The sequence below is a fragment of the Corvus moneduloides genome, chromosome W (genome assembly GCF_009650955.1).
Source record: "Corvus moneduloides isolate bCorMon1 chromosome W, bCorMon1.pri, whole genome shotgun sequence".
Taxonomy (NCBI): domain Eukaryota; kingdom Metazoa; phylum Chordata; class Aves; order Passeriformes; family Corvidae; genus Corvus; species Corvus moneduloides.
This window is the reverse complement of record NC_045510.1, coordinates 20,093,761-20,382,118: the sequence shown is the minus strand read 5'-3', so window position 1 is coordinate 20,382,118 and position 288,358 is coordinate 20,093,761. Positions and strand designations below refer to the sequence as shown.

The window sequence follows — 288,358 nt, the reverse complement described above, 5'->3', positions numbered from 1 at the left end:
GGGCCCACCTCTGGGGCCTTGGTGGAAAAATCTCCCGGTGTGTTCTGATGTTGAAACAGTCCAGAAGAGAAGGGAAAAACTGAAGTCCCAGGAAAACAAAGTTCAACTCTCCATCTCCCTCTGGAGAAAAGGAGCCGAAAGCCGGCTGAAAAGCAAGAAGGGCGCTTCCTCTGCTCTTGCTGCTGCAGAAGCAGAATGCAGAGGAGTGCGTACCTGTGTCCTTGAACAACTGTTTTGAAAAGTTTGCTCGGCTTTTTCTCTCTCCCCCCTTTCAGGCGCAGTTTAAAGGCACAGAAAGGCACAAAGTTAATTTCTGGGCATAGAGCAGCAATAGGGGATACACATCATAAATTACCCCAAGACAGTTCTGCAAAACAGAATGGCTCTCGATTTTCTGCTAGCCTCACAAGGGGGCCTGTATAGTGTTATTAACACTAGTCGTTCTTCTTATATAGATCAGAGTAGAAGAAGTAATAAAGATTTATCTGAAATTTGGCAACAAACTCAAATTTTACATCAGGTAACTCTCAAAGATGACTCATTGGACTTTGAAAATATATCTTCCATACACTTACTTCATGGTTACCAAACTGGATTTGGATAAAACAACTGTTCATACTAGTGATATTTGAAGTCAGTGTCTGCATAATAGCTTGCTGTATGATTCAATGCTGGCATTTCTGGTCATCTTTATGGTCTAACATTAAATGTAAGTGGTAGAGACTAGACAAGATGGAATTTTTGCCAAGTCTGTAAAGGGAGGAAATGATGCCTAAAGATTTTTAGCTTTTTCATATATTTGTAGCTTTGCAGATTTTTAATATATAGCTGTATAGTTTCTAGCACCTTCTTGCCCTTTTTCACACTTATGAACAGTAGCTATGTCACATTTTTGAAATTCTGGTTAGTCTTATGTCTTAGGTTACAATGTAAGATGTAACCAAAAGTATGTATTCTATCACCATCTGTTAAAACCAGGTGGGGCTGATGCCTTAAGTTTTAACTTTCATATTTTTCAAATCCTGTACTGCCTAGTGTGTAACTGAAGTTTCTTGTAGCCTGTTAACTTCTGCTCTCTCATGCTAGGTAGATATAACAAAGTCTCTCCAGGCCTGCTCTCCAAGGACACCCAGACCATCCTAGGCCCAAAAAGTATAAACCAAAAGCCTCTAAAGGAGGGGGAGCAAGCTTGGGGAAATTACATCATTAACTGTTGTTATGACCCAGCCCACTGCTGGGCTGGGGCAGCGAGATGCCAATCAACCCCGGGCCCTCCCATGGATCGAATTGCCCCGGGACACAGACTCGGAGGATGGGTCGATGGGCAGCTCAGAAGCTTAAGCCGCACCCCCCCTGGGCTGTGCCCGGGTCCAAACAGCCTTCCCCTGTTCGGGGAAATTCTCTCTTACTCGGTTGTTCACTGGTTCTTTGTTATAACTCCCGCCTCTCGGTTTCCCCCATTGGTTCTTGTTGAATTGTATCCTCCCCCTGGCTTGTAACTCATTGGTTGTTTTCCCCTTTTCCCGTGGTTTTCAAACCCCCTGTAAAACTGAGGGAAAAGCCTCCGGGCGCGATTAAGATCATTGCCATGTTCTGGTTGTTAAACTTCTGACAATAAACTTGTTGGAAGCCAGACCAGAACCACCTCTCTCTTCCTTTATCTCCGAACTAATGTGAGCCTAAATCATTGGCTCCTGCCGTGTCTTCTCTGCAAAGAAGCCAGTGAGCGTGCCCAGCCAGTGCCTATCCTGATGCCGAGGTTGCTTCTGCAATGCACAGAAGTAACGCAGCTGGACTCTCTGATCGAGGGCACGCCAGAGCTAGTGCAGCAAGCACAGAACGGCGTTAATTAACTGAAGCTTTAATTGGAGAATTAACTCTGATATGCAAATGAACCAAACCTATAAAAGTATGAAGAACTCATGACCTGTTGTTCATATTGGGGTCCATTTTGAGAATAGCCTCTGGCTCCCCAGGGGGTACCTTTGAAGGCCTTTCAAATAAATGCCTACCTTTATTCCCTTACTCCTGCCTAGGCATCAGGGCAGTGTTCTTTATCTCTTCCATGACACATCCCTGATAACTCCCTCCAGGGGAGTATCTTCTGTTAATGTCCCATCAAGTCTCACTGCATGACTCATAAAATTACATCATCCCATTGTGTGATGCTCTGCCCAGAGGGAGGAACCAAGCATTCCTACCTGGATATAATCTGAGGTTTGGAACACCACAGCCAGCACTTACTGGGTTCCTAGAGGACAAGAGCTACATAACCACCACTGGACCTTCAGAGGAAGACCAGACCCTTCTACAGGATCACCACTTCAAGAGAACCACATCTATCACTTCAACAGGACTGCAGCCATCATTTAATTGGACTGCTACCACCACCCTGACCAACAGGGTGTCAGGTTGTATCCTGACTCTGTCAGTGTTTCTGTACTATGGCATTTATTTTAATTTTCCTATTAAATTGTAGTTCTGACTTGGAATCTCTCACTGGTTTGCTTTCAAACTAGTACACCTAGGATGAAGGCCAAAGGCATGGGCTAAATTAATTCAACTTTTTTTTTTGTGGACATTTCATGAATATTAGACAGAGGTTTTCCATAGATAAGGAGAATGATGTCTATATGTATATCTATCAAAAGAGATAAGGAGGGAAGGTAATGGGATAGTGGGAAGTGTGAAACTTGGCATGAAATAAATGGTATGGAATAAAGGGTGGGCATTGTCCTGGTTTCAGCTAGGGTGATGCCTTGATGTGGCTACCTGAAAACAGTGGCTAGGCAAGATTAAGAGAATAAAAGCAGGTATTTATTGAGGGCTTTCAATAGGAACACCTTGGGAGTCAAAAAGCCTCCGAGGGGCTACATCCAAGATGGACGCTGGGTCACGGGTTTTTCACACTTTTATAAGTTTGGTCCATTTGCATATCAGGGTTAATTCTCCAATTACAATTTCAGGTAATGATGTAATTACCCCAAGTTTGCTTCCCCCGTTCAGAGGCTTTACATGTCTACATGTAAAAAGTTTACATGTTTCGGGACCTGGGACAACAAGGTGTCCTTGAGTCCAGGCCCAGAGGGTTTGTTATGTCTAACTAGAATGTGAGAACAGTAGCTAACAGGTTATGGAGTTTTAGAGTTACAAACTAAAACAGTACAGGATCTGAAAAATATAAAAGCTAAATCCTAAGGCATCAAGGGTAGAGTTAATTTCTTCTCAGTAGCTGTTACAGTGATGGTTTTTTGATTCATTATCAGAATAATGTTGATAACACACTGATGTTTTGGTGGCTGCTAAGTGGTGTTTATCTTAAGTCAAGGATTTTTTTCGTCTTATGATCTGCCTGTGAGGAGGTGCACAAAAGGAACTGGGAAGGAGCATAGCTGGGACAGGTGACTGGAACTGGCCAAAGGGATATTCCACACCATAGAACATCATGCCCAGTTGTCTTGGAGTGATTTATGATAATAGTCTATTCCATGATCCTCTGTTTTATGCCCCAAAATGGTTGCTATATCTTTAAGGACTGGGACTGGGTGGGTGCAGGGCCGGGGAGGGGGGAGCTTTGGGCTTTTTGGCCAGCATTTTCGAAGCTTCGCTGCCCAGGCGTTCCATGTCACTGTGCAGTTTGGTTTTGCTTGACTAGCTTGGTTTTGTTGGCCCAGGCAAAAAAGCTTTTCCCTCCCCTGGCTTGGAGAAGCTGCAGCAGCGATCTTTCAGCTGCCTCAAGGTGAACAGCTGCTAGTCTGAGCCCAGAGAAGCAGGTCTGGTGGGAGAGGGGTTGCCTGGTTCCAGCCCCAAACCTCAGGAAGCCAAGCTGGGGAGAGAAAGCACACCAAGAGGCTCCAGCCCAGCTGCTTCATCTGCCGTGGAGAGGAGGTTGATTTCACCATACGGAGTGGCACCGGGACTAGGTCCCCCTGTGAGGTTGTAAAAGAAGCCCCTTTTCAATCTCTTCCGCTGGCACGCCCACCATTACCCACATGAAGAGGCATCTGAGCTTGCACCACAGGGCCCCCTGCAGCAGCGGGGGACTCATAGCACCTGCCCTGCCTGGCCAGGAGCCAACAGCACCCCTGCCGGCTGTGGTCATAACTACACCAAAGGGGAAGGTGCTCAACAGCTGAGAGAAGGCTCTTACTGGGTTTCTGTTTTTGTTTGTTGTTGCTGCCATTGTTGTTGTTTGTTTGCCTTGTTATCCATATACATACTAGCAAAGAACTGTTATTCCTTTTCCCATAGCTTTGCCTGAAAGCCCCTTAATTTCAAAGTTATAATAATCCAGAGTGAAGGGGGTCATATTTCTTTTTCCATTCCAAGGGAGGTTCCCGCCTTCCTTGACAGACACCTGTCTTTCAAACCAAGACAAAGAAGCATAACATGGAAAAATTACAGAATGATTTGTGACAAGGTAGAAGTCAGAGAAAATACAATTTTAAAATATTGCTCTTAAAATATAACCAGATGTGTGTTCCAAACCTGAAGTTTCCTCAGCTAATACTATTCAACACGCTTTTTTTCCCCCCCCAAGAAATCATAGGAAAAGACATGGGACAGTCCTTTCCAACCCACTACATCTGTTCATAAATTGTGAAGTGATATGTTCAACTGCCTCATTTTTTTTCCTTTCTGCAAATATTTTTCCACCCATAAATATCAGCAAGGATACATATCTCAGAATGAGTTCTGAAGACAGAAGTATTCATGGTTTCGTTCCCTAAACTGTGAAAATATTAGGCAAATAAAAGGACACTGCTACCTCACAGCCGGGGCAGACTGCTGACCTCCACTTTCCACTCTGCTCGTAACATGCCTCTGGGCTGAGCCTGTGAAGCAAAAAACAAGAGGATGGTCCAGAGCCACCCCAACAGCAGGGAAGGAATGAGCTCAGCCACACAACATGGTTACTTCGCACACTGCACCCAACCTGCAATCGCCCCCACCCACAGGGCAAAGACCTCAAAGACCTCTTCACCCTGGTGCCCCAGGGAGCAGCGCAGGTGCCTGCCAGCCCCACACAGACAGCAGACCTGATACCTCTGACAGTCCTACGCCCCCTCATGTCTCACCCGGAAGGCAGCAGCATCTCCTACCCCTTCCTGTGGCCTCTGTGGCCACCATTTCTGTTATTTATCAAACATATATCATTTATACATGTTTCTTTTCAGGGTTAAGTAAAGATGCCCCATCCACCTGAGTCAAGACCAGTGAATTTTGTCTTAATTGGTAGTTTTGATGATGCTCCATGATCACGAGCCCATTGGTGTCCCTACATATTACTGGCCCCTAACAGAGAACTGTGTTGTGGTGACCATAGCGTTCATAGCGACATCGCTTAATGATCCACAGTCGGTTTTTATTTCATAGTTTAAAAGACCCATACAGTTAAGATGTTGCAATAGTTCGTGACTTGCTAGAAAATATATGTACAATATCAACAGAGGTAAAAAGTGCCCTATTTGATAAGGTGCAAGCAGTCTTTTCCAGCTGGGAACTGGAGAGACTGAGACCAATTAATAACTCGTAATTGCCCCAAAACCACTTCCCACATGCACCCAGGGGGAAACCCATGAATGTAATATTTGTGGCATTTGTCAATTCTTGTACTTGATCACAAAAGTGTTAGCACTTCTTTACTATTTTTGCTGCCACATCTTCAAAAAATGTTGATTTACTTTCATATCTCGCATCATATAGATGGTTTTCAAGGCAGATGTCTGCCATTCCAATACTGGTTCCTCTCCACCGATTCTCCTTGTTGTTACTGTGCAGAAAATCACGCCATGAAAAGCTAGTGTTCATAAAGGAGACAAAGGAGTCCTGCAACTCTACTCGAATAAAGGGAGAGAGTCCACTGGGGCACAAGCCCGCGGGGTTTTCTCTCTCGAGGTTTTGGAGGACACAGCTTCCTTTTATGCTAAACTCCTGGCCACATGTTGCCCTCTTCCTTTCCCCATTGGCTGAGGTACTAGGAAGGTACAGCCTTCCCGAACTGCGTACCACATATTCCCCCTTGAAGCTGTCATTTTACCCCAAAGTTTAGAAGTTCAGGCTTGTGCAGACCCACATCTGTTTCAGGAGTCAAGCTGTCTGGGCTCTGTAACAAACCTGCTGCTTGAAGTTAGTAGAGACATTAAGACCCATTTCAAAGACATTAACACCCATATCCTCACCCATCAAATTGTTTATAAAGACATTAGCACACTTTCTCCCTATCATAACTGCTTTTGGGTCCTAAAGTAATGAAACTTTGTCACCACCTGCTGTTATCCATAGTTTTTCAAATTCTCTGTACATTTCTTCTTCCTTCATAATTACTCTTATTGTTTCATCTGAAGACTGTGTGATCCTGTAGAGTCTTCAGGCTTGTATACTGAGAATTAGTCCCGACAGTCTGGTAATACCTAGGCCACCATCTCGTGCTGGAATAAAGGATGGCATCACTTGAAGGTAAATGCAACCAGTCCTTGATGGCAGATCTAATTGCCAAATAAAAAGACTCAAGGTCCATGGCTTTCACATCAGCCTGGTCTGCCAAATAGATCAATTGTGAGGAGAGATAACATAGAATTGAGTTGCGGGCTGTGGGACATGCTTGCAGAAGCACATGGCAGCACAAAGGAGCACATAGCGGCACAGAGAAGCTTGTGCCCACCGGACCCTGGGGGGAGGAGGTGTCACACGGCAGACCCCTATGGAGAGGAGCCCGCCAGGAGCTGACGGATGGGTGAACAGCAAGTGATCATCCCATAGAAGGAAGTGTGTTGCTGATGTGGCAACACGGGATAGGTCACGTAGTGAGCATTGCCATATAAGGAAATACTGTGCCTTGGAAAAGTGTATAAAACCAGCTCATTCCTTTGAATAAACAATTCAGATTCCCTGCCGGTCTGGGTTCGTGCCTCAATCACCGATAAATGGTGTCCCGTGTGAGTAGCTTATTATATGCCTATCTGCGCATCTGTCGAGCCCCGTGGGACTTGAAGGGCTGCTGAAAGAAGCAGGAAAGCTGGCCAGCATTCAATCCCTGCAAGTTGAAGGTGAGCCATGGCGAACGATGGGGGATGGTGTATCCCACGAACAGTATGTCACAGAGACGTTGGAACGGATTTTAAAGAAACATGGCAGGAAAGTTGAGTCTACAGATTTGAACAGAGTCTTGTTCTGGGCAAAAGACTGTGACTCAACTTTAAATAGTACCAATATTTTTGATCCTCGGACATGGGACGCTTTAAGGGACGCATTGTGGGACCGAGTCACATGCGGCGATGCAGCGCTGACAAAGCTTTTGTGTCCGTGGAGGACAGCGTGCAAGGCGCTCACAGCGCATGTGGCACCCAGAGACCGGACAAAGAAAGACGCTTGTGCCACCGTGGCAGTGGTGCCCAGCCCTTCTGCACCGCCAGCGAACTGTAAGTCTGTCAGGGCTGTGAGAGAAGAACCAGAAGATGGCCCCTCGTCCCCCAACCTGTTTGACCCTGGAGGGGAACCGGACGGTATCGTAGAAGAGCTCGCTCCCCCCCGTGCCACGCAGCATCAGCTGGAACCGTGTCGCGGTGAGTGGCTGGAGGCGGGGGGGCCCTTCCTGGTAGCATGTTCCCTCTCCATTTGCCCTCTGTGAGAGTCTAGTGGCGGGGAGGGGAGTGTGCGGGGCCACGGGGGCGCGACACTTAGCAGCGCAGGCGACCACGTGGCACCACTGAGCACACACCGGCGAGCACATGGCAGAGTTGAGAAGCGGCAGTGAACACCGCACCGGCGACACAGCGGATCGGGCAGGGCGAGCACAGCTTTCTGCATGTGGGACATGAGATGAGCCGGCGGGACCCACGCGGCTGCCACACCCGTGCCGCTACAGTCAGGCTCCCATCTCCTGCGGACTCTCAGGAGCTGATACTGTGCTGGAGAAAAGACCTGAAGAGACAGGTGGCCCCTTCCTCGGGGGTGGGGAGGCTGCAGCATTTGCACCGGCTTGTGCGGGAGTGGCTGCGGGCCAGGCATGCCGTTCTTGCAGCTGGTCCATAGAACCCTCCTGTTTTCGTTATTCAAAATGTTGGCAAAATGCTAGACCCTATCTCAAAAATTATTTTTTTACCACACCATCTTGTGACACCCCGCATTGTTCTAATTGTTTTTTGTTAGAGATGCTCCTGTAACGCTGCGTTTGGTGCTCGAGGCACCAACTGTGGCGTGCCCCAGGTCAGAGGAAGTCCAGCTGCGCTACTTCTGCGGGTCGCTGAAACGACTTCAGCATCAGAAATCGAGCTGCTTGCTGGGCTAGCTAGCGGGCTTCTCGGCAGAGGGAACAAGGCAGGAGCCGATGATGTCGGCTCATGTTAGCTCAGAGACTAAGGAAGAGAGAGGCTGTTCAGGTTTGGCTTCTAAAAGGTTTATTGTTAGAAGTTTCGCAACCCGAAGAGCTCGGAAGGCTGGAATCCGATGTGATGGGAATGATGGGATTGTGATGGGATGGAATGGCTCCTCGGAGCCTTGTCCTCAGTTTTATAGGGAATTTGAAAACCCCAGTGAAAGGGGAAAACAACCAATGAGTTACAAGCCAGCGGGAGGATACAATGTAACAAGAGCCACTGGGGTAAGCCGAGAGGCGGGGGTTATAACAAAGAACCAATGAACAACCAAGTAACCAAGAATTTTCCTGAACCGGGGGAGACGGCTTGTACCCGGGCACCGCCCAGGGGGTGCGGCTTAGGCTTCTGAGCTGCCCCTCGACCCGCCCTCTGAGTCTGCCTCTTTGGGAAACTCAATCCAGGGGAGGGGCTGGGATTGACTGGCGTTACGCAGCCCCAGCCCCACAGGGGGCTGGGTCACACCAACATCTCCCCCTTCTTTATTACTTTGAAATGAGGGGAAAGGCTTAAGGGATTTCAAAACCAACCACTTAAAAATGGGGAGGGCTAATAAAATTAATGACTCCATAAAGAAACCCCATACAATGTCCTTGATAATGGAAGGAATCCGGCTGCTGGAGCTCCCGGTGCAGAGGAGGAACTGCAGCAGTAGGTGGGACAGCAGCAGGTAGGATGTCACCAAGCTGTCAAGGGAGGTAACTTTAGGGACAGTGTAACACAAATAAAATTAATACAAATACAATCAACTTAAATAAGAATGGCTCCCTTGGACTCCCCCTCTTTCAAAACAAAACTGAGGGGTCATTTTGGGAAGGGAGACATATTTTAAGGAGACTGAGAGGTGGAGGGTTTGTTTTTCAGGCCTGGAGGAGGAGTCTTTTTTCCAGGTGGCTTGGTTTTTCTTCTTTTCCAGGCTGTGGCAGCTTCTTTCCTTTGCCTGGCATCCGCAGGTGGTCTCAAAAAGGGTTTGATCCACTTCCCAGGGATCCATCTTGGACCCTCTGGGGTGGAAACACAGCCATAGCCCCCACCCTGGGTAACTAGGGGGTACGGGCCACGTATTTGTAAAGTATCAGGGTCATTTATTAGGACCTCAGGTCTCTCAGTCAGTTTATGTTTGGCAGAGTATGTGAAGTGTCTCATTATGGGAGGATCAGGTTCCTCATAGGAACAGTTTAAAAAGTTCAAAGTGAACAACGCTTTGGACAGTCTTATGATGGGGGCAGCGATCTCATTGCCGCCTTTTTGTTGTTCTAACAGTCTTTTTAGTGTTTGATGCTTTCTTTCTTCGATGGCTTGGCCTGTGGGTGAGTGAGGGATGCCAGTGATGTGATCCACACCCCACTCAGTCATGAATCTGTTTAACTCTGAAGAGGTGTATGCTGGGCCATTGTCAGTTTTCTTTGGTGTCCCCAACACAGCGAAGGCCTGTACTAGGTGGTTGATGACATCTTTGGCCCTCTCCCCACAGTAGGCTGAGGCAAAGGTTGCACCAGAAAAGGTATCCACAGAAACATGAATATATTTCTGGCGGCCAAATTGGGGGAAGTGGGTGACATCTTGTTGGGGTTTTAGTTTAGTCCTAGTTTTTCTTCCTGTTAAAGGAATTTTTTCCCATATGCATGTTGCTAGGGGACAAATGGCTGTACGTAAAGAAGACAAAAGAGCTACCCACTGGGGGTGGGGTGGGCCTGGCTACTCCTTTGTTTCACCTGGGTGTGGGGTCAGTTCGCTCTCGGTGTTCTCGGAGAGAGAAGCTGCTGGTTCTTTTTTTTTTGGGGAGAGAAGCTGCTGGTTCTTTTCGGCCGTTTTTCTTTCTGCAGAGAAAGATCCCAGGAACTCCGGCCCACCTTCCCTGCCCCGCTGGAGGCCGGGCTGTGGCCGCCCTGCCCCACTGCTGATTCAAGCCTTCGCTGCATTGTAGCTGTGCTCACCCTGCCTGCCTAGACCTCCGGGGGGTTCCCCGCTTGGATATATCGCGTCTGCCACCCGGGACTTGTGCTCATCCCTGCTGCTCCAGCCTGCTGCTCCAGCTTGCCGTTCCAGCCTGCTGTTCCCGAAGGTCCAGCCGGACACCCGGGCCAGCTGTCCAGGGGTTTGTGAAGATTCTTTGTTCCATCCCTCCCGGGATCCCAGGGCACCAGCACCGCGTGCTCCCCGAGCTCGCTCCGGAGCGCCCCCTGCAGCCGCGGGGAAACCATCGCACCTGCCCTGCTCACCGGGAGCCGCCAGCGCCCCTGCTGGCTGCGAGCAGAACTGCACCCGAGGGGAGGAAAAGGGCCCAACAGCCGAGAAGGGTGGGACTGGGTTTGTGATTGTTTGCTGTTACTGCCACAGTTATTGTTGTTTGTTTGACTGGTTATATATATAATAGTAAAGAACTGTTATTTCTACTTCCCACATCTTTGCCTAAAAGCCCTTGATTTCAAAATTATAATAACTCGGAGGGAAAGGGGTTACATCTGCCAGTCCAAGGGAGGCTTCTGCCTTCCTTAGCAGACACCTGTCTTTCAAACTGAGACACATCTGTTTGCCATACCTCACAACTGCCTAGGCCTCGGGGGTTAATCCCTTGACCTAATGATGGAAGCTGATGTTTCTGGCAGTTGGGGCATGTCGCCACAATGGCTTTCGCCTGATCTCTAGTGAGGTGGAACATTCGAATGAGAGCTGGAGCATTCTGATGGAACATTGCATGTCTCAGCTGGGCTTGCTGGAATCTGTTAGGCAGATTCGCTAACTCGATGGGCATCGCTAGGGCATCTGCTCTCCTGTTCCCTTCTGTATTAAATCCTGGCAGGTCAGTGTGTGATCTCACATGCATGACATAGAATGGGTGCTTTTGGTGGGAGATCAGTTGAATTAATTTTGAAAGCAAGTTAAGAATTTTTGGGTTTGCAACCTCCTGTAGTAAGGCGCTCTTTGCCCTGGAAACTACACCTGCTACATAGGCAAAATCAGTTATCAAATTAAATGGTTCACTGAACTGCTCAAATGCCCTGACCACAGCTGCAAGTTCTGCCACTTGTGGGGATCCTTCAACTACCTGCACATCAGATTCCCACTTCTGAGTGCGAGAATCCTTCCAAGTGATGACAGATTTGCGAGAATAACCGGAGGCATCTGAAAAGATTGTCAAGGCATTTAATGGTTTTCTGCTTTGAATTTGTTTTGGAATCAGTTTGAAGACTGAAATAAACAGTTTGTGTTGTGGGTGGTGTATAGAAATTTGGCCTGTGTAGCTGTCTAGGGCGTATTGGAGGTGCTCATTGTTTTGAAGGAGGTTATCAAGTGAATCGGTTGCCAATGGTAGGTAGATGCATGTAAAGTCACACCCTGCAAGGGTGGGGAGGCGGGATCTAGCTTTCATCACCAGCTGAGCCATGAGCTCCTGTGGCATTGTGATACTTTTGGACGGCTGGTGCGAGAGGAAAACCCACTCGATGATTAACAGGGGATCACTCTGCACCTCGTCCCACTGAAATATCAGCCTGTGAAGGTATGGCATTTCCCCTAATACAATAAATTGAAAAGACAGACCTGGGGCGCAGCGGTGTGCCTGCCGGGACGACAGCGCTTCCTGTACCTTACAGATGGACTGTCTCGCCTCCTCTGTTAGATGTCTAGGTGATGTGAGGTCATCTTTCCCTCGCAGGAGGTTGAACGGAGGAGCGAGATCTTCTGTCGTCAGCCCTAGGAGCGGCCTCACCCAATTTATGGACCCGCAGAGCTGATGGAGTTCCTGCAAGGTCTTAGGGTTATCATTAATTTTGACTTGTTGGGGAACCACAGTCTGGTCATGGATTTTTAGTCCAAGGTATTTAAATGGAGAGGTTTTCTGGACCTTTTCAGCCTGGATCTCAAATCCATTTGCCTCCAAGGACTCGATTACCTTCCCCAATGTCCAGTCTAAATAGGATTGGTTAGGAGCACACACTAAAACATCGTCCATATAGTGGAGCACCACAGTCTTTGCTGCTAACTTTCTGATGGGGGACAGAATGCGAGCTACATACCACTGGCAGATGGTGGATGAGTTTTTCATGCCTTGCGGCAGAACTCGCCACTGGTAGCGCTGCATGGGAGCCTTTCGGTTGACGGAAGGTACCGAGAAGGCAAACCGAGGTGCATCATCTGGGTGTATTGGGATCTGGAAGAAGCAGTTCTTAATATCAATGACTGCTAACTTCCATTGCCTAGGGACCATGGAGGGGGAAGGCATTGTGGGCTGCAGGGGTCCCATGTCCTCAATGACTGCATTTATTTTCCGTAAATCCTGTAGGAGGTGCCACTGGTCTTTCCCCTGCTTTTTGATTAGAAATACTGGGGAATTCCAAGGACTATTACATGGTTCGATATTTCCTTTTTTCAATTGCTCCTCCATGAGTGCGGCGAGCACCTTTAATTGATCATTTTTCAAAGGCCACTGATCAATCCAGATGTGCTCGTCAGAGATCCAATTTAATTTCTGGAAGGGGCGCTCCACAGTGGCCTTTACTAAAAATTTTGGGGTTGAGATGGAATTTCGACTCGAGCCCCCCACTGGGACATGAGATCCCTGCCCCACAATGTAAATCCAGAGTCAATTACAAAAGGACAGACTGATGCTCTCTGTCCCTCTGGACCCTCAATTTGGACAACTTCCTTGCTTCTCTGGGCAGATATAGATCCCCCCACACCCATCACGATACCTTCTGCCAGCTGCAGCTCCCAGCGCGACGGACATTTGTGGGAAGAAATGACTGTCACGTCTGCTCCCGTGTCCATCATTCCTGCCAGGCTGATGTCTGAGCCTTGGCAAGAAAGTTTGCAATTAAGCATGGGTTTGTCGTTCCCAACTACCTCAGCCCAGAAGATAGAGGGGTTGTAGTCCTGTGGCGGACTACTGGGCATGAGAATAGCTTGGGCCACAACCTGGTTAGCAGCAAGAAAAAAGGGAGGGTTAACACACTGGATGTTGACAGTAAAGAACCCTTGTGGGCCCACTTGAACAATTTCTGGTGTAACACAAATGTCAGCTGGTGAATGTACAACATCTTTTAACACAGTCTCTCAGATTCTCGCAACTCACAACGATTCTCTGGGGTGTCACTGAGTCCATTTGAGTTGCAAAGGTTGTGGTGACCATTTTCCTGGTGGCAATTTCTTGATTTGTTCCCCCGCGTGGCCCTGCCACTCCACGCGGTCTGGTCAGTTTTTTGGGTGCATCCCATTGGCGGCAGGCGATGACATTTGCCCTGGGGAGACAGCTCGGGAACCTTGATTAATTGGAGCTAAAGCTCTGCAGTTTCGGGCCAAGTGTCCTGGTTTGCCACACCTGTGGCAGACCCAATTAGCATTTCTTTTGTCCTGAGATGCTATTGCATCTGCAGTGGCTGCCGTTACTATTAAGTTTTCCCCTGTTTTTAAATTTGGCTGGTTAATTGGCACCAATGTTGTGCAAGCACGAATCATTTGACTTAAGGTTGGTGGAGGTTCGAATGGAAGACCCAAAATCACTCTTTTACAAGCATCATTGGCATTAGCTTTTGCAATTTGCGTTATAATATGCTCTCTTGTTTTCGGATCTTCCACTTGTCTTTCCACTACGAGCCTCAGTTTATCCACAAAATCAATAAATGGCTCATTTTGCAGTTGCCGAATCTCAGTATAATTCAATTGAGGTGCTAATTTAGGAGGCATCATTAAGAACGCTTGCTGAGCTGCTTGCTTTACAGCATTCAGGACCGGCTCTGGTGTATTTTGAGCCTGGTTCTGGGGCTTGGACAACAACCCCTCACCGGTAAGGTGATCTATAGAAACCCCGGCGTTGCTTCCTGCAGTAAAATCGGGAGGACCTCTCCCAGTTCTTTTCTCCAACCTTCTTCCCACATTTGAAACTTGGATGGAGAAAGCAAGCAGGAGAAAATGCTTTTGAGGTCATGTGGCACAAGAACTGTACTGGTGAGAGTTAAGAAGGTTCTTAAAATACTGACTCTCCCTCCCAAATTCTTTCTGGGCTTTGCAAAGCTCTTTGAGCCCTGCAGAATCAATGGGTTTCCATGTGGGATTATTGCCAGTTCGATCATATGTTACAGAAGCAGCAAAGGTATAGGAAGGGGCTGAGGGGACTCCCGGACCCGATTTCAAGATGGCGTCGCTTCCGGTTTCTACCCCGTGGGAACCGGAAAGGGGGGGGGCATGGGAACCAGGAAGTCCTCCACAGGGGGCGGGGTTGGAGGACCAGGAGGCGTGGTCACAGGATGGGCAGGGATTCCCGACGCAGGGGGCGGTGCCTGACGTGTGGGAGGAACCCGATGACGTCACGTCTGGGGGCGGGGATAGGGAAGGGGATGGGGGTAGGAGGGTGAAAGGGATTGTGGGAAGAAGGGGGGGTGAACTGTGCCATGTGGTTGGCGCCATTGTTCAGACATGTGGAGTGGGGGGGCAATGGCAAACAGCATTTAGAACAGTTTTCTGGGCTTACAACTGGGGAAGAGGGCAAGGGATACAGGGTTTGGGAAGAGGTCGAGGCAGCTTGGCCAGGGCTAACTCGACAGGGTGGCTGAAAAGACCGAGAGGGGTCAGAGAGAAGGCAGCAACACTGTGCCTCTGGGCATATCACCCCATTTGGTTTTTCCAACGAAAGGGAAGTGGGATGAGGAGCAGGAGGGGAGGAAGGAGGGATATGGGAAGAACTGCAAGGGGATTTGTGCTTTTCTTTTACTTTCTGATCCATTTTATGCAAGTCTCTGAAGTAAAGAAATTCAGCCAAATTAAATTTAATAAAGAAATAGATTTTATTCCGCGGCCAAAAGATCGGTCACACAGAAAGCCACGATCAGAAAAAGGTCAGCACCGAGCCCAAGATCGGTGCTGGCTGAACACAGATCTGACCTCTATCGCATCAGACCTCCCAAGTTCACGAATATTGCTTCGGCTGGTTCCTTCTTATACAGTTCTTGGGCAGAGTCCGAATTAATTCTATTCTTCTCGCAATTTAGCACATTCATGATGTTTTCTTGTCCTGAAGTTGGACTGCACAAAGCCTCTCCTGGGTCTGATGAATTGTCCATCTTGGATGATGAATGGTCCATCTCTGGTTCCTGGAACAGTTATTCTTAGTTCCGGGAATGTCCAATTCCTTATCGGCTGAGGTGTAGATATCAGAAGATAGCGATCAAGTCATCATACTGTTAATGTCCTGGTGATAAGATCCAATCCCACCTGGGGTGGAATCCTCACCTATTGATTACATCTGTGCTGAAAGAACTTCCTTTTCAACTGCTCTGGTGTTGTAAAATTTTCCTCTCAGCCAGGCTGGTGGGGGGGTTTGAAACTCTGGCTCTGTATAGTTTCATTATAGTTCATTTTTATACATAACAGCACGAATTACAGACTTCATTTATAACATCTCTAAGGACTAGAACGAGGGGAAAAAATTTTTCTCCAGAGGAGTCTCCCTTTCGCTTTAAATCAGCAATCTTATCCCCCACAGCCTGCCAGAAGGCAGGAGATTTTAAATTTGTGGGACGTACTTGAGGAAGGTAAAAGAAAACCCAGCGAAAAAACTGTTTTAACAGATCCTTTGAAAATCTAAAACCACTAACTTGAAGGGATTTCGCAACTTGGAGAAAAACCTCTCTTTGGGGCTGAGAGAGTTTTGATCCCATCTCTCTCTCAGCACTTCTTCCACCCGCCACCCGCAAAACGAAAAAAGAAGCAATGTATAAGGGACCGGGGATACTCACACAAGTTTCAGAAATCAGCACAAATTCGTCCGGTCACAAAGTAAAAGGCACAGGTGGGGTTCTCCGAGGCACGGCTGCTCTCCAAGGTCAGTTCAGTGCAGAATCAGTGGGAGTTAGCAGCCTTCTCTCAGGGCACTGCTCCTAAAACAGAGCAGACTGCTCCAAGAGGCATCAGCAGTCCAAAGTTGCTTCTTCTGACTGTCCACCGACAGCCACGACGTCGTAGGGATCCACTCGCGTGAGCCCCATGCTTGGTGCACCAACCTAACACAGCGTTTGGTGCTCGAGGCACCAAATCTGGTGTGCCCCAGGTCAGAGAGAGTCCAGCTGCCCTACTTCTGCGGGTTGCTGAAACGACTTCAGCATCAGAAATCGAGCTGCTGGCTGAGCTGGCTAGCTGGCTTCTCGGCAGAGGGAACACGGCAGGAGCCGATGATGTCGGCTCATGTTAGCTCAGAGACTAAGGAAGAGAGAGGCTGTTCAGGTTTGGCTTCTAAAAGGTTTATTGTTAGAAGTTTCGCAACCCGAACGAGCTCAGAAGGCTGGAATCCGATGTGATGGGAATGATGGGATTGTGATGGGATGGGATGGCTCCTCGGAGCCTTGTCCTCAGTTTTATAGGGAATTTGAAAACCCCGGTGAAAGGGGAAAACAACCAATGAGTTACAAGCCAGGGGGAGGATACAATGTAACAAGAGCCACTGGGGTAAGCCGAGAGGCGGGGGTTATAACAAAGAACCAATGAACAACCGAGTAACCAAGAATTTTCCTGAACCGGGGGAGACGGCTTGTACCCGGGCACCGCCCAGGGGGTGCGGCTTAGGCTTCTGAGCCGCCCCTTGACCCGCCCTCTGAGTCTGCCTCTTTGGGAAACTCAATCCAGGGGAGGGGCTGGGATTGATTGGCATTACGCAGCCCCAGCCCCGCAGGTGGCTGGGTCACACCAACACTCCTGTAATAATTCTAATTTGTAAGCTATCTTTTCAAGCAGAAATTTACTGATATGTGTTTTCGAAGTACTCTTTTCCTACTTGAAAAAACTGAAAGAACAGCTCCCACATTGCTGCTTCCCTGATGTGAAAAAGGTTACCACTGGAATGAAAGACCGTAACCCTCTCATCCTGCAGCAACTTCTGACTCGGGGCTTGTTACCTTTTGAAACCACTTAGAGAGTTAATGTTATTATAATTGTAATCTTCCAAGCCCTGGATTTATATACATTTTGTGAAATGGTACATTATTTAAGCAATTGAAGATAACTACCTTGCTTATTTTTACTCAGTGCGCACTTGTTGTTCTATTAGATGTACTGTTTTACCGTTCATAGTAAGAAAACTGCATGTTACATTACACATTTTCCTGAATTTAGTAAGTTGAAAGATGTTTGTGTTACATATTGTTAGAACAGAAAAGGGGGGTGCAGGGATGGGGTGTGTCCCCTGTGAAAGACTGCAAAGAGGTTTATATGTTCTTAATTTTTCAATCGCATTCAGAATGATCACAGGTTCACTTAAAAAAAGCTGAGGTACTTATTAAGAATCTTGAAAGTAGAAAATGGGAAAGTCTCTTTCCGTTGATAACCTGGGGGCAAGGATATGCTTTTGTTTCCACAGATTCCAGTCCAAGATGGATACCTGCAAGAGTGGTCCAACCAGCCTTGAATACTCCAGCTTCATAATCAGCTTGTGGAGAAGATAAAGTCTTCTGAAGTCATGTTCCTAACTGATATTAATAAAGTTTTTCAGCAATTCTATAAGTATTTTAGGGAAACCCTCTCAGTCAAGGCTTGAGGCTCTGGCCAAGCCCTAGCCCTGGCTGACTGGAGATTATACCGTCAGACCCAGGTGTTTCTGCCCTAAAAGTGTAATCAAGTCACTTTGACTTGTTGATTTGATCTTATAAAAGCTGGATCCTCTTTCGAGGTAAACTTAGAAGTCTTGCCCGAGAAAGACTCTCTAAGTCCTCACTGTGAAATAGGACCTCCCAGCAATTACAGGCTCTAGGGTGATGGTAAAAGTTTTAGACAACTTTATGTTGTTTCTCAAAGTTCAATCTGTTTAATCACTGTCTTCATACATAAGACTAGTTATTGGGTGTTTTCATCTATCCCCCTGTTCATAAGAAAGATACTGCTTTTGTGAAGAACAGAGCTTATTTGGTTTGGGCAGTGAGCCAAACGTTCTAATGTTAGAGGGGTTTTGTTTCATAATTCATGTTTGTATAAGACAAAAAAGGGGGAATTGTAAGGAGAGATAGAATTGAGTTGCGGGCTGTGGGACATGCTCGCAGAAGCACATGGCAGCACAAAGGAGCACATGGCGGCACAGAGAGGTTTGTCTCCACCGGACCCTGAGGGGAGGAGGTGTCTCCCCTATGGAGAGGAGCCTGCCAGGAGCTGACAGACGGGTGAACAACGAGTGATCATCCCATAGAAGGAAGTGTGTTGCTGATGTGGCAACACGGGATAGGTCACGTAGTGAGAATTGCCATATAAGGAAATACTGTGCCTTGGAAAAGTGTATAAAATCAGCTCATTCCTTTGAATAAACAATTCAGATTCCCTGCCGGTCTGGGTTCGTGCCTCAATCACCAACGTCAATCTGGGGATAGTAAATCCTTTCAAGATGTCTACCTTCTGAAATGGTTTTAAAAGAGCCTTTTCAGTCTGATATAGCCAATCTTCCAATTTTCCCAGTATGTCTGGGTTTGATATTCCTACCCATGGATCAGTGCAAAATCCCAGGTATTTCTCAGTTAGCACGATCAGTCATATTGAGGGGTGTGCCGTTAATTGTCCCTGGTGGACAGTCATTGATGGTATATGAGTCCCTGACAGGCTTGATATAGAAGTCATAGCACTTCTCCCCTTGCATCCTGAGGCCTGTAAGATCACAAAAAGCATTTAAGATTTCAATATTTGTCTTCATTCTCTCCCATGATCCACTTAAAAAAACAAGGTCATCTGCAACAGTCATAGATGTTAAATTTTTCTCACAAGTGAGAGACTGAAAATAGTTCATGCCTCAAACACTGATATAAAGTTTTGCTCATTATAAAGAAGCTACAACCAAAGAAGCTTCCCTGAAGAGTGGGACTTTGAACTGAAAGTCAAACTGTTGATTAGATAAAGGGAAACACATTGTTTAATCATGTCAGGCTGAGGGAAAGGTATGCATCCACAAAAGGCCAAAGCCACCAGCTGGGCTGAGTTTGGGGTGGGGGGAGAGCACAGCTCACAGAAACCAGGTTTACACAGACTTCCCCCAGCCGAGAGGGGAGGAGGAGGTTTTGGGTGCATGGTGCAACCTCTGATGAGAGGCAATAAACATCCATCCTCCGATTACACAAACTGGCCCAGCTATGGAACCCCCAACCCCACAGGCCACATCCATGGGGCATTCATGTGAAAGGCTTTGCCCCACAGGACTGCACGTGATGCAACAGACCCAGAGTCTGCTGTAAGAGACTGCCCCCCCCCCCCCCAGGGGGACATTCCCGGACATGGCTACCTAGCCTGAGCATATATACCCATGGGACTCTATGTTTCTGGAGGGACCTTCACCACCAAGAAGACCAGCTGCACAGGATCAACAGAACATCTTGGGGTCCACAGAGTGGTGATATTTTCCTTATTCTGTCCCTGTCACTCTTTCTGTCCCCCCCCACCTATTTTCTATTTCTTTCTTTCTCTCTCTCTCATATTTACCATCAAATAAAACCCTTACTATTGTCACTGGCATATGGTCTCGTTTGCACCTTAATTCGGGCAAAGGAATTTCTAAGAACCTTAAAACTAGATCATAACATTTATTGGCATAGTTGGCAAGCATACTATCCTCTGATTCCAAGTGCCTTTTGACAATAGTATGGTCTCAGCTACTCCTAGGGATTCCGACGCAGCCCTCTCTGAGGGGGTTGTGGAGGCTGAGGTTTCTTCTGTGGGGACCCGGACTCTTGGGAATTTTGATGCACTTTTCTCTGAGGAAACTGTGGAGGTGATAGTAAACTGATTCAGGTGTTTTTAGTTTCCTTTTGTGTATTTGGAGGAGCGATCCCCCAGGCACCCGGTGCCAAATAAAGCAAATACCCACTTCTTAGACTCTGTCTCTGAAGTGTCTCTTGGTCCGGTTCAGGGCGATTCAACTGGCACCCTGAGATGAGACCCTAACTCTGCCCCGTATTAAAATGCCCTAGGGTATATTACCATGTCCCGCAGCCGTAGGGAGGAGGAGAGAAGATCCAGCAGGCAGGAATTTTGCAGCAAGATTGATTTAATTATTTTACAAAATCTTTTATAGACTTTTTTATTCATAGTCTAATTGGAGAAGGATCAGCCACCCCTTGGGGGTGATTGACCAAAATCCTAAAACATCCATTGTCAAAATATTTTTCTACTATACTATAAACAAGACTTTTCAAGGCTGCAGGTGTTTGGTTGTTTACATAACTCTGCTACCTCTTCTGTGAGAGAGAAAAGTCTCTCACAGAAAATAGCAAGAAAATCCTTGCTAGCAGCACTTTTGTATCCACAGCCCGGCTTCTGGATCCAGGGGTAAGCAGACCTCCCAGCCGCAGCCCTGAATTTTCAGGGGGAGCTCAGCTGTCCCCTGGCTCGCAGTGGGAGCAGACAAGGACCATCTGTACCGCTTTTTTTTTTTTTTTTGTTAAGTAGAAATTCCCATGGGTCCGGGTTTCAAGTCCTCGAGGGTGGGTTGAAAGTCCCAAGGAGACTGGGTCTCCCAAAATTAGTCCTGGGCAAAAGAAAAGGTACCTTTAAGTGGTTGGAGGCCCCAGGGGTTGGACCCCACAGTCGTGCCGTGTTGCTATTTTTTTTTTACTGTGCTATTAAAAAAAAAAAGGAAAGGGGGTTTTAGGCAGTAGCATTGCTTGGTGCCGAACTCAATTTTGTCCAAAAGGAAAATCACTAAAACAAAAGGAGCAAACTGATAAGGCAAACTACTCCAGGGTCAAAAGCAGAAGCCTACTAAAATCCTGAAAGAAAATAAAAAGCAACTCAAATTCCTGATTCACAGACTGCAACTTTTGCAAAACTTTTAAGAGCAGTCTCACTCCCTCCGCTGAAGAATCAGTTGGAGGAAACCCCACTGAAAACCTCTGGGAAACAACAAAAGTGGTGCAACAAGCACTTCATAGAATAAAAGCTAAAACTCCACCTGAATAAATTAATGCAATTAAACTCTTGTTTCACTCAGACATATTTGGCTGGGGACGTTTGTTTCTTTTCTCTTTTCTAGGAATGTCAAACATCCCTGCATAGAAGATAAGGGAAACAGTTTGAGAGCAGAGAAACTGCAAGCAGCAAAATCACACCTAAATGTGATAACCACTGCTTCACTGTCACTTTGTGTTAGCCCCAAGAAGTTTTACTTCTTTTTAAATAATCGGTCTAGTGGGCCAAATTTTCACTTTTCTTTTATAGGAATCTACCAACACATGAGATAGAGCTGTATGAAAACCAATGACATTTAAAGTGTCACCATAATTGCTTGCATTGTCAGTTAGTTAATTTTGTAATTTGTGTTTTCATTGCAAGTGAATTGGTGAGAGATCAAATAGAAGTTAAAGCATTCTACATATTCTTGAGTTTAATTTTTGTCTAACTTGTTTTGTCTTTCTACTGGAAAAATATTGTAGCTAAAGTCTAACGTATGTATAATTTGTCTCAACCAATATTATCCTGAGAGTTGGTATAAGACCTTATACATATTTGAAATCCTACAAATATGTACTAATCTTCCCAGTTCTGCCTCAGAAGGCTTCAAAATTATTATAATCTGGCTAAATTTTTTGGATTTTCTAATTGGTGAATTAAAGAATATTGACAAAACACAAGCAAATGCTACATAAGAAATGATTGAATCCCTCTTCCTAAACCAGGAGGAATACAGAAAAGCCTTCTACCAGCTCTCAAACTAATGTACTGTTGAATTTCATGCTATATGTCTTAAGAGAGTATGTTAACTTTGCCTCACTTCTCCTACCCAATAAAGTCCATAAGAAAAAGCTACCTAGGATAAGTTTGAAAGGAAATTAATTTCATTTGTAATCCCACCAACTAGAAAAGCCACACTTTCTGGTTTGTGTCAAGATTGAACGACAACAGTGCTATAATCTGTCTCCTGGGAAAAGGAGCATAGCCTTAATGTAAAGATATGTTTGCATGAAAACATTTTGCATGGAAATGTTTTATGTGTTAATTTTGTATCATAAAAACTAATCCTTTATAATGTATAGAATTATCCAGCGGAGTACCAATAAAATTCTTCTAACTATATGTGAGTGCAGCCAAGAAGAAAACACACATCCTCAACAAATACCTTCACATTTATTCCAGGATGCAAAGTTAATAAATTATACTACAAGAGCTGGGAATCCTCTTGAAATTCAGCTGATTGACACGTTAATACATGTACCTGTTGAGGATACCCCTCTATAGAATTTAAAAGTGAAAACCCGCTGTATAATTCTATAACTAATTTAAAAACATATTGAACCAACATCTAAGAGATACAATATTGTGATATCCCTCACACCCACTACGCATTAAAAAACACTGATTTCTGGGATTCACGGGGTGGGGGTACTGACTAATGAATTGATGATTACAATTGAATTTGCATTTTGATATTTCGAACACGGTGAATCAGGGGAAGAGGGGGAAGCAGAAGTTAAATGATCCGTGTAGCAGGTTCGGTTTGTAACCAGGCAGAAACACCAATTTAGTGTAGTGGTTTGGTCCAAAACACTCATTACTGTTTACCCTCTGTGAGATAAGAATTAGGAGAAACGCAAAGCAGGCACCAAACTTGAAAGAATATAAAGAAGTTTATTAACAGACCTAAAAGAAGAAAAAAAAAATCATACCACACCTTCAGAACACTTCTCCTCCCCCCCACCTTTCTCCATTCTCCCAGTGACAATGTAAAAAGACAACCCTTGAGATGTTCAGTCTGTTTATCACTTCCATAATAACCTCGTTCAGTCCATTTAGGAAGAGGAGTCTCTCTTGCCCATGCTATGAAAACATTATCACAACGAGACAGCCGCCCGGGTTGGTTCTCTGCTCGCATGCGAGTCCCTTCCCCCGACCTGCAGCTTTTCCCACAACTGCTTTCGAGGGTCCACTCTTGAAGTTTTTGGGGTACAATTTTAAGGTTGAGCCGTTCAGAAACAAAAGTTCTCTTCACCCATCTCTGGGAGCATTTCATCTCTAAGAACAGAGGCCCTTCTCCTTCCCTGGGAGCAAAGGGTCCTCCTCATCTTCATCTCTAGGACTATCTCTGGGAGCATCTCTAGGAACTGAGGTTTTCTCCTTTCCCATTTGGAGCAGAAGTCCTCATCGCTTCTATCTCTCCCTGTTCAAATTTCTCATTAAATTACAGCTGCGTCAGCATCTGCCTATCTCAGCACAGGTGCTTTTGCTCACAAGTTGAACGCTCCACCCCCCATATCTTCATGAAATTACAATGGGTACTCTGATATATCATAGCTTTACAACCGAATTTCAGCTTTAAGCATCTCCTCTTTCCCTTCCCTCAGGTTTTCAGCTCTTCATAGCACTAAAAGGGTTAATCTCACCCAGGCCTTGCAGCTGGAATGCCGCTTATTGCTGTTGGTCACATGATCTTTTGCCAGACAGCAGGGGAGCTTTAGCTGAATCTTGGCCGCACAGGAGAGGGGGAGCCGAGCCGCTCCGGTTGCCCACAGCAGGGCTGTGGGGGGGGTTCCGTGGGTGGAACAGGGCCCATCGGCTCCAAGATGGCTGTGGCCCGGCCCGGCCTGGCCCGAGCAGGGCATGGGCTGGGCCCGCTGGCCCCTGCACGGGGCCCTCAGCTACCTGTCCCAGCACTGGAAACAAGACAGAGCTCTGCCTGGGGTGTGTCTTTTCTTAAGTGTGGATCACAGAGGCGGTCACAACTTTAAGTGGCTTAAAGAATTGTCCATATTCAAACTGGCCAGCTGATAGGTTCTGTCAGGTCACAGAGGAAGCTGTAAGCACCCCTTTGCAAGAACATCACTTCTGGGATTATGCTTGTTAACCCATCACAATCTGCTAAGAAGTTGTTTGTTAAAAACAATGCATACAGCTTGCTCAACACTTATTGTGCCTACCAAAGCAGGATGAGAAGATAGAAGACTATTGATAAAGGGAAGGAATCTTGACCAAAGATCCTGTTTTCGAACCTAAAACTAACTTAAACCAGTCTTGAAGTTTGGACTTGGGCCAGGGACATAAAGAGCATGTGCAGGGAAGCAAAGTGAAAAGTTCAGAATGAGGAAGACTCTTTACTTCATCTCAAGTGACCCCTGCCCACGACCACCAAACAACACTGCGCAAGCGCAACGCGGATATAAATGACTTTTGGGCTCATTGTAATATGAGGCTAGGCGGGGCTAGGTAATGAATATGCATAGGTGTATTGGGAAATTTAATGAATATGGAGTTTGTAACCCGATATATACCAAGCTGAACGCAGCTGTCGGCACGCATGACTTTGGAGGAGCTATCCCCCGTGCGTCCCAGCGCTGGAATAAACATACCTACTTTACTACTTATTCCAGTAGTGGAGTCATTTCCGCGTATCAATCTGAGTGCTCATTCCTCAGATCAATATATTTCTTGATGTTATCGTACATGCTTGCAGTCAAGGCGATAATATGATGGTCCACACCCTTTCACCATGTCTGGGATGATACCAGAGAGCAACCAAAGATGGAATGGTTCCATTAACTGGAAATAGTGGGGATATATTTCAATAAGATCCCTCAAACTAAGATTTCTTTCACCGTGATCATGGCTTGGAATGCCAAGTTGTCCACTTGGCCAACTGATCAAAAAACACCAAGGCCCTTGAATGTTCCAGTGTGAAAAACGAGGTTCACTCTTTGTAAAATTTAAAAAAAGTTTAATAAAAGGGACAATTAGGAGACAATAGCAAAAAGGGTATTACAGCCGGGTGCTTTGGCAGAGATCCAAAGGCACACTTCTACATCCAAAAGATCGTCTTTAAAAGTACATCTCTTATTGCATATCCATCACAATCATGCATGATTCATAAATTTTTTTGACTTTCTGTGTATCATCCCATCAGCCTTATCTTCCTCCTTGGCTCCATTCCGTCTCTGCTCCCTCCATAAATTCTTCTCTCTGGTTTCTGGTTTTCTTCTTCTCTGATAAGATACTCCAGAAATGTGAAGACTTTCTCTGCCTATCTTTTCTAAATTGACTACATAACCAATAGACATCCTATATCATGTATGACATTACAGAACCTAGGTAAAGTTTTTCTAACATTAAGGAACATGCGAAAAGCCAACATCACAACATATTCATAACAATACCTCCCTTTTCCTTTTTTTACAGATCATTTGGCTTGAGCAGTATCCCATGTTTTCTAGCCTTTATTATTTGCTCATTTTTTTCACAAGTCAATCTTACTTCTTCAAAGGGATCTTTGATGTCATTTTGCTTCTTCAACACCATGATCTTTCGTGCTGTTCCAGATGTAGCCAATTTTGGTTCCACAGGCATTGGTACTATTTTCATGCCTTGGACCACAGAAGATATTAATCGAATGAAACAGGGGATCAGGCAAGGGAGAAATATCAAGCCTGTGGTGGCACATAAAAGGAAGAAGCCTAGCTTCTTCCACCATTCTATTCCCAATACATTATCCCACCAGCTAAGTTTTAGTGCGGATTCCCACTTTTGGACTGGTACATGGGCAATTTTTCTGATATTTTTGGCTATATCTAGGATGGCATCCCCATGGTCATCTATCTTCAAACAACAGTCTGATGTATTAAATTTTCCACAAACACCTCCTTCTTCAGCCAATAGATAGTCTAAAGCCAACCTATTCTGATACACCACAGCTCTTGTTTGGCTTTGTTGGCTAGCTAGTAATTCCAACGCCTGACCAGTTTGGTTCATTATTATTTCTACAACTGCTTGAAGTCTTACAATCCGATTCAACATGTAAATTGGGGTTCAATATCCCCAACTCCTAACTAGTGCCCAGGTGGCTGGCCCATACGTTTCAATTATGCGCTCAGCGGGCTATTCCTCATCTCCCCATTTTTGAGATCTTCCAATCAATTCTCTTTTATTTCTTTTTAGATCCTCATACACTGGTATTCCTAGTTCATCTCCATCAGGCTCTGGTAAAAGAAAGAATCTTGGGTGTATGATTCCCAGGGTACATCTCCCTTCCCACCGAGAGGGGAGCTTTGCATATGCCCTTTTTCTGCATATACAAAATAGGCCATCTGCTGCCCTCCAGTAATCAATTTTTTGTTGATTTATATTTTCCCAAAATTCTGAAATGTCTGGGATCCCAAAAATAAGGACTTTTGTTTATATCATTGCATTGAAAGAGTTTGACCTTATTATTGTACTTACAATTATTTTCCTTTGTTTTTTCCTGAGTCCAATACAGAGCTGGTTTCTCGGGGACCCACCATGTAAAAGTTCCATTACTGACTTTATATCTCTTACAGGGAGTATTTCCTACTTCGTTAAGGAAATTGTTCCCGGTATGCCAGAGACACTCCTCTCCTATCACTGTTGAACTCAGTACCCACCCTTCTGGGCTGTTTTCTCCCCTTATCCTTGTCCGATTCCACTTAAGGAGTTCTATTGGGCTTGAGCTACTGCCTTTCCATGGCCATTCCTCTGTCATCAGAGGCCCTCCACAGACCCAACACCTGGTTACATCAAGCTCTTTACCTATCCTTTCCCCTAATTCCACAAACAGGTTTTTTCCAAATTTTGAGATATCCTTTTCATTTTCTATTTGTTGTTTGAGTTTCACATACATGTCTTGAATTGGGGTTGATATAGAGTTAGATTGCTGTGCTAGCTTTGCCTTCTTGTTTACCAGTTGTTCTTTTACTAAGCCTGAGAGTTTACTCCCAACAATATATGTGAAACAAATCCATCTTTCCCCTTTTGGACATTTACTTCCCAACCTGCTACCACTTGTTCCTAAATTTTCTACAATCCAGTACTTTTTCCCATTTTGCATACAGTTTTCTATTTTGGATGGGTTGTAACAGTGACTGTTGACATGGGTATGCGCAATGAAAAAGGAACCTCGGTGTTTTTCCATATACAGCTTTTGGTAACACTCATGGCATGGCTATGTCGGTGTCCCCAGAGGAAAGAGACAAAAAAGGAGTGACAGATAAAGGAATAACAGAGGTCAGATATGGCTTATACCTCCACCTCCCATGCCTATGGGATTGCTACCCACAGCAGGGGTATGTGATCTTCTTGGTGGCAAGTACAGTGGTCAATTCGGTCTTGCCCTCTACTTCCTCGTCACTTCCTTTTCGCTAATTTCCAGGCAAATTGCTTTTGACACTTCTTAATTGTAGCTTCCCACCGTTCCTCAGGTATCTCCCATTCAACAGGCACTTGTAATTCCCATCCACAAAGCAAGGTTGCTATTTCAGCTGTTCTTTGCTCTACCTGGATGGAGAATAGTTTTGGCATTCGGCACTTCATGCAATGAGAGTGTAATTTTAGTGAACTACAATACCAATATTTTTTACAGTATGGACATTTACATTTAACCCAGCTAGCATGTCTAGTATTGGGATGAATCAGACAGGGTATATGGTATGGCACTGTTGGAAGTGGCAATTCCACCTCTTTTTTTTTAATAAGTCACAGGCTAAGGCCAGAATATGAGAACTCTCAGACTGAAATAGTCCTGATCCTCCTGTTTGGAGTGGAAGTATTCCTCCCCAAGGGGGGTATCGGAGGTGTCTCAGGACTTGTCCAGGCAACGCTTGAAACCACTGATATAAGCTTGGCCTTATTTCCCAGTCTGGTGTGTTTCTTGGTGTATCTCTTGGATCATTTGGGCCTTCCCCGTGCATTACCACCCAGTTCCTATTACTGCAGGCCTGGTTCCTACGGTATATCACCGTGTCCCGTAGCCATAGGGAGGAGGAGGAGAGAAGATCCAACAGGCAGGAATTGTGCAGCAAGATCGATTTATTTAATTATTTTACAAACCTTTTATAGACTTTTTTCTTCATAGTCTAATTGGACAAAGGACCAGCCACCCCTTGGGGGTGATTGGACAAAATCCTAAAACATCCATTATCAAAATATTTTTCTACTATACCATAAACAAGACTTTTCAAGGTTGCAGGTGGCTTGGTTGTTTACATTCCCTGCTACCTCTTCTGTGAGAGAGAAAAGTCTCTCACGGACTTAGAAAATAACAAAAAATCCTCACTAACAGCATTTTTGTACCTACAATTCCCCCTTTTTGTTTTATAAGATAACAACCCTACTATTAATCCTAAATAGAAATCTACATCAGTTATTAATTCTAAATATGTCCTTAAGGCCTTAACTATCTGACTCCATAACAAGAAATTTAAAGTTCAGTCTCTGCTTGTGGAAGGACCATCCCAGTCTCTGCTTGTAGAAGGACCATCCGCCTGATGGTTGACATCCTGGTCATCATCAGAAGAGTCATTAGGCTGATGATCTACATTCTGGTCGCCATTTGGATGGTTGGCGTTCTGGTCATCATTTGGAGGTTGCCTGTTCTGCCTCGGGTGCCGTAGGTCAGGGCGAACGCATTTTGAAGGTAGCCACCGTAGCCCAGTATCTGTGGAAACGCAAGCATACCCACGACCCCAAACGATAAGCTCATGAGGGCCTTCCCACTGGTTAGTGAGTAAATTCCGTACCCAGACTTTTGCCCGGGGCAGTTGTGTGTCACCTGCAGACTGCAATGAGAGAAAATGATTCAGAATAACAGGATTATTTGAATTTTGTGGTACTGTAAGGTGATTAATTGTATACAAAGCTTTTGCTAATCGGCTCTGTGGGGTTTCTCCATGCATTCCCCTTTTCTGTTTGTCCAAAACACGCTTCAAGGTACCATGAGCGCGTTCGACAATGGCTTGGCCAGTAGGAGAATGTGGGATACCAAAGGTATGGTCTACACCCCATAGGTGTAAGAACTGCCGCGTCTTCTCCGAGGCGTAGGCAGGACCATTATCGGTTTTCACAGAAGCTGGCACGCCCAGGACTGAGAAAGCCAATTTCCAATGGGCAATGACATCACGGCCCTTCTCTCCAGTGTGAGCAGTAGCCCACATAGCCAAGGAGAAAGTGTCAATAGACACGTGCACATATTTCAGCCGACCAAATTCTGGGATGTGAGTTACATCCGTTTGCCAAATCTGCAAGGCTTTTAGCCCTCTGGGGTTTACCCCCGCTGGCAAAGGCGCAGCGAGTCCGTGACAGTCAGCACAAGCACTGACAATGTCGCGCGCCTCGGTTGGCGTTAAATGGAACTGCTTCTGCAGGGTATGTGCACTTTGATGGAAGAAACCGTGCGATGCCTTAGCTTGTGCAATTTTGTCAGGCTGAGGCCCTACCCACGCAGGGTTGGCCAGCATGTCAGCCCTGGCATTGCCTTCTGTTAGAAACCCTGGTAAATTGGTGTAGCTTCGAATGTGCAGAATGTAATACGGATGCACTCGAGCTTGAATTGCAGACCACAAGGTTTGCAACAGCGAAAACAGAGCCGCATTGTTCACCTCCTTCAGAAGTGAACAATCTAAGCGTTGGGTGATATCTGCTACATAAGCAGAGTCAGTCACCAAATTCAAAGGTTCCTGTGAGAATCGCTGAAAAGCCATGGTAACAGCCCTTAATTCAACTAACTGAGCAGAGTCTGACTCGTGTTCCTTCAGCACCTGCCATTCCGATCCCTCCTTCCAGGTAACAATGGCTTTCCCAGTTTTCCCTGAACCATCCGTAAAGACGGTGGGTGTGGGAGTGTGTCTTGTTTGGTTCAGTCCGGGTCTCCCCTTTGGGTTTCGTGTTACTGTACCATCCCAGTTTATACCCTCCTGGTTTCGTGTTCATAACCCTGCTTTCTCTATTTGTCTCCTCCCAGACCCCTGCCAATCGTTCCAGCACCCCTCCCAAGCTTCTAGAAAGTTCTGGCAGGGGCGTCGAGTGATTGGTCTTGGGGGGAGGATCCCTCCCTTCCTTTCCCAAGATAGGTTACCTTGTGTGTCCCTCATCCCGCAGACCCGTCCTTCTCCTTCCCTGATTCGATGCCATTGTCATCCCTCCCCTGTCGCCACCCCCCCATAAAAGCCCTGGCAGGCGCGTTCAGGGTTGCTCATTGCTGGACACCCCCGCGGGGCGAGGTTCCCTGTTCGGAGACACAATAAACCTTCCGGATTTCATCCACAATTGAGCCTGCCTCCTTCTTCCACCACCTGCCTCTATTGCCACGGTCCTGTGGAAGGACCCACGAGCCAGACCTCTGGTCTCCCGGATTCCGGAGGCTGGCCCCCGCAGCCTCCTGCGTCCAGAGCTGACCGGGCAAAGTGGGAACTGCTCCAAAAAGGACGCAGAGGCAGGTGGGTCCTTGCACCGGCACTCGGCTATTTCTCGGCCACAAGGAAAGTACGGTCGATTTTGCCAACTGCAGTAATTTATGGCTGGGCAGATGGTAAGTGATCTGCCCTGAAAAATTTTGCAGCGCGCTTTGCAAAGGAGCACTATGGATGAGGCTCCACTCAAAGTATTCCTTTGAGATCGGAATGACAGTTACTGCAGGATCCGCAGCCATCAGTTGCAAACACCGTTGACGGCATTTGATTATCAGAGAAGCGACCAATTCAAACACTGTGGTCACCGTCCTTTTCGGCTGGTGAGGCAAAAAGACCCATTCTAGGATATGCAAAGGGTCAGGCCATTGTGCATTCCACTGGCCAATGATACTTGTAGGATGGAGGTCTGGAATAGTAATGAAAACAGTGATAGCAATGGAGGGATCCCCTTGATAAACCTGACGAGCAGAAACAGCCCGTTGGACCTCCTGCAGCGCTCGTCGCACTTCAGGAGTCAACTCCCGAGGTGAATTCAGATCAGGGTCCCCTTTTAATGTATTAAAAAGAGGGGAAAGCTGCTTTATAGTTAGACCTAAATAAGGTCGTAACCAATTGATGACACCCAACAGCTTCTGAGCATCATTCAAGGTTTTAATCGAATCCGGGAATTGCACCTCTTGGCGTTGGATAGTTTGGTCCAAAATTTTCACTCCTAAATATTTCCAAGGAGGATGCTGTTGAACTTTCTCCGGAGCTACCTCTAATCCATAGGCATGCAGAGCAGCGAGCAGCTGAGGCTGTATTCTCAGCAGCTCGTCCCGAGTGGATGCTGCCACCAGGATATCATCCATGTAGTGGTAGCAGCGTGCATCAGGAAACTGCTTGAGAACTCCGGCTAAAGCTTGGGCGACATACCACTGACAGATAATTGGGCTGTTCCTCATCCCTTGAGGGAGGACCTTCCATTGGTATCTCTTAGCAGGTTCAGCATTGTTAATGGCAGCCACAGTAAAGGCAAATTTTGGTTTGTCATCAGGATGCAAAGGAATTGTGAAAAAACAATCCTTTAAATCAATTATCAAGATGTCCCACCCCGTAGGAATCATGGTGGGAGAGGGCATGCCTGGCTGCAATGCCCCCATACCTTCCATTACTGCATTAACTTTCCGGAGGTCCTGCAATAATCTCCATTTCCCTGATTTCTCCTTAATATCGAAAACAGGAGTGTTCCAGGGGCTAGTAGAAGGTTCAAGGTGCCCCTGTTGCAACTGTTCCTGAACCTGCTGATGAAGGGCGTCTAACTTCTCTTTTGGTAGGGGCCACTGCGGCTCAAAGATTGGTGTGTTAGTCAGCCACCGCAAAGGCAGTGTAGGATGCTGTGCGCCCTTACACACAGTGACCCCTGCTAAAAATTCGTCCCAATCCGTACGCCCCAAGCTGCCAACACATCCCGTCCCCTAAGTTTAAGGGAAGTGGTAGCAACATAAGGCCTGATTGTAGCTGTGTGCCCCTCTGAGTCCTTCACCACCACAGGCCGTTCGCTTAAATAGCTCTGTGTGGTTCCTCCTAATCCTGCGATGGCCGATCCCACCGGGGCTAAAGGCCATGAGGGAGGCCACGCAGAGAAGGAGATGATAGTTACATCAGCACCTGTATCAATCAAACCTCGAAGCTGAGTCCGGGGTGGACGGGCGTTCGGCAGGATCAGGGTACATGTCATCTGTGGCCTTTGGTCAGAGATGTCTGCAGTCCAGAAGGCCTGCGGAAGTCCCGTAAATTCACTGCCGTTATCTTTGTGAGTTTGTTCTATCCTGGGGACACAAGACTTAAAAGGCACTAATTTAGCAAGGCAGGTCTTTTCAGGAATAGTTACAGGGGGTTTTTGAGTGGAGACCATAGCGCAAATCTGACCTTTAAAGTCAGCATCAATAACTCCTGAGTGCACTAAGATTCCTTGATGGGCAACGTCAGGTTTTCCCACCAGCATTGCACAGGATCCCTGGGCTAGGGGTCCATATGCATCCAAGGGAACCTTATAAATACCGCTAGAGTCTAAGACGACTGAGGCTGCGGTGTGGACGTCAAAACCGTCTGATCCCTGGGTGCTGTCTCCAGCGTGGCTGGGTAGGCCTGTGCCTGTACCTGTGCCACTCTCTGGGGGAGCGACTGCATCGGAGAGCAATTCCCCCTCCTTGCACCCTGGCGGAAGTTTCCCGACAAAGGCCGATCATCGGCATGAGTCAGGGATCTACAATAGTCCGAGCAATGCCCTGGCCTGCCACACCTCTTGCACTGGGGGATCGGTGTGTTCTCTTTTTGGCTCGGCTTAGGCCGCTTCCGTTTCTTCACCTGTTTTGGTTGCTTTGGTTCACGACCAGAAGATGCGTGAACAGGCTGCAGGAACGCAGCCAAAGCAGACCTTTTCTGGTTCCCAGATCCCACCTTAGCGCAGGCTTCGACCATGTCTGTTACCTCAGGATCCCCTAGTAAGGCACCTATGATTTTTCTGCACTCTTCATTTGCGTTATCTCTCACTAACTGCCTTAACAACAACTGTCTTAACCCATCATCCTCAACCTGCTTCTCAAGAGAAGCAGCGACTTTCTCTACAAAAGAGAGGAATGACTCTGATTTCCCTTGAACTATTTCAGTATATCGCTTTCTGGGTGCTGACAACTCTATGGTTTTCAACAGGGCAGCCATGCCGACCTGTTGAGCTTGCTGCAGGATGCTAGAGGGCAAGGTACCTTGTAGGCTGGGATCAGAGAAGGGACCAGTCCCCATCAAAGCATCCACTCCTGCTGTCTGTCTAGGATCAGCAGCAGGGAGCTGCAAATTTGCTAATGCAGTCTTCTTGGCCAGCTTTCTCCAGGTTTTCTCAAAAACTGTAAATTGTACAGGTTGAAATAGAATTTGACCTAAGTGTCTGATATCAAATGGAGAAAGCAAATCTGTATTTATCACCCTTATTATTTGCATAACCTCAGCAGAACCTAGCCCATAATGTGCCACCTTGGATTGGAGGTCCTGGGCAACTTTCCAAGCAATTACCTCATGCTTGTCGTGCTCCCCTGAATCTGGGAGAGCCTTATACACTGGGAAAGCTTGGATCTCCCCTTTTGGGGAACCACTACCATCCTGAACTTCTGGAACAGCCTGCGGATTAACAGCTTCCCGGTTACCCCCAGAATCCTCAGATCTATTTGGCATTCCAAGGGTTTCTAATAACCTCCAGTCACCCTCCTCCAATGCTCGCATCTTAATAGACTCTAGAAAGCGATTGTAATGAGTCGGACGCACTGTTACCATGCAGTCCTGAAAGGGCCAGGGGCGAGACCGTCCCCGCCTTTTCCTTCACCGCGCGGCTACAGCCGCCTGACGACCTGGGGCCAGAACCTCATCTGCCTCACTGCCTGACGAGGAACCATCAGGCAAAGGCAACTTTGGGGTGCTGGGAGTGAACAGAAATGGACAGGAAGGAGGGGCACTTTGGCTAAGTTCGCTAGAGCCAGAACAGACAGCACAGACTGCAGTTGGCTGCTCTGCAGTTTGGACAGCAGCCTCTTTACAGGATGCTGTCTCAGCCGGTCCTGATCGAGCCGGTACTGGAGCTGCAGCCATCTCCAGGGACCGCGCTTGTCTCTCGCACAGCAGCCGCATTCGTCGCGGTCGCCGCTTCCGCTGCCGTTTCACGCTCCCCGGGTGTGCTCGGCGCTGCTGTCTCTGGCCCGTTCTCTGTGGCCGTGCCCGGCGCCGCCGCCTCTGCCCGCCGCTCCGCAGCCGCCGCTTCCGGGTTTTCCCACAGCGGCGCTGCCTCCGGTTTCACCGCTGGCTGCCCCGTTTGGCTCGGAGCCGCGTCTCCCGTGGCTGGCGGGGGAGGCGCGGGCGGCACGGCCGGCGCTGCCGGTGCTGGTGGCGCGGCCGGCGCGGGCTCGGGCATCCACCGCTCTAACAGGCTGAGCAGGTCCTCCATCCTTCGGGATAAGTTCGATAACTCTGTCAGCAAAGGCAGATGCTGCATTAAAAGGTCCACGGCTCGGTTCTGCGACTGCGCAGAACAGTCCAGCGCCAAGGAGGGCAGCGGAGCACAGCCAGGCAGTCCCGGGGCAGGCACGCCCGGCACTATGCTGGCTAAGTTAGATCAAGGTGCATACGGAACCGAGCTAGGAGCCTCTCTGGGGGTCCATGTTGCTAAACCGCTGATTTGCGGCTCTGGATAAGCCGTGGCCACCATCCAGCCGAACGGCAAGGCAGGGTGTGCGCCCTCTCTCCGCCCTGACCCCCCTGCCTCTGGCGGCGAGGGGTTCCTGGGGGCTGCGGAGTCCTGCGATTGTGCAGGGTGAGCCGGCGCAGGCTCTGCCTGTGGAGCCGGGGGGGTTATTCCGAATCCACCATCATTTTCCCCGGAAGCCCAGTCAGCGGGGCCCCCCTCGGACATTCCTCCGTCACTCATCACCGAGATAGGTGATCCAGCCCTGCTGCCACAGTCAAGGGCTGTCGGCAGGATAAATAACGAACGCCAGGTTTTGTATAATTCTAATGCTGCCGGCTCCCCAGTCGGGAGCTCGTGTCGGACAGCACAGCCGAGTTCCTGCCATAAGGAAAAGTCCAGGGCAGTATCTCTGTCCATGGAAATCCCTTTTAAAGTAGCCCAGTCTAATAATTCCCAAACTGAGTTTTCAGGAATGGAGGTGTGCAATATGCTAAACACACCTTTCCAGACCAGTACGACAGCATCGTTCTGTGAGCCGCTGTTTGCCATTTCTCAGTCCTGTCAGACTTCCTGGTCCCAGGGGGGGAAGAGGAACAGCGTACCTCTAGAGAAATTCGGCTTGGCTCGCAGCGTGCAGGACACGTCAGAGAGTGCAGATCACGTCGGGCAGCACCAAATATTACAGCAGGCCTGGTTCCTAGGGTATATCACCATGTCCCGCAGCCATAGGGAGGAGGAGAAGAGAAGATCCAACAGGCAGGAATTATGCAGCAAGATTGATTTATTCAATTATTTTACAAACCTTTTATAGACTTTTTTCTTCATAGACTAATTGGACCAAGGACCAGCCACCCCTTGGGGGTGATTGGCCAAAATCCTAAAACATCCATTATCAAAATATTTTTCTACTATACCATAAACAAGACTTTCCAAGGTTGCAGATGGCTTGGTTGTTTACATTCCCTGCTACCTCTTCTGTGAGAGAGAAAAGTCTCTCACGGACTTAGAAAAATAACAAGAAGATCCTCACTAACAGCATTTTTGTACCTACAAGTTCCCTTTTAAGAGTTAACTTGGTATCACCAGACTTAGATGTTATTGTCCACTCCTTAGGTTCTTCCACGGGTCCTTTGATTCTGCTGGCGTGGATCCACCCTCGCTCCTTGGTCCGGATTGCTGCCTCAGTCATCAGTAGCACCTGAAAAGGACCTTCCCCTTGTGGAGTTCAGATTTCTTTGAAAGTTACTTTCTCTCTGTCTTGGTTTTGAAAGACAGGTGTCTGCTAAGGAAGGCAGAAGCCTCCCTTGGAATGGCAGATGTAACCCCTTTCCCTCCGAGTTATTATAATTTTGAAATCAAGGGCTTTTAGGCAAAGATGTGGGAAATAGGAATAACAGTTCTTTACTATTATATATATAACCAGTCAAACAAACAACAATAACTGTGGCAGTAACAGCAAACAATCACAAACTCACTCCCAGCCTTCTTGGCTGTCGGGCCCTTTTTCCCCCTTGGGTGCAGTTCTGCTTGCAGCTGGCAGGGGTGCTGGCGGCTCCTGGTGAGCAGGGCAGGTGCAACAGTTTCCCCGCGACTGCAGGGGGCGCTCCGGAGCGAGCTTTGGGAGCACGCAGCACTGGTGGTCTGGGGTCCCGGGGAAGGATGGAACAAAGGCTTCACAAACCCCTGGCTGGACCCTCGGGAACAGCAGGCTGGAATGGTGGGCTGTAGCGGCAGGGACGAGCACAAATCCCGGGTGGCAGACACGATATATCCAAGCAGGGAACCCCCCGGAGATCTGGGCAGGCAGGGCGAGCACGGCTACAATGCAGCGAAAGGCTCGAAGCAGTGGCAGGGCAGGGCGGCCATGGCCCGGCCTCCAGCGGGGCAGGGAAGGCGGCTTTGGGATCCCAGTGTTGTTTCCAGCAGAAAGAAAAAGCGGCCGAAAAAGAACCAGCAGCTCCTCTCTCTCCCAACTCTGAGAGCGAACTGACCCCACACCCAGGTGAAACAAAAGAGTAGCCAGGTCTTTTGTTTTCTCTTAAGCACCCAGCGATTTGTATCTTAGTAACAGAATGGGGGAAAATTCCTTTAACAGAAAAAAAACTAGACCTCTTAAAACCCAAACACTCTCGTAGTGGCTACCATAATTTTTTGCTTCTACGTTGGCTTTTTCTTCATCTCTCCGGACATAAACTTTTTGAGCCTCTTTTAATAAATCATTTAATGATCTTTTATGTCAGTCTTCCAATTTTTCAAATATCTTCCTAATATCTGGCCAAGCATGAGTGCCAAAATTGACTCTTAGTAGAGCCTGCCCAGCTACTGTCTCGGGATCTATCCCAGAAAATTGTTTCATATTTCTCCTAAGTCTCTCTCTAACCATTCAGTTGGAGACTTCCTTTCCCTGTTGCTCTTCAAAAGCCCTTTTTAAATTCTGCTCTCGAGGTGCTGCCTCTTTTATTACTTTGATTACTAAATTACAATAATCATTCATATTCCTTCGCCCAGCCTCTTCATTGTGATTCAAGGCAGGAGGTGTCAATGATATCTTCTGGTCTCCTGGTTGTCCCTGCTGGTTTTCTCTTTCTCAAAATCTCATACCTGTAACTCTAATAATTTCTTGTTCCTCTTGAGAAAATAATATTTTCATTATTGCTTGCATCTCTTCCCAAGTGAAAATGTTTGGACCTAAAAACTGATCTAATTGTTCAGCTGTAGAGGAATTCCTTGTGGAGTGGGGGCATAGGATACCCCAGGAGAGCTTGGGCATCCCAGGGCTGTTGCAGAAGTACCCCTGACAGGGCCTCAGGCTGAAGATTGGCTTGCAAGGCACCTGCTAGCCGGCAGCCTTGAACAGCCTTGGGAAAAGGTATACACACTGGTCAGCTCCCCCGCTGCTTAGAGGCTTTCTCATGGGAAAGGGGCGTGAACTTTGAAAAAGTATAACTTGGTGGAGGTAAACAATAAAAGGGGAGCACAATGCTCAAATCGTATCAGTGTTCGTATCGTGACTCTGGCTGGATTCCCCTGCACCTGGGACCCGCCCCCCCTGCTAAACGTGGCGCCTGAACGGCAGGGACCCGAGTGAGTTTTGCTACATGCAGGTTCGCTTAAATGCGGTAAGACTCCGAATTTCATCGTATCGGTGTAGCGGAGCCAGGGGAACCAGAGCGGGTGGCCCCAAAGCCGAGTAAAGCCGGGGGCCTGGTCTCAAAGCAGAATAGAAAGCCGGAGGATAAGCCCCAAAGCCGAGTAAAGCCGGGGGCTAAACCTCAAAGCCAAGTGGCCGGAGACCGTATTTTCGCGTGGCTAAGCGAGTACCTGCAGCAAAGAAGCTATGGATTATGAGGCAGGACCTCGACTCCTAGCTAGCATCCTCTCTAAGAGAGGTGAGATTGTGAAAGACCGAGATCTGAATGCCCTCATTACGTGGGCCTGGGAACATGGGTGTGTGAAATATACTTCGCTTTTGTTCTCAGTCGAAGCATGGGGGGAAGTTGGAAACGAATTGTGGCTGTCCACGATTGAGGGAGGAAAGGAAGCTAAAGAAGCTAAAACTCTCGGCTTAACCTGGAGGGCAGTAACTGGCACTCTTGCAGAGATGAAAGCAGAGAGGACATTGGCCGTGGCCACCATAGGGGCTTAAGAGAGTAGCAGCTCCGGGTGTGGTGGCTCCGGGAAGGGAACAGACGGGGGCCTTACGGAGCGGTGGCCAGAGACCAGGGCGGAGTCCAGGGTTGCACGGTTCTTCAGGCTGGCCGCAAAAAGACCGATTAAAGGCACAGCAGCACCTGTTCACTCACTGCGGGAGTTGCTGGACTCGGCAGGGAAGGACGTTATCCCTCCGACATCTGAGAGAGAAATGGCTGCGAACACGGAAGCAGAGCCTCCCGACTCAGGGGGCAGGGCACAGGTGGGCCAAGGAGAAACAGGCGGTCCTAGCTCCCGGCCGAAAGCGGCAGAGCGCAACCCCCCTCTGCCGGACAGCGGAGCAACATCCGGCAGCAAAGCAGCTTCTGCGGTTTCGTCGCCTGCAGAGCCAGAGCCAGCCAGGGCTGCCGGGGGTCAGCCCCAAGAGGGGGAGAAGCACCAAGAAATGATGCAAGAAGTAATCAAAAAGCTTGCTGACTTATCTACACCACAAGACACACTAGAGTCCAAAGCTTGTGATATTACACCATCAGCACCGTGGCGTCCCATGGCCCCACCGGTCAAGTTAGCACTCAAAGCTCCTACGTTCCCGTTGGGAGAATCAGGCACAGTGCCTACAGCCCCTCCCTTCCCACGAGGGGAGGTGCAGCCGTCGTTTCCATCAGCCCCGAGGGAGAGGACTGACCCGTTGCGAAGGAGCTGGAATGGAGTTATCCGTGATGCAATCATTGAGGGTGATTGGCAAGCAGTGAATGCCCTCGCTTGCCCTGTACAGATACAAGGGGACACTGCAAAGTGGGAACCCCATGATTGGAAGATCTTGCAGCAAGCAAAGCAAACGGTCACCACGCATGGCTTGAGGTCTGAAGCTACACGAAGCATTCTGCAGTTTATCTTTACAGCAGATGTCCTGTGTCCTAATGATTGCATCAGCATCGCACAGTTGTTGTTGACCCCTTCACAGTTCCTGCTCTGGGAGCGAACGTGGAAGTGGCTAGCACAAGAAGAAGCTAGCAAACATCAAAGTGACACACAAGACCCACTGTATGCACTCCAAGCTGACATGCTAACTGGGAGCGGGGCTTATGGGGCAACAGTAACACAGCTGACCATGCCCGTAGTCATTCATCAGTTGTCACAGACTCTTGCCCACAAAGCCTTGTTGTCAGTACCTGAAAAGAAGAAGTCTCCCCCGTATGCAGCAGTCTGACAGGGGCTGTCAGAGCCATATGGTCAGTTCATCGACCGTCTGTCAGCAGCCTTGAAGGACACAACTGAGCTCTCTGAAGAGCTCCAAGAGCAAATGTTCCGAACACTTGCCTTTGAAAATGCGAATAGGCAAACTAAGACAATTCTTGCCACGCTGCCCCAGGGAACAGGAGTAGACGAGATGCTCGTGCGTGCTACCCATGCAGAACAGTCATCTCGAACAGCTGCTTTTACTGCAACACTGCAGAATGTGCTGCAACAACAGGGACAAGTCATCGCTGCAGCACTGACCAGAGGGGTGCCCAGCAGGTGGTGCCGTGCTACGCATGCAGGACCCCGAAGCGAGAAAGCGCAGACAGCATCAGCTCCTGAGGAAAGTGACGCCACTACTACAACAGCTGGAACTCTGGGACCTCTGTCTGGAGAAGTCTTGGGAGAGGCTGCAGACGTGGCTGAGTGAGGGAGCTGAGGACTTGCCAGGTCCACCACTCTCCGTAGCAGGAGAAATAGCGAGACTCTGGGGTGAATGTGACAGCTGCCCTGGGTGGTTGCTAGTGACTTGTGGTGGGTGTCGGGGAACCCTCTCTGAAGGCAAAACTAAGGAGAGTTGCATAAATTTTTGGGTATAGCACCAGACACAGAGGTAGAGTGAGAAATTGTTTTTTGACTGTCTTGAGACAGGAGCATTAGCGGACATTTTCAATCAGCTGTCCGCCCATTTAGATTGAGTGAAGGCAGTCAATTTGGCTAGCATCTATGTTTTTACCTGGTGCTTCAGCAGCCAGGGCTCACGCAATTTTGCATAAACTTGCTTGCTGGGAGAGGGATGAGTTAAACATAACTTCTCAGATGCTTGATAAGTGCAGATGTTACTAGTGTTAGGCATGCAGTATTACAAAATAGGACAGCCATTGATTTTCTACTACTAGCTCATGGCCACGGCCGTGAAGAGTTCCAGGGTATGTGCTGTATGAATCTTTCTGACCACTCTGTCTCAATTCACAAGCACCTCTCTGCCCTCCAGAGGGGCCTACACAACCTTTGGGAGACAGACGACCCTATTGGAGATTGGCTTAAGGGTCTGGGTATCACCGGATGGCTGCGTACCTTGGTAGTAGAAGGCTGCCGATTGCTATTTGTAGTTATATTAGGCTTAATAATACTTGGGTGTATTTTTTCTTGCCTTAAAGCGGGGCTGCAAAAAATCATCGACCAGACCTGGGTTGCCCAAAAAGAAAACGGGGGATGTGTAGAGGAATTCCTTGTGGAGTGGGGGCATAGGATACCCCAGGAGAGCTTGGGCATGCCAGGGTTGTTGCAGAAGTACCCCTGACAGGGCCTCAGGCTGAAGATTGGCTTGCAAGGCACCTGCTAGCCGGCAGCCTTGAACAGCCTTGGGAAAAGGTATACACACTGGTCAGCTCCCCTGCTTCTTAGAGGCTTTCTCATGGGAAAGGGGCGTGAACTTTGAAAAAGTATAACTTGGTGGAGGTAAACAATAAAAGGGGAGCACGATGCTCAAATCGTATCGGTGTTCGTGTCGTGTCTCAGGCTGGCTCTCCTGCACCCGGGACCCCCCCCCCCCACTAAGTTCAGCTGTACCCATAGGATCGCTAATAGTCCTTTGATCTCCTGTAGAGGGATTCCTTATGGAACAGGGGCATATGATACCCCTGGAAAGATTGGACAACCCAGCACTGCTGAGGAAAAGCCCCTGAACAGGGCAGGCAGCCCTGAGAGTCCTTGGCAAGTTATGCACTGGTCGGCTCTCCCGCTGATTAGAGGCTGTCAAGAGGGACTGGGCGTGAATCTTTGCAAAAGTAGATATAAGTTGGAATAGTTGAACAATAAAGGGAGAACGATGCTTAATTGTATTGGTGTACGTGTCGTTTATCCGGCAAGCTCTCCGGACTCGGTCCCTAACAATCTCCTTTTTCAAATTTCTAACCTCTGAAGAAGTGAGGGGGACATTTACAAATCCTGTTCCCCCAGCTCCCATTGGAACTTCCCTTAAAGGGAACAAACGGACCTCCCCATCCCAGTTCTTGTGTCCTTTTTCTCTTATGATACTTCTTTCCTGTCTTGGGGGCGTGTCGGGAGAGGGCTGTTCTGTAACTGAGCTCCCCATACTTTGGTGTCTTGCTTCCTCTTTAAGAGGAACAGCAGAAGCGGTCGTTGCCAGGGGAATGGTGCAGGCGAAGGAGGAGGAGTAGGGGGTAGGAGTCCTCTCAGAAGCTGATTCCTCCAGGAGTGGGGGGGCATAGGCGGGGACTGCCACCGGAACCGCCAAGGGGACAAGTTCTTCCGGCGGATACCAGAGTTTAGCGTGGACTCTCTGCACATGGTCGACAGCAGCCGTGGCGACAGGACTCTGTGCTGCCAGTGGACCCAGCATGGCCCGCGGGGCCAAAGCCGGGTTCAATGGAGCAGTGACAGACAATGCAGCGGGGGCAGGGGCTGGTGGAACAGCCGCGGACATCGGAACCAGGGCCAGAGCCGGGACTGGGGCCACCACCAGGGCCAGGGCAGAAGCAGGGGCGGGGGGGGGGGCCCAAAAGCGGCGGGCTGGGCTGCCGCGGAACAGATACCCGGGCTAGGGATGGGCGGGACACTGAAAGCGGCGGGCTGGGCTGCCGCTGGACCCGCAGGGGCTGGAGGGGGAGGCGGGAATGCCGGGGCTACCGGTGGAGCCATGACAGGCAACGCAGTGGGGGCAGGGGCTGATGGAATGGCCATGGACATCGGAATCGGAGCCTGTGCCGGGACCAGGGCCAGAGCCGGGGTAGGGGCGGGGGGGACCCCAAAGGTGGTGGGCTGGGCTCCCACAGGACCCACAGGGGCTGAAGGGGGCAGCTGGAACACTGGGGCTACCGGTGGAGCCGCCGCCGCTGGGACAAGTGGTGGAGCCGTGGGTGGTGCCCGCCAGGACAGGCGGGACCTCGGGCCCCAGGACCGGCAGTGCAGCTGCCAGTGGCGCAACAGGAGCCTGGGCTTGGGGTGGGGCAAGTGGGAATGGAGGGGGCAATGCTTCCAGGGATTCCCAGCCCTTCTCTTTCTTGTTTTCCCTTTTCTCCTTTTCTTGGGTCTCTGACAACTTAAAAATTCTTATCCCCTTAGGCTCTATGTTTCCCACCCAGCATGAAGCATGCTTGCCTTCTTCTGTGTTAAAGGGTTCTTTTGAATTTAGAAATACTTGTAAAGCCTGACAGATCTAAACTTCAAAAGACCCATACCTGGGCCAGAAAACATGATCGGATCTTATTTCCTTCTCGGCCCCATCAAACATACAAAACTGTATCATTTTGTCTTTGCTCTTTCTTTTCTTGTACTTGGGTTAGTATTCCAGTTAGCTAACATAACTCCCAGAGGGCTTTCCTGGGGAATCTCGGCTCACATGCTTATATTCCTTTTTTTTTTAATTTCCTGAATCCTGCTTACTAGTTTTATGACCCATTTTCTCAGAATCTTATCTACCCTTCCCAGGCCTTTGTTTCCCACATTTAAAAAAAAAAAAAAAACCAACAAAACAATTTGGACCCCACCCCCTCTTTCCCCTTTTCCTCTCCTAGAATACCAAAGCTCCCCCCTCTTAATACAATATGCCTCCCTCCAGAAAATAAAGTTATATTTCAGGGTTTAACATTTCTATCACATACATTTTCATTCACTCGCACTCACTCAATTTTATTGTTCCAATTTCTCTTTCTCAAGCACTGTCAGCCACAACCACACAAGATTAAGGTACCTTTTAATTTCAAGTTGTTGGCCAATATTCACCCCTGGGCCCAATGTTCCAGGTTTCTTGGATTAATCCTCAACTTAGCAGAATTAAGCCAAAATTTCTTGGATCCAACCCTCAATTCGACAGTCTCAAAACCCATTTTTCTTGGAGTAATCCTCAATTTAGCAGAATTAAGCCCAGATTTCTTGGAATTTTTAATCCTCAATCCGGTAGTCTCAAAACCTAAATCTCTCGGATCTAATCCTCAACCTGGCAAATCTTTTGGGGCACTTTTACTTTTTGTCTTGTTTCCTCGTGGTTTGTACTAGGAAACTCTTGACTCCCCTCCTTCAAGGGATCCAATCCCTCCCCTGAAACCCAGTCCCAGTTAACCCGGGGGTTCTTTCACTCCTTTTATCTTTCTCTGCCTCTTTACTGACTGCTTCCCTCCTGGGAGAGCAGAAATGCAGCCTCAGAAGCTCCTCACTCGCTTCGCAGGTCTGGGGGTAACCAGCCCATGTCTCATACACACACTTTCATCCCCCGTATCCGCTTCCCCCCTCCAGGAAAAAGAGGAAAGAAAAAATACTCACCTTTCTCTGAGTCTTCATGCATAAGACTTTTACGTGCTTAACTACCGCGGTATCTTAGGGAGCTTTTTCTTTCCTTTCTTTTTGATTTATTGTCTCCTCTCTTGTCCTCTGGGTGTTTGACCTGCAAACCCCCAGACCCACGCCAGGAAACACAAAGCGAGGCCGTCAAAAGCGGGTGGGGGCACCCCCCACTCTGGGTTCCCTGGGAGATCTCAGAGGTGAGGCCTTTTCCCTGTACGGGCCACCAATTGTGAAAAATGAGGTTCACTCTTTGTAAAATTTAAAAAAAGTTTAATAGAAGGGACAATTAGGAGACAATAGCAAAAAGGGTATTACGGCCGGGTGCTTTGGCAGAGAGCCAAAGGCACACCTCTACATCCAAAAGATCATCTTTAAAAGTACATCTCTTATTGCATATTCATCACCATCATGCATGATTCATAAATTCTTTGGACTTTCTGTGTATCATCCCATCAGCCTTATCTTCCTCCTTGGCTTCATTCCGTCTCTGCTCCCTCCATAAATTCTTCTCTCTCTGGCTTCTGGTTTTTCTTCTCCTCTGATAAGATACTCCAGGAATGTGGAGACTTTCTCTGCCTATCTTTTCTAAATTGGCTACATAAACAATAGACATTCTAAATCATGTATTACATTACAGAACCTAGGTAAAGTTTTTCTAACATTAAGGAACATGCGAAAAGCCAACATCACAATACATTCATAACATCCAGGTAATTCTGAGAGGAAAGATGTGTGCTAATGTCTTTACAAACAATTTGATGAGTGTTAACATCTTTGAAATGGGTCTTAATGCCTCTACTGACTTTGAGCAGCAGGTTCGTTACTGGGCCCAGACAGCTTGGCTCCTGAAATAGACAAGGGTCTGCACAAGCCTGAACTTCTGAACTTTGGGGTAAAATTACAGGTTCGGGGGGTTATATGGTACGCAGTTCGGGAAGGCTGTACTTTCCTAGTACCTCAGCCAATGGGGAAAGGAAGAGGGCAACATGCGGCTGGGAGTTTAGGATAAAGGGAGGCTGTGCCCTCTGAAACCTCCAGAGAGAACACCTGCAGGGATGTGCCCTGGTGGACTGTCTCCCTTTATTCGAATAGAGTTGCAGGACTCCTTTGTCTCCATTTTGGACATAAACCTCTGGCGTTTGTGGATTTTCCTGACAATTCCTTTCTCAACTTGAACATCATGTGCACCTTGTCAAGTGGGATACTGAATCTCAGGGATTTCACATCATCCAGGATATTGTTGTGAAGCCATATGATAGGGAGGAAGCAACTATAACACTGGCTCACTGGGCAGAGGTCAACTCGATCACCATGAAGGCATTCCAGCAGGACCACAAGGAGGTGTGACCTCTGCAGCTCTGCCCAGCTAGTAACTATGGTCATGTCTTAAGAGTCATAGTTCCTCCAGCCAGTAAGGTTTCCCACACACCCCCCAAATCTTGATAGCTTGACATAGGGACGGCAATACTATTTCTTTCACTCTAGAAAGTGAGCAGGGCCAGAGAAACGCTTTACCTAAGTAAAGAAAGGGTCCTTCTCCCCCTCAAAAAAAAAAAAAAAAAAAAAGCAAGCAAACATCGCCCTAAACAGCACCACTGCCCTCATCCGGCGGCAGAGGAAACAGAGCTCCCCACCTGTCTTGGGGTGACTTTATGATGTGCATCCCCTATCGCTGCTCTATGCCCAGAAATTAACTTTGTGCCTTTCTGTGCCTTTAAACTGAGCCTGAGAGGGGGGAGAGGAAAAAACTAAGCAAACTTTTCAAAGCAGTTCTTCAAGGACACAGATACACATACTCCTCTGTGTCCTGCTGCAGCAAGAGCATAGGAAGCGCCCTTCTTGCTTTTCAGCCAGCTTTCGGCTCCTTTTCTCCGGAGGGAGACGGAGAGTTGAATTTTGTTTTCCTGTGTTATGAATGTATTGTGATGTTGGCTTTTCACGTTACATAATGTTAGAAAAACTTTACCTAGGTTCTGTAATGTAATACATGATTTAGAATGTCTAATTTTATGTAGCCAATTTAGAAAAGATAGGCAGAGAAAGTCTTCACATTCCTGGAGTATCTTATCAGAGAAGAAGAAAACCAGAAACCAGAGAGAAGAATTTATGGAGGGAGCAGAGACGGAATGGAGCCAAGGAGGAAGATAAGGCTGATGGGATGATACACAGAAAGTCCAAAGAATTTATGAATCATGCATGATTGTGATGAATATGCAATAAGAGATGTACTTTTAAAGATGATCTTTTGGATGTAGAGGTGTGCCTTTGGCTCTCTGCCAAAGCACCCGGCCGTAATACCCTTTTTGCTATTGTCTCCTAATTGTCCCTTTTATTAAACTTTTTTTAAATTTTACCAAGAGTGAACCTTGTTTTTCACACCTGGGACTTTGGTTTTTTTCCCTTCTCCTCTTCTGGACTGTTTCAACATCAGAACACACCAGGAGAATTTTCCACCAAGGCCCCAGAGGTGGGCCCACACCGACCCAGCTCCGAGGAGGAGGAGAGAGACCACACGTACAGAAGGACTCTGAAATTTTTCCAGGTTTCTCCCTACAGCAAGAGGTTTTATCATTTAGCATTATTATCCTTTTCCTGTGTGTTTGTTAAATAAATAGGTTTTTATCTCTTTCACTTTCCTCCGAGGAAAAGTTCTCTTTTTTCCCAAACCTGGTGGGGGAGGGATGATTGTAACCTGCCTTCTATCAGAGGATATTTTCCTCCAAATTTGTCCAAACCGGCACACCACCTCATCGAGTTACGAAGGTGAAACCTACCGCTAGCTCCACAGAAACGACGAACACCAAGGCGGCAGCCACCCGGCGACAGGAGAGAGCCACTGCAGCGGACTACGTCTCCAAGAGCCAATTGTAGCCAGCCTGACTGCTGAAAGAAAGAAGACTACAACTCCCAGAAGCCATCGCGCGGCCCGGCTAGAGGACCTGGGAAGGAAGGCGAGGGGCGGAGCTAATAAATAGTGGCACACAGCACTTGCCTTGCGTAAGATGGTGGTGGTGGCTACGCTCTAAGTGGATTGCGTGGCAGGCAGACGCGTACTTGTGTCTCCTCGCCGCCTCTGTGCTGTGGTTCTTGCCGCCAGCAGGGGCCGTGGAGCAATAGTGAGGAGGAAGCCCAGGCTTGCGTGCCTCGGCGCCGGCCGGTTGCTGGTGGTACTGCGGGTGCGGATTGGTGCTACTCAGGTAGAGCCCGCTGCTCCCGTCCCTTCAGCAGGAGGAGGCTAAGGCTGCTGTGGGCGGGGATCGCTCGGCTCTTCCCTGCTCGACTATGTCGGACAATCAGAGTTGGAATTCCTCTGGCTCCGAAGACGACCCCGAGACAGAGCTCGGGCTGCCTGTTGAGCTCTGTGGGGTACTCAGCAAGGTAAGCTGCCTTTCCTCCTCCCCGCAGCCTGTGCCTGACGGCCTCTCGCTTCCGTTTTCCGCGTCGCACTATAGTCCCTTTCCTGTAGCTGGCCCTAACCCTAATCCTGCAGCTGGCTGAGGGCTGTCAGTCCCGGCTGCCTGTTTCCTCCCCACCCCGCTGTTCCGAAGGATCAGGCTAAAGCTCCTGCCTTCCCCGGCGCTGGTGGAGGGGCCTGGTGGGGGCGTAGGAGGCGCCGTCATGGCCGAGGCAGCCACCACCTGATGGCGCGGAGCCTGCTAGGCAGCCGCTCTGGCGTCCGGCGCAAATCCCCTGCGCCCCCTCCCTCAACCGGAGGCACCACCACATCCCCGCTGGACCGGGGGGGGGGGGGGGGGAGGAGGAGGCTCACGTGCTTATACTCTCATCTGCTCAGTGCCTGCCCGTCCTTCCCCCACCCCTCGCAACCTTCGAGAGGCGGCGTGAGGAAGCAGTTTCTTGAGGAAGAGCCGCGGGTGCGGCTTCAGCCGCGGCTGGGGGAGGGGTTGGCGGCTGGTAGTCCCTGCCGCCCCCTGCCCCCGTATCGAACCCGCTGGCTGCCTGGCGTGAGCTTCCGGAAAGAGGCCCACGAGGGGGCAGCCAAGTGCGCGCGGGGAAGTGTCTCCCCCACTCCTTAGGCTCCTGGCCGAAGCTGACGTCGGGCCTGGGTGTGGTCTGGAGTCGCGACATCACACATCCCTGCCCGGGAGCTCCTAAAGGCAGGCGCAACTCGTGGTCACTTCCTAGAAGCAGGTCCCAGCACGAATGGCACAATCTTTGGTCCGACTATCAAAACAGGGCAATAAAATACCCCTGCAGCGAGAGATACAGGAGGTGGGGAGGAGTTGAAGAAAAATGACATTGAAGTTTATTTCCCCCCTTTAAAAATAAACATCACTTTTTGCTCTTATATCGCTGAAAGTTAAATGACTTGCAAATATGTGTTGGATGATACTGGGAAATTTAAGGAGTGTTTTAAAGCTGAATACTGAATCACTAAGTTTTGAAAGCAGAATTTTTTAAACAGAAAGTTTCAGAATAATGTTGAAATATCTTTAGAATTAAAGCACTATGTTTTGAATTTCTTTCCTATGCAATAAGGCCAGACAGAGACCTGTGTAGAAGGCACATATCATAGAGTACTGAAATTATAAGTAGACCCTGGATGCTGAGAACAGCTGTGATAGGGTTACTCTGTTTTTTGTGAGGGACTCTGTGAACTCCCTCAGTCTTGAAAATGTTTCTAAGCCTAGAGATGGGAGGAAGAGCTAGAAGAAAAGAAGGCCATTGGCTCTCATCTGTAAAATCTTATAATCTAATAAGTCCTAGTACTGTATTTTACTGGTGTAGTAGGTGAAGCCATGGCTTCTTCTGACATTCTGTAGCTTATGTACATGAAAACGTTTCTGGATGATTGTGCTGAGTGTAGCTGATGTTGCCTTTTCTGTGAGAACGTGGAATGGAATGTGAATAGCCAAGTATGGTGAAACCTGTTGCAGTGAATATACTTGAGGGACGTTTACCTTTTGCTAGTTGATGCCTCAGCAATACTTGAGACAAGCTAATTAAAATGAAATGGTAGCATACCAAACTTTCTACTAAAGAAATATTTACTTTTAATAACTTAATGTATATAATTACATTTTAAATCAATAAAAGTAGGCTGCAGTTCTATGTATGCACTACTGTTTTAGTTCTGCCCTTTAGTAAAGAGCAAAGCTTTGAAGGAAAAGGAATAATTTGGTAAGAGAATCTTATTAGAAGTTGTGAGACTGGAAGGATCGCTGGCTCTAAACATTTTGGGTGCGTGTGTGGGGAAAGGGGCAGGTCGAGCCTTGCCTTTGGTGAGGCAATGCACTGCCCCGTACACCCCCCCCCCCCCCCCCGGGCCTGGATTCCAGCCCTGCAGTGGCTGCCAATCACTGGCACACCGGAAGCAATGCCCCACACCCCACCCCTGGAGCCCTAGTCTAGCCCCAGAGGGCCAGATAACCCGGAAGGACCCAGGAAAGCTAAAGGGTATTTAACCCAGAACATGAGGCGAGCACGTCTTGACCCTACTTCCTCTTGGAATTTCTATCAGCTGAACACCGCTGGAACTAGGAGTGGTAGCTAGATTTGTTCTTTTCTATATCTTTTCTGTCTTCTAATTCCTTCTTCTTGGAGTTTTGAGTAACTTAAAATCAGATGGGTTTGGAGTTTGCTAAGTTGAATGGGCTAAGTTAATGTTTTGTGGAATGTTTTATGTCGAATGCTGCTCTAAACTTTTGCCGAAGTTCTCTAATTTTCTGAAGTTGCCAGTAAAGTTTTTCTTGTTGTTTTGACTCTTGATAATATCTTGTTGGTATTTCTCCCTTGCATCTAACTCAGAGTATATGAAAAACTGTAAGCCCTTTTAACAGTCTTGTTGAGAGATTTTTCTAGGGCCTTACAGAAGTGTATCCTACCGGTCTCTTTAAATGTTTCAGAACTCCAGTGTGTTGGGGTTTTTTTCCCCATTGTATTTCCTGCTTATAATTTTAAGGTGAATATAAAGAAGGAACTTCGATGTGGAAGTGTGTTTCCTGAAGCCTGGGAAATATCAGCCAAACTTTTTTATTGTTGTTTTTTTATTAGCTGATCTTTGATTTTTTTTTTTTTTTTTTTTACAGTGGACCAATTATATTCATGGGTGGCAGGATCGATGGGTAGTTCTGAAAAGAAACACACTCAGTTATTACAAGTCTGAAGATGAAACAGAGTATGGCTGCAGAGGCTCTATCTGTCTGAGCAAGGCTGTGATTACAGTAAGTGCTATTTCAGTATTGACATGTTTTTGGGTGTTACATATTTGTAGGCTAATGTCTGGTGAAGGTAAATATGGGTATGCCAAATAAATTGTAGGTTGTTTAATATTAAAGTTAGTTATATTAGTGCAACACTGTGGAGCCAGGGAAAGAAGTTACGAATAAGAAAACAAGCTGGTTTTATTTGAGATTGCAATGCACAGCTTTTCATATCTGTTATTTTGGAGGTTTCTGTGGGTAGGGATACAGTTTGCTTGTGGAGGAGGTGGAGTTTTCCCAAGGGTCAGCCTAAGACCCCAGACCAGCTTCAGAAAGGCAGCAGCATCCATCATAGTCTTTGCACTAGAAAGAGAGGGTAGTATTTCTTTGACTGTACTTTCTGAACATGTCTCTGTACAAAAATTGTAAAAGAAAATGTTGTATTATGTATTTCCTTCTCTAAAGCAGGGTCCTGTTTCTGCCTAATGTTAAAAGATCCAGTATTATGCTTATTTGCCTTAGAAGATGAAGAAGAAAAATATTTTTGTAGCTTTCAGAGTTATGAAATATATTAATTATGACTAATGCTTGCCAAAAAGCATGCTTTTCTGTGTTACTGTTAAATAGCCAGTTATTTGACTGGAGGGGGGGTGGGGGGAAAAGCTAGACCTGTGTAGCACATAACTTCCTAGAGCAGTAGTGTTAAATCTTAGTATTTATGTTCTTATTCCACCAAATGTTTTGCTTTCAAACTGAATTGAGGATGACAAATATTAAGTTTCCTTTACTAATATTCAGCTTAAAAATAGATTTTTTTTTTTAAACACAGTTGGATTTTGAAAAAAAGGACCCGATTGATTACATCAACTTTATGTATTTTGGGAAAAAGATTGTGAAAAAACCCCAGATTTTTACATTTGGATGTCTGATATGTATGGTAGTCATCTGAAAATTAAAATAGATAAGCTAATTTCTTTTAAAGCTCTTTTTAAAGCTGCTTAAACTTTTAAACTTGCTCAAGATTTAACTTTTTCAGGAGTTTATGGTGCACGGCAACAGCATCTAGAAGTGCTCATTTAAGTGTACTTCTAGTAGTCTGTAGAGGTACCAGTCTCTGCTCAGGACTTTGAAAAAGGTGTTTTATTCACTAGTAAGAGGCTTAACATGCCAACCAGGCAGAGACAGGAAGGTGGTGGCAAGGAGGTAGGCCAAGGGATGTTTGGAAATGTGCTGTAGAGTACATCTCAGCAGCTTGAATTCCAGTTCTGGTGGTGGAGAATATAGTGATGCTGATATTGTTTTGGGAATGTTTTGGTATATTGTGCTTTGGGAAGGGAAGTTGGTGAGCTCCTTGTCTTATGACTAGGAAGTGTGTAACACAAACTTCCTGCAGATAGCTTTTTTTCTTCTATCTGGCACTTGTTGCATCTGGTAACTTGGTGTTGAATTGTTGATTCACCCCCTTTCCCCCCAGTTCTGGAGCTTCTTGAGTACACTGAGAAAGAATAAAAAGTATTTCTCAAAATTATTCTGATATTTTAGTTGTTTCATTTTCATTCAGAATCATGCTTGGTGACTGGTATTTGATAGTTTAATTGCTTGTAGTTTGAAATAGCATATCTGAAACCTGATAAACTGCTGTTAATTATTTCTAGTTGCAGTTAGTGATTGCTATGTAAGTATTAGAGGTTCAGGAATGCTATTAGGTCATGTGTCTCTAGGATACAGAAATTTACTTTTTCAGAATGAATGCTTCTGGTTTGATAGTTTGGTAGCAAATTAAATATTTTTTTAAACCTGTTTTCAATAATAGAAAATGAATTATGATAATTGTTTATTCTTCCTGTGGTACATAGTTAATCTTTATTTTCATGTCCTTGTAATGTCTTAATATATTAATATAAGCTTAGTAACATGTATCTAAATGCATAGGAGAATACCAGTAGTTGATTAAATGTTGAGATGATAATGAAAAGCTATTTTTGTTATCAGCGGAACTTATTTGTTACTGTGTTTTGCGATTACTTTGGTAGAGAAGTTGGGTTTCTTACTGACTTAATGTTCAGTAGCACTGATCTGATGTAATTGGGATCCTCATCTTGAATATTTGACAGTCTTTCACTATACTGTAAGTATAGTTTTCCTTGATCTTGCTAATCCAGAGTCAGGCATAGTAACTACGTATCTCCTAACCTTCTGTATTGCAGGAAATTTTCCTTAAGTAGAAAGCAGGGTATGAGTGGTATGAAATTGTGTTGATGACTAATGTTTCCTTGTAGGAGAGGGAGGGGACTGGATTCTCATGAAGCCTTCTTTTAGGTGCTCAGATTAGGTATGACCATTTGTCTGATGGGGGATGTAATGATTTTCTGTGTGTAATTAATGCTACTAGTAGTATAGAATGTCCATGTTTCATTGACTTATAAGCATAAATTTGGAAAACTGCTCTCACTGTGTAGTCTTACTGTACTTTCAGCAATGAAGATAAGCCTAATGATAAATCATAAAATTAGGAGACGTGAATGCTGCATTTGGAAATCAACAGATTCCTGTGACAGTAGTCTTTAATTGAATGGAAAACATGGGGTCTGGTTGGACTATATTAACCACCGTAACTGAGAAGCTGATTTCTCTGGAATAGAGGACTAAAGGATTGTAATACCCCAGAACATTTAAATGTAAGGGGATAAACCGAGGTTCCTTTACTCTGGGTTAGTGCACAGAAGAAATACCGACCAGATATTCTCAAGAGGTCAAAATTACACAAAAGTTTACTGGTAAAATATAGAAAATCAAGGAACTTTGGCAAAGGATTTAATACAACATCCAATTCAACATAAAACACTTATCATAGTATTAACTTAGCCCATTTAATTTAGCAAGCTTTAAACTGTTTAATGTTACATTACCCAAAATGGTCCATGAAAAGAGAATTAGGAGAAGAAAGAGAGAAAGACAGAAAAGATATAGAAAAACACACATATAGCTACCAACTTCTGGGTTCCAGTGTGGATTCCAAGAGGAGGCAGGGTCAGACACATGGTCACTTCATGGTCAGCCTTTGAAACCCCAGGGCCTCCATGGACCCTCCTCTCAGGTGGGACTTCCAGTCACTCAGCCACTCAGGAGCTGGTTTAGGGCAGAGTGTAGCACTGCCCCTGGTGTACCCTGATTGACAGACACTGTGGGGCTGGGATGCTGGTTCTATGCCTGGGGAGTGGAGCATTTCACTGCCTTGCCTTGTCAGGTCTGGTCTGCTGGAATAAGTTTCCTCTATTGTCTGCAAACAATCATGCTCAGGCACACTGTCAAGTAATGTGGATGATAAAAACATCGCAGGGTTTATCACAGAAGTTGTCTTTAGAGTAACATCATCCTGTTCTAACAACACAGATTGGTATTTGAGCATCCTGCTAGGGGAGAGCCAGTGTCCCCCCTTTTGCTCCAGCACATTTATCACTGCATGGGGTACATACATGACAATGTGCTGCTCAACGGTGAATTTACAGGCCTCCTTTATCAGAAGGACTGTGGCTGCCACAGCTTTCAAGCATCCTGGCCAACCCTAGGCTACATTGTCTAGTTGTTTTGAGAAATAGGCCACAGCTCTTCGCTGGTCTCCAAGGTGCTGTGCCAGTACCCCCAGAGCAACATTCAGTCGCTCATGTGTAAAGAGTTCAAAAGGTTTAGTCAAGTCCGGCAGTCCCAGAGCTGGGGCTGACATCAAGGAATGTTTCAGCTGTTTAAATGCAGCCCTGGAATTCTCTGTCCACATGATTGTCCCTTTTTCAGCTGCTTTAAGGACCTCAAATAAAGGTCTTACCAATATACCATAGTTTGATATCCATAGGCGACACCAACCTACCATTCCCAGGAAGGCCTGCATCTCCCTTACAGTATGGGGCTCTGGAAGTCGACAGATGGCTTCCTTCTGCTCTCTGCTGAGTTGGTGATGTCCACGGAAAATTTCCAGGCCCGGGTATACTACTGTTTCCCTGGCAACCTGTGCCTTCTCTTTCGAGACCCGATACCCACTTTGGCCTAAAAAGTTCAACAGACTTACAGTGAGCTTCATGCAGTCGTCTCTCATCTTGGCTGCTATCAAGATGTCATCAACATACTGGAGAACCGCTCCTCCTGGTTCTTGTTTCCTCCAGTCCTCAAGCTCCTTTGCCAGCTGGTTTCCGAATATGGTCAGGCTGTTTTTGAATCCTTGTGGTAAAACTGTCCAGGTGAGCTGGGTCTTTCTCCCTGTTTCAGGATTCTCCCACTCAAAAGCAAAGAGTTCTTGGCTATTCTTATGCACAGGAATGCAGAAAAAGGCATCCATGAGATCTAAAACAGTGAACCACCCTAATTCATTTGTTAGTGTTGTCAAAAGTGTGTAAGGATTCGCTTCCACTGGGTATATGTCCTCTGTTATCTTGTTGATTTTCCTCAAATCCTGTACCAACCTGTAGCTTTTACCATCAGCTTTCTTTACTGGCAAGATTGGTGTGTTGTACCTGGATTCACATTCTACTAACAACCCAAATTTGAGAAACTTTTTGTCTCGGTTTTGAAAGACAGGTGTCTGCTAAGGAAGGCAGAGGCCCCCCTTGAAGTGGCAGATATAACCCCTTTTCCCTCCAAGTTATTATATTTTGAAATCAAGAGCCTTTAGGCGAAGATGTGGGAAATAGGAATAACAGTTCTTTACTATATATATATATGTATATAACCAGTCAAACAAAACAACAACAACTATGGCAGTAACAGCAATCACAAACCCAGTGCCAGCCTTCTCGGCTGTCAGGCTATTTCCCCTCGGGTGCAGTTCCGCTCGCAGCCGGCAGGGGCGCTGGCGGCTCCCGGTGAGCAGGGCAGGTGCGATGGTTCCCCCGCGGCTGCAGGGGGCGCTCCGGAGCGAGCTCGGGAAACCCGCGGCACTGGTGCCCCGGGATCCCGGGAAGGGATGGAACAAAGGCTTCACAAACCGCTGGGCAGTTGATCCCGGGCTCTCAGGAACAGCAGGCTGGAACGGCAGGGACAAACGCAAATCCCGGGTGGCAGACGAGATGTATCCAGATGGGAAAAACCCACGGAGGCCCAGGCAGGCAGGGCGAGCAGGGCTACAGCGTAGCGAAAGCTCGAAGCAGCAGCGGAGCAGGGCAGCCACAGCTCGGTCTCCAGCAGGGCAGGGAAAGCGGCTTTTGGGGTCCCGGCGTTGTTTCCAGCAGGAAGAAAGAACGGCCAAAAAGAAAGAAGCAGCAGCTCCTTTCTCTGCAGTTTCTCTCTCCGGACGCTCAGAGCGAACTGAACTCACACCCAGGTGTAGACAAAGGAGTAGCCAGGTCCGCCCCACTCCCCTTTTGTCTTTCTTAAGTACAGCTATTTGTCCCCTAGCAACATGCATATGGGAGAAAATTCCTTTAACAGAGAAAAAAACAGACTAAACTAAAACCCCAACACTTTTCAATCACAGGTACTAATCCCTTGCGAGCTTCTAATTTCAGAGGATATTGTCTTTGCCTTACTGGTGTAGCCCCTGCTTTGAGTGTGATACTCACAGGTTCAGCTTTTTTGGATCTCCCAGGAGAATCATTGGCCCACACTATTTGAATGACAGCCTCTTCAACTTCTTTGGGAATTTTTCCATGGCATTCCTGTACAAGTATAGCAGCTGCTTCGATAATTTTAGATTCTGGGCTTATAACTTTCACTCCCCCCTCCTTGGAAAACTTAATTTCTGCTTCCAATTTTTCCAATAAATCTCTGCCCAATAATGGCATTGGGGAATTTGGCATATACAGGAACTGGTGAGTGACCCAGTGTTTTCCCAATTTAAATGTTAAAGGTTGGAGAAAAGGCCTTGTTTCACTTACCCCTGTAGCTCCGATCACATCCACAGTGTCTTGACTCAGTTTACCTTTTAAAGTGTTTAACACAGAATATGTTGCCCCTGTATCAACCAGAAATTCAACATCATCGTTCCCCAACTTAGCTACAACCGAAGGCTCTGCTGGGGTAGTTACCTTCAGTCCCCGTCAGTCTGTATTTACAGTTAGTTCTGAAACTGGGGGCTTCTTTTCTGCTCGCGATGGATACTCATTTTTCCAGTGCCCCCACTTTTTGCAAATTGTGCATTGATCCTCAGCTAGGGGAAAAGGGGGACCCCTTTTTGATGTGTCAGATGACTTTCCCTTATCATACTTCTTCTTGAGGTGGGGTTTATTATGTTTATCTTTATCTGCTAAGTCTCTGTTCTGGTATACCTTCCAGGCCACATTCAATAATTTACTTATGTCCGCTGGCCCATCTATCTTTTGCAGCTTTTTCTTTATGTCATTAGCAGATTGACCTATAAACAGGCCAGGTGGATCTGCTGCTCAGGTGAGTCAGGGTCTAAGGTAGTGTATTTTTGTGCAGCCTCTTTAAGCCTATTTAGAAACTCTGTGGGGGTCTCATTTGGATTTTGTTTGATCTCATATAACCTAGCCCAATTCACTGCTTTAGGAACGGCACATTTTAACCCAACAACCCCCCATTTTTGGTATCGCTTCCGCTTTTCCATCTGTTCTGGGACATTGGGATCCCAGCCAGGGTTTGCTCGGGGATAGATATCATTAACTGACCCTTGGAGACTCCCAGTTGCAATTTGAGTTTCTATAGCAGATATAGCAGCTTTGTTAACCATTTCTCTCTCTGTTTTATCCAATAATTCATCTAGCATAACATTTAGATCACCCCAATCTGGGTTTTGGGATTTTATGGCCATTTCTACATGCATAGCTACTCTCTCCGGGTTGTCCCTGTACTTCCCAATTGAGTTTTTCCACTGCTGTAATTCTCCGAGGGAAAATGGTGTCGTTATATAAATCACTCCTTGATTTCCCACAGCCTGTCTCAGAGGTGCTTCTAATGCAAGTTCTTCCTTCCCCCTTTACCTGCTTTGGACCTTGTGTGTTTAGCGACAGGACTGACTGCTCTCATAGCTTCTCGTGCTATCCTGCCCCTTCTTCTACCACCCTCCCCGTGAGAACCATCTGTATCAGAATCATCCCATTCACTTTTGATTGAAATTGCTTTATTGGTTTTAAAGATTGTTCCAGCCGAATGTTGATCAGGGACTGTCTCGCTCTTTGGTGCAGTGGAGGGGTAGGGAGGCAGGGGCTGCAAGCAGCTTCTCCCATCCCTAGCTCTGAAAGAGGCGCCTGGGTCGGGGCCATCCTGTCTGCCCTCAGCTTTAACATTGGCCGCGCCGCAGGGTGGGGAGAGCGAGCGGCTCCTCCTGTCTCTGGCTTGGAAACTTGCGGTTCTCCGTACCGGGGAATGCCGCCGCAATTGCCCGTGTCCATCTCTGCCTTCACTTCTGTGTTCGGGGTACTCGGGGAAAGGTGGCCAGCCTGCCCCTTCCCCTCCCCCTTCCCCATCTCTGCCTCTGGGGCAGTCAGGGGCTGGTGGCATACCTGCATCTCTCCCACCTCTGTGCCTGCCCTCCGCCCCTGACGAGGCTTGGGGGGGGGGGGAGGCTCCGCACTGCTCCTCTGGCTTGGAGCTGGCTGCTTGCTCCCTCCCGTGCCCCCGCTCGGACAGCGGCAGAGACAGCGGAGGCGGTGGCGGCGGCGGAGCCACCCCTCCCCCCCCCCCCCACCTGTGCGGGCTGCCCCGCCGGCAGAGGCGGTAGTGGCGGTGGAGCCGCCGCTCCCTCACCCCCCGCCCCCACTCCCACCAGCTGCCCCATTCCTCTGACCCCCACCCCCACCTGTGCGGGCTGCCCCAGCGGTTGAATGGGGGGGGAGACCCTCCCCCATTGCACAAAGCTGGGGTTTCCATATCTAGATCTGTCATATCGATTTCTCTGTCCATATTAGTATGCGAGTCAGCTTGCTGCGGCTTTTTCTTTCCCTTTCTCTTCCTCAAAGTCACTTCCATATTACTTTTGTCTACTATATATGCTTCTTCCCTGTTCAGATACATAGTAAGAAGTTCTGCATATCTTAGTTCATCAAACCTACGTAATGATCTCAGTTCTACCATCAGGTCAGTAATGATGTTACTTTCCAAACTCCCATAGCGAGGCCAATTTCCTTGACTTAATTTTAAAGTTGGCCAAACCCATGTGTACAGTCCGATCAATTCTCCGGTGTCCAAAGTAGTTTTTCGCCCTGTCAGCCATTTCCAGTGTTTTATTATCAACTCTAATGGGCTGTTAGGAGGGATTTTTTCATTTTCATCTGAAAAAACACCACCCATGTTTGCTCACAGACAGAAAAACTCTGCCAGAGGGAAGTTTTTAACTCCGGAATTCAGCCTGCAATCCGACTTCCCAGGCAGTTTATCTAGCTTACTATACAAACACTTCAAAACAGCACTTTAAAATACTAAAAAGCAACTAGTTTTAGCAAACAGTAAATGCGTGTGCGCAAAAATCTGGTCTCAACAGGATTCGAACCCATAGCCTCCCGACATCCCAACCAACCAACCAACCAATCAACCTCTGAGCCACTCCTGCTGCTGCCTAGGGTGCAGCCTCTGGGCTCTTGTGGACTCCGTGGAGGGCGTCCCCTCCTTTCCACAGTTTGCAGGGGAAAGTTTTAAGCTTTCCCCTTTCGTGGGCTTCTCTGCCCCCAACCTTTTCAACCCCCTCGGAGATCTCCTTCCCTAGTGCCAGCACAATCTCGGTAATATCAATCCCCTTTTCACTCACCTCTTTCTGTGCTTCTGCCTTTCCGTGCTGGGTCCTAAAGTCCTGGTCACCGTCTTGGACTGTGGCTCCGGCCCCTCTGTAATTTGCCGGCAAAGAGAGGGGCAAAGCAAGATGTGTTCCAACCCAGGACTGCGAGTTTCAAGGTCTTTAGGGTCCCTTTGTGGTCGCCAGCAACTGATGCCTTTTCCTGGTCTTAAAATCAAGAGTCATACATGGTTAGAAGGGAAAAAGGGATTTTACCTTGGTATTTATTTCAAGGATCCTTAGGTGCACACGTCCAGGTCAAATGCAACAAAATGCACCCCACCCAAAAATGCCCACCCAAAAGATCTGGTATAACATTATAGGTTTTACTAATTAGCATATCTAGGAAAGATTCCCCGATGAGAGGCTCAAGTGAGCCCCCCTCCCCAAGGAACCTTCCCCTGGATGGTTCTATCTTGGTTTACAGAATGTGTTCTGGAGAGGACCTTGGGGTCTGGGGCACACTGATCCCTAGCTACGAAGCTTCTAAAATGTTTAGTCTCTTAGCTTGACAAACAAGTCCAACAATGTAGGCAAAAAGCACTAAGAATACAGAAGTTATAAAAAGGTATACAGGGGTATAAACGAAAAGGCAAAAAATCTTCATGGCATCAACCAAAGCAAGGCCTGACCTGCCCGTTCCATCACACACACACATACATTCCAAAATGTCTCAAGACATCAATATTTTCCAGTCTCTGACAAGGATGAATATTGTATGCTCACTGGATTACATTAAGTAATGAACTGTCAAGAAGTAGCCATGTGAATTAAGTTATGAATGAAGATAGTGAAAGTCAATATATTATGCTGTGTTGTGTTTTACACTATCTGGCTAAAAGCCTCGAAGGTGTTTAACCAGTTTATAACAGAGGGGAAGCTTGAACTCAAATTGAAAGTTCTGCTGTGGTCAAGGGATGAGAAGGAATTATGGGTATTATTAAAAAGTTGATATATGCACAGATTCAAGTTTTGTTGTATTAGTCTAGCTTGGACACACTAAATTACTGCTGCAGTTGGGTGAAAGGTTTTTTTAAAAAAGCTAAGCTGTAAATCCATGGCCTGGGCAGAAGTACCATAGCAATAAATTTGTAATAATTGCTAATTGCATGGGGACGTATTGTTTCCAATTGTCTGAGGTTGGAAAACTATGTTTTAGTATGAGACCACTTCATGAAATAATTTAATTTCTGTAACTTGATGAAGTACTTTCTCAGCCTTAATTGCCGCTAAAAAGATGACTTGAGTAAACAAATATATAGATTACAAGCCCTAACTAGATAGGGGTTTATTTAGGACACAAGGCAATTATACTTTTAGGCTTTAGTGTGAGCTTTAAGTAATTTAGTAGTTACATCCAGATTGGTGGAAAATCTTGGTTAAATGGGAGAGAAATCTGAATGGAGATGGTAGACAGTCCATCCAAATACATTATAGAGGCACATGTGGTCAGGAATGCTTATTCATATGTGAAAGGCCTGAGGTGATTGTATTCTGGAGAGGAAAATGCCAAAGAGCAATAGAAGAGTGAGGGAGAGAAAGAGTTGCTGCCTAGGGGATGAGATGGGGCTGCTGTTGGTGAGACAGGCAGAAATTGTTTGGAACATGGGATTCTCCTGGAGAATAATTTGTAGCATTCACATACTCTGTACAAATTTGTATATGAATATTACAGTCTGACCATCAATCCAGCCAGTGCTGGTTCAGATAACTCAGAGTGAAAATGTCAGAATGTTGTCCTGTATTTATCAAAATACTATATGAAGTACTAATATCCTTGGCAAGCAAAATGCAAATATTTTGCTGGGTGGAGAATTGGAAGATTTCTTAGTATGTATTGAAGAAATTAAGTCAGAAGTGGAAAAGTACACATTCAGATCAGCTTAAATGAGACTGTTAACCATTATGGACTTCTTTGTCATAATATGAACAGGATGTCAGGTGAAAAAATCAGTAATTTATGAAAGTATTAAATAAAAAAAAAATTTCATTATGTAATATTGCTAAAGTATTCAGCTTTAGTACTTGAATATAATCATATCATATAATCATAGAATATTCTGAGTTGGAAGGGACCCACAAGGATCATTGAGTCCAACTCCTGGCCCTGCACGGGACATCCCAAGAGTCACACCATGTGCCTGAGAGTGTTTTCCAAATGCTTCTTGAACTCTTTCAGGCTTGGTGCTGTGACCACTTGCCTGGGGAGCCTGTTCCAGCACCCAACCGCCCTTTGGGTGAAGAACCTTTTTCTAATATCCAACCTCAACCTCCCCTGACACAGCTTCACGCCATTCCCTCGGGTCCTGTTACTGGTCACCAGAGAGGAGATCCATGTCTGCCCCTCCTCCTCCCCTCGCAAGGAAGTTGTAGACTGTGATGAGGTCTCCCATCAGTCTCTTCCAGGCTGAACAGACCTAGTGACCTCAGCTCCTCCTTTAGACATGAACTTCAGTTGCTGCTTTTGCCATGTTCCTCCTGAATTCTAATCAATGTGGTTTCGATCTAATCTTCTAGCATACTTCAGCTACTTAGTCTGTTTGCAATGTCTTTCCACTCAGTTAAAGTCTACTATTCCCCAGTTAAGAGGACCAGTTAAATAGAACTTGCTACCCCATGTCTCCAGATGCTTAAGAACCCAGATTGCATTGTGACTAGAGTCTAATAAAGTCTTAAAAGTTTAAATTGCAGGAGAAAAGTTGTTTCACAATTAAATATGTATGCATATATAGACTGACATCAGGTCAATTTTAAACTTTGATGAAAGCTTTTAGGCTGACATTTGTTAGCAGTATACCTTGTGCTTATAATTAGCTCTTACATGTTATTAATTATCATTATACATTAGTTCTTACACACTAGCCATTATCATTACATATTCAAAGCAGTCAGTCTTTAACACTTTTATCCTAAATTAGCTGCAATATGCAGTACCATGGAGCAAATGCCATATAGCTAGCTTGATAATGTTCTTGATGGTCCTAGTTGCTGAGGTCAAGGAGACCTGATGGGAGGATGTGACATAAACAGGATGAGGACAGTAATGGTAGCACTGCATTTATAGAAATGCTTATACAGTTGTACTGTATCAAGTTGCTTATGTTTGGATTCAAAGCAAGCTAATCTTCGTCTGTTTAGTATGCTGCTGTGTACAACAAGCCTCTGTTCTAGCTGCAGCTCCCCTGCTTTCATAGAATGGGAACTTTCCATTCCCATTACTGTGAGTCTGAGTCCAGAGTGCTGTACTCTTTCTGACAGCTCAGCATAAAACTACAAAGCATGGCTTTGCTCCTATGGTAGAATATCCTGAGTGTTGCCTTGTGGTTTTCTTGTGAAATCCATATTGGATTGTTGGTGTATGTACAGCTTTTGGATCTTTCATGGCATACTGCAGTACACGGTATGAGATACAACAAAGACAACTAATTGATATACAAATAGTGATTTTGGGGGTGCAGCAGTCTATGGGACTCCTGTTCTTGTATTTGTCCTATTAAAACTAAAATAAGTGATACATGGAGCTTCTGCATTCTCTAAAGTTATCTTGCTTCCTGCCTGATTAATAATTCTAACTTCTTCCTGTATGTGATGGGATTCCTAATGAGTTTAACTGGCAATTTCACATCAATTCTTAGCTGATATTTCTCCAGGTGGTATAATTCTGATTTTTTTTTTCCCCTTCTATGGCTAATATATGCTGCTTGTAGATATTGCAAATATTTTGCTCCTAATGGATACCTGAGAAGCATCGCTTGCATTTTTCTGCAGGGGACTCAGTTCTCTGGTTTAATTCCCACCAAGGTGACAACATGCATGCTTCTATTTTCAGTATTTCATCTCATAAAATGGTTTAAGTAGGAAGGGACCTTAAAGATCATCAAGTTCCAACCCCCCTGCAAAGGGCAGGGACACCTTCCACTAGACCAGGTTGCTCAAGTCAGTCCTGGAGTTGTTAACTGATAGTTATCACTAAACAAAAGTTATGCCTTTAATAAAGCTTAGGGCTCTTCAGACTGTGTTCAAACAGGACAGGCCCATTGGTTATATCCTCATTTCTTGTAGTGTGTATTTAAATCTGGTAACAGCCCTTCACTAAGCCATGGAGCTTTTACATAGGGTATTAACAGTCAACGCTTAAAGCACTGCCTGTGTGCAAATGCTGTTTTATAACTACTTCAGTCCTGACCTCATTTCTTCTGATAACACAGTGCCATTCCATGTTATTGATTCAAGTTTAGCTGATATTTCAACTGCACATTTGTTATATTCTAGATTTTGCTATTGCAAGTCATTGATTTTTCAGTGGGCAGTTGGGAATAGTGTGCATCACAGGTGTGTTTGCCTATAAATCGATACAATGTGACTTGATACTATATAGGAATTCCACATTACTAACAGGAAAATAACTGGATAAAGTATTCATTAACAAATTGGGTATTGGTAAACTATAGGATAGTTGATTCCACACAAAAATTACTAAATTTTTCTTTTTTATATGATCACTCCTGCCTCTGAACATCTCTGCCATGTGTGCAGATTAACCAGGTTCATTCCTGAGAACTGTGGGTTTCAAGTTTAAAATGTGGTTTAACTGCAAAAGTAACATACAATATATGCATCTTCCAGATTTAAGGTGATATTCAGATGAAAGGGTTTCTTTGTAATGGATTAGACCAAGTTAAAGTTTGCCTAGTGTGCTAGCAAGCTAATATTAAGTTCTGCTTAGTGTGCTTCTGCTTTTATGGGTGCAGTGGGTCTCATTTCAATTAAGGTTTGAAAAGACAAGATAACAATTATTGTTTAAAAGAAAAAGCAGCGTTCCGTACATTTTGAAAGGCAAAGATCCTAACAAGATCTGAAGTTAAATATTTGGGTAGTAGCAAAGAATGTAAGCACACTTAACAGGCTTTTATATTTTTAAGTCTATTTTGTTGATAAGATTCTTCTGTACATGTAAATCTGCCATTATGAAAAAGTTTTTTTACATAGTAATGAAAAAATAATAGAATGATTAGATGTCCCATGTTTTGCCACTTAAAAGGATCATCATTGTTTTAGTAGATGTGTTGGTTTAGCACCGCCTGGTTTTAGGTAGCAGGGGGGCCACAGAGCTGGCTTCTGTGAGAAGCTGCTGGAAGCTTCCACCATGTCTGGCAGAGCCAATCCCTGATGGCTCTGAAGATGGACATGCTGCTGGCCAATGCTGGGCCAATTAGAGAGGTTGGTAATGCCTCTGTGATTACATATTTAAGAAGAAAATCAAAACGAAGTAGGCACAGTTTTTCTTCTAGTCAGAGAAGAGGAGGAGGTGAGAACATGTGAGGGAAAACAACATGGAGACACCAAGGTCAGTGAAGAAGGAGGGGGAGGAGGTGCTCCAGGCGTCGGAGCTGAGATTGCTCTGCAGGCCGTGGTGAAGACCATGGTGAAGCAACTGTCCCCCTGCAGCCCACGGGGATCCACGGGGGATGCAGAGATCCACCCGCAGCCCATGGGGGAGGTTCTCACGCGGGAGTGGGTGGATGCCTGGAGGAGGCTGTGATCTGGTGGAAGACCTGGTGGAGAGAGAGGGCCCTTGCTTCCAGGCTGGAGCAGCCTGTCCTTGGAGGACTGCACCCCGTGGAAAGAGAGAGCCACGGCGCAGCAGTTTTGGGAGGACTGCTGCTTATGGGATTGGAACCACACTGGAGAAGTTCATGGAGAACTGTCTCCCGTGGGCAGGACCCCACGGCCTCACAGGGGAAGACTCCTCTCCTGGAGCAGCAGAAGAGAGAATCTCGGTGATGAACTGACCACAAACCCCCATGCCCTTTCTCCCTGCGCTGTTGGTGGGAAGGAGGGAGGGGCTGGGGGAAGAAAAGGTGTTTTAAGGATTTATTTTACTTCTCATTATGCTCCTCTGATTCTGTTAGTAATAAATTCACTTTGTACCTCTAAGTTGAGCCTGTTTTGCCCTTGAAGTGTTTTTCTCCTGGTCCTTATCTCAACACATGAACCCTTCATTAACTTTTTCTTTCCCTCCTCTGCCCAGCTGTGGCAGGGGAGGGTAAGCGAGTGACTGTAGAGGGATTCCTTGTGGAACAGGGGCATATGATACTCCAGGACAGTCTGGGCACCCCAGGGTTGCTAGATAAGAACCCCTGAAGGGGCCTCAGGCTGCAGATAGGCCAGAAAGACACCTGGCAGCAGGCAGCCTTGAACAGCCTTGGGAAAAGTTATACACTGGTCGGCTCCCCTGCTGCTTAGAGGCTGTCCTGTGGGAATAGGGTGTGAATCTTTGTAAAGTAGATATAAGTGCGTGTAAGTAAACAATAAAGGAAGCACGATGCTCAAATCGTATCAGTGTTTGTATCGTGACTTCAGCTGGCTCCCCTGCGCTCGGACCCGTTCCCCCCCCCCCCCCCCCCCCCCGCTAAATCTGGCGCCTGGAGCAGGGACCCGAGTGATTTTTTTGCTTGAATGCGGTAAGACTCCGAATCATCGTATCGGTGGTGGAGCCTGGGGAGCCGGAGTGGGTGGTCTCAAAGCCGAGTGAAGCCAGAGACCATAGCTTGTGCGGCCGAGCGAGCACCCACAGGTGAGAAGCTATGGAGTATGAGGCTGGACCTCGCCTCCTAGCCAGTATCCTCTCTAAGAGAGGTGAGACTGTAAAGGATCGTGATCCTAATGCCCTCGTTACGTGGGCCTGGGAACATGGATTTTTGAAATACACTTCGCTTTTGTTTTCGACCGAAGCGTGGTGGGAAGTTGGGAACAAACTGTGGCTGTCTATGATTGAGGGTGGAAAAGAAGGGAAAGAAGCTAAAGCTCTCAGATTAACTTGGAGAGCAGTAACTGGCACTTTCACAGAGATGAAAGCAGAGAGGACAGTGGCCGCGGCGGCCATGGAGGCTTTAGGGGGTAGCAGCTCCAGGAAGGAAGGTGACGGGGGTCTTGCAGAGTGGCGGCCGGAGACCAGGGCGGAGTCCAGGGTTGCGCGATTCTTCGGGCTGACCGCAGGCAGACCGATTAAGGGAACAGCAGCACCCGTGCGTTCCCTGTGGGAGTTGCTGGACTCGGCGGGGAAGAAAGTTACCCCTCCGACGTCTGAGGGAGAAATGGCTGCAAAGTTGGAAGCGCAGGCTCCTGACCCGGAGGGGTGGGGCGCAGGCGAGCAGAGGAGAAATGAGCGGTCCTAGTGCCCGGCCGAAAGTGGCGGCACGCCACCCCCCTCTGCCGGACAGCGGATCATCGTCTGACGGCGAAGCAGCCTCTACGGCTTTGTCACCCGCAGAGACAGCGTCAGCCAGGGGTCAGCCCCAAGAGGAGGAGAAGCACTGAGAGATGATGCATGAAGTAATCAAGAAGCTTGCTGAATTGTCTACACGTCAGGACGCGCTGGAATCTAAGGCTTGCGAAACCACACCATCAGCACCGTGGCGTCCTGTGGCCCCACCGGTCAAGATAGCCACCAGAACTCCTACGTTCCCGTCGGGAGAACCGGGCACAGTGCCTACGGCCCCTCCCTTCCCGCGAGGGGAGGTGCAGCCATCACCTCCATCAGCCCTGACGGGGAGGACTGATCCATTGCGAAGGAGATGGAATGGAGTTATCCGTGATGCAATCATTAAAGGTGACTGGAATGCCATGGATGCCCTTGCCTGTTCTGTACAGATACAAGGGGACACTGCAAAGTGGGAACCCCATGATTGGAAGCTCTTGCAGCAAGCTAAGCAAACAGTCACCACGCATGGCTTGCGGTCCGAAGCTACATGGAACATTCTGCAGTTTATCTTTACAGCAGATGCCCTGTGTCCTAATGATTGCATCAGCATCGCACAGTTGTTGTTGACCCCTTCACAGTTCCTGCTCTGGGAGCGAACGTGGAAGCGGCTAGCACAAGAAGAAGCTAGCAAACATCAAAGTGACACACAAGACCCACTGTATGCACTCCAAGCTGACATGCTAACTGGGAGCGGGGCTTATGGGGCGACAGTAACACAGCTGACCATGCCCATAGTTATTCATCAGTTGTCACAGACTCTTGCCCACAAAGCCTTGTTGTCAGTACCTGAAAAGAAGAAGTCTCCCCCGTATGCAGCAGTCCGACAGGGGCTGTCAGAGCCATATGGTCAGTTCATCGACCGTCTGTCAGCAGCCTTGAAGGACACAACTGAGCTCTCTGAAGAGCTCCAAGAGCAAATGTTCCGGAGCCTTGCCTTTGAAAATGCTAATAGGCAAACTAAGACAATTCTTGCCACACTGCCCCAGGGAACAGGAGTAGACGAGATGCTCGTGCGTGCTACCCGTACGGAGCAGTCATCTCAAACAGCTGCCTTTACCGTAACGCTGCAGAATGTCCTGCAACAACAGGGACAAGTCATCGCTGCAGCACTGACCAGAGGGGTGCCCAGCAGGTGGTGCCGTGTTACGCATACAGGACCCCGAAGCGAGAAGGCACAGTCAGCATCGGCTCCTGAGGAAAGTGATGCCGCTATTACAACAGCTGGAACTCTGGGACCTCTGTCCCGAGAAGCCTTGGGAGAGGCTGCAGACGCGGCTGAGTGAAGGGGCTGAGAACTTGCCAGGTCCACCACTCTCCGTAGCAGGGGAAATAGCGAGACCCTGGGGCGAATCTAACAGCTGCCCTGGGTAGTTGCTAGTGACTTGTGGTGGGTGTTGGGGAGCCCTCTCTGAAGGCGGAATCAAGAAGGGGAGTTGCGTAAATTCTTGGGTATAGCACCAGACACAGAGATAGAGTGGGGAACTGTTTTGACTGTCTTGAGTTAAGGGCATTGGCAGACATCTTCGATCGGCTGTCCGCCCATTTAGATCGAGTGAAGGCAGTACGGAGTGTGGCAGTGTTAGGGTGAGGGAGTGGCACACAGGTTCGTGTCCCGTGGCAGCATGCAGTGGCCCCTGAGCGCTGGGAAGCAACAAAGCAGTGCTGGGTCTGCAAACATTGAGAGGTTTGCTTCACGTAAGCATCCTAACCGGGTCCCACGCAATGTCGACAGTAATTCAAAAGAGACAAAACATGTGGGTCACCCTAGCTGAATTAACGGGGCAAGACTCCATGTGTCTGAGCCTGGCCACGCCAGGGGACCCATTTCACACCTGTTTAATCGGGGTCCCATATTTTAACCCGCAAGACTTCCGAGGGATGCTAGAGAACAGCTCCCTGATAGGGAACGCCACAGGCAATGGCAATTGTTCAGGGCTGATCGGACTCAAGCCTGCGCAGCAGCGTGCCTGCTGGCAAGGTGCATTCTTGAAAAGCATCAATGTCACCATGGGAACACCAGAAGAGTTAGATCTACTGGGTTCCACAAACCAAACTGGGGATGGTTACATGACATTCGAGCCGCCCACTACCAGTCAATTAAATGTTAATAAGCGCCTTTGGGCCACTGTTGACCCTCTTGCAGTCTGGTTTCTGAGAAACTACGAGTCCAAAGCAATTTACCACCGAATCAACCTCATGGATCAAGCCCTGAAACGCCTCCCCAGTGGCACGTTTTTAATATGCGGGGACTGCGCATGGAATGGGATTCCTGCCATCCCACATGGGGGACCGTGCTACTTAGGGAAACTCACCCTGTTCCATCCAAGCCTGCATCAACTCTTAAATATCACCCACCGCACTAAAACCAGGGTGCGGCGTTCAATCCATGAGTTCAAATGTGAAAGGAATGAAGAGCCCGTCTTTTGGAGTCGTGGTATAATTTGGCTAGCATCTATGTTTTTACCTGGTGCTTCAGCAGCCAGGGCTCACGCAATTTTACATAAACTTGCTTGCTGGGCGAGGGATGAGCTAAACATAACTTCGCAGATGCTTGATGAGATAAGTGCAGATGTTACTAGTGTTAGGCATGCAGTATTACAAAATAGGACAGCCATTGATTTTCTACTACTAGCTCACGGCCACGGCTGTGAAGAGTTCCAGGGTATGTGCTGTATGAATCTTTCTGACCACTCTGTCTCAATTCACAAGCACCTCTCTGACCTCCAGAGGGGCCTGCACAACCTTTGGGAGACAGACGACCCTATTGGAGATTGGCTTAAGGGTCTGGGTATCACCGGATGGCTGCGTACCTTGGTAGTAGAAGGCTGCCGATTGCTATTTGTAGTTATATTAGGCTTAATAGTATTTGGGTGCATTTTTTCTTGCCTTAAAGCGGGGCTGCAAAAGATCATCGACCAGGCCTGGGTTGCCCAAAAAGAAAACAGGGGATATGTAGAGGGATTCCTTGTGGAACAGGGGCATATGATACTCCAGGACAGTCTGGGCAGTCTGGGCAACCCAGGGTTGCTGCAGAAGCACCCCTGAAGGGGCCTCAGGCTGCAGACAGGCTTGAAAGACACCTGGCAGCAGGCAGCCTTGAACAGCCTTGGGAAAAGTTATACACTGGTCAGCTCCCCCACTGCTTAGAGGCTGTCCCGTGGGAATAGGGTGTGAATCTTTGTAAAGTAGATGTAAGTTCGTGTAAGTAAACAATAAAGGAAGCACGATGCTCAAATCGTATCAGTGTTTGTACCGTGTCTCAGGCTGGCTCCCCTGCGCTCGGAACCCCCCCTCCCCTGTGAAAAGTGACTTTTGTGTGTGCCATGCATTGGGCCAGCTTCAAACCATGACATAGTGGTCTCCTTTACTTGTTTACAATGCTTTCTTATATTCTGTAAAAAATACAGCTAGCTGATGTAACTAAAAAGTGGATATTTTTTCCTTGCTTAAGAATAACAGCAAGGAAAGACAAGATATCTGTCTAATATTTCTACTAGGTTTTGTCTGGATTTTGGAATTCAAAAGGGGAAACCAGAGTTGTGAATTTTTTTCTACCCTATATTCCCCAGGTTTGTGGATCAACTTGGCTTTTGTTTCAGGAGATAAAAAAAAAAAAGCCTTGCAAATTAAGTGAGTTAGAAATTGCTACATCTCTTGGGTTTTTGGCATATTTTGAATAAAATGTATGGTAAACAATGAAATATGCTATCTCTAAGTTGTTATATCCTAGAAGTAAGATCTTGGAGTGTTAATGATATTAAAAAACCCCCCAAAAAAAACAGCCTTGCAAAATTTAAGCAATTACTTTATTTAGTAACTTAATTTTTTTGTTTAGAAGTTCAAGCATTAATTTGTAAAGAAAAAAAATATCTTTATGCACTTCTATAATTGTATTAGGTGTATGTGGCAAGGGTGGGGACTGCAGGCCAGCCTCTGTGAGGAGAGGCTAGGACTGCCGTGCATTGGACACAGAGTTCCAGATGGCTCTAGTGGACCCACTGCAGGGCACAGCTGAGCCCCTTAGCCACTGTGATGGTGCCTTGAGGTAAACAGTTAAGAAAGGGAAAAATCACTGTGCAACAGTGGGAGAGAGAGGAGTGAGTAAAAAAGTGTAAGAAACAGCCCTACGGTTAGAGCAGGAAGAGGTACTTCATGTGCTGAGCAAAGATCCGTGGCCCCTGGAGGAGACCACTGGGCAGCAGGTATTTTCCTGCAGCCTGTGGAAAGGACCATATCGGAGCAGATATCCACACTGTGGTCTGTAGAGGGCCACACACTGCAGCAGCTGGATATGCAGTGAAGGAGGCTGTGGTTTGTGGAGAGGCAATGCTGGAGCAGGTTTATTCTGAAAGACTGCAGCCATGGAGAGGAACCATGCTGGAACAGGGGAAAAAAGTGAGAAATGAGTAGCAGAGTTGAAGTTTTATGAACTGACTGTCCCATCCCTGGAAGCGTTCAAGGCCAGGTTGGATAGGGCTCTGAACAATTGTTATGATCCGGTTTAAACCCAGAAGAACAAAGAAAATTAAGTGTCTGTGTATAAATCAGAAAGAACTTTGAAGGTTCAAAATATACCCAAAAATGAGATTAAAATCAAACGAGGTTAGATGTTGGTGCCAAAAAATTGATATGTTTTATTTAATAGTAAAAGAGGCAAAGAGAAAGAGAAAAGAAAGAGAAAAATAGAAAAAGAAGTGTGTGGGGGGGGGGTGGGGGGACAGGGAAAGAGTGACAGGGGTTAGGTGGAAGCATATCACCCATCCGAGGGTTCCAACGATGTCTCGTAGCTCCCCTCCATCTGGTCTGCTGGTGGTGAGGGTCTCCTGTTGCCGTTGCCATGCCGAAGAGTATAGAATCCCATGGATTAATATACATTTTGGGCCAGGTGGGAACACCCAGGTGCCTCCCCTGCAGGGGGCCGGTTTGATACTGTCCCTTGCAAGACTCGGGGTCTTTTGCATCATCTCTGGTGCAGGGTCTGGGAACCCCTTTGGGGGGCCTTTGATGGGCCATGACACCCCCTCTGCTGTCCTTCACATGGATGCGGCTTTTCCCCTGGTGAACGGCCCCTCAGCTGGGCTCCTCTGTACAGTGGAGGATGGGCGGTCACTGTGCCTCTGACCAGAGGTTTTTCCAACACACACCCAAAGCCTCTCTCCACCCCACCCTTTGGTGGAGGGTCTGTTCGAGCCTGGGAGCTGATAGCCCTGGAGCTGTGGTCCTCATCTTGGAGGTGTTAAGCCTGTGCTTTGTGAATGTCCCCAGCCCTGAGTTGTTACTTTATCTTATCTTCATCAGCGAGCAGTGTAAGGCCTCAGGGCCCCATTCAGGGTGCGGTAGTCTTCTCTGCAGCTTTTGTAATACAGTTTTGCTATAATAGGCAAAAGTATTTTCATTAAAATGTTTAAGTCATAAACTATAATATTTTGGTCTCTGACAACAACCTGGTCTAGTGGGTAGCATCCCTGCCCATGGTAGGGGAGTTGGAACTAGATTATTGTGCCAGTTTGGTCAAATTTAGAAATATATCCTCTGAGAGAAGGCACAACCACCTTTCCCCCACCAGGTTCGGGAAAAATAAATTTTCCTCGAAGGAAAGTGAAAGAGAGAAAAACTATTTAAAAACCACACAGGAAAAGGATAATAATGCTAAATAATAAAACCCCTTGCCCTGCTGAGAGAAACCTGGGAAAATTTCAGAGTCCTTCCGTAGATCTCTCTCTCCCCCTCCTTGGAGCTGGGACAGGGTGGTGGGCCCACCGCCAGGGCCAAGGCCTCAGTGGAAATTCCTCCCGATGTATTCTGATGTTGAAACAGTCCAGCAGAGGGAAAAAAAAGAAAAAAACAAAGTCCCAGGAAAAACAAAAGTTCAACTCTCCGAAGAAAAAAGAGCTGAGGAAAAAAACTGCCGAAAGCTGGCTGGATAGAAAAGCAAGCCGGGTGCTTCCCTTCCCTCTTGCTCTGCTGCCACAGCTGAAAAAAAAGTCTCTATCTCTGTGTGACCTTGAACAAGCTGCAAACTGCTTTGAAAAAGTTTTGCTCAGTTTTTCCTTCCCCCTATCAGGCTGTTTAAAGGCATAGAAAGGTACAAAAATTAATTTCTGGGCATAGGGCAGTGATATGGGATACACATCATAAAGTCACCCCAAGACAATTATCTTTAAGGTCCCTTCCAACCCAAGCCTGCAACTCCTCCATCCCCTTCCACCTGGGTTTTTAGTTTGTTCATTGTTTCCCACATTCTAACTCTATTTTTAATTGGCAGTAAATTAAAAGAATATTCACCAACTTGAATCTGGTTTGCCCATGATGGCAATGGGTAAATGATCTCCCTGTCTTTTCTTGACCCACAGCTTTTCAACTTTTTCCGCCCCCCATACAGTTGAGGAGGGAGTGTGAGAGAGCAGCTGGTTGGGGGTCTGGCAGCCAGCTAGGGTACACCCACCATAATCTTGAGAGTCATCATAGATATAGCTTGTAATTAATGTAATTGTATGAAAGAATAAGAAGGGACAAGGATTGCTCTTAAGCAGAGGCAGGATTTTGCTGTATGTACTCCAACTTTGGGGAATGAAGAGATCTCTAAAGGAAGGGGGAGGGGGACAATATCAAGCTTGTCCCTGGCAAACTGTGGGGTAGCATGAAAAAGTGGGACAGGGTACTTGTGAGGGCCCTCTGGAGGTAACTGAGATGTACCAGCCACACTGGAGCACACCTGCAGTCTTACAGAAACAAACCAAGGACTCATGAGGTAATAGAAGCCAACAGGGAAACATTGGAGAAACACCATAGTAACAAAAGAATGCTTAAGAGGGAATACCTCGATCAAGCACAAGCAACCAAAACCACAACCACTAGACAGGATTATGGAGTATCCCTTTGCACCCCCACTGGGACATTGTCACTATTAAATACTTCTATTAAATTCCTTTACACCAATGCATGCAGTATGGGGAACAAACAGGAGGAACTAGAAATCTGCGTGTGCAGGGCTTTGATGTCAGTGTGATTACAGAGATGTGGTGGGATAGCTCGCATGACTGGAATGTTGTCATGAAGGGCTACACACTGTTTAGGAGAGACAGACCAGGAAGATGCAGTGGTGGAGTTGCCCTCTATGAGGCACTTGGAATGTATTGAGCTCTGTCTTGGTGAGGATGCTGAGCGACTCAAGAACTTATGGGTTAGGATAAAAGGGCTGACTAGTAAGGCTGACATTGTGGGTGTTTGCCACAGGCCACCTGATCAAAACAAGGAAGTGGATAAGGCCTTCTACAGGCAAGTAGAAGCAGTCTCAGTCACAGACCCTGGTTCTTGTGGGGAATTTAACTACCTGGACATCTGGAGAAGCTACATAGCAAAGCACAAAGAGTCCAGGAGGTTCCTGGAAAGCATTGATGATAACTCTTCATCACAGTTAGTGGAAGTTCCCACAAGGAATGGTGTGCTGCTCGACTTTATACTAACCAACAAGGAAGGCCTTGTTGATGTGAGCGTTGGGGGCAGCCTTGGCTGTAGGGACCATGAGATTGTAGAGTTCAGTATTGAATGAAGAGGTAGCAGGACAGTAAGGAAGATTGCAACCATGGACTTCAGGCGAGCTAACTTTAGCCTCCTTAAGGATCTTCTTAGAAGAATCCCATGGGAGCAGGCCCTGCAGGGAAGAGGGGTTCAAGAAAGTTTGTCCGTATTCAGGGCTCACTTTCTCCAGGCTCAAGAATGATGCATCCCAATGAGGAAGAAATTGGGCCAAGGGTGCAAGAAACGTCTGTGGATGAATAAAGGACTCCCGTCATTACTTAAGTACAAGCAAGAAATACACAGGAGATGGAATCAGGGTCAGGCTACTTGGAGTGAATGTAGAGAGGTGGCCAGAGTAAGTAGAAATGAGACTAGAAAGGCCAAGGCCCATCTAGAATTAAATCTGGCCAAGGATGTCAAGTATAACAAAAAAGGCTTTTTCAAATACATTAAAAAAAGGAAAACAAAGGATAATTTAGGTCCATTAGTAAACACATGATGCTTGCCGTTGTAGGCCTGGGGGAGTGTGATATAGTCAATCTGCCAGGCCTCCCCATATTTATATTTCAGCCATTGTCCTCCATACCAGAGAGGCTTTAATTGCTTGGCCTGCTTAATTGCAGCACGTTTCACATTCATGGATTGTAGAAGGTATCTTTCAGCTTTTTACCGGCTAGGCTAGTGGTTTAATGCCTTAGAAAGCCTCGAGCAACCTAGAGAGGCAGCACGGGCGATCTAGCCCTTTAGTAGCTCTAAAATCGGTACCTGTATCAGCTGCAAAGAAAATACCATCAGCAGAAGCAAAGAGGGAGAAATATAGCTCCCTGCTCCCTCAATTTCCCGCAGTTAGAAGCTTTCAAAAGAAACAGACAACAAGAGATGTTCACAGGAAGGTAGCAGAGCCAAGAGAGGGTGGGGCCTCCCTTGATCTTCTCTTTTATTCGGAGAAGGGGAAAGGGGAGGACTGGGGGCGGACCCGGGGTGACCGGCCAATCAGACACTGCTAAAGAGTTTGAGTTACATTTGGTTTTGCCCACGCTTAGAACAAAGGAGCTCAGAGCACATGGCAGAGACAAGTGTCTTGGGGAGGGGGAGGGGAAGCTCAGAACAGGCAGCAACAATTCCCTATATTTTTTTCTTTAAAGCTGGGTTGTAACTCTTAGTAACTTAAAAGTGCATAGAACAGTAACAAAACAACAGTGCAAAACATAATTGGAATCTATCGTCCCTACAACTCAACAGTACCTAGGATGCCTTTAAACTAGTTCCCCAGTCAAAACTCAGGGGTTTAGTCAGGACATCTATGGTATGGAGTATCAGGACGAAGATTTACAAAATACAGTGCAAAATGTGAGTGCAAAACAGTGCAACTTAAGGGATTAACATCAAAATCTGCAGTAGGGGGTTTACATGAAGGTGCAAAATCAGGATTCTTTTTACGGCGTCTCTTCCAGGAGGCAGTTTTAACCTCCTTAACTTTTGAGGAAATGACATAAGGTTTTACCCATTTCCCTGGGATCCACCTCAGTCCTTGAGGGGTAGATACACTGGCATACCCATGTCCCCAAGTTACAAGTTTGTATGGTCCTTGGATTTTTTGAGTCTCTGGGTCCCGGATCAGGACTTCTGGATTTTCCTTCAGTTTCTGTCTCCCGGTGTTCTGGAAATGATGATAGATGGGAGGGTTTGGATCCTCAAAGGTGCCATTCAGGAAGTTTATGGTAAACAGTGCTTTGCTGAGTCTGAGGACAGGTGAGTTGAGTTTGGTGGTCCCTGATTGTTGTAGCAGCATTCGCTTGAGGGTTTGATGGGCACGTTCAACAATGCCTTGTCCAGTTGGGGAGTGAGGAATACCTGTAACATGTCGAAATCCCCACTGCTGACGAAAGTTTTTAAACTCCTGAGAGGTGTAGGCAGGCCCATTATCAGTTTTTATCTCCTCAGGTATACCGAGCACAGCAAAAGCTTGGACAAGATGTTTTTCAACATCCTTAGCTTTCTCACCTGCATGTGCAGAGCCATACATAGCACCAGAGAAGGTATCAATAGAACCATGAACGTATTTTAATCTCCCAAATTCAGGGAAATGTGTGATGTCCATCTGCCACACTTCACCGCTATTAATGCCTCTGGGATTGACCCCCATGCCCAGTGATGGAAGCTGTAGCTTCTGGCAGTTGGGACATGTTGCCACTATTGCTTTTGCCTGCGTCCGGGACAGATGGAACATGCGGATAAGAGCAGGAATATTTTGATGGTACATGGCATGGCTCAATTTTGCTTGTTCAAAAACTTGGGGGAGCTTTGGTAAGTCGGCTGATAGAACTATGTCTGCTGGCATAGCCAGAGCATCAGCTCTATGATTACCTTCTGCAATAAATCCTGGCAGGTTTTTATGTGACCTCACATGCATGACAAAATAGGGATGCTCTCTGTGGGAAACCAGATAAATTAATTTTGAGAGCAAATCATAAATTTTTTTGTTTGAGATTTCTTTTAGGAGAGCATGCTCAGCTCTAACAGTTACTCCAGCTACATATGCTGAGTCTGTGACCAAATTAAAGGGTTCTTTGAACCTCTCAAATGCTCTAACGACAGCTGCTAGTTCAGCTAATTGTGGTGATCCCTGGATTACCTTGATGTCAGATTCCCACTTTTGCATCTTGGGATTTTTCCATGTGACCACGGACTTTTTACTTTTTCCTGAAGCATCGGTAAAAATGGTAATCGCATCCAGGGGTTTTCTACTTTGCATCTCTCGAGGGACAAAAGAGAATGCCAGATTAAACATGTTATGTTTTGGGTAATGATTTGAGATTTGGCCTGAGTAACTATCTAATGTAAATTGTAAATTTATATTATTTTGAAGTAGGTGATCTAATGTGTCTATTGTTACAGGTAAGTAGATGCATGCAAAGTCACATCCTGCCAGGGTGCGGAGCCTTGCTCTACCCTTCATGATAATTTTTGCCATTAGTTCTTGTGGCTGTGTGATGGTTTTAGGAGGTTGGAGTGGAAGGAATACCCATTCAATTATGATGAGGGGTTCCTTCTGCTCTTTGTCCCACTGAAATATGAGGCCGTGAAAGCGTGGTACCTCCCCTAGAATGACAAGCTTAAAGGGTAGGGAGGGCTGATACCTGTGTGCTTGTCTGGTGGAAATGAGCTCTTGTATCTTTTGGGAAGACTGCCTTGCCTCTTCTGTCAGGGATCTAGGGGATGCTGGACCGCCTTCCCCTTTTAACAGGCTTGCAATAGGAGCTACATCCTCTGTGGTGTGTCCTAACCAGGGTCTTAGATAGGTCAGTGTCCCACAGATCTGTTGCACTTCTTCTAATGTTTTTGGGTTATTATTAATGGTGACGGGTGTTGGGGTGATAGAAGTTTCTGTGATTTTGAGTCCGAGGTATTTCCAAGGGCTTGTTCTCTGCATTTTTTCTGGTTGCAATTCAAAGCCCTTGGCCTCTAGGGCCTCAATCACCATGTTAAGTGTCTGCTTGAGATACTGATTATTGGGAGCACATATCAGCACATCATCCATGTAATGTAGGATGATGGCTTTCTCTGCTTTGGCACGGATGGGAGATAGAATTTTAGCAATATACTCTTGGCAGAGAGTTGGGGAATTTTTCATAATTTGGGGAAGCACAAGCCAATGGTAACATTCCATGGGAGTTTCACGATTAATAGATGGTACAGAAAATGCAAATCGAGGGGCATCTGCAGGGTGGAGTGGAATATGAAAGAAGCAATCTTTTATATCAAGAACAGCTAAATGCCAATGTTGTGGGAGCATTGAAGGTGATGGCATACCTGGTTGAAGGGGTCCCATGTCTTGAGTAACCTTATTGATTTCTCTAAGATCTTGGAGTAGCCTATATTTGTTCTTTTCCAGTTTTTGTATTACAAACACGGGAGTATTCCAGGGGCTGTTAGTTGGTACGATATTCCCTTTAGCGAATTGTTCAGCTACTAATGTTTTGAGTGCCTCTAAGTTTTCTTCTTTTAGCGACCACTGGTTAACCCACACGGGTTCATCGGTTTTCCAAGTTAATTTATGTGGATGGCACTCTGCTTCAGTGGCCTGCAAGGGAAAATTTTGATGTCTAGGGGTGATATCGATTTTTGTTCCCCGCTGAGACATGGCATCCCTTCCTCACAGGGTGAATTTGGTGTCTAGGACATATGGACGAAGTGTCGCTATTTGTCCTTCAGGACCTTCAATTTGAATGGTGTTTTTGGATTGCTTCACAATTTGGGTACCTCCAATCCCTTGTATGATGCCCACACACCCAGGTGAAACAAAAAGAGCAGCCAGCTGTTTTGTTTTTCTTAAGCACCCATCCATTTGTTCCCCTAGCAACATGTATGAGGGAAAATTCCTTTAACAAAAAAAAAAAAACAAAACCAAAAAAACAAACCCAGGAGAGCTCCTAAAACCCCAACAATACTCTTAACCCCTTTTCTCCAAGAAAATTCAGAAGTTTTATCGTTGCTTCTCTGACTTCAGCTTCCCCAGATAATAAGAGGTCATCCACATACTGGATGATTTGTATTCCTGGTGGAGTAGGGAAAGTTTGTAATATTATTTCTAAAGCTTGTCCAAGTAGGTTTGGCGATTCTGTAAATCCCTGTGGTAATCTTGTCCATCTTAGTTGCTGCTTTCTCCCGGTATTTGGATCCTCCCATTCAAAGGTGAAAATATCTCAGCTTTCTTCAGCCAGTGGGCAGGTCCAGAAGGCATCTTTTAAATCCACTGCACTAAACCACTGATGCTGGGGTGGGACTTTACTTAGGAGAGTATAGGGATTGGGTACCATAGGATAATGAGCCCGAGTCCTCTTATTAACTTCCTGTAAGTCTTGCACTAATCTGTATGTCCCATCAGGCTTTTTTACTGGTAGAATAGGGGTGTTATGAGGAGACATACAAGGTTCTAATGTCCCATCCTTTATTAGTCCTTCTATTACTGGTTTCAAGCCTTCTCGTCCTTCTAAGGATATAGGGTACTGATGTACACGTATGGGACATTCTTCTTTCTCAGTTGTGACCCTTATGGGGTCAATATCCAGTCCTCCCCTATTCCCTTCCCCAGCCCAAACTTCCTTGTTAATTTTCTTTTCATCTTCTTGACCAAGTTTTAAAATTTTAGCTGTCATTTTCCCTTCTTCTGGTATAACTCCTATTCCCAACTCTGAGGGAGGTATCTTTTCAGCTTTTTACCAGCTAGCACTTGTAGTTCAATGCCTTAGCCTCGAGCAACCCAGAGAGGTAGCACAGGCAATCTAGCATTTTAGTAGCTCTAAAATCGGTAACTGTATCAGCTGCAAAGCAAATACCTCTAGCAGAAGCAAAGAGGGAGAAATATAGCTCTCTGCTCGCTCAATTTTCTGCAATTAGAAGCTTTCAAAAGAAACAGACAAGAGATGTTCGCAGAAAGGGTAGCAGAGCCAAAAGAGGGCGGGGCCTCCCTTGATCTTCTCTTTTATTCGGCGAAGGGGAAAGGGGAGGACTGGGGGTGGACCCGGGGTGACCGGCCAATCAGACACTGCTAAAGAGTTTGAGTTACATTTGGTTTTGCCCACACTTTGAACAAAGGAGCTCAGAGCACATGGCAGAGGCAAGCGTCTTTGGGAGGGGGAGGGGAAGCTCAGAACAGGCAGCAACAATGGATAACCTGTGTGATAGAGGGCTGGGCACTCACCAACTGTATGAACTTTACAAGGGGAAGTGCCAGATTGTGCACCTGGGATGGGGCAACCCTGCATGTATAGACTGGGGAACAAGACACTGGACAGCAGCCCCACAGAAAGAGATCTGGGGGTCCTGGTTGATGGCAAGTTGAATATGAATCAGCAGTGTTCCCTGGCAGCCAGGAGGGCCAACCATATCCTGAGGCATATCAGGCACAGCATTGCCAGCTGGTCAAAGGAGGTGATTGTCCCGCTCTACTCTGCACTGGTGTGGCCTCACCTTGAGTCCTGTGTGCAGTTTTTGGCACCACAATGTAAGAAAGATATAAAGCTATTAGAGAGCATCCAAAGGAGGGCTATGAAGGTGAAGGGCCTGGAGGAAAAGCCATATAAGGAGCGGCTGAGATCACTTGATTTCTTCAGCCTGGAGAAGGGGAGACTGAGGGGAGACCTCATTGCAGTCTACAACTTCCTTGTGAGGGGAGGAGGAGGGGCAGACACTGACCTCTTCACTCTGGTGACCAGTGACAGGACCTGAGGGAATTGCATGAAGCTATGTCAGGTGAGGTTAAGGTTGAATATTAGGCAAAGGCTCTTCACCGAGAGGGTGGTTGGGAACTGGAACAGGGTCCCCAGGGAAGTGGTCACAGTCCCAAGCCTGCCAGTGTTCAAGAAATGTTTGGACAACGCTGTCAGGCACATGGTGTGATGTCGGGGTCCCTTCCCCCCACCATGTAGCCCTGGGAGAGGGGCTCTGGGAGAGAGACGGGGTTTCCCTGGCCCCTGGTCAGCCTCGTTCCCCATTGGTTGTTTTGTGTTTCCCTGCGCGGGCAAGGACCCTCGGTCCCACGATTGTAAGAGTTCCTCAGCAGATCCTGGCCATGCGGCTGGAGAAATAAACATCTCCGAAACATCTATCAAGAATCGGTCCATATATATTTCTTTTCCACGGGACTCCTTGTTTGGTATGCGTGTTACAGTGTGATTCTTAGGGCTGTCCTGTGCAGGGCCAGGAGATGGACTTTGATTATCCTTGTGGGTCTCTTTCAACTCTGGATATTATATGATAGTGTCCATGGTTATGTCCATCCCTCAATCATGAGCCCATGTATATGTTGTAACTCTTCTTTGATGTCCTGAGGTGTCATGGGCCCACCAAGCTAGAAAAAAATTCGCCCTTGTGTCACCAATCCAAATCCACCTGAGCCACTCCAGTCTTAGCATCCTGATCCACCTGCTGGTTGTTGTGATGCCCTTCAGCGGCCTAACTCTTGGGTACATGACCATCTACGTGATGCACCTTCACAACCAGGTTCTTCACTCAGGCAGAAATATCTTGCTACATTGCAGCAGCCCAGATGGGTTTACCCCTATGCTGCCAGTTATTCTGCTTCCATTGCTGCAACCACCCCACAGGGCACTTGCCACCATCCATGAATCAGTATAAAGTATTGGCCATCTTTCTTGTTCAGTCATGTCTAAGGCCAACTGGATGTCTTTCATCCCTGCAAACTGACTCAATTCACCTTCTTCAGCAGTTTCTGTGACTTGTAGGGGACTCTATTCAGCTGCTTTGTATCTCCTATGCTTTCCCACAAGACTGCAGGATCCATCAGTAAACTAAGGCATATTGCTTCTCACTTTCTGGTAATTTATTATATAGTGGGGCCTCTTCAGCCTGTCACCTCCTCTGGTGACATTCCAAACTCTTTGCCTTCTGGCCAGTCCATGATCACTTCTAAGATTCCTAGACACCTGGGATTTCTTATTTGAGCCCATAGTGTGATCAGTGTGACCCATTTACTCCATGTAGCATCTGTTGCATGATGTGCAAAGGAAAACCCTCCCTTTGAACATTCAGCCCAACATGGGTAACCAGGGTGCCAGGAGGAGCTGTGCTTCAGTACCAATCCCTTCTGAAGTAGCTCAAACCCCTTTGTAAGCTGCCAGTATCTCTTTTTTCAGTTGGGGTGTAGCAGGCTTCAGATCCTCTGTATCCCCAACTCAAAAAACCTAGAGGTTGACCTCGAGTCTTCCCTGGTGCTTTCTGCCAGAGGCTCCAGGTAGGGCCATTTTCCTGGGTTGCATTGTAGAGTACTTTTACATCTTGCCCTGTTCAGACTGGCCCAAGAGCTACTGCATGAACTATCTCCTGTTTGATTTGTTCCAAGGTTTGTTGCTGCTCAGGGCCCCATTTGAAATCCTTCTTCTTCTGAGTCACTGGACAGAGAGGGCTGACAGACTAATTTGGAATGTGCATTCTCCAAAATCCTACAACACCTGAAAAAGCTCTTGTTTGTTTTTTGTTACGTGGTAGAGACATTGCTGTTATCTTGTTAATCACATCCATTGGGATCTGACGGATGTCCACCTTGTCATTTTGTTCCCTAAAACCTGGATGTCCTGTATAGGTCCCTTTATGTTGTTTTACGGCAAAACCCACTTTCAGAAGGATTTGGACTATTTTCTTCCCTTTCTCAGAAGCTCATTTTGCTGTGTTCCCCCATACAATGGTATCATCAATGTATTGCAGATATTCTTGAGCTCCACCCTGTTCCAGTGCAGTCCAGATCAGTCCATGGCAGATGGTAGGGCTCTGTTTCTACCCTTGGGGCAGTCAGTTCCAGGTTCTAAAGCCTTGCTTTTGCTCGAGTTTCTTAAAGGAGCTTAGGGGTTTTTTTATACCCTGAGGTAGGTGCATGGGAGAAATGCAACAACCTTCTCAGGAGGTTAAACAACAAAGTTTTACTGGCAAACTTTAGAAAATAAGGGTTCTTGGCAAATTTTAAAGCAACATTCAATCAAAATAAAGTATTTCACAAAGCATTGACTTGGCAAACTCTAATCCATCCAACTTTAAGTTACCCAGATTTTGAGAAGAGGAAATTAAGAGAAGAGAGATATTAATATTCACCGCTTGAATTCCAGCACAATCTCAGCTACTATAAAATCCAAAACAGTGGGCCATGACTGTGTGTCTTTGTGCAACTGCTTTTATCTGCTTTGGTCTCCTGCGGCCCTCCCCTCCACCTGGGGCTTCTGGTGTGCCAGTGGCTGATAGCCTCCAGGAGGGAGGGGGGTGGAACAGTGCACTGTCCCACTTTTCACAGAACTTGCCCTGCCCACACACATACACACACACATATTTCAGTTGTTTAGAGCCAGTAATCATTTTCTCCCGTCACTCACACAGGTGTATTGGACAGCCCTTCACATGAAAGCAAACTGTGGCCTGCACTCTGCATTAGCGTTAATAATATCAATTGTGGCACCACTTAGCTGCCTTTGACTCCAGTTCATATTGAAGTTTCAGCATGTCGGGTATGGCAGCACTTGGCAGCAGTGTGACTTCATTCAGGCCATGATAATATACTGTTAGTCTCCATTCTTTGTTTGACTTTCATGCTGTCCATATGGAGCTTTTAAAGTGTGAACAGGTCCTGCTGATCACTCCTTGGCTCTCCAGTTGACAAATCAACTTATGGATGGGAATCGGAGTTGTGGTTGGTGTGATATTGTTGCCGGTGCACTGTTGTGGTAGCAATCAATACCTGCTGTTCTTCGACCTTCAGAAACTCCACAGCTCCAGGGTCCTCTGAGAAACCAGGAAGGGTAGACATCTGCATAATTTCCTGTGTCTCCATGGCAGCTATACTGAAAGCCTACCGATACCCTTTTGAATCCTTGAAATATCCTCTCCTGAGATAGTTTATGCCAAGGATACATGGAGCCTCTGATGCAATCACAATGAGGTGCTTTAGCCACTCATTCCCACTCAGGCTGATTTCAGTCTGCAATACAGTCAGCTGTTGGGATCCCCCTGTCACTCCAGAAATACAAATGTATTCTGTCCCTCCAGAGCTTGAGGACATTAGGGTACACTGTGCACCAGTGTCTACTAAAGCCTTGTACTCCTGTGGGGCTGCTGTGCCAGGCCATTGAATTCACACAGTCCAGTAAACCTGGTTATCCCTCTCTTCCACCTGGCTGGAGGCAGGGCCCCTCTAAAACAGATCACAAGATTCCCTGCTTACTTGTAGAAATGGACTTCACCTTCTCTCCATGGAGTCAGTAGTATGATCAGACCTTCCATTGTGCTTGAAAAACTGTCTGCTGGAGACTGGAGCAGCAAATTTTTTGGCTGAACCCCCATTAGTGATTTTTTTTCCCTGCAATTCCTGCACATGTACCTCTAAGATCAAGGTAGGCTTTTCATCCCACTTTGTCATGTCCTTTCCGTGGTCCCTGTGGTGGGTTGACCTTGGCTGGATGCCAGGTACCCACTAAGCCATTCTATCACTCCCCAACTGGACAGGGGAGAGAAAAAAAGATGGAAAACAACTAGTAGGTTGAGATAAGGCAGTTTATTAAAGCAAGAGCGAAAGCTTGCGTGTGCATAAACAAAGAGAAAAAAAGTTTATTCTTTACTTTCCATCAGCAAGTGATGTTCAGCCACTTGCTGGGAAGCAGGGCTTCAGCACGTGTAGCAGTTGCTCTGGAAGGCAAACATTGTAAATGATGAATGCTCTCCATTCTTCCTCCTTCCCTTAGCTTTTATATCTGAGCTGACATCATATGGTATAGAATATCCCTTTCGTTAATTTGGGTCAGCTGGCCTCGTTGTGTCCCATCCCAGGATCTTGCCTGCTCCCAGCCCCCTGATGAGGGGGGAAACATTGAGAGTCAGTGCTGATGCTGTGCCAGTGCTGCTCAGCAGTAGCCAAAACACTGGTGTGTTATCAGCACCTTTCTGGCTACCAATGTGAAGCACAGCACTATGAAGGCTGCTATGGGGAAATGAACTTCATCTCAGCTAGACCAAATGCAATCCTCCAGGTAAAACCACAGGGTACTCCATGGTGTGTACCTTCTATATCCTCTCTCCTGAGCAAAAGGACACCTGCTGTCAACTGCTGAGATACAGGCCTGTACAGGTGGGGAGTAGGACATAGTTTCTCTGAATTGCTGGAACTCCTGGGACAGTTCCTTCACAGCAGAGACAAGGGAGAAAGAAATACTGTCTTCATATTCCTGGAGTTGAAAAACTGCTTCATCCATTGTTGGTGGCTCATCATCTTTCCAAATTAATGTTGCCAATGGGTTGATATGTGATGTTGGTGTGCTCTGTACAAATTTCTCCTACATGGGTCATAGACATAGGACTTCATCCGTCTGTGGATAATTTCCCATTCCTCAGGTCATAATAAATCATCTCTTGCACAGCCAACTCCCTCAGGTATTGGTTATCTTTCTCTATTGCAGTTCATTTGCCTGGGTGACGTGGAGTATCTTCCTTGTAGGGATACCTTTCCCTCACACTTGATACCAGTCACCTCCAGAGGCTAAGGACTTGTGTCTTTTTTCCCATTGTTTTGTCAATGACTGGTTCCTTAGCAAGTGATCCCAGCTGCCTGGCTTCCTTATCCTCCAATTCCAAACTGTTAGCCCAGCATTGGAGCAGTCAGATGGTAATATGCTCACCTGGATGATGGCTAAAATCTTTTTCTGTCTCCCACAGCTCACTTGAGGATAGGGATCAAGTGAGGGTTACCTCTTCTGTGTCTTCCTCCTGTTTTTGTGATGGCCTTGGTAATGGCATTGAAAATGGCCCTTGTGATGACCATGCTGCTTCACCCTCTTTGCCCTCGGCTCTCTTCACCCTCCTCTTCCTTCTTGATCTTCTTGTTCTACTTCACTAAAGCTCTTTTACCATGTGACTTTCACATGCATTTCTTCTGTTTCTGTGCAGGGACAACTGACACCAGCACGTGTTGGTTCTCTGGTTCAGTGGCAGTGTCTGTTGCCAGGGTTGGAGTAACTGCAGGGCCTGTGATGGGGGTTGGAGTACCTGCAGTGTCTGTCACAGTGGTTGGAGCAGCTGCAGGGAGTGTCATCTTATTGTCAGATCCAAAGACCTTCTTTTCCCCCTGAGAGCACTTAGCAGTGTTGAATGTGGCTCCGCGGGATAGGCCTGGGTCATGCCCCAGCACTGTGCAGTGATTTGTGTCTCTTTGGAATTGCCAGGGTAATGGTACACCTTTTCCAAATATTTTACTAATTTTTCTGGATTCTGCACTTGTTCAGGGGTGAGGTTCAAACACACTGGAGGTGCCTACTGCCCTAGGTACTTGCCCATATAATCCTACACACCCCACCACTCTGAGCTATCCAGCCTTGGGGCAGATCTCTGGGTGATGTTCTTAATTATTTTTTCTGACCCTAAACAAGACATGAACCATATTCAGCAACATGCTGGCTCCTAGCAAAAAGACCAGGTTGGTTTCAAGGGTATTCAAAGGATATTCAAAATCTTTAAAATTCTCAAATGCTACTGTAATTGGCCTGGAGAAGGAAGGAAAGAAGGAAGATGTAGGAAGGTATCTCCCCCATAGGTTGGCTCTCCAAGGAGAAAAGACCAAAGGTGTGATTATTAATTGTTCCCAGTAGATGTATCCCAAAGTCCAGAGGTGCCTGCAATACTGAATACATACACGAGGTTGGTGTCTTGACCAGCAACACTATCATATCAATACTACAAGTTACCCCACAATGATAGTCTTAGCCCAGGCACCGAGGACAATAAACATCACCACGGAGAACACATACTGCAAGTAATGTATTACCAGTATTATAGAACACCACTCTGAGAACAAGCATAACAACTGTGGGAGCAAATAAATCAGCATTGTAAGCAGTGACTATTAAGCCAATACAATGAATGCTTATGACAAGTTTGTTTGAACACACTCTGGTCAGATCTGTTGTTATCTCAACCCTTTGTGCCTCATGTTGGGCACCAAAAAGGATTGTTGTGATTTAGGCCCAGCTGGCAACCAAGCAATGTTGAGCTGCTTGCTCACTCCCCTCACCCTGGTGGAATGGGGAGGAGAATCAAAAGTAAAACTTGTAGGTTGAGATAAGAACAGTTTAATAATTGAAACAAACTAAAATATAAAAATAGCAATAACAGTAAATAAAAAAAGAGAGAAAACCCAAGAAAAAGAAGTGATGCTCAATATAGTTGCTCACCACCCACTGACTGATGCCAAACCAAACCCCATCCCCAAACTGTGATTGCCTCCTAGTCCCCCCTATTCCAGATAACTCCCCTGGTTTATATAGTGGGCATGATGTTCCATGGTGTGGAATATCCCTTTGGCCAGTTTGGGTCAGCTGTTCTGCCTATGGTCCCTCCCAGCTTTTTGTGCAGCTCCTCACTGGCAGAGCATGAGACATTGAAAAGTCCTTGACTTGGGTAAGCACTACTTAGCAACAACCAAAACATCAGTGTGTTATCAACACTATTCTCATACAGAATCCAAAACACAGCACTATACCAGCTACTGAGAAAAAAATTAATTTCAGCCCAGCTGAAACCCAGACAACATCACAAAACCCAAATAAAAACTGGTATGGATAAATAGTTTTGTACTGCTGAATTAGGTGAAGTACAGTGTTTGTTTCCACTTGGTTTGTATATGTCTTTACAGTGTATACTTCATAGCAGTATATGGTATTGTTTTGTTAATAACTGTGGACTTAGTATAGATAACATCTGTCATATTTATGCTAGTGATGTTCCTGCCTGAGAGAGAAATAAAAAATTGTGAATCTTGTTTTCTGTAGGCCTGTATTCTGTCTTGTGTCCTAGTGTCCTGTTCAATATTTCCTTAATACAAAAAAGAAAATCAAAATTTGAAAATAACTTCACTGTAGACAAGTTTTAGTTCTGCAATGGGCATAGCAGCACAAGCACACTTAATAGTTGCAATTTACAAACATGAGTCGATCTGCTGTGAACTGCCCTGACTTACCTCTGTAGAGAAAAAAAGAAATACCATTTAGAGTAGTGACAGAGAATGGTTTAGCAAGCAAAAGTTTCAAGTTCCCCCTCCCTCAGAATACTCTTGAAGGTTTTGAAGCATATAAAAACACTTAAACCTCCATATGTGATTTGCCTTAAGCACTTGAACAAGTATTTTTCAAGCAGATACCACTATGAAGCTTGTTTCATGAATACCTCAGGCTTGAGAGCTATATAGCAGGAAGGATGTTGTGTCAATGCAGTCAGCTATGACTCATGAGACCTGACCTGGCTATGGACTTCCTCAGTAACTGTAGCCAAGTAAATGTTTCTTTGTGTAAACTGTTTAGAATTTATGAACTAGTATTAGCTGGTTTTATACAGAAAAAATTGTGACACTTGAATACTTGCAATTGCCTTTATTTCAGCAGGTGTCTTGCAAGAAAGCTTTGGGAGGCATACAGAAATGATGTTTGGTGACCATAGAATCATTTAGGGTGGAAAAGATCATTGAGTACAACCATTAATCCAGCACTACCAAGTCCACCGTTGTCCTAGTTATGGCTAGGAAAGAGTTAATTTTCTCACAGTTGTCATGAGGGGGGTGGAGCCTGGAGCCATGAGTGTGTCTGGGTTGTTTATTCTATATCACATCATCGCTGGAGGTCGTGGCTTCAGGTGGAAGTGTAGCAATTGGGAAAAACACAGACCCTGTTCTAAGTCAACAGAATTGCTTTATTAAGCATACACGAGTATTTATAGGATTCTTGTTAATAAGACAATTATGGGGTGACATAACGTATTTAGGATACCAGCTGCGGTAGGTGACCACCTGAAAAGCGCGTCCCACCAGTTATGACTTGCATCTTGTTTTACTCTTTGCAAGATTCTGCTGATTTCTTGTGTGTCATGATGGATGGTGACTAAGGTCTTTTTTTTTTCCGTTTCTTCGGATTTCTCCTAAAATCTCAATTAGGTCCTGATGTTTCACTAATTGCTTTACTAATGTTAGGTCCATCCCAATAGGTGTGGGTAGCAATTTATGGTAAATGGTGTAGTTAGACCTTATCAATTGATGAGACGCAACCAGTGCTAAATACGAAAAGTCACACCCAACAATCTTGGTAAAATTACAAATACAAAAATTAGAGTGATTCCTGGCAGCTACATTTATATTACTGTCATCGATCATCATAAAAGTGCAGATAGTTCTTAAGCACACACAGCCTTGACCAATATATACAAGTACAGTTTTCGGTGTAGTGTCTGGGTGGATCTCGAAGTGACAAATGCCTTGTTCTGCATCAAGACATATGTCTTTAGCATCAAGTGTATTACTTTCACAGATAAATCCTTGTTGTTTCCGTGTGACGCAAGATTCTAAATTTACCGTTTGCCATTTTTCTCCTACCATCCGGGCCCATACTCTGTTCAGAGGGGTAAAAAACTGTTCCTTCATAGTTTAGTCCCAATGCGACAACAGGATGCATTACATAAACTGTGGCATTACGTATAGTCAGCACAAAGGCAGTGGCTGTATCAGTCATTGGGTCATAGGTGAAATTTACCAAGGTCCACCAGGATTGGAGCTTTCTTTCTAACTTAATAGCATTATTCCAGACAGCTCCTCGGATTTCAATAGGGAAAACATCTTCATTTCCTTCTCTTATAATTAAGGAAGCTGTGGACTGCATCCATAATTGGGCTTGTATGTAGCTAAGGGCTAATGAGACATTGTCCTGAGCTATGCCAAGTGTGTTTAATATCAGTTCGTGGTCCAGGTCACTGCTTGCCGTGGCAAATTTATTCATCAGTATCTCTGAATCAATTCCATTTATGACTCCCAGTCCTGTACCCAGCATGCCAGTCAGGTCTCTCTGCATTCTGTCTTTGAGGGGGATTTACTTCTGCAGCCAGGCTGTCCACCTTTCAAAGGATGTTTGTATTAATGGGGAACAGGCTGGTTGGATCTCAGAAATATTAATTTGCATTCCTCACTACATAAGGGCCAATCTCATAAATCTTTGGTTCAGGTTTAAGTGATGTGACCTGGCTTTGGATCCGATTGCCGGTGTAGGTCGTAGTAGGCCTAGCCATGGCATTTATCTGGAATTTGAATGAGAGCCCATTACTGTCCTGGGCCCAAAGACAAACCACTTTAACGGTCTGTACTAATGTAAAATTATACCAACAATCTACTTCACTTGAATGACTACAGATTTCATTATGTTTGTCTGTACGAGTAGTTGAGACACTAATTTGGGTTGCTTTTTATGAGTAGTTCTGTTAATCATTCGGCATCCTATTTTGATTTCTTCTCCTACAGTTCCCTGAAGCTGCCAAGTTTTTTGTTTTTCCCATTCTTGCTTTGTATACACTTGGTTTCCGTGCATGACCACAGTCAGCAGGTTTAAATCCTTTAAATCAGAATATTTCCCCATGAGTCCAGTAAACCGCATAAAGGCTTGGGACCATATGTCTTCTCTCCTATGAATAACTTCCCAACTGGAGGTTACAATTATGACTGAAAAAAACCAATTTTCTGGGTTATACTTGCATGCCACCCTAACATTTTCATTTTGTTCGGGTAAACTTCAATTTCAGTTCATCATCCCCAGGGGTTACTTTCCAAGGGGCGTCTGGAGCCTTCTTTACTTGGGTATGGTGAATCCAGGCACTCTGTTCTCTGATCTTAATTGCGGTGTAAGTGGTGAGAAGCACCTGGAATGGTCCTTCCCACTGTGGTTCCAGAGTCTTTTCTGTAAGAGACTTAACATATACAAAATCTCCAGGCTGAATGTCATGTACAGGACCGTCCAAGCCTCAGCCTCGACTTCGGGTTCTGGCCACATGTTTTCCAATTTCTCTAAGCTGTTTGTCTAAAGCAATCATATAGATGGTTAGCATCTCTTCCCCAATTTGGGTAGATATGCCTTTCTGTACCCCATATGGTCTCCCATAAAGTATTTCAAAGGGGCTTAGCTTTTCTTTAATTCTGGGCTTGGTAACAATGCAAGTGGAAGAGATTGGGGCCAGGGTAAATTAGCTTTTTGCCCTAATCTCACAATTTGCTGTTTAATCAAACGATTCATTTTCTCTACTTGACCACTCGACTGGGGGTGGTATGGAGTGTGGAGTTCCCAATCTATGCCTAAATGTCGGCTAATTTGTTGTACCACCCCTGAAAGAAAATGTGGTCCCCTATCTGAGGACATTGTGGCTGGAACTCCGAAGTGCGGTATTATTTCTTGTAGTAACGCTTTGGTTACTTCTCGAGCCTTAGCAGTTCTAGTAGGAAAAGCTTCTGGCCATCCTGAAAAAGTATCTGTCAGCACCAGTAAATATTGATACCCCCCTTTTCTTGGAAGTTCCATAAAATCAATTTGCCACTGCTGTCCAGGCCCATGGCCCCTCCCAATTTGGCCCATTTTTGGTTTGGGGGTATTTTTGGGATTAGTCTGGAGGCAAAGGTTACACTGTCGAGTTACTTGCACAACAGTTTCGTATAAGTTTCTAGCAATAATTTTCCCAATTAAGTAGCTATATAAGGCATTTGTTCCCCAGTGTGTTTTTTGGTGCTCCTCTCTAACTACTGACCATAGCAGATGAGAGGGAATAACCACTTTTCCTTCTGCAGTAATAGCCCATCTCTCTTGGTTAAATGTTCCCCTTTCATCTTTAATCAATTTCTTGTCCTTTTTATTATATGTTGGCTTACCCTCTAGGGAAATTTGTCCATCTGGGATCAAGGCTCCAGTTGTTGTTACCTCACCTTTTGCTGCTTCTTTTGCCTCTCTGTCCGCCAGTTCATTTCCTTCTTCCAATTCTGAGCTCACCTTTGATGTGCCCTTATGTGCATGATTGCTACCTTCTCAGGTAGCTGGACTGCTTCTAACAGCCGCATTATTTCTTGTGCATGTTTGATGTTCTTTCCATGCGAATTTAACAGTCCTCTTTCTTTCCAAATGGTCCCGTGTGCGTGTACAACTCCAAAGGCATACCTTGAGTCTGTATAGATGTTTATTTTCTTTCCTTTTGCTACCTCTAAGGCATGGGTTAGGGCCATTATTTCATCCTTTTGTGCAGAGGTGTTTGTTGGCAGGGGTCCGGATTCTATCACCTCCCGGCAGGTGGTAACTGCACACCCAGCATGCCGCTTTCCACTGATGACATAGCTGCTCCCATCAGTAAACCAGGTCTCTGTGTTGTCTAAAGGGGTATCCTTTAGATCCGGGCGGCTGGAGTAGGTGGCTTTGACAGTTTCCAGGCAATCATGGTGTACCGGTTCCCCTTGATTTCCACTGAGAAAGGAAGCTGGGTTGACAATGTTAGTTACCACTATTTCTACATCATCTTGTTCTACCATGATGGCTTAATATTTCATTAGCCTTTGTGGGGAGAGCCAGTGCCCGCCTTTCACTTCCAGTACCACGGACACCATGTGGGATACCAGCACAGTCATTTTCTGACCCAAGGTGAACTTGCGTGCTTCTTGGATGTTTAGCACGACTGCTGCAACGGCTCTGAGGCACCCAGGCCATCCTTTGGCTGCTGCATCTAGCTGCTTAGAGAAATAGGCAACTGCCCGTCGGTATGGGCCCAGGTCCTGTGCTAGTATTCCCAGGGCGATCCCTTGCTTCTCATGGGAAAATAGAAAGAATGGCTTACTCACGTCTGGAAGTCCTAGAGCTGGAGCTGACATGAGGGCATTCTTCAGCTGGCTGAAGGCCCGCGTGGCCTCCTTTGTCCACTGGAGATCTCTGCTTTCCTTTGTAATGAGTTCATATAGTGGTTTCACGAGCAGCCCGTAATTGTAAATCCACAGTCTGCACCACCCTGTCATCCCCAGAAAAGTCCGTAACTCTTTCACTGTCTGGGGTTTCGGGGTTTGGCATATCGCTTCTTTGCGATCTTGCCCCAAAGTTCGTTGCCCGGCACTGACATCATAGCCCAGGTAGATCACATTTTGTTTCACCACCTGAGCCTTTTTCTTGGATACCCTGTACCCTTGGAGTCCCAGGAAGTTTAAGAGGCTTACCGTCCAGGCTGTGCAAGCTTCCTCTGTTCGGGTAGCTATTAGGAGATCATCCACATACTGCAATAGCTTCCCTTCTCCTGGTGGGGCTTCCCAGGACTCTACATCTTTTGCAAGCTGTTCTCCAAACAGGGTGGGACTGTTCTTAAATCCCTGAGGCAACACTGTCCATGTGAGCTGGGTTTTTCGCCCACTCTTAGGGCTTTCCTATTCTAATGCAAAAATTTTCTGGCTGGCTTCATGGAGAGGGAGGCAAAAGAAGGCATCCTTTAGATCTAAAACGGTAAACCAAGTTAGCTCTGGTGTTAGGCATGTTAACAGAGTGTAAGGATTTGCTACCACAGGATAGAGATCCTCAGTTATCTTGTTAACAGCCTGTAAATCCTGTACCACCCGGTAAGACCCATCAGGTTTATGGACAGGCAAGATAGGAGTATTGAAATCAGACTGGCACTCTTTTAACAGTCCCAACTGTAAGAATTTTTTCAATTATTGGGCTAATTCCTTCTCTGTCTTCCCTTTTGAGGGGGTACTGTTTAATTCTAACTGGTTGTCTTCCCTCTTTGAGTTTGATCTGTATTGGGGTTGCATTTTTGGCTCCCCCAGGTACATCTGTGGCCCAGACTCCTGGGAACACTTGGCCCATTATCTCTTCCCTAATTTCCTCTACAGGGTCTTTGGTTGTTAATATTAAACTCAGTATTTCCACATACTGTTGGTCATTTACCTCCAGAATAATTTCCCCATTCCTAAAAATAATGGTTGCTTGTAATTGTTCCAATAGATCTCTTCCTAAAAGTGCTTTTGGAGAATTGGGTAAATATAAAAACTTGTGAATACCCCATTGTTTCCCAATTTTATATTTTAACAGCTTGCAAAAATAAGCTTTTTCAGATTGACCAGTTGCTCCATGTTCCACAATATAGTCATCCCCCACAGGCATTAAAGCTTTATTTAAAACTGAATATGCTGCCCCTGTATCAACCAAAAATTCTATTTCTTTTTCCTCTTCCCCCAGCTTCATTATAACCAGTGGATCTGCTAGGGTAAAATCCCCCGGTCCTCTTCAATCTTCTTCAAAAGTCTTTACTACCTCCTCCTATTCTGTTTCTAGCACACTATTTTAGGAATGTGATGCTCCTTGCCACACAAAAGTTTTAAAACAAAATGTTCCTTGCTTTTCCAGCACTCCGGGCACAGATCTCTGCTTGCTAAATAAATAGAATCATAATATCTCCGGCTTCCACAAAATCTACACTGAGCTAAGACCCACAGCCGATGTGGGGCTGGAGTCTTCTTATACCCACACACAAAGCAGGGAGTCCCTTCTACCACTCATGCAGATAGGACACATGAACGGAAGAGTCGGGGCTATACTTCGACCATATAACTACTGAGGGATGAGGCAACGACCTCCCTCCCTGCTTAGCCACTGTTGCTTCTATCTCCGTCTCCTAGTTTTATCTCGCTTCCACCCAAACCTTTCTTCGCACTCTCTCACAGTTCTTTCCCAGTTTTCTTCCCGAACCTCCCAAATCTCAGGTACCAAATGTGACTTTCCACACACAATCTTTAAAATCTCAGGCTCAAAATCAACTTCACTAGAGTACCCCTGATAGCACTGAGAACACAGGCTCTGCCGCCTGGCAGAAGAGCAGTACCACCTTCTCTTACAAACTTTACACTGTATTAATACCCATGCAACATGCCACCCTCCCGTTGAATAAAAAGTTCTGACACACCCACACAAACAAGCTATTCCACGTACTCTTTCAAACCCTAAATCCTCTGCTGTTGGTTGTTTCCAGTCTAAAACCACTAATCTTCCTGCAGCGGTTCTGTATGTTCCCTCTAAAGGAACTTGTTCGCCTCTCCTCTCTATCCAATGTCCTATTGGATTTATAAATTCCTACAAATCCAGACCGAACCACTGAGGGGGAGGGGTTCTTCTAAACTCTCGCCTAGCCACAATTCCAAAATCAACAATCAAGCACTACCTCAAACAAATGCTTCAATACTACACACTCAAACAATACATGGCAACATGCACGTCCCCGATTTACAAACGAATAGGCAAGCTAATACACAGCCACATACACATAAAAGCAATCCAACAACAACCAATATCCACACAGACATATAAGCAACACAACAACATTCAAACCAGCTACTAGTATCAAAAATATTCACAACACTCACTTGTAATAGCTTCAGGGTCCCGCTTATATTTTCCCAACACAGTAACAAGTTCTGGTGGGACCCTGCCCTGGAATCACCCGATCCGCTCTCAGGATCACCGGCAGCCACTCTGTCGGTCGGCGATTCCCCCTGCCAGCTCCCGTAGCCAGTTGCTTGCAAGCCCCACCTTTACCTCACAGGGACTGCGCTGCGCGCGGGACGTCTCCTCGCGGCTTACCAGCAGCCCTGGGCTTGCGTATGACTTATAGGCACCCTAAATGCAAAACATACCGTTTATCCGCAGTTCCAGCAGGTCATTGTCTATCCGTTGCAGTGAGCGAGCCGAGGGGTGGAGTTCCTTCAGGAAAGCCCTGGGGTGTGCCTAGAACATCCGCTCCTCAGCCAATCCTGCGATCGGACAGAGTTTCTCCTGGCTGCTTGCCAAAATGATGAGTGGGAAAGACTCCACTACTAGAATAAGTAGTAAAGTAGGTATGTTTATTCCAGTGCTGGGACACATAGGGGATAGCTCCTCCAAAACCATGCGTGCCGACAGCTGCATTCAGCTTGGTATTTATCGGGTGTCCTGGGTTGCAGTGTATTCTATTACCATCCCCATCAGCCGTTGAAATCAGGTGGGGCAGTGTTTCCTTGCCTCCTCCCCCCAGACTATCTTGCTGTTAATGGCCCATCATTGTCCTGCTGCATGACTCAGAGATAACTCCCTCCGGACTATCTTCTGTTAATGAGCCTCATCAACACTTGGCCTCATGACTCATTACCCCATTGTGAGATGCTCCACCCAGAGGGAGGAACCAAGCATCCCATCCTGGATATAAGCTGGGACTCTGAACACCAGAGACAACGCCTTTCCACTGGATTTCCAGAGGACAGGAGCTACACAGCCACCACTGGACCTTCTGAGGAGGAGCAGACCCTTTTTTTCTACAGGATCGCCACTTCGGGAGGACTGCAGCCACCATTCTACCAGACTGCTACCACCACCCTGACTAACAGGGTGCCAGGTTGTATCCTAACTCTGTCAGTTTAACCCAGTGTTATCTGCTTTTATTGTTTTTTTCTTTCCCCCTCCTTTTATTTCCCTATTAAATTGTTATTCTGACTTGGTGTCTCCCACTAGTTTTCAAACTAGTACATCGGGTTACAAGTTCCATATTCATTGAGTTTCCCAATATGCTTATACATATTCATCGCCTAGCCCCACCTAGCCTTGCTTCGTATTACAATGAGCCCAAAAGTCATTTATATCCACGTTGCGCTTGCGCAGTGTTGTCTGGTGGTCGTGGGCCGGCGTCTCTGAGATGAAATAAGAGTCTTCCTCAGATGAAGTAAGGAGTCTTCCTCATCCTGAACTTCTCACCTTTTCTCCCTGCGCATGCTCTTTATGCCCCTGGGCTAAGTCCAAACTTCAAGACTGGTTTGGGTTAGTTTTAGGTTAAAAACAGGATCTTTGGTCAAGATTCCTTCACCTTATCAATAGTCTCATATCTTCTCATCCTGCTTTGGTAGGTGAGGAGGGATCTTTTCAGCTTTTTACCGGCTAGGCTAGTGGTTTAATGCCTTAGAAAGCCTCGAGCAGCCTAGAGAGGTAGCATGGGCGATCTAGCCCTTTAGTAGCTCTAAAATCGGTACCTATATCAGCTGCAAAGCAAATACCATCAGCAGAAGCAAAGAGGGAGAAATACAGCTCTCTGCTCGCTCAATTTCCCGCAGTTAGAAGCTTTCAAAAGAAACAGACAACAAGATGTTCGCAGAAGGGTAGCAGAGCCAAGAGAGGGCGGGGCCTCCCTCGATCGTCTCTTTTATTCGGAGAAGGGGAAAGGGGAGGACTGGGGGCGGACTCGGGGTGACTGGCCAATCAGACTCTGCTAAAAAGTTTGAGTTACATTTGGTTTTGCCCACACTTAGAACAAAGGAGCTCAGAGCACATGGCAGAGACAAGTGTCTTGGGGAGGGGGAAGGGAAGCTCAGAACAGGCAGCAACAGGTAGGCACAATAAGTGTTGGGCAAGCGGTATGCATTGCTTCTAACAAACCCATTCTTAGTAAATCATTTAACCTCTGCTTCCCCATCCCCCTGATTCACGTAAATTTAGTCCCTTAAACCAAGTTTTCAGATTAAGCCAGGTAAAGTCACTAGCAAGTATATCATAGAAACTCTGTGCAGACATGGTTTGCAGTTTTTGAGATTGTTTTCTAAGGCTATCTCTTAATGCATTTATGTTTTTATCCATATTTGTAGAAAATGCCCCCTTTAGATTAGCCTTCACCTTATCCCAAGAAGTTTCAGACCTGTTCCATTCTATGGGGGTAACATACATGTTAGCATCCGTGTGCTGCCAGTAACAGTGAAGGCATAACAGAGTATTTATGGCATCTTGTTTTTCTCCTACCCATAGCAGAGCCGCCTCAAGGGCATCTTATCATGCCAGTATTTGTTGATCAATTATTGTCTGCATTTGTAGTCCCTCTGTGAAATTACTCATTACAGAACTAACTTCATGGGCTGTTTTTACTGATTCCCTTAAAGCAGCAATGGCAATAGTAGACAAAGCTAAAATAATAATAGCAGATATAATAAAAGCAATAAGCCAAGAAACAAATCTCTTAGTTTGTTTGGATTTCTTTAAAAACAAGCGTCTTAGATACACGACTCTTGATTCTCCTTCCTATTCCCGTGTAAGAGTCACAGGAATCCATAGTTCCGCACGGGTATGTCATGGTTTGACGCTGGCCCAATGCCAGGCACCCACAAGAGCCACTCGCTTACCCTCCCCTGCCACAGCTGGGCAGAGGAGGGAAAAGGAAAAAAAAATTAACGAACACTTCATGAGTGAGATAAGGACCGGGAGAAACACTTCAGGGGTGAATGAGGCTCAACTTAAGTTCCGAAGTGAATTTATTGCTAACAGAATCGGAGGAGGATAATGAGAAGTAAAATAAGTCCTTAAAACACCTTCGTCCCCCCAGCCCCTCCCTCCTTCCCACCGACAGCGCAGGGAGAAAGGGCATGGGGATTTGGTCAGTTCATCACCGAGATTTCCTTCCGCTGCTCCAGGAGAGGAGTCCTTCCCCTGCGAGGCTGTGGGGTCCCTCCCATGGGGGACAGTTTTCCGTGAACTTCCCCGGCGTGGGCCCACTCTCACGAGCAGCAGCCACACCGCACCTGCTGCAGCATGAGGTCCCCTCCACGGGCAAACAGTCCTCCCAAAACTGCTGCGCCGTGGCTCTCTCTTTCCACGGGGTGCAGTCCTCCAAGGACAGGCTGCTCCAGCCTGGAAGCAAGGGCCCTCTCTCTCCACCAGGTCTTCCAGTGGACCACAGCCTCCTCCAGGTATCCACCCACTTCTGCGTGAGAACCTCCCCCATGGGCTGCAAGTGGATGTCTGCATCCCCCGTGAACCCATGGGCTGCAGGGGGACAGTTGCTTCACCATGGTCTCACCACGGCCTGCAGAGGAATCTTGGCTCCGGCACCTGGAGCACCTCCTCCCCCTCCTTCTTCACTGACCTTGGTGTCTCCATGTTGTTTTCCCTCACGTGTTCTCATCTCCTCCTCTTCTCTGACTAGAAGAAAAACTGTGCCTACTTCGTTTTGATTTTCTTCTTAAATATGTAATCACAGAGGCATTACCAACCTCTCTAATTGGCCCAGCATTGGCCAGCAGTATATCCATCTTCAGAGCCATCAGGGATTGGCTCTGCCGGACATGGTGGAAGCTTCCAGCAGCTTCTCACAGAAGCCAGCTCTGTGGCCCCCCTGCTACCTAAAACCAGGCGGTGCCAAACCAATACAGGGTAAGAGATAAGTAAAATTCCTTTCAGTTATATTTTCAGGGGTGATGCAGGAGGTATATATAGGGTTGACAGCTGTGATGCAATATGATTGATTACAAGATTCAACGGTCATATTTGTTAATAAAAATGCATAAGGATGTGTGGTGCAGATTATGGTGTCAAGAGTTGTGATATGTGGCATTCATCCAATATGTAGATGATCCATGAGAATAACTCAAAGCCCATATCTGTGGAGGCAGGAAGGGGAGCATTAATTGCTGATGAACTGTGTCAGGAGAGGATTCATCATTGGCATCACAGATCTGTGTGACAGGCCCCGGGAGTCCTCCATTCCTCCAGCTAATGCTTCCTGAGCAGGAGCCATTTACATCAAGTCTGGCATTGTTACAGATAAAATGACCTTGCGGGCCCCATTCTGACACTGATATATTAAGGGAGTGTATCTGATGTTGCTCAGGGCTTTCCATCCTACATGGAGACCATGAAATATACACCAAAGATCCGAAGGCTCTAAGCTCACATATGGGAATATTATTCAGTGCTGTGGTGCTGTTTACAGGGTTATGTGATGCGTTAACCCCTGGAATTTCAACTGCTCGTAAGGTTGTTCTCTTGCCAGTATGATTTTTTACCAAATGCACATGTAATGTGAAAGAGGTGCAAGTACTGCCATTGCGAGTAGTTAAGCATAGGGGATAGAAGTCTACTACAAAAGTTTGATTTCCTTCAACTGATAGCCAATCTATCCCGTTAATTAATGACCCAGACGGAGGTCTGCCATGCCCCTCCTAGTATTTTAGATTTGTTATTAGAAATGGGAATTTCCAGGTCCCACCAGGTTACTGGACGAAACACTGGAGGGTCATAAACATGAGCCCAGTAGATTTGTGCGTTGACACCCATAACACAAGAGCTAAATAGCAAAACATAACGCAAAGGTCTTACTTTTTAGTTAGCTGATATAATGGTCATATAGGCCAAGAAGGTATTTGCAGCATTGGGTTCTGCCCCTACAAACCGCATCCTCAATGTCTCAGCATCCAGAGCCTTGAGATCACCCCATGTTATGTTGTTACTTTTCTTCCCTGTTGAGGGGTTGGCCAGCTTCAACTTGATCATCTCCTGTACAGAATTCTGCTGGGCATCCTTCCAGCTCATGGTATGGTTTGACAGCTTTAGCCAGTGACGGTGGACAAAAGACTGACGCTGAAGATGGTGGCAAGCATGAGCACTTTATTAAAACATGGGCAAGTAACATTCCTGTGATGCACCAGCTTCCAGGACACTGGTGAGCTGCTCCCAAGCACCAGGAAGCTGCACTCTCATTCCCACAGTGCAACTTTTTATACTTTTTCTCTGTATCACTCATATGCTTCTTGTTGTAAAAATCAACACACGTCCGCATTCCCCGCCTCCTCTCCCTCCAAGTTGTTTTTCTTTCCTCCCAGGGACACAGCTGTAACTTATCAAGGTCGAGGCTGCCCACAGCCCACACCTGTTCTCCCACAAGCCAGTACCCACAATGGACCTGTAGGGGATAGAACACAAACATATCCTCTCCCCCAGGTTAGTAAATCAGCTGGGCTGTGCCATTGCACACTCAATTGTGGATCCTCATATAAAACTTTTAGAAAGTGGTTCTGTGCACGCAAACCTTCAGAGCAGTATCACTCTGCCAGGGATGGAGATTGATGAGCTGCATTCAAAAAATTTAATGTAAATCTTGCAGTATCTAATTGTTCTTGAGGGGCCATATTCCCCTATTTTGTTTTAATAACATGTGCTTCTCTTACTATGAACATTAGGGCAACACAAAAGTAAAACAATACATATAATAAAACAATAAGCTTACTACGTGCTCAGCTTAAACACCGAGCAAAAATAAGCAAGGTAATACATGTAATCATGAGTACACCAGAGAAAGGATAGTGATTTAGAAAGATGTATCATCAACTGCCTAAATACTTTACCATCACCCAGAGTCTTCAATCGCTGGGAAGCCCCATTTCATAGTGAGGACCTGGAGAACCTTTCCTGGCTAAGGTTTCCAAGTTTAGCCCGAAAGGGGGTCCAGCTTTCATAAGACCAAATCAGCAAGTCAAAGTGACTTGATTACATTTTTAGTGCAGAAACACCTGGGTCTGTTGGCACACTTCCTGACCAGCCAGGGCCAGGGCTTGGCCAAAGCCTAGGCCTTGACTGGGAGGGTTTCCCTAAAATATCCTGCAAACAAACATCTATTAAGATCAATTAGGAAAGTTTCTGAAAATTGTACATTTCTTGCAGATAACTACACCAGGTTATGATAGGTTCTAAAGTAGACAGTTTGGCTTTGTCATCCATTCTTAGTTAAATAATCAATGGTAACATAACCTATGAAAAACCAAAGGATTGCATATAAGTAACATTAAATCATATCTTATGGCTAAATCCCTTTATAAAAGCTCTATGTATTCACGTTATGATATCAACAACTGTTGGGGTTTTGGGAGGTCTCCTGTTTTTTTTTTCTGTTAAATGAATTTTCCCCATACGTGTTGCTAGGTGGACAAATTGCTGGGTACTTAAGAAAAACAAAAGAGCTGGCTATGGGGGTGGGGTGCATCTGGCTACTCTTTTGTTTCACCTGGGTGTGCGGACAGTCGGTCTCCGGCGTTTGGACGGAGAGGGAGGCTGTTTCTTCGGCTGCTTTTCCTTCTGCCAGAGAAACCCTGGGATCCCAAGCCCGTCTTCCCTGCCCCGCTGGGAGCCGGGCCATGGCTGCCCTGCTCCTGCCGTTGCTTCGAGCCTTCGCTACATTGTAGCCGTGCTCACCCTGCCTGCCCAGACCTCCGGGGGGTTCCCACCGCAGCTCCACAGTTTGGATACATCTCGTCTGCCACCCGGGATTTGTGCTCGTCCCTGCCGTTCCAGCCTGCTGTTCCTGAGGGTCCGGCCGGACACCAGGATCAGCTGCCCAGGGGTTTGTGAAACCTTTGTCCCATCCCTTCCCGGGATCCCAGGGCACCAGTGCCGCGTGCTCCCCAAGCTTGCTCCAGAGCGCCCCCTGCAGCCGCGGGGGAACCATTGCACCTGCCCTGCTCACCGGGAGCCGCCAGCGCCCCTGCCGGCTGCGACTGGAACGGCACCCAAGGGGGAAAGGGCCTGGCAGCCGAGAAGGCTGGGACTGGGTTTGTGATTGTTTGCTGTTACTGCCATCCTGTTCCACCCGTGGAACCCCCCCCCCCCCAGCCCTGCTGTGGGCAGCCGGAGCAGCTCGGCTTCCCCCCCCCCCCCAGTGCAGCCAAGATTCAGCTGAAAGCTACCCACCGATGTCTGGCAGAAGATCATGTGACCAACAGTGATAAGCTTCATTCCAGCTGCAAGGCCTAGGTGAGATTAACCCTTTTAGTGCTGTGAAGAGCTGAAAACCTGAGGGAAGGGAAAGAGGAGATGCTTAAAGCTGAAATTCTGTTGTAAAGCTATGATATATCCGAGTACCCGTTGTAATTTCATGAAGGCATGGGGGGTGGAGCGTTCAACTTGTGAGCAAAAGCACCTGTGCTGAGATAGGCAGATGCTGAAGCAGCTGTAATTTCATGAGAAGTTTGGACAGGGAGAGATGGAAGTGATGAGGACTTTTGCTCCAAATGGGAAAGGAGAAGACCTCAGTTCCTAGAGATGCTCCCAGAGATAGTCCTAAAGATGAAGATGAGGAGGACCCTTTGCTCCCAGGGAAGGAGAAGGGAGATGAAATGCTCCCAGAGATGGGTGAAGAGAACTTTTATTTCTGAATGGCTCAACCTTAAAATTTTACCCCAGTAATTTCAAGAGTGGACCCTCAAAAGCAGTTGTGGGAAAAGCTGCAAGTCATGGGAAGGGACTCGCATGCGAGCAGAGAACCAACCCGGACGGCTGTCTCATTGTGATAATGTGTTCATAGCATGGGCAAGAGAGACTCCTCTTCCTAAATGGACTGAACAAGGTTATTATGGCAGTGGTAAACAGACTGAACATCTCAAGGGTTGTCTTTTTACATTGTCAGTGGGAGAAGGGAGAAAGGTGGGGGGGGAGGAGAAGCATTCTGAAGGTGGTATAATTTTTTTTTTGTTCTTTTAGGTCTGTTAATAAACTTCTTTATATTCTTTCAAGTTTGGTGCCTGTTTTGCATTTCTCCTAATTCTTATCTCACAGAAGGTAAACAGTAATGAGTGTTTTGGACCAAACCACTACACTAAATTGGGGTTTCTGCCCAGTTACAAACCCAACCCGCTATAACTTGTTATACACATATAGATATATGATAGTAAAGAACTGTTATTCCTATTTCCCACATCTTTGCCTAAAAGCCCCTTGATTTCAAAATTATAATCTCGGAGGGAAGGGGGGTCGCATCTGCCATTCCAAGGGAGGCTCCTGCCTTCCTTAGCAGACACCTGTCTTTCAAACCAAGACAACAACATATTCAGAATCACCAATCTTATTAGCTGCTTCTTATGTAAAAATCCTTAAAGCTAACACTGCTGCACACACTTCAACCTGTTGAGTGGAACCACCTGGTTGAGTTATTGCATATATCCATTCATGATCTTGCCACCTGTTTGATTTATTGTATATTCCCATTAATGATCTTCTTGCCATGTAATGACTGCCTTCACTGCATGTCCTAATCTGTCAATAAAAAACATTACGTGCACCAGAAATAGGGCTACAGCATACAATAGTTTGTTAGTGTTAAGGGCAAGTAAACAACATTTCCGCAACAGTTTATCTGAAGATAAAGAAAATCTGTTCCACAAAATCTGCCAATGCTGTATGAAAAATATCTGAATTTTCCCAAGAGACAGTGGCTTGGTACACGGAAAAACACAAATTACAACTTCCAGTCTATGATATTTGAAAGGGACATTATCAACTATAGGCTAAATTACTTTATCTGGACAACAAATTTATTGACTAAGCACTGGCAAAAGCAAATTTCAGGTTCAATTTGTGCACATGGCTACTTTAAACACAGGACCCTCTGTAGGCACTAGTACTTTTAAGTGTGAGTAACTTGCATAGCAACAAGGAAAAAACATTAATTGCTGGAGGAAAAAAGTTAGTGGAAGTTAAGGGTAACAGCCAGAGCGTTCTGAGTTCACTTCTTCTCCAATGACTAGATTTAAAGTTGACAGTGCCCCTTTAAAAGTTTCAGATACAACAGAATGTAACTCATTTTGACCCCATCATTACAAGAAAGCTATTGATAGGCTGTCACACAATAGTTAAACATCAATGAACAATATGCAAGCGGACAACTCATTTGAAAATGAAATGGCAGCAACATGGATTTACTGGAGAAATTATAAAAGTGCGGCCAATACATCGTGATTTTACCTTAGTTTTGAGAATAGCTCATGGTAGCTATAAACATTATTGGAAATGTCTGTTCACGGTCAGTACTTTTCTGATGTAAGCATAAGTTTGCCAGGATTTTTCAAGGTGCAGCTTTATTCAGAGAAATGACAACACTGTACATCTGGGCAAATTGCATTTAAAACCTGCCCAGTTTGCAGATGGTAATACAGCCTTTTGTGATTACCAGTACAATGGATTTGAGCTTGGAGTATTAAAGCTAATGAGATATAAATATTTAAGGACAAAACATCAAGGACCTAATTATATAATACTGCCCTGAGTTCTGCACATGTAACTCTGTTAGGTCAGTGGGTGTATAAGACTGACCCATGTATATAAACAGCTACAAAGTCATGGTTTCAGCTGATTCTAAAGGAGTGTGCTACTGTTTACTCCACTTGTGGTCCATCACTGTACTTGAACTGTTTTGATATCAAGTCCAATTTCAATTTATAAGTGGTAAGGAAGAACAATTACACTTGAATCACTGAACAGCTGTACCTGTTTGAAATGCAGTCACATGTGTCTTCATGGCGAAATATTCACATTTAAATTATTTTATTAAAGCTGTGGGGTAAAAAGCAAGCGAGCTGGTATAGCTGGCACAATTCTGTCTGCTTTTGCAGTGGAGATTTGTGAGCTAATTATATCTAATTCTCGAATAGCTTCTGCAGATAATGCTCAGGGTTTGCCTTCAAATGAGCAAAGAAATGCTGTGATGGATGAGTGGCTAAACCTAGCATTGGCTTTTCCCAGTTAATTGCTCCCAGTAACTCTTGTAAATCATTCAATGTTTTGACATCAGGCTTTAAAGTTAATTGCTGTGGTTGCACATTTTGTTCAGTTAATATCCACCCTAAATATTTCCAAGGAGGGATCTACTGATGTTTCTAAAGGGCCACCTGCAACCTATGCTGGGTAGGATTAAGATGTTGAATAGTATCTTGCAAATATGAATCATCTTGTCCACAAACTGAAATATTATCCACATAGTGATAAATGATGCTCTGAGGGTATTGGGTTTGCAAATATGTTTTCAGGTATACAATTTTCTAATTTCATGGTAACATCTAACAGCATTACAACTAAGCAAAAAATCAGTATTAATTCAGTCCAATCAGACTTTAAAATCAAAATTCTTGAAAAGGCAGTATACATCTTATATGACAAGTTTTACTAATCATGCAATAAATCAGCATTTCTTTTGCAAAGTTTAAACCTCGCTACACAGTGTTAAAGTAAGGAATTATATAATGCTATCTGCAGGCACAAATACACTACATCCACACAGCTAATCTTAAATTTCTCTAATAAGCAGTCATGTCAAAATCTACCGAAAATACAAAGTTAGTTTTAACAAAAGCAAAAAACGTACGTGATTCAGTAAAACCTATTTTCTAAAATGAATAGTTTGCATTCATAAAGACACTAAGGTTGGGACAAATTAAGTATTTCCTAGAAGCTCAAAATGAGACAAAATTTTCTAACTATGAAATGGCATGCAAATATACTGATTTGTTGTTAGTTATTTCTCTGTCACTTAAAAAATGTCACATACAGAAAACTTTTTCACCTGTCTTTGACACAAAAGCTGCTTCTGTAAATTTTAATATTATACCCTTCAGACCCTCATGATCAGCGCAACAAGTAAACAGCTTTCAGAAAGCTTAACAATACCTAAATTTGCCAATTTTCCTTTACAAAAAGTATATACAAGTTTACAAATCCAGGGCAGGGGCATTACAGTTATATTAACATCAACTCTAACTGAATTCAAAAGATACTTACATTCTGTGAAGACTCTATGGCTGCTGCTGTCTCCAGGTGCCCTGCCAGGGCCCTGGAAGGAGCTGCTGCAGCCATGGGGGAAGTGGGGGGGGGGGGGTGCACAGAGAGCTGTGGAGCAGGGAAGCCATGGAGCTGCTGGAGCCGCCCTGACCCACCAGGCAGCCCCCGGGATGAGGGGTCTGGTGAGGGTACATAAGGTGCAAACATTTAATCGCTAAATACCTGAAAATACCTGATGGGGAGCATTGGAGGTTGTACATACTGAGGGGGTACGTTAGGCTGATAATTGACAGGCATGACCAAAAACATGGGAATATCTCCCCTTTTTAGGGCTTCTTCCCTGCATTTCCCTATTAATGTTGGAAGTTAATGAGATTGCAGCAGTAAATCAGGTAAACGAATCATAGGGGGAGGAGGATAAGAATTAGCTAATACTTTAACCGTGGTGGGAAATGCAGCAGCCGAATTTTTTACAGGAGTTAAAGGGGGATAAAGATCAGGCTTTTTTCTCGGGATTGGTAGGACCAGGATCAAAAGGATCGCCAGACCCCTGAGAGTAATCGTTTCCCAATTCAGCGGGCACTTCTGTATAAACATTGCTAACACTTTGAGCAGTCTCCAAATTAAAAATATCTGTGACAGGGCGCTCACAAACTTGCTCAGCAGGCTGCAAAGTTTTTAAAGCAGTATACACAGTTTACTATGTAACTAACATATCATCAGTGATTGGTTGCCCTTGATTTTTCTGTGCCTCTAACTCAGCTTCTACTTTTTCCCACACTTTAGCATTATAGGAACCATGGGGGGGGAACACATTAGAATTACTATTCAGCCATATTAATAAAGCAGCTAACTTAACTGTCAGGGTTTTGAATCCCTGTTCTTTTAAAATTCTATGCAAAATTTCTAAATAAAGCTTATGTGTTGGGGTTCATCCCCCCTGCCATGTGGTCCTGGGAGAGGGGCCCCAGAGTAGAAGCAGGGCCTACGAGGTTTCCCTACTCCCTGGTCAACCTCGTTCCCCATTGGTTGCTTTGTGTTCCCCTGCCCGGGAAGGACCCTCTGGTCCCATGATTGCCACAGTTCTTGGGCAAGTCGCCGACCAGGTGGCTGGAAAAATAAACATCTCTGAAAATATCTACCAAGAATCAGTCCTTATATTCTTTTCCACGGGCCTCATTGTCTGATACACGTGTTGCAGGAATCCCCACTGCAACACTTATGCTCGTGAGACGAAGACTCACCCATAGTTCCACGTTCGCAGTCTCACCTGTCCAGCGGGTAGAGACAAAGATCAGGGATCCTCTGCCACACAACGCAGTTTGAACATGGCATCGCTACCGGAGATTCACTGTTTCTGTCCCTTCATTATTTGTGTCCCTTGTTTGGACACCATTTTGTAGTGATTGGAAAAAACACAGACCCTGTTCTAAGTCAACAGAATTGCTTTATTAAGCACACATGAGTATTTATAGGATTCTTGTTTACAGATCATAGAATCAAAGCTATGCAGCCACTAAGTAGGAGACTAACCAATCATACAAAGAAATGGCAAAGGAGATGTTTGTTGCTACTTTATCTTGGACACTCTCACACATCCCACACAGCCTCCATGGCCCAGTGTTCTGGGCCACTTAATTGAAACATTCTCACGCAGGTATTTAAGGCTGCAGATGATCTTTGGTATGCACTTTCTCATGGGAAAAAGATTCTTGTTAAGGTCGACCAGGAGCAGCTGCTACTACAGGAAGAAAAAGGGAACCTGATGTGGAACTGCTGCCATTTTGTTCCTTTTTCCTGGGGGAGTGTCTCAGTTTTGAGACAAGTTTAGGAGAAGAACACTTTGGAATGAGTGTTTCCTCTAACAAAAAAAGTGGTTCCAACAATCCCTTTCTGCCAATGAGAAAATGAATACTAGTGGATGAAAGTGAAAAAAACCAATTGTTTATTGACAAAGTGCCCACACACCACAGGAAAAAAAGAATAAATGCTAGATATTGAATTGTCAGAATCTTACCCCAAATGCCAGGGAAAGAAAAAACCGTCTGGACACGTGGCTTCTGTCCCAGGGAGAAAAAAAAACAAGGTTCACACAGCAGCTCGGAAAGAAAACAGATGTGAACCTGGTGAATCTCTTATGTTTCAGAGCAGGTGAAGCTGGTGGATTTAGGGTCCTTTCTTTCATTGGGTCAGCTTTTTCCAAGGTCTGGCCGAGATGGGGCAGCCCTGCGGCTCCCCCACCGATCCTGGCCAATCGTCTCCTGTCGATTGTCTGATCTCAGGCCAAAACAAGGCCAAACGGTTCAAGAAAAAACCAAAAGCTTCTGAAGGATTGCAGTCTCCAAGGCCAGGGAAAGGAAAAAAAAACCTTCTTGCCTAAGCTAACAAAAAGCAAGCTAGCTAAGCAACAAAGTAACCGCTGGTCCACACTGCACCAAGCATGCCTGGAGATAAGGCTTTTGAAAAAAGCCCTCGCGAGAGCCCCAAGGCTTCCCCCCTCCCCTGGACCCACCTTAAAGCTACAGCAACCATTTGTGGGCATAGAGCAGACGATTAGGGAATAAAGTATCATCATAAAATCACCCCAAGACAGGTAGCAAAGCAGCAAGCAGAGCAGTGGGCATGGCATGGCGCAACACGGGTGGTCTGGCTTGGAGGGCTTGACTGTTGTTTTTAATTGTTTCAGGCTTGGGGGAGGAGCGTGGGTGCAGATGATTTGTCTGCTATTCTTTTTCATTGTCTCGGACTCAGGGGGGAAAGATGCCGGCTGCAGTGGCATCCGCTATTTTCTCCTTTGTCTTGGAAAACCATGTGGTGCTGGCTGCCATAACATCGGGTTGGTCAGACTTCTGTAAGCATTTTTTGCATGTAATCACCCTATTTATATACTGTTGTTCTTAGTATTGTTGCTGTTACTGTTTTTTTTCCTTATCTTGTTATCAAATGTCTGAAATATCGGAATAAGACTCTCCAACACTAACATTGTGTTAAAGACGGCATCATTTATTCAGGCCTGAGGTGCATGAAGGAGATTCTAACCTAATGTGGACACATGATTCTACAAGAGGGTTACGTATATACAGTTGCTACATGCATAGCACAATTAACCCATTACCATAAATCCAACCCCAAGTTCCCAGATTCAGTCCTTTGTTTAGTCTATCACTGCATTATTGGGCCAGATGTCTTCTTCTTATCTTCCAACTGTTGAATTGCACCGAAACCGGGCCAGGAGACACTTCAGAGACAGAGAAGTGGGTATTTGCTTTATTCGGCGTGCCAGGTGTGTGGGGATCGGTCCTCCAAACACACACACCGGTGCTCCCTACAACACAGTATTATGGGTTAAATTATGAATATTCATCACATTCCTTGGGACAGGTGTGATTATACAAATTATTTCTTGGAAGTCATTAATATCATTAGCATATGGGTCACGCATGCGCTGTGTGTCCTGGTGGTCGCACTGAGGAAGGCTCCTCTTCTTCCTCGGGGGTCTTTCTGATGAAGACCAGTAGTCTTCCTCACAGTGCACTTTTCACCTTTCTCCCTGGGCATGCGTAGTCCTTTGAGGAATGATTCAGCAGTCTCTGAGATAATCCTTGTCCCCTCTATCTTGACAAGATTAGGGTGAATTCAGCTTCTTAGGTTTTGTAATTAACATCTGCTGTCTGAACTAATATTTGCTGTCTCCAAATAGTTAACTTGTGCTTACATGACTTATTGACTGCCCTTTCCTCACTGTCCTTGCTGAAAGCATCTTTTGCAGGCCTTGTTCCTCTGCTAAAAGTTCACAGGCACAGTAAAAATTGAATTAACCCTTTTGGTATCAATGCCCCCCTTTGAAATGTCTCAATTTCTTCAAGGTCATTCCATAGGTTTCAATTTGATTTCTATCTAGAGCTGTATGCATTCTCTCAGCATCACGACTGATTATTCTATGAACACAGCTAACACCAAGACTGGTAATTACTACAATAATTGCTACAATAATTACTACAATTATGAAGGTTTCCAGCATTCCAGCCAGCCATCCTCTCAAGGACCATCCCCCTATTCCTTGGAGAATTTTGTTAAGCCAGTTAGTATCAGAGGCCTTTTGAATAGCCTTGCTATCTTCAGCAACTTGTTACATTCTGTCAAGTTATCTCTGGAGTTCTGTTACATTTGGGATGTGTACACAACAGTGTTCTCTATCCAGTTTTAATTACCCACCAACCCCTTGTTCTTTGGCCAGCAATAAATCTAAGGCCAGTCTGTTTTATAATGTGAATTTAATATTTGCCTGTATTTGCATATTCATAATTTGAAATCCCCTTTCTGTGGCCTCACATAGTTTCCTTACTTGCCAAGTCAGATTATCTAACAAAATCCTATTTTCTAGAGCCATGATTCTGGGTAAGAGAAAACTCTATAGAGTCCATTCAAACTGTGTAGAAGCTGAAGGCCCTGTCCATTCATCCTCAGTATCTCATTTTGCCTTATTGAAGTACTGGGCCTTTATGGGGCTTTTTGGATATAGGGTTAATAACCCTAAAGTAACTTGCCTGGTGGTCAATTCAAATGTGAGTAGTCCAATATCTGTTGGGGTCTCCTTCCCCTGCCATGTAGCCCTGGGAGAAGGGCCCTGAGGGGACAGAGACGGGGTTTCCTAGCCCCTGGTCAGCCTCGTTCCCGATTGGTTGTTTTGTGTTTCACTGCGCGGGCGAGGACCCTCGGTCCTGGATTGAGAGAGTTCCTCGGCAGAGCCCCGGACATGTGGCTGGAGAAATAAACATCTCTGAAACATCTATCAAGAATCTATATATATTTCTTTTCCATGGGACTCCTGGTTTGATAGGCGTGTTGCAGTATCCGCACTGTAACAAATATCCATCTGAAGTAGCCCAAGCACTGTAACTTGGGGAAGGAACTTCCAGAGATTTAACACAATCTAAACGTTTGTTTTTACAATTCAGAACTGATTTGTCCATCCTGCTTTTGATGCTGGACTGACTTTTATGGTTTTGTTTTTCTCCACACTACCATTTACTTACTTAGATTATACATGGGTGTGATTCCCCAATCTAGACACCATCCCACCTCCCCCAAGTATTTCCATTGTCTTGCCAAGGGCTTTCTCCAGGTATGCTTGCTTCAGAGAGTTTGACACTCTGGGAAGTTTGAAACATTTTGGGTGTGATTTTTAGTAACACATAAATCTAACAATTTGGCTGCTTGGGCTCCTGAAGCGGCTAAAGTGAAATCCTAAAAATCGTTGGTTGAGACTATGGGATCCTCTTGGGTACTCCTTACCTTTTTCCTTTCCAAATATAATTCTATTATCTCTTGGCCTCCAAGCTATTGGATCTTCAAGGAGGCCATCTCCCTGTCGCCTACATCTCTCTTTCTCATCCAAATAGTGGGTGATGTTTGCCTTTGCTATTGCCTTAGTTAGATTATCATAATGAATTACAATTGACAGATCTATAGGGATAATTCCCCAGGGAATGGGTTCCCCTGCTGAACTGGGGATAGGGAGGCAAGCTGTAATGCTGGACAGATGGTGCATTTTACCAAACCCTCGGATTAATGTAAATATCAATTTTTCTCCCATACTCCCACCTAAAGGAAAAAAGATTCCCATAAACATTAATTTATACAGTTCACTTCTTGTTCATAGATGTCTTTTAAATTTTTCATTGTAGGGGTCCAGTGTTTTTCACTGTTCACTCAGAGTCTAGAGCTTTCTTAATTCTGGTGCAATGAATCCAGGAGTTGTCCTTTCACTTTCATTTCCGTTCTTGTAGTCAACAGAACCAGATAAGGTCCTTTTCACTGCTCCTGTGTTATGGATCGAGTGAGAGCTTTAGACAAGCCCTGCCTTAGGCTCAGATTTTTGGCAGCAGCTCTACTCAGGTGAACTGCACCTAAATCACTCTGGCTTGCAAGTTCTCAAGGATGACCAATGAGGTCTATTATAAAATGAATTATTTATTGAATAGACATGAGGTAACAGACAAAAGGCCTCAAACAGTTACTTACTTCACAGAATAAAATAAAAGAACTACTAGTAGATAACATAAAACAGTGCACGAGATTAAGGTACCTATATTGCAGGTAGCAAAGAAATAGTATACATTAGGAGTCAATGTAACTTACCACCGAATTGATGATGGGGTACACACAGTCCTTTCACTGAACCCTTGAGAGAGTAACCACAAAGTGGCATCCCAGCTTTGGGAAAAAGAATCCACACATTTCCAAGGAATGTGCAAAAGACTTCTGCTTTGTGAAAATATGGTGTAGCTTTTATAGTTTGTAAAGTGAAGTGTCTGTCAGAAATTCCAGCTTATCTCCACATGATCTTGCTTTCAAGGCAAGATGTTTATTGTCAGCTGGGAATGTCACCTCCATGGCATCAAAATAACTCACTACGAGACAAGCTGTCCTGATTATTTCACCAATTAGCAAATTCATGTGAGGGGGAAGATGCCCTGAGTTATTGCACCAGGTGATAGGCAACAGATAGGCCCTCCTAGGGCAGGGGGTAACGTCCTGCCACATTCCACACCTTGGCTGCAGGCACTTTACCTCATGGAGTGATAGCGCAGGTATATCTTGCCTCCATGCTATAAAAGCATCCACTTCATATGTACACACCATCGCTGAGTGTTTTGATACACATTGATCTCCTAAGCCTTACTATTTCTTTAAAAAGGTGTTAAATGTGTTATTGATATTGATAAGAAGCATCTGGTGTTGCTTCAGTTTATGTATTTCATGTATTAGATTATGTAACACACATTATATATATATAAAATGATTACTGATAAAGAAATTATAACGACCAGATATAACATTAAATTCAGAGTGTTCGTGGTAGTTGCGGACAATCCAATAAGTCACTTTACTTGTTTTGTTACCAGTCTGTGTAGATCAGGATGTTCCCCTCCCCTTGAGTCTTAAAATCATAGAAAGATGAGATGCAAATCAGGAACAAAGAAAAGTTTGTGGAGGTAATTTCTTGGTTGCAATGATTGGAGGAGTTCAATAGGTGGTCAGGGACTCTCTTCACTTCCATTTATACTTCTTAGTCCAGTGTTCTTCTTCAGTGAGACTCAGCATTTCACATATTCTTGCTCAACATGTTAAATGTTAGACAATTCTACAATAACCTAAACAAATATACATGTACTATATAATAGTCTGGTTGTCTGTTATGAATGGAGAGGGGAGTTTTAAATAAGTTTCTGCTTCTGCCCAGGCCTCTGGCAGTAGACAGTAGCTTTACTGAGGTGGCCAGCACCCCAAAACCCACTCTTGTTCACAGATTCTTTATAATGGCCGATTAGGTCTATTACAAAATGAATTATTTATTAATAGACACAATTTATCAGACATAAGACTAACATTACTTACTACACAGGATAAGCAAAGAAACACTACTAGTAGATAAACAATACAGTGCGAGTGAGGTACCTAATATTACAGCTAGCGAAGAAATAGTATAGATTAGGAGTCAATGTATGTTACCATCTAATTGCTGATGGGGAATACATATGGTCCTTTCTCTCAGTTTCCAGAAAAGTATCTATGAAAATGCGTCCAAGCTTCATAGGAAAAGTCTTGCACGTTTCCAGAGAGTGTGTAGGAGACTTCTATCTCCGTGAAAATTTGTGTAGCTTTATAGTGTAAAGCAGTGTCTTTTAGTCAATGATATCTCACTCTCCAGACAAGATGTTTATTCTTAGTTGGAGAGCTCACCTCCCTTGGCGCCAGAGACAACCCCCTGTCTGGCATCTGTCCGGCCTGGGTTATCTCATCCATATACACCTGTTGCAGTATACACCTGCTGTCTGTGGCGGGGGGGGGGGGGGCGTCCTGGCACATTGTCTCAGGGGAATTAAAGGTTTAATGAAACTGAATTGTTAATACTTACTCAGCATATTACTCCAGTTGGGAATTTTATGCCTTACTCTGAGGCGGTAGGAAGAGGTATACAAAACTGATTCTATAATCATATGAAAATTTAAGTTACATTTAGGGACGAATCTTTTCTACCCACTGTGACAACCAGAGTAAAGACACAAGCATTCTAAAGCAATACTTGCAGAAAACTACAAAACATTTACAAATATTAATCAACGCAATTAAAACTATCTAATCATTTAGTACCTTAATTATACTAATTAGGATTTTTAATACTATGTAAGCAAAGTTAAGTAGAATAGTCCCTTCTGAGACCCTTTTAGAAAAAATGGTTATTGTCAGCTTTACACATCTTGTTAGATCTAATTTTGCAAATTTGGAATAGAATCCATGTACCAGCTATTAATGTCAGAACTACAGTAATTACGCCAATCAGTTTTCTCACTGTCACATTTAAATTTGGAATCCATGAGGTTAACCAATCAAATAAATCTTCCCCTTGATTTTTTTTGTATTTCATGTAATATTCCAGCATTCTTTCTAATTTCTTCTAGATCAGTTTGTATTCTCAGAGTCTGATCTATGTATACACAGTAATCGGTGTTGATAACTCTGTACACACTACCTTTGGATGCCAAAAGCAAATCCAAAGCAATTTGATTTTGTTTAATTACCTTTGAGAAGCTGGTAATTTCTTGTTGCAAGGCACTGATTGTATCGGCAGGCTTTGTTGATTTATGATTTGGGCTGTCTTTCCTTACAGAAGGAGCATCACTCCAGCTGGAGGAAGACTTTTAGAAAATATTTTTGGTGTGGAAGTCTTATTGTCTGAGTACTTTCATGAAATGAATGGGAGACTGAGAACAAATCCAGCAGTTGCTGCAGTTTGTTATCAATGTCACAGCTTGCATTAGCTTTAGGTGTGAGCAGCCATGCTACAGTATTGAAAACATTAACCTGTAAACATAAAATGTAAACCATACAATAATTGCCATTTTAGAGTTTCTGATTCTGTTGCAGGTTTAGCTACAGCAGATTTATTAGTTACTGTGCTGCCCACTTTGGTTCCTCTGTGTCCGTAGCTGGTTTTATTTGCTTATAGGAGTCCAGGAGTCTCTGTCAGTAGCTTTCACAGCCGTGCAGGTAGTGAATAGTCCTTTCCACTGCTGTTTGATCAGCTCCTTGTCTCACATATGGATACACACCTAGTCTTTTGTCTAGTAAGAATAAACCATCCAAGGTTATTAGAAACTAAAAAACCAGAACTTGTGAACCATGCACCAAATTGATACCAGTGTTGTGGTGGATCAATTTTTATCTTTCTGATTTTTGTCAGCTGATCCACCTTGTTGTTCCAGTAAGTTTGTAAAGCTTGGTCATTTGCATGAGCTTTGACCCATCCTATGTGGATTTGTTGGGACTGCGCTTGCAACAACAACCATTCCCAATCTTCCTTTTGCCTAGCCTCTATTCCATTCACATGCCAATTTAACACTTCCCACTGACACAACCAGTGTGGCACTAGTCCAGACTGCATAACAATCAACATACACCATGCTTGCTTTCTCCTTAACTGCCAGAAATACAGCTTTCAACTCTTCCACCTGTGCACTTCCTATTCCTACTACTTCCACTCCTGTTTTAATGTTAAGAGCAACAGCTCTATACTTCCATTTACCATCAATGTGTTTAGCTGGGACATCAGTGAACCAGACATCTCCAGTTTGAAGTGAATGTAGGGGCATCCAGTACAGGATTAGGTAAAGGTAACATTTCTGGAGTCACAGTTATCTGTAACTGTAGTGGGTTCGGTTTGTAACCGGGCAGAAACACCAATTTAGTGTAGTGGTTTGGTCCAAAAAACTCATTACTGTTTACCTTCTGTGAGATAAGAATTAGGAGAAACGCAAAGCAGACACCAAACTTGAAAGACTATAAAGAAGTTTATTAATAGACCTAAAATAAGGAAACAGAAAAGAGGAAAAAAAAATACCACACCTTCAGAACTCTTCTCCTCCCCCCACCTTTCTCCCTTCTCCCAGTGACAATGTAAATAGACAACCCTTGAGATGTTCAGTCTGTTTGCCCCTTCCATAATAGCCTTGTTCAGTTCATTTAGGAAGAGGAGTCTCTCTTGCCCATGCTATGGAGGAATTATCACAACGAGACAGCCGCCCGGGTTGGTTCTCTGCTCGCATCATGTGAGAGTCCCCTCCCATGACTTGCAGCTTTTCCCACAACTGCTTTCAAGGGTCCAATCTTGAGCTACTGGGGTGCAATTTTAAGGTTGAGCCGTTCAGAAATAAAAGTTCTCTTCACCCATCTCTGGGAGCATCTTCATCTCTAAGAACAGAGGCCCTCCTCCTTCCCTAGGAGCAAAGGGTCCTCCTCATCTTCATCTTTAGGATTACCTCTGGGAGCATCTCTAGGAACTGAGGTTTTCTCCTTTTCCATTTGGAGCAAAAGTCCTCATCACTTCCATCTCTCCCTGTTCAAATTTCTCATTAAATTACAGCTGCTTCAGCATCTGCCTATCTCAGCACAGGTGCTTTTGCTCTCAAGTACAAGTTGAACACTCCACCCCCCGTGCCTTCATGAAATTACAACGGGTATTCTGATGCATCATAGCTTTACAACAGAATTTCAGCTTTAAGCATCTCCTCTTTCTTCTCCCTCAGGTTTTCAGCTCTTCACAGCACTAAAAGGGTTAATCTCACCTAGGCCTTGCAGCTGGAATGTCGCTTATCGCTGTTGGTCACATGATCTTTTGCCAGACAGCAGTGCAGCTTCAGCTGAATCTTGGCCGCACTGGAGAGGGGGAGCCGGGCTGCTCCAGCTGCCTACAGCAGGGCTGTGGGGGGGGGCATGGGTGGAACAGGGCCCATCGGCTCCAGGATGGCTGTGGCCCGGCCTGGCCTGGCTCGAACAGGGCCTGAGCCAGGCCCACTGGCCCCCGCATGGGGCCCGCAGCCACCTGTCCCAGCGCCGGAAATGAGAGAGAGCTCTGCCCAGGGTGTGTCTATTCTTAAATGTGGACCACAGAGGCAGTCAAAATTTTAAGTGGCTTAAAGAATTGTCCATATTCAAACTGGCCAGCTGATAGGTTCTGTCAGGTCACAGAGGAAGCTGTAAGCACCCCTTTGCAAGAATATCACTTCCAAGACTATGCTTTGCTAACCCATGACAGTAACTTTGTAGGTTTTGTTGCCCCTTCAGTGACATCTATTTGATTTGTGACCCCTAAGATATATGCACACCATTAATGTGTACAAGGGTATTGCTATCATAGAAAATCCAGGAATATTATTTTTCCAGGATCCCAGAGCACCCATGATCTTTTGAAATTCTTTTTTAGTAGTGGGGGTAGATATGACATTTACTTTTGTAATTACAGCTTGGTTTGTTAGTCACCAGTTCCCAGGAATTTCACCTTTTAGAGCAATCTTGGGTTTTTGCTGAAGGCACCTAACATGTAAACAGCCATCTATTTGTGTGCAGATGCCTGCAGTGTAGCAGTATTTGGGACAGCTGCAGTGAAATGTCCCATGTTACCATTAAATCTTTGATAATCAATTGTTAAACACCAGCTCCTGTCTGCTTTTTTCACTAGTCAAACAGGAGAATTGCAAGCAAAATGCATTCTAAATATAATGCTTTTAAATTCTTAATTTCATCAAAACAGATTTTAGCAGTGTTACAGATAATACCTTTATATGAAAGCCAGTTAAACAATTTCAATTTTTAGTTTTAAAACTCAAGTTTAGTTTTTCGGCTTCTGTAGGAGTAATCAGAGATTTTAAGCTCTAATGTTAATAAGGCTTCTGCTTTGTGAAAGTATGGTTGTTGGAGGTAAGGATTTTTCCTTTTTTTTTTCCTTTTCTCCCAGGGAGTTTTCCTCCCATTTGTTGCCTAAGAAATGGGAATGATGAGTACTTAAGAGAGACAAAAGATGTGGCCAAGATGGGGAGGAGGGGGGAAGGGGTGCAGTTGGCTGCAGTCTCTTAGCTCAGGGCTTTCTCTGGGGAAGTACAGAGATACCGCGAGACTTGGCTGGGGGTCAGGGGCTGGACTCGGCCCTCTCTCGCTCTCTCTCTCTCAAGATTGGAGGGGGGATGGTTTGCGCTTTTGGTGCCGGACTGTTGCTGCCCAGAGGATTCGCTGCCACTGTGGAGTTTCATTCTTCACTGCTTCTCCTTACTGTGGGTGAGCCTTTGCACGTAAGAGCAGCCATTGAACTGTGACCTTTCAACACCTGACCTCACTGGGAGGGACCCTCACCATCTGCTTGGGTGCCTTGGGGGAAAACCCGGGACCCCAACCCCTCTCCGGAGGGAGCATCTCCCGGCTGCTTGTAGCAGCTGCTTGTGGGAGCCTGGCTGCCCAGCCCTGCTGTTTTCTGCCACCGCTTTGGGTTTATTTTTGCTACACTTTGTTCGCCACCCTGGGTGTGCTTGCCTCTGCTGTTCCAGCCTGCCTCTCCAAGGTTCCTGCTACAGTCCATTACACCACCCGCAGTTGCACTGAGACTGACTGCTCCACATGAGTTTGTAAAGGGAGCCACCCTCTCTCTCCCCTGAGTCGTCATTGCCATGTGGAGAGGTGGCTGAACTCGCGCCACAGCGCACCCTGCAGCCATGGGAGAATCATCACACCAGCCCTGCCTGGCCGGGAGCCAACAGCACCCCTGCCGGCTGTGGTCATAACTACATGAAAGGGTAAAGTTCTTGATGGCTGAGAGAGGGCTGTTATTTGGTTTCTGTTTTCTTTGTTGTTGCTGCTGTTGTTGTTGTTGTTTGTTTGTCTCGTTATACGTATATATACTAGTAAAGAACTGTTATTCCTTTTCCTATATCTTTGCCTGAAAGCCCCGTAATTTTGGAGTTATAATAATCTGGAGGGAATGGGGTCATATTTTCTATTTCAGGAAGGTTCCTGCCTTCCTTGGCAGACACCTGTCATTTAAACCAAGACAATGGTGTAGCTTTTATAGTTTGTAAAGTGAAGTGTCTGTCAGTCAGAAATTCCAGCTTATCTTCGTACAATCTTTCTTTCAAGGCAAGATGTTTATTGTCACCTTGGAATGTCACCTCTATGGCATCAAAATAACTCATTACAAGACAAGCTGTCCTGATTGAGTTATTTCTCCAGTTAGCAAATTCATGTGAGGGGGAAGATGCCCTGAGTTATTGCACCAGCTGATAGGCAACAGAGAGGCCCTCCTAGGGCAAGGGAGGACATCCTGCCACATACTGAGGTTGTTCTTATTTCCAGGTCTTGATATACACTTTGTCCTCAGGCTGAAATGAATGAACTGGGTTATTTAGGGTAAAAGGTTGTGAAAGAATGATAAACCTTTTCAGTTTATTAAAGGATTTCCCCGATGAAGTTAAGTATCATTCTATTTTCTGATTCCAAATTTGTTCTTCAGAACCAGGGAAAGTTGTAACAGATTATGGTCTCCCAAACATCAACTCATATGGGCTCACCTTCAGGTTAGTTTGAGGTTTTACCCTAATTTGTAACAAAGCTAGTGGTAACACCTGTGGCCATTTCAAAGAGGTTTCCTGACACATTTTGCTAATTTGTCTCTTTAAAGTTTGATTCATTCGCTCAACCCTTCCACTAGATTGTGGTCTCCATGGAGTATGTAAATCCCAACTTATCCCTAACCACTCACTAAGTTGATGTAACGCTTCAGATATCAAGTCCTCTATCAGATGACATCCTGATAGGCACTCCAAACCTGGATATGATCTCTTTGAGGAGTACCTTGATGACTTCCCCAGCTTTGTTGGTGTGGCAGGGAAAAGCTTCTGGTCATCCAGAAAAAGTATCTGCCAACACTAGGGAGATACCAGTATTTTTGGTGATGTGGTAGCTCAGAAAAATCAATTTGCCAGTAATCTCCGGGAGTCTTTCCTCTTTTAGTGATACCTGGATGCGGTCTTTTTAAGTTCAGAGGGTTATTCTTAAGACATATTGTGTGGAGGGTGGTGGGCCTGTGGTACAAGGGACAAAGAGAGTCCACTGGTGGGACAGTCCCTAGTACCAAAAGATTCTCCCCAGGTTAGAGTGAACAGAAGAGGCTTCCCCCAGGATGCTTTGCCCTGCTATGTTAATGTACCCCAGTTCTGCTTCCCTGGTTGGCCCCGTTGGCCTCCCTGCCCCTTGTTACCTTATATGTCCCTGCCCTAGAAGGTTCTCCACTCCAGGTTCCCCCCATTGGCCCTTGCCACATCGCCATTCCCCCAGAGTTTCCTTATTGGCTCCCATACCCTAGTCCCGCCTGTGTACTGCCCCCGTGCCCTCAGATCATTGGTCCCTGATGCTCTCTCTGCTCCCCTAACTAAACCTGGACCCTCCATTGTTTCTTGTCTTCATCCCTGGAACCCTTCACACACGTGGCTGGAATAAACTTCCCCTGTGGAACCCCATACGGAGATCCTTCCTGGCTCTTTTCCATCAATCTATTCCTGGAGCTATCTGGTGGGTGTGTGTGTAGACGTGTGTGCAAGTGTGGTGGCTGCACTGAACGGCTTCCTTCTGGAGACGCTTTTGGGAAGGTCACGGCACTTTATCATCCAGTGCCACATCGCAACAATATTGGACATTTTTTCTGTAACGGACTTGAAAATCTTTGTCATACGGACACTGAGTATCTGAGTCCATAGGCTGGTTACCATAGCATCATGCCCTAGTGAGTTTGTTGATGTATTTCCCTTACAATCTGTAACATCAGCTGTGGTGGAACTATGACTTGTTAGGCGTTACTAGCCATCCACACTCTTTATTCTTGGCTTTTAGATAAGTATCCAATTTTAGTCTTCTTGACTAGACCCAGGGTTAACTTCTGGAAGTGAAATAGCTTTCTCAGGTATTAATGCTAAGATGCTTTGTTGCACAACCTCTTGTGCAGTTTTATCTTCAAGTCTATTTCGTGCATGAATTTGGGAATTCCCACGTTGGTGTGCTTTGCAGTGTAGTACACCCACTTCTATGGGTAGTTGGATGGCATCAAGGAGGGATAATATCTCTTGTTTGTACCTAATCAGAGACCCCTGTGCTGTTAATAGACCTCTTTCTTTCAATATGGCTCCATGGGCATGAACAATGCTAAAAGCATATTTTGAGACAGTCCATATGTTTATTCTTTTTTGTGCTGCCAATTCCAGGGCTTTTTGTAATGCTATGAGCTGATGCCTTAAGAGGCCTCCCAGAAACAGAGACTAGACAGGAGTAAGGGAATAAAAGTAGGTATTTATTTGAAAGGCCTTCAAAGGTACACCCTGGGGACTCTGAAGCTATTCTCAAAATGGACCCCAAGTTGGACCCCAGGTCACGAGTTCTTCACTCTTTTATAGGTTTGGTTCATTTGCATAGCAGGGTTAATTCTCCAGTTAAAGCTTCAGTTTTCCCCTCAGCTTGCCCCCCCTTAGTGGCTCTTTGGTTTATACTTTTGGCCTAGGACAGTCTTGGTGTCCTTGGAAAGCAGGGCTGGAGAGGCTTTGTTATGTCTACCTAGCATGAGAGAGCAGAAATTAACAGGCTACAAGAAACTTCAGAGTCACACACACCAAGCAGTACAGAATTTGAAAAATATAAAGGTTAAAACCTAAGGCATCAGAGCTCTGCCCTTTGTGCTGTTTCCACAGGCGGTGGTGCAGCTTCTATTACGTCAGGTGACATGTTGTCCCGTCCCACTGTAAAAGGGGGAGTCGGAGAGGATTCTTTTTGATAGATTGCTCGGACAAAAATAAAGCATGAACACGGGAATATTGTATCTGAGACCTGTTTATTGATAAAGAAAGATAAGTGTTCCTACCAAAGGAGGATAGCAAAGAGAGTAGAGAGGGAAAAAGAGAGATGGAGAGAGAAAGAGAAGACAGGGACAGCATTATCGCAAGAACCCTGGGGTGCTGTCAGCATCAGCTTGGCAGATGGAGCGTGTGCTGCAAGCTGCGATGAGCCTGCATGTATCCCATGGCAGCTAGGCGCAATTTCCAAACAGCGGCAGGCTGCATTTCTCTCCTGTTGGTGAAGAACAGGCTGCCATGGCTACGGGCGCACTCGTGGAGCAGCTGCGGGCTGTCAGGGTTGGGGCATGGTAGCTGCGGGCAGTGGCGGCTGCTCTGTTGGAGAAACAGCATAGCACCAGGTTGTCACGGCAAAGAGCTGCTTTGGGGAAGCGATGAAGCAGGGCAGGACAGGTGCATACAGAAAAGCAGGACCGGAGAGAAAAAAAGGCAAGGGAAGGAAGGGGGCCAAGCTGACCCTCCAGGTGAGCCCCTGATCCCTCAAAGAAACCCAAAGAAAAATGGCCCCTGGTTGTGTTGCAGTTAACTGTTTTTATGTGCTAAGACTCCTCCCATAGCCCTATTTCCTGGGCATTTTTTCCTGGGCATCCCAGCATCTGCCCCACCAGCAAGGGGGGGTTGCTTGCAGCCCTATTGTGGAAGCTTTCTCTCGCCTGATTAACTGTCAGAAGAAGCCTCCCTGGGGACAGGGCTGCCAGCACAGGTACAGTCCCTATAGGAATCCTTCACCTTATGTATATGTTGAGGCATAAATAAAAATCAGATTGGTCCCTCTCACGTGTCTACGGCATAGCCAGATTTTAGTTTTCCATCTTGCACCAAGTTACTTCTGTCTGTAAAGAACTCTATCTCTGGATATTCAAAGGGTGTGTCTTGCAGGTCTGGTCAGCTTGCATAAACTTGCTTGATTGTCTGTAAGCAATCATGGGTTAGCTGTTCATCCCCTTTAGCAGGGGGGGTCCCAGGTGCAGAGGAACCAGCCAGAGTCACAACACGAACACCGATACGATTTGAGCATCGTGCTTCCTTTATTGTTTACTTACACTTACATCTACTTTACAAAGCTTCACACCCTATTCCCACGGGACAGCCTCTAAGCAGTGGGGGAGCCGACCAGCGTGTAGCTTTTCCCAAGGCTGTTCAAGGCTGCCTGCAGCCAGGTGTCTTTCTGGCCTATCTGCCGGCTGAGGCCCCTTCAGGGGTCCTTCTGCAGCAACCCTGGGTTGCTCAGAGTCTCCTGGGGGATCGTATGCCCCTGTTCCACAAGGAATCCCTCTACATATCCCCCATTTTCTTTTTGGGCAACCCAGGTCTGGTCGATGATTTTCCGCAGCCCTGCTTTAAGGCAAGAAAAAATACACCCAAGTATTATTAAGCCTAATATAACTACAAATAGCAATCGGCAGCCTTCTACTACCAAGGTACGCAGCCATCCGGTGATACCCAGACCCTTAAGCCAATCTCCAATAGGGTCGTCTGTCTCCCGAAGGTTGTGCAGGCCCCTCTGGAGGTCAGAGAGGTGCCTGTGAATTGAGACAGAGTGGTCAGAAAGATTCATACAGCACATACCCTGGAACTCTTCACAGCCGTGGCCGTGAGCTAATAGTAGAAAATCAATGGCTGCTCAATTTTGTAATACCACATGCCTAACACTAGTAACATCTGTGCTTAGATCGCCAAGCATCTGCGAAGTTATGTTTAGCTCACCCCTCGCCCAGCAAGCAAGTTTATGCAAAATAGAGTGAGCCCTGGCTGCTGAAGCACCAGGTAAAAACATAGATGCTAGCCAAATTAGCTGCCTTCACTCGATCTAAATAGGCGGACAGCCGATCGAAGATGTCCGCCAATGCCCTTGTCTCAAGACAGTCAAAAAACCAATTCCCCACTCTGTGTCTGGTGCTATACCCAAGAATTTACGCAATCCCCTTCTTGACTCCACCTTCGGAGAGGGTTCCCCGACACCCACCACAAGTCACTAGCAACCACCCAGGGCAGCTGTTACATTCTCCCCAGGGTCTCGCTATTTCTCCTGCTATGGAGAGTGGTGGATCTGGCAAGTCCTCAGCCCCTTCACTCAGCTGCGTCTGCAGCCTCTCCCAAGGCTTCTCGGGACAGAAGTCCCAGAGTTCCAGCTGTTGTAGTAGCGGCGTCACTTTCCTCAGGAGCCAATGCTGACTGCGTCTTCTTGCTTCGGGGTCCTGTATGCGTAACACAGCACCACTTGCTTGGGACCCCTCTGGTCAGTGCTGCGACGATGACTTGTCCCTGTTGTTGCAGCACATTCTGCAGTGTTGCAGTAAAAGCAGCTGTTTGAGATGACTGCTCCGCACGGGTAGCACGCACGAGCATCTCGTCTACTCCTGTTCCCTGGGGCAGCGTGGCAAGAATTGTCTTAGTTTGCCTATTAGCATTTTCAAAGGCAAGTGTTCAGAACATTTGCTCTCGGAACTCTTCAGAGAGCTCAGTTGCGTCCTTCAAGGCTGCTGACAAACGGTCGATGAACTGACCATATGGCTCTGACAGCCCCTGTCGGACTGCTGCATACGGGGGAGACTTCTTCTTTTCAGGTACTGACAACAAGGCTTTGTGGGCAAGAGTCTGTGACAACTGATGAATAACTATGGGCATGGTCAGCTGTGTTACTGTCGCCCCGTAAGCTCCGCTCCCAGTTAGCATGTCAGCTTGGAGTGCATACAGTGGGTCTTGTGTATCACCTTGGTGTTTGCTAGCTTCTTCTTGTGCTAGCTGCTTCCTCGTTCGCCCCCAGAGCAGGAACTGTGAAGGGGTCAACAACAACTGTGCGATGCTGATGCAATCATTAGGACACAGGGCATCTGCTGTAAAGATAAACTGCAGAATGCTTCGTGTAGCTTCAGACCTCAAGCCATGCGTGGTGACTGTTTGCTTTGCTTGCTGCAAGATCTTCCAATCATGGGGTTCCCACTTTGCAGTGTCCCCTTGTATCTGTACAGGACAGGCAAGGACATCCACAGCATCCCAGTCACCCTCAATGATTGCATCACGGATAACTCCATTCCATCCCCTCCACAATGGATCAGTCCTTCCCGTTGGGGCTGATGGAGGCGATGGCTGCACCTCCCCTCGCGAGAAGGGAAGGGTTGCAAGGCACTGTGCCCGATTCTGCCAACGGTAATGTAGGAGTTCTGGTGGCTGTCTAGACCGGTGGGGCCACAGGACGCCACGGTGCTGATGGTGTGGTTTCGCAAGCCTTGGACTCTAGCGCGTCCTGCCATGTAGATAATTCAGCAAGCTTTTTGATTACTTCTTGCATCATCTCTCAGTGGTTATCTTCCTCTTGGGGCTGACCCCCGGCAGCCCTGGCTGGCTCTGGCTCCGCAGGCAACCAAACAGCAGAGGCTACTTCGCCGTCAGACGTTGATCTGCTGTCCGGCAGAGGGTTGCGGCGCGCCGCCGCTTTCGGCCGGGAGCTAGGACTGCTTGTTTCTCCTTTACCTGCCTGCGCCCTGCCCCCTGGGTCTGGCGCTGGAACTTCCGCCTTCTCCACCATTTCTCCCTCAGACTTTGGAGGGGTAACTTCCTTCCCCACCGAGTCCAGCAACTCCCGCAATGAACGTACGGGTGCTGCTGTTCCCTTAATCGGTCTTTTTGCGGCCAGCCTGAAGATCCGTGCAACCCTGGGCTCCGCCCTGGTCTCTGGCCACCCCTCCGTAAGACCCCAATCCGTTTCCTTCCCGGAGCCACCACTCCTGGAGCCGCCACTCCCAAAAGCTTCCATGGTGGCCACGGCCACTGTCCTCTCTTCTTTCATCTCTGCGAGAGTGTTAGTCACTGCTCTCCAAGTTAATCTGAGAGCTTTAGCTTCTTTCCCTTCTTTTCCACCCTCAATCGTGGACAGCCACAATTCGTTCCCAACTTCCCACCACCCTTCGACTGAGAACAAAAGCGAAGTGTATTTCAAAAATCCATGTTCCTGGACCCACGTAACGAGGGCATTAAGATCACGATCCTTTATAGTCTCGCCTCTCTTAGAGAGGATACTGGCTAGGAGGCGAGGTCCAGCCTCATACTCCATAGCTTCTCACCTGCGGGTGCTCGCTCGGGCGCGTGAGCTACGGTCTCCGGCCACTCGGCTTTGAAGGTTAGGCCCCGGCTTTACTTGGCTTTGAAGCTTATCCTCCAGCTTTTTAATCAGCTTTGAGACTGGGCCTCTGGCCTTTTAATCGGCTTTGAGGCCACCCGCTCTGGCTCCCCAGGCTCCACCACTGATATGGTTAATCGGAGTCTTACCGCATTTAAGCGAACCTGCATGTAGCAAAACTCACTCGGGTCCCTGCCGTTCAGGCGCCACATTTAGCGGGGGGGGGGGGGGGGGGGGGTCCTGGGTGCAGGGGAGCCAGCCAGAGTCACAACACGAACACCGATACGATTTGAGCATTGTGCTTCCTTTATTGTTTACTTATACTCACTTATATCTACTTTACAAAGATTCACACCCTATTCCCACAGGACAGCCTCTAAGCAGCGGGGGAGCCGACCAGCGTGTAGCTTTTCCCAAGGCTGTTCAAGGCTGCCTGCTGCCAGGTGTCTTTCTGGCCTATCTGCAGCCTGAGGCCCCTTCAGGGGTTCTTCTGCAGCAACCCTAGGTTGCTCAGTCTCCTGGGGTATCATATGGCCCTGTTCCACAAGGAATCCCTCCACAATCCCCCTTGCATTGGGCTGTTCAGGAATTGGGCTGGATTTACCTCTCTGGTTACCTTCAACTCCATGTCTTCTTGCTCCATTAAAACAGTCTGATATTTCAGCATACAGCTTGGGGAAAGCCAATGCTCCCCTTTTTGTCCTAATATGGTGATTAGAGAGTGCAGAGTATACACTATTATCTTTTGTACCAAAGTTAATTTCCTCGTCTCTTCTGTATGCTTTTTGGCCCCTAAAATCATGATCCAGACACAGTTAGGTGATAAAATGCATTTACCTTTGTGAACGGTCCCCTGAGAAGCACAACACGCCGGAATACATGCTGAAAATGCGCTGAAGATGCACACATGACATAGGGCAAGTACAGTTTTATAAGTTTAGCAAATTAGCATAATTGAGAAGAATCCCCAATTAGAAACACAGATGATGAGGTAAGTTCCCCTTTTGATTCAACCCTCTTCTGAAGCCCCCCTTTTGCTACTAGCTCTACTTTGTTTATGAGAAAGTATCTATGAACAGTAATTTTATCCAGGCCCAGTTTGGTAACCATGAAGTATGTGGAAGATATAGTCAAAGTGGTTTTTTGGAAAGCTACCTCATGTAAAATTTAAGTTTGCTTCCAAATTTCAACCAAATCCTTCTTATTTCTTCCACTCTGCTCCACATAAGAACAACTAGTGTCAATGACTGCACACATGGCTCCTTGGGCGGCTAGTAGGAAATTAAGAGCCGTTCTGTTTTGCAAAACCACACAAGACAAATCACGGATTTCTTCTTGTAAGGCTGAAATTGCATCTGAAGTCTGCCGTTCAATATGTACAATAACAGCTGAGATGTTGTCTTGGTTTGAAAGACAGGTGTCTGCTAAGGAAGGCAGGAGCCCCCCTTGGAATGGAAAATATCACCCCCTCCCTCCGAATTTTTATAATTTTGAAATTAAGGGGCTTTCAGGCAAAGATACAGGAAAAGGAATAACAGTTCTTTACTAGTCTGTATATGTATAACATGGCAAACAACAACAGTGGCAGCGACAACAAACAAAACCAGAAACCCAAAAACAGCCTTCTCTCGGCTGTCAAGCACTTTCCCCTTTGGTGTAGTTATGGTCGAAGCCTGCAGGAGTGGCTCCCAGCTGGGTAGGGCAGGTGCGATGACTCCCCCTCGGCTGCAGGGGGCTCTGTGGCACGAGTTTGGGCCATCTCTCTCCACATGGTAGTGGTGGACGCAGCCGGAAGAAAGGGATGGAGAAGGGGCTTCCTTTACGAACTCACAGGGGCAGCCGATCCTGCTGTCCCCTCTGGATAGCAAAAGGAGCTGTAGCAGGAACCTCGGAGTAGTAAGCTGGGAAGGCAGGGATGAGCAAAGTCCTGGAGTGGTAGATGAGATGTATCAGAAACTCGGCAGCTGTCGCTGGAACTGCAGGGCGTCCGGGCAGGCAGGGGGTGCGAGTTACAGCGTAGTAAAGAAACCTTGGAGCAGTGGCAGAGAAAACGGCAGGGGCTGGGCAGGGGCCACCCGGCCCCTGAACACGGCCAAGAGACAGAGGCTCCCTTGGAGGGAGAGGGGGCTCGGGGATTCCGGGGTTTTCCCCTGAGGCACCCAAGCAGATGGTGAAAGTTGTTTTTTAGTTTAGTAGGGTGTTAATAAGGTCCTAGTTCAGTGGTTGCTCTCATGAGCAAAAGCTCGCCCCACAGCAGAAGAAGCAGGACCGGGCTGGGCTCTGGTGGCGGCAGCGAATTCCCCCCCCCCGCCAGGCAGCAGGTCTGACCATCCTCCTCGGAGAGCAAGAGTTAGCAGGTACCCCAGCCCCTTTTTTTCCCAGCCGAATTCTTCTGGTATCTCTGCCCCTCCAAGGGAAACCCCCAGGTAAAAAGAGAGAGTAGCCAGCTAGGCCCCTCCCCTGAGCTGTGGCAACTTCTTTTGTCTCTCTTAAGTACTCGGTCGTTATTGTCTCCTAGCAACACATATGGGCGAAAATTCTTTGAGAGAAAGAAACAAAAGGAAGAATCCTAACCCCCAACAGATGTTTACAACTGCTCTCTCCAGCTCAATTACTCCCAAAGAGGGAATGAGAGCTCTCATTACAACATGGAAAAGTGTGGGACCATCAACCAGGGGATGAATGGATCTTTTCGTCCTCCTCATCCTTCCATTTGGATCCTCAATGTGATCGAATATTGTTATTTTTGGAATTACAGCCCCAAGGGCACAGGCCCGATCTTTATCTAGGGGGAGAGTTTTCCAAGTCTCATTTTCACATATCCAATACCACCCTGTCCCGTGTGGTAGAACAAGTCTCCATGATGTCTGTGCCATCTTTTTCACATATTTTGGATTTACTCTTTCTACGGATTCAGTCTTATGGCAATATGGAGGAAGGATGATCTTTCCTGTGGCATTTACAATTGTGCAGGGAACTGTATAATTCCCATGATCAATTAGGCTGCTAAGGAATATAGGAGGCCGATAGGCCCAACTGATTCGTTCCCACCTTTCAGAATGCTTCGCTTTCATTAAAACACAAATCAGTGGCCAGTTTTCATTCCCATCCATAGCTGGCAATTGAATACAAACCCAACAGTTGTTCTTATTGTGAAAAACGAGGTTCACTCTCCTGTGAGAATTTAAAGAGTTTAATATAAAGACAATAAGAGACACATAAAATAAAGCAAAGGGATAATGGCCGGGTGCCTTGGCGCTCTGCCAAGAGCACACCTGATGCCCGAGGTGAGTCCTTTTTATACCATTTTTACTGTCTGTTCTCTATTCATATTAAAACTTTTCCAGGAATTGATCTGCATGGCCACTCCTTGGTTCCGCCTTTTTAGAGCATGCGTAGTCTTCGGCCTTGTGGTTTTATTTCTTTTGATTCTTGGGGTTGGGCCCGCTAGGTAAGAGTCGATGGTAGGGTGGATCTCTTAATTCTCCAGACAGTCAGGGCTGATTGCAGCTTTGGGCCTCTTTGCCCCCCGGGCAGAGCGGTGATAGTGGCTCTCGGACTCTCCTGGCCGCCTGTTCTCCGGGCGGAGTAGCCTTTGGGCCCTTTTGTTCTCTGGACAAAGTGTTGATTAGCAGCTCCTTGGGCCTCATCTTCTGCTCGCTTGGAGGTTATCTTACTTGCTCACACTTGCTAACATTCTTGCTAAAACGAGAGAAAACTACATCCACACAGCAAAAAGCATTTCTAACATTATATAATATCTACTTTAATACTTTGCGAGAAGCCAATACTATAATATATGTTTATAACATTATGAAGAGCTTTGAATACATTTTGGACTAAAGTCACATGCAAATCTTGGGGCCAACCCTGAGCCATGGTTACCAACTGTGCAAATAATAGGCACAAAAAGAACAATTCAAACCACATCCTCCTGATTTGTATCAGTCTCATCAGTCTCTGTTTTCTTGGTGGTTTCAGGAGCAGAAGCCTTTTTACTCTGGAGTAGTGAATCCAGGGTCCCTTGCCAGCGACCTTGACTACGGTGAGGGTGGTCAGCAGGACTTGGAACGGTCCTCTCCACTTAGCTTACAAGGGATAACTGTCTCACCATTTAACATAGACCCAGTCTCCAGGCTGGAACAGATGAGCAGGTGTGTCCAGTCCTGTCGGCCTGGATAACACGATGAATCTCTGGAGCTTCTGCAAAGTGGAACTTAAAACAATTAAATACCTTTTCGAGTCAATTTTCCCCCTCATATGGATTTCATCCAGGATATGCGGAATCTGATAAGACCTGCCATACAATATTTCATAAGGACTTATGTTATCTCCCCACCTTGGTTGTATGTGGATTCTCAGTAAGGCTATAGGCAAGGCCTGAACCCATGTCATGGATGTTCCTTGACAGATTTTACTAATATGGGTTTTAAGGGTTCCATTCATGCATTCAACTTTGCCACTTGCTTGAGGCCTGTAGGGTGTATGCCGGTCCCAAGCAATTCCTAGAATCTGTCTAACTTCTCTGACTACTGGTACAACAAAGTGTGGCTCCCTGTCTGATGACAACCCCAAAGGAACCCCAAACCTTGGTATTATATGATTAAGAAAAACTTTCACCACCTCGTTTGCTGTGTTAGTTTGACAGGGGTAAGCTTCAGGCCGTCTACTGAAGGTGTCAACCAATACCAATATGTACCTGTATCCTCCTTTTTGGGGCATCTCAGCAAAATCTATTTGCCAATAATCTCCTGGGAGATCGCCTGCCTTTATTATTCCTAACACAACTCTTTTGATCGTGTTGGGGTTGTTTCTACAGAAGATTTCACATTCACTTGTTATAGATTGTACAATATCAGTCATCCCTCTTCCTATTACTACCTTCCTCAGATGTTTCAAAAGATTTTCTGTTCCCCAGTGGGTACTCTCATGCTCTCACTGAGCTATTTCCTGGAGGAGAAGGGGTGGGACTACAACCTGTCCCACTGGGGTAACAGCCCACCCCCTTTCTTTAATTTCAGCCTTAAGGAACTTAATTAACTTGTGGTCCCTCTGATCATATTTTGGGGTAAACACTGACAGATCTATTCCTTTTATTCTAGCAATTCAAGAATGCTTTTTCCTGCAACTCCTTCTGCTGTTTCATCAGCAAAGCGATTTCCCAATTTGGGAGCTGTTTTCCCCTTTTGATGACCTCTGCAATGCATAATAGCAACCTCTGTAGGCTTCCAAATACCCTGCAGGAGTGGGAGGATATGTTCAGCATGTTTGATTTCATTACCTTGAGCAGTTAGCAGCCCTCTTTCCTTCCAGATGACTCCATGGGCATGGAGAACACTAAAGGCATATTTAGAGTCAGTCCATATATTAACCTTCTTTCCTTCACTCAGTTCTAGAGCTCTCGTCAGTGCAATGATTTCGGCTTTCTTTGATACATCTGCTGGCAAGGCCTTTGCCGCAGTTACCTTATCCGTGGTTGTCACTGCATAACCTGTCATTTGCTTACCATCTCTCACGAAGCTGCTTCCATCTGTATACAGTTCCCAATCTGGATTCTCTAGAGGCATGTCCTTCAAGTCTGGTCTACTGGAATAGGCCTCTGATTGTCTGTAAACAGTCATGCTCAAGCACGTTGTCAATTAATGTAGATGACAAAACCATTGCAGGGTTTACGACAGATCTTTTTAGGATAATATCATCCTGTTCCAACAACACAGATTGATATTTAAGCATTCTAATAGGGGACAGCCAATGGCCACCCTTTTTTTCAAGTACAGTTATCACTGCATGGGGTACATACACTACAATGTGCTGTCCAAGGGTGAATTTCCAGGCCTTCTGGGTCAAGATGACAGTAGCTGCTACAGTTTTCAAACACCCAGGCCACCCTTGGCTAACATTGTCTAGCTGTTTTGAAAAATAGGCCACAGCCTTTCACCGGTTTCCAAGAAACTGCGACAGTACCCCCAGAGCAACATTCAGTCACTCATAGGTGAATAATTCAAAAGGCTTAGTTAAGTCTGGCAGCCCCAGAGCTGGGGCTGACATCAAGAAACATTTCAGCTGTTAAAACGCAGCCCTAGTGCGAATGTGTTCTGGAGAGGACCTTGGGGTCTGGGGCACACTGATCCCTAACTACGAAGCTTCTAAAATGTTTAGTCTCTTAGCTTAACAAAGAAGAATGTAGGCAAAAGCACTTGGAATACAGAAGTTGTAAAAAGGTATAACAGGGGTATAAAAGAAAAGGCAAAAAATCTTCATGGCATCAGTCCAACTGAGGTCTTTCCACTGTTGCAGCTCACCAAGAGAAAAGGGAACCTTACTATAGACAGGACCTTGATTACCGACTGCCTGCCTCAAAGGGGCTTGTATGGCTGGTTCTTCCTTTTCTGGTTCTTCTGTTTTATACCTGGTATGTTTAGCTACAGGACTGGGTGCTTCTATAGCTTCTTGTTCTGCTTTTCCCCTTTTCCTCTTTGCTACAGCAGAGGCTTTTTCCTCAGTTTCCTCTTCAGAGGAACTCTATCTGTGCTATCCGACTTGCTTTTAATCAGGGCTGTTCCCCTGGTACTGGGTGTTACATTAGCCAACTGGATGTTGGGAGACCCCCTCCTAGCCCCAGCACAGGGGCGAGCCGGACCCACTAGCCGGCTCTGTGGTTTCGATGGCGCCGGGAGTTACGTCATCACCTGTGCCCGTCCTCAAGCAGGCATGGGCCTGGTGCAGGCAAGTGCAGTTTCCATGGAAACCCAAGCACGTACAGTCTCCATGGAAACCTCAGCATGCGCTGTTTTGATGCGACGTTGCACGTGCGAGGTCACAGTGGGAGGTTCTCTCCCCGCCCTCTCGATGGGAGGTTCTATCCCCACCCTTCCCCTGTTCAGGGGGTGGTTAGGGAGGTGGGGACCCTGGAGGGGATGGAGGAGGTAGCGGTGGGAAGTCTTCTCCCACCCCTTCCTCTTCCCCTACCAGCAGAGGTGGCAGGGGTGGAGGCGGCAGCGGGGGTGCAGTGCCTTCCCTCAACGCGAGTGCCACTAAGTCTACGTCCGCCATTTCTGAATTTTTAACACAGATTGGGCTAGCTAGAGACTCCTCCTTTTTATCCTTTCTTCTCTTCCCTCTTAGAACCATCACAAACTGATCTTTCTTAGGTTTATGTAAGCCTGGTTGATGTGAAAAAATAATGAAAATTTCAGCATACAAAAGCTTTTGCTAACACTGTTCCTGGCGGAGTCGGAATAATAATTTTGATATTAATTCGCTTTCTAAGCAGCTGAATGGAGGCCAGGTCCTTCCTTTCCCTAATTCCTGCATGGGCCATACCTGTGTAGAAAGCTGGACTGGTTCTTCCCTGATAAGAGACGTCTTTTTGCCTGTTAGAATACGCCGATGTTTCAATATTAAATCTAACGGGGAATTTCTGGGGATCTCTATTTCTTCCTCACTCGAGATTATGAATCCCATGTTTCTATTTACAAACGGAAAAAAGCCACTGAGAAAAGAGAGTGTGCGAGAGAGAAAAAAAGTCCTGGCCAGGATCCGAACTGGGGTCCCTGGGATTCAAAGACCAGCGCTTAACACTGGCACCACATGGCCACAGGCCACACTGTGCAATTGCAGTCTGAAGGCAATGCCTCTTCCCGAAACTACAATGGCCGCGGCTTCAGTCACAGCCAGACCGAAACCAGTGCCTGCAGGGATCGGGGGAGAAGGAACGTAGGGAATGAATGAAAGCTCCCCCTGTGGGCTGCCCCAGTCCCTTCCCCGCTCAAACAAACTACAGAAGATCTCCAAATGCAAAACCCACACATGCTAGCAACAAAATACCGCCTTTTATTGCCTATAAGTTACCATTGCTTCTGTGCCAGATTCTGGAACCCCCCAAAGTTTCTCAGATCAATGCAAAAAGCCCCCGTTTTAAAATGCTGGCAGAACAGGAGAAGTGGGATGTTAACTCAGTCTGAGAAGCTGTATTCAGAAGTCCCTCATTTCCTGATGGAGTCACCAAGAAGCTGTTGCCTTTTTGCCCCTTAAAATCATGAGCCAAACATGGTTGGGTGATAAAATGCGTTTACCTTTATGAAGGGTCCCCCCAAGTGCACAATACATCAAAATACTCGCCGAAATGCACACATGACATAGGGCAAATGCAGTTTTATAAGTTTAGTGAATTAGCATAATTGACAATAATCCCCAATTAGAAACACAGATGATGAGGTAAGTTGTTACAGTGGAGATACTGTAACATGATGTATCAAACAAGGAGGCCCATGAAAAAGAAATATATATGGACCGATTCTTGATAGATGTTTCAGAGATGTTTATTTCTCCAGCCGCATGGCCGGAGCTCTGCCAAGGAACTGTCACAATCATGGGACCCGAGGGTCCTTCCCCGTGCAGGGGAACACAACCAATGGGGAACGAGGCTGACCAGAGGCTAGGGAAACCCTGTGCCTCCCCTCCAGGGCCCCTGTCCCAGGGCTACATGGCAGGGGGAGGGACCCCAACAGTAAGTCGCCCTTTTGGATCAACCCTCTTCCGAAGCCCCCCTTTTGCTACTTGCTCTACTTTGTTTATGAGAAAGCGTCTTGGGAGAGTGGTTTGACATTGGTTCTCAGAAGATTAGGATAGAGTCTTAGGAATGTGTCTTGTCTTTCTGTCTTACATGATAAGAAAATATGAGCTACGAATCTAAATAGTTACGTGATAATAGGCTACAGAGCTACAAATATATATGAAGAATATATAAAAGCAAAAGTCAGGTTGGCATAACTTGGCTAAGGTGTTGGAGGTTAGGATTTTTTTTTTTTTTTTTCTTTCTTTCTCTCAGGGAATTTTGTCCCATTTGTTGCTAAGACAATAAGGACCGGTACTTAAAAGACAAAAGAAGTGGCCAAGGTGGGGGGAAGGGGTGCAGTTGTCTGCACTATTGTAGCTGAGGGGCATTGTCTTGGGAAGGGCAGAGATACTGTGAGATTTCAGCTGGGGGGTGAGGGGCTGGGCTCGACTCCTGTCTCTCTGGGGATCGGAGGGGAACAGTCGAGTTGCTGCTACCGCGGGAAGAATTCTCTGCCACCGCAGAGTCCAGCCCAGCACTGCTTCTTCTTTACTGTGAGTGACCCTCTGCTCTTAAGAGTAGCCTGTGAACTGGGATCTTATTAACACCCCATCTGACTAGAAAGGACCCTCACCATCTACTCGGGTGCCTCAGGAGAAAAAAGCATAGACCCTGACCCCCTCCCCCTTCCCGGAGGGGCACGTCTCCCTGGCTGCGTGCGGCAGCTGCTACGGAGAAGTCTGGCTGCTGCTGCCCAGCCCCACAATTTTCTACCACTGCCTCGGGTTTTTCGCTACACTCTAACCCAACACCCCGTGTCCGCCCGACCCCCTGGCTCCTGCTAAGGCTGCAGAGTTTTCTGTTACATTTTGTTTGCCACCTCGGGTTGTGCCCGCCTCTGCCATTCCAGCCGCCGCTCCGAGGTTCCTGCCACAGCCCATTTCATCATCCAGAGGGGCACTGAGACTGGTTGCCCCTGTGGGTTTGTAAAGAAAGTTCCTTTTCTATCTCTCCAGCCAGCTCACCCACCATTACCAACGTGCAGAGAGGCGACTGAGCTCACGCCACAGCACTCCCTGCAGCCGCTGGGGAATCATCACACCAGCCCTGCCCAGCTGGGAGCCAACAGTGCCCCTGTCGGCTGTGGTCATAACTACACCAACGGGGAAAGTGCTTGACAGCCAAGAGAAAGCTGTTATTGGGTTTCTGGTTTTGTTTGCTGTTGCTGCTGTTGTGGTTGTTTGTTTGCCTTGTTATATATATATATATATATATATATATATTCTAGTAAAGAACTGTTATTCCTTTTCCCATATCTTTTTCTGAAAGCCCTGTAATTTTGGAGTTTTAATAATTTGAAGGGAAGGGGGTCACATTTTCCATTCCAAGGGAGGTTCCCGCCTTCCTTGGCAGACACTTGTCCTTTAAACCAGGACAGGAAAACAGTTGCTTCTACAGACTGCTGGCATCTGGGCCATCACTGGTTCCCACTGTCTAGTTTTTAAAAAAGTACCCCACAGGCCACTTGAAGTCTTCTACCTTCTAAGCCAAAACTCCAAGGGTGAGGTGCTGTCATTTGTGCACAAAAAGCTCAAAGGGTTTTGTTAAGTCTGGAAGCCCTAAGGCAGGTGCAGCAGGCATGAGGGCCATCTTCAAGTTACAGAATGCATATTCAGTCTCAGGAGTCAAAATCAAAGGTCCTTCTGGGGCTTCCTTTAAAAGCTCATACAATGGTTTAATTAAAAGTCCATAGTTCAAGACCCACAGTCTACACCACCCCACCATGCCCAAAAATGCTCTTAAATCTCAGGCAGTCGCAGGTTAAGGTACCTGGCAGATGGCCTTTTTTCTGTCTGTCTCCAATTTTCACCATCCTGGAATTATTTCAAATCTTAGGTAGGTAACCTGCTACTTCATGATTTGAGCCTTTTTCCCGAGATACTTTGTAGTCTTCTTGGCCCAGGAAATTTAGAAGGCTGATAGTCAATTCCATGCACTTTTCCTTAGTTTCTGTTGCTAGTAAGATGTCATCAACATATTGTAGGACTGGGATAAGCAGAATTGCCCAATCAAAATTTATAAAGAAATAACATTTATTGTGCAACCGAAATATCGGTCTCAAAAGCCACGATCGAGAAAAGCAGCTCCGAGCCCGGGGTCGGAGCTGGGTGAACACGCATAGATCTGACCTCTATCGCACCAGACCTCCCAAGTTCACGAATGCTGCTTTGGCTGGTTCCTTCTTATACAGTTTTTGGGCCGAGTCCGAATTAATTCTATTCTTCTCGTAATTTTAGCATATTCATGAAGTTTTCTTGTCCTGGAGTTGGGCTGCACAAAGCCTTTCCTGGGTCTGATGAATTGTCCATCCTGGGTGATGAGTGGGCTATTTCTGCTGATGGATGGGCCATCTCTGGTTCCTGGAACAGTTATTTTTAGTTCCCGGAATGTCGGATTCCTTATCAGATGAGATGTAGATATCAGAGTGTGGTGATCAAGTCATCATGGTGCAAATGTCCCGGTGATAAGATCCAACCCCACCTAGGTGGAATCCTCACTTATTGTGAGAGAACTTCTTTTAGTGTTGTGAAATTTTTCTCTCAGCCAGGCTGGTGGAGGGATTTTGAAACTCTGTCTCTACATGGTCTGATTACATTCCAGTTTTATACATAATAGCATGAATTACATACTTTATTTATAACAGGACTAACCCTTCAGGGTTCTCTTTCTTCCAGATCTCTAATTCCTTTTCCAGTTTATTCCCAAAAATTGTTGGATTTTTAAAAAATCCTTGTGGTAATACACTCCAGGTAAGTTGAGTCTTCCAGACAGTTTGGGGATTTTCCCATTGAAAAGCAAAAATGCTCTGACTTTGCTTCTCGAGACGTATGCAAAAGAAGGCATCCTTCAAATCTATCACTGTAAACCATTGATGATATTCTGTAAGGGTTGTTAACAGGGTATAAAGATTGGCTACAACAGGATGTTTATCCTAAACTATTTGATTGATTGATTGCTCGTAATTCTTGTACTAGTCTATATTTGTCTGTCCCAGGCTTTGTAACTGGCAAAATGGGAGTGTCGCGGGTTCGGTTTGTAACCGGGCAGAAACACCAATTTAGTGTAGTGGTTTGGTCCAAAATACTCATTACTGTTTATCTGCTGTGAGATAAGAATTAGGAGAAATGCAAAACAGGCACCAAACTTGAAAGAATATAAAGAAGTTTATTAACAGACCTAAAAGAAGAAAAAAAAATTATACCACCTTCAGAACTCTCCTCCTCCCCCCACCTTCCTCCCTTCTGCCACTGACAATGTGAAAAGACAACCCTTAAGATGTTCAGTCTGTTTACCACTGCCATAATAACCTTGTTCAGTCCATTTAGAAAGAGAAGTCTCTTCTTGCTCATGCTATGAAAACATTATCACAATGAGACAGCCGCCCACTTCCAAATATTGTTCAGTCCATTTAGGAAGAGGAGTCTCTCTGCCTGCGTGTGAGTCCTTTCCCCCGACTTGCAGCTTTTCCCGCAACTGCTTTCGAGGGTGCACTCTTGAAGTTTTTGGGGTACAATTTTAAGGTTGAGCCGTTCAGAAACAAAAACAGAGGCCCTTCTCCTTCCCTGGGAGCAAAGGGTCTTCCTCATCTTCATCTTTAGGCCTATCTCTGGGAGCATCTCTAGGAACTGAGGTTTTCTCCTTTCCCATTTGGAGCAAAAGTCCTCATCTGGTTCATCTCTCCCTGTCCAAACTTCTCATGAAATTACAGCTGCGTCAGCATCTGCCTATCTCAGCGCAGGTGCTTTTGCTTACGAGTTGAACACTCCACCCCCCATATCTTCATGAAATTACAACAGGATACTCTGATATATCATAGCTTCACAACAGAATTTCAGCTTTAAGCATCTCCTCTCTCTCTTCCCTCAGGTTTTCAGCTCTTCACAGCAGTAAAAGGGTTAATCTCACCTCGGCCTTGCAGCTTTGCAGCTGGAATGTTGAATGTTTCTTATCGAAGTGGAGAGGGGGGAGAGCCAAGCCGCTCCGGCTGCCCACGGCAAGGCAGGGGGGGGGGTTCCATGGCTGGAACAGGTCCATGGCTTCAGGATGGCCGTGGCCCGGCCCGGCCTGGCCCAAGCAGGGCCTGGCCGGGCCCACTGGGCCCTGCTCGGGCCCTGCAGCCACCTGTCCCAGCGCCGGAAACGAGAGAGAGCTTGGAGGGGGAGTTTGCCTATTCTTAAATGTGGATCACAGAGGTGATCACAACTTTAAGTGGCTTAGAGAATTGTCCATATTCAACCTGGCCAGCTGATAGGTTCTATCCGTTCCCAGAGGAAACTGTAAGCACCCCTTAGCAAGGACGTCCCTTCCGGGACTATGCTTGCTAACCTATGACAATTCTGATTCACATTCAATCAATAATCCAAATTCTCTGAAATTCCCTATTAGACTCTCGACTCCCCTTCTAGCTTCTAATTTTAAAGGGTGTTTTTCTGCCTTACTGGTTTATATCCAGGTTTTAGGATAATGCTTATAGGCTGAGCTCATAGGGAACGTCCTGGAGTTCTGCTGGCCCAAACCAAGGGCGTTACTGCATTTTCTACTGCCTCTGGTATTCCATCAGAGGGTTCTGGTTCCAGTATTCCATGCAACATAAAAGTTCTTGCCTTGATGGCTTTAGTGTCAGGAACCAATAATTGCATGTCCCCATTTTTGAATATAATCTTAGCTTCCAATTTACTTAACAGGTCTCTTCCCAAAAGAGAAATTGGACACTCCGCCATATATAAGAATTGGGGTGTTATCCATTGCTTGCCAAATTTGAAATTAATAGGAATAAAGAATGTTCGTTTTTCCAATTTCCCTGTTGCACCAACATGGTTTACAGTTTCTTGGCTTAAATTTCTTTGGTTCGTATTTAATACTGAATAAGTAGCCCCAGTGTCTATTAAAAAGTCATTTTTTTCTTTCCCCAACTCTATGGTAACCAGGGGTTCAGCTGGGGTTTCCACCCCTAGTTCCCATCAGTCTTCGTGTAAGGGTAGCTCTCTCACCCCCTTCAACCTCTGGGGACAGTCCCTTCTCTAGTGCCCAAAACCTTTACAATATGTGCATTGATTTGGCTATAACCCTCCTGGAGCAGGGCCTTTCCCTGCTCTGCAGTAGATGGCGTCCTCTGCGGGGCTGCTATCAACATTCCATCTCTATGTCTTTCTCTCCTCCCTTTCCAGTTCCTGGTTTTTTTATTCCTCTCCCTTTGCTTCTCCACTTTTCTTTCTTTCTCCTCTCTTTCCTTTTCTTGTTGTATTTCTCTCTCCTCTTTTTCTTTTTCCATGTCCTTAATTCTATTCATTTCCTCTTCTCCCCTATTATTAAAAGTTGTCCAGGCTACTTTGAAGTTTCCTTAAGTCTCACGAGTCGTCTCCCTCCAGTTTCTGTAACTTTTTTCTAATATCTGGGGCTGAGTTCACTATAAATATAGAAGCCAGCTGTACAGCTTCTTCTGGCTTTTCGGGGTTGATATTAGTGTATCTCCTGGCAGCTACCCTTAGGCATTCTGCAAATTCACCCATTGTCTCCAGTGGTCCTTGTCTCACTTCATAAAGTTTAGACCAATTGATTGCCTTTGGCATTGCATGTTTAAAGCCAAATAATATCCAATTCTGATATTGTATCAGGCAGCTCCTCCCATTCCCTTGTTGGGGTCCCAGCAGGGGTCCTGGGACGGAAAGTGCTGTCGCTGTTCCTGGTAACCTGACTTCCATAATTATCCTTTCCACCTCCTTTCTAGCAACCCAGAGCAACATCTCCTTTTCTGTGGAATCTAATGAATTATCTACCAGGACCTGGATGTCTGCCCAATCAGGGTTCTGGGTTTTGAGAACGGTTTCAAATACTTTGTCCAGGTCTACCCTATAGGGGCCTTCCCATCTTGCCTATGCCTTGAGATCCATTGGAGAGAAAGGTACCCTCACTACCAGTGGGCAATGAACTCCCACTCCCTCTCAGAGCAGAGCTATCATGTCCTGTTCACCCCTTTCCCTCTCACCCACTTTCTGTTTATCCCTCTTCAACTTACCACCTTCCAGTCTACTCACTTCCTGTTTATCACTTTCTGACTTACCACCTTCTGGTCCACTCACTTCTTGTTTACTCCCTTCCTGCCTTCTCACTTCCTGTCTACCCTGGGTCCACCTTGCCACTTGGCTTGAAAGTAATTCCTGGCTCTTTCCCGACTGCCCGTCCCCTCCTTGCACTCCCCCAGTCTCAGACACAGACAAATCCTCTATCTCCCTATCTTCCACATCTGGTGCCATCATCTCTACATCATCCTCCTGTTGACTACTGCATTATAGACAGCGGTGCCCGATACTACAATAGGAACAACGTCGCCTCAGTCTCCTATCCTTTGCCCTTTCCTTTTCTAACACTAGCACGAAGGATTGACTGGACATGTAAAAATTCCTTTTGCTGTTCTGGGTGCTTTCTCAACTTAAAGAACAAATCTACATAAGGTACTTCATCCTACTTCTCTCTTCTACAAAACAACATCAACTGTAGAATGGTGTTGTACTTTAAGGTACCATTCTTTGGTCATTTAGCTTGTTCTTCAAGCTCATATAAAGGCCACGAGTCATTACAATATTGGATTAGTGCAATTTTACTTCGCAGTTTTCCTGTTATCTTTTTCCAGTGGTTCAATATACATTTCAATGGAGAATTTGGGATATTACCCCCCACTCTCTTTTTTTTTAGGAGAACCTGCTCCCATATTTAATAATTACAGGTACAGGTGGGGGAACGGGGGAGTGCCAGACCTGCAATCACTAAAACCAACACAAGAGGACACTCCAAGACCACAAATGCAATCTCACCCACCAACACTGAATACACAGAAGTCCAACCAAATCCACAATAATACTCAAAAGCCTCAGCAAACTCACTCTCTCGAACACTCTTTTAGCAAACAGATTTTTTATACCATGGGCATCTCTGCTCTTATATGCCGGCAAGCTCGAATCAACACACACCACTATCATACACAAACACACTCCGAGTTGAAGAAAAATGCAAAGAATACAAAAGCAATTGAACAGACCACCACTCTCCAGCCAAGGCCAGATCTCAGCTCCGCTTGAAAACTGAGCCTGGGTTTTGTTTCCACCTTCTCCATCCAAATCAAGATAGTGACACCACCATGAGACGGTGAAACTACAGGCTTGGTCTGATGATACCTCTCAGGGAAAACCTCTAATATTACCAGGGGACTCAAACACCTATTCCCTTTTCTTTTTCCAGGGGATTTGAACCCCTAATACCTGGAAGGGGAGAAACTCCCAAGGGGGAGGGAAAAACTTTAAACCCCCCCCTTATCCCCTCATTTTTGGTAAGCTTATTCAGGGGCTGTGTAACCCAGGTTACCTGTGAACCCCTTAGTCTTCCCTTTCCAGCAACTCCTATATACCCCTTGCCCAATAACCCCCAAATAATTAAAATGATTCCTTTACTCACCCAGGGATTCTCTCTGAGCCCCAGGAGATGATCAGAAGTTGAAGCTCTTCCCAAGAATCCCTCAGAGCCGGCTGGAGATCTATCAGCCACAGACCCTCAAGAGCTCAAGGCTGAAGTCCCATCTGAGTTGCCAAATTACTGTTACCAAATGTCCGAAATATAGGAATCAAACTCTCCAATGCTGACATTGTGTTAAAGACGCCATCATTTATTCAGGCCTGAGGTGCATGCAGGAGATTCTAACCTAACATGGACACATGATTCTACAAAAGGGTTACTTACATACAGTCGCTACATGCATAGTACAATTAATCCATTACCATAAATCCAACCCCAAGTTCCCAGATTCAGTCCTTTGTTTTGTCTATCACTGCATTCTTGGGCCAGATGTCTTCTTCTTATCTTCCAACTGTCCTTGCTGAAAGCAGCTTTTGCAGGCCTTGTTCCTCTGCTAAAAGTTTCACAGGCACAATAAAAATTGAATTAACTCTTTTGGTATCAATCTTATTGCTGTTTTTTTCTAGTAAATTGTTATTTCAACCCATAATTGCTGTTTTTTGTCCCTCTCTCACCAGAGTGGGTGTTACCAAAAACCAGGAAATAAACTCTTTAAGCAATTTGTTGGGTTAGAAAGCCGACATTATTTAGCGCTGAGTACGTGGGAGATCTCTCCATCTAACATGCACTCCCTGCAGCCTAACAGACTAGCTTATATTCATGAATCTAATATATATTAGCTATATTTCTGTTACATATTCATTACATTTCCTGAATGCATGCATATATGCTAATTATTTCTGTGGACTTTTTTGGATATGGTTCCAGATCTTCTAATGAATCTTTTCTCCTTGAGAATATGTCAAATATGTGGTCAGGTCCTAATGTGCTTCTCTTATCATTCTTTGTTCTAAAAGAATTTTCCAACATCTTCCCCCACTGCTGCATAGACTCCTTTTTAAAGAAATATAACTTGTTCTGTATGAGGTGGGGGGGAGAGAGGGGGGTGTGAGAAGGGAAGGAAAACCGGCTGCTTGGAGCTTAATTTCCATCTGATTTTAAACCACAACAACCACTAAACCATGTCCCTAAGCTCCACATCTATGTGTCTTTTCAATACCTCCAGGGATGGTGACTCAACCACTTCCCTGGGCAACCTGTTTCAGTGCTTTACAACCAAGGCAAGACATGGTCAAACATGCAGGAAAGAGACACAGCTGAAGCCTTTCTCCATGTGGTTCATGTGATATGGATAAGTTGAACTTTAAAAAAATAATAAGGTGTATTGGGTTTGCATGGCCAAGCTTTGGTAGTGGTGTGGGCTACACGGGTGGTGTAGCGGGTTGGGTTTGAACCAGGCAGAAACACCAATTTAGTGTAGTGGTTTGGTCCAAAATACTCATTGCTGTTTACCTTCTGTGAGATAAGAATTAGGAGAAACGCAAAGCAGGCACCAAACTTGAAAGAATATAAAGAAGTTTATTAACAGACCTACAAGAAGAGAAGAAAAAAGAATCATACCACACCTTCAGAACTCTTCTCCTCCCCCTACCTTCCTCCCTTCTCCCAGTGACAATATAAAAAAGACAACCCTTAAGATGTTCAGTCTGTTTACCACTTCCATAATAACCTTGTTCAGTCCATTTAGGAAGAGGAGTCTCTCTGCTCGCATGTGAGTCCCTTCCCGCAACTTGCAGCTTTTCCCACAACTGCTTTCGAGGGTCCACTCTTGAAGTTTTTTGGGGTACAATTTTAAGGTTGAGCCGTTCAGAAACAAAAGTTCTCTTCACCCATCTCTGGGAGCATTTCATCTCTAAGAACAGAGGCCCTTCTCCTTCCCTGGGAGCAAAGGGTCTTCCTCATCTTCATCTTTAGGACTATCTCTGGGAGCATCTCTAGGAACTGAGGTTTTCTCCTTTCCCATTTGGAGCAAAAGTCCTCATCGCTTCTATCTCTCCCTGTTCAAATTTCTCATTAAATTACAGCTGCTTCAGCATCTGCCTATCTCAGCGCAGGTGCTTTTGCTTACAAGTTGAACTGAACACTCCACCCCCCATATCTTCATGAGATTACAACGGGTACTTGGATATATCATAGCTTCACAACAGAATTTCAGCTTTAAGCATCTCCTCTTTCTCTTCCCTCAGGTTTTCAGCTCTTCAAAGCAATAAAAGGGTTAATCTCACCTAGGCCTTCCATCTGGAATGTTGCTTATCACTGTTGGTCACATGACCTCTGCCGGACAGCAGTGCAGCTTTAGCTGAAATCTTGGCCTTGGCCGCAGTGGAGCGGGGGGGGAAGCCGAGCTGCTCTGGCTGCCCACAGCCCTGCTGGGGGGGTTCCGCGGGTGGAACGGGGCCCATCGGCTCCAGGATGGCCATGGCTGTGGCCCGGCCTGGCCCGAGCAGGGCCCGGGCCCGGCCCGCTGGCCCCCACACAGGGCCCGCAGCCACCTGTCCCAGCACCGGAAACGAGAGAAGGCCTCTGCCACACTTCTTAAGTGTGGATCACAGAGGCGGTCACGACTTTAAGTGGCTTAAAGAATTGTCCATATTCAAACTGGCCAGCTGATAGGTTCTGTCAGGTCATAGAGGAAGCTGTAAGCATCTCTTTGCAAGAACATCACTTCCGGGACTATGCTTTGCTAACCTATGACAGGTGGCTTCTGTGAGGAGCTGCCAGAAGCTTCCTCCATGTCTGGCAGAGCCAATCCCTGCTAGCTCCAAAGATGGACATGCTCTGGTCAAGGCTGGGCCAATTAGAAATGGTGGTAATGCCTCTGTGATAACATATTTAAGAAGAAAGAAAAAAAAGTTATGGCGCAGTTGGAATTGCAGCCAGAGAAGAGCGGAGTGAGAACATGTGAGAACAACTCTGCAGATGCCAAGGTCAGTGGAGAAGGAGGGGGAGGAGGTGCTCCATGTGCCAGAGCTGAGATTCCTCTGCATCCTGAGGTGAAGACCATGGTGAAGAAGGCTGTCCCCCTGCAGCTCATGGAGGACCCTGGGGATGCAGACATCCACCTGCAGCCTGTGGAGGAGACCCACACTGGAGCAGGTGGAAGCCTGGGAGGAGGCTGTAACCCTGTGGGAGAGCTGTGGAGAAAGGAGCCCATGTTGGAGCAGCCTGTCCTTGAAGGACTGCACCCTGTGGAAGAGTGACCCATGCTGCAGCAGTTTGGGGAGGACTTGCTCATGGTGATGCCATGATTATTTTTTGCCTTTTCTTTTATACCCCTGTCTTGGGGATGGCTGGAAAAGTAGAAAAAAGCTAATTGGCAGCATAGGGGAAAACCAATCTGGGCTGCTGAAGACTGGAAAGACATCGCTGCCCGAGTAAGAAAGCTGGTTGTCAGAGTTTGCCATGTAGATGCCCATGTCCCAAAGAGTAGGGCTAATGAAGAACACCAAAACAAGAAGCAAGTAGATCAGGCTGCAAAGATAGAAGTGTCACAGGTAGACTTAGATTAGAAACACAAGGGAGAGTTGTTCCTAGCTCGATGGGCCCATGATGCCTCAGGTCATCAAGGCAGAGATACCACCTATAGGTGGGCACAAGATTGAGGGGTGGATCTAACCATGGACAGTATCTCCCAGGTTATCCATGATTGTGAGACATGCGCTGCGATCAAGCAGGCCAAGCGGGTGAAGCCCCTGTGGTACGGTGGGCGGTGGTCCAAATACAAGTATGGAGAGGCCTGGCAGATTGATTACATCACACTGCCTCAAACCCGCCAAGGCAAGCGCTATGTGCTCACAATGGTAGAAGCCACCACTGGATGGCTGGAGACCTACCCTGTGCTTCATGCTACTGCCCGTAACACCATCCTGGGTCTTGAAAAGCAAGTGCTTTGAAGGCATGGTACCCCTGAGAGAATTGAATCTGACAATGAGACTCATTTCAAGAATAGCCTTATTAACACCTGGGCTAGAGAACATGGCATTGAGTGGTTGTACCATATCCCTTACCATGCACCAGCTGCAGGCAAAGTGGAACGGTGCAATGGATTGTTGAAAACCACCTTGAAGGCACTGGGTGGGGGGAACTTTCAAAAATTGGGAACAGCACTTAGCAAAGGCCACCTGGTTAGTTAACACCCAAGGATCCACCAATAGAGCTTGTCCAGCCCAATCTGAATCCCTGCATACAGTAGATGGAGATAAGGTCCCAGTAGTGCATGTCAGAGGTCTGTTAGGAAAGACTGTGTGGATAAATTCTGCCTTGAGTACAGGCAAACCCATCCGTGGGGTTGTTTTTGCTCAGGGACCTGGTTGCACATGGTGGGTAATGCAGAAAGATGGAACAACATGTTGTGTACCACAGGGAGATCTGATTGTTGTGTGAAAACCACCTGTAATGTGAAATGCCTGTATACCACTGCTTGCTGAGTGTCACTGTCACTGTTCATACATAGCTGTGTATATATGTATTAATTTGTGTGTGTAGAATTAGAATACATTAGTTTGGGCATTGAGCCGACGATATGGAATAATGGGTGGAATGTCTTGGGGTGACTTGGTGTTATATTCCCTATTGCTGCACTATGCCCAGAAATTAGTATATATGCCTTTCTATGCCTTTAAACTGAGCCTGAGTGGGGAGAAAGAAAAGTGTACTTTTTAAAAGCAGTTTGTTTTCATGTTCCAAGGACACAGAGATAAAACCAGGCTGCTTCTACAGTGGCGAGGGCGGGAGGAAGCAGCTTGCTTTCCAGCCAGTTTTTCAGCTTTCTTTTTCTCCGGAGAGAGAGAGACGGAGAGATGAAATTTTGTTTTCCTGGGATTTCGTTTTTTTCCCTTTTTTCTCTGCTGGATGGTTTCAACATCAGAATACATTGGGAGGAATTTCCACCGAGGCCTTGGCCCTGGAGGTGGGCCCACCACCCCATCCCAGCTCCAAGGAGGGGAGAGAGAGAGACTCTGAAATTTTCCCAAGTTTTCTCTCTACAGCAAGAGGTTTCATTATTTAGCATTAGTATTGTTTCTTTCCTGTGTATTTGTTAAATTTCACTTTCCTTCGAGGAAAAAGTTTTTTTCCCCGAACCTGTCTTCTCTCAGAGGTTATATTTCTAAATTTGGCCAAACCGGCACAAATTTAGTGGCGCCCAACTGCGTGGCTCGAAGGAAAGTGAAAAACCTGTGCTAATTACATTTTGGTTTGAATTTAACTACTTTGAGTTGGGGTAAAGTAGTCACCATGTTGGTTGAGTTCATAATGTCTCTCTGGCTTGATATATTAATGTATTTCTGGTCCTTAGGCTTGTTTGAGGTATTAGTGCCTTTCTGGTCCTTAGGCCTATTTGCCTATCCACAACTTGGTCTGATCTTATCCTTGATAAGGAATTTTTGCAGAGCAGGGACACGAATTTGGATTTCTATTTTGCTGTGCTCAGTGATAATGATTTATAAGAAGTCAACAGAGGTACAGGCAGCTGTTTGAAGTGTGTATGATATGTGGTTTCTCTGTCCTAATCCCAGTCCAAGCTTCAGTAGCCTGTTTTGGGAGTTTATTAGTAATTGCACCCAGTTTGTTAGAAGAGGAGGAGATGGGGTTTCCCAGCCTTTTATCTCTCTCCCCTTTAAATTTGATACGTTCTCTTTTGAGAATGTTCAGTTTCCCCTGGATGTTAAAGAGACCACCTTCCTGGTATTTTATCTGGTAAGCTTCCTTTATGTGGTTCGCAGCTTGTCTAGAATGAGAGCTCCGATTTCCAGGGTGACTGATGAGACACCTGACCAAGGTGTGGAAAATCCTGAGTGGTGTGGGGAATGGGAGGATATGGGTCAAACCCTGAAGAAATTCCCTGACCCAATGGTTTGCAATTTCCCCCCTGAACAAATTCAGAACCCATCTGAGGTGGGGAAATATCCGAAAGAGAAATACAATGACAAGTCTAATGAGAAAGAGCTCATTGCAATATGTGGGGCCTTGGCATATGCCTATCGCACACTGCTAGGTACTGTAGAGCAGCAGGTAAAGCAGAGGGGCAGGAAGATAAATCAGCAAAGCCTGCAGACACCCCAGTCACTGAGGCTGCAGCCAAACCAGACAGCAAGCCCAAACCAGATGGAGAGTCTAAGCCATTGACAGTGGCTCCTGTCACGAGGAAAAAGCACACAACCAAAACTGATCGTCCAGTGAAAGATGAGGATGATGCAGGGGAAGGAACCTCAAAGCCACCCACTGACTCAGGCACAGAAACCATTACTGAGTCATTGTCTATAAAGGACCTTCACAGCTTAAGAAAGGACTCTAACCGACGGTCTGATGAATCCATAATGAGTTGGATGGTCCGTATTTGGGATGCGGCAGGTGATGATGTGATGCTGGACGGTGCTGAAGCGAGGCATTTGGGATCCCTGTCATGTGATCCAGCTATCGACCAAGCGATGATAAGGAGGGCTGAGTCTGTCAGTCTCTGGAGATGGGTCTTGAATGGCGTGAGGGATAGATATCTGTGCGCAGATTTCTATATGCAGCAAACCCAGTGGAAGACAACCCCATTTATACCTTTTTATAACTTCTGTATTCTTAGTGATTTTTGCCTACATTCTTGGACTTGTTTGTTAAGCAAGGAGACTAAACATTTTAGAAGCTTCGTAGTTAGGGATCAGAATGCACCAGACACCAAGGTCCTCTCCAGAACACATTTTGTAAACTAAGATAGAACCATCCAGGGGAAGGTTCCTTGGGGAGGGGGGCTCATTCAAGCCTCTCATTGGGGAATCTTTGATAGATATGCTAATTGGTAAGACCTATAATGTTATACCAGATCTTTTGGGGATGTGCATTGAGGTGCATTCAACCTAGACGTAGTGCACCTAAGGATCCTTAAAATAAATACAAAAGTAAAATCCGTTTTTCCCTTCTAACCATGTTTGATTCTTGATTTTAAGACCAGGATAAGGCATCAATGGGATGGACTCATTGCAGCAGTTATTTTTCTGTTGGGCAGAGTCAGCACCAAGGACACAGACCCTAACTTAAGGAATAGTGTAATTTACTACAATGTAAAACTGCAAAGAATCACAAAAGGATAAGCTAAGCAATGCACGTAATCATTACTGCAAGAGAATGCCTATAGTGATTAATAAAGATACATCACTTGTTACCCTAATACTTTACCCCTTTATCCAGGTCTGCACAAGCTGGGGAAGCCACTGTCATAGTGAAGGACTGGCAAACCATTCCTGGTAACTGGGAAATTTTGCAGGTGTGTCTACCTACAGGCAACAAGGCTTCTGACTTTGCTGTGAGAGTTGAATAAACAAGCTAACATTACTTCTAGTGCAGGAACATCTGGTTTCATTCTCCTATTGGGTTTCTCCCAAAGCCTGGCCAGGGCTCAAGGAGGAACCAAGGGAATTGTCTTTGATCCTATACCCCCAAACAAGGCAAGATGTGGCCTTGTCTGGTTTTTAAATATGGAAAGGTAAATACATGTTTTGCCAATGAGCGGATACATAAATTGCTAATAATACTTTGTTAATGAGCAGATACATATATCATATTGCTAATAATACTTATTTAATTAGCAAATATATATAACATTTTGTTGGAAGGTTCATCTAGAGGTCAACTTATGCTCATGGCCTGTTGTTCAGGCCTTAGGACTTCAGCAGTTTGCAGAGAACTGTTGCTCGTGAGATGGACTCACTTGGGAGAAGGTCATGGAGAACTATCTCCTGTCGGAGGGACCCCATGCTGGAGCAGGGGAACAACTCCTCTCACTGAGCAGTGGGAGAAACAATGTGTGATGAACTGACCATAACCCCCATTCCCTGTCTCCCTGCGCTTCTGCGGTAGAAGGTAGAGCTTGAATAAGGGAGGGGTGAGGGGAAGGTGTTTTTAAGGTTTTATTTTACTTGTCATTATCCTGCTCTGATTTTGTTAGCAATAAATTCAATTAATTCCTCTAAGTGGAGCCTGTTTTGCCCATGGCGGTATTTGGTGAGTAAACTCTCTCAGTCCTTACTCATTAACCCTTTGTTATATTTTCTTTCCCCTGTCCAGCCTCGGAGGGGAGGGATAGACAGGCTTTCATGGGTGGCTGACATTCAGACATCATCAACCCACTACATAGGGTAAAAAAGTACATTCAGTTACTTAGGGCAGCCAGCAGCACAGGGGAAGCAGAGGAAGATCAAACATGCAGATTTGAGTGTATTCATCACTGAATCATCATAGAATAGTTTAGGTTGGAAGGGACCTTCAAGATCATCTAGTTCCAGCCCCCCTGCCATACTCAGGGACATTTTCCACTAGACCAGGTTGCTCAAACCCCATTCAACTAGACCTTGAACACTTCCAGGGATAGGGCATCCACAATTTCTCTGGGCAACCTGTTCTAGTGTCTGACTACCCTCACAGTAAAGAATTTTTTCCTATTGCTTTATCGAAATCTACTCTTTGTCTTGGTTTAAGACAATTTAAGAGGTGGGCACTTAGGAATGAGTTGCCTCCCATTATAGTTTTAACCAATCCTTTTCCACCAATAAGGAGAAACTAAATACAAGTAGATAGAAGTGAAAAAATACTAACAAGCAAAACAGCAAGAGGCAAAAAATAACAGTAAATAATGACTAGGTACAAAATTGCTAAATCTCATGAACTCCACAGAAACAAAGAGAAAAACAAAATTGCTAGAGTACTCCTCCCTTTCCCAAGATGGTGGCCCCCACAGACAACCTCGTGGCTTGAAAGACAAAGGGAAAATGGCGACTGACTTCCCCCCCTCCAAGATGGTGCTCTTTGCAGGTGACCACGTGGTCTAGGAGACAAAGGGAAATGATGGCGGACAAAAAACCCTCCTGGGAAGGTAGGAGCTTATGAAGAACTTCTAGTGGCAGATGAGGATTGCCAATGTGCGTGGGGTCAGTGCTTCTGCTCGCTGCTTCTTCCTGCCACCCAATGGACTCTGCCAGTGTTGGTGCTGCTGTTTCTGAGCCGCTGGTGTGTTGGGGAGGGGGAAGAGAAACTGTCTCAGCAGCGAAGTGTGGTGGCCCATCCCCAGACCAGCTCAAGCTTCATGCTCCTGACAGATGTTGCAAAATTCATTCCAAAACAGTTTCTGATTGTAAAATGCAGCTTTTCTAGTTGCTACTGTTGCAAGCCCAGTAAAACCTGCCCAAAACAACCTCTGACGAAGAGGAGCCTCTACCTTGAGCAAAAGCCACCAGGCAAAAGAGAACTCAGCTTGGGTGCTCTGACTTTTTAAAGGGACCCCGGCAACCCCCCAGCCCTGTTTCTGGCTGGGGTGCTGGGTCTTATAGAGACAGCAACAATTTTGGGCACAGATAAATATTGAATACAGAAACATTTTGGGTTACCCAGGACACCTCTTTAAGTTTACAGAATCACAGAATCACAGAATAACAAGGTTGGAAGAGACCTCCAAGATCATCGAGTCCAACCCATGCCCTAACACCTCAACTAGACTATGGCACCAAGTGCCATGTCCAGTCTTTTTTTAAACACATCCAGAGATGGTGATTCTACCACCTCCCTGGGCAGACCATTCCAGTACTTTTATTATTCTTTCAGTGAAAAACTTTTTCCAAATATCCAACCTATGCTTTCCTTGACGCAGCTTGAGACAGTGTCCTCCTGTTCTGTCAGTTGCTGCCTGGTGGATGAGACCAACCCCCACCTGTCTACAACCTCCTTTCAGGAAGTTGTAGAGAGCGATAAGGTCACCTCTAAGTCTCCTTTTCTTCAGGCTAATCAACCCTAGTTCCCTCAATCGTTCCTCATAGGGCTTGTGTTCCAAGCCCCTCACCAACCTTGTTGCCCTCCCCTGGACATGCTCAAGCATCTCAATGTCCTTCCTAAACTGAGAGGCCAAGAACTGGACACAGTACTCAAGATGTGGCCTCACCAGTGCCGAGTACAGGGGAAGAATGACCTCCCTGTTCTTTCTGGCCACAGAGTTCCTAATGCAGGCCAGGATGCCGTTGGCTTTCTTGGCCATCAAGGCACACTGCTGGCTCATATTCAGTCAGCTGTTGACCAGCACCCCCAGGTCCCTTTCCACCTGGACACTGTCCAGCCACACTGTCCCCAGTTTGTAACGTTGTAGGGGATTTTTGTGGCCAAAATGCAGAACTCGGCACTTAGACTTATTAAACTTCATCCTGTTGGACTCTGCCCATCCATCCAACCGATCCAAGTCTCTCTGCAGAGCCCTCCTTCCTTCCAATAGATGGACACAAGCTCCCAGCCTAGTGTCATCTGCAAATTTACTAATGAAGGACTCAATACCCTCATCCATGTCATCAATAAAAATATTGAACAAAACTGGTCCCAGTACAAATCCCTGAGGGACACCACTGGTGACTGGCTGCCAGCTGGATGAAGCACCATTCACTATCACTCTCTGGGCCCGACCATCCAGCCAGTTCCTGACCCAGTGAAGAGTGCTCCTGTCCAAGCCTTGGGCTGCCAGCTTTTCCAGGAGTATGCTGTGGGAGACAGAGGCCTTGCTGAAGTCCAAATAGACAACATCCACAGCCCTTCCTGCATCCACCAGGCTGGTCACCTGGTCATAGAAGGACATCAGGTTGGTCAGACACGACCTACCCTTGTAAACCCATGCTGACTGGGTCTGATGCCCTGGCCATCCTGTAAGTGCTGCGTGATAGCACTCAGTATAAACTGTTCCATTACCTTACCGGGTACCGAGGACAGACTGACTGGCCTGGAATTACCAGGATCTTCCTTCCTTCTCTTTTTGTAAATGGGTGTCACATTGGCCAGTTTCCAATCATCTGGAACCTCACCAGTGAGCCATGACTCTTGGTAAATGATGGAGAGTGGTTTTGCAAGCTCATCTGCCAGCTCCCTCATCACCCTAGGATGGATCCCATCTGGTCCCATTGATTTATAAATATCCAAGTGTCTCAGCAGTTCTCTGACTGCCTCCTCCTGGATAACAGGGGACCATTCTTCTCCCTGACACCACCTACCAACCCTTGAGGACAGCTGTCTTGAGGACAAGCTGTCTTCCCACTAAAGACTGAGGCAAAGAAGGCATTAAGCACTTCTGCCTTCTCCTCATCTTTAGTTACTAAGTTACCTGCCTCATCCAATAAGGAACAAAGGTCGGTCTTACCCTTCCTTTTACCATTAATATATTTATAAAAACTTTTTTTGTTATTTTTAACAGAAGTTGCCAATTTAAGTTCAAACTGAGCTTTGGCCTCCCTAATTTTTTTTCTACATGCCCTAGCAGCCCCTTTAAACACTTCCTGAGAAACCAGACCCTCCTTCAAAAGATGATACATCTTTTTATTTCTAAGTTCCTTCAAAACCTCGTTGCTCATCCAGGCTGGATGTTTGCCTCGTCGACTCATCTTTCGGCACACAGGGATAGTCTGTTCCTGTGCCCTGAAGATTTCTGTTTTGAAGCACACCCATCTCCCCATCTCTCCTGAACTCCTTTGTTTTCAAGGGCTCTTTCCCAAGGAAGTCTCTGAATAAGTCTCTTAAACAGGCCAAAGTCTGCCCTCTGGAAGTCCAATGTAAAGATCTTATTGGTATTCCTCCTGATTTCACCAATTATCGAGAATTCTATAATTTCATCATCACTGTGCCCCAAATGGCCTCTAACCTCCACATCACCCACCAGTCCATCTCTATTTGTGAACAACAGGTCTAATATGGTCTCTCCCCTGGTGGGCTCACCCACCAGTTGTGACAAAAAGTTATCCTCCACACACTCTGAAAACTTTCTAGACTGCCGTTTTTCTGCTGTATGAAGTTCCCAGCATATGTCTGGTAGGTTGAAGTCACCTACAAGAACAAGGGCTGATGATCCTGAAGCATTCTCCAGTTGCTTATAGAATAAGTTGTCCACCTCTTCTTCCTGGTTGGGTGGACGATAACAGACCCCCAGTAGGATGTCAGCCTTTTTGGCCTTCCCCTTAACTCTTACCCATAAACATTCAACTTCATCGTCATTAGTTTCAATACCTATGACATCCAAAATCTCCCTAATATAAAGGGCCACCCCTCCACCTCTTCTCCCTTTTCTGTCTCTTCTAGAGAGCTTGTAGCCATCCAGTGCAGTGCTCCAGCTATTTGACTCATCCCACCATGTTTCTGTGATGGCAATCACATCATAGCTTTGTTGTAATACCATAGTCTCCAGCTCTTCTTGTTTGTTACCCATGCTGCATGCATTAGTATACATGCACCTCAGCTGGGCTACTGATTTCACCCCTAACTCAGGCTTGCCACCCTTGGGTCTGCTTCCAGACAGCCCTGCTACATCCCTTTCCCCCTTCAAACCTAGTTTAAAGCCCTCAACAAATTCTGCCAGTTCACGAGCTAAAATTCTTCTGCCCTTAACAGAGAGATGCAGCCCATCCAGTTCCAGCAGGCCAGGTGCTGTAAGGGTTGCCCCATGATCAAAGAACCCGAATTTCTGCCGATGACACCAACCCTTGAGCCACTTGTTGATAATGTGGGCTCTCCTATTCCTTTCACTGTATTTTTCTGCCACCAAAGTGACTGAGGAAAAAACTACTTGCACTCCCACCCCATCAATCACTTGACCCAGTGCCCTAATGTCCCTTTTAATTGCTCTGACAGTCTTTTCAATCTCATCACTGCCAGCCTGGAATACCAGCAATGGGTATTTAAAGCCATTCCCTCTTGTCCTGTCACTATACACCCTTATAAAAAGTCCCTCTCCAACTTTCTGGCCCCCCTTAGGTACTGGAAGGCTGCTATAAGGTCTTCCTGGAGCCTTCTCTTTTCTAGGCTAAACAGCCCCAACTCTCTCAGCCTCTCCTAATAGGAGAGATGCACCAACCCTCTAATCATCTTTGTCTCCTCTGGACTTGCTCCAATAGGTCTGTCCTTCTTACGTTGGAGGCCCCAGAGCTGGACGCAGTACTCCAGGTGGAGTCTCACAAGAGCAGAGTAGAGGAGCAGAATCACCTCCCACGACCTGCTGGTCACACTGCATTTGATGCAGCCCAGGACACAATTTGCTTTCTGGGGTGCAAGTGCACATTGCTGGGTCATGTCAAGCTTCTCATCCACCAGCATCCCCAAGTCCTTTTCCTTAAGGCTGCTCTTAATACCATCCCTGCCCAGCTCCGTGGAGTCCTGCGGGCACCCACCAAAGCACAGGTGGGTTCAGTAATATAGTTGGTAGCAAAGAGTCGAGAAGGGCATTTGTGTGCGTTCCGCCAGGAGCATTTATTGCTTCTACACTTTCGGAGGTTGCAGAGGCAAATACGAACGTGATCCCAAAGCTCACAGTTTTATCCGGGGGCGGGGAAAAGGCAGGACTAGGGAATGGGGACCAATGGGGAACTCTGGGGGAGTGAAGAGGGGTAGACGCTAACAGCCAACCAGGGAATCTAAACTGTGATAGATTAACATACCAGAACAAGCATCCTGGGAGAAGCCTTTTTGGTCACCCTAACATAAAGTGGTTTTTGTGGTACTAGGGAGTTCTCTTACTGAAAACTCTCTCCCTTGTATGTTCACCAGCCACCACAGCTCTCTCAATCCATTCTTCACCCAGCCTGTATTTTTGATGGGGATTGTCCTGACTCAGATGCAGGACCTTGCACTTGGCATTGTTGAACTTGATGAGATTTGCATGAATGGGCTCCTCTCTCAAATGTGTCAAGGTCCATCTGAATGGCATCCCTTCCTTCTGTTGTGTCAACTGCACCACACAGCTTGGTGTTGTCAGTGAACTTGCTGAGGGTGCACTCGATCCCACTGTTCATGTAACTGACAAAGATGTTAACCAGCACCAGTTCCTTAGGCAATGCCACTCATCACTGGTCTTCACTTGTGTCTTGGTTTGAAAGACAGGTGTCTGCCAAGGAAGGCAGGAACCTCCCTTGGAATGGAGAATATGACCCCCTTCCCTTCAAATTATTATAACTTTGAAATTAAAGGGCTTTCAGGCAAAGATATGGGAAAAGGAATAACAGCTCTCTACTAGTCTGTATATGTATAACAAGGCAAACAAACAACAATGGCAGCAACAACAAACAAAACCAGAAACCCAAAAACAGCCTTCTCTCTGCTGTCAAGCACTTTCCCCTTTGGTGTAGTTATGGCCACAGTCGGCAGGGGCACTTGTGGCTCCTGGTGGGGCAGAGTGAGTGCAATGATTCCTCCGCGGCTGCAGGGGGCGCTGTGGCGCGAGTTCAGTTGCATCTCCCTCATGTGGCAATGGTGGACGGGCTGAATGGCAAAAATGGGCTGCAGCAGGAACCTTGGAGCGGTGGCTGGAACAGCAGGGAGGGCTCACCCAAGGTAGCAATCAAGAGGTAGCAGAAACTCCTCAGCACCGATGGCTGGTCCCTGGGTCTGGGCTGTGTGGAAGGGGGGCGGCCCCCTGGCAGGGAACGAAGGTGTTCCCGGGTCCTGGCGTGGCACGCACTGGCTCTGGGCTCCCCAACAGCAGGAAAGCAGAGAAACAAGCCAGCAAGCCCAGTCACAGCGCCAAAGGAAAAGAAACAAAAAGAAACAGGCAAACCCCACAGAAGCAACAGTATCCCATGTCAGAGACACTAGCAGCATGACCAGCCGAAAAAGCCCGACAGGTGAATCGTGCCGAAACCGGGCTAGGAGACACTTCAGAGACAGAGTCAGAGAAGCGGGTATTTGCTTTATTCGGTGTGCTGGGTGTGTGGGGATCACTCCTCCAAACACACACACCAGTGCTCCCTACAACAGAGTATTAAGGGTTAAATTATGAATATTCATCACATTCCCTGGGACAGGCGTGGTTATACAAATTATTTCTCGGAAGTCATTAATATTGATGCCTTTTCCTGGTCTTAAAATCAAGAGGCATACACAGTTAGAAGGGGAAAAGGGATTTTACCTTGGTATTTATTTTTAAGGATCCTTAGGTGTACACGTCCAGGTCATATGCATCAAGATGCACCCCACCGAGTCTTTCCCTGTGTCTCTGTGTCTCTCCTCTCGTATCTCCCCCCCCAACATTGGGTATAACATTATAGGCTTTACTAATTAGCATATCTATCAAAGATTCCCCAATGAGAGGTTCAAGTGAGCCCCCTCTCCCCAAGGAACCTTCCCCTGGATGGTTCTATCTTGGTTTACAGAATATGTTCTGGAGAGGACCTTGGGGTCTGGGGCACACTGATCCCTGGCTACGAAGCTTCTAAAATGTTTAGTCTCTCAGTTTGACAAACAAGTCTAAGAATGTAGGCAAAAAGCACTAGGAATACAGAAGTTGTAAAAAGGGATAACAGGGGTATGAAAGAAAAGGCAAAAACTTCGTGGCATCATTTCCCCCCTTTTAGAGACTAACAAAACTCTATCTTGTCTAGTCTCTACTCTATTCTTTACCCGCAGAACCGGTTTACACAACCAGCTGCTCCACAGGAAATTACATAGATAATAACTACAATTACAACTATTATGAATATTTCTTTTACCCAGGCCCAGTTTGGTAACCATGAGGTGAGGGTATCAAAAATATGATCAAATTTTAAAGTGTTATTTCTAGAAGCCACTTCATGTAGAATTTGAGTTCCCTTCCAAATTTCATCCAAATCTTTCTTAATTCTTCTATTAAAATGCCAATCAATGGCCAGTGACTCTTCCCATCTAGGGGTGGTAACTGAGTACAGATCTAGCAATCGCTCTTATTAAGAATTTTGGACATATTTTGGACCACAATCTTATGCAAATCATGGGGTGAACCCTGAATCATGGTTACCAGTTGGGCAAACAGCAAACATGTAAAAAACAGTTTAGACTGCATCTTTCTGATTTGTCTCAGTCTCTGTCTTCTTGGTGATTTTGGGAGCAGAAGCTTTCTTCACCCTGGAGCAGTGAATCCACGGTCCCTTGCCAGCAACCTTGACCGCAGTAAAAGTGGTCAGCAAAACTTGGAATGGTCCCTTCCACTTGGCTTGCAAGGGGTCACTGTCCCACCACTTGATGTAGACCCAGTCTCCAGGCTGGAACGGATGAGCAGGTGTGTCCAATCCTATTGGTTTGGATAACACGACGAATCTCTGGAGCTTCTGCAAAGCGGAACTCAGAGCCATTAAATATTTCTGCAAATCATTTTTACCTCTCATATGAATTTCCCCTAGGATATGTGGAACCTGGTATGGCCTGCCATATAATATTTCATAGGGACTTATGTTGTCCCTTCGCCTTGGCTGTATGCGGACTCTCAGCAAGGCTATAGGCAGGGCTTGAACCCATGTCATGGATGTCTCCTGACAAATCTTGCAAATCTGGGTTTTGAGGGTCCCATTCATGCGTTCAACTTTGCCACTTGCCTGGGGCCTGTATGGTGTGTGCAGGTCCCAGGTAAGTCCCAGAATCTTGCTAACTTCCCCAACCACTGTTGCAACAAAATGTGGTCCCCTATCTGATGACATTCCCAAAGGAACCCCAAATCTTGGTATTATATGATTGAGCAAAGCTTTCACTACTTCTTTTGCTGTGTTGGTGCGACAGGGGAAAGCCTCAGGCCATCCACTGAAGATATCAACCAGTACCAGTATATACCTGCATCTCTCTTTGTGTGGCATCTCAGCAAAATCTATTTGCCAGTAATCTCCCGGGAGATCTCCTGTCTTTGTCACTCCTAACACAACTCTCTTGCTTGTGTCAGGGTTGTTTTTACAGCAGGTTTCACACTTGCTTGTTACAGATTGTACAATATCAGTCATTCCTCTCCGTATCACTACTTTCCTCAAATGTTTTAAAAGATTTTCTGCTCCCCCGTGGGTACTTTCATGCTCTCGTTGGGCTATTTCCCGAAGGATCAGGGGTGGAACTACGATTTGTCCTACCAGAGTAACAGCCCACCCACCTTCTTTGATTTCAGCCTTAAGGAACTTAATTAATTTGTTATCCCTCTGATCGTATTTTGGGGTAAATGATGACAAATCTATCTCTTTCTGTGGTACCACTGCAAAAATGCCTTTTTCTGCAATCCCCCTGGCTGTTTTGTCAGCAAAACTATTTCCCAGTTATGGGGCTGTTTTCCCTTTTTGATGACCCTTGCAATGCACGATGGCCACTTCCGTAGGCTTCCAAATGCTCTGTAAAAGTGCAAGAATTTGTTTAGCATGCTTAACTTCATTACCTTCAGCAGTCAGCAGGCCACGTTCTTTCCAAATAGCTCCGTGGGCATGAACAACACTGAAGACATATTTGGAATCAGTCCATATGTTCACCTTCTTCCCCTCGCTCAGTTCTAGAGCTCTCGTTAGTGCAATGAGTTCAGCTTTCTGTGATGATACATCTGGAGGCAAGGCTTTTGCCTCAATGATTTTATCTGAGGTGGTTACGGTGTAACCAGTCATCCTCCTACCGTTTCTCATGAAGCTGCCCCAACAGTGTACAGTTCCCAGTCTGGATCTTTCAAAGGAACATCTTTCAGGTCAGGTCTGCTGGAATAAGTTTCCTCTATTGTCTGCAAACAATCATGCTCAGGCACACTGTCAAGTAATGTGGATGATAAAAACATCGCAGGGTTTACCACAGAAGTTGTCTTTAGAGTAACATCATCCTGTTCCAACAACACAGATTGGTATTTGAGCATCCTGCTAGGGGAGAGCCAGTGTCCTCCCTTTTGCTCCAGCACATTTATCACTGCATGGGGTACATACACGACAATGTGCTGCCCAAGGGTGAATTTACAGGCCTCCTGTATCAGAAGGACTGTTGCTGCCACAGCTTTCAAGCATCCTGGCCATCCCTGGGCCACATTGTCTAGTTGTTTTGAGAAATAGGCCACAGCTCTTCGCTGGTCTCCAAGGTGCTGTGCCAGTACCCCCAGAGCAACATTCAGTCGCTCATGTGTAAAGAGTTCAAAAGGTTTAGTCAGGTCCGGCAGCCCCAGAGCTGGGGCTGACATCAAGGAATGTTTCAGTTGTTTAAATGCAGCTCTGGCATTCTCTGTCCACATAATTGTCCCCTTTTCAGCTGCTTTAAGGACCTCAAATAAAGGTCTCACCAGTATACCATAGTTTGATATCCATAGGCGACACCAACCTACCATTCCCAGGAAGGCCTGCATCTCTCTTACAGTATGGGGCTCTGGAAGTCGGCAGATGGCTTCCTTCCGTTCTCTGCTGAGTTGGCAATGTCCACGGAAAATTTCCAGGCCCAGGTATACTACTGTTTCCCTGGCAACCTGTGCCTTCTCTTTCGAGACCCGATACCCACTTTGGCCTAAAAAGTTCAACAGACTTACAGTGAGCTTCATGCAGTCGTCTCTCATCTTGGCTGCTATCAAGATGTCATCAACATACTGGAGAACGGCTCCTCCTGGTTCTTGTTTCCTCCAGTCCTCAAGCTCCTTTGCCAGCTGGTTTCCGAATATGGTCAGGCTGTTTTTGAATGCTTGTGGTAAAACTGTCCAGGTGAGCTGGGTCTTCCTCCCTGTTTCTGGATTCTCCCACTCAAAAGCAAAGAGTTCTTGGCTATTCTTATGCACAGGAATGCAGAAAAAGGCATCCTTGAGATCTAAAACAGTGAACCACCCTAATTCATTTGTTAGTGTTGTCAAAAGTGTGTAAGGATTTTCTACCACTGGGTGTATGTCCTGTGTTATCTTGTTGATTTTCCTCAAATCCTGTACCAACCTGTAGCTTTTACCATCAGCTTTCTTTACTGGCAAAATTGGTGTGTTGTACCTGGATTCACATTCTACTAACAACCCAAATTTGAGAAACTTTTCAATCACAGGTACTAATCCCTTACGAGCTTCTAATTTCAGAGGATATTGTCTTTGCCTTACTGGTGTAGCCCCTGCTTTGAGTGTGATACTCACAGGTTCAGCTTTTGTGGATCTCCCAGGAGAATCATTGGCCCACACTATTTGAATGACAGCCTCTTCAACTTCTTTGGGAATTTTTCCATGGCATTCCTGTACAAGTATAGCAGCTGCTTCGATAATTTTAGATTCTGGGCTTATAACTTTCACTCCCCCCTCCTTGGAAAACTTAATTTCTGCTTCCAATTTTTCCAATAAATCTCTGCCTAACAATGGCATTGGGGAATTTGGCATATAGAGGAACTGGTGAGTGACCCAGTGTTTTCCCAATTTAAATTTTAAAGGTTGGAAAAAAGGCCTTGTTTTACTTATCCCTGTAGCTCCAATCACGTCTACAGTGTCTTGACTCAGTTTACCTTTTAAAGTATTTAACACAGAATACGTTGTTAACTCAACAACCACCCATTTCTGGTATCGCTTCAGCTTTTTCATCTGTTCTGGGACATTGGGATCCCAACCAGGGTTTGCTAGGGGATAGATGTCATTAACTGACTCTTGGAGACTCCCAGTTGCAATTTGAGTTTCTATAGCAGATATAGCAGCTTTGTTGACCATTTCTCTCTCTGTTTTATCCAATAATTCATCTAGCATAACATTTAGATCACCCCAGTCTGGGTTTTGGGATTTTATGGCCATTTCTACATGCATAGCTACTCTCTCTGGGTTGTCCCTGTACTTCCCAATTGAGTTTTTCCACTGCTGTAATTCTCTGAGAGAAAATGGTATTTTTATATAAATGGCTCCTTGATTTCCCACAGCCTGTCTCAGAGGTGTTTCTAATGCAAGTTCTTCCTCCCCCCTTTACCTGCTTTGGACCTTGTGTGTTTAGTGACGGGACTGACTGCTTTCATAGCTTCTCGGGCTATCCTGCCCCTCCTTCTACCTCCCTCCCCGTGAGAACCATCTGTATCAAAATCATCCCATTCGCTTTTAATTGAAATTGGTTCATTGGTTTTAAAACTTGTTCCAGGCAAATGTTGATCGGGAACTGTCTCGCTCTTTGCGGCAGTGGAGGGGTAGGGAGGCAGGGGCTGCAAGCAGGTTCTCCCGTCCCTAGCTCTGCAAGAGCCGCCTGGGTCGGGGCCATCCCATCTGCCCTCAGCTTTAACACTGCCTGTGCTGCAGGGTGGGGAGAGCGAGTGGCTCCTCCTGTCTGGCTCGGAAACTTGCGGTTCTCTGTATTGGGGAATGCCGCCACAATTGTCCGTGTCCATTTCTACCTTCACTCAGGGTACTCGGGGAAAGGCGGCCAGCCTACCCCTTCCCTGTCTCTGCCTCTGGAAAAATCAGGGGGCAGCAGCCAATCCACCCCTTCTCTGCCTCCGCGCCCGCCCTTCTCCCCTGACGAGGCTGGGGGTGGGGGGGCCCCGCGCCGCTCCTCCGGCTTGGAGCCGGCCTCCTGCTCCCTCCCCTGCCCCCGCTCGGACAGCGGCGGGGACGGCGGAGGCGGCGGCAGTGGCAGTGGGGGAGCCACTGCTCCCGTATCCCCCGCCCCCACCTGTGCGGGCTGCCCCGGCGGTTGAACAGGGTGGGGAGACCCCCCCCCATTGCGCAAAGCTGGTGCTACCATATCTGTATCTGTCATATCAATTTTTCTGTCCGTATTAACGTACGAATCAGCTTGCTGTGGCTTTTTCTTTCCCTTTCTCTTCCTCAAAGTCATTTCCATATTACTTTTGTTTACCACATATGCTTCTTCCCTATTCAAATACATAGTAAAAAGTTCTGCATATCTTACTTCATCAAACCTACGTAATGATCTCAATTCTACCATCAGGTCATTAATGATGTTATTTTCCAAACTCCCATAGCGAGGCCAATTTCCTTGACTTAATTTTAAAGTTGGCCAAACCCGTGTGGACAGCCTGATCAATTCTCGGGTGTCTAAAGTAGTTTTTCGCCCTGTCAGCCATTTCCAGTGTTTTATTATCAGCTCCAACGGGCTGTTAGGAGGAATTTTTTCATTCACACCACCCATGTTTTCTCACAGACAGGAAAACTCTGCCAGAGGAAAGCTCTTAACTCTGGAATTCAGCCTGCAATCTGGCCTTGGAATTCCGATTTCCCAGGCAGTTTATCTAGGTTACTACACAAACACTTCGAAACAGCACTTTAAAATACTAAAAAGCAACTAATTTTAGCAAGCAGTAAATGCGCGCGCGCGAAAATCTGATCTTAACAGGATTCGAACCCACAACTCCTGATGTCTGAACTAACCAACCAACCAACCTACCAACCTCTGAGCCACTCTTGCAGCTGCGTAGGGTGCAGCCTCTGGGCTCCTGGAGGGCGTCCCCTCCTTTCTACAGTTTGCAGGGGAAAAGTTTAAGCTTTCCCCTTTTGTGGGCTTTTATGCCCCCAACCTTTCCAACCCCCTCAGAGATCTCCTTCCCTAGTGCTAGCACAGTCTCGGTAATATCGATCCCCTTTTCACTCACCTCTTTCCGTGCTTCTGCCTTTCCATGCTGGGTCCTAAAGTCCTGGTCACAGTCTTAGATTGTTGCTCCGGCCCCTCTGTAATTTGCCGGCAAAGAGAGGGACAAAGCAAGATGTATTCCAACCCAAGACTGCGAGTTTCAAGGTCTTTAGGGTCCCTTTGTGGTCGCCAGCAACTGATGCCTTTTCCTGGTCTTAAAATCAAGAGGCATACACGGTTAGAAGGGGAAAAGGGATTTTACCTTGGTATTTATTTTTAAGGATTCTTAGGTGTACACGTCCAGGTCATATGCATCAAGATGCACCCCACCGAGTCTTTCCCTGTGTCTCTGTGTCTCTCCTCTCGTATCTCCCCCCCAACATTGGGTATAACATTATAGGCTTTACTAATTAGCATATCTATCAAAGATTCCCCAATGAGAGGTTCAAGTGAGCCCCCCCTCCCCAAGGAACCTTCCCCTGGATGGTTCTATCTTGGTTTACAGAATGTGTTCTGGAGGGGACCTTGGGGTCTGGGCCACACTGATCCCTAGCTACGAAGCTTCTAAAATGTTTAGTCTCTTAGCTTAACAAACAAGTCCAAGAATGTAGGCAAAAAGCACTAGGAATACAGAAGCTGTAAAAAGGTATAACAGGGGTATAAAAGAAAAGGCAAAAATCTTCATGACATCAATATCATTAGCATACGGGCCACGCATGTGCTGTGTGTCCTGGTGGTCGCGCTGAGGAAGGCCTCTCCTCTTCCTCCGGGGTTTTTCTGATGAAGACCAGTAGTCTTCCTCACAGTGCACTTTTCACCTTTCTCCCTGGGTGTCCATAGTCCTTTGAGGAATGATTCAGCAGTCTCTGAGATGATCCTTGTCCCCTCTGTCTTGACAAGATTAGGGTGAATTCGGCTTCTTAGGTTTTGTAATTAACATCTGCTGTCTAAACTAACATTTGCTGTCTCCCAATAGTTAACTTGTGCTTACATGAGTTAGTTATTGACTGCCCTTTCCTCGATCCCCCCTTTTCTTTGGTTATTTGTAATTCTTTACAAATCTTGCATGTCTTTAAAGTAAGAACCCTTCTCTATCTTATTTCTAAGTTTGTGCTTGTGCCATTGAGCATAAGCATCGTGATTCCAAGTACTTAATATCATACAACAGTAGCTACTAATACAAACACTAACAATGCAATAACACAAATAGCTATTACAACCAATTGTTTAGGCCAGGATAAGTTGGGTAACCATGATGTAAGTTTGTCCCATACCTCTTTAAACCCCCAAGAAGTGTCATCCAAGGTGATCTGATGTAGTGTCCGTGTTTTCTCCAGAATTGTCTGCAAATCTGTTTCTATTCGTTTGTCTAAATCAACATAACTACAACAGCTTGTATTTATAACTGTACATACTCCTCCTTCCTTGGCATACAGTAAATCTAATGCAAGTCTATTCTGTATGGCTAATTGTGAGATGCTCTTAATCTCGATTTGCTGCGCTCTTATGGCATCTGCACTGGCATTCATTATGGTTTCTACAGTAGCAGAACGGTTCACTATTGCTTTCTCTAGTTCACTTACTTCGAGTCCCGGTATAAACCATCTGGCAAAGCTGTGAAATCTAGTGGGCCTATCTATTAAGGGGTTTGATGTCCTTTTGGTCCTCCGTATAAAAGTTCGGAGCAAGCCTTGTAGTTGAGAAACAATAGTAATGTGGGGAAATTTCAGTCCTATGGCACGGCGCCCTTGCCATCCCAAGGGTAAAACTATAGGCGCTGTGACCATATATCCAGTACCAACCCCACCCTGTGGGCACTGGCCAACCCTTGGGCTTTGGTCCTTGTCTTGTTTGATTCTTATTCCACATGTTAGCCCCCCCATACGTCCAGAATTCTGAGCAGTTGGGGTACCTGCCTATAAATGTTAAGTTCCCGCATTTGGAGTCTGTCTTATTCCCTCCTGAGTTTTTAGGTACAGATTCTTCCCAGCACCGCTGCACGCAGGATACTGGTGAGGACCCAATTATTGGCTCTTCAAACTCTAATTTCCACTGAAGTTGATCTAGGGATATGTTGACATAATGTGAAAGCCTGTTAGTACTAAGTGCAGCATAGATTGTTGTTGTATTAGGGAATGTTGCCCCAACCAAAGGAAAGCCTCTAGCAGAATTCTCAGGCAGCTGGGAACATATCCAGCAATCAGTTAGATTAAAATTCTCAACAACACCTTTGAGCAATCGAAGGTATGTATTCTGGTCCCATGCACCTGCTCCAATTACCAACGTTACTAGTATGGTCCAAATCATGTTGTGTTGATTTTTCGTAGTTGAAGGCGCAGAGGTCCTGTTCTTCTTGCCTCCCACTCTGGCTTTGGCGCAGGTTTGGTCCTGGTATAATGGATCCAGGTCGGTTTTCCTTTTATTTTAATTGCTGTATGAGTGGTCAGCAGTGTCTGATAAGGTCCTTCCCATTTCTCCTGGAGTGGATCCCTTGAAAGAGACTTAACATAAACCCAATTCCCTGGTTTCCACATTATGAAAGACTTTATCAGGTGGTGGTGGTTGACAATTAACAACTGTAGTGTGTATTGATTGTAATTTTTGACCTAAATGCTTTACATAATCTATTAGGTAGCTTTGCCCTCCCAGAGCCACACTGTCATTGTGAATCACGTTTGTTCCATAGGGCTTTCCATACAGAATTTCAAAGGGACTTAATTTTTCTTTGAGCCGTGGTTTTACCCTAATTCTTAGCAAAGCCATGGGCAGAGCCTGATACCAATATAAATTAGTTTCTTGACAAATTTTGGCTAATTGTTGCTTTATTAAGTGATTCATCTTTTCCACTTGTCTACTTGCCTGAGGCCTGTATGGTGTATGTAACTGCCAGTGTATGCCCAGTAGATGACTCACTCCCTGCACTACCTGGGCTACAAAGTGTGATCCTCTGTTAGAATTAATTTCTCTGGGTACCCCAAATCGTGGAAAAATTTCTTGTATTAAAGCTTTAACAACTTCTCTAGCTTTATTTGTTCTACAAGGGAAAGCTTCTGGCCAACCTGAGAAAGTGTCTGTGAGGACTAGAAGGTACTTGTATCCCCCCTTCCTAGGTAATTCAGAAAAGTCAATTTGCTACACATCCCCTGGTAAAACTCCTTTAGTGATAGTTCCTGTGCTTAGCCTAACAGTGGTATTAGGGTTGTTTTTAAGACAGATTTCACAAGTGGAAGTTTGTTGGAATTGTAAAAAGACGGGAGCCCGGGGATCCTGGCGGGGAGAGAGATGCAGTCCAAAACCAATGTGGTTGATAAGCGCAAAACTCCGTTTATTAGCAATCCAAAGGCATATAGTATACCAGCTTGTTAACTCCTAAGTGGCTTAAAGCTTATCACAGCACATTTCTACTTCTACATAATTGGGCTTACATTGGCAAGCTTCCATAGTCATGTTATGATTAAAAGAATTCGGTGTTCACCCCCTCTGTTCCCTGGTTAGCACATCTTATCAGGACAGCTGCATCGTTTCAAAACTCCCTCTTTATTCCCAGGCTTGTTTCTCACACCAGTGCTTTCTCATGCAGGCAGTTTCTCACACAAACCTTTGCTTGCAGGCCTATTGCTTGTACTGTTCTTTTATAGATCCCATAATTCTATCAATGATCCATGCCCCTGATCCTTTAATAATTGCAACAGAAGTTATGTCCTCAATTGTTTCCTTTAATTTTGATGCTGTCACTTTGTCCTTCAAATGGTTATATAAAGCATCAACTCCCCAATGTGTCTTAGAATGTTCGCTTTGGATGAATAATTTTAGCAGTTTTCTGGGTATTACAATGAGATCCTTTATTCTAGCTCACCCATCAGATCCTATTTGTCCCTTCCCTTCTTGTATCCAATGTAGATCATCAGTGTCATATGGTGGGGGTTTTTCACCCATAAGGATGTTAGAAGGATTAGAGCTAGGGCTTAAATTTGATCCCCACCAGCCACTGCCTTTGCTGTTTTGTCTGCCATAGCATTTCCCAGTTCAGGGATAGTGTTACCCTGGGAGTGTCCCTTACAATGCATTATAGACACTTTTGAAGGTTTTACCACTGCTTCCAGTAACTGTACTATTTCAGTAGCATGCTTGATTTCTTTCTTCTGTGAGGTTAATAAACTCCTTTCTTTCCAGATAAGCCTGTGAGCGTGTACCACCCCAGAAGCATACCTTGAATCAGTCCAAATGTTGAAAGGTTTACCTTTGGCTAATGTCAAGGCTTGAGTTAGGGCTATTATCTCGGCCTTTTGAGCTGATGTCCCCACAGGTAATTGTTTTGCCTCAATGACAGCATCTGTGGTTGTAACTGCATACCCAGCAAGCCGCTTACCATTCTTGACATAACTGCTCCCATCGGTGAACCAGTTGTCTGCATTTTCTAGCGGAGAGTCCTTTAGGTCCAGACGGCCGGAGTCAGCTGCCTCCATGGTTTCAATGCAGTCATGCTGTACAGGCTCCTCAGTAGCCTTGCCCTAGAGGTAAGCTGCTGGATTTAAGATGTTAGTTACTTGGATACTCACATCCTCCGATTCTTCTAGGACAGCCTGGTATTTGAGAAAGCAAGATGGGGTTAGCCAGTGATTTCCTTTCTGTGTGAGCACTGCTGACACTGTGTGAGAGACAAAAACAGTTATCCGCTGGCCCAGTGTGACATTGCGAGCTTCCTCTATGTTTAGGATCACAGCTGCCACTGCACGCAGGCAGGCGGGCCATCCTTGGCTGACCACATCCAGCTGCTTGGAGAAATAAGCCACTGGCCTTCTGTAAGGTCCCAGCTTCTGTGCCAAAAGTCCCAGTGCCAGTCCTTGTCTTTCATGTGAGAACAACAGAAAAGGTTTAGTGACATCCAGTATGCTCAGTGCTGGAGCTTGCATCAACTCACGTTTCAGAGTTACAAATGCATTATTAGTCTCTGGTGTCCAGCATAGGTGAGTTCCCCCAGTCTCTTTTAGGAGTTGGTATAAAGGTTTCACAATTAGTCCATAGTCGTAGATCCATAATCTACACCATCCTGTCATTCTCAGAAAAGTTCTCAGTTCTTTGGTTGTAGTTGGCCAGGGCATTTGACAAATTGCCTCTTTCCTGTTGTCTCCCAAGGCTCTCTCCCTTCCTGCCAGTTCATACCCCAGATATGTAACTTTCTGGAGGACTAGCTGAGCCTTTTCAGGGGAGACTCTATATCCACTTAGAAAATTTAAAAGACTTACAGTCCAGTTCTTGCAGTCTTCATGGGTCCTTGTTGCTATCAGTAGGTCATCAACGTACTGCAGAAATGTACCTTCTCCAAGTGGCAGTGTCCAGGCTTCCAGTTCTTGAGATAATTGACCTCCAAATATCGTGGGGCTATTTTTGAATCCTTGGGGCAATACAGTCCATGTGAGCTGACTCTTTCTCCCTGTTTTGGGGTTTTCCCATTCAAAGGCAAAAATTTCCTGACTCTTTAGCTAATGGCAGACAAAAGAAAGCATCTTTAAATCTAAAACTGAAAACAACACCTAGTCACTTTGTAATTTTGTAAGTAAAGTGTAAGGATTGGCTACTATGGGATGCAGTGTTTTTGTTATTGCATTTATTGCTCTCAGGTCCTGAACTAACTGATAACTTCCATTTGGCTTTTGTACTGGTAGAATTGGGGTGTTGTAGGGGGACCTACACTCTCTCAGCAACCCTTGACCGATAAATTTGGCAATTATTGGTTCTATTCCCACCCGTGCTTCATGCCTTAGTGGATATTGTTTGACTGACACTGGTTGTGCCCCTTCTAATAATTCAATAACCACTGGGGAAGCTCGTTTTGATCTTCCCGGGATTTTATCCCATACTAGTGGGATCACTTGATCTCTTATCTCATCATCTATGGGTATTCCTCCTTTTTCAGGGATATTTGCTAAACTTAAGGCCAAAATTAATTTTTCTTCGGGAACCTGTAGTCTCATTCCTTGTTCTGTGAATTCTATTTTTGGTTCTAACCAGGTTAATAGATCTCTGCCTAGCAGGGGTTTAGGCGAGTTTGGAAGATATAGAAATTGGTGTATTCCTATCTTTTTGCCTAATGCAAATTTTAAGGGTCTCAAAAAATAGTCTTTCTCAGTTTTCCCTGTAGCCCCAACAACTTGGACATAATCATTACTTACAGGACTCAAAGTCTGATTCAGGACTGAGAATGTGGCTCCAGTATCCACCAAAAACTCCACCTCCCGTTCCCCTAGCTTAACTTTGACCAGCGGGTCAGCTAGGGAGGGACCCGCCGGTGCCTGTCACTCCTGGTACATCTGTGCTACAGTCACTGGTCCCGGTGGCGCTGATGATTGTGGCACTGGGGTCGCGGCACGGTTCATAGGACAATCTCGTTTCCAGTGCCCAGGCTGACCGCATAACAGACATTGATCTGAGCCTGGGCATTGCTGCCTTTGTCCTCTAGGTGGGGGCCTTCTCCTGCCCCTGGGGAATCCCGATCCCCTGACCTGGGCCATTGCGACTGTGTAGGGCTGTGCCCTGTTTTTATAAACTTCTGTATTGGGTTGAACCTGAGTTGATAGACAGTCTTTTAGACCAATGACGCTTCTCACAATTTACATATTTAAACCGCACAGAAAGGTGGGACTTCCCTTTTGTCGGAGCTCGCCTGCTGGAAGGTGGGGGGGGCTCTGAGCTTCCCGGCCCTGCCAGGCCGGGCCGGGGCCATTGCCCCTTCCCCCCTTTCCCAACACTGCGGCACAGACCCTGGGTCGCTGGGGGGGACTGTCCCAGAGCCGCAGGCAGCTAAAACCAGCCATGGACTGCTCACAGCTAAACCCATCCAGCGTGGCTTCTGGGGACAGGCGGGTCCTTCTCCTCTCCATGCGGAGCCGGCGGAGTCAACGGGAGCCGGCAGAGCCTCCTGTCTGCAGCCAGCACACTTCGTGCTGAACTGAAGAAGACACCATGCAGCCAGCAGCACAGAGGGAGCGAGGCTTTTCTCCACCGTAAAGCCTGAACAAGAACACTCTTCAACATGGCGGCTTCAGAGTCAGAGAGAAAGTGAGTCACGTGAGACGAAGCTGAAAATGGCGACGGGAGAAAAGAGGGCGGTGCCGCGATTCTCGCGCGTATCTTAAAAAACCTTCTTGCATGCCGTGGTAAGAAACTGTAATACCACAAACTGTCTCTTTAATCCATTTGAAGTACATGGGGGGATGGAGAATCCTCGTGTGGCCTGTGAAGATTGTGAAGAGTGCCTATGCCAGGCTATATAGAAGTAGTAAGAGGCTGTTAGAGACTTGTGGCGAAGAAAAGCCTTTGTGTGCAGGCCAAAATAACTTATCCTTAAAAAGATGAATAACCCCATGTGATGGCCCATGTTTTGCAGTGTGAAGGAACTGTGAGATTTTTCATGGGAGAGATGTTTTACACACAGCAGCTTGATTGTTTCCAGGCGGGTCTGCTGTTAGTAGCAGTTTGGGAACCACGTGCAACTGAAGAAAAACCCTTTTTTCCTTAAGCGTAAGAGAGAGACTTTTCAAGAACTGGAACACTGACTAACATCCCATGTTCTGTTATCCTTTGTGCGAGCTGGGTAAAAGGAGAGAAGTGCTGGAAAAGGGGGGGGAGGGGGGGATTTGCTTTAATTTTTTTTGTTATTTTCTCTTTACTTTTAATTCTATTAGTAATAAAACTCTTTCATTGTACTGCAACTGTTTAAGGTTTGTGCCTGCTTTGCTTTTCTCCTAATTCTTATCTCACAGAAGGAAAATAAGTAAGTAATGAATATTTTGAACCAAAACCACTACACTTAATTGGTGTTTCCGCCCGGTTTCGAACTCAACCCGCTACAACTTCCCATGCCACTGCCAGAAGTTTCTCTAAGTTTCGGTTATCTGGTTCCTTAATCTTTTGCAGTTTTCTACGTATATCTGGTGCTGGTTGCCCCATCTATAAGGATATTAACTGTTGCTGCCCAATTTCAGAAGCTGGGTCTAGTGTAGTGTGTCTTCTCATATTATCCCTTAATTTTTCTGTAAATGCACCTGGGGATTCAGTGGTTTCTTGGTGAATACTGAATAACAATGACCAGTTAACTGTTTTAGGTATAGCATTTAGTAGCCCCCAGTGTAATAATTTCCTGTATCGAACTAAGAACAGGTACGTTTGTGGATCATTGGGGTCCCAGTGTGGATCTCCTGTAGGAAAAATATTATCTACATTTCCATGCAATGTCCCAGCAGTTATCTGTCCCTGCACGTGTGTTCTTTCTGTGGATACTACAGCAGCTTTTTCTGTCTCAGTTAATTCTGATAGCATGAGGTCTATATCCTCCCAATCAATACCTTGATTTCTAACAACCAATTCAAACCTCTTTGCTACCTTTTCAGAGTCTTCTCTATACATTCTGGCTGCCTCCCTCTAGGTATCTAAATCCAAAGCTGTAAATGGTGTTTTAACTTTTGTTATTCCCCCATCTGGCCCCACCACATGTCTAAGTGGTGCTATGAGCTTCTTTTCTGTAGGTTACGGGGCGGGTTCGGTCGGGACGGAGACGGAGAGATCTCTATAGGCAGGTCTTGGGACACAGTCGGTTTATTGTAAAGGGCTTGGGTATAGGGGCACTGCTCAGAGCTGCCAGACTCAGCTCTGAGCAGGCCCAAGAGAGTAAGCAGGTGAGAGAGAGAGAGTAAGTGGGTGAGAGTGTAAGAGCAAGAGTAGAAGTGGAAGTAGAAGTAAGGAAAGGAATGGAAGTAAGGAAAGGAATAGAATGGAATCTGAAGTCCTGGTTACAATACAATAAATCATCTTCTGTACTGAATATTCTAATTGTCACTAACCAATCTAATACAAGATACAAATCCTATAGCATTTACATACAGCCTATAAGAGTTCTTATATTACCATAGAGTGTTACATCTTAACTTCTAAAAACTACTCTTTGGACCCCTTCTGCTGAGCTAGTAGGGTCTGCTCTGACCCTTGGACCTGTTTGCAAGCAGAGGGTATTGTTCCATCAAGAGGGGATTATCTTCAGTCAGCCATACCATTGTTTTCCAGTTGTTCAGTAACTAAGACTTGGTATTTCAAAAGTGGCTTTCATTTCGATGTTGCCTGTAGTTTTCATATTCCCAAAATCTTTTGTCAGGCAACCATATTTACAAGGCTTTCCTGTTTCATCTTCCCCAACACTTTTCTACAGGGGCCTTGCTCCTAGTTCTGGATGATATTCCTGAGCCAGTCTCACTTGTTCCTTCATCCCCACTATCCTCTGAGGATGTTTGGGACGCTGGGGACATTGTTCCTGATGTTAGGGTGCCACCACTGCACCTCATTAGCTCCTGGGTTTCCAAGGGATCCTGGTCTCTCTCAGCTTTGAGCTTTAAACATCTTTGCCCAATACTGCATGATGAGCAACACCTCTTCGTGCAGTTTTTTCCTTTTTCCTCCTTTTCTAGGAGGAGGAGCATAGAGTCCTGTGGTGCCAGATTGATGCCACATTGTTTCTGCCACTCTGGTTTGCGTCTTAAGGTAAAAAACCAATCTGCATAGGAGAATACATCCCATTTATTTTCCCTCCTTAAAAATAACATTAATTGCAATATAGTGTTATATCTCAAAGAGCCATTCTCTGGCCATTTTTCACCATCATCCATTCTGTAGAGTGGCCACCACTGGTTACAATATTTAATTAGGGTGGTCTTTTTCATATTCCCTCCAGGGACTCCCCCCAGCTCTTTCCAATGTGCCAGCACGCATCCTAGCAGACTTTTCTGGGTTATTTCCTTACTTTCTGATGATCCCATTGCCTCTTTTGTCCTTTCTCCCCCTCTTTTCTCTCTTCCACGGCCAAAAACCCCCAAAACCAGAGAACCAACTCCTTCCTTCCACAAAGCCATGCTCTGCCACTCTTGTCTAATACCAATCTCTCTCTTCCAGCAACTTGGACACTGTCCACTCTTTCTAATAGACAGTACCACTTTCTAATACATGCACAAAAAAACCCAAGCTTCACAACTGTTTCCACACTAGGCATGGGATTTTAAAAGGGAAATTAGCTGGGGCTATATTAGAAAAGTGTTGGGGCCTGGGTGTTCTCAATTCAGTAACTAAAATCTTTCTCCTCTGAAATCCACCCCCCTTCGGACAGTAAGGTTGAATTCCAAACCAACGGTTTATATGATTTATACTCATTCACTCTTTGCCAAACTTCGCTTTTCTCTGGCCGAGCCCGTTGCCTGGGTACAGAACCGCAGATAGAGCCCTCCACTCGCTTCGCACTTTGACAGCACGTCTCATCCACTCTCACTCACACAGCAGCAGAATAGCAACAGACAAAACAAAAAATAGCAGTACAATAGCACATGACAGTGGGGTCCAACCCCTTTAAGGTACCTTTCACAGTGGGGTCCAACCCCTTTAAAAGTACTTTTCCTCTTGCCCAGGACTAATTCTGGGAGACCCAGTCTTCCTCGGGACTTTCAACCCACCCTCAGGGACTCAAACCCTGGACCTGCAGGTATTTCTGTGTTTAAAAGGAATAGCAAATACCTTAATTTGGTGCAGATGGCCCTTTTCTGCCCCCGCCGTGAGCCAAAGGACAGCTGAGCTCCCCCTGAAAATTCAGGGTCGCGACTGGGAGGTCTGCTTACCCCTGGATCTGGCAGCCGGGCAGAGAGGGTCCCATCTCAGGGTGCCAGATTGAATCTCGCCAAAACCGGGCCAAGAGACACTTCAGAGACAGAGTCAGAGAAGTGGGTATTTGCTTTATTTGGCAGGCCAGGTGTGTGGGAATAGCCAGAGATCTGCTGGGATGAACCATGCTTCTCATAGAGATATGATGGAACTCCGTTTATTCTATTGTCAGACCCATAGTTATACTCTAGTTCCTCAAGCACGCATAAGCAAGCTCCATACTATTGGGTTACAGCTACTGTTCACGCGGCCTTTAATAGCAAGCGAGTGGTTACAGATTAATATGCACGCAACTAACATAAGTCTTTCTCTTTCTATGGTCAGCATCCCCCTCCGCAACATCCTGTCGGCTTGCCACATCAGCATTGCTCTTCTCTTTTTTCTCTAGTCAAGGACAGTTCACTAATATAGCTTGGATTGTGCACGTACACATGTCCCTGTTCACTCAGCCATTTCTCTACATGTGGGGATCACTCCTCCAAACACACACACCAGTGCTCCCTACAACACAGTATTAAGGTTAAATTATGAATATTCATCACATTCCTTGGGACAGGCGTGGTTATACAAATTATTTCTCAGAAGTCATTAATATCATTAGCATATGGGTCACGCATGTGCTGTGTGTCCTGGTGGTCACGCTGAGGAAGGCCTCTCCTCTTCCTCGGGGGTCTTTCTGATGAAGACCAGTAGTCTTCCTCACAGTGCACTTTTCACCTTTCTCCCTGGGTGTCCATAGTCCTTTGAGGAATGATTCAGCAGTCTCTGAGATGATCCTTGTCCCCTCTATCTTGACAAGATTAGGGTGAATTCGGCTTCTTAGGTTTTGTAATCAACATCTGCTGTCTGAACTAACATTTGCTGTCTCCCAATAGTTAACTTGTGCTTACATAGTTATTGACTGCCCTTTCCTCACAGGAAGGAAGGAGCTGCCCCTCACACCACCCCCAACTCTCTCCGGAAACCCCGGCCCGGCTCTCACTCATCATGATACTCCCAGAGCTGGGGGGGGGGCTGGGGGGGGGGGGGGGGGGACGACAGCGGCCACCCTGGACACAAAACAAACAAAAAAAACCCTAAAAATGATATGGGATAAAAAACCATCCCCATGACTGTCGGGGTCCCTTCCCCCCCTGCCATGTAGCCCTAGGAGAGGGGCCCTGAGGGGGGGGCACAGGGTTTTCCTATCCCCTGGTCAGCCTCGTTCCCCATTGGTTGTTTTGTGTTCCCCTGCGCGGGCAAGGACTCTCGGGTCCTGTGATTATAACAGTTCCTTGGCAGAGCCCCGGCCATGCAGCTGGGGAAATAAACATCTCTGAAACATCTATCAAGAATCGGTCCATATATATTTCTTTTTCACGGGCCTCCTTGTTTGATACATCGTGTTACAGAATCCCCACTGTAACACATGACAACCTTTCATCGAGCTGTTGACTACAGCTGTGAGTGCGATCATCTAGCCAGTTTGAGAAAAATGAATTCAAGAGCTAAATTTTTAGCAATATAATATTTAACATTTATTAGTAGAACAAAGGCAAATCACAGCGCTGGTGCGCTTGGCAATATTGGCAGAGGCGCACTCCATTCATTTTACTGTGGACTTAGAGTACTCTCTTAAACTGTTACATATTCATTAAGCCCAGAAAGTAATTTACACTTCACTCACCTTTCCCCCCCTCCGATCTCTTTCCCCCTTCCACCAGCACGACACTGCCTCGGTCCTCTGGATCTCTTCAGAACTGAAGACAGGCACCCCCTCTCCGGTGCCTCCCCAGTCTCCAGCCTAATTTGTAGCTGACAGTTTCCTTGGGAGGTGTGAGTTTTGATGAGATAAGTCTTCCTGGGATGAATGTGGTTTATCTTTGTTTCTCTAAGATATCTTGGTTCCTGGCTCTGTAGTTTCTCAGCTCAAAAGACATTTATTACCATGTGTTTATTAATACATTTCTTAACATATTACAACTATTTTGAAGTTTCAATTGACCTTAATCTAGTTTCTACTTAACTGCATTTTACCTTAACACTATTTCTACATAGTACATTATCACTTATAAATGTTAAAATAAAAGTGAAAGACATTTATCATTCACTCATTTATCACAAGTTCGTTATCCACCAAGTGATCCACCCATTAAATCTATATTTCTCAAATTTAGAGATAAGGATGTAGTGTGGGACAGTGTCAAATGCTTTGCACCAGTCCAGATATATGATGTCAGTCGCTATTCCCTCATCCTGCTCCCCTGTAACCCTGTCATAGAAGGCCACTGAATTTGTCAGAAATTATTTCATAGAACCATACAATTATAGAATATGCTGAGATGGAAGGCACCCATCAGGATCATCAATTCCTGGCCCTCTGCAGGACACCCCAAGAATCATACCATGTACCTGAGTGCATTGTCCAAACGCTTCTTGAACTCTGTCAGGCTTGGTACTGTGACCATTCCCTGGGGAGTCTGTTCCAGTGCTCAACCACCCTCTGGGTGAAGAACGTTTTTCTGATATCCAACCTAAACCTCCCCTGATACAACTTCATGCCATTCCCTCTAGTCCTGTCACTGGTCATGAGAGTGAAGAGATCGGTACCTGCCCCTCCACTTCCCCTCATGAGGATGTTGAAGACCACAATGAGGTCTCTCCTCAGTCCCCACTTCTCTAGGTTGAACAAACCAAGTGACAGCCACTTGTGGTGCCCAAAACTGCACACACGACTCAATGTGAGGCCACACCAGTGCAGAGTAGAGCAGGACAATCACCTCCTTTGACCAACTGGTGATGCTTTGTCTGATGCACCCCAGGACATGATTGCCCCCCTGGCTGACAGGGCACACATGACTCATATTCAACTTGCCATCAACCAGGACCCCCAGGTCCCTTTCCACACTGCTGCTCTTAAACCTCTCGTTCCCTACTCTGTACACACAACCAGGTTTGCCCTGTCCCAGGTGTAGAATTTGGTACTTACCCTTGTTAAACTTCATATGGTTGGTGATTGCCCATCTCTCTAATTTTTCAAGGTCTGTCTACAGGGCCTTCCTACCTTCAAGGGAGCCAACAGCTCCTCCCGATTTAGTGTCATCTGGAAACTAATTTAGTATTACTTTGAGTCCTGCATCCAAATCATTAATGAAGATGTTCAAGAGAACTGGGCTGAGGATGGAGCCCTGCAGAATCCCATTAGTGACTGGATGCTAGCCTGATGTCACCACTTTCACTATAACTCTTTGTGCCTAACCTGTGAGCCAATTGCCAAGCCACCAAGTAACACGGTTATCCAGCTGTGTGCTGGACATTTTGTCTATAAGGATACTGTGAGAGACAGTATCCCAAAAGATTACATCTACTGTGTTGGTTTTGCATGGAGTGGTTTTTGGCAGCAGGGGGGCCACAGAGCTGGCTTCTGTGAGAAGCTGCCAGAAGCTTCTACCATGTCTGGCAGAGCCAATCCCTGATGGCTCTGAAGATGGACATGCTGCTGGTCAAGGCTGGGCCAAGTAGAGAAGTTGGTAATGCCTCTGTGATTACATATTTAAGAATAAAATCAAAACAAAGTGGGCACAGTTTCTTTCTAGCCAGAGAAGAGGAGGAGGTAAGAACATGTGAGGGAAACAACATGGAGACACCAAGGTCAGTGGAGAAGGAGGAGGAGGAGGTGCTCCAGGTACTGGAGTAGAGATTCCCCTGCAGCCCATGGTGAGGACCATGGTGAGACAGGCTGTCCCCCTGCAGCCCATGTGGGTTAATGTTGAAACAGATATCTACCTGTAGCCCATGGAGGACCCCACAACTGAGCAGGTGGATTCCTAAAGGAGGCTCTTACCCCACAGGAAGCTCATGCTGAAGCAGTCTCCTGGCAGGAGCTGCGGGCCCATGGAGAGAGGAGCTCATGCTAGAGCAGGTTTGCTGGCAGGACTTGTGACCCCTTTGGGGACCCACGGTGGAGCAGTCTGTTCCTGAAGGACTGCACCTGATACCAAAGTCATCTGGAAAATAAACTTTCTAACACAATTTGAAGCATTAGAAAGCAGGCATTCTTCATTAGCGCTGGACACACTGAATGATCTCTCCTTTAAAGAGATGCGTGTGGTGAAACTACAACAGGGTATTTATTCCATCATGATCATACATATTCATTACAACATTCTTCCTAGCTAATACATAAACACCTTTCCTAGAACTAATTTGCATGCATCCACCTCCTACTGGAAGTCCTTTTATAGTCCTAGAGGGTTGTCTAAAGGGGTCTCTGGTGGTCGTATTCACTGAATGCTTTAATATTACAGGTGCCCTTTCCTTGAACTTTTTCTTTGGGCATGTGCTGTTGCTTCTTGTTACATAACTTGCCAAAAAGCCACTGTATTCCTCATGATTGGTTTCTCCACTGGTTTCAGCTATGTTTATCATCCTGTGTACATACTTTTACATTCTTTTATGTTTTTTGCTAGTTAGTCTTTAAACTCTATCCAGCAACATCAGGGGACCTGAAAATTTCTATTCTCTATGTTATTTATCACACCCTATTGAAGGGATCCACACTGGAGCAGTTTGTGAAAATCTGCAGCTTGTGGGAAGGACTCACATCTGAGAAGTTCATGAAGGAATGTCTCCTGTAGGTGGGATCCCACGCTAGAGCAGGGGAAGAGTGTGAGGAGTATTCCCCCTGAAGAGGAAGGAGCAGCAGAGACGACAGCTGATGATTTGAATGTAGCCCCCATCCTTGTACCACTGGGGTAGGCAGTAGAGAATCAGGAATAAAGTTAAGGAGTGAGGTGTGGGGGAAGGTGTGTTTAAGATTTGGTTTTACTTCTCCTGACCCTACTCTGATTTGATTAGTAATAAATTCAGTTAATTTTCCCAAGTCGAGTCTATTTTGCCTGTGACAGTAATTGGTGAGTGATGTCTCCCTTCTCTTATCTCAACTCACAAGCCTCTCGTTATATTTTCTTTACCCTGTTCTGGAGTGGGATTGACAGAGTGACTTTGGGGGCACCTAGCGTCCAGCCAGGGTCAACCTACCACAGTCCTTTTTGGTGCCCAATGTGAGGCTTGATACAACAGCAGTTTTATATTGTGTGCTATAACTGGTAGCTATTAAATGGCAAGCTCCTGTGTGGGATATGGAGTGTCATGGGTTAGCAAGCATAGTCCCAGAAGTGATGTTCTTGCAAAGGGGTGCTTACAGCTTCCTCTGTGACCTGACAGAACCTATCAGCTGGCCAGTTTGAATATGGACAATTCTTTAAGCCACTTAAAATTGTGACTGCCTCTGTGATCCACACTTAAGAATAGACACACCCCAGGCAGAGCTCTGTCTCATTTCCGGTGCTGGGACAGGTAGCTGAGGGCCCCGTGTGGGGGCGAGCAGGCCCGGCCCAGGCCCTGCTCGGGCCAGGCCGGACTGGGCCACAGCCATCCTGGAGCCGATGGGCCCTGTTCTACCCGCGGAACCCCCCCCCCCCCCCCCCCCCCCCCCCCCACCCCACAGCCCTGCTGTGGGAAGCTGGAGCGGCTCGGCTCCCCCTCTCCAGTGCGGCCAAGATTCAGCCAAAAGCTGCCCATGGCAAAGATCATGTGACCAATAGCGATAAGCGACATTCCAGCTGCAAGGCCCAGGTGAGATTAACCCTTTTAGTGCTGTGAAGAGCTGAAAACCTGAGGGAAGGGAAAGAGGAGATGCTTAAAGCTGAAATTCTGTTGTAAAGCTATGATGTATCAGAATACCTGTTGTAATTTCATGAAGGCATGGGGGGTGGAGTGTTCAACTTGTACTTGAGAGCAAAAGCACCTGTGCTGAGATAGGCAGATGCTGAAGCAGCTGTAATTTAATGAGAAATTTGAACAGGGAGAGATGGAAGTGATGAGGACTTTTGCTCCAAATGGAAAAGGAGAAAACCTCAGTTCCTAGAGATGCTCCCAGAGATAGTCCTAGAGATGAAGATGAGGAGGACCCTTTGCTCCCAGGGAAGGAGAAGGGCCTCTGTTCTTAGAGATGAAATGCTCCCAGAGATGGGTGAAGAGAACTTTTGTTTCTGAACGGCTCAACCTTAAAGTTGTACCTCAGTAATTCAAGAGTGGACCCTCGAAAGCAGTTGTGGGAAAAGCTGCAAATTGGGGAAGGGACTCACATGCGAGCAGAGAACCAACCCAGGCGGCTGTCTCGTTGTGATAATGTTTTCATAGCATGGGCAAGAGAGACTCCTCTTCCTAAATGGACTGAACAAGGTTAATATGGAAGTGGTAAACAGACTGAACATCCCAAGGGTTGTCTTTTTACATTGTCACTGGGAGAAGGGAGAAAGGTGGGGGGGGAGGAGAAGAGTTCTGAAGGTGTGTTATGATTTTTTTGTTGTTCCTTTAGGTCTGTTAATAAACTTCTTTATATTCTTTCAAGTTTGGTGCCTGTTTTGCATTTCTCCTAATTCTTATCTCACAGAAGGTAAACAGTAATGAGTATTTTGGACTAAACTACTACATGGAGTTTGTCAGTTGCACCGCTTATCTCTTTATTCTGCTGGGTTTGGAAACACGTTAATACAAATAATGTCTCTGTTCTTTGTCCTGGCATTGATAGCCTTGCTATTTTGTGGGTAGGATGAAGTTGAATTAAGTTGAGATGGTCAGGTATTAAGGGAATTGGTAGCTGCAGTTGATTCACTTTATTGCTAGCTTTGTTGGTTGATGGATTTTTTTTTTCTGTGGGAAATTTAAATTTATTTAAATTCAACTTAGGTTAAGATGCCTGACCGAATAAGTGAAGCTATTAAAAAAAAAAGGTGAAGCTTCAAGTACTTTTGTTGAACTCTTCCTAGCTCTTTCTTTTTGCGTGCTGGCTTCTGTTGTACTTTTCTTCCTCTAGTATATTTATACAAGAAACATTGTCTATTATATATAAGTAGCTTATGATTTTCAGATCCTTAGGAAATAATTCTTACTGACACTGAACTGTTGCACAGAACACAATAAATGAGATTTGCTTTTAGGTTTTCTTTTGTGGAGTATTTCGCAAATGATCCACAGTGCTTTACTTGTCTGCAAGATGAATGTATTCACAGAGCAGTAAAGGATATTAACAGATATAGACTTGTCTTTGGCATCAGGAATCAATATTTATTGCATTTCAGATCGCATCATTTGCCTTAATCTTAGAGTCTGTTATATCCCTGTGTGCTTCTATGTGTAACATTTCTTTGTATTCAAATTCAAAAAGGTTTTCAGCTGTACTTATGTTTTGTTAAGAATAGTTTTCAATGAAAGGAAAAAAGTTTTTCTGTGTTGGATGTTTTCTAGGGAGTAACTTTGAACTGACAGTGTCACAGGACAAAATAGATCCTTCGTTTGTTCCTTTGTACTTTCCTTACTAGCTTCACTGTAATGCTATTAAAGGCATTTTACTATTTGAGGCATATGAACTGAAAGTTGGATGTATTTGAGTGATCATATGGAAAGGGATTGCATGTTGCTTTCAATTATCTGACAGTCCTCTTAGTTAAGGTAGTTTAGGCAGAGGGTGCCACAGCTTCCTTTAGTTTCCTGCCTTCCTTGTCATTTTGATATATTCTACTTTTATGGCTCTATCCTGGTGCTTTTTGCTATGATGTATGTGTTTCTTCTGTTGAAAATTAATATTGATAGCAATAACCTTAATTTGTCTTTACTGCTTTGAAATTTAAAAAACATATTTTCCTGGCTGTGTCCAGTAGTTATTTTTCTAAAGGATCCCTTTGGAATGTTTGGTCACTGTTTGTGTGGAACTTTTTTGTGACAATTTTGTTAAGACTGTACTAAATTGGCTTTTCTGTTTCAGAAGATTGGCATTCTTTGTTATACAAGTGTATTATGTTCATTATTTGAGACAGCCATATACAACCAAATTTAGAATCTAGGACGAATTCAAGGCAATATCAATCAGTTTTTCTAATTGCAGTGTTTCTAGAGTGTGAGATATTGTTGATCATGATGATAATTTTAGCTAATTTTACATTATTTCACAGCCTCATGACTTTGATGAATGCAGATTTGATATCAGTGTAAATGACAGTGTTTGGTACCTCCGAGCTCAAGACCCAGACCACAGACAACAGTGGGTAGATGCAATAGAACAACACAAGGTATGTGTTTTTTCTGATTTCCTTTTTCAGTCCCTCATTAGATCTAGTGGTGCTTGCAGAGAGTTGTAAGCTTCAATATATAGTCATTAAAGTACTCAAGGTATTTCTGAAAGATAAAAGTTGCAAGATTGAAGCCATTATGTTAATTATGTTCCAAAGGAATTGATTTGCTTATCCTTCATATACAAGAATTTAGAGAACTGTGAGCTAACAACTGAACCTTTCTTGAGTTCTCTAACTTGAACAAGAAAAAGCTTACATTATGTTTGAGTAACTTTTTAATTGTTTTGGCTATTCTGTCTCACTGATTATTGAATTGGTTGTTATCTAGATGCCACAAACTTCTTAGAGTCCATTCTCCTAGGTTTTTATTTGGTTTTTAGGCTCATCTCTGTTCACTTGGCTGCTTTAACTATCTGATTACTGGCTTTTGTCTCCTTGTTTTTTAAGGCCCTATTGTTCATCAGCATTTTCATTCAGTTTTCCTGATCTATACCTTATCTCTTCCAATGAATTCTGTTACTTTCATTTTGCCTAAAGGGCTTGAAGGTCAGATATTTTTAAAATATGTAACACACAAAATAGAGAAAAGATATGTTTTCAGAGAAAAGATAGGCACTGCTCCAAGGTGTTGAGTGTAAGTACAATACCTAGCACAATGAAACTTTTGCATCTGGATTATTGTTACGAATGAGAGGGGAGAGTTTGGACGACCCCTGCCTTTGCCCAGGTTTCTGGCAGCAGGCGGCAGCTTTATTGAGGTGGCCAGCACCCCAAAACCACTCTTGCTTGCAAGTTCTTAATAATGACTGATCAGGTCTATTAAAACATGAATTATTTATTGAATAGACACAAGGAAAAAACAGACATAAGACTTTAACAGGCTTACTTACTACACAGGATAAACAAAAGAACTACTAGTAGATTAAACAAACCAGTGCACAATAAAAGGTACCTATATTACAGCTAGCGAAGAAATAGTATAGATTAGGAGTCAATGTGACTTATCACTGAATTGATGATGGAGTACACATAGAATCCTTTCCCTCAATTCCCAGGAAAGTATCTGCCAAATTTGCATCCAAACTTCGGGGAGAAGTCCCACACATTTCCAGGGTGTGTATAGGAGACTTCTGCCTCCATGAAAGTTTGTGTAGCTTTTATAGTTTGTAAAGTGAAGTGTCTGTCAGTCAGGAATTCCATCTTATCTCCCCACATCTTGTTCTCAAGGTGAGTTGTTTATTGCCACCTGGAAATTCCACCCCTGGTGCCAGAGAGAGAGATAACTCACTAGCCAGAGACAACTCACTAGTCAAGCAAGCTGGCCTGGGTTATCTCATCAATTCATGTGAGGGGGGAGAATGTCTGGAGCTACCAAACCGGCTGATGGACAGAATAGATAAGCTCTTCTGTGGTAGGGGGGGAAGTCCTGCCACATTCCACCCCTGTGACTGGAGTCACTGACTTTACCTCATGCAGTGATAGTGCAGGTGTATCTTGCCTCCATGCTATAAAAGCATCCACTTTCATATATGTGTACACCATTGTTGATACACATTGTACTCCTAAGCTTTACTATTTCTTTAAAAGATGTTAAACGTTATTGATATTGATAAGAAGCACCCGCTGTTGCTTCAGCTTATGTATTTATGCATTAGATGATGTAACACATATTTATATATATATATAAAATGATTAGTGATAAACCAAGAGATTATAAGATATGGCATTAACTTCAGGATGTTCATGGGAGTTGAGGACAATCCAATAAGTCATTTTATTTATGTTGTTACCAGTTAGTGTAGGATAGGTTGTTCCTCACCCCTTAAGATCATAGGAGGATGAGATGCAAATCAAGAACAAAGAAGAGTTTGTGAAAGTAGCTTCTTGGTTGTAGGGATTGGAGGAGTTCAATACATGGTCAGGAGCTCTTTTCATTTTCATTCATGCTTCTTAGTCCAGCGTTCTCCTTCAGTGAAGTTCAGTATTCCACATATTCTTGCTTAACATATTAAGTGTTAGAAAACTTTACTATAATCTAAACAAATACACATATATAATAGTCTGATTGTCTCAGGGGAATCAAAGATGTAATGAAACGGAATTGTTTCTACCTACTTAGGATATTAGTCCAGTTGGGAATTTTATGCCTTACCTTGAAGAGGCAATTATATGAAAATTCAAGTTATATTCAGGATGAAATTTTTCTACCCACTGAGACAATCAGAGTGAAGATACAAGTATTCTAAAGCCATACTTGTAGAAAACTACAAAGCGTATACAAATATTAATCAAAGCAACTAAACCTATGAAATCATTTGGTACTTCAATAGTACTAAATAAGATTTTAATGCTATGTAAACAAAGTTATATCTGTTCTCCTGAGACCTTTTAGAGAAAATGGTTATTGTCAGATTTACACATTTTGTTAAATCCAATTTTGCAAATTTGGAATAGGATCCATTTACCGAACATTAATGTCATGATATGCGGAAAAGACTCCACTACTGGAATAAGGAGTAAAGTAGGTATGTTTATTCCAGCGCTGGGACACATGGGGGATAGTTCCTCCAAAGTCATGTGTGCCGACAGCTGCATTCAGCTTGGTATATATTGGATTACAACCTCCATATTCATTAAATTTCCTAATACGCCTATACATATTCATTACCTAGCCCCGCCTAGCCTCGCCTCATATTACAATGAGCCCAAAAGTCATTTACATCTGCGTTGCTCTTGCACAGTGTCATCTGGTGGTCATGGGCAGGGGTCTCCGGGATGAAGTAAGAGTCCTCCTATGTTGGGGTTCCCCCCCCCGCCATGGGGTCCTGGGAGAGGGGACCCTGGGGTAGAGGCATGGCCTAGGCACGGGGTCTCCCTGCTCCCTGGTCACACATACCCTAATCCTGTTTCCCATTGGTTATTTTGTGTTCCCCTGCCCGGGAAGACCCGGTTTGTCCCGTGATTGCTCAGTTCTTCAGCAGTCCCCCGGCCATGTGGCTGGAGAATAAAGATCTCTGAAACTTCTATCAAGAATCGCTCCCTATTTCTTTCCACAGGCCTCACTGTCTATGGATGTTGCAGGAGACTCCACTGCAACATTCCTAAAGAGTCTTCCTCATTCTGAACTTTTCACCTTGCTTCCCTATGCATGCTCTTTATGTCCCTGGCCCAAGTCCAAACTTCAAGACTGGTCTAAGTTTGTTTTAGGTTTGAAAACAGGATCTTTGGTCAAGATTCCTTCCTTTTATCAATAGTCTTCTATCTTCTCATCCTGCTTTGGTAGGCACAATAAGTGTTGAGCAAGCTGTATGCACTGTTTTTAACATCTTCTTAGCAAATAATTTAACCTCTGCTTCCCCCTCCTTCTCCTGATTCAGTCAGGACTACAGTTATTAGGCCAATCAGTTTTCTCACAATTGCATTTAAATTTTGAATCCATGAGGTTATCCAATCAAATATACCTGTCCCTCGATCCTTTTGGATTTCATGTAAGATTCCAGTATTCTTTCTAATCTCTTCTAGATCAGTTTGTATTCTCAGTCTGATCTATGTATACACAGCAACTGATGTTGATAACTGTGCATACCCCACCTTTGGAAGCCAAAAACAAATCCAAAGCCATCCAATTTTACTTGACTACTTTTGAGAGGTTGGTAATTTCTTGTTACAAGGCACTGATTGTGTCATTTGTCTGATTTTCTATTTGTTCCATAACTCCAGATATATTCACTATTGCTTTTTCTAATTCAGGCACTCCTAACCATGGTAAGAATCCTCTCACAAATCAGTGGAATCCACAGGCTCTATCAACCAAGGGATTTAAATTTCATTTGTATCTTGTTATAAAACATCATAGGCGTCCTCTGGGGAATTCCGATTTATCAATAATATCTATTTCTGGGACTACAGTTCCAATGGTGCATATTCCTTGCCATTTAGAGGGTAGAGCTTTCCTAGCTTGATTTCCACAAAGCCAATAGTATCCCATATTGTCTGGAATAGGCCACCAATGTGTGTTTATAATGCCTTTTCCAGTTGCATCCAGATATGAGCGACAGTTGGGATAGACTCCTACCATCATCCCTTGGTTACATTCAGGTAACTCCATTTTTCGCTGTGAAGCCACTCCTGGTCCCTTTAGGCATCTATGAACACAGGAGGTTTCAACGGCTACTATATTTACTGTCAGGATTTGTTGGTCTATGGGGGTTTGGACTGTCTTTCCTTCCAGAAGGAGCATCAATCTGGCTAGAGGAATACCATTGGAAAATATGTTTGGTGTTGGAATTCCCATCATCCGAATACTTTCATCTGAATGAATGGGAAACTGAGAACAGATCCAACAATTGCTGCGGTTTGTTATCAGTGTCACAGCATGCATTCGTTTTAGCTGTGAGTTTCTTTTCCAAGAGTCAGATAGCATTTGTTCTATCTGTGTTATGTTGGAGTGGCCCTTAGCAAAAATGACATTGGTTTTCCCTTTACAATTGTTAATCGCAAGGTTTGGTCAGGATGGCTAATTAGCCATGCTGCCTTATTGAAAACATTGACCCGTAAGTATAAAAATGTAAACAATACCATAATTAACATTTTTGGTTACAGCAAATTCACTAGTTGCTGTGCAGTCCAGTAGGTTCCTCTGTGTCCGGAGCTGGTTTTATTTGTTTATAGGAGTCCAAGAGTCTCAGTAGCTTTCACAGCCGTGCAGGTAGCAAACAGTCCTTCCTCCTGCTGTTTGAGCAGTTCCTTGTCTCACGTCTGGTTACACACCTAGTCTTCTGTCTGGTGAGGGTATTCTTAAACATTCAAGGTTATTAGAGAAACTAAAACAACAGAACTTTAGTAATAATAGATGTGTTTTTCCAGAGTTATGGCAGCAGTTCCCTCTCTGGCGTCTAGTTTCAAACACATTGCTATGCTCACTGCTGTCACACGGGGGCAGCATAGGAGTGGTTTGCGAGGCTTCATTGAGAAACTTTTGTTTTGTTCAGAACAAAACCAGTCTTGTACAGAAACAAGAACAGCTTAGAATGTGGGGAATACCCATTGGGAGCTGATCCTTTGTTGGTGGCCATTAGAATCAATAGCCATCCAGGCTATTGGACCTTGATTGTCCATTAAAGTCATAGGTACAATTCCGATTTGGGGTAGCTTAACCATGACTGGTTGGCCCACCTTTAAGTTATCCTGAAAAGTTTCAACTTTATCATTTGGAGCTGTTTCAAGAGACATAGGGCTCAGGAAAGTTCGTGAAACAGGACTGCCCATTGGCCCATATCAGTTATTTATTTGGTATAGCACAGAGGGTAACCTTTTATCCCATCCAGATTCGTGTGACCTAAGAAAGCATTTCAGCAAACCATTGGCACACTCCACGATCCCATTTGCTTGAGGATAATATGGTAAATGGAAGACCCATTTAATACCTTCCCTTTTGGCCCAATCTTGTACCATCACACTGGTGAAGTGTGATCCATTGTCACTCTGTATAGAGTCTGGGACAGGGAGACTGGAAAACCAGTCACTGAGTCCTGAAATAGTAGTTTTTGCATCAGCATGACTGCTTTTAGTGGCAACTAGCAGTCCAGATACCACTTCCACACCTGTTAGTATGTACTTGTAACCGTTAGATGTTTTTAGAGGTCCAGTATAATCTATTTGCCGACCAGAGTGCTTTGTTATTTTTGATATGCAAGGGCAGTGCCAGGTCTGGATGGTTTTGTTCAAGTCTTGGCTGGCACTGGGGACACTGTGTGAGGATACCTGTACACATTTTCCTGGTCAATGGCCATCCGCTGCTTTGTGCTGCAAAAAATAGAGCTTCTTGTCCAGTATGCCCTAATTTAGTGTAACCACTCACGTAATCAATACAAATGTTGTGGGTCTTCTAGATGATCAATTTCTATTTTCCTGATTTTTGTCAGTTGATCCACCCTGTTGTTCCAATAGGTTTGTAAATCTTGGTCCTTAGCATGAGCTTTAATCCATCCCATATAGATTTTCTGGGACTGAGCCTGAGACAACAACCATTCCCAATCTTCCTTCTGCCAAACCTCCTTTCCATTCACTTGCCAATCCAACGCTTCCCACTGACATAACCACTGAGTGGCCCCAGCCCAGCCCACATAAGAATCAACATAGAGTGCCTTTGCTTTCTCTCTTACTGCCAATAACACAGCCTTTAACTCTCCCACCTGTGCACTTCCCATTCCTTCTTCTACTACTTCCACTCCTGTTTCAATATTAAGACCAACTGCTCTATATTTCCATTTACCATCAATACATTTGGCTTAGGCATCAGTAAACCAGACGTCTTTAACTGCAGAGTCTGAGGTAAAAGCAGGGACATCCATTATAGGACTCGGTTTAAATGGGTTTTGTAGAGCTAACATGTCTGGAGTTACAGCAATCTGTAGCTTTGTAGGTTTTGTTGGTCCCTCAGTAACATGCATCTGATCTGTGACTCCTGAAATGTATACATACCATTTGTGGACTGTGGGTCATTGTGCTATGCCCTCAGGGGGAGCACCACCTTTCTGAATGCTGGCTAGCAAATTGAAAGGTCCTTGGATTTTTACAGGCTGCTGTTGCTGAATTTTCTCTACTTGTTTTAGAGCTTGAGTCAGGGATAATAATCCCTTCTCCCAATCAGTGTACCTCTTTTCAATGTCTTTCAATGCCGTGGAACTGAATCCTAATGGCCGTTTTGGTCCATGTGGTCCCTTTTGAAACAAATTACATTACGTTCTGTGCTCAGCAAAACCCCATTCGGCTATTATAGGATCACTGGGGTGGAGTGGCCCGAGTGATTGGTATGTTTTCAATTCTTCTATTAGTGTTTGCAAAGCCTGTTTGTGGCTATCAAGCCACTCCAAATTTTGATTTTTTCTCATTAGTGTGTATAAGGGTCTTGCTACTATAGAAGACCCGGGGACATGATTTCTCCAGTATCCCAGAGTACCCATGATTCTTTGCAGTTCCCTTTTTGTCTTGGGGGTAGGTATAGTGTCCAATTTTGTAATGGTTTCATCTGGAATCACAGCTTGGCCTGCTACCCACCAAGTGCCTAAAAATTTAACTTACTTAGAGGGGCCTTGGCATTTGGTTGGAGTACTTCCACTCCCTCTTCATTTAATCTATTCCATATGTCTTTTGCTGAGATCCTTACTGTATCTTCCTCCTAACCTCCAACTAACACATCATCAATGTATTGGTATATTTGCACCCCTTCCTGGATTTTTATTTGCTGAAGGAATTCAGCTAAAGCATTGTGTGCTATGGTGGGTGAGTGCTTATACCTTTGAGGCCGGCAATTGAATGTGTATTGTGTTCCTTTCCAGGTGAATGCAAATTTGAGTTTATCTTCCTCTTGAATTGGCACCATAAAAAAACATATCCTTTATATCTAACACTGCCATCCATTTATGTGTTGATGCTTGCAGCGTGGCAGTGAGGTTTTCAATATTCAGAACAGCTGCAATCAAGGGTCCTGTGTTAGCATTAAGCCTCCAATAATCAACTGTTAAGCAGCAACTCCCGTCTTTTTTTTTCACTAGCCAGACAGGGGAGTTGAATGCAGAACATGTTCTAAATATATGTTTCTCTGCTCTAAATTTTTAATTACTCCATTTATTCCTTGTTTGGCTGCAGGGGGTATAGGGTATTGTTTGATATTAGTTTCAGTAGAAGCAGGCAATACTGAAGACATTTTTAGGAGGTTGATTTTTTTATCTTTTCCAAAAAGATTACTGTGGGAAATTTTTGCAGATCCAAAGGACCACACATTCCCCTCTTCTGTGGTAGGGGGGAAGTCCTGCCACAGTTATACAGGTAGAATCACAGAATATCTCAAGTTGGAAGAAACCCATAAGGAATGAGTCCAACTCTCTGCTCCTTGCAGGGCTACCTAACACTAAACCATATGACTAAGAGTCATCCAGACGGTCCTTGAACTCTTGACAGGCTGGATGCCATGGCCACTTTCTTGGGGAGCCTGTTCCAGTGACCACCCACTCTCTCAGCGAAGAACGTTTTGTTACTGTCCAATCTGAACTTCCCCTGGTGCAGTTTCATACCATTTCCGTGTGTCCTATCACTCGTCACCAGAGAGAGGAGATCAGCACCTCCCCCTCCACTGCCCTTCTTGAGGAAGTTGTAGATTATGATGAGGTCACCCCTCAGCCTTCTCTTCTCCAAGCTGAAAAACTAAGTGACCTCAACTGTTCCTCATGTTATGCAAAGTAGTTGAGAGAAGGATCAAGAAGTAAGACACACTGATTATGTGGATTATTATGATCAGATTTATTGCTAATACAGTATCTAAACATTACTGATGCAGTATCTAAATAACAACTATTGTTTAATACAATGGATTATAGTATCATCAGGTTGTGGTCCCTCCTGTTGAGTCACAGGCTTAAGTGAGGCCCCCCTGCTTTCTAAACTTCTCAGAAAAGTCTAGGCGTGGCTCAGTCCACTTAGTCTCAGATGTGGCCAATAGTCTATGACTAAAGGGTTATAATATAAGCATTTTCATCTAGAAATGTGCAGGGTTACAGTCTTTGACCTTGCAGAATTCACAATTAGAAACCAAGAAAGCACCTATGGAACTACTTTAGGATTTTATCTCTGTATTTGGCTGTGTTGTCCCTAAAGCAGGATTCTTTTACCCAGTGTGAAGGAGCCAATCAACACATTGAGTTGAGATATTTGATTTTATTACAGTTCTGCATAATAGGGTGCCAGGCATCTAACAGAGCTGGCACACCTTTTAGGAACAGGCAGAGTCTTTTATACAAAAAGGTAACAAAGAAAGAATGATACAGAAACAGGTAACTCATATAACAAAATTCTTAATATGCATGTGGTGGTCTTGGTCCAGTTCATAATATTATCATTTACATATATGAATTTCCCTGTGGGTGTGCTTTTTAGCATTATAATCATCTAAGGTAACTCTAGGTTATATTTCCATCCTATCAGCTATGACCAAGTTATTATTTAACTTTATATTCTGTTACAGTTTCTGCTTAAATCTATTTGAACAATTAGTTGTCAATGAAATAAGAATTTATAGTATTCTGTTCTTGGGGACTCTTCACTGCTCCATTGCTCTAGCACCTTGTTGACATGGTTTCAAGACCAACCCATCATTGCATAGCAGAGCGGGCACAGCAGCGAAGCAGCTGGGCTGGAGCTACTTGGCATTTCCTCTCCCTGGCTCCGCGTGGTGGACAGCGACTCGGGCTGGAGCAAGGGCTGCTCCACTCCACTCCTGTCAGCGTGATGCCCCCGGCTTCGGACAGGCAGATGTGGAATTCGCCCTTAAGGCAGTTCAAAGACCGCTACTGCAGCTTCTCCAAGCCGAGGAAAAAAAAACCGAAAAGGAAAGAAAAGTCTTAGCCTGAACAAGGACCAAGCAGCCAGCGACGCAAATACCACGCTTCAAAAAAAGCCGCGAAAACCCTGGGCGGGGAAATTTTAAAAATGCCTGCCCATAGCAACACCCCTCCCTCCCCCAGGGTCCCCGGCTGCCAGGTCTTAAAGATACATTAACAATTTTTGGGCGCAGATTGATATGGACTATAATATCATTATGAATCACCTCAGGACAAAAGGAAATTAAGTTAATTAAGCAGGACTTTCCCCTCATGAACTCATGCTGGCTGTGACCAATGACTGCATTGTCTTTCAAGTGTTTTTCAGTAACTGCCAGAATAACCTTCCCCGTAATTTTGCCAGGCACTGAAGTGAGACTGACAGGCCTGTGATTACCAGGGTCTTCCTTCTTATCCTTCTTGAAAATTGGGATGTTTCCCAGCTTCCAGTACTCTTTGAGCATTCTGTTATAAATCCCATCAGGGCCCATAGACTTATAGGAATCCAGCTGGAGCAGCAAATCCCACACAGTTTCAGGGTCAAATGGGAGTCATTTTCACAGTCGTGGTCCTCCAGCTCAGGGCTCTAGGGGTCCCAGAGGCTATCATTGGTATTGACAAGAGAGGTGAAGAAAGCAGTAAATGTCTCTGCTTTGTCTGTGTGCCTGTTTGTGAGGTGACTGAACTCATCAAGCCACAGACCAATGTTATCTCTGATTCTCCTTTTGCTGTTAACATATTAAAAAGCCCTTTTTGCTGTCCTTCACAGTGTTGGCCATCTTGAACCTTAATAGTGCTTTGTCCACATGAATTTTCTCCCTACAGTGCTGAATAGCATCTCTGTAGTCCTCCCATGTCACCTGTTCTTGCTTCCAATGCCTATACACTTTCTTTTTCCACATAAGTTCTAGGAGGAGATCCCTGCTCAGCCAAGCTGGTCTTTTGCCCTGCTTGCTTGACTTATGACACTTTTGAATTTCCTGCTCCTGTGCTCTTAAGAGATGGTTCTTAAAAAGTGACCAGCACTGATGGACCCCAGAACCTTCAAAAACATTTTCCCAGGGAACCTTACTAACTGGGTTCCTGAGTAGCACCAAAATTGGATTCAGTATTCCTACAGAGGATCTTCCAGAGGTTGAATAGAATGTAGCATTATTTTCTGGGTCTTGTAAATTACCCTGTATTGCAACACCTTTTTTTTATTTTATTCAGCTTGAAAGCCACTAAATCTGATTCATGTCTAGAACTATATGCAGATTGTTATCTGTCCTATACTTATGTAGCACAATATTTCCTATAACCAATCTTAAACGTCATTTCCCCCCAATATACACAAGTTTTTGGTGGTCTTCCATTAACTTTAGTCTTTCTAGCTCTGCTGTCTTGGATTTTGGTTTCTTTCCATAAATAATTCTTTGTGCTGTCTGGGTTTGGTTCAGTTTCTTTAGTGAATGTGCTCATTTGTTGGGGTCTCCTCCCCCTGCCATGTAGCCCTGGGAGAGGGGCCCTGAGGGGAGGCACAGGGTTTCCCTGCCCCTGGTCAGCCTCATTCCCGATTGGTTGGTTTGTGTTCCCCTGTGTGGGCAAGGACCCTGGGGTCCCGTGACTGAGAGAGTTCCTCAGCAGAGCCCCGGCCATGCAGCTGGAGAAATAAACATCTCTGAAACATCTACCAAGAATCTGTCTGTCCATATATATTTCCTTTCCACGGGACTCCTGGTTTGATATATGCGTGTTACAGTAATCCCCGCTGTAGCACACATTGATCTATTTCTTTCTAAAGAATGGTCTGGATGGAGACCAGCTGGCTGAGGAAAGGCTAGATCATTTAGTGCTAACTTGATTATTAGCTGAGCTTTCTTGTTATTCTGTTGGGAGCTGCTTATCTGAGTCTGAAGTGGTATACTGTTGAGCTTTGATGGGATACCCTTCCTTCTCGGACCAGGGTAAGACAGCAGAGGAGACTGCTGTTCTGCTAAGTTCTTTATTTCATCGTCTCATAGCTTTCTTAAAGGCAGAGTTCAAGGGGGTTACATGATAAGGCCAAGCAGCAACAGCAAGCAACAGGCAAACAGCTTCTTCTTCTAATTCTAGTTTCTTTTATATATTTTTTCTTACAGAAGTGTGGATTATATTTGTTAATTGACCAATAAGATTAACACACGATTCTAGTTTTTCTTTTCTTAACCTATCCTGGTCTAATTCTAACAGTCATAAGTCTTACACAAGTGTTACATAGGTATTACACAGATTTGCGTATATAGTTTCTATCAGTTCTTATTGTTTATGTGAACACTATCTAAAAAATGTGAACAGTGTAATTCTATCTATATTTTGTCTAAAGTAAAGAATTCTGTGAAAAGGTAACACTGCTGCAGCAAGAACTGTGTTTAAGGCAGTTAGCTTATATTTCTACTAGAAGTTAAAAATCTATATTTCTATTTCACTTTGGTGTGGCTTCATGTATCTCAGCTTATCCAAAGGTTTTAATTCAACCCCTGTGCTTTGGCTTCTCTCTGGGCCTGAGTCCAGAGAAGCTTTCACTCCAACAGTATACATATGTGGACTTCATATAATTTTAAATTTTTGTGTCCATGAAAGCTGGAGTCTCCTTCATCTAGTCAGAGCATAAACAGGTAGTCTTTATAATCTCAGTAGAGGTCTTGAACTCTCATTTTAAACCTCTGTCCCCAAATGATAGTGAACTTAAGATACTTTACTGCTACCTTTCACTTGAATTAGCTAAATATATGAATTGACTGAAGCGTGAAATGTATTTAAAGTAACATTTTGCTCACCGTATAGCCAGATTGGTAACCCGGGCTGTTCTGAAATGTCTAAAGAATGCCTGAAACTTACAGGCCAAAATGCAAATAAGCAGAGCATTGCCTTGTGGGTGCAATACCATGGGGACGTACTGTCCTGGGTTGCAGTGTATTCTATTACCATCCTCATGAGCTGTTGAAATCAGGTGGGGCAGTGTCTCCTTGCCTCCTCCCCCCAGACTATCTTTCTGTTAATGGTCCATCATTGTCCTGCTGCATGACTCAGAGATAACTCCCTCCGGACTATCTTCTGTTAATGAGCCTAATCAACACTTGGCCTCATGACTCATTACCCCATTGTGAGATGCTCCACCCAGAGGGAAGAACCAAGCATCCCATCGAAGATATAATCTGAGACACTGAACACCAGAGACAACCCTTTCCACTGGATTTCCAGAGGACAGGAGCTACACAGCCACCACTGGACCTTCTGAGGAAGAGCAGACCCTTTTTTCTACAGGATCACCGCTTCAGAGGACTGCAGCCACCATTCTACCAGACTGCTGCCACCACCCTGCCTAACAGGGACTCAGGTTGTATCTTGACTCTGTCAGTTTGAACCAGTGTTTTTTTTTAGTTTTTTTCCTTTTCTTTAATTTCCCCATTAAATTGTTATTCTGACTTGGTGCCTCCCACTGGTTTGTTTTCAAACTAGTACATATTTTGGCACCCAATGTGGGGCTTGCTCTGAGAGAAAGTCAGAATTACAATTTTGTATAAACAGAAACCTATTCACCATGGTTCTCAGCTGGTCTGCATGGGTACTGTATCTTGCTCTCTATATTTTTCCTCACATGGGGAACTACCTGCCTGTAGTATTACTCCTGTTAAAACCAGGGAATGGTATGAGAATTGCTTTAATGGTTTATTATGTCTATCGCATAATAACCTGCGAGGCGATGAATACCATTCAGAATATATACTCAATTTTGTTTGGCTGTCCTAGTCTGGGCTCCTATGTTTGGGATCTCTTCAACAATCACACCCAGCCCCTGGTGGGAGGAGTAGAGAGTGGTTTCTTCCAGCCTTTCAGGCCAGGCACAGCAGTTTTTGAAAATATTGAGTTCCCTCTGGATGTTAAGGATGGTATAATCTTCTTGTCAGTTCTATTCTCTTTTTCCTCTATGGCCTGCATTGTGTACACCATGCTTAGAAACAAAACACTATTTAGCGTGGTGCAATGTCTGCTTGAGGAGGAGGTAAAAAGGAGCAAAGCAACAAATACCATGTCTACACAGACTGTCACACAGAAAGGAACCAAAAGCAAAGCAACAGCATCCATCTCTACGCTGACTGTCACAGAGGAGAAAGGAACCAAATGCAAAGCAACAGTGTCCATGTCTACACAGACTGACTCAGAGGAGAAAGGAACCAAAAGCAGTGTCAGCGTCCCCACGCAAGCCATCACTGAACCAGAACAGCCTAGACCAATTGCAGTTGCCCCCGTTCAGAAGAAGAAATCAAAAAGCAAATCAGTCCGCATAGTGACTGACGAGGATGCAGCAGGACCTTCGCACCCAGCAGAAGAGGCAGAGCCAGAGATCATCACTCGGTCGCTATCCCTGGGTGAGCTGCGTGACCTGCGGAGGGAATTCACCCGCCAGACGAACGAGTCTATACTGACCTGGCTGCTCCGCATCTGGGACGCTGCAGCCAATGACACCATTCTGGACGGAAGTGAGGCCAGGCAGCTGGGATCTCTGTCCCGGGATGTGGTCATTGACCAGGGGATCGGGAGAACCCAAGAAACTCTCAGCCTCTGGCGGCGACTGCTTACAAGTGTAAGGGACAGGTACCTTTGTAAAGAAGACCTCCAGGTGCACCAAGGAAAATGGAGCACAATGGAACAAGGTATCCGGTGCCTGAGGGAATTGGCTGTGCTGGAGATCATTTTCTCAGAAGACGAGAGATTTCCTAAGAGCCCAGATGGCGTCCAGTGCACGTCACAGATGTGGTTGAGGTTTGCATGCTTTGGACCAGAGATATACTCCGGTTACCTGGCAACGCTGCAATGGAGGGAAGGCGAGGACAGGGTGGGCATCTTGGTGAACAAACTGAGGATTTACAAGGACACCGCCACAGCCCCGTTTCGCACCCATGTCTCACCCATGGAAACAAGTCTTTCAGCTGAGCAAGTCCGGAGCTTGATTGAAGAAGGCCATCAGAAACTGAAAAAGGAACTTAAGGAAGAGATTTACCACATCCCGCCAGAACCAACAAGAGTCTCTGCCATTAGGAGCCGGCGTCCCCCAACCAGGGAGAGAGGATACACCCCACGAGGTAATCTCTGGTTTTTCCTTCAGGAACATGGAGAAGACATGAGTAAGTGGCATGGAAAACCCACCTCCTCTTTAGCAGCTCGGGTACGTGAACTAAAAAGAGGGGCAACTACCACAAGAAGCGCATCTAGAGTCACACAGAACTCCAGACGGCATAGGAATGATAATATGACTGATCCTGTTGAAGGGACCTCAGGAACGTATTCACCAGAAGGGAGCAACATGTACCATGACCAGGAATAGAGGGGCCCTGCCTCTAGCCAGGTAGAGGAAAGGGAGAATCGGGTCTTTTGGACTGTGTGGGTCCGATGGCCTGGCACATCTGACCCACAAAGATACACGGCTTTGGTTGACACTGGCACTCAATGTACTCTGATGCCATCAAGGTATGTGGGAGCAGAACCCATTTCTATTTCTGGGGTGACAGGAGGATCCCAGCAGCTGACTCTACTGGAAGCTAAAGTGAGTTTAACTGGGAACGAGTGGCAGAAACACCTCATCGTGACTGGCCCAGAGGCCCTGTGCATTCACATCATAGACTATCTCAGAAATGGATATTTCAAGGACCCAAAAGGACATCGTTGGGCTTTTGGGATAGCTGCTGTGGAGACAGAAGATATCAGACAACTGAGTACATTGCCTGGCCTCTCAGATGACCCCTCTGCCGTGGGACTGCTAAGAGTTGAAGAACAACAGGTGCCAATCGCCACAGCAACAGTGCACCGTTGGCAATACCGCACCGACAGAGACTCTGTGGTTCCCATCCATGAGATGATTCGCAAACTGGAGAGCCAAGGGGTGGTCAGCAAGGCCCATTCACCTTTCAACAGCCCTATATGGCCAGTGCGTAAGTCCAGTGGAGAATGGAGACTGACGGTGGATTACCATGGCCTGAATGAGGTCACGCCACCATTGAGCGCCGCTGTGCTGGACATGTTGGAACTTCAGTACGAGCTGGAGTCCAAAGCAGTGAAGTGGTACGCCACTATTGACATTGCCAATGCCTTCTTCTCCATTCCTTTGGCAGCAGAATGCAGGCCCCAGTTTGCTTTCACCTGGAAGGGTGTGCAATACACCTGGAACCGACTGCGCCAGGGGTGGAAGCACAGTCCCACCATTTGCCAGACTGCATTGGAAAAGGGTGAGGCTCCAGAACATCTGCAATACATCGATGACATCATCGTGTGGGGAAACACAGCAAAGGAAGTATTTGAGAAAGGAGAGAAAATCATCCAGATTCTCCTGGAAGCCGGCTTTGCCATCAAAAGAGCAAAGTCAAGGGACCTGCCCGAGAGATCCAATTCCTGGGAGTAAAGTGGCAAGATGGACGACGTCAGATTCCCACCGAGGTCATCAATAAGATCACTGCGATGTCTCTACCGACCAGCAAGAAGGAAACACAAGCTTTCCTAAGCGCCATAGGTTTCTGGAGGATGCACATTCCCGAGTACAGCCAGATCGTGAGCCCTCTCTACCTGGTTACCCGCAAGAAGAACGATTTCCATTGGGGCCCTGAACAGCAGCAAGCCTTTGCCCAGATCAAGCAGGAAATCGCTCATGCGGTAGCCCTTGGCCCAGTCAGGACAGGACCAGCGGTGAAGAACGTGCTCTACTCTGCAGCCGGGAACAATGGTCTGTCCTGGAGCCTCTGGCAGAAGGTGCCTGGTGAGACTTGTGGCCGACCACTGGGATTCTGGAGCCGAAGCTACAGAGGGTCTGAAGCCAACTACACTCCCACAGAGAAGGAAATCTTGGCAGCCTATGAAGGAGTCCAAGCTGCCTCAGAGGTAATCAGCACTGAAGCACAGTTGCTTCTGGCACCCCGACTACCGGTGCTGGGTTGGATGTTCAAAGGATGTTGGATGTTCCTTCCACACATCACGCCACCGACACCACATGGAGCAAATGGATTGCTCTCATCACACAGCGTGCCCGTATTGGAAACCTGAATCGCCCTGGGATTCTGGAAATTATAACAAACTGGCCTGAAGGTGAGACTTTTGGATTATCTTCTGAAGAAGAGGAAGAGCAAGTGACTCGTGCTGAGGAAGCCCCACCATATAATGAGCTACCGGAGACTGAAAGACATTATGCCCTTTTCACTGATGGTTCCTGCCAAATTGTAGGCGCTAACCGGAAGTGGAAAGCTGCAGTATGGAGCCCCACACGACGAGTTGCACAAGCTACCGAGGGACAAGGTGGATCGAGTCAGGTTGCAGAGCTTAAAGCCGTCCAGCTGGCTTTGGATATTGCTGAACGAGAGAAGTGGCCGAGGCTCTATCTCTACACCGACTCATGGATGGTAGCTAATGCTCTGTGGGGATGGCTGGATTGCTGGAGAAAAGCCAACTGGCAGCACAGAGGGAAGCCCATCTGGGCCGCTGAGATTTGGCAGGACATCGCTGCCCGAGTAGAGAAGCTGACCGTGAAGGTTCGACACGTGGATGCGCACGTGCCCAAGAGTCGGGCTAATGAAGAACATCGCAACAACGAGCAGGTGGACCGAGCTGCCAAGGTGAAAGTAACACAGGTGGATCTGGACTGGCAGCACAAGGGAGAATTATTCCTAGCTCGTTGGGCCCATGATGCCTCTGGTCATCAGGGGAGAGATGCAACATACCGATGGGCCCGTGACTGAGGGGTGGACCTTTCCATGGACAGCATCTCACAGGTCATCCACAGTTGTGAGACCTGTGCTGCAATCAAGCAGGCCAAGCGGGTGAAGCCTCTGTGGTATGGTGGACGATGGTCAAAGTACAGGTATGGTGAAGCCTGGCAAGTTGATTACATCACCCTTCCCTAAACCCACCAAGGCAAGCGCTACGTGTTGACCATGGTTGAAGCAACCACTGGATGGCTGGAGACCTACCCTGTGCCTCATGCTACAGCCCGGAACACCATCTTGGGCCTGGAAAAGCAAGTCCTGTGGAGACATGGCACCCCTGAGAGAATCGAGTCTGACAATGGGACTCATTTTAAGAACAGCCTCATCAACACCTGGGCCAGAGAACACGGTATCGAATGGATATATCATATTCCTTATCATGCACCAGCTGCCGAAAAAGCTGAACGCTGCAATGGACTACTTAAAACCACCCTAAAGGCACTTGGTGGGGGGACCTTAAAAAATTGAGAAGTGAACTTAGCAAAGGCCACCTGGATGGTCAATACCCGAGGGTCCATCAATCGATGTGGTCCCGCCGAGTCTGAACCCTTGCGCACAGTGGATGGAGATAGAGTCCCTGTGGTACACCTGAGAGGTATTTTAGGGAAGACTGTTTGGATTAATCCCACCTCAGGCAAAGGCAAACACATCCGTGGGATTGTCTTTGCTCAAGAACCTGGTTGCACTTGGTGGGTAATGCAAAAAGATGAGGAAACCCATTGTGTACCACAAGGAGACCTAATCTTAGGTGAGAACGGTGTGTAGGGTTTCATTGTATATATATGTATGTGTGTGTGTAGAGTTTAAAGAAGGTATTGATTTGGGATGATGTAGATGGTAATAGAATAAAGGGTGGATAATGTCCTGGGTTGCAGTGTATTCTCTTACCGTCCTCATGAGCTGTTGAAATCAGGTGGGGCAGTGTCTCCTTGCCTCCTTCCCCCCAGACTATCTTTCTGTTAATTGCCCATCATTGCCCTGCCGCCTGACTCAGAGATAACTCCCTCCGGACTATCTTCTGTTAATGAGCCTAATCAACACTTGGCCTCATGACTCATTACCCCATTGTGAGATGCTCCACCCAGAGGGAGGAACCAAGCATCCCATCGAAGATATAATCTGAGACACAACACCAGAGACAACCCTTTCCACTGGATTTCCAGAGGACAGGAGCTACACAGCCACCACTGGACCTTCTGAGGAAGAGCAGACCCTTTTTTCTACAGGATCACTGCTTCAGAGGACTGCAGCCACCATTCTACCAGACTGCTGCCACCACCCTGCCTAACAGGGACTCAGGTTGTATCTTGACTCTGTCAGTTTGAACCAGTGTTTTTTTTTAGTTTTTTTCCTTTTCTTTAATTTCCCCATTAAATTGTTATTCTGACTTGGTGCCTCCCACTGTTTTTTTTTCAAACTAGTACACGTACACAAAAACAACCCAAACAAAACCCCATACAACTGAAAAAAACACAACACTCCCTCAACAACAAAAACCACTTTGAAAAGCGCTAACTCAATATCATATAGCATGAAAAGCTTGTGAGACTCCTGCTAAGCTGTTAAGACTATGTCAATCAATATATTTGTTATGCTATTTAATGAAGGGCAATGTATATGTCTAAAGTAAACGTGGTACCAAGTCTAATGCTGTCTTGAGGGAACTGGAACTAAGATACCAGACTCAACATACATTTGGCCATGCAGTAAATAACCGGTCTCATTTCTATAAACAAGTGGGATTCTAGTAGTAAACTCAAAGGTGTTATTAATTCACTTTGTGAAAACAACTGTGGTAGATAATTTTGGTACTTTTATTTCATAGAAATAAGGGGAATGTCAGTGCTTGTAACTGGCAGAATGATACATGATGAAACAAAGGGCTAAGCCAAAAAGCTTAAAATTCAACAACTTAGGAGTTGTTGAATTAACATCCCTTATAATGATTCTGGCCAGAAATCGGAAAAAAATGGTAATTTATTTCCAAGAATGTCCGTCAAAGCAAAGACTTTCAAGGGTTTATATACACTTCAACTTTTACCCCCCCCTTCTACTATTTCATCAGATACAGGTGTGTCATGTTTAGTCTTGCTGTTCTTCTGTGAAGCAATACTGCCATCTTGCATCCTTTTCTGGTAATTTTGAGGAGGGGTGTGAGGAGGTCTCCTTTTTCTTCATCACTTTTATCTTTGTCATGCTGCCCTCCAGATGACCTTTCAAGCCTCACGCATGCACCTTTCCTTCTTATGGTGTCCCATTTATCTTATTGTTCTAATTGTTTACTTAGACTTCTAATCTGTCTCTAGTTATAAAATAACTCTGAGGCTCCTCTAGTTAAAACAATACCTTTTGATTGAAGCTTCTGGGGTGTAGCAATCCCCCTTAGTACAGGTGCAGCACATTTATCAATCTAAGCCTGGGTTACTCCCTGTTCTTTCCCATAACATCTATCTTATTTTATTAAAACAAAGTTAACCATTGATTAAAACTAAAAGCAGCTAAAATAACAGAACTATAAAAACTAAAATAACTAAGTTGTAAAAACATAGATTTTTTTAACTAATCTCAATACAGCTCCTTACAAAATTCAAAATCACTGAATTTCTTGGCTAAATACAATATATCTGTCATGGTAGCTCTAGGAATCAAACCCTCTGTGGCAGAGTGCCAGCACATTTTTGCAGAGTCTTCCTAAAAGTATTTTTTTGTTGAGACACCTGTGCTAAGCTTGACTGTAGTGGTAAATGCCTCTTCAAATCAGGCTAAGTGCTGCTCTTTGTATCAAGAACAGAAAGTACAGAGCTGCTACATGGAAGTAGTGAGTGGTTAAATGGTAAAAGTTGACAGTTTCCAAATAGATCTGCATACTGTTTACTTGGAAGTATTACTCATCAGCTCAAACAGTACTGTGCATTAACAGTTTAATAGAAAAATCTTGGATACTCTGCCTCATCTGCCAAATGAAGTCTCTTTTTTTTCCCCTTTTCTAAAAGACTTGGTAAGGGGTGGGTTTGCTTCAGTGAACTTTCATTAGAGTGAAACTCATTGAGTTGATTTTAACAGAACAGAGTTACACCCTAGCCAAAGGGAGTATGTGCTGCTTAGCTGATATATATTCAATAACATTCAACATACGTAATGTTGTTCAAAGTCCTTCCCGGCTTTTTTTGTTCTTTTGTCACACCCCTCCCCATGTTCCTCTCAAAAAAGAGAATAACTGCAGAAGCTAACATGACTCTAAAGAGCTACGGGAGACTTTGAAAAAGGGAATTCTTTTTAAAAAAGAACAATAAGACTTGATACATCTCTTGCTTATTTAATTCAGTGTACACTTGCCTTTATTGGAAGCTTTGAAGGTAATTGTGCTAATATAATTTCTATTGTAGAAGAATAAATTTTTTTTCTCTCTGAAAACAAATAAAGCTTGAAAGTATGCATTTTCTGTCTCTTTAGTGTCATCTAGGTGAATGGACTTACTGCAGAGTAATCAAAATCTGGTGTCTTGAACATATCTGTTTTAAATGGGAGTGGAGGAAGAAAGGTTTAATATTTAAATGTCAGAGATATTTATTGTAATGAACATGAGCATTAGAACATATTGGTGTTTGGGGGGAGGGGAATAGGGAGACAGTTGTTCATCTTTCTTCCCCCTGGTAATCTGAAATAACTTGTATTACCTTAAAATTGCTGGTTTGAGTAAGCAAGTATAGATGGGGCTGCTCAGCTGATATGTTATACTTGCACTGATGTATGTCCTTTTATTTTAGGAACTCAATACATATGATGTTGCTCATAATTTAATGTTACCAATTTTGCTAAGTGCACTTATTGCTGGACATTGTATATTTCCTGAAAGAAGACTTCAGGGCAAAGCCAGTGAATTGGCAGATTCAATTGACTACATATGTTGCAGCAAATCTTAATGCTGTCGAAAGTGCTTTGAGCCTTTTGAGGGGAGAGCTGCGCTATATGCATATCTTTTTCCTTTCTGTATCTGGGACTAGGTGTTATGTCTAAATACTTGAGTGTTAAGATAATTTTTTGTAGGGGGATTCCTTGTGGAACAGGGGCATATGATACCCCAGGACAGTCTGGGCAACCCAGGGCTGCTAGGGAAGAACCCCTGAAGGGGCCTCAGGCTGCAGACAGGCTTGAAAGACACCTGGCAGCAGGCAGCCTTGAAAATCCTTGGCAAAGTTACACACTGGTCAGCTCCCCCTCTGCTTAGAGGCTGTCCTGTGGGAATAGGGCGTGAATCTTTGTAAAGTAGATATAAGTTGGTGTAAGTAAACAATAAAGCGGAGCACGATGCTCAAATCATGTTGGTGTTCGTATCGTGACTCTGGCCAGCTCCCCTGCACTCGGAACCCCCCCCCCCCCCCCCCCCCCCCGCAAAACCTGGCGCCCGAACAGGGACCCGAGTGATTTTTTTTTTGCTTACATGCAGTGTGTTTTTCGCTTAAATGCGGTAAGACTCCGAATCATCACATCGGTGTTGGAGCCGGATGCAGGAAGGGTCTCAAAGCGGAGTGACGCCAGAGACCGGAGCTCGCGCGGCCAAGCGAGCCCCCACAGGTAAGAAGCTATGGAGTATGAGGCTGGAACTCGCCTCCTAGCCAGTATCCTCTCTAAGAGAGGTGAGACTGTGAAGGATCGAGATCTCAATGCCCTCATTACGTGGGCCTGGGAACATGGATTTTTGAAATACACTTCACTTTTGTTTTCGACCGAAGCATGGTGGGAATTTGGGAACAAACTGTGGCTGTCCACGATTGAGGGTGGAAGGGAAGGTAAAGAAGCTAAAGCTCTTGGATTATCTTGGAGAGCTGTGACGAACACCCTTGCAGAAATGAAAGCAGAGAGGAAGGTGGCCGCAGCGGTCATGGAAGCTTTAGGGGGTGGTGGCTCCAGGAAGGAAGGTGACGGGGGTCTTACGGAGCGGTAGCCGGAGACCAGGGCGAAGTCCAGGGTTGCATGATTCTTCGGGCTGACCGCAGGCAGACCGATTAAGGGAACAGCAGCACCCGTGCGTTCCCTGAGAGGGTTGCTGGACTCGGCAGGGAAGGAAGTTACCCCACTGAAGTCTGAGGGAGAAATGGCCACAAAGGGGGAAGTTCAGGCTCCCGACCCGGGGGGGCAGGGCGCAGGCGAGCAGAGGAGAAGCGAGTGGTCCTAGTGCCCGGCCAAAAGCGGCAGCGCGCCAGTCCCCTCTGCCGGACAGCAGATCACCGTCCGACGGTGAAGCAGCCTCTACAGCTTTGTCACCCGCAGAGGCAGAGGCAGTCAGGGCTGCCGGGGGTCAGCCCCAAGAGGAGGAGAACCACTGAGAGATGATGCAAGAAGTAATCAAGAAGCTTGCTGAATTGTCTACGCGTCAGGACGCGCTGGAATCTAAGGCTTGCGAAACCACACCATCAGCACCGTGGCGTCCTGTGGCCCCACCGGTCAAGATAGCCACCAGAACTCCTACGTTCCCGTCGGGAGAACCGGGCACAGTGCCTACGGCCCCGCCCTTCCCGCGAGGGGAGGTGCAGCCATCACCTCCATCAGCCCTGACGGGGAGGACTGATCCATTGCGAAGGAGATGGAATGGAGTTATCCGTGATGCAATTATTGAAGGAGACTGGCACACCGTAGATGCCCTCGCTTGCCCTGTACTGTTACAAGGGGACACTGCAAAGTGGGAACCCCATGACTGGAAGATCTTGCAGCAAGCAAAGCAAACGGTCACCACGCATGGCCTACGGTCCAAACCTACACGGAGCATCTTGCAGTTTATCTTTACAGCAGATGTCCTGTGTCCTAATGATTGCATCAGCATCACACAGTTGTTGTTCACCCCTTCACAGTTCCTGCTCTGGGAGCGAACGTGGAAGTGGCTAGCACAAGAAGAAGCTAGCAAACACCAAAGTGACACACAAGACCCACTGTATGCACTCCAAGCTGACACGCTAACTGGGAGCGGGGCTTATGGAGCGATGGTGACACAGCTGACCATGCCCGTAGTCATTCATCAGTTGTCACAGACTCTTGCCCACAAAGCCTTGTTGTCAGTACCTGAAAAGAAGAAGTCTCCCCCGTATGCAGCAGCCCGACAGGGGCTGTCAGAGCCATATGGTCAGTTCATCGACCGTCTGTCAGCAGCCTTGAAGGATGCAACTGAGCTCTCTGAAGAGCTCCAAGAGCAAATGTTCCAGACCCTTGCCTTTGAAAATGCTAATAGGCAAACTAAGACAATTCTTGCCACGCTGCCCCAGGGAACAGGAGTAGACGAGATGCTCGTGCGTGCTACCCGTGCGGAGCAGTCATCTCAAACAGCTGCCTTTACCGTAACGCTGCAGAATGTCCTGCAAAAACAGGGACAAGTCATCGCTGCAGCACTGATCAGACGGGTCCCAAGCAAGTGGTGCCGTACTACGCATACAGGACCCCGAAGCGAGGAGGCACAGTCAGCATCGGCTCCTGAGGAAAATGACGCCGCTACTACAACAGCTGGAACTCTGGGACCTCTGTCCTGAGAAGCCTTGGGAGAGGCTGCAGACGTGGCTGAGTGATGGAGCTGAGGACTTGCCAGATCCACCACTCTCTGTAGCAGGGGAAATAGCGAGACCCTGGGGCGAATGTAACAGCTGCCCTGGGTGGTTGCTAGTGACTTGTGGTGGGTGTCAGGGAACCCTCTGCGAAGGCGGAATCAAGAAGGGGAGTTGCGTAAATTCTTGGGTATAGCACCAGCCACAGAGGTAGAGTGGGGAATTGTTTTGACTGTCTTGAGACAAGGGCATTGGCGGACATCTTCGATCGGCTGTCCGCCCATTTAGATCGAGTGAAGGCAGTACGGAGTGTGGCAGTGTTAGGGTGAGGGAGTGGCACACAGGTTCGTGTCCCGTGGCAGCATGCGGTGGCCCCTGAGCGCTGGGAAGCAACAAAGCAGTGCTGGGTCTGCAAACATTGAGAGGTTTGCTTCACGTAAGCATCCTAACCGGGTCCCACGCAATGTCGACAGTAATTCAAAAGAGACAAAACATATGGGTCACCCTAGCTGAATTAACGGGGCAAGACTCCATGTGTCTGAGCCTGGCCACGCCAGGGGACCCATTTCACACCTGTTTAATCGGGGTCCCATATTTTAACCCGCAAGACTTCCGAGGGATGCTAGAGAACAGCTCCCTGATAGGGAACGCCACAAACAATGGCAATTGTTCAGGGCTGATCGGACTCAAGCCTGCGCAGCAGCGTGCCTGCTGGCAAGGTGCATTCTTGAAAAGCATCAATGTCACCATGGGAACACCAGAAGAGTTAGATCTACTGGGTTCCACAAACCAAACTGGGGATGGTTACATGACATTCGAGCCGCCCACTACCAGTCAATTAAATGTTAATAGGCGCCTTTGGGCCACTGTTGACCCTCTTGCAGTCTGGTTTCTGAGAAACTACGAGTCCGAAGCAATTTACTACCAAATCAACCTCATGGATCAAGCCCTGAAACGCCTCCCCAGTGGCACGTTTTTAATATGCGGGGACTGCGCATGGAATGGGATTCCTGCCATCCCACATGGGGGACCGTGCTACTTAGGGAAACTCACCCTGTTCCATCCAAGCCTGCATCAACTCTTAAATATCACCCACCGCACTAAAACCAGGGTGCGGTGTTCAATCCATGAGCTCAACTGTAAAAGGAATGAAGAGCCCATCTTTTGGAGTCGTGGTATAATTTGGCTAGCATCTATGTTTGTACCTGGTGCTTCAGCAGCCAGGGCTCATGCAATATTGCATAAACTTGCTTGCTGGGCGAGGGATGAGCTAAACATAACTTCTCAGATGCTTGATGAGATAAGTGCAGATGTTACTAGTGTTAGGCATGCAGTATTACAAAATAGGACAGCCATTGATTTTCTACTATTAGCCCACGGCCACGGCTGTGAAGATTTCCAGGGTATGTGCTGTATGAATCTTTCTGACCACTCTGTCTCAATTCACAAGCACCTCTCTGACCTCCAGAGGGGCCTACACAACCTTCGGGAGACAGACGACCCTATTGGAGATTGGCTTAAGGGTCTGGGTATCACCGGATGGCTGCGTACCTTGGTAGTAGAAGGCTGCCGATTGCTATTTGTAGTTATATTAGGCTTAATAGTATTTGGGTGCATTTTTTCTTGCCTTAAAGCGGGGCTGCGAAAGATCATCGACCAGGCCTGGGTTGCCCAAAAAGAAAACGGGGGATGTGTAGAGGGATTCCTTGTAGAACAGGAGCATATGATACCCCAGGACAGTCTGGGCAACCCAGGGCTGCTAGGGAAGAACCCCTGAAGGGGCCTCAGGCTGCAGACAGGCTTGAAAGACACCTGGCAGCAGGCAGCCTTGAAAATCCTTGGCAAAGTTACACACTGGTCGGCTCCCACGCTGCTTAGAGGCTGTCCCGTGGGAATCGGGCATGAATCTTTGTAAAGTAGATATAAGTTGGTGTAAGTAAACAATAAAGCGGAGCACAATGCTCAAATCATGTTGGTGTTCGTGTCGTTACTCTGGCTGGCTCCCCTGCACTCGGAACCTCCTCCGCAAAAATTTTTCACTTTAACATTTTGTTTTTATCATGTTAGACTTGTTCTTGACCCACAGACTAATATGAGAATTATAGAATCAGGTAGGTCTAGTCTTTGTAAACAAATTCATTTTTTCATTTAACTTTTTTTAAATGTTGGTACATCCTTTGTGTATCAGATATTTGACCAGACTTAGTTTCATTTCAAAACAAACATCATTTTGACTCAAATAGAAAGGACTGTTTTTATGAAATCTCAACCCTGGCCAACTTTAGGAATCTGAGGTTATATCAGGAACATGACAAAAAAGATGCATATTCCCCAAGGTTCAGTACTGGTGCCAGTTCTGTTTAATATATTGAACGATTATCTGGATGAGGGGATCAAGTGAACCCTCAGTAAGTTTGCAGATAACACCAAATTTAGTGGGAGTGTTGATCTGCTGAAGGGTAGGAAGGCTCTACAGAAGGATCTGGACAGGCTGGATTGATGGGCCAAGGCAAATTTTATGGGATTCAACAAGGTGAATTGCTGGGTCCTGCACTCAGGTCACAACAACCCCATGTAATGCTACAAACTTGGGGGGAAATGGCTGGAAGGCTGCCTGGTGGAAAAGGACCTTAGGGTGTGTGCTGGTTTGGACAAATGTGGAGGAAAATTTCCTCTGATAGAAGGCAGGTTACAACCACCCCTCCCCCACCAGGTTTGGGGAGAAAAGAAATTTTCCTCAGAGGAAAGTGAAAGAGATAAAAAACTATTTATTTAACAAACACACAGGAAAAGGATAATAATGCTAAATAATAAAACCTCTCGCTGTGGAGAGAAACCTGGGAAAATTTCAGAGTCCTTCTGTCGGTGTGGTCTCTCTCCTCCTCCTTGGAGCTGGGTCGGTGTGGGCCCACCCCGGGGCCTTGGTGGAAAATTCTCCTGATGTGTTCTGATGTTGAAACAGTCCAGAAGAGAAGAAGGGAAAAACTGAAGTCCCAGGAAAACAAAGTTCAACCCTCCGGAGAAAAGGAGCCGAAAGGTGGCTGAAAAGCAAGAAGGGTGCTTCCTCTGCTCTTGCTGCTGCAGCAGGACACAGAGGAGTGTGTATCTGTGTCCTTGAACAGCTGCTTTGAAAAGTTCGCTTGGTTTTTTCTCTCTTCGCCCTCTCAGGCTCAGTTTAAAGGCATAGAAAGGCACAACGTTAATTTCTGGGCATGGGGCAGCGATAGGGGATACACATCATAAAGTCACCCCAAGACACCACTGTAGGGTATTGGTTGACAGTCAGGTTAACATGAGCCAACGTGTGCCCAGTTGGCCAAGAAGGCCAATGGCATCTTGGCTTGTATCAGCAATAGTGTGGTCAGCAGGACTAGGGAAGTAATTGTCCCCCTGTACTCGGCACTGGTGAGGCCACAACTCGAATACTGTGTTCAGTTCTGGACCCCTCATGACAATAAGAACATTGAGGTGTTGGAGTGAGTCCAGAGAAGGGCAATGAAGCTGGTGAAAGGACAAGAGAACAAGTCTTATGATAAGCATCTGAGGGAACTGGAGTTGTTCAGTCTGGAGATAAGGAGGCTGATGGGAGACCTTATCAGTCTCTGCAACTACATAAAAGGATGTTTTTGCAAGGGGTAGGGTGGGTCTCTTCTCCCAGGTAACAAATGACAGTACAAGAGGAAAGGGCCTCAAGTTGCACCAGGGGATGTTTAGATTGGCTATTAGGAAAAATTTCTTCACCGAAAGGATAGTCAGGCATCAGAACGGGCTGCCCAGGGAAGTGATAGAATTACCATCCCTGGAAGTGTTCAAAAAATGTGTGGATGTGGCACTTGGGGACATGGTTTAGCGATAAAGATGGTAGTGTTAGGTTAATGGTTGGACTTGATGGTCTTAGAGGTCTTTTCCAACCTTAAGGATTCTATGTCCTGGTGAATCCCTTATTTAATATAACCTTTTTTGTTCAACTCTAATTGGTGCAGTGAGTCTTCCTTGGTATTTGGGGAGTTTTAAGGGAAGTGGGTGTTGAGACCTGATAAAAACAAGGACTACAGCAGGAAGGAAGTAGGAATAATTGTGAATACGTTTTGAAAGCCAAGAAAAATGTGTTAGATTTGATGAGGTGTGAGATGCAAAACAAGCACTGTTGAAAGCAAAACTCTTCTCTCTCCCCTTTGTTTTCCCCTAAATTACTCTTGTAAAATTGAGTTTAAACTGAACGATGTGTTCTAATAATTTTTCTTAGGGCATAAGATCAATTTTTCTTAAATCCTGTCAGATAGATATAATATGGACTTTTTGATCTTTGACAATTCTGACTTTATGCTTCAGTGCTTGCTACCTATTGCATACTCTGGGATACACTGAGCATTTAATGGATTTCTATTCTCATGGCTAGATGAATATCTGAGGATTGAGTAGAGAGGGGAAAAAAAATCCCACCCCATTTCTGTATGTGGCAGTGACAAGATAATGGTTAAGTGCAGGTGAACTTTAGCGCATTGGTAGCTGAGGCCAGAACATCAGTGCTTTTCCTGATACTGTCTAACAGCAGAATGAAGATTTCTGGTTCTTATGTAGATCTTGCTTGTCCCCCTCCTGACAGCCCAGATTCACAATAGGGACAAATAGCTCTCTTCCACTCTTGCTATAGCCTGGTGGCCCAGTTGTACAAGCTTCTTTAGATTTATTATTAAGTCAGTATATAGAGCAAAGTGGTTATTGTCAGATTGGGTTTTGGCACCTTTGCTCAGGAAAGAGTTTTATTCTGTAAATAACACTTTCCCACAGCAGTTCCTGAGCCTGAGAAGCAGAACTTTCTCTGTGGGCTTGAGTGTCCTTTTGCTCAGTGTCCTAGCTCTTCTTCATTCTCTTTCCTCTCAAGGGAGTGCTTGACCCTTTCTATTCAACTTGTATGGAATCTTAGGATTTAAAGACACCAAATAATATTTGGTGAATAGTTTTCCTGTGCACATTAACAGTTAAAGGGAATTCATGGAAAAAACAGTATACATCCATGTAATTAAACCAAAGTGTGAACTATGTGGATAAAGATTATCAAAGGCCAGTCATTTGCCTTTGGTTGCTTCTTTGTCAATCTGCATTCTCTTCTCTCTGCAATATTTTGTCTTATTTGTACTACTTCTTGGTCCTTTCCCTTTCTTTATAAAGCAGTATGTGGTCCCAGGGCTTATCAACCTGTGTACCACTCTAGCTCATGCAGCTATTAAAGGTGCTTATTGTCTGCAGGCAACACACAGTAACTTAGGAAAAATGTATGGTGTTTGAGAACTAAACACCCAAAAGATGTTACTTAGATTGAATGAGTGAGTATGATGCCTTGAGAGGCCACCTAAAAACAGAGACTAGACAGGAGTAAGGGAATAAAGGTAGGTATTTATTTGAAAGGCCTTCAAAGGCACACCCTGGGGAGCCAGAGGCTATTGCCAAGATGGACCCCAAGATGGATGACAGGTCATGAGTTCTTCATACTTTTATAGGTTTGGTTCATTTGCATATCAGGGCTAATTCTCCAATTAAAGCTTCAGTTTAATGATGTAATTTCCCCTCAGCTTGCCCCCCTCTCAGAGGCTTTTGGTTTATACTTTTTGGGCCTAGGACAGTCTGGGTGTCCTTGAAGAGCAAGCCTGGAGAGGCTTTGTCTACCTAGCACAAGAGAGCAGAAATTAACAGACTACAAGAAACTTCAGAGTCACACACTAAGCAGTACAGGATTTGAAAAATATAAAAGTTAAAACCTAAGGTATCAAGTAGAGCAGTTATGATAATTTTAGTGCTGTATCACTGTAGCTTTTATTTTTCAGTTGTCTTATTTTTCGTCTCAGAATTCCTATTTTTTTCCTCCTGTGCATGTAGTATGTTTATTTACTGTGGAGTTGTACCATTTATCACTGTTGCAGGAAAAATATGTTTACATTTCTTTACCTGTTCTTGCAGTTGCAAAGAAAGGTCAGGTTAGAAGCTTTTTTGCTAAGTAGTCTCCTGCACTGTGTTTGGGAGGGCTGTAGGCAGGGGAATCATCATCCATCTGTTGTGACCTGGATTGTGAAATTTCTGTCTCTACCTTCCTGATAATTGCCTCGCTTTTGAAACCATCCATTGTCAGACCCTTTAGAGCAATTGAAAAAATAAAACCTACAGATGCATGTTAAAGATAAAATTAACTTCAATCCACAGAAATGCATCCTACACTGCCCTACCCGTAGTGTCTGTTTTTCTGTCTGCAGCAATCCCTAGGTAGCCCTTCCATGTCTCATCTTCATTCTTGAAACTTCTGCAGCAAGTCTAAAAATTGCCCTTGGAACATAGGTGCGCGATAGAGCTTTTCTGCTTAGTATTCACTAAGTCTTTCATAGTACCTTCCACCTCTTTCATTTTGTGTTGCTACATTTTTCTCCATTATTGTTTTTTATAACATATTGTGGTTTGATCTCATAGATGTTTTAGTAAGATTTTTCACAAATACTGCAGAAAACATTATTAGAGTCACTGTATCCTAATGTCTGTTTTATCCCTTCCTAGGGTGAGCTGTATGTCTTGGAGGTGCTGCCTGTTGGTTGTGTTATGTAAAATAATAAATAATTTATAATGCTAACTGAAAATATCTGTTTTGGTGGACAAACATATATGGAAGTGCTTGACAGGCACTATATTGAGACATAATCAAAATAATGCCTTAAAAATGTGGCAGAATAATATGAGCCTATTTTTTTTTTTTTGTCAGGGAGCTTTTCAGTGAGTCTTTGCTTTACTCCAGAGTATTATTTACCCACTTTAAGAAATCCTTAACTGGTGCATCAGTGTGAACCATAATGGAGGTATACAATGATTCTGTGAATACTTAGCTACTTCATTTGAAAGCAGTTTTTCTGATGTACTGCCTTGTTGCTGATACCAGCACCTGCTCAAGTAAAGAATCACATGAAGCTTTGCACCATGTGGCCCTTTCCTCTTGTCCATCATAATGAAAATAATTTTGAAAGGTATAATGAATTTCATGCACCGCCTTAGAAAGCTGAAGGTGTTTCAATGTACTAACAAATGCCAGTTTTGATTGTAGCCTTGAAGCTATGATGTATGCATGGAATTTAAAGAACTGCATCTATATACTCAATAATATAACATTAGTGCTTGATGCTATGAATTGATACAACCTCTGCAAATTATTTCGTTTTAAAGCAGAGACTGTTGGCTTCTATCATGTGGACTCTACCTGCTTTTCCAATTTTTAAATGAGAAATGAAAACTTATATAAACAGAAGCTTGGGTCAACATTCCTCTTGTCAATTTGAATATTTCTGCAGTGAAAAAAAAAATTATAATCTGCTTTACAAGACAAATGCTGCAGTGACCTGCCCTTTATGGTAGTAGAATGGTGGGGCTTTGCATGATGTATGTTTTCATTGTTTTCATTAATCTGCTTGCATGTGCCTGTTGAGAGCAGGATGACTTGTCTCTGCATCAGTTATAAAGCAATACTTGTTTTCTGGTTCTTCTGACAAATAAGTATTTTTGATGGAATTTTTATTTTTTTTCCCTTTGACTGCTAAACCATAATTGTCTGAGACAGTTTTGTGAATATGATCTGTAAGTACACACTTCGGATTTGTGTTGTGTGCTGTTTAGTCTGCTGTATTTGCTCCTTGGTTGTAAATAGCTAAAACTGCCTAAATGCTTTTATTGTAGGGCAAATGAAATGTCAGGCAAATGATAGTGGAGATGAAGGTCTATCTGAGGGGTTACCCAGAACAAATCAGTCAACCAGATGGATCACAACTTTGGGTGTTAAAAAAGAAAGAAGGGTAATTGTAGCAGGTGATTCCCTTTTGAGGGGGTGTAGTGGTTTGGTTCAAAATATTCACTACTTACTTATTTTCCTTCTATGAGATAAGACTTAGGAGAAAGCAAAACAGGTTCAAACTTAAACGGTTGCGGTACAAAAAAAGAGTTTTATTACTAATAGAATTAAAAGTAAAATGAAATAACAAGAAATTAAAGCAAACCCCCCCCTTCCAGCACTTCTCTCCTTTTACCCAACTCGCACAAAGGGTAGCAGAACATGGGATGTTAGTTAGTGTTGCAGTTCTTGATGTCTCTTTCATATGCTTAAGGGAAAAAGGGTTTTCTTCAGCTGCACATGGTTCCCAAACTGCCACCAACAGCAGACCTGCCCGGAAAGAAACAATCTGCTGTGATGTAAAACATCTCTTCCATGAAAAAAATCTCACAGTTCCTTCACACTGCAAAACATGAGCCATCACATGGGGTTATTAATCTTTTTAAGGATGAGTTATTTTGGCCTGAACACAAAGGGTTTCTTTGCCACAAGTCTCTAAAAAGCCTCTCAATGCTTCTACGTAGCCTGGCATAGGCACTCTTCACAATTTCCATGGGCCACACGTGAACTTTTCATCCCCCTATGTACTTCATCTAGATTAAAGAGACAAACAGTTTGCGATATTACAGTTTCTTACCACGGCATGCAAGAAGTTGTTTAAGCTACGCGCGAGAATCGCGGCACCGCCCTCTTTTCATCCGTCGCCATTTTTAGCTTCGTCTCATATGACTCACTTTGACTCTGAAACTGCCATGTTGAAAAGTGTTCTTGTTCAGGCTTTACGGTAGAGAAAGTCTCGCTCCCTCTGTGCTGCTGGCTGCATGGTGTCTTCTTCAGTTTGGCACGAAGTGTGCTGGCTGTAGACAGGAGGCTACGCTGGCTCCCCTTGGCTCCGCCGGCTCCGCGTGGAGAGGAGACCGCCGGTCCCAAGAAGCCGCGCCGGACGGATTTAGCTGTGTGGCAGTCCATGGCTGATTTTAGCTTCCCCAGGGTCTATGCTGCAGCGTGGGGGGGGGGGGACGCAGGGGCCCCGGCCCGGTAGGGCCCGGAGGCCCAAAGGCCCCCCCCCACCTTCCGGCAGCCGAGCTGGACCAGAGGCAATCCCCGCCTTTCCGTGCGGTTTAAATATGTAAATTGTGAGAAGCGTCATTAGTCTAAAAGACTGTCCATCAACTCAGGTTCAACCACTACAGGGGGAGCACCCTGTATGCCAATCGGACCCGTCTCACAAGGAAGTCTGCTGCCTCCTTGGGGCCTGGGTGGGAATGTTGATCTGTTGGAGGATAGGAAGGCTCTGCAGAGGGATCTGGCCAGGCTGGATTGATGGCCTGATGCCAATTGTATGAGGTTCAACAAGGCAAAGTGCTTGGTCCTGCACTCAGGTCACAATAACCCCATGCAGCGTTGCAGATGGGGGGAAGAGTGGCTGGACAGCTGCTTGTCAGAAAAGGATCTGGGGGTGCTGGTCAAGAGCTTGCTGTATATGAGCCAGCATGTATCCAGGTGGCCAAGAAAGCTAATGCCATCCTGGCCTCTATCAGCAATAGTGTGGCCAGTAGGACCAGGGAGAAGAGCTTGTTGCCCTGTACTCGGCACTGGTGAGGCCATACCTAAAATCCTGTGTCCAGTTCTGGGCCCCTCACTACAAGACAGACATTGGGGTACTGGAGCAATTTCAGAGAAGGGCAACAAAGCTGGTGAAGGGTCTAGAGGGTAAGTCCTATGAGGAGCAGCTGAGGGAGCTGGGGTTGTTTAGCCTGGAGGAAACGAGGCTCAGAGTAGCCCTTATCATTCTCTACAACTACCTGAAAGGAGGTTGTAGCCAGGTGGTCAGCCTCTTCTCCCAGGCAGCTAATGACAGGACAAGAAGACAGAGCTTCAATTTGCACCTGGGGAGTTTCAGACCGGACATCAGGAGGAATTTTTTCATGGAAGATATTGTTAAACATTGGAATGGACTGCCCAAGGAGGTCATACAGTCACCATCCCTAGAGGTTCAAGAAACAACTGGATGTGCCACTTAGTGGCATGGTCTACTTCACAAGGTGGTGATCAGTCAAAGGTTGGACTCGATCTCCGAGGTCTTTTTCAACCTTAATGTATCTGGGATTCTGATTCTGTAACACCTTTTTATGGGTAGGGTTTTCAAGCTGATAGCTGTATACAGCTGTCTTGTATGCAGTTCAGAAGCATGGATAAACTGTTTAGTGGAACTATTAATCGCAAACATAAATGACAGTCAAATAAACATACTGATGAAGCGGTACCTTTAAAAATATCAATCTTACATATTGATATGGAAAGAAGGTGGTTTTGTTCTTTCACCCCATAGCTTTTATTTTGTGAACTAAATTAACTGAGCATTGACTATAAGGGTAATATCAGAAGAAAAAGGATTTAATTCAAATGCAGAATATAAGTAATGAGTTTTCCTTCTAAGACTACATCTGTTCTTGTAAGTACTAGAGTAGTACTATTAAAATGTGACTTTGATTAAATCTTCAAATAGGGACATTCAGAAATTTCAATTCTTAAGCTTGAATTCAAGTTTTGCATAGATATGTCTTTCTCACTTAAAGAAGAAAATCAGAAAACATTTGCTGTCCTTAGTTAAAATGCTTTGACCTCAATGCAATGGATATTTTGGTTACATTTTAAAACTGATCTGTTAATTAAGTCATATCCAATTAAACAGAAAACAGAATGAGTCTCTACTGTCAAACTGGCTGTAGTAAAAGCACATTCCAAGTCATCTTAATATTTGTAGTGTATGATCAAGTAAACATCGAAGTTACCAGGAAAACAGTGAAGTTTGGTTTAGATTTGCATTTAGAAGAAATCTAAACAGAGGTGTTTTATGATGCTTTGAAGTGTTGGAACTCTTACAAAATGCTCTCTTGAGGTTTATGCTAATTAAACACTTCTGAAATTAAATTATAGTATTGTATGCCTAAAACTCAACTTTTCCTTTAAAAATGCTTTTATTCCCTTACCTCCTCTGTTTTCACTTGTCAAGCCTTTGAAAGTCTTAAAGTCCATATAAAGAGCCAAAAAGCCCTTACTGGAGTATTCGCAAAAAACCTAATCAAAGCTTCATTATTTGTTTTGTTATATTTGAAATTCAAATCCAGTGAATTAAGGCATAATCTCTGTACTGTAACACAAGTGCAATGCAATTCAAAACGTGGTCCAGTATACCAAATATGTTGCTGAAGTTAGGTATACTGCTTAACACTTGAACTAATATTCTAGAAGAGCCCTGTGTATCCAATGTGAATGTTTTAATAAAAAGCTTATTCCAATAGATATTTTAAAGCTATGCTTTAAAACAAATAGTAGTACTAATTGTTAACAATTTGACCTTTTAGCACTTCTGTCACTACACTTATGTAACTATATTTCTAGCACTCTTGCTCTGTATAAATTAGCTTTAAATTCATTATTTATAGCAGAAATTTCTAAATGCATCTTGCCTTATATTGTTTCACTATAAGCTGTCATTAAAAAAACTTCTATCTCTGCTATTTCAGATAAGTTACAATATTTTTATTTTTTTGCTTAATTAAGCAGTTAACTTACAATGTGCCTTATTAAATCTTTTGAACTTATGAGTGTCCTTTTTTCTTTTTCACTCCTTTCTGCTCTCACTCTCTTTCTCTCTCTTTTTTTTCTTTTTAGTTGATGATTACTTAGCCATTTTCCACCAAGACTTAGAATACCCTTTTCTAACTATACTTGCATTTTTTGATAATTTTCATTTTTCCACTTTGCTTCTACTTCTGATACTTATTCCTCTTTCTTCTGTTTCCTCAATTCTTTGTTGTCTTATACCTCATTCTTTAAATGGGCCAGATAGAAACTGACTCTTGGCTCTGTTTTACTTGTTTTTGCTGGGTAATCTCATTCAGTCACGTTCATTCAAGAATTATGTTAACAATTCTAGAAGTCACATTTTTCTTTTAAGTCATACTTTAATTTTTCCAAAAGTGTGTTTCTCTGCCACTGCTCCTTTGTAACCAAAATATACGTTTTGTCCTGCACACTTGCAGTATTGTATAAATTCTCGTTTTAACTAACTCTTTGTGTCCTTTCTCCTTTCTTTTAATACTCTGTAAATTCATTTGCATCTTAATTTATCAGCACTTTCTCATCTTCCCAAAGCCTATGCCATTTTCAAATTTTCTACAAAAGTCCAACAGCTAGAATTCCATTGCTGCTTCTTGCTTGTTCCATATCATATGTTCTGTCTCCCCTTCTCCCTGCCCTGCCTGAATTGCTCTGCTGCTGCAGTATTTCTTATTCTGTCAAAGATCCTTTACAGTATTCTCTGTCTACTTGATCAAATCTATTAACAGTATTTCAGATATTGCTCTGAACCATCCGTTTCTTTTGTCAGAGAAATTTTGCAACTGACACGTTGACAGAGAGGTGAGGATGTATAGTATAATATTACAAGTAATTCTTTATTCATGGTCATGAGGTATCCCATTCAAATTGGGGTACATCGAATGTGATTTCACACATGGTTCTTTTACCTTTCAAGTGTTCAGATACAACATCATTTGACCAATCATTAATTAACACACGCATATTAGTGTTTTGCAAAGCAACTATAATTCTATGGCATCATTGTCCATCTGATTTTTTTCATGATTGAGATGTGCCTAGAGTGGGTCTTCCTACAGTTACTTGTCTATGATGCCAGATAATGGGAGGGTTTCACAGAGGTGTTAGAGGGGCTAGGATAATGTAATTATCTTGATAGTCTGGGGCTATCCTTTATTCTTCAGCATGGGGTCTGTCCTTCTCCTTGCAATGAGCTGGGGTCCTTTAGTCATTTGAACTTAACCATGACTATGCAGTATACAATGTTAACTATATATCTTAAGAATTATAGAATGGTTTGGCTTGGAAGGGTCCTTAAGGATCATCTAATTCCACCCCCCCTGCAATGGATACCTTTCACTAGACCAAGTTACTCAGAGCCCCATCCAACCTGGCCTTGAACACTTCCAGGATGGGCCATCCACAACTTCTCTGGGCAATCTGTTCCAGTGCCTCACGACCCTCACAGTAAAGAATTTCTTCCTAATATCTAACCTAAAGCTGCCCTCTTTGAGTTTAAAGCCATTCCCCCTTGTTCTATCACTACATACCCTTGTAAAAAGTCCCTCTCCAGCCTTCTTGTAGATCCCTTTCAGGTACTGAAAGGCCACAGTAAACTCACCCTGGAGCCTTCTCCAGGCTGAATAACCCCAAGTCTCTCAGCCTTTCCTAATAGGAGGGGTGTTCCATCCCTCTAATCATCTTCATGGCCCTCCTCTGGACTTGCTCCAACAGGTCAATGTCCTTCCTGTGCTGGGGACCCCAGAGCTGGATGCAGTATTCCAGGTGGGGTCTCACCAGAGCAGAGTAGAGGGGCAAAATCACTACCCTCAACCTTCCGGTCGCACTGATTTTGATGCAGCCCAGGGTACAATTGGCTTTCTAGGCCACAAGTGCACATGACTGGGGCATGTCCAGCCTCTCATTCACTGGTATCCCCCAAGTCAGAATAACAATTTAATAGGGAAATTAAAGGAAAAACAAAATGAAAACACTGGTTCAAACTCACAGAGTCAGGATACAACCTGACACCCTGTTAGTCAGGGTGGCGGTAGCAGTCCAAAAAAATAGTGGCTGCAGTCCTCCTGAAGTGGTGGATGTGGTTCTGTTGAAGTGGTGATCCTGTAGAAAGGGTCTGCTCTTCCTCAGAAGGTCCAGTGGTGGCTATGTAGCTCCTTTCCTCTGGGAATCCAGTGGAAAGGGTGTCTGTGGTGTTCGGAATCTCATATTATATCCAGGATGGAATGCTTGGTTCCTCCCTCTGGGTGGAGCATCTCACAATGGGATGATGAGTCATGAGGCCAGGCATTGATGGGCTCATTAACAGTCCGGAGGGGGGAGGCAAGGAAACACTGCCCCACCTGGTTTCAACAGCTCATGAGGATGGTAATAGAATACACTGCAACCCAGGACAGGGGTACCATGCCTCCAAAGCACTTGCTTTTCCAGCCCCAAGATGGTGTTACGGGCAGTAGCATGAGGCACAGGGTAGGTCTCCAACCATCCAGTAGTGGCTTCTACCATTGTGAGCACATAGTGCTTGCTTTGGTGCATTTGAGGCAGTGTGATGTAATCAATCTGCCAGGCCTCCCCATACTTGTATTTGGACCATCGCCCACCGTAGCACAGCGGTTTCACTCGCTTTGCCTGCTTAATCACAGTGCATGTCTCACAGTCATGGATAACCTGGGAGATAATGTCCATGGTTAGATCCACCCCTCGGTCTCGTGCCCACCTATAGGTGGCATCTCTGCCTTGATGACCTGAGGCATCACGGGCCCATTGAGCTAGGAACAACTCTCCCTTGTGTTTCTAATCCAAGTCTATCTGTAACACTTCTATCTTTGCAGCCTGATCTACTTGCTTGTTGTTTTGGTGTTCCTCATTAGCCCGACTCTTGGGGACATGGACATCTACATGGCGGACTTTCACAACCAGCTTTCTTACTTGGGCAGCGATGTCTTTCCACTCTTCAGCAGCCCAGATTGGTTTTTTCCTATGCTGCCAATTAGCCTTTTCCCACTTTTCCAGCCATCCCCACAGAGCATTGGCTACCATCCATGAATCAGTGTAGAGGTAGAGCTTTGGCCACTTCTCTCTTTCAGCAATGTCCAGGGCTAGTTGAACAGCTTTGAGTTCAGCAAGTTGGCTCGATCCACCTTCTCCTTCAGTAGCTTCTGCAACCCATCATGTGGGACTCCATACGGCTGCTTTCCACTTTCGTTTCATCCCTACGATGCGACAAGAACCGTCGGTGAAAAGAGCGTAGTGTGTGTCTTCTACTGGCAGCTGGTTGTATGGTGGAGCTTCTTCAGCACGTGTCGCTTGTTCTTGTTCTTCTTCATTAGTGAGACCAATGTTTTCACCTTCAGGCCAATTTGTGACTATTTCCAAAATCCCAGGGCAATTCAGTTTTCCGATATGGGTGTGCTGTGTGATGAGAGCAATCCATTTGCTCCATGTGGCATTGGTGGCGTGGTGAGTAGAGGGAACCTTTGCTTTGAACATCCACCCCAGCACCGGTAGTCGGGGTGCCAGGAGGAGTTGTGCCTCAGTGCCAATTACCTCTGAGGCGGCTTGGATTCCTTCATAGGCTGCCAGGATTTCCCTCTCTGTTGGGGTGTAGTTGGCTTCAGACCCTCTGTAGCTTTGACTCCAAAATCCCAGTGGTTGACCTCGAGTCTCACCAGGCACCTTCTGCCAGAGGCTCCAGGACAGACCATGGCTCCCATCTGCAGAGTAGAGCACGTTCTTCACCTCTGGTCCTGTCCTGACTGGGCCAAGGGCTACAGCATGAGCGATCTCCTGCTTAATCTGGGCAAAGGCTTGTTGCTGTTCAGGGCCCCAATGGAAATCATTCTTTTTTTGGGTAACCAGGTAGAGAGGACTCACGATCTGCCTATACTCAGGAATGTGCATCCTCCAAAAGCCTATGGCACCTAGGAAAGCTTGTGTTTCCTTCTCGTTGGTTGGTGGAGACATTGCTGTGATCTTATTGACGACCTCAGTGGGAATCTGACGCTGTCCATCTTGCCATTTCACTCCCAGGAACTGGATCTCTCGAGCAGGTCCCTTGACTTTGCTGTTCTTGATGGCAAAATCAGCTTCCAGGAGAATCTGGGTGATCTTCTCTCCTTTCTCACACACTTCTGCTGCAGTGTTCCACCACACAATGATGTCATCAATGTACTGCAGATGTTCTGGAGCCTCACCCTTTTCTAGTGCAGTCTGGATCAGTCCATGGCAGATGGTGGGACTGTGCTTCCACCCCTGGCGCAGTCGGTTCCAAGTGTACTGCACACCCCTCCAAGTGAAGGCAAACTGAGGCCTGCACTCTGCTGCCAGAGGAATGGAGAAAAATGCATTGGCAATGTCAATAGTGGCATACCACTTCGCTGCTTTGGACTCCAGCTCGTACTGGAGCTCTAACATGTCTGGCACAGCAGCACTCAATGGTGGAGTGTAGCAGGTTGGGTTTGTAACCGGGCAGAAACACCAATTTAGTGTAGTGGTTTGGTCCAAAATACTCATTACTGTTTACCTTCTGTGAGATAAGAATTAGGAGAAACGCAAAGCAGGCACCAAACTTGAAAGAATATAAAGAAGTTTATTAACAGACCTAAAAGAAGAAAAAAAAATCATACCACACCTTCAGAACTCTTCTCCTCCCCCCCGCCCACCTTTCTCCCTTCTCCCAGTGACAATGTTAAAAGACAACCCTTAAGATGTTCAGTCTGTTTACCACTTCCATAATAACCTTGTTCAGTCCATTTAGGAAGAGGAGTCTCTCTGCTCGCATGTGAGTCCCTTCCCACAACTTGCAGCTTTTCCCGCAACTGCTTTTGAGGGTCCACTCTTGAAGTTTTTTGGGGTACAATTTTAAGGTTGAGCCGTTCAGAAACAAAAGTTCTCTTCACCCATCTCTGGGAGCATTTCATCTCTAAGAACAGAGGCCCTTCTCCTTCCCTGGGAGCAAAGGATCTTCCTCATCTTCATCTTTAGGACTATCTCTCCCTGTTCAAACTTCTCATGAAATTACAGCTGCGTTAGCATCTGCCTATCTCAGCACAGGTGCTTTTGCTTACAAGTTGAACACTCCACCCCCCATATCTTCATGAAATTACAATGGGTACTCTGTTACATCATAGCTTTACAACAGAATTTCAGCTTTAAGCATCTCCTCTTTCTCTTCCCTCAGGTTTTCAGCTCTTCACAGCACCTAAAAGGGTTCATCTCACCTAGGCCTTGCAGCTGGAATGTTGCTTATCACTGTTGGTCACATGACCTCTGTCGGGGGGGGGGGGGGGGGGGGGGGGGGCGGGGAGCCGAGCGCCCGGCCTGGCCCGAGCAGGGCCTGGGCCGGGCCCGCTGGGCCCCCACATGGGGCCCGCAGCCACCTGTCCCAGCACCAGAAACGAGACAGAGACTCTACCTCAGGGTTTCTATTCTTAAGTGTGCATCACAGAGGCGGTCACAACTTTAAGTGGCTTAAAGAATTGTCCATATTCAAACTGGCCAGCTGATCGGTTCTGTCAGGTCACAGAGGAAGCTGTAAGCACCCCTTTGCAAGAACATCACTTCTGGGACTATGCTTGCTAACCCATGACATGGAGTCACTTCATTCAAGGCACGATAGTCCACAGTCAATCTCCATTCTCCTTCTGATTTGCGCACAGGCCAGATGTGGCTGTTGAAGGGTGAGTGGGTTTTGCTGATCACCCCTTGGCTCTCCAGCTCACGGATCATCTTGTGGATGGGGATCACAGCATCTCGAATTGTCTGGTACTGTCGACGATGCACTGTCGAGGTAGCAATTGGTACTCGTTGTTCTTCCCCCTTCAGAAGGCCTAGTGCAGATGGGTTCTCTGATAGTCCAGGCAAAGTGTTCAATTGCTTAATGCCCTCTGTCTCCACAGCAGCTATTCCAAAAGCCCACTTGAGTCCCTTTGGGTCTCTGAAATACCCGCTTCCGAGGAAGTCTATGACCAAAATTCACGGGGCCTCTGGACCAGTCACAATGAGATGTTTCTTCCACTTATTTCCAGTCAGGCTCACCTCAGCTTCCACCAGGGTCAAATTTTGTGATCCATCTGTTATAATGATGCCTTTTCCTGGTCTTAAAATCAAGAGTCATACACGGTTAGAAGGGGAAAAGGGATTTTACCTTGGTATTTATTTTAAGGATCCTTAGGTGCACACATCCAGGTCAAATGCACCAAAATGCACCCCGCAAAATGCCCCCCAAAAGATCTGGTATAACATTATAGGTTTTGCTAATTAGCATATCTATCAAAGATTCCCCAATGAGAGGCTCAAGCGAGCTCCCCTCCCCAAGGAACCCTCTCCTGGATGGTTCTATCTTAGTTTACAGAATGTGTTCTGGAGGGGACCTTGGGGTTTGGGGCACACTGATCCCTAGCTACGAAGCTTCTAAAATGTTTAGTCTCTCAGCTTGACAAACAAGTCCAAGAATGTAGGCAAAAAGCACTAAGAATACAGAAGTTGTAAAAAAGGTGTAACAGGTATTAAAGAAAAGGCAAAAAATCTTCACGGCATCAACACCAGCAATAGAAACAGATTCTACCCCACATCTTGCGATGGGATTATTGTACACCGCGCACCAGTGTCAACCAAGGCATCGTATTTTTGTGGTTCTGATGTACCAGGCCAATGAATCCCCACAGTCCAAAAAACGCGGTTTTCCCTGGCCTCTACCTGGCTAGAGGCAGGGCCTCTCTATGCCTGGTTATCCTTCTTTCCCTGGGCATACATCTTAGAGGTTCCTTCAAGGGGATCAGACATGTCGTCTTCTCTTCCATCATATCTGGCAGTTCAGCTATGGGCAACTTGAGCTACTTCCTTTTTGGTGGAACTTCCTTTCTGAGTCTTGCGCTCCTTCAATTCATGCATTCATGCTGCCAGAGCAGAAGTGGGTTGTCCCTCCCACCTCCTCATGTTTTCCCTACTATCATACAGGAAATACCACAGCTCACTTCGTGGGATGTACCTTCTCTCTATCTCTGGGGAACGTCTGCGTTTGGTAGCAGAATCTCTGATCTGTACTGCTGAGATTTGGAGAAGGGCCTCTTTAATCTTCTTCTTGAGTTCCTGGTGATTCTTCTCCATCTTCTCTTCCACTTTCTGCAGACGTGTTTCAACAGCTGCAATTCTTGCATGTGTTGGGCCATGCACGGAATCTGCATATGCTCGGAGCTTCATCACCATATCCTGCACGGTCTCATTCCCACTGTCATCCGGTTTCATTATTGCTAAAGCAGAAGCATATTCTTGTGGCCCAAGCCGTATGAGTTTTCACCACATCACTGGGTGAACTCTGACCCTGTCTGGACTCCTCAGTCCTGGGTCATTCATGTAGACAATCTCTACCACTGCTAGGTCTCTCAGGCATTGGATCCCTTGTTCTATCGTCTTCCACGGGGTTTGCTGCATATAGAAATCATCTGCGCACAGATATCTTTCATTCATGCCTGTCAAAACCCGTGTCCAGAGACTGTCAGATTCAGCCCTCCTTATTATCGCTTGGTCGATAGCTGGATCATGTGACAGAGATCCCAAATGCCTGGCTTCAGCACCATCCAGCATCACATCATCTCCTGCCGCATCCCAAATACGGACCATCCAACTCATTATGGATTCATCAGACCGTCGGGTAGAGTCCTTTCTTAGGCCACGAAGGTCCTTTATGGACATGGACTCAGTAATGGTTTCTGTGCCTGAGTCAGTGGGTGGCTTTGAGGTTCCTTCCCCTGCATCATCCTCATCTTTCACTGGACGATCAGTTTTGGTTGTGTGCTTTTTCCTCGTGACAGGAGCCACTGTCAGTGCCTTAGACTCTCCATCTGGTTTGGGCTTGCTGTCTGGTTTATCTGCAGCCTGAGTGACTGGGGTGTCTTCAGGCTTTGCTGATTTATCTTCGTGTCCCTCTACCTTTACCTGCTGCAGTGTGTGATAGGCATGTGCCAAAGCCCAACATATTGCAATGATCTCTTTCTCATTAGACTTGTCATTGTATTTCTCTTTCAGATATTTTGCCACCTCAGATGGGTTCTGAATTTGTTCAGGGGGGAAATTCCAAGCTATTGGGTCAGAGAATTTCTTCAGGCCCATATCCTCCCATTCCCCACACCACTCAGGATTTTCCACACCTTGGTCAGGTGTCTCATCAGTTACCCTGGAAATCGGAGCTCTCATTCTAGACAAGCTGCGAACCACATAAAGGAAGCTTACCAGATAAAATACCAGGAAGGTGGTCTCTTTAACATCCAGGGGAAACTGAACATTCTCAAAAGAGAACGTATCAAATTTAAAGGGGATGGACATGAAAGGCTGGGAAACCCCGTCTCCTCCTCTTCTAACAAACTGGGTGCAATTACTAATAAATTCCCAAAACAGGCTACTGAAACTAGGACTGGGATTAGGACGGAGAAACCACATATCATACACACTTCGAACAGCTGCCTGTACCTCTGTTGACTTCTTATAAATCATTATCACTGAGCACAGCAAAATAGAAATACGGATTCGTGTCCCTGCTCGGCAAAAGTTACGTATCAGGGACAAGATCGGAGCAATCTGTGGATAGGCAAACAGGCCTAGGGACCAGAAAGACATTAGTACATCAAGCCAGAGAGACATTATGAACTCAACCAACATGATGAGTACTTTACCCCAACACAAAGTAATTAAATTCAAACCAAAATGTAATTAGTACAGGTTTTTTCACTTTCCTTTGAGCCTCACGTTGGGCACCACTAATTATTTGTGCTGGTTTGGACAAATTTGGAGGAAAATTTCCTCTGATAGAAGGCAGGTTACAACCACCCCTCCCCTACCAGGTTCGGGAAAAAAGAAATTTTCCTCAGAGGAAAGTGAAAGCGATAAAAACTATTTAACAAACACACAGGAAAAGGATAATAATGCTAAATAATAAAACATCTCGCTGTGGAGAGAAACCTGGGGAAATTTCAGAGTCCTTCCGTAGGTGTGGTCTCTCTCCTTCTCCTTGGAGCTGGGTTGGTGTGGGCCCACCCCGGGGCCTTGGTGGAAAATTCTCCCAATGTGTTCTGATGTTGAAACAGTCCAGAAGAGAAGAAGGGAAAAAACCCGAAGTCCCAGGAAAACAAAGTTCAACTCTCCATCTCCCTCTGGAGAAAAGGAGCCAAAAACTGGCTGAAAAGCAAGAAGGGTGCTTCCTCTGCTCTTGCTGCTGCAGCAGGACACAGAGGAGTATGTGTATCTATGTCCTTGAACAGCTGCTTTGAAAAGTTCACTCAGTTTTTTTTTCCTCTCCCCCCTCTCGGGCTCAGTTTAAAGGCACAGAAAGGCACAAAGTTAATTTCTGGGCATAGAGCAGCGATAGGGGATACACATCATAAAGTCACCCCAAGACATTAAGTCTCATGAGATTCCCATGGGCCCATTTTTTAAGCTTGTCCACGTCCCTCTTCATGGCATCTTGTCCTTCAGGTTTGTCAACCTCACCACTCAGCTTGGTGTCCTCTAAAAAGTTGACGAGGGTGCACTTGATCCCTTCATCTATGTCATTAATGAAGATATTAAATAAAACTGGTCCCAATACAGCCCCCTCAGGGGCACCACTAGTCACTGATGTCCATCGGGAGTCTGAGCCATTGACCACTACCCTCTGGATGTGACCATCCAACCAATTCCTTATCCACCAGTCCACCCATCAAATCCTTGTCTCTCCAATTTTGAGAGAAGGATGTTGTTGGGGACCATGTTAAAGGCTTTACAGAAGTCCAGATAGATGGCATCTGTAGCCCTTCCCTTGTCCTCTGATGTAGTCACTCCATCATAGAAGCCCACTAGGTTTGTCAGGCAGGACTTGCCCTTGGTGAAGCCATGCCGGCTGTGCTGAATCACCTCCCTGTCCTCCATGTGCCTTAGAATAGCTTCCAGGAGGATCTCTTCCATTATTTTCCCAGTCACAGAGGTGAGGCTGACACATCAGTAGTTCTCAGGGTCCTCCTGGGATGAAGAAAGTTCATAGAAATGAATACTATAAAGACTGGTACGGTAGTTAGGGAATGAGATTTTCCAACACTGTCTTACATTCTCTTTCAGGGTTTTTCTTCTCCTTTGCCATGTGTGGGTCATTTTATGTTAACCTTTAGGAAAATATTCTTCTTACAGTTCCTCACTGTCTTCTTCTGTTTTACTTGTGAGGACATTTGTCAAACTTAATATTTTTTGATATTTTTCATGCTATTTTAATCAATAGATATTTTTCATTTTTTTGCATTATTTAATTAGTTACTCTTTTAGGGGTACACAATAAATTGCAGATAACTACTTTTTTTCCAGATCAACATGATAACAAAAAAAAGATTCATAGTAACTTTACAGTTACTACATCAGCATCTTAAACTTCCAGACACAATCCAAGTTATTAAGCCCTAGCTGCTTCCTGACAAGAAACAAATGGGCTAGTTTAGAGGAGATATTAAACTTGCTTTCACTAGTTCTTTTTTTATTAAAAGCCTCAACGCTCTACTTTTGTGTGTGGTTTGGTTTTTAGACTGAATCTGGCTATGCATCAGAGTCAAGTTTACGACGCCACGGCTCCATGGTGTCTCTTGTTTCTGGAGCAAGTGGATACTCTGCAACATCCACCTCTTCATTCAAGGTTAGTGAATAACATTTTCTTAGTATTGGTGTTTAAATAACACACAAAACTAGAAAGTAAATAAGCTATGTGAAGACTTGTTCACACAATTATAAGAAAAAACCCTAAGCAAATCTTTGGTTTATTATAAGTGTTAGTAATTCAGCATGTAATGATGAACAGATCATACAGGAAACTTTTTAATGCCTCTATGCAGTTAACCCTCTTAAATTATGGCAAGGAAATCAAACCTGTTGGAGGATTTATTAGTCTTTCTTAGCATACTTTTGAGAAAATCAGGGCTTCTAAATGAAAGGAAATGCTGATTTTGTGACTTGACAAATGACAGCTTTCTTTGTTTCATGTGTATAAACATTTAACATTTGAAATTGGTTGGGGCAGAAGAGGAGCAGCACAAGAAAGGAGGGAGTAAAGGCTAGAACAAAGATCTTTAACTAGAACTGACTGTTTTCAGGCAAATAGGTATAAACCTCATAGTATGTAAGATTGTGTTTTTAACAAACTTTTATTGAATGCTCTAAAGTAGCAGATAAAGTCAAGATGAAAAATTGAGACCAGTGGACAAAATGAGTAAGAAACACTTTTATACAGTTTCTTATGTTGTTCTAACATTAACAGTATTTCATAGCTGCTGATATCTGAAATTTCTTTGGTGTGCTTAAAGAATTTGCTCTTCATAATTGCAGAAATCCTTTTTTCTTGGCATTGAACTATTGCTGAGCCTGTAGAAGCATTTGAGCCTTTTTTTGCTTGTATTTTCAGAAGGGCCATAGCTTACGTGAAAAGCTTGCAGAAATGGAAACCTTTAGAGACATTTTGTGTAGACAAGTTGATACTTTACAGAAATACTTTGATGCCTGTGCAGATGCAGTTTCCAAAGATGAACTCCAGAGGGATAAAGGTAAAACTGTAATTGAGAACTATTATCTCCATAGAATTTAACTTTTTACACAGTAATAGCTCTTGAAATAGTTACTATAGCATTTTATACCATATAAATGAAGTATGTATATTAAATTTAGTCTTTAGTAATGGGATCAATCATAGATATTTCTGCATACACTGTGTTAACTATTTTCACTTCAGAAGTTGGATTCCCATAAAAATCTGCTTAACTTAAATATTGACCTCTAGCTGTCAATTGTATAAATGATCTTTTAAGCATTTGATATTATATAACAATAATTGTTTACCCCATAACATGAATTCAAGTTTGTTTACTGCTGTGTCTCTGTCATGGTTTAACTCCAGCTGGCAACCAAGTACCATGCATCTGCTTGCTCACTTCCCCTTCACTCCCAATGGGATGGGGAGGAGAATCAGGAAAGAAAATAGAAGCCATGGGTTGAGAAAAGAACAGTTTATTTGAAACAAAGTAAAAGATAATAATAATAATAATAATAATTGTAATAAGAAGGAGAGGGAGAGAGGGAAATATAACCCAAGAAAGACAAGTGATGCACAATATAATTGCTCACCACCCACTGACCGATGCCCAGCCCATTCACTAGCTGTGATCAGCCCCCTCTTCCAGGTAACTCCCCCCAGTTTATATACTGGGTATGACATTCTATGGTGTGGAATATCCCTTTGGCCAGTTCGGGTCACCTGTCCTGCCCATGCTTCCTCCCAGCCTTTTGTGCAGCTCCTCACTGGCAGAGCATGAGACACTGAAAAGTCCTTGACTTAGGTAAGCACTACTTAGCAACAACCAAAACATCAGTGTGTTATCAACATTATTCTCATACTGAATCCAAAACACAGCTCTGTACCAGCTACTGAGAAGAAAATGAACTCTATCCCAGCCAAAACCAGTCTCTTATCTTTATTTTGAAAAGCAATAGGTTATTAGTTTTAATAGGAACAATACATTCTTTAAAAAAGGCAAAGGTTCTGCTGTAATGAATGCTCCTGAGATGTATTGCCTGTAGCTTGAGCACTGAGTGCACACTGGAAGTCCTAGTAGACTCAGGTGTGGATGTCTACATCTCTCTGAATTGTTCTTCCCAGAGCACAGCTTGTTGTATTCATGCACTCTTCTGAGGCATTAATATTCATTCCCACATTTGTTCTGGCAGCCTGAAACTTTTGATAGTGAGAAACCAATAGATAAGTACCATTCCACTTCTTTGAGAACTTTCTAGTGTAAAAGAGTAGATAGTTGATCAACTGTGGCTCCTTGCTTATCCAGTTGTAACACCAAGATAATGTTCTTCTTACCATCAAATCAAGTGCTAAATTTCAACATTGAGCAAATGTTAGTCTCCTGATGGTTTCTGAAAGTAATGTTGATAGTGGTCAAAAAAAAAGAAGAGAAGGTGAGAGAAGGTGTGTGTCATGACTTATAGGAAAAAATCTTAAATGCTGCTTAGCCATGAAGATGCTCTTAATTCTTTTTTGCATACTAAAGACTTGGGAAAGCTTTCTCACTCCCATAACACACACTTTCTCACATTTAGTGGTAGAAGATGATGAAGATGATTTCCCTGTGATGCGTTCTGATGGGGATTTTTTACATAACAGTAACAGCAGTAAGGAAAAATGTAAGTGTGTCAACTTTTTCACTGAAAATTCATATGAATGGTATGATGTCTGATACAAGATGGGTATTTATGTTCTTTTCTAAGCAGAAAATGACAAGATAGTTATTTGAATGTATGTGACGGGACATTCTTATTCGTGTTAAGATAATCATGAAAAGCAGTTAAGGAATTATAATCTGAGTTATTCTTAATTCACACAAATATTAATGCAAGACTGTTAAGCTGGAATTTCCTATTCTGTGTCCAAAGCCATTTCCACTACAAAAATCTGTTGAAACAGCTGCATCATTTGTATACTGTGAACTGAGATTTGTAACAAGCAATTGCAGTTATTCTTGCAAGTATTATCTGCTTTAGGAGTGTGGTGAAGCACAATGCTTTTCCAGTTTGGTGTGCTCCATTATGGTTTTTCTAAATTCTATGTCTATGTATTGATTAAGTCAACATTGTTACTGAATATCACTCATCCTAGTTTTAGCACTTTTTAAAACTGTATTTTTCAGTGTTATGCTGAACAGAATTCTGATTTTTATTCTTATCTTAAATGATCTGGTTATAGTCGTTGTACTCACTGTATCCATTCAGTAAATGTGAACTCCTCATGCAAGTCTTGCTTTTTTAGAAATCTGATACATCTGGCCTGCCAGAAGTTGTATATGCATTTTAAAAAATTAATTTGCATTCTTCTTATACTTTCTCTTGTTTCCTGGCTGAAACAATTTCCATATTGACATTCTATAATGGTTGACAATTCAGTATTTGTTAGACTTTGGTTCACAAAATTTTGAAGCAGTACAGTTGCAAATCCAATGGAATCTCCAAAGGAAGTACTTAGCAAAAGCATTTTTAAAATTGTAGACACTTTCTTCAAGAATCTGAAAAATATATGTGCAAAATAAGCCTTTTCTGTCTTCTGTTTTCTTTTACCTGGCTCTAGTTCCCCATGTGTTGCATGTTTCTTTACTGTATTTAAGTTTTCTTTCTAGATTGTTGCCAAAACTGTTAGAAGGAAAGGAATTGGAAGGAGTTACAGTATACTTCCAGAGAACTAAAAATATGACTAGATTTTTTTTTCAATCATATAAAGTGCTTGCTCTGCTAAAGATTAATTGTAGTGCTCAGGAGAGGGTATTTCAAGGACCCAAAAGGGCAGCATTGGGCTTTTGGGATAGCTGCTGTAGAGACAGAGGAAATTAGTTGAATACCTTGCCTGGTCTCTCAGAGGACCCTTCTGCTGTGGGACTGTTGAAGGTTAAAGAAGAACAGGTACTGATCACTACCACAACAGTGCACCGTTGATAATACTGCACCAACCGGGACTCCGTGACCCCCATCCATGAGATGATTCATGAACTGGAGAGCCAGGGAGTGGTCAGGAAGGCTTGCTCACCCTTTCATAGTCTTAAATGGCCAGTGTGTAAGTCCAGTGGAGAGTGGAGGCTGACAGTAGACTATCATGGCCTGAACGAAGTCACACTATCCCTGAGTGCTGTTGTGCCAGACATGCTGGAACTTCAGTACGAACTGGAGTCCAAGGAAGCTAATGGGTTTTTCTCCATTCCTTTAGCAGCACAGTGCAGGCCACAGTTTGCTTTCACCTGGAGGGGTGTGCAGTACACCTGGAACCAGCTGCCCCAGGGGTGGAAAAACAGCCCCACTATTTGCTGTGGACTGATCCAGGCTGCACTGGAAAAGGGTGATGCTCCTGAACACCTGCAGTAAATCGATGACATCATCATGTGGGGCAACAGAGCAGAGGAAGTTTTTGAGAAAGGGGAGAAGGTAATACAAATCCTCCTGAAAGATGTTTTTGCCATAAAACAAAGTAAGGTCAAGAGACCTGCCAAGGAAATTCAGTTTTGAGGAGTAAAATGGAAAGATGGATGTAATCAGATTCCAGTGGATGTGGTCAACAAAATAGCTGCTATGTCCCCCATGACCAGCAAGAAGGAAACACAGGCTTTCCTAGGTTCTGTGGGTTTTTGGAAAATGCATATTCCAGAGTACAGTCAGATTTCAAGCCCTCTCTATCTTGTGACACAGAAGAAAAATGATTTCAAATGAGGCCCTGGACAAGAACAAGCTTTTGAACAAATTAAACAGCAGATTGTTCATGCAGTAGCCCTTGGGCCAGTCAGGACAGGACAGGATGTAAAAAGCATGCTCTACACTGCAGCCAGGGAGAATGGTCCTTCCCAGAGCCTCTGGCAGAAAATACCTGGGGACACTCGAGGATGGCCCCTGAGGTTCTGGAGTCAGGGATACAAAGGATCCAAGGCCTGCTACACCCCAACTAAAAAAGAGATCCTGGCAGCTTATGAAGGGGTTCGAGCTGCTTCAGAAGTGATTGGCACCAAAGCACAGCTCCTCCTGGCACCACGATTACCAGTGCTGGGCTGGATGTTCAAAGGGAAAGTCCCTTCCGCACATTATGCCACTGATGCTACATGGAGTAAATGGGTCATTGAAGTGTTGCGGTTCGTCCCCCCTGCCATGTAGCCCTGGGGAGAGGCACGGGGTTTCCTTAGCCCCTGGTCAGCCTCGTTCCCCATTGGTTGTTTGGTGTTCCCCTGCGCGGGGAAGGACCCTCGGGTCCCGTGACTGTGGCAGTTCCTCGGCAACCTCTGGCCGTGCAGCTGGAGAAATAAACATCTCTGAAACATCTATCAAGAATCTGTCCATATATATTTCTTTTCCATGGGCCTCCTTGTTTGATACATCGTGTTACAGTATTCCCCACTGTAGCAGGTCATGCTGTTCACACAGCTAGCTTGAATAGGAAACCCCAATCACTCAGGGATCTTGAAGATCATCATGAATTGGCCTGAAGAAGAAAATTTTGGACTATCATCAGAAGAGGAGCAGGTGACACATGCTGAGGAGGCCTCACCATATAATCAGGTACCAGAAAATGAAAAGTGACATGCTCTCTTTACTGACAGTTCCTGCTGTATTGTAGGGACAAACTGAAAATGGAAAGCTGCTGGATCAAGTCCTATGCGGTGAATTGCAGAAGCTACCGAGGGACAAGGTGGATCAAGTCAGGTTGCAGAGCTGAAAGATGTCCAGCTGGCTTTAGATATCGCTGAGCGAAAGAAATGGCCAACGCTCTACCTCTACACTGACTTGTGGATGGTAGAAAATGCTCTGTGGGGGTGGCTGGAGCAATGGAAAAAGACCAATTGGCAGTGAAGAAGTAAACACACCTGGGATGCCAAAGTGTGACAAGACATCACTACCTGGGTAGAGAAGTTGGCTCTAAAAGTCCATCGTGTAGATGCGCACATACCCAAGCGCTGGGCTACTGAAGAGCATGGCAAAAATGGACAGGTAGATCAAGCTACCAAGGCTAAAGTGTTTCAGGTAGATCTGAACTGGAAATATAAGGGTGAATTATTTCTGGCTTGATGGGCCCACAATGCCTCAGGTCATTAAGGAAGAGATGCAACATACGGATGGGCTCATGATTGAGGGGTGAACTTATCCATGAACACCATCTCCCAGGTTATCCATAAGTGTGAAATATGTGCTGCAATCAAACAGGCCAAGTTGGTAAAGCCTCTGTGATATGGGGGATGATGGCTAAAATATAAATATGGGGACGCCTGGCAGATCAATTACATCACACTCCCGCAAACCTGCGAAGGCAAACACTACATGCTTACAGTGGTGGAAACAACCATGGGATGGCTGAAGATGGATCTTGTGCCTCACGCCACTGCCCAGAACACCATCTTGGACCTTGAGAAGCAAGTCCTGTGGCCACATGGCACTCCAGAAAGATTTGAGTCAGACAACGGAACTCATTTCAAAAACAGCCTCATAGACACCTGGGCTAGAGAGCATGGTATTGAGTGGGTGTATCATATTCCCTATCACACACCAGCCTCTGGAAAGATGGAATGATGTAATGGACTGTTAAAAACCACATCGAAAGCAATGGGCGGTGGGACCTTCAAACATTGGGATCTACATTTAGTGAAGGTCACCTGGTTAGTTAACACTAGAGGCTCCACCAATCAAGCCGGCTCTGCCTAATCAGAACCTCTGCATACTGTGGAAGGGGATAATGTCCCCATGGTGCATATGAGGAATGTGTTAGGGAAGACAGCTTGGATTAGTCCTGTTTCAAGCAAAGGCAAACCCATGGGCATGGGATTCTTTTTGCTCAAGGACCTGGGTGCACTTGGTGGGAAATGCAGAGGGACAAACATGATGTGTACCTCAAGGTGATTTGATATTTGGGTGAGAACCATCTGTAATGTTGAATTCCATATGTAATATGGGTTGTTGAATGACACTGACACTGTATGTCGTAAATACCATGGACAATGAGTATGAACTGGTCCAGTTGCACCAGTCATGGACTAAAAGAATTCAACAAACATCTTGGGGGTATTTCCAGTGACTGCTGAAATAATACCTGTACTTGTGCATAGCTATATGTATATATATGTATATAGTTGAAAGGTATGAAATCTGGGCATGATGTTAATGGTAATAAGGGATGGATAATATCTTGGGTACAGAAACAAGGGGGTGGAGATTTTTTGCTGTCTATTCAATACCATCCATGTCACTGATGGGGGGTGTGGTTTTGGAAGGGAAAAAGCCAAGGCTGGAAATAGGAAGTTTTTCATTTTTTTTTCTGGGCTCGTTCTGGAGAGGGTGTGGGACCGGGACTGCTGTTGCTGCTGCCACAACTCCACTGCACCAGAGAGTGAGTCCCTGTACCCACACCACCGCTGCCACCACCCTGGAGAGAGCCCCTGCAGTGGGGCCCGAGCTGTACCAGGTGGCGCAAAGTCAGCATTTCAGCAGCACAACTCCTCATTTGGATGAACTAGCTTTCCAAGTTTCTTTTTGTCCCTGTTTTATATTGTTTTTGGGCTGGGGGGAAAAAGTTAAGCTGTGAGAGCCTCCCGATATATCTTTTTGTTTTTCCAAATACCATGTTGCCCCAGTCCAGGGCCAGTAACCATTTTGCCTTTGTCTGGGAAACCACGCCAGGTGCCATCTTTGGGAGGCGTTTTTGTTTGTTCAGTGGTGAGTGCCCTTTTGTGGGTAAAACTCTCTCTTTTGTACATTCTTTTATTAATATTGTGTAGGTATTGCAGTTTTTCAGTAATTTGTAATTCCAATTTATAATCTCTCCTAGTGTTCCTCCATTATCGGAAGGGGCAGGAGAAAAAGGGAGCATTTTGAGTGGATTTAATTTTCTAGCTTGGTTCTAGAGTTTTCTAGGATCTTTGAGTGAAAGTTAAAAAGAGCACTATGAAGGTATTCAAATTTACTGCTCATTTTCCAATTAGAAAATCTGGTAACTGAAACAATGATCATTTGTATAAAGCACCAAGGGAGATCCTGGCTGATGCACATTTACCCAGTGGGATTTTAGAATCTAAGAATGTAGAATCTTGATCAGGAAGTGTTGCCATTCATCTGCTCAGGATTTGGGTTTAAATTATGTAGGAATAAGAGCAGTAGGTGGTACTTAAGGGAACCTCTTTGAAGATGGAAGGTGGTTTTGTACTGAAACTACAAAGATGGAAATGGTACAGAGACTGAAAGAAAATTTTTATATAAAACACAGTGGGATTTGTGTTGGATTTTAATGCTTTGAATGGAGGAAGAATATTCACCAACATACTGCTGGAATAATGAGATTATTTTTAGAGGAAAACTAATTATATTGATACTATTGGTATCCACAGAATATCAGCAACAGTAGGTATAAATAAATGGGTTGTGTACCAAAGCATTTCTCTTTCATTTAGAATTAGTTTAATGGCATAAGATGTTAAGAGAAAAGATAAAGGAACTTTGTTTTTCTACTTACTGTCTTTTAAAACTAGTCTTTCAGTGGAAAACAGATTTGATTGAACAGGTGATTTTTGGAACATCTGGGAAAGTATTACAAACAGCATCTTATGAATAAGAAGGCACAACCAATCTATCCTAACAAACAGAGGTGTGTAGGAGAGAAGGGCTGAAGAGCTATTGAAGAAGGCTAAAACATGCTATGAAAAATCCATTATAAGAAAGGCAAGAGAAAACAATTAATGAATAAAGCAAAATTATTAAGAGATAGGATAATTAAAAAGAAACCACTTGGAAGATGTTGAAGTTAAAGAAAAATCATACTGCTGCTTCTTTCAATTGGCTACATACTGTTTGATCTCTAGGCAAGAAGAGCAGTTGCAATGATAAGAACACTTTTCTATTAGCCTTTAACTTGAACCTACAGATCTCCTGATGCAAGATTTAATTTTGAAATTTGATGACACTGACTTTGAAACTGCAAACTCTGTATGTATCACTGCTACTTTGAGACTAGTTATTAAAGAATTATATGATGATTGAAACTGTGTGGAAGTATTAATGAGCTGTAAATGAGACCTAAAGACATCCAGGAAAAAAAGCTGGCTTTTTTCCAGGAAATGAGGCTACTTTGCTGCATCTCCCTTGCAGTTTACCATAGATTTATAAAATTATTTTATACTGTTGCAGTGAGTGGTAATTTCTTCAGTGTGTCTAGCATACTTAAGAGAGAAATCACATGTATAAGCAGCGTAGCTGTGCTGGTAAGCCTGCACGTGAACATGGTCTACACCAGCATGACATATTAGCAGTATAAACTGCATTTTTCCCTCTGTAGCTGTTAGGGGGAGGGAGAGCTCATTATTGCTTCTGAAACAGATTGATCTTTCTTTCTTTCACTCCCATTGTCTATATCCTTTTAGGGAGTATTCTTGATTACATGAAACAAAAAGATAAGCTGTGTTATACCATAGTATGTATGTTTACTGAGGTATTTGAAGTAGTGTGTGGTATGTAAACATCTGTTTGAGAAAGTTTGATTCCTTCTGAAAGAAGGGCATATAAAACCTCTGGACAGTTGAACCATTTCTTAAGATCATGTGATGCTTGCTTTCTGTTCCTTAAGTGTAGATATTGTGGTCTACTATTAGAGAACAGCAGTTGCATTTCTCTTCTCTGCAAGAACTGAGATGCTTGAAAGCTCTGCTTTTTACCCTTGCAGATTGATATTGCATAAATTTACACAAATAATTATGTTTACTCTTTAAACTGTAACAGTGACACATTAACAAACTGACAGACCAGGAAAAGAAAGCAATATCCAAGTGGGTGATAAGTCATCAGGTTGCCCCATGGCATAGCAGGAGTTACTTTAACTTGCTTGGCTCAGCTTCAACATGAGTGTTACTTCTGCTTTCTAATATTTTCTGACATTATTGCTTAGTGTTTGATTTGTTATTCTGTCAACCTATATATGAGTTTGACATAGAATAGGTACTTTTTTGTCACACATTTTAAGTGACTTGTTTAAATAGCCTTAGTAACAGATGGCCTGGTTGACAGCAAGAAGTAGTTGTTGGAACTACAAAACATCACAGTACTTGGATAATTCAACATATTTGATACTTTTATATCATACCTTTTTATGTAGTGGTTTTTAAATCTATAGTTACCTGCTTAAAGCAGCCTTGAAATGTTACCTTTGGTGTTTCATTGCTTTTTGAAATTGTTTCTTTCTTAGTGCTGTATTGGATATGTTTTAAGGCTGCTCTGTATTAATTAGGCCCCACTTCAAGCTGTCAAACTGCTATTGTTACAAAGTATTCCCACTCCCTCCACCCACATGATTTGCAGAGTAATACAGCATTACAAGCAGACTTGAAATACAGTATAGCAAGATGAAGCTGAGGGATGTGTTTTTCTTTTTAAATCTCTTTCCTTATCCAGTGAATAGTTGAAAATTATTAGTACTTTTGATTTTTAAATTAAATTTCTATCCAGTCTATTTTCTTCAAACAGTGATAATATAAAGCATACATGTAAAATGCTTGTTTGAGTTTAAGGCAGTTATCAGTGAATAATTCATATTTGGTTTTAGTGTTTCCATATGTGACACCCAAAGGAATTAATGGTATAGACTTTAAAGGAGAAGCCATAACTTTCAAGGCAACTACTGCTGGAATACTTGCTACACTCTCTCATTGTATTGAACTCATGGTCAAACGTGAAGAAAGTTGGCAAAAAAGACTAGATAAGGTAAGATCATTTTTCTTTAACTTTTGTTGAAAAAATTGTTTCTTCAGCTTAAAATTGAAATTTCAAATCAGTTGGTTTAAACTTTATTATTCCAGGTATTACTTTTATTTTTATGTACAGCATTTATTAATTTTAGATGCTTTCATTATTGATTACTCCTTTAACATGTTAAAACCTCATTTTGTTGGTGATACAGTAACATTATTCATCATATTTTTTCTTTTCCCAGCCCTTGTTCAGATAGTATTCCTATATTTTTAATACTATAAAGAACCTGATAGTATTCTACAGTAATAAGTGTATTGCTTGCAGCCCTCTAAAAGAGACCTAATTATCCATGCTTGCAAAATGATGTGCAAATCTCTGAAATGTTTTGTGATAAGAAATTGTGACAGAACTGAGGAGAACAACCAGTTCTAACATTAAAGGTCTAAGATACAGTTATTTCACTTACCTTTAGGAGACTAAAGAGATTAATTTAAGTAATACTTTATACCAATTGGTTAATTTTTGGGGTGGGGTGGGGCTGATATTATAATATGTTATTCTTATGGCAGTGATAGTTCATGGTAAGCCTACTCAACCACTATAGCAACTTGAAAGGAGCAGTGTCTTCTTTCTTCAGATGAGATGTGCTAGAAACATGGCAAGGTTGTACTTCAGGCTTTGATTTCTAGAATCATGCCATCACTGGCTGGTGTCCTGTACAGTCCTTTAGCCATTGTTGTCTTGTTTTTAATTTAGCATATTTCCATATGGTGTATATCACACTTCAAATCTTAGTGGTACGCAATTCAAAGAATGAAGTTATTCAGGCAAAATACAACCACGTTTGAATCCTTGCCCATGTCTCCTGGCTATTTGTCTGTATGTCAAAGACCTGGTCCTATCTAACTGTATTGTGACTTCTGTCAACATTTAATTTATTATTGTTACATCTAGGTAGTTGGAGGAATTATAGCAGACCTAAGACTTGAAGCTTGTTCATAGGATTGTAGGGTAATTCAGGTTAGAAGAGACCATCTCTAGTACAACCTCTTGCTTAAAGGAAGGACAGTTTGAATCAGACCGGGTTGATCATGGATTTATCAAGTCTCATTTCAAGTCTCCAAGGCTGAAGACTGCAGAGCATTTCTGAGCAGCCTGTTCTGATGCTCAACTGCTGTTATATATCCACTTGGAGCAGCTCTTATTCCAGTATCTGCCTATTGTTTTTCCTCTTCCTACTATAGACCTCTGTGAAGAGTCTGGCTCAGTTTGTTGATGACCTCCTTGGAGGTATTGGAAGGCTACTAAGTCCCCCCACAAAAGCCTTCTCTATTCCAGACTGAGCAAACACAGTTCACTCTTGCTGATCACAGTTTGCTTACAGCATGGATGAAGTGATTTTTTCTTGTCAGTAGGTTAGTATATGTTATTACAGAATAATATGTTAGTATAGAATTTGGTTTAGATTAGTTATTTGTCATATTTTTCTTCTTCTGTGGACTAACTTTAAAGCACTTGTTTTCTTAAAAATTCAAACCTAAATTTCACTTTCACTCATACAGAATCACAGAATCATTTATGTTTAAAAAGACCTCTAAGGTCATTGAGTCCAACCTTTGAGTGATCACCACCTTGTCAACTAGACCATGGCACTAAGTGCTGCGTCCAGTTGTTTCTTGAACACCTCCAGGGATGGTGATTCCACCATGTCCCTGGGCATTCCGTTCCAATGCTTAACAACCCTTTCCATAAAGAAATTCTTCCTGATGTCCAACCTGAACCTTGCCTGGTGCAGCTTGAGACTATGTCCTCTTGTCCTGTCACTAGTTGCCTAGAAGAGGCTGACCCCCACCTGGCTACAACCTCCTTTCAGGTAGTTGTAGAGAGTGATAAGGTCACCCTTGAGCCTCCTTTTTCCAGATTAAGCTCCCTCAGCCTCTCATCATCAGACTTGTGCTCCAGACCCTTCACCAGCTCTGTTGCCCTTCTCTGGACTTGCTCCAGCATCTCAGTGTCCTTGTAGTGAGGGGCCCAGAACTGGACACAGCAGTCGAGGTGTGGCATCACCAGTGTGTCTTGGGGTGACTTTATGATGTGTATCCCATATTGCTGCCCTATGCCCAGAAATTAACTTTGTGCCTTTCTATGCCTCTAAACTGAGCCTGAGAGGGGGAAGGAAAAACTGAGCAAAACTTTTTCAAAGCAGTTTGCAGCTTGTTCAAGGTCACACAGAGATAGCAAATTTTTTTTTCCCCAGCTGTGGCAGGGAAGCGAGGAAGCACCCGGCTTGCTGCTTTCCAGTCAGCTTTTGGCCAGTTGTTCAGTTTTCTTTTTCTCCGAAGGGAGACTGAGAGTTGAACTTTGTTTTTCCTTCCCTGGAATTTCAGATTGTCTCCCTTTTCTACTGGACTGCTTCAACCCAGAGCACATCAGGAGGACTTTCCACCGGGCACAGAGGGCCTGGCCCTGGGCCAAGCCCCAGCTCCAAGGAGACCAAAGGGAGGACTCTAACACTTTCCCAGGTTTTTTCTCCACAGTGAGAGATTTTATTATTTAGCATTATTTTCCTTTTCCCGTGTGTTTGGTAGATAAATAGTTTTATCTCCTTCACTTTCCTTTGATGAAAATTTATTTTCCCCGAACCTGGTGGAGGAGGGGTGGTTGTGCCTTCTCTCAGAGTATATATTTCTAAATTTGGCCAAACCGGAACACAGTGCCAAGTACAGGAGGACAACCACTTCCCTGGTCCTGCTGGCCACACTATTGTTGATACAGGCCAGGATGGCATTGGCTTTCTTGGCCACATGGGCGCATGCTGACTCATGTTCAGCTGTTGTTGACCAGCATTCCCAGGTCCTTTTTTGTGCTGGGAAGCTTTTCAGACACTCTTCCTCAAGCCTGTAGCACTGCATGGGATTGTTGTGGTCTAAGTGCAGGACCCAATACTTGGTCTTGTTGAATCTCATACCATTGGCTTCGGCCCATCAATCCAGCCTGTCCAGATCCTTCTGTAGAGCCTTCCTACCCTTCAGCAGATCAACACTCCCAGCCCAACTTGGGTGAAGTCTGTGAACTTACTGAGGATACACTTGATCCACTCTTCCAGATCATTGATAAAGATATTAAACAGGACTGGCCCCAATATTGAGCCTTGAAGAACCCCACTAGTGACTAGCCAGCCACCAACCGCATGTGACACCATTTACCATCACACTAACTCAGGGCCTGGACACCCAGCCAGTTTTTAACCCAACGAAGAGTGTACCTGTCCAAGCCATGGATTGCCAGCTTTTCCAGGAGAATGCCATTGGAGACAGTATCAAAGACTTTTCTGAAGTCCAGGTAGACAACATCCACAGCCTTCTCCTCATCCATAAGGTGGGTCACCTGGTCATAAAAGGAAATCAGGTTGGTCAGGCAGGACATGCCTTTCCTAAACCCATCCCGGCTAGGTCTGATCCTTTGGTTGTCCTCTATATGCCATATGATCGCATTCAAGATGATCTGTTCCATAACCTTGCCAGACACTGAGGTCAGGGTGACAGGCCTGTAGTTCCTCAGATCCTCCTTCTGACCCTTCTTGTGGATGGGCATCACATTGGCCAACCTCCAGTCATCCAGGACCTCCCCGGTCAGCCAGGACTGATGATAAATGATGGACATTGGCTTGATGAGCTCTTCTGACAGCTCTCTCGGCACCCTCAAACTAATTCCATCCAGTCCCATAGATTTATGAGTGTCTTAAGTGGCTCAGCAGGTTGCTAACTGCTTCCTCCTGGATTACAAGGGGGCTATTCTGCTCCCCATCCCTGTCTACCAGCTCAGGTTGCCAGTTGCCCTGAGGATAACCGGTTTTACTGTTGAAGACTGAGGCAAAGAAGATGTTAAGTACCTCAGCCTTTTCCTCATCCTTGGTGACTATATTCCCTCCCATGTACAATAAAGGATGGAGATTTTCCTTGGTGCTCTTTTTGCTGTTAATGTATTTATAAAAACCCTTTTTATTATCTTTCACAGCAGTAGGCAGATTGAGTTCTGGTTGAGCTTTTGCCTTTCTTATTTTCTCTCTATGTAACCTAATGACATCTTTGTACTCTTCCTGAGTTGCCTGCCCCTTCTTCCAAAGGTCATAAACCTTCTTTCTTCCCTGAGTTCTCGTAAAAGATCCCTGTTCAGCGAGGCCGGTCTTCTTCCCCGACAGCTCGTCTTTTGGCACATAGGGACAGACTGCTCCTCAACCTTTACAATTTCCTTCTTAAAGTATGTCCAGCCTTCCTGGACCCCGTTGTTATTAAGAACTGTTCACCAGGGGACTCTCTGAAACAGTGTCCTGAACAGGCCAAAGTCCACCCTCTAGAAGTCCAGAGTAGAGGTTTTGTTGACTCCCCTCCTTACTTTACCAACTATTGAAAACTCTATCATATTGTGGTTGCTGTGCCTAAGACAGCCTCTGACTACCACATGTCCCAGCAGCCCATCTCTGTTTGTAAACAGCAGGTCTAGTGGGCCCCAACTCTTGGTAGACTTGTCACCAAATCTTCCAAAATATCGGAATAAGACTCCTTAATGCTAATGTGGTATTAAAGAGGGCATCATTTATTCAAGCCTGAGGTCCCGCAGGGGATACTCCTAACCCTATGCAGACATGTGATTTTACAAGAGTGTTGCTTATATACAGTCACTACATGCATATTACAATTTATCCATTACCATAAAACCCACCCCAAGTTCCCAGATTCAGTCCTTGTTTTGTCTGTCACTACATTCTTGAGCCAGATATCTTCTTGTTATCTTCCAACAGTCCTTGCTGGGAAAGCAGTTTTTGCATGCCTTGTTTTTCTACTAAAAATTCACAGGCACAGTAAAAATTGAATTAACCCTTTTGGTATCAATTTCCCCCTTTGAAACCTTTCAAATTTCTCAAGGTCATTTGATAAGTTTCAACTCAATTTTTCTCTATAGTCGCATACATTCTCGTGAGATCTCGATTGATTATTCTACAAACCCAACTAACAGAAAGACCGGTAATTACTACAATTATGATGGTTTCCAGTATTCCAGCCAGCCATCCTCTCAAGGACCATCCCCCTATTCCTTGAAGAATTTTGTTAAGCCAATTAGTTTCAGAGGCCTTTTGGATAGCATTGCTATCTTCAGGAACTTGCCGCATTTTGTTAAGTTGTTTTTGGAGATCTTCTGTTACATTTGGGATGTGTACACAACAGTGTTCTCTATCCAGTTTTAATTACCCACAAAGCCCTTGTTCTTTGGCCTGCAATAGATCTAAGTCCAGTCTGTTTTATAATGTGAATTTAGTATTTGCCTGTATTTGCTTATTCATAATTTGAAATCGCCTTTCTGTGGCTTCAGATAGTTTCCTTACTTGCCAAGTTAGATTTTCTAACAAAATTCTGTTTTCTTAGAGCCATGGGTCCTGGTAAGAGAAAACTCTGTAGGGCCCATTCAAACTGTGTAGAAGCTGAAGGCCCTGTCCATTCATCCTCAATATCTCGTTTTACCTTATTCCAGTACTGGGCTTTTATGGGGCTTCTTTTCCAAGTCAGACATAGGGTTAATAACCCTAAAGTAACTTGCCTGGTGGTCAGTCCAAGCAGGAGTTGGGTGGTCCAATATCCATCTGAAGCAGCCCAAACAGTGTAACTTGGGGAAGGAACTTCCAGAGATTTAACACAATCTAAGTGTTTGTTATTACAATTTAGAACTAATTTGACCATCCAGCTTATGGTGCTGGACAGATTTTCATGGTTTTCTTTTTCTCCACACCTCCATTGATTTTTACTTAGATTATACATAGGTGTGATTCCCCAATTCAGACACCATTCTACCTTTCCCAAGTATTTCCATTGTCCTTCTAAGGGTTTTGTCCAAGTACAAGGCTTGCTTTGGAGAGTTTGACATTCTGGCAAGTCTGAAACATTTTGGGTGTGATTTTTAGTAACACATAAATCTAACAACCTGGCTGCTTCTCCTCCTGAGGCTCCCAAGGCAAAATCCAGAAAATGTTGGTCGAGAGTATGGGACCCTACTGGACACTCCTTACCTTTTTCCTTTCTTAAAATAATTCTATTATCTCCTGGCCTCCAAGCTATTGGATCCTCAAGAAGGCCATCTCCCTGTTGCCTACATCTCTCTTTCTCATCCAAAGAGTGAGTGATGTTTGCTTTTGCCATCACCTTAGTCAGATTATCATAGTGTATCACAATTGACAGATCTATAGGGATAATTCCCCAGGGAATGGGTTCCCCTGCTGAACTGGGGATAGGGAGGCAAGCTGTAATGCTGGACAGATTGTGCATTTTACCAAACTCTTGGATTAAAGTCAATATTAAATTTTCTTCAACACCCTCACCTAAAGATAAAAAAATTCCCATAAACATTAGCTTATACATTTCACTACTCGTCCACAAATATCTTTGAAATTTTCAGTCACAGAAGTCTGGTGTTTTCCACTGTCAACTCTGAGTCAAGAGCCTTAATTCTGGTGCAATGAATCCAGGAGTTAAGTCCTTTCACTTTCACTGCCATTCTTGTAGTTAACAGAACTAAATAAGGTCCTTTCCACTACTCCTGAAGTGGTTGTGATTTCCAGGTCCTGATGTATACGTGATCCCCAGGCTGAAATGGATGAACTGGGGTGTCTAGGGTAAGAGGTTCAGAGAGAATAATAAGCCTTTTTAGTTCATTCAAGGATTTACCTAATGAAACTAAATATTGTTCTACTTCCTAATTCCCAATTTGTTCTTCGGATCCAGGGAAAGTTGTAACAGATTATGGTCTCCCAAACGTCAACTCTAATTCGTAACAAAGCTAGTGGTAACACCTGTCGCCATTTCAAAGAGGTTTCCTGACACATTTTGCTAATTTGTCTCTTTAAAGTTTGATTCATTCGCTCAACCCTTCCACTAGATTGGGGTCTCCATGGAGTATGTAAATCCCAACTTATCCCTAATGGCTCACTAAGTTGATATAACACTTCAGATATAAAATGAGGTCCTCTATCAGATGACATCCCGATAGGCACTCCAAACCTGGGTATGGTCTCTTTGAGGAGTACCTTAGTGACTTCACTAGCCTTGTTGGTGCAGCAGGGGAAAGCTTCTGGCCACCCAGAAAAGGTATCTACTAATACCAGGAGATAACTGTATCTTTGTTGGCATGATAGCTCAGAAAAATCAATTTGCCAGTAATCTCCAGGAGTGTTTCCTCTTTTGGTGATACTTGAAGGCAGTCTTTTTAAATTCAAAGGGTTATTTTTAAGACATATCGGGCATTTATCTGTAATGGACTTGACAATTTTTGTCATACAGACACTGAGTATCTGAGTCCATAGGCTGGTTACCATAGCATCGATTCCCCAGTGAGTTTTCTGGTGTTTCTTCTTTACAATTTGTAACATCAGTTGTGGTGGATCTATGACCTGGTTATTGGGAGTTACTAGCCATCCACACTCTTTATTCTGGGCTTTTAGATAAGTAGGTAATTTTAAATCTGCTTTAATATATCCAGGGTTAACTTCTGCAAGTGAAATAGCTTTCTCAAGTATTAATGTCAGGATGCCTTGTTATGCAACCTCTCATGCAGCTTTATCTGCAAGTCTATTTCGTTCAGGAATTTGGGCATTCCCATGTTGGTTTGCTTTGCAGTGTAGTACAGCCACTTCTTTGGGCAGTTGGATAATATCAAGAAGGGACAATATTTCTTGTTTGTACCTAATCAGAGACCCCTGTGCTGTTAATAGACCTCTTTCTTTCAATATGGCTCCATGGGCATGAACAATGCTAAAAGCATATTTTGAGTCGGTCCATATATTTATTCTTTTTCCTGCTGCCAATTCCAGGGCTTTTTGTAATGCTATGAGTTCTGCCCTTTGTGCTGAGGTTTCTGCAGGCAGTGGTGAAGCTTCTATTACCTTGGTTGCCATGACTATGGCATAGCCAGACCTTCTTTTTCCATCTTGGACCAAGATACTTCCATCTGTAAAGAACTCTATCTCTGGATCTTCAATGGGTGCATCTTGTAGGTCTGGTGGGCTTGCATAAACTTGCTCAATTATCTGTAAGCAATCGTGGGTCAACTGCTCTTCCCCTTGCATCGGGGTGTTCAGTAATTGGCCTGGATTTACTGCTGTGGTTACCTTCAACTCCACATCTTGCTCCATTAGAACAGTCTGATATTTCAGCATACGGCTCAGGGAAAGCCAATGCCCCCCTTTTTGGCCTAATACAGTGGTTACAGCATGCAGAGTATATACTATTACCTTTTTTTCCCAAAAGTCAATTTCCTGGCCTCTTGGATGAGGAGAACAGTTGCTGCTACACCTTGCAGGCATCTGGGCCATCCCTGTCTGACACTGGTTGTTTTGAAAAGTACCCCACGGGCCTCTTGAAGTCTCCTACCTTCTGAGCCAGAACTCCAAGGGCAAGGTGCTGTCGTTCGTGTACAAAAAGCTCAAAGGGCATTATTAAGTCTGGAAGTCCTAAAGCAGGTGCAGACATGAGGGCCATCTTCAAATTACAGAATGCATATTCACTCTCAGGAGTCCAAATCAAAGGTCCTTCTGGGGCCTCCTTTAAAAGCTCATACAATGGTTTAACTAGAAGTCCATAGTTCAAGACCCACAATCTACACCACCCCACCATGCCCAAGAATGCTCTTAAATCTCAGGCAGTCGCAGGTTGGGGTACCTGGCAGACAGCTTCTTTTGTGTCTGTTCCCAATTTCTGCTGTCCTGGAATTATTTCAAATCTTAGGTAGGTAACTTGCTGCCTCATGATTTGAACTTTTTCCCAAGATACTTTGTAGCCTCCCTGGCCCAGGAAATTTAGAAGACTGATAGTCAATTCCATGCACTTTTCCTTAGTTTCACTTGCTAGTAAGATGTCATCAACATATTGTAGGACTAACCCTTCAGGGTTCTCCTTCTTCAAGGTCTCTAATTCTTTTGCCAATTGATTCCCAAAAATTGTTTGGCTATTTTTAAATCCTTGTGGTAATACACTCCAGGTAAGTTGAATCTTCCGGCCAGTTTGGGGATTTTCCCATTCAAAGGCAAAAATGCTCTGACTTTGCTTTTCAAGAGGTATGCAAAAGAAGGCATCCTTCAGATCTATTACTGTAAACCATTGGTGATATTCTTTAAGGGCTGTTAACAGGGTATAAGGTTTGGCTACAACAGGGTGGGTATCCTGAACTATTTGATTGACTGCTCGTAGGTCTTGTACTAGTTTATAGTTGTCTGTCCCAGGCTTTGTAACTGGCAAAATGGGAGTGTTATATTCTGATTCACATTCAATCAATAATTCAAACTATCTGAAATTCTCTATTAGACTCTCAACTCCCCTTCTAGCTTCTAACTTTAAAGGATGTTTTTTCTGCTTTACCAGTTTGGATCCAAATTTAAGGATAATGCTTACAGGCTGAGCTCATAGGGAACGTCCTGAAGTTCTTCTGGCCCAAACCAAGGGCGTTACTGCATTTTCTATGGCTTCCTGCATTCTTCTAGAATTGTCTGGTTCCAGTATTCCCTGCAACATACAAGTTCTTGCTATCCATCGCTTTCCAAATTTAAAATTGATTGGGTTAAAGAATGTTCTTGTTTCTGCTTTCCCTTTTGCACCAACATTTACAGTTTCTTGGCCTAATTTTTCTTGGGTTGTATTTAATACTGAATAAATAGCTCCAGCGTCTACTAAAAAGTCAATTTTCATTTTTCCACAGCTCTATGGCAACCAGGGGTTCAGCTGGGGTTTCCACCCCTGGTTCCCATCAGTCTTGGTGTAAGGGTAACTCTGTTACCCCCGCCCCCTTCAGCTTCTTCGGACAATCCCTTCTCCAATGCCCAAAATCTCTAGAATATGCACATTGGTTAGGTTTTAATCCTCCCAGGGCAGGGCCTCTCCCTGTTCTGCGATTAGATGGCGCCCTCTGCAGGGCTGCTATCAGCATTGCATCTCTACATCTCCCTTTCCAGCTCCTGTTTTCTTTCTCTTTCCTTCCTTTCAATTTTCCACTTTCCTTCTCTCTCTTCCCTTTCCTTTTCCATCTCTTTGATCTTATTAATTTCCTCTTCTCCTCTATTATTAAAAGCTTTCCAGGCCACTTGTAAAAGTTTCCCTAAGTCACGAGATTTGGCTTCCTCCAGTTTCTGTAACTTCTTTTAAATATCCAGGTCTGAGTTCCCTTTAAATATAGAAGCCAGCTGTACAGCTTCTTCTGTTTTCTCCAGATTGATATTAGTGTATCTCCTGGCATCTACCCTGAGGTGTTCCACACATTCACCTGGTGTCTCATGCAGTCCTTGTCTCACCTCATAAAGTTCAGACCAATTGATTGCTTTTGGCACTGCATGTCTAAAGCCAAATAATATCCAATTCTGATATCGTATCAGGGCAGGTCTCCCTATCCTGGTGTTGGGGTCCCAACAGGGGTCCTGGGAAGGAAAATGCTCTACCATTCCTGGTAACCTGCCTTCTATAACCATCCTGTCTGCCTCCTTCCTAACAATCCTGAGCACCATCTCTTTTTCTGTGGAATCTAATAGATTATCTATCAGGACTTGGATATCTCCCCAGTCTGGGTTCTGGTTTTGAGAATGGTTTCACATACTTGAACTACCCTCTCCGGATCTTCCCTGTAGGAGTCTGCCTGTCTTGCCCATGCCTCGAGATCCATCAGGGAGAAAGGTACCTTTACCACCAGGCAACAAGCTCCCACTCCCTCCCAGAGCAGAGCTATCATCTCTTGTTTACCCATCTCTTGCTCACCCTCTTCCTGCTTTCTCACTTCCTGCTTACCCTGGGTCCGCCCCACCACCAAGCTTGAAATAAACTCCTGGCACCTCTCTGACTGCCCCCTCCTCCTTGCACTCCCCCAGTATCAGACACAAACAAATCCTCTATCTCCATATCTCCTGCATCTGGTACCACCATCTTTACATCATCCTCCTCCTGTCGACTACTGCATTTGGAACACCGGTGTCTGATACTGCAAGAGGAACAACATCGCTTCAGTCTTCTATCCTTTGCCCTTTCCTTTTCTAATGCTAACATGAAGAGATGTAACAGGACAGGTAAACATCCCTTTTGTCATTCTGGATGGTTTCTCAAATTAAAGAAAAAAATCTACATAAAGCACCTCACTCCCACTTCTCCTCCCTTCTACAAAACAACATCAATTGTAAAGTGGTGTTGTAATTTAAGGTACCATTTTCCAGCCAGTTAGCTTGGTTGTCTAGCTTATATACCAGCCACCACTGATTACAATAGTGGATTAGTCTACGTTTACTTAGTGGGTATCCTCCAGCCTTTTTCCAGTGGTTCAATATATATTACAATGGAGAATTCCATATTCAATAATTACAAGTACACAAGCTATTACCTCTGAAAGGAGTAATGGTGTTTCCAGATTTGTAACGGGGGAAGGAGGGAAAGAGAAGGGAGACTGCTAAGACTGCAATCACTAAAACCAACACAAGAGGGTGCTCCAAGTCCACAAATGCAACTTCACCCACAAACGCAATTTTGACCACACACACAAAAATAAAGCAACATCCAATATTACTCCAAAACCCCAACAAACATTCAATCAACACTCTCCAATTACTGTCACCAAATCTTCCAAAATATCAGAATAAGACCCCTTAACACTAATGTGGTGTTAAAGAGGGCATCATTTATTCAGGCCTGAGGTCCCACAAGGGGTACTCCTAACCCTATGGAGACACATGATTTTACAAGAATGTTGCTTATATACAGTTGCTACATGCATATTACAACTTACCCATTATCACCCCGAGTTCCCAGATTCAGTCCTTGTTTTGTCTGTCACTACATTATTGAGCCAGATGTCTTCTTATCTTGCAACCCTCCTAGCTGGGAAAACAGTTTTTGCATGCCTTGTTTTTCTACTAAAAATTCACAGGCACAGGTAAAAATTGAATTAACCCTTTTGGTATCAGGCTCACTTACCAGGGCTGTCGGGAGGTTCTCTTCCACATACTCCAAGAACCTCCTAGACTGCCTCCTCTCTGCTGTGGTGAGTTTCCAGCAAACATTCGGCAAGTTAAAGACTCCCAGAAGAACAAGGGCTGATGATCGTAAAACATCAGAGAGCCACTTATAGAATAGTTCATCTGCCTCTTCATCCTGGTTGAGTGTTCTATACCAGTCTCCCACCAGGATATCTGCCTTGTGAGCCTTTCCCCTGATTCTTACTCATAGGCACTCCTACAGCATAAGTAAATACCTTTTAAAGGGGGGTCACAAACTTATTTGGACTTGATTTACAGAAATTAAAATAACAAAAGCTCCTAAAAACTTGGAGGTTTTAAGTTTCTCTGCTTTGGTAGATATGTGACACTGTTGGGACTGCCTGAGGCAGCACAGCATCCAGCTGCAGATGTCCTTGGCTTCTACTGCTGCAGGCAGGGGTTGGCTGCAGCAAGCAGGGAAAGCTGGCTCCTTTGCAAGGAGCGAGCCCCAAACAAAGGTGGTGTAAAAGTGTCGGCAGAGGCAAAGGATGAGAGAGGGGTCTCTGTGTAGGTTCCAGCTGGTTTATTGCCGGTGGAAGATCCAGGGACAAAGACCAGGAAAAAGGGGAAAGCACAGCATTTTATACGGGGGTGGAACAAAGGGAAACAACCAATGGGGATCGACTGAGGAGGAGGAGATAACAGAGGAATAACCAATGGGGTTAACTTAGGGGAGGGAATTACATGAGTAGACCAATGGGGCATCGAAGAAGGGAAAACTTTCCAGAACTAATACATAAGCAACTAGGGGAAATACATAAACATGAACTTATACATAAAACTGGGTGGAGAACTCCTGAACCAATAAACTTAAAACATGTAAACTAAGAACCATTAGGAACATGGGAACTCACCGTAACTAAGGGGTGAAAATCAGACCTCTGTGTTCTGGAGGCCTGTTTACCAGTCCTCTGAATGCTCTGCTGCAGTGGCCACTGCCACCTGCACTGCAACAGACATGCAACTTTGTCACACTTGTCAGTGAAACTTTCTGGGGGTTACAGCACATTCATGGTGAAGTACTATAATTCTAATATAAAATAACTTTTTTTATTTGGATTCCTCTAATTCCTAGCTTATTAGATGAAGAGATTTTGATTGAATTAAATAGTATAAAATTGTTGTGGGTTAGCCTTGGCTAACAGCCAAATGCCCACCCAACTGCTCACTTAGCACCCCATCCAGCAGGACTGGAGTGGGGGGGAGGGGAGAGAAATAGAATGAGAAAGCTCACAAGTCAAGAGAAAGACAGGAGGATTGCTTACAAGGTTTTGTCCTGGTAGAAAATCTGTTGCTGATTAAAATAGGTACAGTTAATAGGAAACAAAAAGACAAACACTAAAACAGCTTTCTTCCCCTATTTCCCAGTCTCAACTTCACTCTTTAACTGCAGGCTCCTCTACACCCCTTCTTGCTAGCCCCAAGGAATGCAGAATGTGGTGGGGGTGGGGTAGTGGGAAATGAAGGGTTGGGAATCAATCGAAAACACTTAGTCTATGCCACTTCTTCCTCTCACACTTTTCCCCTGCTCCAGCACAGGTCCTTTTCAGGGCTGTAGTCCTCTGGGAAAACTCCTCTTCATTGGGAGTCCTCCATGGAACATGGTTTTGTCAGGAAAATTAATCCACAAACACCAGAGGTTTATGTCCAAACAGGAGACAGAGGAGTCCTGTTACTTTATTCAAATAAAGGGAGAGGCCATGGGGCATTCCCCTGGCATCTCTCAAGTTGTTAGAGGATGCAGCCTCCTTTTTATCCTAATTTCCCGGCCGCATTTCCCTCTCTCTTTCCCCATTGGCTGAGGTACTTAAGAGGTACAGACTTCCTGAAATGCTTAATACATGACTCCCTTTTAATGTATAACCCCCCCTTTATTTTAATTCTTATGGTATTTATGGTTCTTCCCATTGTTTCTTTCATCTCTCAATATCCAATTTCATTTATCAGCAGACCTATAATTTATTTATAAAGACAAATGTCTTTCTTTCCATTCATCAGTGGAATCCTTCCCATTGTTTCTTTTATCTCTCAGTACTAGTTTTATCTTCCAGCAGGCCCAATGCTTGTTTGTAAAGACAAGTCCCTCATTCCTTTCAGTTCCTTCAGGAAATGTCCCTCTGGTCCAGCATGGGGTCCTTCATGGGATATAGTGTGGATATATTCTCTGCCCTGGAACTCCTCCTCATCATTCTCTTCTGGCCTTTGCATTCCCTCTGTTTCTCCCTTTTTGTTCCCCCTCCTCTCTCCCTGGGCTGTCTTTTGCTCTTAAATACATTTTCACAGAGGTTCCATGCATGTGGTGGATGGGCTCAGCTATGTCCTGTGGTGGGTCTGTTTTGGAACCTGTTTGACACAGGACAGCCCCTGGCCGCCTCCCTCATATGCCACTCCTGCAGCCCCCCACAACCAACACATTGACACCTACACTCTGCACAAGAATTTAAAACCAGCAGTTGAATGTATTCAGACCTTTGCTAACACTATTGATTCCACTTCAGTTGTAGGGCTTCTTTTGTTATTTCGCCTTGTTTTACTGACTAAACATGGCTCTGTAAATGTCTCTTCTATAACTATGGGCCTGAGCAAAAAAATAATTACTCTGTCATCTGATAAATATATGGAGGAGGAGAATGATGTTGTTCTGTGTACTCTTGGGTTTCTTGGATAGATGCTTATGCTGCTCTGAAAAATAAATAAATATTAGAAGATTATAAAATTCAGAACGTTTTCTCTGAGAGGTTAGAGGGGACAATTATATTAAATTGGGCAGACATTCATGTTTGTTTTAGCTGGGAGGTTTTTAAAGCTCTCGTAAGTCTGTCCAATGTTGTAAAAGACCAGTGTCTTGGTTTGAGACAAATTTGGAGGAAAATGTCCAAAATGAACGTCCCTCTGTTAGAAGGCAGATTTCAGCAGCCCTTCCCCCACCAGGTTTGGAAAGACATTCCTCGGAGGAAAGTGAAAAAAACCTGTTTATTTAACAAGCAAAGTGCACGCAGGCACAGAAAAGAGAATGAATAATGCTAAATAATAAAACCTCTCGCTGTGGAGAAGAAACCTGGGTAGCTTTCAGAGTCCTTTCTGTGGATGTGGCTCTGCCCTCTCTGGAGCTGGGGTTCGGCGTGGGCCCCTCCAGGCCACAGTGTGGGGCTTCCTGGAGATGTTGTTCCAGACCGGAGCAGAACAGTCCCAAGAAAAGTTCTTGCCTCAGCTAGCAGGCTAGCTAAAAAGCAAAGAGTTTTAACTCTCCATCTCTCTCCTGAGAAAAGGAGCCGAAAGCTGGGAAAAAGCAGGAAGGTGCTTTCCTTGGCTCTGTAGCAGCAGCAATCCAGGGGAGTGTGTGTCCTTGAGCACAAACCGCTCTGAAAATTTGCCTGGCTTCTCTCCCCCCTCTCCTGAGAAACAGCTTAAAGACACAGGAAGGCACAGGATTCATGTCTGGCATAGGTCAGACAATAGGGAATACAGTATTATACAGTCACCCCAGGACAATCAGCTAGAAGAATTGGAAGGTGCAGCATCAAGTTTGTCCTTTGTATATCAGCAGATTCACTACGCAGGCTCTGTGCTGTGCAGGTGTGTCATAGTAAGAACAGGATCTCTTTCAGTGACTAAAAGCAATGAGTGTTTTACAAGTTCTCTAAGTAGTGTTGTAATCCAGCTTGCTCTCCTTCCTTCTCCAGCCTCCACACCGCTAGCTTCAGAACCATGTTTTACTTGGCAGCAAAACACAAATATGAATAGTGAGAGTCCTGCTACTTCACAAAACTATACAGCCTCCATCTTGTAGAGGGACAGTTTAGCCTTCTCTGCCTTTGAGGGAGTTGACAGCTCCTCCCAATTTAATGTTGCCTGAAAACTTGTTCAGCATATCATTTAGTCCTGCATTCAAGTTGTTTATGAAGATGTTGAAGAGAACTGGCCCTAAAATGGAGCCCTGTGGAACGCCACTTGTGACTGGTCAGCAGCCTCATGTAACCCCCACTTAGTCCAACACAGTGTGTGATGTGTTTATCCAGCTGTGTGCTGGACATTTTTATCCATAAGGACACTGTGAGAGACAGTATCAAAAGCTTTATTGAAATCCCAAAAGATGACATCAACTGGCTTCCCTTAATCAACTAGGTGGGTTACCTTCTCATAAAAGGAAATTAAGTTTGACAAGCAGGACTTTCCCCTCATGAACCTGTGCTGGCTGTGATCAGTGACTGTGTTGCCCTTCAGGTCTTTTTCAATAACTCCCAGAATATTCTCCATAACTTTTTCAGGCACTGAAGTGGGACTGACCCTCAACAAACCATGAATAGCTATGATTCAATTAGATACCAGATTTTTCTTGCTGATCTAGTTTATTCCATGTGACTTAAAGAAGTTATGCTCAGGGTAGCTAGCTCCCTGAGCTTTGTATTATATATGCATCTATAAGGGCACATAGAATGCATACATTCAAATAAAATCAGAAAATCAGCAACTTAGCAATTGTTACTTGGGAATAAAACCTATACTGATGATTCCATTTATTGTCATACTGACTATTATCAGTCAATATATTCTTGCTGCTTTAAATGATCATGTAATTTTACAGGAAATAGAGAAAAGGAGAAGAATTGAAGAAGCATACAAAAATGCTGTGACAGAACTGAAGAAAAAGTCCCACTTCGGAGGGCCAGACTATGAGGTACAAATTCTGCTTCTGAAATTTTTAAAAATGCTAAGGCTATTGAAGATTAGTTTGTTTCTCAAAGGAGTGTATATGTAAATCAAGGTCTTTGTGCAATGTGTTCATGCCACTTTTTCTGCCTTGGAAACTGAAACTAAATGAAGAATCTAAATCCTTCGGTGTTTTGAGAATAGAAGTCTGTCTTCACCTTGGGTTTCCTTACTCTGCTTTTGTCTAAAGCATTTTGCTTACAGATATTTTTGATGACTTTTTAATTATTTTTCTTGTACATTTTATACTGCTCATTTGCAAGTTGTGTACTCTTACATTTTAATTAGTCATCTGTCTAGATATGTAATACAAACATGAAAGCCCTGACTGCAGAGGCAGTCCTAGAATCTGAAGTTTAATTTCAATTGATTTTTAACTTGTCACTGCCATTTGAAATGTGTTGATAAATTCAATTATTTAGGTTCTGCTTCATCTGTTAAATGACATGTTTTATCAACTTCTTCCTCAGTTTGGTTATTTAATCACAGTCTGAATCTCTTAAACTGCCTTCTGAACAATAATGTAAAGTAATGCACCTATAAAGCAGTTTGCATAACTTTTAAGAACTCAATTCTTTAATTTATGTTAATTAAGCCGGTTTCTACTTACAAATCATAGCCTGAGAAATAGTATTAATATGTTGAGATATTTAAAAGATACTTGAGCTTATGTTCTCTGTTGTGACAGAGGCACTGTAAAAGAAAAGGATGGATAGGAAGTTGGACTTTGTCTACCTGGTTATGAACCCAGCTGCTTCTCCCAGATATCCCTGATGTAAAGTAGATTTTTGAAATTTGCTGGACCAGTTTGTTTTACAATAAAAGCAGTAAACCTAGTTTTCTTAAATTATCATTCTACTTAGTGGACACAAGTTTTTAAAAATTGAATACAACTCTACCTGCTGTTTATTGCTAAACTGTTCTTTCCAAGAATTCTCAATAGTGATCCACAGGATTTTGTCTTGTGCTTTGAGCACATATCTGAAATCCACCCTAAGGCACTGGAATACTTGGAAGGAGTCTAAATACACAGTTATGTTAATATATTTACTTACATACTGTAAACATTTTTAAGAGAAGATATCTGTTAATTAAAACCTAAATCTCATATCAAAGCATATTGACACTTTACTCAGTCTTTGGTTTCCTGTGGTTTTTGCTTGTTTATTTAAGTATCCCTAAATTGTACTTAAAGGAAAAAACTTCCTTTAACAAGCACAGTTTTCAGATGAATTCTAATAAATGAATATTGGTGAAAATATTTAAGGTCTATGGAAGAAATTTCCTTATGTCAGTTATATGCATAATACATAAATAGCTATTTCTAATATTGAACTTAAGTGGAGCTCTCATGTCTCCAAAATCTTGAAATAGTTTTGTTTCTTATGCTCTAGGAGGGTCCTAATAGCCTGATTAATGAAGAAGAATTCTTTGATGCTGTTGAAGCTGCTCTTGATAGACAGGATAAAATGGAAGAACAGGTATTGATACTTGAAAAATGTGTTAATGATGAGCACTTCATGGAAGACTTCTGTGACTTAATCAGTCCTGGGGTGCATCTCCCGAAACTCTAGATATTTTAGACTGACACTTATAAGTGGGATTCACTATTTAATATTTATACAGTTAAATATCATTGTTTAATGTGGTGGCCTGTTTAACACTAATTTTGAGAAAGTGACTTGACAGCTTGCATAGAAAAGAATAGTATAAGTGTTAATTTAATTGATTGTCTCTGGTTTATAACTCCTAAATAAATGTATTAGTCCTGTATAAAACTTATCTTTATATGTAACTGATGTCCTGGGCAAATAAGAATATCTAATGCTGCAGCTATTTCTCAAAACCTAATTATTGCTCTGAAGTTTCTTTTGACTGTAGCAGTATGTGAAATAGAAAAAGTTCTATTGGTGTTTGGTTTTGCTTAAAAATTGTGTAGGCTCTGGCTATTTCTCTAACATTTCTTGAATATACTTCAGTGTCAAGGATCAAAAAGGGATGCGTGTGATGAAATATATAGAATATGAGAAAATATTGTAGTGTATAAAATGAGAGGGAATAATAAAGTGGTGCCTCCTTTGTCTTAAAAGGTTTTTGGCTTATGAATATAGTGAATACAATGACTTGGTTAAGAATTATAAGACTTTCTAGTGGATATATAGTACCCAACAGAGTTTATCTATGTTGGGGTCTCTTAGCAGAAGATAGAAGTTTTGAGTGAATGTAGTACTACTACATGGATGCAACATCTGTGATGCTACCAATCTATTTTGCTTAACCTGGAAATATACCTTGAAGTATAGATAAATGGGTAATTCAGTCTCCAGGCATATTTGCTTCCTGAGAACTCCAGCAGGATAACTTCATGTCTGTCATGGACAGCATTAGTTGTAGCCACTATAAAGATTGAAGGTGCCTCACTCTTTCATAGTCCATCCAGTAGCAGCTGACTGCCAGTAATTAAAGTTATTTTGTTGCAGTCTCAAAGTGAAAAGGTCAGATTATACTGGCCAATATCCTTACCTTCTGGAGATGCATATTCTGGTGTGGGGACTCATAGATTTGTCCAAAAGGTAAGATATTTCTCATGATCTCCTCTGTATAATTGGCTGACTTGTATTTGTATATAGTATTTTATATGGATATGTAAGTTTTTTTATTATTATTATTTTTAGGTGTTTCTAGAATAACTTTCAGTAGTTTACTCATTTTTAATTGAAGTAGCTGGAATTGGAAAAGGACTGTTTTCTGTCTTGGCTAAAAAAAATCCTGATTTCAGTATCTATTTAGAATACTCTTGATTTGTATCAAGCTTGTCAGTTAGAGATTATAAAGAAAAAAACCAATAACTTGCTAACCTCAGTGTTTTTAAGATAACTTCACCAAAGTTAATTTAATTGATGGAAAAAAATATACAGTCTTTTGCATTAGGATCAATTGACTTAGTGTTACTTGAAACACTATGCCTTTTTTAGGGCTACACTGGGAGCATAATACATCATAGGTGCATGAAATCAGCATTTGCCACTGTGCTTGCTTCTTATGGTGCTTTTGTTTTCATTTTCTTCATTATCTCATGCTTGCAAGTTGGTACTGAACGCTCTGTTGTGCCTTTGTTCTGATTACTTGGTTTTTTCTTTGTCTGTCTCTGGTAGCCCTATAGTCGCTCTTCCTCCATGTCTTCCATTGATCTAGTCAGTGCCTTTGATGTTCACAGATTCAGCGCCCAGGTACTGTATTAATGTGTAGAGTGGGGGTTGTGTATCTTTGTTGCATTTCATCCTCTTCTCTGGAACCTGGGTTTTTTGTTACATAAATCACTGTTTGCTCTAAACTAGTATGTTGAGACAAAAAAAGAGCTATCTATTTCTATACTAAATGGTTGCTTTTTTACATTCTGCTTTCATACATATCACTTGTGCAGAGGCCCAAATGTTGTGAACTGTAGGACTGATTTCAGTAGCTTTAATAAAAATACCTACAACTTGAAAATTTTGCATTTCTGATTATAATAAAAGTAATAAAATAACACCTGTTTTGTGTGGGCTGGAAATGGTCTTTGCTTCAAATTGAATAGTTTTTCTTGTTTTAAAATCAAAGGTTTAATTCTGTCTTTAAAATCTGTCACTTGTAATAACATTAAGACACCAAATTTTAAGGTTCTCTATTATAATTTTTTACCTCTACAACTAGTTTTATTACCAAAAGGTCATAAAGTATGTTTTTAAAAAATGAGACTGTGGATATGAGAACTTTTACTGAAGAGTTCCAATATACTCAATTATCCTTCAGAAAATGTCTGACATCCTGAATAAGTGAATTTAGTTGTAGTGGCATATTCCAGTAATGTACAAAATTACTCTAGGTGCTTGCTCTGAAGAGCATAGTTTAGAGTTGAATTAGATAAGTGAATTCATGTGTTTGGTCTTTAGTCTAAAAAAAAAATTCATTCATTCATGCCATTACTTTCCTTCTGCTGTGGTCCATATGATTGTGAATGGGGCTTCCTTCTGGAGTCTGTTGGTTTTGGATTTGTTTTTAAATTATTAACTAACACTGTGTAAGGCCCCAATAAAAAGACTTTACAGTGGTTCATGTACTCTGGGTTAGAAACGCAGGAGAAATACTGACCAGATATTCTCAAGAGGTCAAAACAAGACAAAAGTTTACTGGCAAACTTTGGAAAAAGGAGAGAGCTTTGGCAAAAGATTTAGTACAACATCCAATCAGCACAAAACACTTCTCACAGCATTAATTTGGCCCATTAAACTTAGCAAACTTTAAACCCATGTGATGTTAAATTACTCAAAATGTTCCAAGAAGAGGGAATTAGAAGAAGAAAGAGAGAAAGACAGAAAGAAAATATATAGAAAAGCATGCATACAGCTACCAACTCCTGGGTTCCAGCAGTGTTCAGATAGAAACTCCAAGAGGAATGTAGGGTCAAGACATGTGCTGGCCTCATGCTCAGCCTTAAATACCCCTGGGCCTTCATGGGCCCTCCCTCCAGGTGGGACTTCCGGACACTCAAAAGCTAGGTTAGGTGAGAGTGGAGCTCTGCCTCCAGTGTTCCATGATTGGCACCACTGCAGGGCTGGGATACTGGCTCTAGGGGTGGGGAGTGGGGGACAGTTCACTGTCTTGCCAGGACAAGTCCTAACCTGCCCCTCCCCCCCACACACATGCATCCCAAAATGTCTCGAGACATCCATCTTTCCAGTCTCTGACACACTGTAAACAGCCTGCTTTTTCAAGTAGAAGGAATGGATTTTTCTTTTGATTAACAGCCTGGAATCACATTATCTGCATACCTGGCCACCAGCTTTGTGAGCAGAACCCTAACACTTTAGGACTTGCTTATTGGACTGAAATCCCAACACTTGCCTTGACTTATTGCAGTCAGTTAATTTCTGGAATTTGAATTTATCACAAGGAAAAAGTATGCAGGTCATATTGCACAACACCGATAGGCTGATCTACTGGTACTCCAGTCATGTTAATAATTCAAGTTTGGTTTGTAGGGGAGGCGGGAGGAAATCAAGTAATAAAAAGCAAGTTTGATTCTAAAGATAGAATTCATTTCCTATCAGGCTGCATTGCCAGTTCAATGTAAGGGAAACAGTCATTAAAATATGTGAACCTTCTCATTTTTACCTCTTAGGTCTGATAACATTTGTGGGTCCATATGGTAAACCTGAGTATCAGACCACTAGTGTATCTGAAAACCTAACCACTGAAAAAAAAATCTGAGATTGACCAGGTCCTTATCACAATAATGCAAATTTACATTAAAGATCAGGGTCAAATGGACTGGATTATGGGGTCAAGGTGTTGCTCTTTCTAGCAGCTGCAGGGATTATACTATGCAGAAGCTACTACCCAGTGTCTTAGGATGTGGTTTCAAGTTAACCAACTCAGTACAGAAAGAACGATCCTGCTAACTTTCAAGAAATCTATTCCCCTCTGCCCCATTCTTCCCCCATATCTTCCCTAGAACAAACTTGCCAGTTCATTAAGTTGCTTCACCTGCTCTGGAGCTTCATTGCTAGTGAACAAGCAGGTGAAAGACAACTGAGAGCATGAAGAGAAAAGCAGCACACCTTTTGGTGACAACCTGCTGTAGACATTATTAGGAAATTGTCCTCTGTCCCCAGGCTGAGGATTTGGCTTTTGGAAAGGCAAGCTAAATCTTGATTCTGAATAAATAGGGCTTGTTTCTAGACTTCATTAATATGAAGGGAATCTTAGTGACAGGTCAAGTAGAAACTTGCAGCTTTGCTTTTAAGATGGAGATGCATAAACATATTCTGACAGGAGCTGGTTCTTCTATGTGCCTTCAGAAAGGCATTGATTTGTCTCTGCCAGTTGAGTGGGAGGTTGTGGGCTTAAAATGCTGCAAATGTGTTGGAAATAATTTTCTCCTTTTAAAGGACTATCAGATTTTAAAATATATTGAGCTCTTCTGAGGGCCTTTTAAAAGAAGATCTGCCCATTTAATGTTAAGACCAAGGCTGCATGGGATAGAAGTATTTTTGCAGATCGTTCCTGTAGTCTGCCAGGAACCCAGAGGTAAATAGTGTGGCCTCCCCACTGGGAAAGAAGCTGTGAATATTGACTCAGTGCCTAATGTGGTACCTGAAATGGGTTCAGGCTGACAGCAACCAGCAGGAAGATCACAGTTTGGACAGATAATATGCACAAGGTAGTTGTAGGCACTGCAATTACTTGGTCAAATAGAAGCAATTGCTTGTTAGCGAAAAACAACATTCTCTTTCCTCTGAAAGCTGCAATGATAATACCTCTCCTTTCCCAAACCTAAGGGGAAGCTGTCTGAAAGATGTATTAGCAGGAATGAAACTTTATTGGGAGAAGAGAGGGAGAGAAACAAACTAAAGATGCCTTTCAAGTTTTCAGAGGAAGTCAGAGGGCTAAATGCTGAACAATTCCAAAGGCCTTAAACTGTTTAGATTGTACTCAGGCACATTGTATGATTCTTGGGGTTGTCCTGTGCAAGGCCAGGGGTTGGAGTCTGATCCTTGTGGGTGCCTTCCAACTCAGGTATTCTATGATTCTCTGATACTCCTGTCAATGTCTCATTCTCTTCTTTCTTTGCTATTCTCCTCCTCCCTCTGCATTTGGCACAATGCAAAAAGCAGCAAAATACAAAACAAGCACATACAAGCCAGCTTTGTCCCTAATAGATTAGGAGCTAGGAGAGGAGATAAGGACCCTAAATATGTTGCAGGTAAAGTTGCAGGAGCATAGCGAGGATTCCTTTCTGAAAGAAGTGTGACCTAGAGCTAGCAAATTGAATATTTAAATAGCTAACATTCTTACATGTCTTGGCTTGTACTGTGTCATTGTTTCCCTGGAAAAAAAATTTGAAGAGTATTTGGTAGGAAACCTGTTAGTAAGTGGCAGGAAAAGATGGCCTATCTAAAAGCAGAAACACAGATCTTGTGGATGTTTATACTTCATTATAACTAAACAAAAGAAACGAAGAAAACAAAGAAAACCCCCAAAACTGGACTGATAGCTTGGTTTCTGTAGAGAATTCTATAGTTAAAATAAGATAAAGTAGCATTTTTATTGAAAGGATTTTATGTTGTATTTTGAGGATTTTCACTTGATTCAATTACTTTTTTTCTTCAAGTTGTACAAAACCCACCCATACATTTAGGCTATTAATAGTGTGGTTATACAGTTCTTAGACTAATCTGTATGTTGGTCAATTGACTAAACTTTGCTTGTAATGCATTTCCTCTTTAAAAAAGAAATTTCTACTGATTCAGGAAAATAGTGTCAATTACATGGACTTATTTGATGTGATGAGTTTTAGTAGTCACCTACCTCTTAGGTAAAAAACATTATTAAATTGTTTTCAGCACTTGCAAACATTACACAGCAATGAATAGTTTAGTTTTTTGTCTCTGTTTTTATTTGGGGGAGAATAGAATTTGGAAATGGGGGGACAGACACAAAAGAAACATATAAAAAGACTGTAGATTTAACATAAAAATTAATTTCCTGTCCCACCCCCCTGTTTTCATGCACATTATTTGGAACAAAAAAGAAGTATTCACATAGCTTGATAAAAATGTATCAAATATTTGACCTTTAAGAAAAGCATACAACTGTCTAGCTAAGTATTTAAATGAGTATTTTAAAGTAGTGGATCTCTGCATCATCATAATTTTTTTGAATGTAAGCATTTCTGTTCTGTTTTTCTAGTTGGCAACTGCAAAAATGCCAATGAAACTGAATAGGCATGCTTTTCTCATGACTGTTTCCCTCACTGCTGTTTCAATATAACTTTTGATATGCATTTACTTTTTTAGAGCTCCTTTGCCTGTCTCCCCTCCCCCACGCCCCCCCCCCCCCCCCCCCCCTTCATCTTTTTAAATGCTCTTCAGTGAATATTGGCTTTCAAGTCCTACAATGCACTGTAATTCTATTTCGAGATACCGGAAATAATTTCCAACATGCTGAAATAAAACTGTCTCAGGTAGAAATAGTGAGTTTTGACAGTTTAAAGGAACAAAGGAGGGATAGGGAAGAACCCATAAAGAATGAAATTGGAAGTTGAATCAAGATTTTGGCTTTTGTTTCTGAAGGCCAGAAGTACCTGCTTGATCTTAACCTGTAATAGAAGGCTCTATTTTCCAAGTTCAGCTCCTGCACAGGATTTGAAGTATTGACTTATGGCTTCCAATACTGTACAGTCCCCTGCACAAGAAGATGAAAGGAATTACTTAAAAATGTGTAATTTTTCCTTTAAAGGTGGAAGAGATGGTACAAAACCATATGACATATTCCTTGCAAGATGTAGGAGGAGATGCCAATTGGCAGCTAGTGGTAGAAGAAGGAGAAATGAAGGTAAGCATTTGTTGTTTTGCTTAATTGATATGAGATGATATGCTGTGAAGACAGATATTTTTATTCTCCTTGAATACTATTACTGAGCAAGTTAGGCTGTTAAAACTCCTCTCTGAGAATAGCATTGTTTAAATTAGGACTGGAGCCCACACAAGCTACAGCTTCTAATATATTCAGCAAAATCTTATGCAGCACTTGCAATAGCTTTGTCTTTACAGATTCCTATCTCATTTCCTCCTACTTAAAACTTCATATCAACATGGTGTGCTGGTTTGGACAAATTTAGAAATATATCCTCTGAGAGAAGGCAGGTTACAACCTACTCTCCCCCACCAGGTTCGGGAAAAAAGAAATTTTCCTCGGAGGAAAGTGAAAGAGATAAAAAAATCTATTTATTTAACAAACACACAGGAAAAGGATAATAATGCTAAATAATAAAACCTCTCGCTGTGGAGAGAAACCTGGGGAAATTTCAGAGTCCTTCTGTAGGTGTGGTCTCTCTTCTCCTCGGAGCTGGGTCGGTGTGGGCCCACCCCGGGGCCTTGGTGGAAAATTCTCCCGATGTGTTCTGGTGTTGAAACAGTCCAGAAGAGAAGAAGGGAAAAACCAAAGTCCCAGGAAAACAAAGTTCAACTCACCGTCTCCCTCCGGAGAAAAGGAGCTGAAAGGTGGCTGAAAAGCAAGAAGGGTGCTTCCTCTGCTCTTGCTGCTGCAGCAGGACACAGAGGAGTGTGTATCTGTGTCCTTGAACAGCTGCTTTGAAAAGTTCGCTTGGTTTTTTCCTCTCCCCCCTCTCAGGCTCAGCTTAAAGGCACAGAAAGGCACAAAATTAATTTCTGGGCATAGAGCAGCGATAGGGGATGCACATCATAAAGTCACCCCAAGACACCACTGTAGGGAGAAAATTCATGCAGTGAAAGCTTAACTGGAGTTCAAGCTGCCAGAACTGTGGGGGACAACAGAGCTTTTTTAAATATGTTAATAGCAAAAGGCAGTGCAGAAATAACATTGGCCCATTACAGGAAGAGGATGGTCACCTCACAAATAGGGACATAGACAGGGCACAGGTGTTTAATGCTTTCTTTGCCTCCTTCAAGACTGATAATGGGCTAAGGGGGTCCCAGTGCCCTGAGCTGGAAGACCACGACTCTGAGAATGACAAACTCCCATTTGACCCTGAAACTGTGTGGGATTTGCTGCTCCAGCTGGATTCCTATAAGTCTATGGCACCTGATGAGATTCATACAAAAATGCTCAGAGCTGGCTGATGTCATTGTGAGGCCACTCTCAATGATTTCTCAATGGTCTTGGGAATCTGGAGAGGTCCCAGTTGACTGGATGCTGGGTAACATTATCCCAGTTTTCAAGAAGGACAAGAGGGATGGCCCTGGTAAGTATAGGCCTGTCAGTCTCACTTCAGTGCCTGGTAAAATTATGGAGAAGACTATTCTGGGAGTTATTGAAAAACACCTGAAGGACAACACAGTCACTGATCACAGCCAGCATGGCTTCATGAAGGGAAAGTCCAGTTTGACAAACTTCATTTCCTTTTACAACAAGGTAGCCCACCTAGTTGATCAAGGGAAGCCAGTTGATGTAATCTTTTGGGATTTCAGTAAAGCTCCATTTTAAAGCTCAGGGCTTCACTTTAGGGCCAGTTGTCTTCAACATCTTCATAAACGACTCAGATGCAGGACTCAAAAAGATACTAAGTAAGTTTGCTGATGACACTAAATTGGGAGGAGCCAACCGTATGAAGTTTAACAAAGGCAAGTGATGGATTCTGCATCTGGAATGGGGCAACCCTGGATGTACATATAGACTAGGGAGCAAGAGGCTGGAGGGCAGCCCCATGGAAAGAGATCTGTGCATTTGTGTTCGCAGCAAGTTGAATATGAGCCAGGAGTGTGCCCTGGCAGTCACAAGAGTCAACCAGGTGCTGGGGTGACCAAGCTCAGCATCGTGAACCAGTCAAGGGAGGTGATTGTCCCACTCTGCTCTGCACTGGTGCGGCCTCACCTCAAGTCCTGTGTGCAGTTTTGGGCACCTCAATATAATAAGCAAATAAAGCTATTAGAGAGCATCCAAAGGAGGGCCATGAAGATGGTGAAGGGTCTAGAGGAGAAGCCTTATGAGGAGTAGCTGAGGTCATTTGGTTTGCTCAGCCTGGAGAAGAGGAGACTGAGGGGAGACCTCATTGCAGTCTACAACTTCCTTACAAGCGGAAGCAGGCAGGCAGGCTGGCAACTGATCTCTTTTCTCTGGTGACCAGTCATAGGCCCCGAGAGAATGGCATGAAGCTGAGTCAGGGGATATGTAGCTTGGATATAAGGAAAAGGTTCTTCACCAGTGGTTGGGCACTGGAACAGGCTCCCCAGGGAAGTGGTCACAGCACCAAACCTGTCTGAGTTCAGGAAATATTTGGACAATGCTCTCAGGCACATGGTGTCATTCTTGGGGTTGTCCTGTGCAGGGTCAGGAGTTGAACTCAATGATCCTTGTGGGTCTCTTTCAACTCAGGATATTCTGTGATTCTATTAATCATTTTTAGAGTAGAGATTTTTAAAATACTGGTATTTTCATGTGAATGCATTGCAAGAATATCTGCATTGGTAGTTACCATAGAACACTGACATGGCAAATTATTCATTTGTTAGTCTTCTAGGTAAGTTTTTATCAAAGCTGATGAAATTTTTAAAAATTACAACATGAACAGTTTTGGCAATTTCTCTTCTTAATTTCCATCTTTGTATTTGACCATAGGTGTACAGAAGAGAGGTGGAAGAGAATGGAATAGTTTTAGATCCTTTGAAAGCAACGCATGCCGTTAAAGGAGTAACAGGGCATGAAGTTTGCCACTACTTCTGGAATGTTGATGTTCGTAATGACTGGGAAAGTAAGGAATCGGTTCTTAAGCTTTGCATGTTTTCCAGCAAGCATATAGTTTATAACATTGACCTAATATCTGTACTTGTTTACTGATGGATTTTTATTTCCCCTCCCCTTAGCAACAATTGAAAATTTCCATGTTGTGGAAAATTTATCTGATAATGCCATCATCATTTACCAGATGCATAAGGTAATAACACTTCACCTGTATACACACCTTAGTGAGACAGTCTGGAGTATATGTGTTCTAATCTATTCTGAAATACTTTACCATCTTAACAACTTAAAATATTATCCAGAACAGTTTAGAACAACTTCTTTATTGAACTGCAACTTTGTAAATTTTTCAAACGTGGCTTGATAGCATAATTGTGTATCTATCTGATAGAGTTTGTAATAACAAATGAGGACTGGTTTTAATCTCTTAAGTATATCACTGGCAGCAAGGCAAGGCTCATCTCAAGAAAACTGAAGCAATAAATTGACACTAACTACAAGGAAGAAACCCCTACCCCTGTATCATACATTTTGTTGCAATAATGCAAGCTATTGTTGATCACAATTAGTTGACATCTGCATTTGCATTATGAGGTCTTATAATTCCTGGTACAACATTTTTTCTTTTAACTTCATTATGGTTTTTCACCCCAACCAGTTCTGATTTAGCTTTATTAAAATGTTCATTTCACTTATAACCCAATAACTATAACCTAACAGGTTCTTAAAAATTGGGAATGAGGTGTACACACTCATCTTTAATATTACATGATTCCGAGTATTAGTATATTCAAATATCGAAACAATTTTTTTTTTTTAAACTGGTAATGTGGTTATCTTAAAACTGCTGGAACAGCAGACTCATTTTTTAATAACAAAATTGTATGAACTGTATAGTGTTGTGGTAAAAGCTAGACTTTTTGCCCATATTGAGTGTCAGGAAAATGGCTTCTGTATAATTTTTCTTTATTTTATAACACTTTGCTTCTGAAGCTTTCTCTTAGATAATACGAATTTACCATATCTGTCTCATTAAAGTAGTAACTTCTTGAAATACTATTTGCTATAAGTATTTCTTGCACTCTCTCACCATATTTATGGAGACAAATACTTGTAGATGCTTCTATTTATACTTAACCACTAGTTCAGTTTGTAGCTTACAAGTATTAATTACAATGTAAACCTGAGATTGAGAGAACAGGAGAGGAAGTGCCTCTTCCTGGTTGTCTACTGAAAAAGTCATTGCAACTTGGCTCCCTGCCTTTCAAAGGCCTTAAACTTTCGCCTTAAATTTTTAAAATTAAGTATAGCCATATAACCTGATATACATCTCTACAACACCTGTGTTCTGCTTGAGTTTTCAAAATTGCATGAAATTACTAACTTGAATAAACTTTTTTACTTAAATAACATGACTGACCTGTTTTGCCTTGTTTGTTTTTTTCCTTTATCTAAGGATAGTAAGTACTTAATTTGCAAAACTGGAAAAGCTTATGTTCAGGTGTTTCTCTGCAGAGAGTGTGGCCGGCTTCTCAAAGGGATGTGCTGTATTTGTCTGCCATCAGAAAAATTCCAGCATTCAGTGAAAATGATCCTGAAACATGGATTGTTTGCAATTTCTCTGTGGAACATGACAGTGCTCCTGTAAGTATTATTTTCATTCTATCAAGTTCTGCTTTAAAGATGCCATTTTTCTATTATGTGGTGTGACGCTCTTGCAATACTCGGCAGGGAGGGGAGGGAGAGAGGGGGAATATGCAAAAATACAGTTTGTTTATACCTGATGAAAGCATTCTGAGCCAAAAACTTTCTTACCTTATCTCAACAGTTGGCAGATCTAAGGTGTTGCAGAAAAATGGAAGCAAAATTTCTCGTGAAAACATTTTAAAGAATTGAGGTTTTGTGCTGGTGTTATGATCCAGTTTTAGGTTCGTAGAAATGCCTCTGCCCAAATTAAGGGGCAAACAAGACCATATGCCAGTGACTGTAGTAAGGGTTTTATTTGATAGTAAATATGAGAGAGAGAGAGAGAGACAGAGAGAGAAAGAAAGAAGTAGAAAATAGGTGGGGGGATGAAGAGTGACAGAGAGAATAAAAGAATATCACTGCTCTGTGGGTCGCACTGGTGCCTCTGATACGCAGAAAAGACTCCACTACTGGAATAAGTAGTAAAGTAGGTATGTTTATTCCAGCGCTGGAACACATGGGGGATAGTTCCTCCAAAGTCATGCTTGCCGACAGCTGCATTGAGCTTGGTATATATCGGGTTACAAGTTCCATATTCATTAAGTTTCCCAATACACCTATACATATTCATTACCTAGCCCTGCCTAGCCTCGCCTTGTATTACGAGCCCAAAAGTCATTTACATCCGCGTTGCGCTTGCGCAGTGTTGTCTGGTGGTCGTGGGCAGGGGTCTCAAGGATGAAGTGAAGGATTTTCCTCAGATGAAGTAAAGAGTCTTCCTCATTCTGAACTTTTCACCTTGCTTCCCTGCGCATGCTCTTTATGTCCCTGGCCCAAGTCCAAACTTCAAGGCTGGTTTAAGTTAGTTTTAGGTTCGAAAACAGGATCTTTGGTCAAGATTCCTTCCCTTTATCAATAGTCTTCTATCTTCTCATCCTGCTTTGGTAGGCACAATAAGTGTTGAGCAAGCTGTATGCATTAACAAACAGCTTCTTAGCAAATCATTTAACTTCTGCTTCCCCCTCTTCCCCTGATTCACCTCGATGATCTTCTTCAGCAGGTCATCTTGGTGATGAAGGTCCCTCCAGAAAGCATAGAATCCCATGGGTATATATGCTCAGACTAGGTAGGCATGTCCGGACATGTCCCCCTGGAGGTGGGGGGGACAGTCTCTTACAGCAGACTCTGGGTCTGTTGCATCACGTGCAGTCCTGTGGGGGAAAGTCCCATGGATGTGGCCTGTGGGGTTGGGGGTTCCACAGCTGGGCCGGTTTGTGTAATCAGAGGATGGATGTTTATTGCCTCTCAGCAGAGGTTGCACCATGCACCCAAAACCTCCTCCTCCCCCCTCGGTTGGGGGGAGTGTGTGCAAACCTGGCTACTGTGAGCTGTGCTCTTCCCTCACCCCAAACTCAGCTGGGGATTGTTGCAGCTGGTGGCTTTGGCCTTTTGTGGATGCTGTAGTGGTTGGATTTGTAACCAGGCAGAAACACCAATTTAGTGTAGTGGTTTGGTCCAAAATACTCATTACTGTTTACCTTCTGTGAGATAAGAATTAGGAGAAACGCAAAGCAGGCACCAAACTTGAAAGAATATAAAGAAGTTTATTAACAGACTTAAAAGAAGAGAAGAAAAAAAAATCATACCACACCTTCAGAACTCTTCTCCTTCCCCCACCTTTCTCCCTTCTCCCACTGACAATGTAAAAAGACAACCCTTGAGATGTTCAGTCTGTTTACCACTTCCATAATAACCTTGTTCAGTCCATTTAGGAAGAGGAGTCTCTCTTGCCCATGCTATGAACACATTATCACAACGAGACAGCTGCCCGGGTTGGTTCTCTGCTCGCATACGAGTCCCTTCCCCGACTTGCAGCTTTTCCCACAACTGCTTTCGAGGGTCCACTCTTGAATTACTGGGGTACAATTTTAAGGTTGAGCCGTTCAGAAACAAAAGTTCTCTTCACCCATCTCTGGGAGCATTTCATCTCTAAGAACAGAGGCCCTTCTCCTTCCCTGGGAGCAAAGGGTCTTCCTCATCTTCATCTTTAGGACTACCTCTGGGAGCATCTCTAGGAACTGAGGTTTTCTCCTTTCCCATTTGGAGCAAAAGTCCTCATCGCTTCCATCTCTCCCTGTTCAAACTTCTCATGAAATTACAGCTGCATCAGCATCTGCCTATCTCAGCGCAGGTGCTTTTGCTCACAAGTACAAGTTGAACGCTCCACTCCCCATGCCTTCATGAAATTGCAACGGGATACTCTGATATATCATAGCTTTACAACAGAATTTCAGCTTTAAGCATCTTCTCTTTCTCTTCCCTCAGGTTTTCAGCTCTTCACAGCACTAAAAGGGTTAATCTCACCTAGGCCTTGCAGCTGGAATGAAGCTTATCACTGTTGGTCACATGACCTCTGCCGGACAGCAGTGCAGCTTCAGCTGAATCTTGGCAGCACTGGAGGGGGGGGGGAGCCGAGCCGCTCCAGCTTCCCACAGCAGGGCTGCATGGGGGGTTCCGCGGGTGGAACAGGGCCCATCGGCTCCAGGATGGCCATGGCCCGGCCCGGCATGGCCCGAGCAGGGCCTGGGCTGGGCCCGCTGGCCCCTGCACGGGGCCCGCAGCCACCTGTCCCAACACCGGAAACGAGACAGCGAGACTCTGCCTCGGAGTTTCCTATTCTTAAGTGTGGATCACAGAGGCGGTCACAACTTTAAGTGGCTTAAAGAATTGTCCATATTCAAACTGGCCGGCTGCTAGGTTCTGTCAGGTCACAGAGGAAGCTGTAAGCACCCCTTTGCAAGAACATCACTTCCGGGACTATGCTTGATAACCCATGACAATGCATACCTTTCCCTCAGCCTGAAATGATTAAACAATGCGTCCCTTTATCTAATCAACAGTTTGACTTTCAAAGTCCCACTCTTCAGGGAAGCTTCTTCGGTTGTAGTTTCTTTATAATGAGCAAAACTTTATATCAGTGTTTGAGGCATGAACTATTTTCAGTCTCTGACAGCTGGTTTAACAAAACTTGGTTTGTGGGGGCAGGAGAACTTGAAACTTCTCTGTCTGGCACAGAGACAATGGCTGAAAGCTCTGACAATGGGCAGGTTACTAGTCCAATTAGACAAGCTGGTAATGCCTCTGTGATGACATATTTAAGAAAGGAGAAACCGCGAGAAGTTCCCTTTTTTTTCTTGCTCCCCTCTGAGGGGTGGCGAGGGGGCCCCCAGGCCTCTTCCCAGAGAGGGCTGCCTGGCCCTTCCCGACAGGGCTTCTGGGGCTGTACCGCCAAACGGGCGGAAAGAGCCACCCCAGTGCTGTGAGCAGCCACGAAGCCGGAACCCTCCCAAGGCCAGGACGGTGCCGCTGGGACCCTCCTAAGGCCGGCTCAGCCCGCGCAGAACTGGGCAGAAACACCATGCAGAGCCGGCCATGCGGTGCTGGAAGGGACCACATGGCCCGCAACGAGAGACATGGCGAGTATTTCCCCGATGTGGAGCCCGGACAAGATCAACCTCTCAGCTGCAACTTACAGAAGCCAATTTTCTTCCAAGTCAGAGAAAAAGGAAAAGTGAGGTCATGTGAGGAAGGCCAACATGGCAGCACCAAGGTCGGTGGGGGAAGGGAGAGGGAGGAGGCACTCCAAGCACCTGAGCTGAGATTCTCCTGCAAGCCATGGTGAGGACTATAATACAACAAACTGTTTCCCTATAATTCATGAGGTGCATGGGGGGTTGCAGAGATCCACACACAGCCCATGAAGAGGAGTGCTCACGCTGGAGCACACAGATGCAGAGAGGCTGTGATCTAATAAATAACTTGAACAGAGAGAGATGACCCTTACTTTTAGAGATTGAAGAAGAGAGCCTTCCCTTCCAAACTACAACAGCTCATCCTTAAAAGACTAAACCCCATGAACTACTATGACCCACGCTAGGCAGTTGTGGGAAGACTGCATGACCCATGGGAGGGATTTCACTTTGCAGCAGGTTCAGGCAGGCTGTTGCTTGTGGAAGTTAAAACCACGCTAGAAAAATTCACAGAGAACTATCTCCTGTGGGAAGGACCCCACGGCACAGCTGAAGAAACTCTTTTCCTTAAACATAAAGAAAGACTCTTAAGAAGTAAAATACTGACCAAAACTCCATGTTTGCTTCCTTGCGTGGTTGGTGGAAAGAGGGAGGGACTGGGAAAGGTGTTCTGAAAGTTTGCTTTAGTTCTTATTATCCTTTTAATTCTGTCAATAATAAATCTTCTTTATACTGTTTAAGTTTTGAACCTGTTTTGCCTTAAAGTGTTTTTCCCCTAATCCTTATCTCAACTCATGAAAATTCCCCCCCTCCTCTGCCCAGCTATAGCAGAGGCAAATAAGTGAATAGTTTTTTGTGGTGCCTGGCGCTTAACCAGTGTCAAACCACAACAGGTTTCTTCATATGGAATCGAATAAATAACTCTTCAGTATTGTCAGACATGGGGATAGGCTTGTATAACTAGATATGGAATCTGTTAAACCTACAGCTTACACAGTTCTGTCTTGGTTCTGTCAGACAGTACCAATGATTGTTTTCTTTGTAGTGTTTCTGTGCTGAATACTATGCCATTGCCTGCTTACAAGGGAAAAGTTACCAACTCATATTTGTAAACACTGATGAATTATTCTTTAGATTTTTCCTTACTTGTCACAATAATTGAAATAATTCACTGTATTAAGCAAGCAGAAACTTGAGATTCAGGCGTTTCAGTTTAACCCTTTCCCTACTCACCATGTACCTTTCATTTCATTCCCATTCATGTTACATCCATGTAGTGCTAGAATGCAAATTTCCAGAAACATAACTTTTGGAGTACCTTCGACTTTATACTAAATTTAAATGTTAGCATTCAAGTATGCTGAAATAAACCTAGTTGGAAGTTTACAAATGTTTCTTTTTTTTTTTTTTTTGACAGATGAACAATCGTTGTGTCCGTGCCAAAATAAATATTGCTATGATTTGTCAGACTTTAGTAAGCCCGCCAGAGGGGAACAAGGAAATAAGCAGGGACAATATCCTATGCAAGATTACATATGTAGCTAATGGTAAGTCTAAAATTATTCAGTGTGACATTAATTATATATGTTAATTCCTGGGAGCTGAATACTGGGGGAAAAAAAAGGTTGATGCAGTTTTCTGTTAAATTTATATATAGGATCTCACTTGTGGTCTTCATGGTCAAAAGTACTCAAATTAACGTGCTACGTCAATCAGTGAATGGGATCTTTCATTGTGTGGCTTTTTGGGAGCAATAAATGGAAGTTATGTGTAGCTCAGTCCTAAGTACAGAACCTTGGGGTGGAGGGGGAGTGGGCAGAAGAAATGTCTGCAAGTGGCATGACTTGGCATAAGCTTTAAGTTTTAGTAATAATCTGGGGGTTTTATTCATGTATTACTATAATTTTTTTTCCACAATTCGTGTTTGTGAAAGGATGTTTGCAAACTGTATAGTATAATGTAGTCTACATATTTTTTTTTTTTAACTGACAGAATCTTTGGTATTGACTGCAAAGTTAGTAAAACCAAACTGTATTGTTACTGTACCCAATATTTAGCAGTATATTATAGTATTGGAACCTCATACCTATTATCTCCACTCCTGTAGCTGCAAAATACTTTGAGTATATCACCTGCTTATTATTTTTTACCACCTATTACATAGCTTACTAAATAATCACAATCTGAAAATTGGGTTCAGTAAATCTTTGCCATATAGGAGTGATACAACTTGTATTAAATCCTGTACAAATAATACTATATGATGTTAAACTCTGCGGTAAGCTCCTTTGTTTCCTGTTTAGAAGTTTCACAATTATTTAAAATATATATTTTCATTGACAAATTCTGAACTGTGATTATATGGGAAGTGGCATCTTTTTCAGCAAAGTATTTGACTTGTGAATTTAAGCATATTTTATAATCAGAGAAAATTTTGTTCAAAGTGCTTTAAAAATAATTTGTAAGACATTGGTTATGTAGCAACTCTGCAGGCAAATGCAGCAGTTATTGAAAAGTTAATGCTTCGCTTCTATTTTCTTTGAAATGAGAAGTAGCTTGAGTCTCTTTCTGTTGTTTTTTGGAAGTACTTAAAGAATATCATCTTTCATTTGGGCATTCCCCAAAGCCAATACATCATGGTAATGTTTTCTAAATAGTAGTATTGTAAAACTGGACTAAATTAGAGTATTAAGAGTAGAAAGTGCTGAAATACAAGCTGTAAGGGTTTACATTCTGCTGATTATTCTTTCCTGTTACTTCAGAAAGAATTGCAGGAATACAGACTTAAATTTTCTTTTCTAGCTTTTAGCAGATTTGTTGTATTTTAATGTCTGGCTTACTGTCTAATTCTAGTGAACCCGGGAGGATGGGCACCAGCATCAGTGTTACGGGCAGTGGCAAAACGAGAATATCCAAAATTCTTAAAGCGTTTTACATCATATGTGCAAGAGAAAACGGCAGGAAAGCCTATTTTATTCTAGTATTAGCAGGTATACATTCATTTTTTTTATTCTTGATTCACTATTGTAAATATTTAAGGCCAAACAGAAGTATGTGATCTAGAAATGTCTTTCTAGCATGAATTCAGTGCTGAGATTTAATATATGTAGATGGTTACAGGCACTTCAGGAGGGATTGGCAGGGCAGGTGAGGTAGGGGAGTAGCATTGTATGTAATGGAGGGGCTGGAAGATATGGAGCTCACAGTTGGCAATGGCACAGTTGAGAGCCTCGGGGTAAGGATCAAGGGACAAACAAATAAAGCATGGAGGTCTACTATAGGCTACCCAGCACAGATTATAACACTCATGAATTATTCTTTGAGGAACTAAGGGACACTTCTAAGTCAACCACCCTTGTCCTTATGGGAGACTTCAACTTGCCAGATGTTAACCACACAGCTGGTACAAACAAGTCCAGGAGATTCCTAAAACACCTGGATGACAACCTCACGGTACAGGTACTAAGGGAGCTGACTAGGAAAGATGCTCTCCTTCATTTGTGTCTTGTTAACAGAGAGGGTCTTGTGAGTGGAGATTGGTAGCCATCTTGACCACAGTGAAAACGAAGCGATCGAGTTTAAAATCTCTGTTGACAGGAGGAAAAGTGCCAGCAAAGCTGCAAGACTGGACATGAGGAGAGCAGACTTCAGGCTGCTCAGGGAACTAGTGAGTAAGGTCCCCTGGGAAAATGCTTTTAAAGGTGCTGGGGTCACAGTGCTGGTCACTTTTTAAACACCACCTCCCAAGGGCACAGGAGCAGGCAACTGCCAAATGTTGGAAGTCAAGCAGATGAGGCAGAAGGCTGGCTTGGCTGAACAGAGATCTTCTTTTAACAATAAGGCAAAAAAAGAAGGTGTATGGACATTGGAAGCAAGGACAGGAGACATGGGAGGACTACAGAGATACTGCTCGCCACTTGTGCCAGTTTGGACAAATCTGGAGGAAAATATCCTCTGAGAGAAGGCAGGTTACAACCATCCCTCCCCCACCAGGTTCGGGAAAAAAGAAATTTTCCTCGGAGGAAAGTGAAAGAGATAAAAAAATCTATTTATTTAACAAACACACAGGAAAAGGATAATAATGCTAAATAATAAAACCTCTCGCTGTGGAGAGAAACCTGGGGAAATTTCAGAGTCCTTCTGTAGGTGTGGTCTCTCTTCTCCTCGGAGCTGGGTCGGTGTGGGCCCACCCCGGGGCCTTGGTGGAAAATTCTCCCGATGTGTTCTGATGTTGAAACAGTCCAGAAGAGAAGAAGGGAAAAACCAAAGTCCCAGGAAAACAAAGTTCAACTCACCGTCTCCCTCCGGAGAAAAGGAGCTGAAAGGTGGCTGAAAAGCAAGAAGGGTGCTTCCTCTGCTCTTGCTGCTGCAGCAGGACACAGAGGAGTGTGTATCTGTGTCCTTGAACAGCTGCTTTGAAAAGTTCGCTTGGTTTTTTCCTCTCCCCCCTCTCAGGCTCAGCTTAAAGGCACAGAAAGGCACAAAATTAATTTCTGGGCATAGAGCAGCGATAGGGGATGCACATCATAAAGTCACCCCAAGACACCACTGTAGGGAGAAAATTCATGCAGTGAAAGCTTAACTGGAGTTCAAGCTGCCAGAACTGTGGGGGACAACAGAGCTTTTTTAAATATGTTAATAGCAAAAGGCAGTGCAGAAATAACATTGGCCCATTACAGGAAGAGGATGGTCACCTCACAAATAGGGACATAGACAGGGCACAGGTGTTTAATGCTTTCTTTGCCTCCTTCAAGACTGATAATGGGCTAAGGGGGTCCCAGTGCCCTGAGCTGGAAGACCACGACTCTGAGAATGACAAACTCCCATTTGACCCTGAAACTGTGTGGGATTTGCTGCTCCAGCTGGATTCCTATAAGTCTATGGCACCTGATGAGATTCATACAAAAATGCTCAGAGCTGGCTGATGTCATTGTGAGGCCACTCTCAATGATTTCTCAATGGTCTTGGGAATCTGGAGAGGTCCCAGTTGACTGGATGCTGGGTAACATTATCCCAGTTTTCAAGAAGGACAAGAGGGATGGCCCTGGTAAGTATAGGCCTGTCAGTCTCACTTCAGTGCCTGGTAAAATTATGGAGAAGACTATTCTGGGAGTTATTGAAAAACACCTGAAGGACAACACAGTCACTGATCACAGCCAGCATGGCTTCATGAAGGGAAAGTCCAGTTTGACAAACTTCATTTCCTTTTACAACAAGGTAGCCCACCTAGTTGATCAAGGGAAGCCAGTTGATGTAATCTTTTGGGATTTCAGTAAAGCTCCATTTTAAAGCTCAGGGCTTCACTTTAGGGCCAGTTGTCTTCAACATCTTCATAAACGACTCAGATGCAGGACTCAAAAAGATACTAAGTAAGTTTGCTGATGACACTAAATTGGGAGGAGCCAACCGTATGAAGTTTAACAAAGGCAAGTGATGGATTCTGCATCTGGAATGGGGCAACCCTGGATGTACATATAGACTAGGGAGCAAGAGGCTGGAGGGCAGCCCCATGGAAAGAGATCTGTGCATTTGTGTTCGCAGCAAGTTGAATATGAGCCAGGAGTGTGCCCTGGCAGTCACAAGAGTCAACCAGGTGCTGGGGTGACCAAGCTCAGCATCGTGAACCAGTCAAGGGAGGTGATTGTCCCACTCTGCTCTGCACTGGTGCGGCCTCACCTCAAGTCCTGTGTGCAGTTTTGGGCACCTCAATATAATAAGCAAATAAAGCTATTAGAGAGCATCCAAAGGAGGGCCATGAAGATGGTGAAGGGTCTAGAGGAGAAGCCTTATGAGGAGTAGCTGAGGTCATTTGGTTTGCTCAGCCTGGAGAAGAGGAGACTGAGGGGAGACCTCATTGCAGTCTACAACTTCCTTACAAGCGGAAGCAGGCAGGCAGGCTGGCAACTGATCTCTTTTCTCTGGTGACCAGTCATAGGCCCCGAGAGAATGGCATGAAGCTGAGTCAGGGGATATGTAGCTTGGATATAAGGAAAAGGTTCTTCACCAGTGGTTGGGCACTGGAACAGGCTCCCCAGGGAAGTGGTCACAGCACCAAACCTGTCTGAGTTCAGGAAATATTTGGACAATGCTCTCAGGCACATGGTGTCATTCTTGGGGTTGTCCTGTGCAGGGTCAGCAGTTGAACTCAATGATCCTTGTGGGTCTCTTTCAACTCAGGATATTCTGTGATTCTATGAAAATGGGGATTTATCACTTTTCTATGTATGGCATAGGCTGCCTCTATTTTTAGGTTCTATTTATTATGTCGTACTCTAAAAATCTTAGTAATTTCATCCTTCTGTAACAGGTAACCCTGTAATGATTCTCATTTTTGATTGTATATTGTTAGAGAACTAGTGTAGGTGGATCATTTAAAACATAGCTGTCACAAGCCCGCAGTTCAAATGTGATAATAGTAGTGCTAATACTATTTAAGGGGTTTAACAAGTTCTGGTTTTCCTATTAGTGTTCAAAATTTTCACTACTGTATTTTGTCTTTGCAGTGATCAGAACGAGACTGGGTGAGCATTCCACCTTGAAGTGACCAATAAGTGCATAGAGCACTCCATGCTGGAACAAAGGATCTATAGTATTTTTATTGCCGAAGTTCTCGGGTTTGTATACTGAAGTAAAGAAGTGCTGCAACACCATGCGGCTGAATATTTAACACTAGCTCTCTCCTAAATTTTTTTGCGGCATCAGTATGTAATTATCAATAGATGTTTTGATAACATGCAAATGGCTATTTTATTTGATTGCTTTAGAAGAGGAAGAATGTGTACAGCTTTGAATCACCAATAGGGGTTACTGCTTTAATTTTAAACAACTTGCAGAATTTCACTGTCAACATTCCTAAGATACTAGTGCAGTTTTTGTGCATGTCTAAAAAGCACAAAAGACAAATGTACATATAGCATACTCTAGGTGCTTTATGTGCATAAGAATCTCTGTAGTATTTTAGTGGGGAGGGAGGCAGTTCAGTACAACCTAAGTGACTTATTAACAGGTTTTGTTTTGCTTTGTATAATCATAGTTCATTGCTGTTTGTTTCTATAATGAAACATCTTGTTACATAAAATGTCAGGTAATAATTGAGGGCTGTCAATATCCTTATGACTTTGCCTTTTCTATTGTCTTACTCTTATGAAGATCTTTGGCTCTGAAGGAGTAAGAGTGTGAAAAGCTTTATTTTTTTCCAGGTATATTTCTATTGGATTTTTTAGTTATGCAATATGTGCTACAGAAATTTTGCTATTAAACCTGATCCAGAAATTTCTAGGAAGATTCTGTATGAGAGGGCAAGACAGTGCCTGAAAGCCAGAAGTCATCTGTTTGTTATAAATGTGGACTGCTTTCTTGCATGATATCTGGGGCTTTCCCAAAGCTGTGAGAAGGTACACTATAATATTTATTGAAGTAATTTGGACTACATAGGACAACATTCCCAGACTAGAATGAGGATGAGTACATTATTTTCAGATCCTGCATGTGTTTTTCTCATCTTGGTAAAGCCATGCTATAAGGTTCATGTAGAAAATAAGTTGCACTGATACTTGCCTCAATCAAAACCTCATCAGTTATAAGGATGTATAGTTCATATTGGAAAGTTTTGTCTATTTGCTATGAGAATTCAAATATCAGATATTTGCTTGCCTCTGATTCTGGATATGCTCATTAAGAGAAGTCTCTGGCAGACTAGTACTGACTTTGAAGTCTTTTATCTATGTCCTGTAGCTGGAAACTCTTCAGAGACTGCTGGGTGTTTCACTTACCTGTGTATCTCAAGAAAAAAGTTCCAGATTAATTTTTTTTTCTCAAAAGAAAACTGAAAGTCTTGTTTGATATAGTATGGTAGGTAACTGAAAATAAATAAAAAATAGTAATTTAATAAAGATTTGGTGAATTATTAAATGTGATCTGCACAGTGTTGAAAAAAATACTTTATCTGTTCATCTTCTCTATAAAGATGAAATCATACATAACACACAATTACACATGCATGCAGCTTTCATGTTCCATGTTTTCCTTTTTATTTGCCTTTTTTTTAATGGTGTACATGGAATATGCCTTATTACAGTTATTCTATTAATTTGAACATCTAGAAAAGTGCCTATATGTTAATGCTAGTAAGGCAAATAAGATGAAAAGTTGTGTGTTTACTACATCAATAGTGAACATTTTATATAGTAATGTTTAAAAAAAATTATCTCAAATATACTTCTTCATTTTAAAATCAACCAAGCAGTGGTTAATTCCACCATAGCTACTGATGGGAATGTAAAAGGAAAAAAGCCCAAAATATAAAGAATTTAACTCCGTATTTGCCTTTTCTTGTAGTTGTTGAACACAGGCAACTAACTGTTCATTAATTTAATTGGATGACTTTATTTTGCAAAGGTATGGGAAGTTTACAAAGCAGTATATAATTCTTATATAATTAGTTGCATTTGCACTAAATATGATGTACTTTTGCAATTCTGTAAATAAAATTAAACTACAGATACTAATTGTAAATAATATTTTACTTTTAGATAAAGGCACTGGTACTTCACTACAGCTGGCCCTGCCCAATCAGAGTTGTAAGAGGCTTCTTAAAGAATATGGAAGGAGTTGCAGGATTGAGAAATAGGTATTAATTGACTGCTTTAAAAACAAAATTTAAAAGGCAGATATTGACCTCTCAGATTATCCATGTGCAAGTAACCATTAGGTCTTTTCTTCTAGAAGGGATCCTTTACGGTTTTTTTAAATTTCCCCTGTCTTTTGAGCCCAACCCTCTTTCCAGTCACTGCCACATATCTGTGCATTCTGAGTTCTTCCTGTCAAAGGATCTGTGGTATTTATACAGCTGTGGTCTTTGCAGAAGCAGCCCATGATTCTAGAATGGCTTTTTTCATAAGCTGAACCAATTTGAAGGGCTGAGAAGACAGTTTTCTTATCCATCAGATACTGTTCTCTGAATATCTTTGTCCGTTTGGTGAATTTGAATGTTGCTGAACTAGATCTGAAGGAAATTACTTTGTAGAACTTGTATTGGGAATGAGGATGAGAGATGGTCATTGTTATCCTGTCTGAAAACCTGAACATCGTATTTTGACAAATTTATCTGTGAAAAATTTAATACATCTTGGAAAAAAAATTACTTTTTACTTAATTGGGCTGAGCTGGCTTATGTGAAGTTGTGCAGATTCTCTTTTAACTACTCAGATTGTCCACCTGTATTTTTGTCAAGTTGTACAGATAATGCTGTATTTGAATTGCCACCATTCATCAACAGATTCAAAACATGAATCATATTTTTAAATACCTTGAGTGTATAGAGTGTAATTGTTTTGTTCTATAATAGCTTGTCTTGGTTTGAAAGACAGGTGTCTGCTAAGGAAGACAGGAGCCTCCCTTGGAATGGCAGATGCAACCCCCCTTCCCTCCGAGTTATTATAATTTTGAAATCAAGGGGCTTTTAGGCAAATATGTGGAAAATAGGAATAACAGTTCTTTACTATTATATATCTGTATGTGTATAACCAGTCAAACAAACAACAATAACTATGGCAGTAACAGCAAACAATCACAAACCCAGTCCCAGCCTTCTCGGCTGTCAGACCCTTTCCCCTCGGGTGCAGTTCCGGTCGCAGCCAGCAGGGGCGCTGGCGGCTCCCGGTGAGCAGGGCAGGTGCAATGGTTCCCCCAGCGGCTGCAGGGGGCGCTTCGGAGCGAGCTCGGGGAGCACGCAGCACTGGCGGCTTGGGATCCCGGGAAGGGATGGAACAAAAAAGCTTCACAAACCCCCTGGGGCAGCCGATCCCCGTGTCCGGCCGGACCCTCAGGAACAGCAGACTGGAACGTCAGGGATGAGCACAAATCCCAGGTGGCAGACGAGATGTATCCAAACTGTGGAGCTGCGGTGGAAACCCCCCGGAGGTCTGGGCAGGCAGGGCGAGCACGGCTACAACGTAGCGAAGGCTCGAAGCAACAGTGGCGGCAGGGTGGCCACAGCCCAGCTACCAGTGGGGCAGGGAAGGCAGGCTTGGGATCCTGGGGTTTCTCTGGCAGAAGGAAAAGCAGCCAACGAAACAGCCTCCCTCTCCATCCAAAGCCGGGGACCGACTGTCCGCACACTCAGGTGAAACAAAAGAGTAGCCAGATGCACCCCACTCCAGTGGCTAGGTCTTTTGTTTTTCTGAAGTACCCAGCAATTTGTCCCCCTAGCAACACATATGGGGAAAATTCCTTTAACAGAAAAAAAAAAAACCAGGAGAGCTCCTAAAACCCCAACATAGCGTTATGATCCTAATGATAAATTTTTAAAAATTAAAAGAAGTTGGTCCTTCCGTGGTACAATCACAAATTTTAAACCAATATTTAAAAGTGAAAAGTATTAAAAAATATGAAGAAAAATCCTACTTTGTAGTTATTTTTAACTTTCAGCTTTTTGGAAAAACTTATTTAAAACATTTTACCTTGTAACCAACTTTTGGATTGTATATAAAGTTGTATACAATACTATAATGTAAGGAAACCATTTGACAGGAAAACAGTTTGCTTATATTACTGATGTTATCATAGAATCATAGAATCACTAAAGTTGGAAAAGACCTCCAAGATCATAGAGTCCAACCTTTGACCGAACATCACCTTACAACTAAACCATAGCAGTAAGTGCCATGTCCAGTCATTTCTTGAACACTTCTAGGGATGGTGACTCCACCAGTTCCCTTGATGCCTGGAAATATAACAAAACCTTCCCAAACAACATTAAAATGATAATATTAAAGCAAACCTTTACTTGAAAGCTTTCAGGTACACAATATGGCCAAAACCGTGCCCTGAATTAGATTCGTACAATTTTATAAGACTGGGCAATTAGTATATCTAGCAAATATTGTCCAATTAGAAGAGCAGTTGGTTAGGTAATCTCCCCACAGATTCTGCCCCATTGGAGCTCTCCCCCCAGTCTCCTAGCTCTACCTTTATTATGTCCACGATTACATGATGCAAAATAAAATGTTCTTGCTAAACTAACAAACAAGACTAAACAGAATTCCAAGAATGCATCAATAAGAGTTTGTTCGCTGTGGGAAAGAGAGCTGGAAAAGTACTAGAAGTTACAACCATACCTTAACAATCTACAAAGCTAAAAATACGTGAAGAATACATAAAAAGCTAAAAATCTTTAGGTATCACCCTGGGCAGCCTGTTCCAAAGCCTGCCAACCATTTTGGTGAAGAAATGTTTCCTAATATCTAGCCTAAACCTCCTATGGTGCAACTCGAGGCTGTTTCCTCTCATCCTATCACTTGTTACTTTGGAAAATAGCCCAACACCCACCTTGCTACAATCTCCTTTCAGATAATTGTTGAGAACAATAAGGTCTACCCTCAGCCTCATTTTTTCCAGACTAAAAAACCTCAGTTACCTCAGCCTCTCCTCATAAGACTTGTTCTCTAGACCCTTCACCAGCTTTGCTGTTCTTCTTTAGACATAATCCAGCACCTCAATGTCTTTCTTTTAGTGAGGGGCCCAAAACTGAACACAGGATTCACATTGTGGCCTCACTAGCACTGAATCCAGGGGAATGATCACCGCCCTAGTCCTGCTGGCCACACTAGTTCTGATACAAGCCAGGCCATTGGCCTTCTTGGCCACCTGGGCAAACTGCTGGCTCATGTTCAGCCAGCTGTCGATGAGAACCTTCAGGTCCTTTTCTGCTGCGCCACTTTCCAGCCACTCTGCCTCCAGCCTGTAGCATCCCATGGGGTTGTTGTGATCAAAGTGCAGGACCTGGCACTTTGCCTTATTGAACCTCATACAATTGGCCTCGGCCCATTGATCCAGCCTGTCCAGATCCTTCTGTAGAGCCTTCCCACCCTTCAGCAGATCAACATTCCTGCACACATGGTGTCATCTGTGAACTTACTGAGGGTGCACTTGATCTCCATGTCCAGATCATCGGTCAAGGTATTAAACGGGACTCATCCCAATATTGAACCTTGTGGAATCCCACTAGTTACTGGCTGCCAACTGAATGTAACTCCATTCATCACCAGTCTCTGGGCCTGGCCATCCAGCCAGTTTTTAACCCAGTCAAGAGTGCAGCATGGGCTGCCAGCTTTTCCAAGCGAATGCTGTGGGAGACAGTGTCAAAGGCTTTACTGAAGTCCAGATAGACAACATCCACAGCCTTTCCCTCATCCACTAGGTAGGTCACCTGGTCATAAAAGATTAGTTTGGTCAAGTAGGACCTGCCTTTCCTAAACCCATCAGGGCTGAGTCTGATCCCTTGGCTGTCCTGTATGTGCCGTGTGATCGCACTCAAGATAATCTGTTCCATAACCTTTCCTGGTGCTGAGGTCAGGTCGACAGGCCTGTAGTTCCCTGGATTCTCCTTCCGACCCTTCTTGTGGATGGACATCACACTGGCCAACCTCTGGTTGTCAGTGACCTCCCTGGTTAACCAGGTGTATTGGGTCTGGCTGAGCTGGAGTTCATTTCCCCATAGCAGCCCTCACAGTGCTGTGCTTTGCATTGGGAGCTAGAAAGGTGTTGAGAACACACCAGTGTTTTGGCTACTGCTGAGCAGCGCTGGCACAGCATCAGCACTGTATCTCAACATTCCACTCCCATCAAGGGGCTGGAAGTGGGCAAGATTCTGGGAGGGGGAACGACTAAGCCAGCTGACCCAAATTAACCAAAGGGATATTCCATACCATATGACATCAGCTCAGATATAAAAGCTTAGGGAGAGAGGAGGAATAGGGGGCATTCATTATTTTATAATGTTTTCCTTCCAGAGCAACCACTACATGTGCTGAAGCCCTGCTTCCCAGGAAGTGGCTGAACGTCACTTGCTGATGGAAAGTAGAGAATTGTAGGTACAAAAATGCTGTTAGTGAGGATTTCCTTGTTATTTTCTAAGTCCGTGAGAGACTTTTCTCTCTCACAGAAGAGGTAGCAGGGAATGTAAACAACCAAGCCACCTGCAACCTTGGAAAGTCTTGTTTATGGTATAGTAGAAAAATATTTTGATAATGGATGCTTTAGGATTTTGGCCAATCACCCCAAGGGGTGGCTGGTCCCTTGTCCAATTAGACTATGAAGAAAAAAGTCTACAAAAGAGTTTGTAAAATAATTAAATCAATCAATCTTGCTGCACAATTCCTGCCTGCTGGATCTTCCCTCCTCCTCCTCCCTATGGCTGCGGGACACGGTGATATACGGTAGGAACCAGGCCTGCGGTAATAGAGAATAACCTTTTTTTCCCCTTTGCTTATGCATGTGCAAACTTTCAGGTTTTTTTGCTTTACTCAACTGCCTAATCTCAAATAACCAGTTGTTTTCCATCATATTTTCTTTCCCCTGTCCCTCTGGGGAGTGATAGAGTGGCTTGGTGGGCACCTGGCACCCAGCCATGGTCAACCCACTACAGTCCTTCTGGCACCCAATGTGGACATGACTATAACCCCCATTCCCTGTCTCCTTGTGCCACTGGGGGAGGAGGTAGCGCTTGGAAGAAGGGAGGGTGTTATTGCTCACCCGGCCCTGGGACCCGCCCAGGCATGTCCGGACTTGTCTCTGCCATGTGCTCTGAATCCCCTTTGTTCCAAGCGCGGGTAAAACTTGAAAGTAGCACGGACTCCCCCGAAACAGAGTCCGATTGGCTGGTTACCCCGGGTCCACCCTTAGCTCTCCCCGTGCCCCTCCCCCAAATAAAGGAGCCGATCGCAGCTGCTCCTGCTTCCTCTTCTGTGGACTGGTTCTCTTGTCCCTCCCAGGACGGGAGGAATAAAGAAAACAGGAATAGAAGCACGGAGTCAGGGCTATATTTCTACCTCTTTGCTTCTGCTTGTGATGATAGCCAAACAGCTATCACTTGCCACATATCGGAGCCACTGAGCTGCTGGATCGCCCGTGCTGTCTCTCCTGGCAGCTCAAGGCATTCCTGGGCAAAGAACAGTGAGTCTGCCAACTGAGCGAGCAGTGAACTTCGTCAGGAGGGGTAGGGGAAGGTGTTTTTAAGGTCTTATTTTACTTCTCATTATCCTCCTCTGATTTCGTTAGTAATAAATTCAATTAATATCTCTAGTCTGTTTTGCCTATGACGGTATTTGGTGAGTCCTTATCTCAACCCATGAACCCTTCATTATATATTCTCTCCCCTGTCCAGCTGCAGAGGGGACTGATAGAGAGGCTTTGGTGGATGCCTGGCATTCAGCCAGGGTCAACCCACTACACCAGAACTAATGATGAATGAGGGAGAGTGGCTTGACGAGCTCTTCTGCCTGCTCTTTCAGCACCCTTGGGTGAATCCCATCTGGTCCCATAGACTTGTGAGTGTCTAAGTGGCACAGCAGGTCATTAACTACTTCCTCCTGGATTGCAGGGGGCCTATTCTGCTCCCCATCCCTGTGTATCAGTTCAGATGAGGGAGATGAAAGCTTGAATGCCACATTAGTTTACATATTAAAAAACTCATTTTGTGCTAGTAAATCAGAGGCATGTTAAAATATGTTCCTGTACAGTATTGTCTTATATAGAGCACTTTGAAAGTTGTATTTAAGCTTTTGTGTCTGTTTGTATAGAATTAATAACATTATGAAAATTTCCATGTTAAATATGTAGATCCAGAGCTGAGGAGTGCTAGAGAATAAACTTTTTTCTAAAGTATGAAGAATTTTCAAGAACCAAGACAAACTTCTGTAGACCAAGCTTTTTTAATAGCAGGAATAGCTGGTGCCTAATGGATCAATAAAATCCCATCTTTATTTGTTATGAAGTGGTTTCTAATTTTTATATAGTAATCACTAAAGTTGTAGAAAGCTTACAAGTATGCAAGACTGAAGGAACAACTTGAAATGATAGAAAGAATTACTTCCACAAAGAGAAAACTCTTAAACTTAGCTGCATCAGGCCTCAGGTAATGTAATGCAACAAAGGCAGAGTCCTTACACTAGCCCTGCCCTTGAAGAATGCAGTTATTTAAGCTGGCAAAAAGAAATCTTAAAATAAAAAGAATACAGTCATATGCTTGGTCCCATAAGTTATGCTTGTGTTTTAAAAATATGTACTTTCCAGTAAGATGTTGAGCATTTCTGGAGCTGTCTGTATAACTACAAAAACAGGGGGGAAATGTCAGCAGAGTTGCTACTCTGGATTTCAAGAGAGCAAACTAAGATATTCAGGGAGCTACTTAGCAGAGTACCATGGGAATCTGCTTTTGAGGGCTTAGGAGTCTACAAGTTCTGGTCAGTTTTGAAAAACCACCTTTTAAAGGCATAGGAGCAGGCAATACCTTAGCGTTGAAAGTTAAGCAAGTGGGGCAGAAGACCAGCTTGGCTGAACAGGGAACTCCTCATGGATCTCAAGAGGAAAAAGAAATTGTACAATCTCTGGGATCGAGGTCAGGCTTTGCAGGAAAATTACAGAGGCGTAGTTGATATATGCAGGGAGAAGACATGAAAGGTCAAAGCTCAATTAGAGTTGAAACTGGCCAGTGTTGTGAAGGGCTTTTTTAAGTATATCAATAGCAAGAGGAGATCGAAAGAAAATATGGTCATCAGATTAATAGGGATAAAGCAGAGACATTCAATGCAGTTCTTTTGACCTCAGTCTTTAATAATACTCATGGACCTTGGGCTGCCTGGTCCCCTGAGTTGGAGGATCATGAGTGTGGGGACAGTGATTTTCCATTTATGGACACTGAAATTGTAAGGGATGAGCTATATTGACTCAATGTTCATAAGTTCATGGGACCTGATGGGATTCATCCCAGAGTACTGAAGGAGTTAGAGCATGTTACAGCAGGACCCCTCTCGATCATCTACCAAAGGTCTTGGGAGCCCTGCTGGCTGTAAGCTAGCCAATGTTGCTCCCATTTACAAGTCTTCCCTCTGGAAGTCTGCTGTGGCAGTTCTGCTAATTCTCCTCCTTACTTCTCTGAGAATTGACAATTCCATCCTTTTATGATTGCTATACCCGAGACAGCCTCTAACCATCTGTGCTGGTTTAGGTTGGGGTAGAGTTAATTTTCTTCACAGTGGCTAGTACGGGGCTGTGTTTTGGATCTGTGCTGAACACAGGGTAGATAATAGAATAACAGAATATTCTGAGTTGGAAAGGACCCACAAGTATCAAGTCCAACTCTTTAAGTGCATTGCCCATACAGGGATCAAACCCATGACCTTGGCATTATTAACACCATGCTCCAACAAATTGAGCTAAATATAGAGATGGTTTTGTTATTGCTCAGCAGGGCTTACACAGAGCCAAGGCCTTTTCTGCTTTTCATGCTGCCATGCTGGCAAGGGGGCTGGAGGGTGCATGAGAAATGAGGAGGAGATATAGCTGACCTCAACTGACCAAAGGGATATTCCAGACTGTTGGGGCTCCTCCCCCCTGGCGTGGGGTCCTGGGAGAGGGGACCCTGGGGTAGAGACATGGCCTACGGGGTTTCCCTACTCCCTGGTCAATCTTGTTCCCCATTGGTTGTTTTGTGTTCCCCTGCCCAAGGAGGACCCTGGTTGTCCCGTGATTGCTCAGTTCTTTGGCAGTCCCCTGGCCATGTGGCTGGGAAATAAAGATCTCTGAAACTTCTATCAAGAATCGCTCCCTATTTCTTTCCACGGGCCTTGCTGTCTATGGATGTTGCAGGAGACCCCACTGCAACAGATGCTGGTGAATGCAGGCAACATAACAATTCCCTGGAGACAGAAACCGTGAAACAATCAAGATTTTGAAGATTCCCAAAAATTCGTGAGTAAAGAAACTCTCTGGATTTTCTTTTCTTGCTTTTGTTTTGCTGTTCCATAAACTATGGAAGAACCGTAGAAAGACTCATGGCTGTCTCAGCCACAAAGGGACATTTATCTTAAACTTGAAAAGATTCTTGGACAATGATTTGTAAATTTTAGCTTAATTCAAGCTCAAAAAGAACTAACACACTTCCTGGCATGGTTGTTTAAAAACTTTTTCTACATTTCTTGGGACTTGATTCTTACCAAAGACTTTTGGGAGAATGTTTGGACACAGTTAATTTCTGAGTCAAAATATATGCCGATGGAAGAATATTTCTGTGAATATTATCTAATTACGGAGACTGTTGAACAATATCAGCTGTGTCCTTGCGAAGGGAAACATGTCTCAGGGACCATATGACCTCGGCCATGTGCGCCAAGTGCTCTGCAGGTAGCAGTGAGGCAGTTCCCGTGCGCGGGCAAGCCAGCACGAGCTGTGGTGTCGGCGGCAGAGCCAGGCGCAGTGGGAGCAGCGCAATGGAGTGGACCCGGCGGTGCCCGCCTGGCCCTGCGCAGCACATGGTGGAGCGAGCCCTATGAACGCCCGGCTGAGAGGGGCTGCACGCGGGTGGCGGCGATAGCAGTGGAGCGGAGCCGCGCATAGCCGAAACACGCACCGGAACGGAGTTGTTTGCAGGGCACGGGGGGGCCGCTGCGCAGAGGCCTGGCCAAGACATGGGGCGCAACGCCAGGCAATGGCAGCAC

At 44.7% G+C, this 288,358-nt stretch overlaps 1 protein-coding gene and 1 long non-coding RNA gene across 2 annotated transcripts; both read left to right on the top strand.

Annotated features, from left to right (window-relative positions):
• Positions 1 to 47,201: 47,201 nt before the first annotated feature.
• Positions 47,202 to 277,424, top strand: LOC116437438 (ceramide transfer protein-like). Its single transcript, XM_032095083.1, has 18 exons — positions 47,202 to 47,297; positions 49,967 to 50,101; positions 181,094 to 181,210; positions 226,912 to 227,019; positions 227,782 to 227,920; positions 229,479 to 229,562; positions 237,481 to 237,638; positions 254,261 to 254,353; positions 255,780 to 255,866; positions 256,866 to 256,958; positions 257,541 to 257,615; positions 262,666 to 262,761; positions 265,525 to 265,657; positions 265,770 to 265,840; positions 267,163 to 267,291; positions 272,281 to 272,410; positions 273,717 to 273,853; positions 277,367 to 277,424. The coding sequence occupies exons 1-17, from the start codon at positions 47,202 to 47,204 to the stop codon at positions 273,842 to 273,844; spliced, it is 1,872 nt and encodes a 623-aa protein (XP_031950974.1). The 3' UTR covers positions 273,845 to 273,853; positions 277,367 to 277,424.
• LOC116437439 lies at positions 80,165 to 92,589 on the top strand. The gene is made up of 3 exons (XR_004237301.1): positions 80,165 to 80,252; positions 86,275 to 86,276; positions 92,576 to 92,589. It is a non-coding gene; the product is annotated as an uncharacterized LOC116437439 (long non-coding RNA).
• Positions 277,425 to 288,358: the final 10,934 nt, after the last annotated feature.

What these genes read in the sequence shown, in the direction of transcription:
- LOC116437438 (XM_032095083.1), top strand. Translation starts at nt 47,202, where the DNA reads ATGTCGGACAATCAGAGTTGGAATTCCTCTGGCTCCGAAGACGACCCC. An exon ending in CTCATAGATTTGTCCAAAAG is followed by an intron (nt 256,959 to 257,540) that starts GTAAGATATTTC and finishes TGTCTCTGGTAG; the next exon opens with CCCTATAGTCGCTCTTCCTC. An exon ending in TCATTTACCAGATGCATAAG is followed by an intron (nt 265,841 to 267,162) that starts GTAATAACACTT and finishes GTTTCTCTGCAG; the next exon opens with AGAGTGTGGCCGGCTTCTCA.